The following is a 269,405-nucleotide window of genomic DNA, read 5'->3' as shown; positions in this document are numbered from 1 at the left end:
TCGATACATGTGTACGTATAAAACAGAGGACCATATTTATTAGCCATATGGAAAAGTATGATATCACAAAAAAATAAATAAAGAAGAGTCAGTTGTTAATAACAACTATAAAAATAAAAGTGCAGTCGAGCGGAATTATTATGTATTATTCTTTACCAGATTCACAACAATAGATCAGTTAAATTGTGAAAATCGCAAGTGACGTAAACAAGTACTGTGTAAATTTTAAGGCTTTTTTGAGTTCCGATATCTTTTCTGTTGTTGACGATCGTCTTTCCTAAAATTTTACTTTTGCAGCACTGATTATTCATCTATCCTGTTCAGACATAATTTCTGAGGTTAAGATTAAATCTAACTTCCAATATAATGTGATAGCAGCACCATCAGCATCAAATTCCTCAAGGGGCCTCCTCGCTCTCGTACATTTCTCCACATTTTTGCTAGGGGTTCTGTCATGCATTTCCCTACATATCCTCGTGTGTGTGCGTGTTTGCTTCTGTAATGTAAATGATTAAAATATCTCATGTATTTATATATAGTGTCCAACAGGCTATTACTAGGGACGTTCAATATATAAGTTTCCCTGTGCAATAAAATATTGTATAAAGCAATGCCATTAAAAAGAAGCACATGGTTGACAAGCGCCATCCTTCGTCTACAAGGAACACCAATCGATTCGTTATCAGACGTGAAGGCGCATGCGCTCAAGGGCGAAAAGTAAATGCTTGTTCCGAAAACGCGGGCTCGCGTCATAAGGAGTTCAGAAGCATGGATGCTAGGGGCGTTCTGCTTATGGACTTTTTGGAACGAGGAAGAACAATTAATGCTGACCGTTATTGTCAAACATTGGATAAACTGAAAAACGCAATTTGACATAAGCGACCAGGTCTCCTGTCAGCTGGTGTCATTCTTCTTGACGATAACGCTCGCCCCCACTCAGCAGTCCATCTGAGTCCACAAAATTGAAGAATTGGGGTGGGAACGGCTGCCTCACCCTCCATACAGCCCCGATTTAGCACCGAGTGATTTCCATCTTTTTCCGGCGTTAAAGTCTGGATTGTAAGGTTACCGTTTCGAAACACATGAAGAAGTGAAGCGGAATGTGAGAATAGTGCTCAATAGCCAGAGCCCTGATTTTCTTGCATAGGGTATGGACAAATTGGTGCAACGGTGGGACAAATGCCTGAATCTCTATGGGGATTATGTGGAGAAGTGAGGAAGGATCCTCCTACACATGTATGTATAGTTTTCTAATGTATCTTAAAAATAAAAGTTTTTACAGCATACGGAAACTTATATATTGAACGACCCACGTAGATAAGAGTTTGCAGGATGGCGAGCTGAGACAGAATGGGCTAGAGTCCCCCCTTGACAATCTGGTGGCTAACCCTTGTAATTGTAATGAAGGGTTCCCAGGTTCGGTCTGCAGTGGAGGCAGGGTTGTAAAAACCAGCTGTGCGCCTCCCTAAGGCCCCCATCCAGCGTAAAAAGAAGATAGAAACTCTAAGAGAACACGTTTCTAAATTTGCACTACAGTCCAAAAAGGATTAAATTGGCAAAAATAAATCACTTATCGCTTATCAAGTAAAATAAGCTCCAATATAGAATGGCAGCTTTGCAGGCTCTTTAAAGAATCATTTTAAAAAAAATACATGCGAAATATGATATTTCTGTCCAGTAGCGGCTTCTGCATATTTGTGCATTAGAACGTGCACACCCAAATAAATCTGTAATGAATTTCATCATTATTATACTTAATAATTGAGAGAATCACAATCTCCTTTAAAATATCAAATGTTGCCACTCCGATTCACCTGCCATTTGCTTCGCTTTATCAGCTCTTCCTGGCCTCTCGTATCTCGCGTAGACAGTGGCGTGCTCATGCAATTGTTTGGGGAAGAGGTGATCACCTTATCTAAAATCCTTACCTGAGAGTTAAAAGATGGGTGTAAAGCCCCTGGACCGGAACGGCCTTTGGGATCGTGAATGTTTCGAACCTTTCCTTCCGTCTCGTCACATATGGCAACGGGTCGTTTAGGTTCATTTAATTTGATAAGTTTCTTTTCTTTTCAGTGTGAATTAAATTGTTAACGAGATTCAGCGTCGCATGTGACAGTTGCACAATTACTCCAAAAGTTCCGGGAGACAGGATCTGTCAACGGCAGGTGACGATCAGGACATCCCAGATCTTCCACCGACGATAAAACAGTTTCAAAACGGCCCGTTGCCATATGTGACGAGACTGAAAGGAAAGATTCGAAACATCCAAGAACCCGAATGCCGTTCCAGTCTGCTCCGGTCCAGGTGCTTTTTACACCCAAAAGTCTCATTACTTTATTTTCTGCCACACCTTGTATTCAAGTTAAATATACAGGGTATTTCTGCAGTGGCGCATGCTGAGTCTAAAACCTGGACTATCTCATTATGACACCTGGTCCTAGGCTATGGAGGAAGGGAGAAGACTAGACTCATTCTTGACGTCTTCAAGGAAGCCACGTTGCCATCTGAATTCAGGTTGCCACCTTCTAATAATTCAGGTTGCCAACTCCTAAGAATTCAGGTTGCCAACTCCTAAGAATTCAGGTTGCTAAACTACTAAGAATTCAGGTTGCCAACTTCTAACAATTCAGGTTGCCAACTACTAAGAATTCAGGTTGCAACTCCTAGAATTCAGGTTGCAACTCCTACAATTTCAGGTTGCAACTCCTATGAATTCAGGTTGCCAAATCCTAAGAATTCAGGTTGCCAACTTCAGAATCCCAATTATCTTCTTTTTCAAATCAGCTTAATTCACACAGTTTCTAAGAGATTTCTCTTCAGTATTTTACTTTCTAGGCTTCAGGCTTCGCAGATAGCCTAGATAGCCTGAAATATACGTCCCTGTGTTTCTGTGACCGTGTTACAGACTTGCAGGGATGATGGAAGGGAACAAACACAGCAAAATGAGACAGGGAACCCTGGACCGGAAATGCCCCAGTCAAAAGTTACAAGCCAAAACCTTCGAAGGGCAGGCAACCACACACAACGCGGAGGGGAACAGTAAAAAGAAGGGGGTAAAGAATCCACCGCGCATGCTCTGGAGAGGACGTAACGTCAAACTCGACGTGTGCAGTCTAGAAGCACGGGTGTCGTGGCTGCAATCAGTGCAATGGAGTTTACGGTAGAGGAACTGGCTGGTATGGTGTTTGTGTATGGACGAGCAAATGGGAACTGTAGGGAAGTATAAAGGTTGCATCGGACCACATATCTACGGCGCAGACATCCAGCGCACACCATGTTTCCCAAACCTTTCCAACGATTACGGGAAACGGGGCAAGTGCGACCTCAATTCCACGAGCAAGGAGGACGAAGAACTGCAAGGACACCAGACTTTGAAGAAGCAGTGCTGGATCGGGTGGAAGGACAACCATCCATTAGTGCACGGGCTGTGACTGTTTGGAAAGTTCTGAGGGAGTAGCAGCTGCACCCTTACCATCCACAGCGTGTCCATGTCTTGAATCCAGCTGATTTCGCACCCCGCCCCGTGTTTAGTGATTGGTTACTGCAGCGCTGTATGATCGACCCCCAGTTCCATGCCTGTGTGTTTTTCACTGAAAGGAATGTTTCACGAGAGACGGGATGCTGAATAGTCACAATAGCCGTTTATGGGCCGATGAAAATCCTCGTGCCAAAATCGCTAAGGCCCAGCAAGACAGATTTGCTGTAAACATGTGGACGGGCATTTCGGTGAACATTTAATAGGTTCGTATCTTTTACCGCCACGACTAACTGGACCAGTGTACACTGTGTTTCTGAGAGACATCCTCCCCGAGTTATTGGAACATGCCCCACTTCTCGTTCGTCAACGCATGTGGTTTCAGCATGATGGGGTCCCAGTCAACTTAGTAGCTGGTGATCGTGATATTCTGACGCCAACCTTCCCTCAGCGGTGAATAGAAAGAGGCGGACCTCTTGCTTGGCCTGCCCGTTCACCTGATCTGACCCCACTTGATTTTTTTTGTGGGGTCGTGTCAAAAGTGTTGTCTACGAAACACTTGTGAGTAATGTAGAGAAACTCTTGGCAAGAATCCTTGCCGTCTGTGATCTGGTCCAAATGACTTCTGGGATATTAGAGCGGATGCGACAGAGCTTATTCCGACGCTGTCATGCCTGTATCGAGACAGGGGGGCGTCAGTTTGAACAACTGCTGTAATAATGGCTTCAGCTACTACTCACTAAAGCCACTACAGTGATTCTTCTGTGTTTGTTTTCCACTTTCAAAGACATTTTTTATGGTTCCCCTCCGCGTTGTGCGTGGTTGCCTGCCCTTCGAGGGTTTTGGCTTGTAACTTTTGACTGTGGCATTTCCGGATCAGGCCTCCCAATCTCATTTCGTTGCGTTTGTTTCTTTCCAACATCCATGCAAGTCTGTAACACGGTCACAGAAACACCCTGTATATTTTAAAAATATAATCGAGAAAAGTTCGTTTTCCGGCGATAACATGGAGAATGCACCGCTGCTTAAATGTTTCAGATCTTTTCCAGGGCAAAAAACTTCCATTCAGTTTTACCTGGATTATATCAAGATCAAGACTTTCATGGTGGTTTAATTTTTGTTGAAGTTTCAATATCTTTAATACCCTGCCTTCATGTTATGAATTTTGGCTTTTTATTCTTATACTTGCTGCGTAGAAATCCTTGACGTGCCCCTTCTTTCACTCAACTGTCGCGTTACTAGGAAATTTCCCCCTATGAGACATACCCAGGTTATTAAGCAACACGTATATACAGTCCCGTCGTCCTTATACCCGGCTTAGGGACCGCCTTTATGGCAGTGACCCTCTGTTGCTGCGTTTACCTACGAAGGCACTCGCGGTCAAACAAGCAATTAGGCCTAATGCTTGGGTAAGAAGCGGCAACGTTCAAAATCCACCTCCCCAAAGCAGCCAGCAGGGAAACAGGATTTTGTCAAAATAACAGTTCTGTGCTGTAAATGGTCACCGGTTCCTACGATGGCGGAATTATAAGAGATTCTCTAATATACGCATTGCATGACAGTCAGATATACACAGGTGTAGACCGAATTACTTATGCTAAATTTAGATGGAGATAATTAATTGATAGCATATATAATCTCTGTAATATGATACATTGCAGCCACTGACTGAAGTAGATGCTAAACCGCGTTTCACGTGCTGACGATTGCTCGACAGTTTCGTTGCCAATGAGAAACGAGGAGAAAGTCGTCTGGTGGCCAGCGAGGAGCGAATGGAAGCCAGCAGAGAGGCGCTTAGGCAGACGCTGTTGCCACGTTTCGGTCTGGCTTCCACGTGTTTTATTGGTGTCTGGAAGAAGCTTCTTCTGTACAAAAAGTATATTATTTTTGGTTTTGTAAGCGTGGTGTTGATTATACTATAGATCCACCAAGACATTTGAAACCCTGGAGCGGGAGCAGTGGCGCTAGTGTCGCTTGTTAAACCTGTAGTTCGCTTATTTTCCGAGGTTTCAGAAAGCTTGGTGGATCACTACTACGTACAAAAAGTACCCGGAATTTGTGAATAAAACATAAAATACGAGGTATAGTGGCAGTGGCGGCCGGCGGCAACTATGATGGGCAGTGCCAACGTCATCAAAAAATCGAAAAAAGTCAATGCACACCCCGTCCCCTCCTTGAGGTTACGCCACTGACCAAGATGTTTATCCTGGTTTGGTAACGTGGAAAACAGTGTGTTTAGGTAATAACGCACTAATGCGATTCATCTTCACTCACTAACCTATCTTTTATACACTACAGGACACTTCCATGGACGTCCGGAAGGGGGGGCAAGGGGGGCCACGGCTTGCCCCTGGAAAATTAATGTCCACCTAAAAATTATACATTTCATACATAATTTCATTTCAGTCACAATAATTTATGTTAATTATTATAAATTAGTTGAAGAAACATGATAATTTCAGACTGAAATAGTGTTTTTTGAGAGGCCATCACTATTAAGGGGGAAAATGTACCTCCTTTGCCTCCCCTGGAAAAAATTACGTTGCTTGCCCCTCCCTGGAAAAAATTCTGCGGAAGTCCACGGACACTTCCCTAAAAACACAACAATTACAAGAGGAAGAGAAATATCCTAGACATTTGTTGTAAAAAGAAATTGTCGAAATGCCAAAGGAAACTCGCATCACCATAGGATTTTTTTTACTTTTATATTTTTAAAAAAGTCTGGATGGCCCTCTAAGCGCATCCATCTATTATCAAAATGTTCATTTAACTTTGGAAAAATACTACGTTCGTTTCTCCAAAAGTAGGCAGAAAATTAGATAGTACCTTTCTCACAAATTACTTCCTCAACGGGTCTTACAATTCATTAGAAATAAGTCGTATTTAGAGACTTATCTCTGAAGGTGGCAACTGTGTCAACACTGCGAAAGTTCCCCAGCAGTGCCAAGCAAAAACGGGCACTGCTGGTGTCTTATGGTCTAACTCCTCCCCCCGCCACTTTTTTCCAGGATCATGGTGGAAATGTTCCCCGCTGAGACTTCTTCAACCCTCTGCACGTGTGTCAACTTGGTTAGGTCCATGGGCTAGGCTAGCTCTTCCGCGGCACGGACTGTTGCCTCGCGAGGGCACGAACGAAACAGCTGGCGATGCAGTGAGGAGGTTGGGGCGGTCGTCACGTCAGCTTGACCGATTGCAAGATTCTATCAATATAGTAATTTAACAATACTTAGGCGAGGTAGTGCCATGGCACGGCGGATCTCCCCCTTGAGCAACCGCTGAGTAGTGGTGTGTTAAATTTGTGCATTCTCCATTATCTTATGCACTACCTGTCTTCCGCTATACCCAACTCGGAGCTCACTCTGTCTACAGCGGCACGACGCGTGGTTTCTGCTAGAAATGCCAACGATCGGTAAACGCAGGAAACGTGACAGGGTGTATCAAAAGTGATATAGTTGACATTTAGTTGCTGATCAAGACGCGGCATTTTGTTGCTATATTTCTTAGTCCGTGACAACTAGTTGTTGTTGTTGAGTTGGTGTTTTAAGTCCACTTTATGCTCAGTAAGGCTAATCGGGACTGGACCTATAGTTTAAAGTGGGATCCGAACCACTATGTGCCTCCACCGGGTATGGAAACCGGGACACCTTGATTACAAGGCGACGACGCTATCACTGCGCCATCGGGGAGGCCCGCGACAACTAGTTCAAGATCTACATTGTATCTATCCTCTGTTGTGATCTAACAATGAGACAATGCGCATCTAGAAGCATGCATCCATAGCAACTGACAAGGCGCATTCTGTTGACCATAAACGAAAAATGAAAGTAAAGAAATATTAAAGGAAGGGTGCCATGGACCCTCTGGAAGCGATCCGCTTCAAGAACAAGAACTACCGTCTGGTGCAGCTGCTGACCAGGGAGACGCACTTCAGCCAGGAGGAGGTGGAGGCTCTGCTGGTCATCCACTGCCTCCTGACGAAGGGCGCCGGCGACATGAAGAGGAAGAGGTTCCAGGAGATCCTCCACAGCGCCTTCGACATGACGGACGACATGATCCTGGACCGGGTGTTCGCCGTGTGGGACGAGGACGGCGACGGCATCATCAGCATGAAGGAGTGGGCCAAGGGGCTGTCGGTCTCTCTGCGGGGGACCTACAGGGAGAAGGTCGACTTCTGCTTCAAGGTGAGAGGATACTTTAGACGAAAGCATTTTCCTTAACATTTATGCCATGACCAAAAAGCTACCGTGTAAAGTGAGAAATGTTATGGCATTTCTCAAAGATAGCATCCGTCCTATTTCCGTAGCATCTTTCGTAGCATAACCAATCAGAAGCGATCTCTAGATCACGTGTGCAGGCGTAATGGCGGCCGGACGAGATGTAAACAACGTATCACTTCACACTTTTAAAAGACGATAACTATTCAACCGAGAGCAATATCGCAAAATAAAATAAAGCAAATCAATCGATGAATCAATCGATCTTTATATATTTTGCAACTGTTAAAACAAGCTACTAAATTACATAAGGAACTTAAATACAGGTTTATGTACACCACTGATCGTTCTCCTTCGCACTCTTCTGACGACCGTGTTTCCTCCCCGATGGTACCCAGGAAGGTCGAGGGAGTCTAAGGGAGTGGCTATCTTAAAACAAATTGCCCAGCGGGGTTGGTTTCACCGCTGCAAACAGCGTTGACAGGAGAAATCAGATTACTTCTTCCTGCTTTCTGTGTCGCTCTTGGCAGAGGCAGTGTTGCTACATGATGGGGCAATTTCTCTTAGTTCAGGAAAATCTAGAGTCTATTTTAGGTAAAAAGGGGAGATTTTATGAACAATTCAGAATTGCCAGAAGATTTGAAGCTGTCGGTCTCCTATTTTTGTTTTACTTTCCATTCCTGCGTTGGTGCTTTATTTCTATCGCATCTAACTAATCTAGATGGGGTGTATAATATTTATATACAATAAATAGGAACTGTTGCAGAGAACCAGGTTAAATTTTTAGAATACGCCACTGAGGAACGTGGCCTTTTAGGCGTCCATCCATAGCAAGCACATGCAGTTACTCGATCTCTACAATAGCACACGTAGTGTGTGTGTGTTCTGCTATCGATGTAGAAGGCGAAAGAGATGGTGAAAGTCATGATGGGCGTCGCCAGACATTTTTCCAAGGGAGGTCGGTCTAATGATAAAAGTTGAATAGTCGATTAATATAAGTATTATTACCACGGTTATAAATATTATTATACAATAATATACTCGAAATAACAATAATAATTATTATTATTATTAGTATGTAAATGAGGACTCGATGCACCAAACGAGTAAATACCAACACAACTATTTTCCATTATTTGTTTTGCATTTTATGCAGTTAGTATCTGAATGCATTTTGATATTAACCTTTGCACGTCTCACTAAAGAAAAGGCTTTAAATGATAGTGGGATTTTTTTTATATAAAGTGTGTTGTCTGGCCTCCCACCTACAACTGTAATTATTAGAACTTTCAAAACTGTGAAACCATTTGCTCTTTGGATGGGATGGTAGAATATAACCTTTTCACTCAATGTTTTCGATCCAATGCCTTTTTACTTTGATTATTCTGTTTTAATACTAACTAAATGAACTTTATTTCTGTTCTTAATAATAAGAGGAACAAACTTTCGGCTTTCTTGTATTTTTAAATGAACAATGTCCATTTCCAAGGGGGGAGGGTTCACCGACCCGTTCGACCTCCCCCCACTCCCGAATCCCATGGTGATTGTAAGGAAAGCTGAGAGATTTTTAGCATACTAGAGGAAAAAAAACCTTGCCGCATGCAATGAAGTGGCAGTAAAAACCTCCAAAGTTTAACTACTTGCAACATAACTAGTGCAGAATTTAATTGATGAATTATTTATCCCAGGATAAACCATGGAAGAAGAGGGGGAAACATGGGCACTACGGTAAGGTGGCGTTTAGTGGTTTTTACATTTTAGTTTTGGGTGTAAAGAGTTTTGATTTTGTGGGTGCCAGCTAGTTTACCACCAATAGGTTTGGGGTATTGGCAAGGGTTGTGATTGAAAGCTCTTGGAGAATGTCTACAAGTTTCATCAAACTAAGTGGGTTGTTAGCAGAAGATTCTTTTCTACTATAGCCCTTGTCTGGTCTTACGGCAGGCGACCTACATGCTGTTGCCAGCATAGGCCTATTCCAAATGCAGACAGGCAGGGGGTGTCATGGTGATGTCACATATATCCATGAAACTGAAATATATAATTCTAGATACAAAATTATGAGACACATATTTTTTTGTATTGCAAAAAAAATATATTTTTGTACGACTTAGGCTGCTTCAAAGTTTGGGGCCAAATTTTCACAAGTTTTTGTGCCAAAAATTGTAAACAGCTGTTTCTCAGGAACTATTAAAGATATTTCGATTCTGTTTTTTATATGAAAGTTTATTGAAAGCCTTTTCAAATGCATATACAACAAACTTTATATGCAGCTTTTGGGGTGTGCTATGAATGAAATTTTAAGTGGTAGCCCCCTTTGAACAGCCAAAATCTCGAAAAAGCCACCCTAAAAAATTTTCAAAAGTCTCATAATTTTGTATCTAGAATAATATATTTCAGTTTCATGGATATCTGTGACATCACCCTGACAGATTTTCTCAAATCTGCCTGAATTGAAATGGATTTGCCCGCAAGGGAAGTGGGGATGGGGAATATGCCGCAGACCAACCAAACAACAGCGGTGGCGCCGAGAGTTACGACGTCGCGAGAGGAGATGCTACGCGCACCTCTTTCTACAAACTGCTGCGTTTCTCATCGCGCTGGATTGGTCGCTTCCCCATTTCCCTTGGCAGCATGTAGGCCTCCCGCCGTAAGCCCAGAAAAGAGCTATAGCGTCCGCCGTGGTCTTGCCTCTAAGAGAACTCCCGAGTGTGGTTATTTGGTGGTGTTGGTACTGTCTGACCTGTAAAGTGTATATCGTAGTGTACCTCTCATTCAGGAGATACACTCACCTTTGTAGAAGGCAGGAAATACGAAGGAATGCGTTATTTCAGCAAAATGCATTTCCAGCTACAGGAGGAGAGAGAGAGAGAGAGAGAGAGAGAGAGTAAGAGAGAAGGAGAAGAGAAAAGTAGGAGGAGTCTGGTTTTGGAGGATGTAAGTTCGGTCTTGGACTGGACAGTCGGTTTTTGCCTTGGAACGTGAACGTTTTTTTTTGTTGTTTTTTTGTAGCTAATCAGTGTCTTGGTTTTGGACTTTTAATCACTGTGTTATTTTTTTTTTAAAAAAATACCAACGTTTCGGAGGCTGAATCTGCCTCCGTCTTCAGGGTAACGTGTAGTCTGTTAAATCATATGGTATATATAATTGGTTACCTTGGAGAATTATTCTTGGTGGCCTAGGCTCCACCTCGTCTGTCGGTTACAAGGAACTATATATATATATGAATTTGCCAGGTAGGATTATCAGTGGCCCAGGATCCACTTCGTCAGGTGGCCACGTCAAGACCTATTTTTGTATGGAGGTTGCCAGGGAGGATTATTTTGCGGTGGCCCAGGCTCCACCTTGTCAAAGGATTGATGCAGTAGGATATCAACCCCCCAAAAAATGAAAAATGAAAAAAAAAAACTCCTTCAGTGCCGCTTATGTGTTACTCTCAGACCCTGAATGGTTGTGGACATTCAGTTCCCCCAGTGCGTGTGCTACACTGATCCTCGTTCGTATGCTGATTGGCCAAAGCAGGGTTGGATATGTATCTGCAAAATAATCCTCCCTGGCAACCTACATACAAAAATAGGTCTTGACGTGGCCACCTGACGAAGTGGAGCCTGGGCCACTGATAATCCTCCCTGGCAACTTAATGTATATAGAGGTCCTTGTGAACGACAGACGAGGTGGGGCCTAGGCCACAGAGAATAATCCTCCAGGGAAACCATTTATAGACACCATATGATTTAACAGACTACATGCTACCCCGAAGACGGAGGCAGATTCAGCCTCCGAAACGTTGGTATTTTTTTTTAAAAAAATGACACAGTGATTAAAAGTCCAAAACCAAGAGAGAACGTTTGTGTTTAAAGAGAGAGAGAGAGAGAGAGGGAAGGACAGTGAGAAGGAGAGGGAGATAGGAATACAGTGCTAGTAGTTCAGAAGTTAAGAGACAGTTTAAGAGACAGTGTGGGAGATGTGTGTGAGAGTTAACTTTGGGACAGTTATTGACCATCTCTTCGAACACGAGAAAGGTAATATCCTTTTCTTTCTAACGCTAACCTTGCCGATGCAGTTTTAAGGTCATTGCCTTCATGGCGTGGTGCTATGCACAGGGGAACACTTTACTTTTTACTTTTTTTTTTTTTTAGTTGTATAGATTAACGTTTATCTAGGTACCTCAGCAGATGAAGATTAAGCATAAGCGAGTAGCTATGAGCTACCCCTATGGTTCGATCCCGACACCGAGTGGTGTTGTACGATATTGTTGCACGGGCTATGTTTGCGAAGTTTTTCTCTTCTTAGAAACGCCTTTTACCTGCAGGTGTACGATATGATGGGCGACGGCAACCTGACGAAGGAGGTGATGACGTATCTGCTGAGGAACTCTCTGGTGAAGCAGTCGGGCGACGACGAGAGCGACGAAGGGGTGAAGGACCTCGTCGACCTTGTGCTGAAGAAGATGGACCAGGACCGCGACGGCATCGTCAGTCGAGAGGACTACGTGGCAACCGTCGACAAGGATAACCTCATGATGGAGTCCCTGGGCTCCTGCCTGCCCTCCAGGAAGGCTACCCACTGCTTCCTCACCAGCTTCACCACCAAAACTGGGAAAATGTAAAACTCACGAGCTTTCTAATGCTTAATAACAAGGAACCACGGAGCTGTTTTCTTGGACAGCTCGAGAATTTTCTAACGTCATCTGCAGCAAGCATTATCTAATAAAATACATTTCTGTAGTCAAATACTAATAGTAAAAGTTATGTGACCCTGTAATTATTTATCAAAGACAAACAAATTACACTGGTATTCATTTTTTTAACCTTTACTCGGTCAATGGGTCACATGTGACCATAGAAAATATAGGCGTAGTCGGCCGATGGGTCACTGGTGACACATCGTGCTGATTAAAAAGTTCATAGGACCTTCATACTTGTATGTGAGGTTGTAAACGCTGACAGATGTTGAGATAAAACTTTGAAATGTCATGTGGAAGAAAACTCACCCACCCAGGACCCCCTCCCCCCGACTCCAAAGTTACGTATGGAAGCTGGCGCGAATTTTAAATTTGTACACTTATTTGACAAAAAATGTTATAACTCGTAGAATATTTGACCAATCTACTTCGAGTAACTTTTGTTTTGCAGCTAAAACATCAGGACATGCAACGGTGCATTAATCAAAACGCCAAAGCTTATAAGAGGGGTTGGGTGGAACGCGGCCCCCAACTTTCAATGAAAAAATCATAAAACTGGGGAATTTGTCCCTCTTTCCCCGCTATTTTGGGAAGGGGCCGCAAACTTTAGCCTTATTTTAAAAGAATAGTCCTTCTCAACAGAATGAAAGTCATTTCATGTTCCTGGGTGCATTACAATATCGAATATGTGAAAAACTCCCCATTTTAATGATTTTTTTCGTTGAAAGTTGTGGGCCGCGACCCACCCAACCACTCTTATTGGCTTTGGCGTTTTGATTCCTGCACTTTTGGATGCCCCGATGTTCTAGCTGCAAAACAAAAGTTACCCGAAGTAGATTACTCAAATAGTCTCCGAGATATAACGTTTTTCTGAAATAAGTGTAAAATTTAAAAATCGCGCGCAAAGGAGGCGGCCAGAGAGAGGCTACTTTCGAAAACCCGCTCGGCGGTCTAAAGGTTAAACTCTTCTTACGCTTCTTGAAGAAGAATACTTGTTCTTTGTCAGTTGAAATGTTGTGAATTCATATGAGGCATCAGTTTTTCTCTATCACGTCATAACTATATAAAATAATTAGGTAATCGCAATTATGATTCCAGCACATAAAATAAGCATGGAGATATACAAACCATATTGAACTGATTAACAATATTTGGAAATGGTTAGGATATTTATACAAATGGTGCATAAGTAACCTATAGTGACCTTTGAAGTACATCAAAGTCCAAATTCATGGCCTCGTACGTCCGCTAGTAACTTTTCTTCAACCTTATTTTTAAAAAATTGGGTGCGTTATTTTGCACCCGTCACGTTGTACGTGCCCAGCGCGAAACCATTGCTAAAATAAACACATGTCTGACAACTAAAATTTTCTTACTGGGTTAAAAGCTGAGGCTGTAAATGGCTCATCACATTGATTGGTCTAGACCTGTTGGGTGCGTCGGCACGTATGACTATTTTGCACCCTTCAATGTATACGGGGAAATTATCCCCTTATCTAAAATCCTTACTTAAAAATTTAAAACAAAGGGCGTAAAAAGCATCTTTAGAAAAATTAAAAGTGCAAGGTTGTAAAGAGATCTGCAAAGATATACACAACACATAAAATAGTAGGAATAAACAAAAAGCGCCTTCTAGCTCTTATCAAAAAAGCTAAAAGTATTTGATAAACCACTGGAGGTCGACACCACTGAGCTACCGAGCCGGCCTGGCCTCACTTGATTTTTCACTATCGCTGTTTTACCTGCGTGGAATCGTCTCTGCCAGTGCAACGGGATCTGTTGCCTTTGAAACACAGTAGACTTCGACGTTGCCTGGTTCCTCCAAGCGTAGAGATGTAGGAAGAAGCTTGTTCCCCGTTACCGCACCCCACTCTTCCTGTCAAGTGTCACAAGCACATGTCAATGAAAAATGCAGGAAATTCCCAAGTTGGGATAGGCGCTACATTATCGACACCAAGTGATGACAGGATCTCGTCTACACTAACACCAAATTGTCTTGTAGCACACGAGGATGTAGTCGATACTCAGCCAGCCTTCTCTCGTCGGAGACGGTCTGATACAATGGATGCGAGGGCTTCGAGCGAAGATGAAGGTAGTAGTTCAGAATAAGCCACTGTCTACGTAAAAACAGCGACCACTCCGATGACTCAACATACAGACTCGCGACTGGACTAGTGCGAAATGCACCGTGACGCAACGAATACCTTCGTGATGAACAGTGTCGAGAATTCTAAGCCGAGATGGACGGGCGGACGAGTAGACAACACATCCATAACCGAGCTTCGACCTGATAAGTGAACGTTACAGGCGGGTCAGTACCGTTCTGTCAGCACCACCAAGAGGTATGGGCTAAAATGCGTAGACGGTTGAGAACTGGAAGAAATGAAAACTTTAACTGGCGAAGGTGAGGTTGTCATGTTAATTTCTTATCGAAAATGAGGTCGAAAAATCTGACCTCCGCAATTTGATTTGGTAGGCGGTAACAGGAATTTACTTCGGGGATTGAGTAGTCCATGTGCTTCATATTTCTCATCTGACTCCAGTTTCGATCAGGTCTATCATGATTGATTGATTGATTTAGTTTATTTTACTTCGCGTTTTGTGCCTCTTGGCTAATTTGCGAAGATGGGGATGAGTGATGAAATGATGAAATTGATGAATGGACATTCACAAACAACCAAACCCGACCGGGATTCGAACCCGGGACCCTTGGTGTCGCAGCGCGATGTGTTCAGGTCTATCAAAATCAGAAATTAATCATAAATAAAAACTATAATTTCAACTACCATAAATTTAATATTAAAACAATAGATAATAAAATAAATACATCTGCAATTCGATTTGACAAAGCAGTTAACATCCCCACAGAGTAAGAACAAACATTCTGATAATAAATTACTAAACAATATGAAACCAGTCCTAAACCATCTCAACCTAAAATAATACTAATAATAATAGGACAAACTCAACAAATAATGAATCTAAAATAATAAACCGATGTATTATAATCCTACTCCATATAAGAACCACTATAATTAATAACCATTGAATAAATGTATATAACTAACCCTATAAAGATTAAAGATATTCAATCAAATAATATTGTTATAATAATATTAAAACTATTCAAATTAATAATGCTCCATTCAATAAAAAATGTAATATCTTTAATTAAAAATAGGGTTCCTAATAATAACAAAATTAAACTACTGATTAACAAAATAATTGAACTTACAACTGTAATAGAAAAAATTAAAAATCATTGATTTAAGGTTACTACCATGTTCCGTTGCTTGTGTTTTATTCAACTGTCAAATGAAACAAGGGTATAGAATAAACGGAGGCAGAAGACTCACAATCCACATATGTTCATGCACTGAAACTTCTCTAAGAGTAGTTTTAGGGTATATAAGTTAAAGTAGGGTAGGCAAAATTATATTGAAAATATTGTTATCTGACTTGGTCGGGAAATTGCAAATTTTTCCCGTCCCGAATGTCGTGATTTAAAAAAAAATCCCGTCCCGATCCCGTCCCAACTCAAAAAATTCTGTCCCGCACACCCCTATTATTCATTAAGGCAAGAATTTACAATATCGGACCCTTCTGTAATTTCTATGCTACGTCTTATGCTCACGAAATAATTAGTCGTGATGATTTATTTCAAGTTAACATGTTAGGATGAGGTGAAAAAATTGTTCATTAACGTGTAGAAGTTGTAAAATAAGCTTTTCAATCCTCGCAATTATTCTCCGTATACAAGTATGGTAGTCATATTTGTTGATATGAACAATTGACGTTTGCAATTAGTTACGCTGTCAACAGCGTTGCCACACATTTGATTTCATACTTGGAAAGCATGGATCGTGTAAGGATGGCGGAAGAGAACAGTAAAAAAGTTGTTAATGTTGTACAGATTGTTAGGTGGAGTGTGCAGGGGGGTGGCCGTGGTCTAATTTCGGTATTTTGCCCAAAGAAGGTGATTACATGTGACAGTGACAATCACGATGAAAAAGAATATGTCAAATGTGGACTGATTTGATTACAGGTAAGTTTGGCAACAGTGCATCGATCGTAAAATTGCAGGATACGAAAATGGCGTCTTCGATGATGAACGTTTGCCGTTAAAGTGCTACGAAAATAAGATTTTTTATCGGTTCGTAATCACAATTAGCACAAAACCATTCACGGATAGCCCCACTGACCATTCTCGGTAAGGTTAGGTTATGTTAGGTTAGACAAGGCAAACATAGTTAAAATTTGGGGTCGAAAAACCATGCACGGGTAGCCCCACAAACCATTGACGGATAGCCCCACGAACCATTCACGGTAAGGTTAGGTTAGGTTAGGATAGGCAAACAGTTAATATTTGGGGTCGTAGTAATATCAGGAATATATATTTCGTTCTTTAAGTATTGGAAACACAAAATCTTCCGGTAAATAATTAGCAATCGCGCCGATCGCGGACCACTCAATTTTAACTTATTTTGCAATTTCTACACGTGACCCCCAAATTTTAACTTCAAATTCGTGATTAGGAGGCCTCAATTAGTGAGTATGCGAAATATTCCAAAAATCGGGGAGGGGTTCTGTATTGTAAATTCGCTCCTTCATTAATTGTGGAAGCACCGAGCAGAAAGATTTGGTAAGTTAATATGTATATCTTATCTTCTGTTTTGCATGCTCATGAGGTGTTGTTTTTTTTAGTCGCTTTATTTGGCGTAGGGACATTTGGTCAGTTGTAGGGAGATTTTGACTACGTCTGTCGGGACATTGCCGAAAAATGATTAGCAACACTGTCGGCTACCAGACGTAGTCAGTGTACGCTCATGTTCACTTCTGTTTGCGTTTATCAGTACGCGTGTTGTTTATACTGTGTTATTGGGTTAGTGTGCTATTCAGTGCTAGTGCTTTATTGTGTGTTAATTGTTATTCATTCATTAGTTATGCCGCTAAACAAATATAGTCTTGAACAAAGAGTTTTTATGAACGATAATTACGTGAAAACGAACTCTTGCAGAAAAGTGGTCAGGCCATTAAGAGTGACAGGATCTCTTGAACCTAAGAAACCTGTTTTATTGCTGTTGAAGGAGGTCACTTTCAACATCTCTTATAACACAGGAGGTTAGTGATAATCATTATTATTACTTTAAATATCATTTCGGTTTGCTTTATGCGCCGGGATGCTGTCTTCCCTTTCTGTCAACTGAGGATAAAGTAGCGATTTCTAATCTAGGATTAGATGTCAGAAATATGGTGCCAGAAATATTTGTATTTGGGAGGACACCTTTTCCAGCATCCTTGCGACAAGGTACGTGCTTATTTCAATTTTAATTGTAACTGTAACTGTAAAAAGCGTAAACATTACAAAACAAGCGGCCGACGCTCTCGCGGTAAACAACTGAAATAACCTTCCTGTGTATCCTACCAGAATTTGTTCGTGACGAAATTTTATGGCAGGAAATGGGTAGAAGATTGAGGGTAAACAAAAAATTCTCTAAAACCGTTTCAATTTTTTTTGCTGAACCTATTTCGTTTGTTGAGCCATCGTACACAATTTTTCAAACCTTCCTCAGTTTACCATAATATCTTCGTATACCCCAAGAAAACCACGAGTCGCCACTGGATTATAGTTTTCTTACGTTGTGATTAATTTTACTTTAAAACTGCAGATTAAAGCGATTAAATAGTGGCCAGCAAAGAAGCTTTATCCAGAATATTTTAAGTTTACTAGAGGAAGAATAAATTTACCACAATAAATTATTTAATCCACTATTACAAATTTCAGATAATAATAATATTGTGCTTTAGGATTGACCATATGTTTGATTAATGGTATACGTGCTAAAAATACCGTGTTAGGAAATTTAAAAATGAAAGATGCTGGCAACTGCATTTCGTATTATGCCGACAGCGTGACTCGAACTCGGGACCCCTGGCGTCATAACTCGATAGTCTAATCACTCCACAAAAGGGGTCCCGCTGAAGCGCTGGAAAAGAGCTTCTCACACGGACTGGCAATCTTCCGGGGATGAAAATTCTGCTGACACGAATTCTACCGGAAATCGTACGAAAAATAAAGTAAAGTCAGCCTTATGCTAAAAATGCCGTTAGCGGCAGACGCGGACTCGCCAACGGTTTTAACGATCGGAAATTCGAATCCACCGTAAATAATTCGAGAGATTATTTCTCAGTCCCAGTTGTACCCAGAAAGTTATCGCGTGAATAATTCTTGCCTCCAAGTTGATACGCACCCACTTATTGTATCATTTTAAGTGTTTAATATGTTTAATATGTTAAATGGCTATGATACCGATTTTTTTTTTGTTCAATTGGGTAGTCTGTTATGGTTATGGACTAACCTTAAAACTTTTGTTGTGAGGTGAGAGATATTATGAATGTTGCTGGATAATGGAAGTGATTTTGGAAATGTAAATGTGTTAATTTGTGTAGTCAAGAACAATTATGATCCTAATACAAGTTTGTTTGTAATAAGGAGTTGAATTGCGAGTGCAAGTGTAATATATTAACATTAACTAACATCTAAATATATTTTTTGTGTGCGAGAGATAGTAAGGTTTACGTAAACATATCCTTATCTGATTTCCCACAACCTGAGGGCTTCAAAGTAGGCTGATAAGTCTCATACTTGCCGTCGAGGAATAAAAGTAAGTAGATCCATTGAGAATAAACCGGGGAACGTAACAAAGTTATGGGCTGTTTATCGATTCATACGTTAAGTAGAATAACACAACTCCCAAGCTGCGTTTGGAATCGAACCAAGAACCTCTAGATTGAATTGGGTGATATAGTTATTTCTCATTCATCTCTCAGATGGTTATCACTCGCTTGGCCTAAATGTGATAAATGCAAGAGGTTACTTTTAAAGGAATGGCGATAGAAATTAACTTAGGTTAGATATAGGTTTTATACTCTCCATGACTGAACCGATATGGATTGGTTTAGAAAAGGATATTACTTGCCTTACAAATAGATGAAGATTGTTCCTACACTTGTCCTCTCAAATGTCACTGTCTGACCTCCCTGTCAGACATCGATTCAGTCACACACCATCGTTCAATAATCGTTCTCCACTTTGCTCCTCTCTCACAATCCGCAGACCTTACTCTCTCTCGTATTCTCGCCAACTGATCACACCTCCTGACAATTCCAACACTCATGCCACATACGCCTTCCAAGTCAATCACCCAACCTTTGTCTGATTACTTTTTCAGCATTCCTTTCTCTGCTACCTGCTATGCTAAGACTTTATACTTCTTACCCAATACCTTGGGTACGATACGGTCCTCTACCCCCTAAAGAAAATCTTTTGATTTTCACTTAAATATGAAAGATTTAAAGTTGTATTCCATATCGATCCTTTCTATGGAGAGATTTTTTATTATAAAATATAGTCCCAAAATTATTGAATTAACATACCATAACCGAAAATATGAAATTTGAGTAATATTGTTCTTGAAAAAGAAAAAGGAATGGAGAAAAATAACCAATAAATAAACAAAATAAATAAACAATACTTGTCAGCGTATGAAAGGTAAACACTGACATGTGAGTTTGTTATGCTGACTCATGCATGCATTGATTGTGAGTCTTACGTCACACACGTCACAGACGTTGACGTTATGATTGTCCATGCCTAAAATATGTAAACACACACCACGTGACATAATTATAAGGTTATTGTTCCATCAGTATTGACCGACTTAAAAGGTTATATATACAAAATCAGCAACGTTTGTGATACTCATCCGAGTTACACTTGCATACATATTTTCGATGTAAAGTTCATCGTCTCTTACTTTAGTGTATCGTGTAAATATCGCTGTCGTTTCTATTTATAATATATGTCAACTATCACAGTAAATATTTAATTAGAAAACTTGAAGTTAATCAAAATATATACACTGTACCAGTAACTGTCCTTGAGTAATAATATATGTACATGAATTTATGTATTTGAAAATAAGAATATAATAGTGTTCGATAGATAAAATCACAGCACTAACATTTGTCCATAAAATTAATGCTTGAGTGATTCTGATTCTCACAAAGTTCAAGTAAAATACCATAATTTTACTCTTGTTAACATCACTTAATAGTCTCTGCGTATAGCAATGAAGTTTCTTCTTGAACCAAACCACGTATATATGTATATAGTATTTCCTTGTGGCCGTGAAAAATGTTTTTCACTTTGATGCATTAACTTTGCAGCTACAAATATTGTCATTGATGAAAAACGTACAGTAGAGAACTGCATATCGTCGAATTGTGAATGTGAAGTATTTAGTTGTATGTAAAAAAAAAAAGGTAAAGTGCTCCCCTGTGCATAGCACCACGTCATGAAGGCGTATAGGGGGTGTGGGGGTAACGCCCCACACTTTCTTGATCCGGTCGTGAGTGGGGGTGATGTGATCAGCATCACGCCCCTGACCGCCTTTATCCCCCAGGGTTTCCCCCAGGTACCCATGTTATTCGACGCTGGGTGGGCGCCGGGGCCGCTTCCATCGTTAGAAAAGTTCCCGGATTTGAACCGGCCGGGGATCGAACCCGGAACCTTTAGCATGGTAGTCAGACGCGTTACCGACTGAGCCACCGCGGCCACCATTTAGTTGTATGTATTCCTTCAAATCGATGTATGTATTATCAGCGTTGAATAATACTACTTGACTTCAGTAGGAGTTAATTAGAATAGAATGAAGGAGATCCGTGTTAAACGATTTGGTGCTTATCAACTGATTTCGCTGAACTGCGTAATTTAAACTGATGAAAGGTCTAATTGTAATTCATGTTTCCACGTGTCAAAAAATTAAAAGAAAATCTTGAGAAATTCTCAAAAAAGTTCGTAGATCAAAATAATAATGTCTCTGCGTCTTTCAGGTGTAAATTGTGTTGATTTCTTATTTCTCCAAGGTTTCAGCTGGTGACCATCTCTAGACGTTGACATCTGTGAAAAAGCTGAACTGAGGACTGTTAACATGGTTTCATAATATTGTTAAAATGTTCATTTCACCGTTAAAATTTGAATTATTTTACCCTTATTTTAAGAAAGTAGTACTTGTAAATATTTCAAGTATGAAAAATCTTGTAGTTGAGGGTTGTTATATTTTAGGAAATGGAATTTGAAAAGGAGTACCGATTCAGTCATAACATTTACTCTTACTATAAATTACCCAAATTCTGATTAATGCCATCCTTTACACACCAAATATAATTACAATCTTGAGAAGGGAAAATAATAAATATAACTACTAATAATTACTGAAAGCAAATTGAACTTTACATATGAATGGAATGTAATATTGTAAATACTCTTGAGAATTTATGAGTGTATGCTACTGCAAAATTTAAATCATAATTGATTTGTGAAAATATATGAATGCTTAAATTGACTGAAAATATTTATAAATAACAATTGAATTGAATGAAATACTTTACTAAATTACTAAAAAATAATGTGTTGATCAATCGTCCTGTTAGTATAATATTGATAAAATATCGTCATTAATAGAGATTAATTGTAAAATACACAACTTGCTGATAGTGTGCATGACAATTGGAATACGTAAAATAATATTCTAGGAATTCGAAATTTCGTTGTCCATTATAGACTCTTTCCCCCATAATGATATTGTTATCAGTCTAAGAATATTATATATATATATATATATATATATATATATATATATATATATACACAATTGTGTATACAAAAAATATGGAGAGAGAATAAAAGAAAGTTGACAATTGGTAGTGTTTAACTATATGTATATTCACCTAACATTAAATGACATAAAAATGAAAACGTAATTGCAATTTATATTCCAAATGTTGCCAGATGAAGAAATATCGTTCTGAACGGACATAAGGTTGCATGTTCTTTTGTATCCTTGAAGTCAATAGCCTGAGTTGAAAGAATGCTCTGTCGGCAGTTTATTCAGTTCCCCGGCTAATGTGGAATGTGAGATATCTGCTGTTTAATTTGCAACGTGTTGGTTACTACATGTCAAAAGAGAATTTTGCTCCTGCCGATGTAGGTAGATATCGTTGCCGCAAGAAACGAATAGAATGCTGACTTGCATATTTCTTCAGTTGTTCTGTCAGTTGTTTCAAGAGGAAAGAAAATTTTCCGGTGGATCCGAGGTGAACTTTATCCTTTTGCTGACGAAAGACATTTTACCATGAAGGCAGTTGAAATTGACTTTGGATATCACTTCGAGAAGTGTGAAATACATGTGAGGGAAATTTTAAGTGGGAATTTTACAAGATGGGAAATTTCTACCATGCGGAAAAAAAAAATAGGAAGTACTCTAAGTAACTTAATTATAACATTCAATAAACTAATTGAGTCGTATTTGGAATGAAGTATCCCAAATTAGATGGATCAGTATAATGTACATGTTTAATGAAAGATATTTTACTTCTTCAAGACTGTCGTAATTCATCTCATGACTGTATCGTTAAATTGTTAATAAAATGTTACAAGTGGTTGCTGATAACTCATGATCGTAGCTGTATGTGTAAAATACTACTTATTTCTCCTATGCTCTTAATTGACTTATTATTAATCTTCATATTAGATTTCAAGTCTAGCTTTTATGTAAGGTTATGTAAGAAAGATATATAAAATAATTAAATCTCAATGTAAAATGCGTGTAATTATAAAAGTGATCTTAATATTTATATTATTTCCATGTGATACATTTTATTTAAGCTTTATAAATATCAAAGAACTCAATATGTTCACTATTCTCTTCGTTATTATTTTTATCTATATTATATTTCTTATTATCGCAATACTTATTTTAGTCATTATTGATCTGTAACTCGTTTTATTGAATAATTTACTGGCTGTACGCATTGTCAGCTCCTATTATAACTGCTCTCTATATTTTAACGTTATTTAAATCATCTTATAAAACTGATAATCTCATATTTCTGTCATTTATTTAGTTATTAAAATTATAATTGTAATTATTACTTAAATTTAACAATTGAAATATTAAAATGTGTACTTGTTTAAACCCTATTCTGACTAACCACGCTAAATCATAGAGAATTTTAATTCTCATTTTCCTTACCGAATGTGTTTAACACATTTTATTCATAAAAAAATACTAAAGTCTATTATTGACTTACACTATTTATCTTTTGTAGTTCACAAAAGATTATTTCCATCAGTTCTCTGCAGGCCTACAGAAACCTGAGGAAAATTCCTTGCGCGTAATTTACATTATATTCATCACCATTCCCTTTGTTCACTATCCGTGAATATAATAATATTAATTATTATTATTATTGCGCGTTATTGTACTTGTTGTTCATAAATATGAAACCTCGATGACTACGAGTTATAACTAATGATTTTAGTATGGTAATAACTAGTTTTACACTGCCGTGCAATTATTAAGGGCTAAACAATGATATTTCACATAATTTTAGTGTTCTGTTTCCATTTAAAAAAATATTTGCAAGATGTAAAATTTATTTAGTGCATCAGAGTACTGAAAAGGAAGTTATGTACAGGGTAAAAGGTATGTTCTCACTCATTCACCCCTGATTGTTCCTGTTCTTCATTCTCATCATCACCATTTACATTCTCATCGCCGCTACCGTGTTCCGAAGCATAGTATTTCTTCAATCTCTGAACCGAAATTGAGTCCACGACTGACTGTCCCCGTTTTGTCTTCTATTCCACTTTGTAAACATTGGGATTTTCTTTTGCTATAATTTTACAAGGTCCTTTATATACTCCCGAAAAGCATTTAGCGGTGTGTACACGATGACTGCCATCGTATACTAGAACCAATTCTCCTGGAGTAAATTCAATGGACTGGTGACGTTTATCGTAGTACTTTTTTGCTTGTCGGTGGCGTTTCTGTAGACTCTCATAAGCTGCTGCTCGTGCTTTTTCGAGAATCTTGAATCTCATCTCGTTATTTACATTCACACTGGGCGTTAAATGTAGTCCGCTCTCCCAGACTAATCTAGGCGTAAAGGCATGAAGAAGAAAAAATGGACTGTTCTTCAAATTCTCCTGGTAATTAACATTGTACGACCACACGGCCGATTGCAAGTATAAAAGCCAGTCTGTGTGTTTTGAGTTCACGAAGTTTTTCATAAGTCCCTGTAAAATAGCATGTGATCGTTCCAATAATCCAATTAAATTGTGATTAGCTGCTGGAGCGAATTTCAGATGGATTCCACATTTCTCCGATAGTTCTTTAAATAAACTAGCTGTGAATGAAGTACCTCTGTCTGTATCTATATGAGAAGGACATCCGTAGCGCAAAATTACATTTTCAAAGAGAAAGTTAGCAGCTGTCTCACTTGAAGTATCTGCTACTGATTGAGCAATTAAAAATCGAGTACCATGATCGATTGCACTTAGTATATATTTATGGCGGAGCAAACCGCTAAAATCTAAAGCGATTCTATCGAATGGTTTCTGTGAGTTGAACGTTAAAAGTTCTCCATATGGCGCTCCATTTATGCGCTTATTCTGCTGACAAATTACACACTCCTTGACCATTTTCTGAATATGGTTCTTCATGAATGGAAAGTAAATCCTACCCAGTGCATTCTTGTATGTTTTAGTGAAGCCATAATGCGCTCCTCCAGCTGGTAAACTATGCAATGTCTCAATAACAGTGTTGCGAAGTGACTTCGGTATGCATAATAATTTTTTAGTCGTAGCTCCCAGTTTATGTTGTCTATAAAGAAGTCCATTTTCCATAACATAATAGCAAGCTTGCCTCTGCAGGGAGGAGATGGGTGGGTTGTTGCCCCCTCCTCTTCTTTTCCTTCCAAAATATTAATGATATTTCCAAAAAAAAGAATCCTCTCGTTGGTGTATAGCAACATCAATTGTCTCATCTAACAATAACAATGTACGTGGCTCTGGAAGCTCCTCGTCTTCATACTGTGGATCATGTTCTGTCTCTCTGCTTATAGCATCCGCCATATTTTGTGTAGTTTTACAGTGAATTGGCGTAAAATCGAACTCGGCCATCAACGTGTACCATCTAAATAATTTGTTTGAAAGTTGCGTTGAGGACCGAATGAATGTGATTACTTGGTTGTCTGTAAATAATTCAAAATGTCTCCCCAGTAAAAATAATCTGAATGACTTAAATGCATATATAATTGCCAACAATTCTTGCTCGATGGTTGAAAGTCGAGTTTCATGATCTTTTAACACTCTACTGCAATAGGAAATAGGCTGAAAATCACCGTTCGCATTCGGTTGGAAAATCACCGCGCCAATAGCCTTACTGCTTGCATCCGTATATACCCTTACTTCTTTTGATGGATCATATGCCATTAATACAGGAGCTGTAAGTAAAGCTTCTTTCAACCTTTCAAACGCAGTTTGCTGTTCTTCCCCCCGTGGCTTTGACAGGACATTATTAGCAATTCAATTGTTTACTCTCCCGGAAATTTGATAAGTTAGGTTCAACAATCGCGTAACAGAGTGACGACAGTACCGAACACATCTTTAAAATATTTAACCAACCTTTATGCAACATCCTAATGTTAATTCTCCTTTTTCCACAATACAATCGATGAATAACCTAGTTGAAACTCTACACTTATTTATTTGCGGCTTACCGCGTAGCATATTGATAGGTCTACCTTTTGCTTTCTTTTCTTGATATTTGGTAGCCTAATAATTTAATTAACACAACGTGAAGCGCTAACAAGTGAAAATTCCGGCGCCATATCGCACGTACGTAATTTGAAAAGCTAGAAGGTTCTATTATTTTCATCATAATTTGGGATGAAATAGATGAAAATCGCAGTATTTCACGTACTGCAATGTTTTCTCATAGCATTTGCGAAAAATGGATGAGAAGCCCAAAGCACTTCCACCACGTAACGCAACTCCCATGCTGCGTTTGGGATCGAACCAAGAACCTCTAGATTGAATTGGGTGATGTAGTTATTTCTCATTCATCTCTCAGATGGTTATCACTCGCTTGGCCTAAATGTGATAAATGCAAGAGGTTACATTTAAAAGAATGGCGATAGAAATTAACTTAGGTTAGATATGGGTTTTATACTCTCCATGGGTGGAATGTACGGAAGGCACTATGATTGAAGTGAATATTGTATATTTTAACATGTATGATATATATATATCTGTATCATCAAAAATAGTATGGAGTGTGTATTAAGGGATGGTGTCAGTGGCAGTCATTAGCACTTCAAGAGATGTTTTAGAAGATATACGAGGTTTGGCTAGAAAAAAACCGGATTGATGTTGCTATTGGCAAACAACGAATGCGCGAAAGTTGAGCAATGCATGATTCTATACTACCATACCCTGCCTACAGAATGACTAATTGCCCTGGGTGCAGGCCTCTCAGTTTCGCTGTGACACTTGGACAAAGCGTAACGTGCGTCTGTGCTCCGTCGGAAAAATGCTGAGTATTAAAATGGAACAGCGTGTCAATATGAAGTTCCTTTACAAACTGGGGAAATCCGCAACAGAAGCGTACGACATGTTAAAATCTGTGTACGGGGATGAGTGTTTATCACGCACACAAGTGTTTGAGTGGGTTAAACGGTTTAAAGAAGGACAGGAAATGATCCAAGACAACCCATGTTCAGGATGACCATGCACGTCGAAAACGGAAACAAACATTCAAAAAGTGAGTGATGTGATTCGAAAAGATCGTCGATTGACCATTAGAGCAGTTGCTGAAATCACAGGAATAGACAAAGAAAGTGTTCGACAAATTTTACACGAGAATTTGAACATGAGTAAAGTGTGTTCAAAACTCGTGCCAAGGAACCTGACATTGGAACAGAAGGAAGCTCGAGTGAACATTTGTACGGACACTTTGAAGAACATTGAACAGACCCTACATTCTTAGAGAGAGTGATAACCTATGATGAATCGTGGTTTTTCACGTACGACCCTGCCACAAAGCGCCAATCAATGCATTGGAAGATCCCGAGTTCGCCACGTCACAAGAAAGCTCGCATGAGCAAGTCCAAATTCAAAGCCATGATGATTGTCTTTTTCGACATTCGAGGCATTGTGTACGTTCATTGGGTACCCGAGGGTCAAACTGTAAACCAACGTCATTACATTAATGTGCTGAGTAAGAAGACGACGACCTGATTTGTGGCAAAGGAAGTCATGGATTCTGCACCAAGACAATGCTCCTGTCCATACGGCCCTGTCAGTGAAGACATTTTTGGCTAAATATGGCATCCCAGTGTTAGAACATCCGCCGTATTCGCCGGACCTTGCTCCATGTGACTTCTTTTTATTCCCCAGAGTGAAGTCCGCCCTAAAAGGAACCAGATTTGAGACAGTAGAAGCTGTGCAAAGTAAAGCGTCGGATGTAATGAACATGATCTCCGAAAATGACTGGCAACACTGCTTCCAGCAATAGAAAATTCGTATGGAGCGGTGTACAGATCGTGCAGGGGAGTACTTTGAAGGAGATAAAGTTCCTGTTGTACAAAATGCCGAATAAAAGATTTCATACAGTCCGGTTTTTTTCTAGCCAAACCTCGTAGACAAAAAAAGTGTAGTATTTGTATGATATTTCTAAATTTAATATTTTAAATTAACTTAATGACCCCCGACACACATAATTTACCTTCATTTGATACTATTAAACTTTTGAAAAATGGACTTGGTACACAAAGCCCGCCTGATAACCCGTGAGCCCCCCTGGAGGTCAGTTCTAGCTACGGGCCTGCGCCACCAAATCTAGTAAATACCTCTGTGAGATATAAATAAAATCCTGTAAAAACCTAAAAAAAAACATAAAAAGTTCAATTTAGGCACATAAACCTAAAATTGGTTCTAACAAGCAAAATAGGTTATTTTAGACACTATAAAACTTTGTCAGTTCTTGCGTTTTTTAATGAAACGCTGATATGACTTGTTATTTCTTATTTGCCTGCAAAGGATAAAATAGGTTAAAAACCTAAAATCCGAGGTCTAGTGATGATACAATGAAACTGATGAAGGAACACTCATAACGAACACTCATGCCCGGCCATGGATTCGGATCAGATATCCCTGTAGCGCGCTGTGCTAACCTATCCGCCACGAAGGTCGACATACTGCATTGTACCCAAGGTATTGGATAGAAATGACGTCTTATGTTATTCAATGAGGCAAACGTGAGGTTATTGACTTGGGAGACGAGGAGTCTTGGAGTGTTGGAATTGACAGGGAGTGAGATCAGTTGGCGAGAATACGAGACAGAGTAAGAACTGCGGATTGAAAAAGAGAAGCGAAGGAAAACGATTATTGGACAATAGTGTGTGAGGAGGCCAGGTCTGACAGGGACGCCAGACAAGAGACATTTGAGAGGACAAATGTTGGAATAATCTTCATCTATATGTAAGGCAAGTAATATCCTTTTCTAAACCTATCCATATCGGTTCAGTCATGGAGAGTACAAAACCCAAATCTAACTTAAGTTAATTTCTATCGCCATTCCTTTGAATGTAACCTCTTGCATTTATCACGTTTAGGCCAAGCGAGTGATAACCATCTGAGAGATGAATACAATTTAAAGGTTCTTGGTTCGATCCCAAACGCAGAAGTAACATTGCGTTACGTGATGTAAGCTGCGATACGATACATCTGGAAAGCTAGGTAGAATTGAATTGAAGTTTTTCCAAATCAAATACAGATTAAACTTTCGACAAATTACTTTTGAGAGCTGTTTAAAGAGACAACAATTGAACTGGGAATGATGGGTCGGCATCTGTTTCAGATCACTTCTGCAATTGCTGTCCTTTTGCTTTCAGTGCGGCATGCGTTGGGTTGGTTATGTAGCGGTGGTTAGGTAAGGAAATTGGGTTTAACGTCCTCCAACGCAAATTTTGTTCTATTTGCGGGGCCTCACCGTTGGCGTAATGGTAGCGTCGTCGCCTTGTAATCATGTGGTCCCGGGTTCGATGTGCACACAGTAGTTCGGATCCCACTTTAAACTGTAGGTCGTCCCGATTAGCCTTATTGTACATAAAGTGGACTTAAAACACCAACTCAATCAATGTTCTATTTACGGGTTTCTCGTCCCTTGCTCCCCCTTTGATTTGATTGTAATTACATGCAGAACAATCTCAGCTAGTAGTTCCACACCACAGAACTAGGGAAGAACAGGCACATAGAATATATTTCGGAGGGGGGGTGGGTCCGAACCAAATGTCTCAATAATAATAATAACAACATGTTTAAATTAAAATAATTAGGTTATAATTATATTAAATGTTAATTAAAGTATGTACATTTATTAAGACTATATTTTTATTACATGAGTAGGTAAAAAGATGGTATAAGAATATAGATATAACATCATATATTTATCTAGCTTGCGTGTACTTAAGATCGTCAAATTTTGTATAAAAATCAAAGTAAATTAATGTCAAATAGATCAAGAATTGAATAGGGGGTATCTAATATAATATAAAAAAAGTACAACGTTAGATCCAGATGACGAAAAGTAAAGTATGGATTCAGGTAGCTTAAGTTTCAAAGCGCTCCTTTTAATGTAATATGAACAGTGAAACAGGACATGGCAAGTGTAAATTTTGAACTAATGGCTTAACACCAAATACAGACATAATTAGATAAAGCAAAGAATTTTCGTCTTTTGAGCGCAACAATATTCAAACGTCCAACAATACGCGACAGTATCGATGGAACTACAATATATTCACGACTGAACGCGATTAAGTTGAAAGAGTTCCATTCTGTTTTCAGGTAAAGTACGTATCTACAATTGGTTTAGTTTTTATTCCAGGCCAGCGAGTGACATTACTTGAAGAAATGTGATATGACCAAACATCGACAGGTGTATAGAATAAGTTTATGTTTATGATTGTATTGTTTATTGTAGTTGATATTTGTGTCTATTCAATTTGCAGCACAATAACCGGAGAGGCCTACGAAAATTAGAGTTTTAAGGTAAAGTTTCCTTGCTATCTGATTACTATGAAATTTTGTGATAGTTTACAACCCAAACTCCATCACAGCTATTCTATTTTCAGCTATATTTTACGTCGATTTCTGTTTTTAAGCTAACCGTTAAGGCGAGAGTGCCATGATAATTATATGAAATTGATGAAGTGGCACAAAGAAACACCAGGACTCGAACCTGGGACTAAATATATTGAGTAAAATACGTACTAGACGTACCCGGCCACCGTACAACTTCATTTTTCTTTAGAAGAATGAAGATATTAATAAGATAGCATGAAATGTTATTCTAATTCTCATTTCATAATCTGTCGGGGAGAATCATCCAAAATGAGAACACTAACATATTTTGGCCTACCAAAAGCAAATTTGTGAATGTAAAAAATGTTTCAAACCATTCCTTTTCTGAGTAGGTCCTAGACTATCCGGAAAGAAGGTTGTTTGTGTAAAAATAACATTAGGGAAGGCGGAAGAAACATTTTTTCTGGAAAATATTTGATGTTCTCGTTTTCTACAACCGGTTGGGTAAAATCGGGTACTCATAAATATGAAACAATGTAAGTTGGAGGTGTAATGCAAAATTTTGTTACGAAAACTTTTTTGAAAGAACAAAAGTCAAGCTAACCAGGAAAAATACAATAAAATTATATGGCAGGAAGTATTATTGTCATTTGTTTTTAACATCTGCACTAACAAATAATCTCATAATAAATTTAAACACTTCATAAACAACATAATATCACACATTTGTCTGAGAATTAAAGCACAGGCCTAGTGGTAAAACATATCTTAATATTGATCGGTGGCGTTAAAAAACGGGGACCACAAGAACGGACGCTAGAAAAAAGACACAGATCAAAGATAACTTTATCAAGCATTATGTCAAAATCTAACTTAAAACTGAAAGAATCAATGCTGCACTTACCAAATTGAATGTTCAAATATGGTCAACACAGTATAGAGGCAAAATCGAAAACTTTTTCCACGAAAGCTTGAAAGCTTTGGAGACAAAAGAAGGTCGGGTTGCTACGTCGACGACTTGTTGCAAACTGGCATATAGACGGCCAGGAATGGCAGTACCCATTTTGACCCACCGTCCCTGTTTTGGACGACTCCCCCCTTTTTTCGATTGAGTGATAACAGGTTTAGTCTAAGTTGAGGACTAGGCGCAAACTTGGCTCTTGCGGCTGTGACCTTGAAAACTGCAATTCGTGAGTTCGATACCACATTGCGAGGTGATTAAGCCAAGCGTCAGGTTAACCTTGCAGCAGGTTTTCGCATATGTAGATCCAAACGTGCGCGCAAGAATATAGTTCCACTGAGACGGGTTCTATTCCGACACAACTGCATACTTGCAAGAAAACAGTTATTTAATTTGTAAAATACAGACAAAATAATACATCCATTAGCAGGTGTGGACTTGATCGGTTGCAATCACCGTGCAGACGAACTTGGATCCGCAGATTCGCCAACTGGAGTTTGTATTGAGCTGAGGAATCCCTGAAGCCCAAGTGCGAGTCGAGCAAGACTGAATACGTTGCAGAGCGCGTGGAATCCGTGATACCAGTGTTGCACATCCCACTATTTTAACCCTATGTTTATTGTGATTAATAATCGTGCTATACAGCGGCGAGAATGGCTGAATCAAGCAAGGTCTCCTGTTCAGCGAGTGTTATTGTGGGCTTCATCCGAAGGGAAAAACTCTTCAAATCAAGCAAGTTGTTTAAAATGCATAATCCTCCTTACGGAAACAAGATCAAAGTAAAACAGGGCGTGAGGTGATTTGCCGTCAATGGACGCACGAACTGTATCCCGGGTGTTGAATGATTTGCGGTTTGAGTTTAGGAAGAGGAAACGATTGTTTGTTGTTTGACTACAAAAGAATGTCCCCGGTATTAAAAGATATCCCCGTGAGAAGAAACATGTTTATTATTTGGACCAGACGTGCTTTAACTCTGGGAGGGGCGTGGGCGTTATATTGATTTTTTTAAATATATATATATCACCATGCAAAACCACCGCCAGGGCTGAAGAAACCGACGAGAAAGGGAGAGGGGAAGGGGGAGGCTTATTGTTTCACCCACTGACGGCAATGACGTCTTTGTTGAAGGCGCATTTATTTACTGTTCCGTGCAAGGAAAGGGATGGATGATTAGCAAGAAATGGACAGACCAAGATTTGAATCCTGGTTTAGTGAAGTGACTCATAAATTGTAACCAGAATAATAGCAGCAGAAAATGAACCTGATTGTATATATCCACAATAACAAATCATACTTTTTTTTTTGCTGGTATAACTTGAAGTGCGTGTGTCTTACAGTAACAAAGGTTTTCATAAACGCATTTTTTTATAAACCAAAAACAATAATTTGTCATTAAATTCAAGAGGGCCTGTCGTTGTTTACTTATATCTTTGTTTATTTTTATTTTTGCGTGCTCGAAATATACACACATGCTCATGGGCGTCCGGAAGGGGGGCAAGGGGGCCGTTCCCTCCCTGGAAAATGAAAGTCAACCAAAAATTATGTATTTCACACATATAATTTCATTTTAGCCACAATAATATGTGTTAATTATTGCATTAACACAATAAATTCAAATTTAAGCAATGTTATTAGGGAACTACACTCTTTTGGGGGAAATGTGACTTGTTTGCCCCCCTGGGAAAAATACTCTCATGTTTCGAAGATATTTCGCATTTATATTAAGTAATGACACATTTTTTTAAATAATTTATGCGCCGAAAGTACTTCTAAAATGTTATGTTTCAGGAGACAAAAAGAAACACAAATATATTCCGCTTGACATGCATGCAGGTTTTGATGTGTTGTGCGGTTGGCAATACTGTGGATTTTCTCAGTGTCTGCGATGTAAGCAGCTCGGCGGTTGAGGCAAGACTGGCACGGAAGATTCTGTGCTCAGTTCCCGCGCGGATTGATACATAAAACCTGCTGCAAACTTAGCCTGACGCGCGGCTTAGAAGAGCAAAGGGAACATTGTAGGAATACTTTCGAAAAGCATGTGTGCCTAAAAGTGAACAAATTTGGCCAATCATTTGTGGCCATGTAACTTCTACTTCCTGAATCCACGAGCTCTCTAATTCCCAGTCCAAATGGGGAGAGGAAATGATGCTGTTCGAGCAACCAACCCTTTCCCGTTTGCGCGGGGCCCTCGTGGGAAGTTCCACCATCCTCCCCTCCGCGGTGTGGTAGTACCCGAGCGGCTGTCCTAAGGCTGGTAGAATTACTGGGCTCTCCAATGCCAGCCTCCGCGAACTTACTTTTACTTGTTTTGGTTTGAGTTGATGTTTTAAGTCCACTTTGTGCACAGTAAGGCTAATCGGGACTGAACCTACAGTTTAAAGTGGAATCCGAACCACTATGTGCCTCCACCGGGTATCCAACCCGGGACTCCTTGATTACAAGGCCACGACGCTACCACTGTGCCATCTGGGAGGCCCAACTTACTTTTACTGAGCGGTGCCATATTGCATAGCATTTTTCAAACTTTATAATTCGAAGTTTCGTATTTTTTCTTCTTCAATGCACGCTTATGCTAATCAGAATGGACCTGCAGTTCTAAGTGAGATCAGAATCAGTAGTTTTAATACAAGCCCGAAGGAGTTTTTTTTTAAACAAAAAAGATACACTTTCTTTGTTTAAAAATTTTTCTTTCTCGTTCCCCATGCCTTCCATGAAAGTGTTGCTAGTAGAAAGTGAACCCTGAGCATTTAATTTTAATATTTGCAAATTAGATATACTTGGTGGTAAGAATCAACTAAACGTTGGGAAGAAATTTATATCTTATGGTTCCTAATTTGTACTAACGTAAGGAAGTACCCCTAAGTTCGTAACGGTGTCATGACCAGAATATTTGAAGGTGGCTACATAGAACTTTTTAGTAGTGAGTCCTCATTTTACCACCTTCTTCTGCCCTTGACGTTCTTTCTGTAGAAATACTGGGCCAAAGGGGGAGGAGCCATGAACCCCAACAACCCCCATTTGGGCACGCCATTGGTTCGTAGTTTCAATCTCCACAGCCAGCCGTGGTTGTGACAAAGGGCTCCGTCTTCTTTTACACTTCTTGTGACTGCAGAGATGATACCTTTAACGAAGGTTTCCTTACATCCTTTATACTTTTATCTTCTCCGTGGAATTCAACAATAACTATCCTCAGTCAGTCGGTAGACAATAATGTAAGTTATTAACGTACATTATGCGCATACTGTTACTGTAATCTTGATGTCCGCACATGCTGGTATGGAAGCGTTTAAATCTAAGACTAAACTTACGCTAAGTTTTATGTTTACCTTTTCTTTATAGTTACGGTGATTCTTACCGTTTTGAGCCATTCTTCATTATTATCGTCCATTTCAAATTAACCTGTACCCTTTCGGCCTTTTGTATTAATTTCTCCTTAGGTTTGTTTTTGTCGTGTCGAAATTCTATTGTATCTTCCACACCAAACGCTTATGGATACACTTTCAAGGCAATTAGATAACGGTGCATACGTGAAGGTAACTGAAAGTTGCTTTTTGTTTGTTTCATACTCGCAAATATGCTATCAGGATCATAATTTCTCCCTGCATAAAATGTAGATAAATGGACACACCTAGCTGAGCCCCCATTAATAATAAAAGTTTGATTCGCACGCCGTTGCATTGTTGAAGAGCAACAGTATTGACATGTTTAACAATACGTCACAGTATCTATGGAACTGCAATGAATTTACGGTAATCGCGATAGGATGAAATAATTTCAATTTGCTTCCAGGTAAAATAATCATATTTCATTTTAATTTTTTTGGCATATAGACTCTAAGCTTTCTTTTTCCATGTCGATCCTCTGCAAAAACTGTGTGTGTAACAAATGTAGTGCTTTGAGAAAAACAGCCGAAACGTTTTCATGCAGTTTGGGATGTTTTGTGCTCATTTACAACTTATTTAAACTCCACAACTGTTGTTTGATATTTTTCTTATTTTGTACATTACCTTTTTGCCTCTTTATTTTAATCGGGACTATGAAAATGTGATGATGATGAAGTGAAATTTATGAAGTGGCACTCAAAGGAACACCTATGCTTAATCAGGACTGGAACCTGGAACAGTCCTTGGTGAAATTGTGAGTCTAACACAACTAACAGAAGGATATGATAACATGATTCTTTTTTCAATTCTTAGGTCATAACCCTACATTTGTTATTTGTCAGGTTAAATTTCAGTTTGGATTTTCGTTTACTGATATAATTTATCAGGTTGATCTTCTACGTTGCTAAGTTGAGGAGTAGGTGTAATCTTGGCTGGCACGGTTTTGTTCTTGAACAATCATGGACACTTCTGGGTCGTAGCATCACCATTGACTTTCTGGTGGTTCGAATACAAGCAAAAACTGTAGGATCACTCACGAGCAACATGTGTGCGTAAAAATATATACATTTCGCCAATCATTTGTGGGCCATATAAATTCCACTCCTTGTATCCACAAGCTCTCTAATTCCCAGTCCAAATGAGGAGAGGAAAAGGTGCTGTTCGAGTAGCCAACCCTTTCCCGTTTGCGCGGGGCCCTCGTGGGAAGTTCCACCACCCTCCCCTCCGCGGTGTGATAGTACCCGAGCGGCTGTCTTAAGGCTGGTAGAATTAGTGGGCTCTCTAATACTACCCTTCGCGAATGTTCTATTTTTAATGATCAAGATATCCTTGTTTCAATTTGTGCTTCGTACTTGAAAGTTGTATCATTGCTTCTTTCTATGCACATACATGCTAATCGGAATTAGACCTACAGTTTGTAATGAGATCCGAACCACTTGTGCCTCCACAAGAAATTGAACTTCCGAACCTTGATTGCAGCATTAATCGTACATCATTGTGGACGAAATGTACAGGGTGGTCCGAATGTCCTGCTATCACCAGGTCGTCATCACAGTGGAACAAATTGAAATTGTTCTCTGTCTTCAGATGGCTGGCACAAGTAATGAGTAGCATGTGTATGGACACATGAACGTCCACAGACCAGAAAATCAATAAGGGAAATGTAATATGACTTCACTGCAAGATTTAACAAAGAGGCCCAAGCGAGACAGACAGTAATCTCACACAGAACATGCAGACAAATAATTGTGTAGGGAAAATGATGGAAGTCATACTGACCTTGTGCATCTGTCTGCAAATTGTTCTGCATGGGATAAGAAGACATTCGGATCCCACATACTGTTGCAAATTACATGCTTGGGCTTAATTCGAGAGGTCATTGGTTCAAATTCCGCAGTCCATCATCCTAATTGAAACCAGTCCTTTGTTTCCATACAGCATTTGAGGCGTATGTCGGGATTGGGCCACCTTTTTTGTATTCGTTGTTCGTTTAATATTCACATTTAGTCGTGACGAGTGTAGATTTGTCACCGTAAACACATGCCTAAAGCCGTTCGGTTTGCCCTGCTGTAGTCCATAAGTATAGGTTACTATTGCATTGTATGTCATTTCACTGCATACCTGCATACCTGTATCATGGCGGATTCGTAGAAGTTCTTGAAGTTTCAGTCTGTAGACTCTGCCTTCGTATATGTCACAGTAATTCGTTATTCGTTAGTCATTGTCATGGCGGGTTAGTGAAGAGTCAGGCGGTTTGTCACTTACGACTGTCGAAAGTGAAGGGTATATATGGAAGGATAGGCATTTGCCTAAGGTCAAGGAAAGAGTTGACGATTGGGTACTTCTAAATGAGGGATGCCCCCTGGAAGGAAGGGAAGTGGTGGCTGCTTAGTTGCAAGGTGGTGAGAGGAACAGGGGGATACTGCTCCGTAGAATAGATAAGGAGAAATGCTTTTCGGGATGTAAGGTAAAAGGTAGTATTGAGCATTTGAACAGAAGATCTGGAAGTTCTCTGGATTCATCGTAATTGAGGATTACTGAAGTCGCGACATCTTATGGACTCTCCGGGCTGGCTGTATCTGGCCGATGGTGTGTACAGCAGGGTTTGGATGGTGTGGCTGCATAGCCCAGAATTTTTGTCGTTCCCTCATCATGATCTCGAAGCATTGTTCAACGTCCAAGTCCTCGTGGATTTGTGCGTTTGTGGTGTATCTGTCAGTTCCGTAGATGATCCGAAGAGCCATGTTTTGGACCCTCTGAGGCTGCTTGATGTTTGATGGAGCTGCGTGCCCCCATATCACGCAGATGAGGAGTGTGCGAACTGCGATGGTGTAGATCGACAGTCGTGTGGAGGTAGAGGGGACTTGGCTGCGAAGCAATGGGTAGAGGCGCCCCAGTCTGTGCGAGCCTTTGTTGGCAATGTCCCGAATGTGTCTCTGGAACGTCAACGACTTGTCCAAGAGAACCCCCAGGTACTTGACGGATTCTTCCAGTGGGATGAGACGATTGTAGAGACGAAGACTGGGCTGGAGAGGTGTCCTGCGTCTGGTGAAGATCACCGCTGAACTCTTCTCCGCAGAGGATGGCGTTGTAGATTCGAGTAAGGTATACGAGCAGCTTACGCGTGCCGTACCTGTTCTGCTGGTGAGATTCCATCTACTCCAGGAGCTTTGCGGACTTTTGTCCAGGATATGACTTTCCCCACTTGACGAGGAGTGAAGAGATGTGGTGGAGGAAATGGGGCCAGAGGTTGATGATCGAAGTAGTCCTCTGCCAATAACTCTACTTCCTCGATGGTGTCATCGTCTTATGGTTCCGCGTTGGGAGACATCTACTGCTCATAGCTGATGGCGAACTCCTCTGCCTGTCTGGGAAGATCGAAGGTCATTCCCACGGCTGTATGCAGGACGGGGTTCGTGGGACTTGCCCGTTTACCCTGTAGGTTACTGGAGATTTGCCAGAAGCGGCAAGGATGTTGTTCTGCCTCTGTTATTGCGTTGTCCCACTTTTGAATGGTGTCCCGGGTTAAGTGTTGGCGTATTATCCAAGAGGTCGAGTTCAGAAAGCGACGATACTCGGGGAATCTCGTTATGTGAAATCGACGGCGGGACCATCTCTTGGTGCGTATCAGCACGTTGAGCCGTGGGTCTGTAGCTGCTCGATGTTCGGCTGGAGTGTGAAATGTAGTAGCTGCGCTGCTTGCGGTGGTAATGGCTACAGTGAGGCGATGGACAGCTCTTTCGATCTCCGGTGGACTGCGAATGTGGTCTCGAAGGTCGATGTTGTCGTTCAGGAGAGTTCTGAACAGGTCCCAGTCTGTAGTCGGAACTTTGCTTGGTGATCGCTGCAATGTCAGGAGCTCATGATCAAGACGAAAGATGACTGGGTCATGATCTGAGTACAGAGTGTTGATGACGATGGGTTCCTCCTGACGCTGGAGTCCTCTGGTGGCTACGACATCCAGAACATGTGGGAGACCATTTGCCAAAGGAAAAAGGTTGGCTCTCTCGGTGCTGGAACTGTAAAGTTGAGTCTTCTGGATAGCTGAAGAAGAGCGTCGCCTTTATGGTTGTTGATGCGAGAATGCCAAAGTGGATGCTTGCCGTTGAGGTGGCCCCAATGACAACTTTGGGGCCCAGGCCGCAGATGGTCCGGAAGTCAGCTGCTTTGCCGTGGGCAGTTGGTCGGATATATCCCGCGACGACAATGACGCTTGATTGAGGCGTATAAATCTCCACTGCTATGGCTTCAAGTTGTTGTAGGTTGTTGACTGTGATTTGCTTGGACGGGATATCTGCCTTGACCAGGATGACTAGTCCTCCTTTAGTTCCCGTGGTTCTATCTTGCCTGTAGATGTTGTAATTTGGAAGTTGTAGCTGCATTTTGTTGGTGAAGTGAGTTGCATTGATCAAAATGATGTCGATGCGTTGTTCGTTCAAGAATTTTCTCAAAAAGAGGAGTTGAGTCCATAGTCCGTTTGCGTTTCAAGCGCAAGTGTTTATCGTTGATGAAGCGTCGTTCGTCTATTTATCGCCATGGGTCAGCAGTTGGAGAAGGAACTCGACCATGGCAGTTATCTTTCCAGGACCTTCAGGCGCGGCAGCTAGACGACTGAGCCCTTCTTTGAGTAATGGCAGGTACTTCATGAAGAAAACACTTTGGAGGAAAGTGATGAGTGATCGGAGATCCTGGCCCATGGTTGGCCGATCTTGGGCAGGTGGTGACTTCTTCCCTCCCGTCGAGGAGCTGGTTCTCGCTGTGGTTTGATGCTGGCACTGTCAGGAATGTTTAGCGGCTGCGGTGGAGTGTACTTCTTGTGGTATTGCCGGGATGGATCGTCGCGTTCCTTCAAGTTTCTGGCTGCCAATGGTTGACCTTTCTGCTGGATAGATCTTGCAGGTTCGGTTTTGCCGGAGTTGGAAGAGGAAATGCCTTGATGGTAGCTGACTGTAGGACATTCAGCTGAGGGTGGATCTTCCCTTTGTATGATTCCCTGAATTGTATTTCCGTCCCTCTTTGGCAGTGGGCGGAAGTCATCTGGAGATGGAACAGGAGCGTTTCTTTTCTTCGCTGCTGGAGTGGTCTGTGATGCAGATTTCTGTGAGGACTTCTGGGCGTTCCTGGCTGTCTTCATCGCCCGTAGAGTAGTCACAGAAAGCTTGCCACAAAAATCTGCGCGGACTTTCGCCAACATTCGGGTCAACTCGGTAGCTCCGCCCTTCGTCCGAAAGAAGGTTGACGGGTAGACGGATGTTTGCAAGGCGACAGCCGATCTAGGGGTCCCGATCGACTAAATGTTAACACACAAATTGAAAACTGTAAGAGGCGCAGCGAATTTATTACTTTATTACAATTATGAATAATATGTCATTCTTCTCCATTAATATTCTGCGCATGTCTTCTGTTTTTTAACATCGAAATCCCAAGCCTCGAACTATCTTGCTTAGTTTAGTTACACCACCTTGAAACTGTATATCTTCAAACAACTTCCTACGAATATTTTCCAGCGTTGGTCTCTCGGCATTGGTTGTATCAAAATTGTGAATTGTTCGCCTTACCACACACTTATCAAAATTATCCAATTCACACTTTTTGACACATTTTGGTCTTCTTTTTCCCCGGCGTTGTAAACTATTCAACTTCCCCACTTTTAGCCGTTCTCGCTTGTTGAAGCACACTCCGCAGCGACCTTTCGGACACACCCGTTGCTTTCGCCACTTTCACTTGAATTCCTTTGCATTGCGAGGAGGAGGAGCACCTGTTTCATTTCTCATGAATTTGTAGACGTTATAAATAACTTCCCTTGTTTGACTATGTAATGTTTTGGCACTTCCTAATTTAGACTTATGTGGGGCCATTTTTACGCTCTACAGCACATACACAGTCACGTAGAGCTGATATTTAAATATTTTAACCCAGAACGCCACGAGCCGCCACAATTCCACAATAACACTAACTCACTCTTGCTGTGCGTGCACCGTGGGACGATACATACCGCTCGAGCCGATGTTGAAAACTGTGCCCTGCAACGAGCGTATTATCAAGCAGAGCAGCCCCGTGATGATCATTGGGTCACACAGGCGAAATTGCGTTATCTGCGCATCGGTGATTGTGGCAAGCTTTTCTTGAGACTACTCTAAACACCGGACAACCTCGGTAGCTGGCCGGGTGGTCGCCTCCACAAAGGGCACAAACGGGTGGATACTTGTCTCCCTTCTTCTCGCAGTAGGCTGATAGATGCTCCCCTGCACACTTGACGCAGCTGGAGGTAGCTTGGCATGTGTCGGATGAATGCCCCAGACGTTGGCAACGGTAACATTGCAGAATGACAGTCGTACGATAGGTTCAACAGTAACCTTGCAGATGCCGATATCAGTTAGCTGAGAGAAGTCTTCCAGTAAAGAGCGACGAGGATCAACGGCATTGGTCTTCTGACGTGGCCTAGAGCCCTTCGAGATAGGATGTTGGTTCTCTTAACTTTGAACCCCGCAGATGTCAGCTCGCTCCGGATGTCGGCGATGGGGGTGTCCACAGAAAGGCCCCGGATGACACCTTTGACCGGACGTTCCCTCTTTGGAAGCCCGTAGGCCATCTGGATATGCTGATTGTCACAGTATGCTTTAACTGTGTTGAAGTCGTCGCTGGTCTTGCATTGTATGGTGACGCAAGTCGCTGTTTGCTTGATGGTGGGCCTCTCTTTGAGGTGGTGCACGATCTTGGCCAACGTGGTGTACTTATTTTCCACATCGTATAGAAAGCATGGAGGTGGTCTGGCGGACGGTGGAACGTCTTTGTTGTAGGTCGTCTCCATCTTGTCTGTAGCCTGTTCTGCAGGAACGGTGTCATCTAATTTGTTATAGATGTTGTCGGCCCAGTTGACCCTGGGGGGGGGGGGGGGTCCTCTTCACCCTGAAAGTCTTCTTTGGGAGTTGAAAACCGTCGGAGCTGGAGATGACTTCGTCGTCCGTGTCACATGAACTGGACTCTGGGTGATTTCTCTTGGCAGAGATTGACAGTTTATCAATCATTTCCACTTCGGAAGGATCGATGGTAACGGCTCCCGCAGGGGGAGTTGGCGTGTTTGGCTCGATGATGGAGGTAGAGCCGGTGTTTTCCGTCTCAGGAAACACAAATTTGACATTTAGCTTGGCTTTTTCCATGGCGTCTTGAAATCTTAAACTTCGTCTTCTCCGCGGTCCGCGCTCGGTGAGGTGTACCCTAGTAGCTCGAGGAGCCCCTAGGATTCGAGTTAAAAGATGCATTTCACTAACCAACACAATTAGCTTTAATGTTGGATTTTTCATATGTGGGGCATTCCTGTCCCATGTAAATAACAAATTGAATTAATCTGAAAATTGTTAGTGTTTTTAATTGCATTAAGTTTCAAATATGTGTGAATGCATATACAAAGTGTAATTTGCATATTTAAACAACAAAAATATTAACATCTATAGCCTATATGCTTCACAGACAAACGAATTAAAAATGTTGCTACATTTTTAAAGCGTCACATAAGTAACACATTGCGTTAATGCTTTTTATGCATTCAGGTTATGTCCTCATAATCAAGTTTGTATTAAGTAAGTTTACAGACATCACAAAATACTTAATAATTTTATGAAATCAGTTCATTATGAATATTTTAATCCAATCTCAGGTCTAGACAATCCTTACATTTTGTGTGTAAAATGTCAGACGCGCAATGCTGGAATTCCCCATATTCATATTCGAGAGGTAATTTAGTATGTTTAATTTTTAGTTTCAACAACTTGTGTGAAACGGTTTGATGCAAACGTTCTCGAGTTTCATACCCACGGATGTGATAAAATTCGTGCGATTCGATAGAAAGTAAAACTGTAGAATAGGACTACTTCCGAAAATCATATGTTCATAAAAGTGAACAAATTTGGCCAATCATTTGTGGCCATGTAACTTCTACTTCCTGAATCCACGAGCTCTCTAATTCCCAATCCAAATGAGGAGAGGAAAAGGTGCTGTTCGAACAGCCAACCCTTTCCCGTTTGCGCGGGGCCCTCGTGGGAAGTTCCACCACCCTCCCCTCCGCGGTGTGATAGTACCCGAGCGGCTGTCCTAAGGCTGGTAGAATTAGTGATCTCTCCAATAATGTCCTGCGCGAAAGTCTTACTTTTACTGAGAAATGTCATTCGATGGCAAGTTATTTTTTCGTGTTGTACTTCGTAATTGAAAGTTGTTTCCTTTATGAACACAATGTTAATCGGAACTAGACCTACAGTTTAAAGTGAGATCTGAAGGGGTAGTTTCCATACAATTGGAGGGACTTTTCTCACGGAAGAAAAATCTTTTTTCCATTTAACAACATACTTCTTCCACGTTCCCCACTTGTCCTTCTCTGCCCCCTCTCTTCTAGATATTTATATTTAACGTTTGCAAATTAGTTAAAATTGATGTTGCAAACGTTGCGAATAATTTATACTTTCTGAGTCTTAATTTGTAGTGGATCCATATTCGAAAGCTCGTAGGTTCAATCTTCGCAGCTTTGTATGTTGACCTTTTCAATCCCAGTTGTGATAATCTTCACAGTATCTTGCCCTTTTTGCATTTGTTCCCCCTCAGGTTCGCTTTTGCCGTATCGAAATTCTATTTGCCTTCCACACCAAATGCTTTTTAGAACAATTAAAGAAGAGTGCACATGAGAAAGTGAATGACAAATAATCCCAAGAATCCTTTAGCCTAACAAGCACCATGCATCGCACTCCCGACAGAACAAGAGCTGATAGGTCGAAAAATCAGGTTTTGTGTATTCCAACACCATCCGTCTATTTAAGATATTGCTAGCTGCATGCTCTGTCGTTCCTTAGTTGTAAGTGCACAGTTCTTCATTTTGGGTCTGTCAAATAACTTTGCTTATAGGTTAGTTTAAGTGGTATTACAGTTGAATTACTGGCTTAGAATTGCATGTTGAAGACTCAAAATGATGATGCAATCGACATTTATACCGAATGCGTCTGCAATCAATATATTAAGTCGATTGCAGTTGGTTCTCCGGCGCATGGCTGTAAGGTACAAATAGCCTTGCGTTCCTCTTCCAACTGAAAAAAAGAGGCCCTCACAGATGGTAGAGACGTTGACGGCGTTGTGAGGCTTTAAACTGGCATCTACCTGTACCGAGTAACTCTTTCATCTGCAGGCGAAATTCTCTTTTCTGTCTTAAAGTCTATTTCAATGCAATCTTCGTGTGCAAGGACAAACCTCATGACTTTTTTGATGCGAAGCAGAAGTGGAGATCAACCTAGTTATCTCTTAACTACGACTACCTTAAAGTGCTGGTTTTCGACTATTGGTAAGTGCAAAATTTCTGCATATGTACGATTTACACCAACAAGAAGAAATCAAACTGCAGGATCGAATTAAAGAGGAAATTTTTTTTGAGCATTACTGCATTTCCATTATAGACTTTCAAATTACCTCTGATTATTTTCACGTTGAAATAAAAAATATAATCTTGTCTGAAAATCCATCACAGGTTTTAAGAAAATTCGCATTCAAACTCAAAGTAGCTTTCCAGGAAATGGGGTTGGGGGGGGATAGGGAAGACATGTCCATATTTCGAATGGGACGAAGCAGTACCGTTAACTTAGAAAGGTAAGAATTTGGAAACAATATGGAATGCTCATTGAACGACTATTGAGAGCAGGATGTAATTCTTTGAATGTTAGTGACACTGGTTCTGCATTAGCATGCATTAGATCCACTGCCTAGTGATTTTATTACTTTTCCCTATTCTAACACTACATTTGGAGGGAATACTCCTTCTCTGGTCTTCACATAGGCGTAACTCTCAGGGGGGCAATTTAAAATTTAGGTTTTTAAAATTTGCAAGTTAAGGGTTAGTATTTTGTTGACTTCCAGGGACATGAGAAAATAAAAAGAGTTATGATTTCGCAAACGGATGGGATGAACAACTTCTCGATTCTGCCCCCCCCCCCAAAGTTAGACCCAATTCGATTATGCACTCCGTGGTAGCCTTGTAATCAAGGGGTCGCTGGTTCGATACCCGGTGGAGGCACGTAGTTGTTCGTATCCTATTTAAACTGTAGGTCCAGTCCGATTAACCTCTCTGTGCATAAAGTGGAATTCATGCAAAGAAAGTAACCATGAAGTGGACTTAAAACAATTGATTGATTGATTGATTGATTGATTTGGTATTTTAAGTCCACTTTATGCACAATAAGGCTGACACACCTAAACCTGTAATCTTGGATTATTGGAAATTGTCTTCGGATTTGATGAACTTTTTCTGCATCAAATCGAATATCGACTGTGGAGTGTGTCTTTTGATGCATCTTAGTGTGTCAATTGCCCATCCGATGGGAATTTATGCATCGAAATGCATATTTCTCAATTTATACACTTGCATGCATAATTCTTACAAAGCAATTGTTCGGTGATTTTACTTAACTGATACAGAAAATAAATTTTGATATTACGATAATATGAAAGGAATTCTTAATTTATAAGCTCATAAATTGATCGAAGTAAAAAATATAAAGTATCAAGAACAAAAGTAAATTTATTTTTAAGTAACTAAATTATATTTCCTATATTTGAAATATCAAAATTGGTGCCACACTTGCATGTTCAAGCCACTAATAACGTTCTTTTGATGCATTGTTTCTGCACAGTATGTAATTTGAACTCTTTGATCAACCACTGCATTGTAAGGATGTGTGCAGGATTTTTTTTCTCGGAGGAAAGAGGAGGGGTCACATCTTGCCCTCCAGTCATAGAAACTTAAAATTTCCGTTCTATTATTGTTAATCAGTGCTATCTTTCTGGGAGGAAAGTTCCGTTACTCTTCAAGTTGGTTTGTTATTGTGTTCATCATAAAAAATAATCAAAATATTTTGGCATGTTCATAAATAAAAAGGTGTCAGAAAAAAGTGCTTGTTATTATTATTTTTACAAAACATAAAATAGAAATTATATTGAAAATACTTTGGCGTTGTTAACAAGTTCAGACTTGTGTACGCTATTTAGGTAGAAACTAGATTCGCTTTGCTTGTTTCCATAACCATCTAAGCACATCACTTTGTTCATGAACAGTTCTTTGAACTCTTTCACGATATACAGATATGAAAGATCCCTTAATCTGCTCCGCGGCGGAGTGATTATCACAACGCGCTACGGGGTCTCGAATTCGAATCCTGGGCTGTTTTTTTTGTGCGTGTCTCTTCATCAATTTTATGATATCATTACTCATCTTCATCGTCGGATTAGCCTAAAGTGTAAGAAAAGTGACGTTAATAACAAAAATCAAATGAAGTCAAAAGATTTTTGGGGTATTCACTACACCCTAACTTGATGTTAGTAACATCCACCTAACATTTTTCGCACAGGCCCAACTTATTTCAACCCCCCCGCTCCCACATTCAACTTGTCCGCCACGGAAAATTCTTTGTAAACAACTCCTGGGATGACTGACTCATCACTGAAGGGTGCACGCTTTCACCACCAGAAGCGTGCATTCCATTCCGTTTCCGTAGTTGGCGTCTTGTGAACTTTGTGGTGATACGTGGTTTGTTGGTGTTCGTGTGTTTTTCAGTTGTTTGCAGATTGCACAAGGAGAGAAGATCTACATATTTTCGGAGTAAAGCCCGCATCACACGGAACTGGAATTCCAGTAGGTATGCCCTAGTTGGCGCTGGACTGGCTACCAATTTGCTAGTTTTCGCCTCACACGATACTTATCAGCGTACTTGTCGATAGACTTTTGTTGCCATACGAGGGAAGTTGTAATGTCGGCCGTTAGATGTAAACACTGCATCACTTCACATTTTTAAAAGCCGATAACTATTCAACCGAGAGGAATAGCGTTTCGTATAAAACGTTATTAGGTACAAAACAATGGCGTTGCTTAAATACATACTTTACAACGTTTACTGTACACGTATGGAAGAATATTTTAGTTGTTTCAAATGTAAACACCGTGCACTCAGCATAGATGGTGTAACTCAACGCGCCTTTCATGCTGTATATGTTATACATTGCTGGAGTAACACTCGGAAACCACAGACATAAGCGCTCCTTTGCACACTCACAGATTATCTTCACATGGCGAAACTTTGCTCTGATTGGCTGTTCCACAGAATCCAGTCGAGGAAAGCAAGTAGCAATTAGAACATGTCCTATTCCTCCAAACCAGTCAAGCAGTAAGCCAGGCGGCCATGATTTCTACCTAGAAAGTCAGTTCAGCACCAACTAGGGCATTCCTACTAGAAATCCAGTTCCGTGTGATTAGGGTGACCAGACGTCCTCTTTTATCCGGACATGTTCTCCTTTTTAGGTGTCTGCCCGGCGTCCGGGCGGATTTTTTAGAATTCTGTAAATGTCCTCCTTTTCTGGAAAGAGTATAGCATTGACCATAGCAAATGTGCTGCATACAGAATGCTTCATTTGGGGCGCGTTAAATATTCGAGCAATGCTCACCTAGCATCTGGGAGCGCAATACGATCGCTTTCCCGACTGAGTCATTAGTAGGGCGCATATTTAAGGCACTAAAAACTTCTGAAATAGGCAGTCAAATAGGCACCAAAATGATGAAAATAACCACTTAGAAGGCACCCTAAAATTAAAAAGACATTAAAATAGGCAATGAATGTGAACTTATTTAATTTTTTATCTTACAATGCACAGTTATACTGTATTAGCATTTCAGTTAAAACATAAAAGTGCGCTAGCGATTAACATACTATAATACTCTTTTGATCGAAATTCACATTTGCGGGGAATCGTCTGTTAAAGTAATTCTTACAAAAAGAGCTTGTGCTAACGACTGCGAATTTGAACAAATGATGAAAACACAATTTGCACCATTGTAACAAAAAATATTTAAAACAATGTTCCAATTCAGACCATCAAATCTGGCGAATTCCAGATTTCAGTCAGTACATCAACAAAGCCTTACATCTTTCAATATAGGGAAAGTCAAATGCACGTAAGATAAAGCTGAAGTATGCAAAAATTGCGATTAAGCAAAATAGGCACTACCCATGAAAATAGGAATTTATAGGCACTATAAAAATGTGTTTTCGGAATAGAAACTCCATGAAACGAACTTTGAAGTTTAAACATGAAAGCCTATGGTTTACTACAAAGGAACAAAAAAGGCAAATTTCCGCACCCCACTGCTGGAACGCACGTAGTCTGTGCAGTTCCTTTTCGGTTGATTTGATTTAGATTATTTTACTTCGCTTTTCTGCCACTTTTGGCTAATCGCGAAGTTGAGTATGAGCAATGATATGATGATTTTTATGAAGGACACCCATGCCCACGCCGGGATTCGAAACCGAGGCCTCTGGCGTTGTGGCGCGGTGTGCTAACCACTGCACCACAGATGTCGGCCAGTTCCTTTGCGAGTTATACATACGCGATACAGAAATTTTGCGGTGTCCTCTTTTTTATGACTTTGTCCTCCTTTTTCACCATGCTCTGTCCTCTTTTTTGAATGTACGTGTCTGGTCACCCTACGTGTGATAGGGGCTTAAGAAAAGTAAGTATCTATGCAGGTTATTTACAATTTTGTGTTTTGCTCTTTCCGTTGAAGTTCTGATTTGAGTACGTAATTCCAAATCCTCGAGTAAAAATTAAACACGTGTTCCGTCCCAACGATTGAATTAAAATGGGAGATCAGCTTCAGGACCCAATATTTAACATAGCACAATAGTTTCACGCTAAGCTTTCCTGTCATCTTAAGTTGCAAAAACTACAAGTGTTAGGTGTGAATTCGATGTTTCTTTGCTTTTATCTGCCTATTTCATAATTTATTATTTTTGAAATTGAGTACAAACCCCAGTGCCGTGAAGCGAATAAAGGTAAAAAAAAAAGTAAAGTGCTCCCCTGTGCTTAGCACCACGCCATGAAGGCGTATAGGGGGTGTGGGGGTAACACCCCACACACGTGAAGCGAATACATGCATATAAAATTTGGTTCCGAATTTATTTTCTCTTTTTCGAACCTCTTCCTTCCTATTTACTTTCTCTCGTCTCGAACATTTCTTTTTCTATATTTCTCCTCACCTTTTCGGTCTGTCTCTTCATTATTCTTTCTCTCCATTAATATTTTACTATTCCTCTTCCTTCTGTCTCTTTCTGGCTGCCTTGCTTCTATATATTTCCTTCTCCTCCGCTCCTCTTATTTCCTTCTCTCTCTTTTCTATCTCTATGTCTTTTATTCTCTCCCCATCTTGTTTCTCTATTTCGTTCGTTTATCTATTCTTCTCTCTACTTCACTTCCCTATTTATCTTATTTACCACTCGCTTCTCTATTTCTTTCTCGCTCTTTCATGTTCTTCTCTCTCCCCTCTCTCTGCCTGGCTTATGTGTCTCGCCTCTTTTCTCTCTTTCTTTCGGCCTCCCGGTGGCGTAGTGGTAACGTCGTCGCCTTGTAATCAAGGGATCTCGGGCTCAATACCCGGTGGAGACGCATTGCACGTTGGTTCGGGTCCCACCTTAAATTGTAGGCCCAGTTCCGATCAGACTATCTGCACATAAAGTGGATTAAAAAAAAAAAAAAAAACAATTCTCTTCGCCTCCTGTCTCTCTCAAACGTATGTTTGTGTGTGTGTGTGTGTGTGTGTGTGTGTGCGTGCGTGCGAGGACCTCACTTCTTTTTATCTTTATCTGTCTCTCACTTGTGATTCTCTTCTTTCCTTCACTCCGTCTGCCTTTAATTCTTTTCCAGAGAAACATGTAGAAAAGCAATCTGCGGGTTCCGATTGTCGCCTACACCAATCACCAACCACATGGAATTTACACAAACTGAATTTTTGTTTTTTCTTTTATAAAAATTGAGAAGGCGTACATACAGTAAAAATCTAGAATATCTTAATCTTATTTACGAAAGTTCAGAAATAGTATTATTTTAATATCCCTGAATGTTCGAGACAATAGTTCTACCTGTGATTTTTTAGTAGTCAGTCCTCATTTTGCCATCTTTTCATGCATCTCACGTTCTTTTTTTTAAGAGTACTGGAGCAAAGGGGGGTTATGACCCCCAACAACCAACTCCCCGCTGGGCACGCCACTGGCTTCTACTTTAGCATGCAATGTGAATTGGATATTATCAATTGTCTAGTGCTTTAATATGTGTAGTTTCAAGAACTACACAATGTATAATGTCGAACTAACATATTTCAAACAATAAAAAAAATGATATTTCACTCATCTTAGTAATTAGGAATGAAATGACCGTTCTAGCACTTGTATAAAAATTTTATTTTTGAATGATCTACTTGCCTGTTATTCATTAATGTTAACTGTACCATTAAAATTATACTCAACTAGTATTTTGTTTTGATATCACTAAGTTTCGTTTTTCTGCTTATGCCAAGTAGGTGTTTTATGCAAGTCTTTTTTGTTTATTTTTAAGGTACTTGTTGTTCCCTTCATGAAGACAATACAGAAATATTCAGAAGCTCTTTTGCAGAGGAAAGTGAAGCAAATGAACCGACTGAAGAGGGAGTATCCTCTGGTTGTTGTTGATACCCACCAACAATGCAAGCAAAAGGTTAGTGTGTGTTACATATTGTTATCCGTAACATGAAAATGTGCTAAGAAAATCTCACTTTCCACAGAAAATTTACCATGGTGGAAGTGTTGTTCATGTTTGAAATTACGACTTGCAAGTTAACACATGTAAATAGAATTTTTCCATGTTGAATTAATTTAAAATGTCTTCAGAATATTTTTCTTTCATTTGATAGATTTTAGGCTCATTAAATAAACTGCTCAGTGGCGTAGCGGCAACTCCCGCAATGCGGGTTGCCCCGAGGTGTAAGGGCCCCGCAATGTTTTCTCTGCGCTCCTGACATTTTATATAATTTCAGAAATTCAACACATAGTGTCAGTTATTTTTTTACAATACGAAATAGACAAAATGTAGGTCAACAATGACAAAATGTGGACCCGAAATTCACTGAGGTGAGCACTAAATAGAAACTCCCGATCGGTGAACTTAGAATACGTATCAACAGAGTTACTGCAATCTACGAGTCAGTGGACCCCTCAAATAACTTGACGAATGTTTCATTTATTTATTTATTTTCATGTGGAAGGTGGTCGAGTGGGTTCCCAGTAACATATCATAAGACAATGTCTTATGATATGTTATGATAGGAGCGTAAACTGGCTCAATCAAAGGGGCCCTGGCAACCCTGTGGGCTCTCAGAAATGCCGTATTAATTTACTTGCTCGCAGGTCGCCTAAAATATGAAAAAAATCCCTCATCTCACACATTTATGGATATACCGTTTGTCGGAATCTTTTAGAGTATAAATTGTCTGCAGTTAAGAATCCAGTAGGAAAATTCAGTTGCTTGAACAGTCTGTTTATTATTGCCACACAAACAAGAAAACTTGGTAATTCATGAACTTTTATCACTAATATTAGTTTTATCTGTGGTATTTAAAATGTAACTTCCCACCAAATATTTTCAAAGGGGGCTGGCCCAAGCGTTTTCATATACAAATAAGAACTGAGACAAATTTCCCACATAGTTCACATCTGTTAAGTGTTACAGATTATTTTCGATTTTTATCTATAGTGTGACAAGGTAGTTCAATTTTCTTTTAATTGTTTAATACTTCAAAAGGGGGTAGCTAACTGTTGTACGTTCTTTGCCCTCTGACGTCATCGATGATATATACAGGGTGACTGGTAATTAGATGTATTCCCTGAAAGGGGTTAAAGTAGAGACAATTTGCAATAAATTTGACCATATGATACCCCGTCCGAAAATTAGTAGTTTTCGAGATAATCGAATTTCTTTTGTTTCTTTAAAAAATGACAATTTTCCACATAAAAAGATGAATTGAGAAAAAACTGCTCATTGTATGGTACTTATTTCAGCATTTTCTGATAGCTAACAAATAAGTGGTTCGTTGAAAAAAAGTTTTTCCCAAATAACAATCACATGTAAGTACCGGGTGGGTCTAAACTTACAAGTGATGATAAAAAAATGCACTCTTAGTTTACTTGGCAACGTATTAATAACAAAAATGGTATGACACGAAGCGTACAAATTACTTAAATTACTTCCTTGTGACATCTGCTATCCAACAAGGTACAAATGTTGCTAACATTCACATTTGTGTACAAGAAATAATACTTCATTCATCTTCATGTGAATGGAATCAATGAACATTACCATTAAGGAACATAATACGTCTTGCTCAAAGTGGGCACCTCCGTTACGAATGCAGGCACGCAGGTGTTTACGGACATTTGGTCTCGTACCTCTTGATGTGATGATGTCCTTGATGTGTTGACCAGCTGTGAAGATCCTCTCCCTGAGTTCTTGTTGCGAGTTTACTGGTGTCTTGTAAACTAAGTCTTTCATGTGGCTCCAAATGTAGAAGTTGCAAAGCGACAAATCGGGGGATCCAGCCCGCCAGGGAATCGGGCTGCCTCGGCCAATCCATTTCTTTGGGTAATTTTCATCCAGCCACAGTCGCACGCCCAGGCAGAAATATGGATGGGCGTCATCAACAATCATTAGATCGATCCATTTTTCCTGCCCCAAATAATTAAATGGCATCACTTATGAACATTTTTTGAGCAACGGGATGGCAATGTTGTGAATCTAGCTACAAGACGTGACATGATTTACCAGCATAATAACTGCCCAGCTTGATCCCCCCATCGATTTGACGCCTTGCGGCTTTTACATTTGGAGCCACATGAAAGACTTAGTTTACAAGACACCAGTAAACTCGCAACAAGAACTCAGGGAGAGGATCTTCACAGCTGGTCAACACATCAAGGACACCATAACATCACGAGTTACGAGACCAAATATCCGTAAAAACCTGCGTGCCTGCATTCGTAACGGAGGTGCCCACTTTGAGCAAGACGTATAATGTTCCTTAATGGTAATGTTCATTGATTCCATTCACATGAAGATGAATGAAGTATTATTTCTTGTACACAAATGTGAATGTTAGCAACATTTGTACCTTGTTGGATAGCAGATGTCACAAGGAAGTAATTTAAGTAATTTGTACGCTTCGTGTCATACCATTTTTGTTATTAAAACGTTGCCAAGTAAACTAAGAGTGCATTTTTTTTATCATCACTTGTAAGTTTAGACCCACCCGGTACTTACATGTGATTGTTATTTTGGAAAACTTTTTTTTTCAACGAACCACTTATTTGTTAGCTATCAGAAAATGCTGAAATAAGTACCATACAATGAGCAGTTTTTTCTCAATTCATCTTTTTATGTGGAAAATTGTCATTTTTTAAAGAAACAAAAGAAATTCGATTATCTCGAAAACTACTAATTTTCGGACGGGGTATCATATGGTCAAATTTATTGCAAATTGTCTCTACTTTAACCCCTTTCAGGGAATACATCTAATTACCAGTATATATATATATATATACGTTGTAGTATTTTCGATAATTTTTTATAAAGGGCCCCCCAAAAGTTTAGTTGCAGGGGGGCCCCAGGGTACTGCGCTACGCCACTGAAACTGCTGCACATAACATCCAGTGGCGTGCCCAAGGGGGTTTGTTGGGGATCATAACCACCTCTTTGGTCAAGTATTTCTAAAAAAGAGAACATCAAAGACAGGAAAGATGGCAAATTCAGGGCTTATTGATAAAAATAAGTATATGTACCATTTGCTAACAGAAGATTTTGAGATGAAGCACCTTATCTGGAAATATTAGTGGAAGGGAAGTTGTCTTGGTAGCTGGATGCTAGAAAGTGCAATGTGCCACTTTACAAACATTTATCTGTGCACTTGTTGGCATTTACTATGTTTTTGAATTAGACTACAACGAAAACTGTGGTACATGTATGGCAGTAGTCGATACATACTATTAGGTCATAAATATAGACTGTCGCCTCAAGTCATCTATCTTATGTGCAAGGATTTAAAGCAGAATGTCCATTAAGCACCAGTGTATCTGTGTCAAACAATAAATGTTCTGTATCAGGATCATCTGTATCATTTGTTAGTATGAATCGCACCTAAGTTCTTTTATTGTTCACTAACAACATTGGTGTGATTGAAAATGGTATTCATAGATTTTCTATGTTTTATATTAATTTTAGGTTGCAGGGTGTTGATTTTTTTTCTGTTTAATGACAATGCTTTTTACTCCTAACATAACCCTACAGCTCTACAGCACCATGGCGGGCCTTGGCTTACCTACCGACTGCTGGTCTCCCTCCCACACTGTTCCGCCGTCACCTGTTATAGCGTGGAGGTCTCAGACCAGTGTTGGGGTGACGGGTGATCAGCCCGACGAACCCCCAGCCGTTATTGTAGGTCTTCTTGACCAGGTTACGCTCACTCACTCGGAGCTTCCCAATTTCCTCACGATGGTGGGTTGCCACCGGCCCTATACGTAGGCCGAATAAATTCCGACCAGAGCCGGATTCGAACCTACGCCGTCCCGCAGCGAACGATCTCAAGACGAGTGAACGCCTTAACCCGCTCGACTACGGAGGAGGACGCTTTTTACTCCTACATCACTTAATTCTTGTTCATAATTGAAAATTTTTGCATTTTGGATTTTTCTGTGGGAAGGAAAATCAATTTACTCATTTTTCTCAGCCTAAAAATGATTACAATCTCTCATTTTGTGCAAAAGTTATTTTCAGTATGTTCTGAAAGTGTTATTTTTATTTATTCAATATTCAATTCAATATTTGCACATATAACCATGAACTCACAAGACCATGCAGAAATGTGAACAAGAAAAGCCCACTATTTAGTTAAGTGTAGCTTAACACACTAATTCCCTTGCACTAGAGAAATTTACACTAAGCATCACTCCATCTAAAAATTTCCAGTAATAAGCAATTTGTTCATTGTGACCACGGTGGCTCAGTCGGTAACGCGTCTGACTACCATGCTAAAGGTCCCGGGTTCGATCCTCGGCCGGTTCAAATCCGGGAACTTTTCTAACGGTGGAAGCGGCCCCGGCGCACACCCAGCGTCGAATAACATGGGTACCTGGGGGAAACTCTGGGGGGTAAAGGCGGTCAGGGGCGTGATGCTGATCACATCACCCCCACTCACGACCGGATCAAGAAAGTGTGGGGCGTTACCCCCACACCCCCTATACGCCTTCATGGCGTGGTGCTATGCACAGGGGAACACTTTACCTTTATACCTTTTTGTTCATTGTGTGCTAAGAAGTGTTTTCAGCATGTTCTAAGTGTGTGAAATGTACTATAAATGATCAAAAATAATTAATAATTTCTAGAATGCACTTACACACTTGCAGAATATTTAATATTGACAATATCCTTTCTATAACATTTTCAGCAATTTCAACACTTCTGAAGCCCATTAAATTTGAAGTGTTTCAAGAAAGTGTTTGTAAATTGCAATATTTATTATAGTGGAGAAAAGTATTGGAACGTTTCCCTTGCAGGTATGCAACCCCCATGAGCAAGAAAAGGAAAAAAAAGATGCATTTGAATGTGTCACTCTACACACTAAAAGTGCATCAATTTTTTGACTCCAACGACACGTTTTGGTGCATCATTTGCAACATTTATTTTGATGCATTTAGGTGCATCTTTCAGTTTGATGCATTTTAGTGAATCTTTTGACACATTTATTTTGATGCTTTTAGGTGAATCTTTGATGCATTTTTAATGTGTCATTGGAGTCAAAAAAATGATGCACTTTTGTGTGTCAATTGACACACTTTGAGTTCTGTGTGTTGTTGCCAGATAGTTTAATATCACAATATAATAAGTTCTAGATACATATATGTTATATATTTCAATCAGGCCCGTAGCTAGAAGGGGGGGGGGCAACTGCCCCCCAAACCATGCTTTACCCCCCTGTGAAAAATATAGAACACATTCCTATCAGGAATTCTCAGTATTCTTTACAATTATATCCTACAGTGTTCTAGGAACTTAACAAATACACTTATGGATTTGGTGATTTATTAAGAAAGGTGTGTTGGATTCCATAATGTCGTACCAGAATTGGAAAAAAAATCCTTTCCAGATCACGATTTTCAGTATCTAGACATTCTGAGTGGTCTTGTATTATTAAAGGTGCGTAATGTGTTTTGGATATGTTTTCTTGAATATATTTCTATGGAATTTGAACTGCTCAATGTTTTGTTTCCCACGTCTACCTGTTGGTAATAGTGATGGATGTGGAAGAGAAAGAGAATGAATATTTGATTTTTGTTACTTAATATTGGTTTTCTGTCACTTCTAGTTAATTGCGACAATGAGAATGAGTGATATGAAATTGATGAAGGGACACTCACAAGCAACACCCATGCCCAAGCTGGGGTTCGCACATGAACTCCTGTCGTCGTAATGCGTTGTGTAACCACCCCATAGGCGCCGACTCCATGAGGCTTGGGGGAGGGCTCGATCCCCCCAATGTTAACGATGTGCGGGCAGAGCCCCCCAAATAATTTTCTTAAGAGGATCTAATGTTACTTTGCTTCTCTTGTAAAGTTTACTCTGAATTGTGTCACATGAATTTAACTTTAAATACACATTTGAAATATTCTAGACCATCAACGCTGGGGGACTGAGACCGCTAAACCATCAACTTTTGGGGGCGGGCTATGACCAGAGACAGCAAAACACACGAGGGAGGTTATCTAAGTGTCTCCCTCCGATTTCCCGAAACGTGGCAGGTGTATAGAAAGGGCCAAAGGAAAAAATACGTGTTTTTTTTGTTTCTGCTAAAAAACGGGTTTCGGGGGCAAAACCCCTTCAAACGTCAAGATCAGAACAAATTGGGGATGTGACCCCTGTGTCCCCCTCCGATTCCCATGAAACTTGGCAGGTGTATAGAGGGGGCCAAGGGAAGAAATACGAGTTTTTTTTTTGTTTCGGCTAACCACGCTCCGTTACCCTGCTGTCGTCAGTCTATTGTTATGCCCATGCCTCTCCGGGAACAACGGTGTCTATGAATTCAGCATATCTCTACAATTGCACTGCGTTTGGTACCGACAATCCTACAGTTCTGTGCTGTGTGTGTTCCAATTATATGTGCGTGTTCTTCCTATGCCAGATTTACGTGGTTTCGGGGTCAGATCCCCACTTCAATTTGTCCTCATCTTCACATTTGAAGGGGGATTTGCCTCCTCAAACCGTTTTTAACCGAAACAAAAAAAAACAGTATTTCTTCCTTTGGCCCCCTCTATACACCTGCCAAGTTTCATGGAAATCGCAGGGGGACACTTAGATAACCTCCCTTGTAAGTATATAATTATGAGTATTGTTAACAAACATTTTTACTAAAGAGTTTCAAAAGACGATGTGCATGAACTAGGGTAGTGGATGGGTCGTTCGAGCTACAAATGGCTCTCACATGACATTCAGAACGAGATCGTTGATATATTAGGGAGATCTGTTTTGCGCTCCGTGGTAGCAGATATTAAAAGTCGGGAATATTTTGTTATTATGGTTGACGAAACTTGTGACATATCCATCCGTGAACAATTGACATTCTGCATTCGAACTGTGATGAAAATTTTGATATTGTTGAGAAATTCATGGGCTTTTACGAGATTCCGAACACTGAGGCCAAAACTTAAAAACAGGGAGGGAGTAAGTCATTCATTAATTTATTTCAGTGATCAGAGCCCCCCCCCCCAATAATTTTGACAAGAAGGCGCCCCTGAACCACCCCACTACCAAGTCAGCTAGTCAAAGATTTAGGATAGCTTACTGGGTCAATTATCAAACATTACGAAAATGTGATAGTGTTTCACATTTTTTATTTCTGTTACAAAGCAATAAAAATTGTGGTGTGATACGAGTTACACTAGGCATCTTTTGGAGTGTAAATAGAAAAGGCACTAAGAACGTTTTGTAATACACCTTTAATTTTCGCAATCTTTCAAAATACTTTCTACCACACACTATACACTTCTTCATCCTTCGAAACCAGTCGTCGAACCAACTGGTTTCCTCAGGGAGCTGGGCACTCTCCGTCAACCCACGCCCGTAGAAGCTCCTCTCTGTTGGAGACCTAATCCTTTAATCTGTTATTGACGTGAGGGAACAGTGCAAAATCACATGGAGCAAGGTCTGCACCGTAGGGAGGATGCTCCAGCACCTTCAGCACAGTATGTGGCAAATACGCGGTTCAAACTTTGGAGCGGTGGGTAGGAGCGTTGTCATGGTGGAGAAACTAAGTGTCTGACTATGTGAGCTTGAATTACTCTGGGCAGGCACTCCTCGGTGTACCACTTCACGGTGACTGGCTACTGTGTTTCCAGCACAACACGCGCCACAACTCCCCTTACAGTAAAGAAGGCAGTCACCATTCTCTTCTTTACGGATCATGATTTTCGCACAGACATGGGCGTGTTTTTATCTTCGAAGAGCCAGTCTTATTTTCTGGACTTTAGTGGGCATCAACTGTTAAGATGCTGTTGATGTAGCGAGATGTTCCATTTTCCTCAACATGCTTCAACTTGTCACAACGTGGTGCTGATCACATCACCTTCAATTTGGCCCTAAATGTGTCTTCATGGCACGGTGCTATATGCACGGTGAACTATACCTTTACCACAAAACATTCTATCAACTCTTCTGCTGTGGAGTGGATCCTCCTAACTTAAGCCATTCTCTGGCTAGCAGGAATCAGTACCAGCATAAAAAAAAAACTGGTATTTGGGGTTTGAACGTTTCTGCTCAGTGGTGGAGATGAGCGCCCCAGAGACCTCACACTGCGAGGATGGAGTGAGGTGAGTGAGGCCCTTTTTTATAATTGGTTTCGTACCACAGTCATTAATGAACATATTTCTCAAAATGTAAAGAGAATATAAAACTTATTCCTATGCAACTTAGTTGCACAATGATGACACCGTAATCCAATATGTCATTGATCAATCAAGGGGTTCCTATTTGCTTATTGGGTGCCAAAGAAATGTGTTTGAAAAATAAAACAATACAATTTACACAATATTTTGCAAAATGGTTAGCGTAACCAGTAAGCCAACATTGTCTGTAATGAGGTAAGGGACTCCCTTTTGAAGCAAATAGGATCCGTGGTAGACTGAGGGACCCATGTTTAATGTACAAAAAATGTATTACAAATTTTTACAGCATTCATCAAAGTGTAGATAATATGTAATCATTATTAATTAATTTATTTGATTTATCTTGCATAAATAACACAACACATTAGTGTTATTGAATTCTCATCAGATTCCTGGCATACTGGAAACCGCAGGGAATAAATATGACGCACGATTTATAAAGAGCTCCCTTAATCAGTTTTGAGGGAGGCCCAAAACTGTTGGTATGTATTAATCGCCTATTAACATTATCGACCAGCAATGTAGGTGTCTCAGATTCAATTTTCAGTAGCGACACATTTAAATTTCAAGTGGATAGTGTCCCAATTAGCCTTTTTATGTTAAATTTTATTCTCGATTTTTTTTTTGTTGCTCGTTGGAATTTCACGATATCATCCCTTTCCGGTTACTTATTGCTTAGCGTGTGTGTGTGGGGGGGGGGCACGTGCTCCCTCTAGGATTGACTTTCCCCCCTACCAAGAATTCCTGGCTACGGCCTGATTACAATGTTGTAGAAAATATAGCTTGAGGCTACTGAAGTTTGGCAGCCAACTTCAGCGAATTGAAGACTGTATTTAAGGGAGGATCCACTCTGAAGACAAGGGAATCTACTAAGCACCAAACTTGAGATATTAGAGCATCTATGCTGTTTGCGAATTGCTTTGTTTTAACCGCAAGAGGTTTTCCCCTCACATGATGAAAGGAAAGAAAAAGCCCTGGTTTCCTTTGTTTGAAAAGAAATAACTGTTTGGAAAGAAGAAACACTGGTCTTCCCTATACATTAGACAATAGTATTGGTTACAGGCAGTAATGTGCCGTAGACTATAAGTTTACGTCTACATGCATTGTCTACACATAATCTACGTGTAGATTACATTGGGTTGTAGTTTACATAGACTACGTAGACAATCTAAAGTGCATTAAAATTAATTTTCAAGGGTTTCATGAAAAGAAAGTGACATTTTCAACTATATTGGTTTCTAACGAACTGAAAAGAATCCTATTTACAACAAAATTTATCTTCTCTTCTACTATCAACTATGGAAAAATATATAGTCTTTTCCCCATAAAACACTAGAATATTTCCTACCTTAGGTCTCTTCCTAGGTGAGAAATTGTTCGAATTTGAAAGAAAGAGTATGGAAAGTTCTCCTCACACATCAGTAACTGATACGCAGTATAATTTTATTTTAATTCCAAGGCGCCCTTTGCTAAGTTATCACCTTTCGCCATGTTGTTTACATAGATTACGTAATCTACGTGTATAAAACTACTTGTAGAATGTAGACTATCGTTGTTTACGCGTAGACGCACATCACAGTGCGGGGGAAGGAGAGGCTACAGTGGCGACGCTGAAGTAGAGACAGGTCACGGGTCTAACCTACCGTGGAATAGTTTTAACCCTCCCTCACGCAGAGAGGTATAAAAGTATAAGAGAAGATATGAAGAATTAGGGAAATAGATTGTTACATAGAAATACAGAATCGGACAAAGACCGGCAGAATGAAAGATAAACGGAAAGAAACAGGAAGTAAGAAAGACGCCCACCATGAAAATTGCACAAGACGTGATAGAGAAGCATAGGAAAAATAAATAGAGACAGACAGAAATATAGGAATAGAGAGATAGGCAGCAAAAGAAAGAGAAGAAGTAATAGATAGATAAACAGAAGAACAATAAGAGAGAGAGAGAGAGAGAGAGAGAGAGAGAGTAAGTGATAGGCAAACAGAAGAAAGAGAAGCAAGCAATGTATGTAAAAAGATAGAACAGGAGAAGAAAAAAAGAAAGGAGCAAGAAAGTTCAAGTAAAGCATGTGAAGACGTAAAGAAAGAGATATAGACAGGGAAAAGAAGGAAGGGTAAACAGGAAGAACGCGTGCGAGAGAGAGAGAGAGAGAGAGAGAGAGAGAAGGAATAAAGAAAGAAAAGAGATAGAAAAACAAAAAGTGAGAGTCAAGCAACCTAAGTTGCAGTAAGCCTTGAAGCTTTCCTGGCGACGGAAGGGAGCAATGAGAATGGTGACTCTCCTCTGGTGGTTATTCTACTAAGACTTCCTCTCTATCGCTCTTATTCTTGCTTTCTATCTTTTTATGGACAACTTACATTGTGAACAGATTCTCTTGAGCTATCGACAAGATGAGTTGTGGAAAGATTTCCGAACTTACGACAACTAACTTAACATCACTCTCATGTTCACTTCTACTTTGGTCGCAGTAGCGGATCCAGGATTGGCAGTTGGGAGGGGCGATTTTTTCGCCAGTTAGATTACAGTACCTTACCAAGTCAGAAAACTATCCTGACATACGTTTTCAATTGTTATGTAAACAATGCTGCTTCAAAGAGAAGCTGAGTTGTCGCCTGAGATTTCATTGGTAGCGTTCGAAACAAGGGTTTGAGGAGAGAGAGAGAGAGGGAGAGAGAGAGAGAGAGAGAGAGAGACACTCCTTCCTTTCTTTCCTTCTCTCCTTCTTTCCAAAAAGAAAGAATGAAGGCAACAGAGAGAGAAAGAGAGAGAGAGGAATGAAAGAAAGAAAGAAGGGACAGAGAGAGAAGGAAGGGTGAACCTTTCTCTCTTTCCTTCCTTCTTTCTTTATCTCTCTCTCTCTCCTCCTTCTCCCCTTTCTCTCTCTCTCTTTTGAAGGAAAGAAAGAAAGAAAGAGAGAGAGTGTTTCTTTCTTTCTTTCTTTCTTTGGAGAAGGATATATATATATATATATATATATATATATATATATATATATATATATATATCTTTTCTCTCTCTCTCCCTCTCTCTTTCCTTCTTTATTTCCTTCTTTCTTTCTTTCTCGGCAAGAAAGAAGGAAAGAAAGATGAGAGAGAGGAAGAAAGAAAGAGAGAGAAGATTGAAAGAAGGAAAGAAAGAAAGAAAATAATTCCAATTCTAGACCCGTTTTTTCCATAATTATCGTAATTAATTCCAACTTGGCGACACTTCCTCCATGCTACTAATAATTATAATATCTCAAAACATACGTTTAGAGTTAAAATTATTTTAATAACAATAAAATATTGGTACTGTACCTGATGATATCGGGGACGAAATCGCAAAAAATCACGGAAATTGCCTTAATTGCAAAGTACACCTTTAGTTTCATTATCGGAGAGTTTTCCGTTATCCCTGTGAATCTCTGAAGGGAACGTTTTGACGTCCAAGCAGTATGACAGTTTTCACAATAGGTACAAAGTAACCTTTCCCTGTTTTCAGCTATTTGTTCTAGGCGTTTGTTTTGCTGAATATTTATTACGCCGAGACTAGAATCACTTCCCATCTTCAAAAACCATTTCCCATCTTCCGCTGCCTTTTTGTGATAATGTTTAGATTCTTGAACGACCAAATCACCAGTTTTCCCTGTTAAATTTGAAAAATCCTTCAAAGGTTTCGTAATTAATTTCCCGAGTGTCACATTGTGTTTAACCCCACCGACTTGACCAGATACAAAAATGGGACAAAATTTACACAGGTAGCCCTGAAGGTGATCTGAAATGATAAGCCACTCGAATGATTCCAGAAGCTTTTTGGAAGCGTATCGATGGCTACAGTAGCCGTCATGACAGCAGCCCTATAGGACCACTGGACAGTGACGGTGGAGGACTCATCGAAGGTAGTTCAGAGAAGCAAGGTGTGTTGACAAGGAAGGCAGCGTAACCAGCAGAGGTTAAGGTCCACCCCAGTTGTCCAGAGTATCGCCAAAATGGGACTAAATATTGGATATGGATATCGACGCCCTCCATGCGTTTCACTGGCCCTTTGGCTGTGTGCCAGAGGCATCTGGAAGAAATGCACCGTGATGATGGAAGATAGCAACCCGTAACACACGAATCATTACATTTTTTAATATTTTTTCTGCTGGTTTTGGTCCACTGCTGATGAACAGTACCAGATGTCTTTCCTTATTCATTGAGACACACAACTTACTCGATACGACTAACCTAGGGCATTGAAGGCTAAGTCTACGTGAACCGTTACCCTCTTAATCGTCATTATTGTTGTCATTTCCGGTTTGCGCCAACGGAAGATGTTGTCTGAGCGCAAATATATTTTAGTGGTGATCTACCCTGATTAGAAAAAAAAAATAAGACCCCTTTCGTTTCGAAATTTTATCCCTTGTTCATATCACCATGCCCTAATGAACAACCTTTATTTCAGATAGCATTAGCCACAATTACAGGTTTTGTAGTTGTGTGCTTGTGCGTATGTGTGCGTGCGTGCGTGTGTTTCTGTACACACACATACACACTCACACATACTTCTTACCTTGCTTCTAATTTTGCGTGATCATTTTCAATGTACCGAGTACAGTACAGTGTTGCGAATAACGTAAATGCCTCCTATAAGGACAGAGCATGTGGCAACAAGGCAATATCAGTTCTCATTGAGGCTCGTACCAGAGTACAGCCTCAACGGTGCATGATGCTACGTTGAAAATTAAAAGCATATTATATTGAAAACCTCATATTTCCAACAACTTTCCCCTCTTTCCATTTTTCGCCATCTGCACTAATAACGTAGTTTTCCTATCGTGTCAACTTTTTAAACATCCTGTATATCAGAGGCGTGGCGTGCATGTAACCTGTGTTACTGCAGGTAACAGCAAAATGTAAAGAAACTATAAAGTTTTTTTCCTCAATAAAATAACATTGTTAAATAAGTTAACCGACAGCGTTGCAGTTGAGTGTATATTGCAGAGGACATTTTTTCTGCAGCCGACAAAAGCGAAGAGACAGGCCGTTCCGCTACCCTCAAGAGGCAACAGGAAGAAAGGGCCCCAATGCAAGGGAACAGCGGAGAAAGACTTGGAGGCAAGTGTGCTAGGGGGTTATTCATATGCCTGTTTAGGGGCCCTGTTGCCGCTGCGGAATACCGGATGAGCAAGTGTTGTCATATTGGATTTCCAGAAAAGAGCTAAATCCCGCCTAAAACGGGGATACTATTTCTCTGAAGCAACAAGAGCTAGACTGCAAAGCCAAAGCTGGATTTAACTACAACTGAGACCGTTTAGTAATAGACGAAAATATAAGTACTTGATGCGATTCGTGAATTGGACAAACCTTGCTCCAAATAACTAAGTTGGCAACAGTAGTACGTACATCTGGACTTCCTCCCACCACTGGAGGAGGGGAATTCTGTCGTCTGCTCAACGCAGAAACGTCAAACTGGCCCGAATGTGTGCAAGACTAGTAGAGGAGAAGGCTGGGGCCATACCTGATCACGTGGTCCTTGACGTCAGGCGTGACGTCACGCGCGGACAGATCGCTCTACGCTCCGGTTTCGCAGCCGAATCAAAGCAGTAATTATGAACAAAAAAGAGCCGTAATTATGCCCAGAAGCTAATTGGGAGTGAATACACAGACTTACTTAGGATCCGACATAACGTATGTCCTTACAGTTGGATTACACAGCCATTTACGCACACATTTTATCGGTAGTTTATAAGTCGTCACATTCCTCTGTGAAACATTAGTTTCATGTAAAATTGCGGTTAATACACCTAGTAATGCATTTTGTTAGGGCAGAAAGAAAAATATATATGTTGAATGCGTAAAATAATTTTGTTAAATAAAGAAAGGCAGAAAGCCAAAATTATGGATAAGTTGAATATGTAAAAGAAAACAATCTCGTCTATTGCTCTCTTTTAGGAGTGAGAGAGGAGCTGTTTTCACTTAACTTCTTCAAATTTGGTAACTTTGCTTCGACTATTGGTATTTATTTCTTAATTAATTTTCCTTATTCAGATTACAATTCTGAGTCTTATGAATCTTTGAACTACACAGGGAGGAATGTGAGGAAGTTCCGTGTGTTTTATGTAACACACACTTTAAAAAACTTTTCACTGAACGAAAACTTGAGACATAGAACTGAAGAAAGTCGAGGGTCACTTTATATACTTATACGTATATATAATCAGTGGAATGTCGAACAGGGGTGCCTACAGGCGGGTATGTGAAAGCTGGTTGAGTCCACTTAACTTGGGGGGGGGGGGATTGTGATGAAAATTTGACTGAATAAATAATAGAACAATGGAGGACGGAAGTTGAACTACGTTGTCATTTAAGCATCACTCGTATATAAATAGCAAGTTGTGTATTTTGAAGTGTATGGTAGCCTGATGTTGTGTAATGAGACTACTGGTATTGCAATCCACTAACAAGTCTCGTTAGATGCGATGTGTTCAGTTATATATTGTTGCCCGCTGTTTTTATTTTTTCATCGGAGATCACGACACGTCGCAACACCTCACTGAAGGCATTGTGAACTGCAACACCTCACAACCCACCAGGGTGCGAAATCATTGAAAACTGGTGAGGGGGAGAAAGTTCGTAACCTACAACCCCCCTCCCCACAAACATATGTGTGAATTATACGATGTACATATTTGTAATGTTATTAAAAGTAAAAATAAATTAGTCAATTAAAATAATTATTGTGATTATTAATTAGAAATTAATTTGTTACTTTCATACATATTAGATAGTGTAAAGCAGCTAACTAATTCCTTTACTAACCGGTTAAAGATGTTAATAAATTATGACAGTTGAAGTGGTTTTATTATGTGTAAGTTTTTGTTTAGTTTGTGCACTATGTTAATATAAATCAATTAGATTTCATAGTTATAATTGTTTTGCATTTTTGGTTTAATTTTACTGTGCGTATTGATGTAGATTTGTTAATGATCTCTTGAGACAGAAAACATTCAACACTCACAACTATACTAATTTGTGTGTGTTTTCAATATTATTCTTAGTAAAGTATATTTGAAATTAAAAGTAATTGCTTATCTTTTCATTGTTATAACAAAAACTCTTTCCCCGGGAAATTTTTGGTGTTTTTTTTTGTGGCCAAGATTGTTGGTGGTGGGGGGGGAATCCCCCTCGTCAGTAGATAAAAAATGTGACTCCCACCCCAACTTTGATTTCTTGACCAAACGACCACAAAAAGTTGAAAAACTCACTTTCTCTCCCCGTTCCGCGCCTCATTTATTGCGCTGACGATGTTTCACGGACGCAAAAAGGCAGTGATGAGTGAAAGATGAGCTCTCATCCTCTCATCCTTCTCATCCCTCTCATCCCTCTCATCCTCCTCTCATCCTCCTCTCATCCTCCTCTCATCCTCTCATCTTCCTCTTATCCTCTCATCTTTTTATTTTTCTCATTCTCTTATTTTTTGAAACATGAGTGCATCTTATCGTAATTTTCCAAGTCTGGGACCAAATGTTTATATATCGTGATCTTCGTAAACCTCTCTTCTCATCTTCTCATCCTCTCATCTTCTCATCTTCTTATTTTTTGAAGGATGAGTGCACCTTATCGTAATTTTCCAAGTCCGGGACCAAATGTTTATATATCGTGATCTTCGTAAACCTCTCTTCTCATCCTCTTATTCTCTCATTCTCTCATTCTCTTATTCTCTCATCTTCTCATCCTCTCATCCTCTTATTTTCTCATCCTCTCTATTTTTAGAATATTGTCGTCAATATTAGAGATGAAGTTGGAGTGCTGGAATCAACGGGACCAAATGTTTATATATCGTGATCTTCGTAAACCTCTCTCTTGGGGGAATGATGTGGCATATACACACGCGCGCGCTCTCATCCTCTTATTCTCTTATTCTCTCATCTTCTCATCTTTTGAAAGATGAGTGCACCTTATCGTAATTTTCCAAGTCCGGGACCAAATGTTTATATATCGTGACCTACGTAAACCTCTCCTCTCATCCTCTTATTCTCTCATCCTCTCATCTTTTGAAAGATGAGTGCACCTTATCGTAATTTTCCAAGTCCGGGACCCAAATGTTTATATATCGTGATCTTCGTAAACCTCTCTCTCGGGGAGGGAACGATGTACCACCCACACACACACACACACACACACACACACACACACACACACACACACACGTGCGCGCGTATGCCTCTTATTATTTTCCGTATTGTGACGCAAAACAAAACAAAATAATAATTGTTGTTGTTTTTTTTAGGATCCCTGGCCCCTATATAACCTCGCCAGGGGTGCGTGGTGGCGGCGAAATCATCACGAGTTTAGATTTGTACTGCGAATGTTGTCAAAAATTTAATCAATGTTGTTTATTCTCGATGCTAGAATCTTACATAGATTATTCTCTAAAAGCGAAAATCGATAATCCTATGCCAAGCCCCCAAGGCATTCAGGCAATTTCTAATGTTCGCGTGGATAGCGACGCTCGGTAGAATTTTTCCTGTCCCTGTGGAGAAATTGTGGAGAAATTGTGTTTCGTCGCTCAATGTAACATTTTCATCACGGACCAAACTATCCACAGCAACCCCTCCCCGAACCCATTCACCTTGCATCCTCTTCCGCCCGAAGAGATTCTATTTTTTTTTTTTTTTTTTTTTAGCTTTCCCACGGTCCTGAATAAAAAAAACCATCACATCCCCGATAACAATAGAATCAGAAGCGGATGCGGCGGAAGCAAACACAGCAGCATCTTCCGCTTTTTGAGTTTTGTGCTGGGGATCGTCCGTTTCACACACCACACCCTGACGGGGCGTGGAATAGAGGCCGAGGGGGAAATGATCGACAATACATGCATGGGTGGAACTGTCAACGTCCCGTTTATTGTTATTTGTCCCCCACAGGATATTGTGCGTATCACAAAATTTTTTTGTTGAAAAAAAAATATAGCATGAATGAATGAATCAGTCAACAAGGGTTTTATTTGCTAGAACATTAACTATAGCTCTCATTGTGTTTTCACCAAAGAGAGTCGCGTGGAGTAGGAAGGAGAGAAGGAGAAAAAAAAAGAGGAGTTCCTATATAACGTACCAGTTTCTTCTTTTGTACATCATTATCATAGTGAACGTCAATCGTGGCAGTTCAGTATTTTTTAATTTGTTTATCTGGCAGTATACATATATATTATCGTGGAAGTTTTAGTGAGCTACAAGTTTTATTTTGAAGTTTTTCTATCTCTCTTGAAAGGTGAACGTCAATCGTGGCAGTTCAGTATTCTTAATTGTTTATCTGGCAGTATACATATATATCATCGTGGAAGTTTTAGTGAGCTACAAGTTTTTATTTTGAAGTCTCTCTCTCTATCTCTCTTGAAAGGTAAGTTTTTATTTTTTCATGATATATTAATATTTTTTGTTTTGCGTCTGACACACACATATTCAGAGGAGTCATAAAAAATTGACACACACTTACATGTCGTATATTTTTAACCTCCTACAACAGTGCACACACACACATACATACATACATACTGTTCGCGTCTAATATATATATGTGGAAGGAAAAAATGTCTAGCATTTTTTTTTCAATTTTTTTTTCTTCTGTTTCAGTGCGCTTTCCACTATCACCACCACCATCACCACAACCCCCCAAAAAATTTCTCTGTATATATATATATAAATAACAGAGGGAAAAAAATGGAATCGCAACCAGGTCCCTCCGGTTTTTGCGGGAAAGTGGCATGTCGCAACTGTAGGAAGTTGATTTCTAAACCTAATATTGCTAGGCATTTGAAAAAATGTCGTCTACCGGATCATGATGTCGTAGTCCCGCCGGCAAAAAAATCTCGCATTGATGCGCATGAAGGCGGTGCTTTGAATAAAAGTGCACGCATCATGACCTATAAATCTGGAAGTGAAAAGTGTGACTCGAGCATCTTCCTCAACAATGTGAAATCTCTGGTAGTCGATAAATTACGTGATTGCCTCGTCAATGTTGCAATTAAAATTCATCTCGTCTTGACCCTGCTGTATGAGAAAGTTGTCTCGTCCGAGTCAAGCACTTTTAGCTTTTACGTAGGGTGTGAAGGCTTACACGATGACAATAACGAGGATCTTGACGAGATAGTGACACTGCTATTTGAGCACTTGACACAAAAACAAGAAGAGTTTGAAGGTAGAGGAAGTGGATGGAGTCTTTGCGGTCGCAGCCACATGTTAGAACTTCGAGTCTGCAATTTCAAACCGTTACGCAGCGCTCAAAAAAAAACAAAAACAAAAAAATGTTGCACGAGACATTAAAGAAAAGCAAAATGCAGTGTTGAACATAGAAAGTAATGATCAGAAGAGTTTCCTATGGTCTGTCATCGCCGCATTACACCCAGCTAATAATAATAACCCCCACCGTCTGTCCAATTACAGAGGATATGAGGGGAGATACGAGAATATGATGAGAGGAATTTCCTATCCTGTGCCCCTGAATAAGATCAATCAATTTTTAAAAAACTATAGAGAGGAAAAAAGAGAAGATATCGATATTTCTGTGTTTGGGGTTGATGATTCCGGCAATATTCGTGTGTTAAGACCTGCTAGAAGCCAGAATAATGTAATTCGACTCTTGCTTGTAGATGGCCGTTACAGTTTGATACGGAATTTCTCACGATTAGTAGGAAGACAGATCACCAAGAATCGCGATAAGATGGAAATTTGCGATCGGTGTTTGAGAATTTTTCGCGGGGGTAAGAAGATGAGAGAACAGCACAAGTGTTTTGGCTCCGTGAATGCAGAACCCGAAGATGTCATGCCGGAACCCGGAACCAAGATGAAATTTCAGAAACACCAGGCTCTTCTCCACCATCCCGCTGTCCTTTATGCCGACTTTGAAAGCTTCCAAGTTCCCATGACGTCTTGCAACCCTGATCCCTCTACCTCAAGCACGATACAAATTTTTCACCACGAGCCTTGCAGTTTCTCCATCTACGGAGAAAAATTGAATGATGTCATCTTGTATTGCGGACCTGATGCGGCAAAACATTTTGTTAAGAAGATAGCGGAATGCGCGAGAGAACTTGCACCCAGCCTGAAAGGCTCTTACGTTTCTCCACCTGCTCTCACGACGGAACAACAACGGGGACATGACGCGGCGACAAGATGCGCGGAGTGTAACCAGGCTTTCACCGCCGAAAATTACAAGGTCGTCCACCATGACCACCAGAATGGATTATTCCTGAGCACCATCTGTAATTCGTGCAATCTCAAGATTAAGGAGTCGCATTTTGTTGCCGTGTTTCTGCACTACACGGAGAAGTACGATACGCATCTCTTTGTTAAAGAGCTCTACAACATAACTTCTCGAATCAGCATCATTCCGAGAACGAGCGAGAAGTACATCGCGGTGAGAGTGTGGATCCCTCTCCAAGAAGGAGGAAGTGTGGAAGTGCGAATCCTGGACTCTTACAATTTCCTGTCCTCCAGCCTCGCAAGCCTTGCATCTCAACTTGGCGACGAAGATCTTGTGGCCACCAAGCAAAAATGTTTTTCGGGGAGAGATGAGAATTTGAATCTGTTGCGTCGCAAGGGCGTCTACCCCTACGAGTACGTCAACGATTTCGAGAAATTTGACGAGACGGAACTCCCACCCCGGGAGGCATTTTATTCTTGTCTCACGGAGGACGTCTGTTCCGAAGAGGACTACGAACACGCTCGTAGTGTATGGACGGCATTCAATTGCCAAACTTTTCGCGATTATCACGATCTCTATCTGAAATTGGACGTGACTCTCCTCATGGACATTTTCGAATCGTTTCGTAAGAGATGCATTGCAATATACAAGTTGGATCCTGCGTATTTCTTCACGACGCCGGGGTTGACTTGGGAATCGATGATGAAATATACCAACGTGGAACTGGGACTTATTGCAGAGAAGGAACAGTATGCTTTCATGGAGAGTGCGATACGCGGTGGCATCGTCCAATGCCCCCGACGCCATGCTCAGGCAAACAATCCTCATATGCCTGGTTACGATGCATCGAAGCCCAACACCTATATTGTCTACTGGGATGTCAACAACCTGTACGGCCACTCCATGTCCCAGTGTCTTCCCATCAGCGACTACGCGTGGATGACCGAAGAGGAACTCTCCTGCGAAGATTTTCTCAACTGGAGCGAAGATAATGAATGGGGCTGTTTCTTGGAAGTCGATCTCGATTATCCCGAAAGGCTTCACGAGAAACATCACGGATTGGCCCTGGCCCCCACCAAAGAGAAGCCACCTGGAGGATCATCGGAGCCAAAACTAATACTAAGTATGGGGAACAAGCGGAATTACATTCTGCACTACCGACTCCTCCAATTTTACATAAGTCACGGCTTGCAGTTGAAGAAAGTTCATAGAGGATTAAAGTTCCGACAGAGCAAATGGCTGGAACCCTACATAACCGAGAACACGCGCCGCAGAGCGCAATCGACATCGCCTGCAGACAAGGATCTGTACAAACTGTTCAATAACGCCATCTACGGCAAGACGATGGAGAACGTGCGTAATTACATCGACGCAACGTTGGTCACGGAGGAAAAGAAATTTGAGAAGATCGTCGCGTCCCCCTACTTCAAAAACTTCACTATTTTCGACGAGAATCTAGTATTCGTCGAGAGGAACAAGAAGCAAGTGATGCTCAACAAGCCGATTGCCATAGGTGCCACTGTCCTTGAACTATCAAAATTGCACATGTACCAATCGTACTACGATCAGTTTCAACCTTTTTATGGAGATAACATCCAAATATGTTACATTGACACGGATAGCTTCATTTTTCTAATCCAAAACACACCAAACCTCGAACGTGATCTGACTAAGATGAAGCATCTGTTTGATTTTAGCAACTTACCATCAGGCCATCACTTACATTCGGCAGAAAACAAAATGACCATAGGAAAGTTCAAAGATGAAGTTGGCGGGAAGTACATCAGCGAATTTGCGGGGCTTCGTGCCAAAATGTACTGTGTAAAGATTGCAGAAGAAAAAGAGATCAAGAAAGCGAAGGGTGTGGGAAAAATAAGTACCAGCAAATTTAGCATGCAAGACTACAAGGAATGCCTTTTTCATAGTAAAAGGCAACTCAGCGCCGATCATCGCATTACAAGTAAATTGCATGATTTGTACACGACGCGCGTAACCAAAGTAGCATTGGATGCAACAGACAACAAGTTACGTGTTCTCGATTGTAAAATCCACACGAGAGAGTGGGGCCACTGCAATGGAAGCGATAAATGTGACGTGTGTTAACTGTAACCCCATAGCCATGAAGTCCGCTGTGTTTTTTGCCATTCTTCAAAAAAACAGACGGAGGAAAAGAGGGGCCCTCGGGCGATGAAAAGTTGCAAGCTGTTATTATGTTGTTAAGCCCGCTCCAAACCGAGGCTCATTAAATTCAACTCTTATTTTTCATCGCCCGAGGGCTCCTCTTTTCCTCCGTCTGTTTTTTGAAGAATAGCAAAGGCACAACGTGTTAAATAACTAACAAGGACAATGAATCTCTTTGGTTTCCGCAAACAAAGCAACATGGACACTGCATCACCAAATTCCAATAACCTCTTACCTTCCATGTTATCTAAACTCAATGGTCTACTAATTGTACATCTTAATAGTATATGGACAAAAATAAATGACGATGTGGGCAAGATGTTTTACGTCTTCAATAACAATTTACATTTCTATGAAATTCCGATCGATGGGAAACTTCAAATCACCGTGAATCCGGAGAACACAGGCGAAATCAAAATTTCTACCGGCAAAAACATTTTTCGAATGAAGCACGACAAGGTACTTTCTAACATGTCGTACGATGTGTCTGCAGGAGATTATCTTTACGTGGAACTCCTAGGAGATTACGACAAACTCGTTCCTCTCTTCGTAGAATTACGAATCGTCTATTCTATTATAAATAACCATTAACCAAAAAATGCCTAACGACATTTTCGGCAACACCAAGCGTGTAGACCATGCAGAAGAGATTCTCATGCTGGACGTTCGAGTTAAGAAGTTGAGGACCGATTTGATCGCTTTGCAGGAGACCTTAAACAAAAGTTTAGAGTCTGAGATCGCTACGCTCCAAACGCAATGTCTCGATCCCATTCTGAAAATCGATTCCGAACTGAAAACACTGATAAAAAATTATGTTGACGTACCTTCTTACGACAACATTCAAAATATACAGTTGAGCATGGATTCGCTTCAAAATGATTTGGCCAAATTACAGCAATTTCAATCGAAAAATGAAGATTTGGAAAAATTGAAACTCGAAATCGAAGAGCGAACTTCCGCAATAGAAAAGAATTTCTCTGAACTTCAAACCGTCGTGAATGATATTGATGTAGAACGCTTGCAGGTTGTTGTTTCCAAATTACAAGAAGAATTCACCGGCACGTTGGAAGAAATCAAATCCAAGTTGCAGACTTTGGAAGATACAATGACGAACCTACCATCGTCGGACGAACTGCAAGTCATCGGTAAAAGCGTCGCGAACATAAAAATTCAACTGGAGGCTTATCAAGATTTTGAACACATTCAAACCACCATCGCTACGCTTCAGGCGTCTCTGGAGTTGATCAACGAAGAAATTAAAAATATTCACGCTGAAGCAAGTGTGTTGACGAGTATTCAGGACACGTTAAGCACGGTTCAGCAGAAGATCCAATATTTGGAAAATTTGAACGTCGAATCCAATCTTACTCATTTTCATCACGTACTGGACAACATACAGGGTGACTTGGAATCGTTACGAACGAGCGTGCCTTCGAGCGAAGATTTGGAAAAATTGAAAACTGCGGTGACGGCACTATCAGATTCGAGTGACATCAAAAGTTCGTTGAGCGATCTCGAGAGTAGGGTGGCCAATCTCCCCACCTCCAAAGAATTACACGCTTTGAAAAGGAACATATCACGTATGCTGAAACGACTGGAAACGGAAACGGTGAACGTGGAACAGATTCGAGACGAACTTGCTTCGCTGGTGTCGACGCTGCCCACTTCGCAGAGCGTCGTCGACCTTCACACGCAGTTTACAGAGATGCGAAGCATCGTGAACGATCTTACCGAGAAGAGCTCGAAATTGAATCAAATCGAGAACCTTCAGAACATTGTGGTCAACATCAGAGATCAAGTTGGAGTGCTGGAATCAACGCAGGAATCGACGCTGGCCTCTTTCGGTGCCAAGTTGCAAGAACTCAACGAAAGCTACAAGCAGTTGAACGTGGAAGTGAAAATCAAACCGTCATTTTCTACCGTAACGGATACCATAGTCGAGCATTTGGTGCCCGTACAAAACACACTGGGTCAGCTTCACAGCAACCTCGTTAGCATCGATACTAAATTCGCTAAACTCCATTCTCTGCAAGCCATCGAAATTAACAGCGTACCCAATCAACAGAGAATCTCCACGTTCGTCGAAGGTAACAAACTGTACATGCTGCATCCTTATCATCCGTACTACAAGTTTCTCCTCGATGGCACGATTCAGGTAAACGAATTTTCGTACTGGTCTCACGGCAGAAAAGCTAGTGTTCCCACCATGACTTTGATATCGAATCGTGGTGTCCAGAAAGCAGGAAACATTCCTCTGGCGCGTTGGAACGAAACGCGCAACATATATGAAATACAGGAAGACGAAGACCTTACCGTTTTCGACGTGAGTGCCGGCGATAAGCTGATCGTTCAAAACACGAGCGAGGTGCCACCCTCTTTGAATCCCATCACGCTGGTGCTTCTCTTCAAACGTAATCTCTAAAAAAGAATGTCAAGGCAAGCCATCGTCCAAGAATTGCATAAACCTGCACGCCGCAACTACAAACGTTTGGCTGTGGTAACCAAGGGAATCGACGACCTCTGGGAAAGCGACCTCGTCGAAATGAGTAGCGGCAAGTTAAAAAACCTACATAAATTGAACAAGGGCAACAAGTACCTCCTCACCGTCATAGACAAATTTTCGAAATTCGCATGGGCTCTACCTTTGAAGGCGAAAACGGGAACATGCGTCACGGAAGCATTCAAGACAATTTTTCGCGAAAGCGGCGGCAGACGACCTCGGTTTCTGCACACGGACAAAGGGAAGGAATTTTACAATGCCGTATTCCAAAAGTTTATTCGGAAACACAACGTTCAACATTACTCGACCTTCAGTGACGTCAAGGCCAGCATCGTGGAAAGATTCAATCGCACTCTGAAATCGCGCATGTGGTCACGCTTCACGCTTCAGGGAAGCTACAAGTGGGTCACTATTCTTCCGGAACTTGTTAACAACTATAATCACACACGGCACGGAACGATAGGCATGAAGCCAGCTGACGTTACCAAGTCTGACGAGCAACGTTTAATTTCTAGCGTTTACTGTCCAAAGTACACGCCCACGACAAAAAAAGCTAAATACAAAATTGGAGAACAGGTGAGGGTCAGTAAATTGAAGCGAACGTTCGACAGGGGTTTCACACGAAACTGGAGCACTGAACTTTTTACCGTGGTTCGAGTTCTACCCGGGAACCGTCACACGTATATAATAAAAGACAGTGGCGGTGAAATTTTATTGGGGCGCTTCTACGAGGAGGAACTCTCTAAAACTAAATACCCCGACACGTACCTTATCGAAAAAGTTTTGCGCAAGAGAGGCAACAAATTTTTGGTGAAATGGCTGGGACTTCCGGAAACAAGTTGGATCGATTCAAACGAAGTGATTCTATGAGTACGTGGAATGTTGTGAAACGTTTACCTAATTCGGAAAGTGGAACGAAGAAAAAAAACGGTGAATTGCTCCCCGACAGCATCCGCTGTCTGATCGTAGGACCTTCGGGGTGTGGAAAAACGACACTGCTCGTGGACAATTTTCTCCTCGCACCGAATTGGTTAGATTGGAAGAATAGGCACCTGTACGTGTTCTCGAAAAGTTTAGAGCAATCCAAATACCAGCAACTGATGAAACTGTACGATGGTCTGGACATTGCAACGTTCGCCTCGGAAATAAAACCACTCGACGATTGTCGTGAAAATTCAGTCGTTGTGTTCGACGACGCCATCCTGGAAAATCAAAATGAAATTCGCAACTTTTTCACGCAAGGTCGTCACAAAGGAATGGATTGTTTTTACCTAGCTCAAACGTTTTCCAAAATTCCAAAACAGTTAGTACGCGACAACGCTAATTTCATATGTTTGTTTCGTCAAGATCACACCAACCTCAAGCACGCGTACGATGACTACGTAGGCGGAGACATGAACTACAATCAATTTTCGGAACGCTGCTGCTCTACTTGCTGGAACGGTGACGATTTCGGATTCGCTACGATCGACATGACGAGGAAACCCAACGACGGAAAATACAGAAACAAAATCAACGACTTTCTAAACGTTGCAACGTTGTGAGAAACGACGTGTATAAATAACGTCATGACGAAACGAAAAATCGAAGACGAAAATCTCAAGCTTCGCGATTACCTCGCGAAACGCTTCAAAGGTTGGAAATCCGAGAATCGCGGATTCTACGAAGAGAAGAAACGTCAGGATCAACCTGTGATCGATGCCATCAGCGGTCTAGGTAAAGAAATTAAAAGTGTCACGGAACAAAATAAAAATTTGATCAACGAACTCGTGCCGCTCGCAGCTAAAAGTTACACCGTACCCACGCCCATTTCGAGTATTCCTTCGACGCCGTTCGAACTGAAGGATGCACCGGCACGACGTCGAGCTATAGGTAGCACCTCGTCGTCTTCGGATAAAATCGAGTTGGGACCTTTGGCACGAGACTACCTGAGTACGGGAAAATTCGACAAGGATGAAGTGTTCGGATTGTATCCCAGCATGGAAACCAGCGAAGGCGGCGGTGTGGTGTGGAAGATTGGGAAATCGAAGGTGACCTTCGAAGGCAACGACATTAAAATTAATTTAGGCGACAAGGATAGTTGGAACAGGTATCCGGGTACGGTGGGACTGTGGGAACTCGTTGCCAAAAAGCAGCCGAAAGATTACACCGACGAAGATTACCAAAGTTACAAGGAAATTCTGATCATGACGGATGCCTTGTACCAGAACAACGACGCCTCGCAGAATAGGGTGAAATCGAGCAGCGGCGAGAAGTACAGGAATCTCATCAAACCGATTTGGAACCAGGTCAAAACAGGCAGCGGCGTCAAACGCTACAACACGTTACCCAAAGAATTTGTTTGGGTGGACGACGTTAGGAAACTCGTGGACCGATTGTTGGTGATAGCCGGCGAAGAGAATGCAGGCAATCGTAATTTCTACAACGAGAAGGTTGGCATCGTGGACATGATCAGCACGAAACTTTCCAACTTCATCGTGAACGACGACAAGGGCATAGGTTACCTGATCAAAATCATCAACACGCTGCCTCCGAAATTTTGGAACGTGGCCGAAGGAAAGGGACTCGTGAACGACATCATCAACAAGTTACCTTTCGAGATGCATCTACCTGGCTACCAGTACTGCGGACCGGGTACCAAACTCGAGAAAAGATTGGAGAGAGGAGACAAGGGTGTGAATCCGTTGGACGCGGCATGCAAAGATCACGACATCGCCTACAAAAACCACGCAGACGGATCTGGACGCACGTCACGAAGCAGACAAGAAATTGGAACATGCAGCTTTCGAAAGGTTCGTGAGCAGAGACGCATCGTTGGGTGAACGGGTCGCCGCACTGGGTACCACCATCGCCATGAACACAAAACAAAAATTGGGGTGGGGTATATAAATAACATACAGTAAAAAAAACAACATGGCTTGCATAACTGATTTGCCGCACGAACTACTATCTAAAATATTCAAAAAGGTAGTTAACGGAGATGTTAATAAACTTGTGATCATAGCTAGAACGACGCCGGCATTTCGCATGGGATGCGAAATAGTTCTCAAGGACCGTCTTCGGGAGATCAGTGGAATGAGGTGCGGTGATCTCGACACTCTTCTGTCGGCCGCGGGGGAGAAATTGAACGAGAGGTTGGATGAACTGCACGAGGCGAGGCAGGGAAGAAGACGGTATACTGATGATTGGCGTAAGTCCAAACAGGAAACTGAAGAAATCATCACGCACATCATCGCATTCTCCGAAGCACGAACTTTCTTCCTTTGTTAAAAAAATCTTCGATACAAATCGTGAAAAAAAACTATATATATAAATAACACGCATCGTGAAAAAAAAATAATCTTCGGTATATATAAATAACACACATCGTGAAAATAAAAAATTAAATTTCTCTAACACACACACTGAAAATTTCTCTTCTTCGATATGACAACTGAAAAAATGAGTGACCTCCAAGCATTAAAACAAATGCTAAATTTGTCAGTCGAGTATGTAAAAATTCGGGAATTGGAAGTCGACAAACCTTACACGATAACTTCCGGTTCAATCGTTTCTACCCAGTATGGTCCCAAGGTACGCCTGTTGCTCAACGCACAATACAGTCTATTTTTACCAGATCGATACGCTAACATGTTATCGGACGAGAAGCTATCTATTTTAATCGAGAACAAAACTCGAATCGTGTACAAGGGGACAAAAGAACTTCTTGGCAAGAAAACGAAGCACGTAATAGAATTTGTGTAACAACTGCGAGGCCGTAAAATAAAATCTCTGAACATTTATATATAAATAACATACCGTAAAAAACTACACGAGAAAAATCTCAGAACATTTATATATAAATAACATACCGTGAAAATAACACATAGAGCATCAACATGAAGCCCAAGGGTGTCGTGTACCAGATACGATACTCCAATCTTAAAAATCTAGGTGCCCTCGATGGGTTACTCACCAAGAAACAACGCGAGAAGAAACGTTCTTGCTTGAGCAAAGGACACGGAATGAAATTGCTGCTCAGCACACCTCAATTGAGACGCTTGCAGCGTTCGCGGAAACAGCAAAAGGTCGGAGGTTTCATATTCAGCATCCCGGCCATCCTGGCAGCATTGGGGGCTGTTGGAAGTTTAGCCGGCGGTAGCGCCGCCATCGCGAAAACCGTCATCGACTCGAAGAAGAACAAGGCGGAATTGGAAGAACAGAAACGTCACAACCTGGCCATGGAGAAGAAAGGAGGCAAGGGCGTGATGAAAAAGTTTAAAAAAAAAGAAACAACAGCACTCACCAACCGAGATATTGAATCTCTGATCGGACCGTTACAAATCAAACACTTCAGAGGAGTTTTTATGTCCGACTCGTTACCTTCAAGCGTGAAAAAAAGAGAATGCGGAGTAGTCAACTTGGACGGTCAAAAAAATCCAGGCACGCATTGGATATGTTACCACAAAAATGATGATAAAGCATTTGTTTTCGATTCTTTCGGAGGTGTTCCACCTACAAATTTAATTCATTATCTGAAAACGAACAAAACCTCTATATACTACAACGACGAACGCATTCAAGATTTCGGAGACGTGAACTGCGGTCATCTCTGCCTCTCCGTGCTCGCGTTTCTCTCTGAAATAAATAACCCTACGATCGAGGATTTCCAGAAAGCATTGTGGAACCTGAAACAGCATCACTAGGATGGGCGTGTTCCATCTCACGAGCGAATCTTCAATCTTGAAACTCACGCTGCACGACGACATCGTCTATCCTAAATCCGTGGCTCTGCGTGCATTCTACAGCATGTACCTCATACCTAACGTCACGCAGCACAACAACAAAATTAGCGTCGGAAGCGAACACATCGTCGTCACGCCAGGACAATACAATCTTTCCACTTTGCAAGCTCAGTTACCCAAAGGCACATACCTTTCTCAAAATTCGGTCACGCACAGAGTGGAAATCCTATCCGCGACGGAGACCGTGGACCTGGGCACCATGGGAGAACTTTTAGGTTTCGAGAACGACACCAAACTCGAAGCTGGCATCAAGCACACGGCAACCAACATTCCTAAATTCTTGGCCATAGAGACTCTGAACGTACACTGCAACGTGGCGGAAGGCATGATCACGAAATCTTCGGACGGATTATTAGGAAGTCACAAGCAGACGGGAATCATAGCCACTTTCAAACCAAGTTCCGAGTTCATGGAACCGATCATCTACACGCCCTCTTCGCCGATCTATTTTCCAGTATGTCGCAACCGCATAGACGACATAGAGTTGGTGGTGACGAACGAGAAAGGAGACGTGGTGGATTTCGCAGGTGCCACTACGACGGCCATTGTGGAGATCAACGTATAATAAATAACACACATAGTGAAATGGAGCAAATCGAAAGTTACGAATTGCAATCTTTCCCTCCCAACCGTCGCACGTTCGCCAATCTGAACGAAGCGAACAGGGAGATTGAATACGACGTGGACGTAGGCGATGGGTTTATTCATCCTCACAGAGCGGACCTCTACCTTCAATTCGACGTGGTGAAGAAAGAAAGCGGAGACGCGTTTCCCGCAGCAGTAAATTTGATACTCGTGGACAACTTCGTGCCTCACCTGTTCTCGCAGGTGGAGGTGAGGAAACATAACACCGTCATCGACAGAATAGATTATCCAGGCATCACGTCGACGGCAGTGGGAACTTTGAAATTATCCAAAACGGACGCAGCATACTATCAGGCGGGAGGATTCGAAGCGGGGACCAAAATATCGACGAGGAGTCACACGGTGCTCTTTCCCATGCGTCTGCTTCCGGGATTCTTCTCCGATTACAAGGAGATCATGTGGAAGGGAGGACTGAGAGTCACGTTTCGAAGAGCGGCCAACGACAACGACGCACTGATGCGATACGCTACTTTGGGACCGGACGGCACCACGCCGATAGCCAACACTTTACCCGAAGCAGCGAAATGCGTCATCCGGAGCATGAAATTGAGAATGCCAGTGGTGGAATACGAAACAAACTACGCCCTCAAGTACAAAGCGGAGATCTTGAAAAATCCGCAGGTGCCGATTCACTTTCACGGTTACCAGTGCGTGCAGAAGATGGCGTCGGGAAGTCACATGGAATTCGACGTGACGACGCAGTTCAACAACATACAGTTCGACATGCCAGATTTCGTCGTAGTGTTTTTTTCAGACCGGGCGCGATAACAACCAGGAGAAAGATTCCAGCAAGTTCGACGACTGCAAGATCAAGAACGTTTATCTGAAGAACGGTAGGAACGAAGTGTTCCCGCGCGAGAATTACAACCTCGACATGACCAAAAACGATTATCTCAAACTTTACGAAGCGTTTTCGGCTTACAAGCGCGTGACCGAGGGAAGCGTGGACATGTACTACACGCCCAGCGAATTCAAAGCCCGGAGACCCATGACCGTCATCAATACCACAAAAAGAAAGCAGGTGGTGGTCAACGATCGAACCAACATCAAGATCGTCTGCGAGTTCCACGATGCCTTGCCCGAGGACACCCTGTGTAGCGTCATCCTGATTGCAGAGAAGTCCTTCGCCTACGACGTGAAGAATGAGAGGGTCACAGAGCAGTTTTAACAAGTTTTTAACATCTATTTTCTTGCACAATAAGAAATTTTTAGTACTAGCACAATCAGTTACGAATTTCACTAGTTCAGATCAGTTACAATGTCAATTTCATCAGTTATCAGTTACAATATCTTTTTTTGCACTATAGCACGAGAGACAATCAGAAAATTTGCACAAAAAATTTGTTGTTGTTTTTACACGTGAAAATTAACAATAAAATTCTTTCTTTTTATCGTTTCAGATGCTGTCGAAACATCAAAAAACACATACACACACTAGAAAAAAAAAAGCATGCAACTTTATTTGTAACACTCACATATTCTCCATCTTCATCAAGAAAATATTATAATAAACCTAATTATTTTTATCTATATCTCACAATAAAACTCTATATCCAAAAATATCACAACATCAAATAACACTAGAGTCGTTAGTACACCTTGCATGCATTACGGAGGTCCTCTGTAGAGTTTCATGGAAGTTTGAGAGAAAAAAAAAACAAACACGTGAAACTCTACAGAGGTGCGGTAATCTATAACCGCAGCCGTTAGAAAACCTTTACTTTTTTGGCTGGGCACCACGCACCCTGGCGAGGTTATAGGGGCCAGGTATCCTAAAAAACAACAATTATTATTTTGTTTGTTTGTTTGCGTCACAATACATACGCGCGTGTGTGTGTGTGTGTGTGTGTGTGTGGGTGGTACATCGTTCCCTCCCCGAGAGAGAGGTTTACGAAGGTCACGATATATAAACATTTGGTCCCGGACTTGGAAAATTACGATAAGATGCACTCATCTTTCAAAAGATGAGAGGATGAGAAGATGAGAGGAGAGGTTTACGTAGGTCACGATATATAAACATTTGGTCCCGGACTTGGAAAATTACGATAAGGTGCACTCATCTTTCAAAAGATGAGAAGATGAGAGAATAAGAGAATAAGAGGATGAGAGCGCGCGCGTGTGTATATGCCACATCATTCCCCCAAGAGAGAGGTTTACGAAGATCACGATATATAAACATTTGGTCCCGTTGATTCCAGCACTCCAACTTCATCTCTAATATTGACGACAATATTCTAAAAATAGAGAGGATGAGAAAATAAGAGGATGAGAGGATGAGAAGATGAGAGAATAAGAGAATAAGAGAATGAGAGAATGAGAGAATAAGAGGATGAGAAGAGAGGTTTACGAAGATCACGATATATAAACATTTGGTCCCGGACTTGGAAAATTACGATAAGGTGCACTCATCCTTCAAAAAATAAGAAGATGAGAAGATGAGAGGATGAGAAGATGAGAAGAGAGGTTTACGAAGATCACGATATATAAACATTTGGTCCCAGACTTGGAAAATTACGATAAGATGCACTCATGTTTCAAAAAATAAGAGAATGAGAAAATAAAAAGATGAGAGGATAAGAGGAAGATGAGAGGATGAGAGGAGGATGAGAGGAGGATGAGAGGAGGATGAGAGGAGGATGAGAGGGATGAGAGGATGAGAAGGATGAGAGGATGAGAGCTCATCTTTCACTCATCACTGCCTTTTTGCGTCCGTGAAACATCGTCAGCGCAATAAATGAGGCGCGGAACGGGGAGAGAAAGTGAGTTTTTCAACTTTTTGTAGTCGTTTGGTCAAGAAATCAAAGTTGGGGTGGGAGTCACATTTTTTATCTACTCTCGTCCCCTCCAGGATTTCGCACCCTGAACCCAACAATCCAGAAATACAAGAAAAAAAGAGCGAAAAGAACAAAACAGATCAGCCTTTCCACGTTTCTTTCCGTATGGGGTAAAGACTCAGCTGGGTTTTGTCCGCCCATGACGTCACACCCGCGGCAGTCGCGAAAAGAGGCGTGTCTGACCCCAGTACACCTTTAGTTTCATTATCGGAGAGTTTTCCGTTATCCCTGTGAATCTCTGAAGGGAACGTTTTGACGTCCAAGCAGTATGACAGTTTTCACAATAGGTACAAAGTAACCTTTCCCTGTTTTCAGCTATTTGTTCTAGGCGTTTGTTTTGCTGAATATTTATTACGCCGAGACTAGAATCACTTCCCATCTTCAAAAACCGTTTCCCATCTTCCACTGCCTTTTTGTGATAATGTTTAGATTCTTGAAAGACCAAATCACCAGTTTTCCCTGTTAAATTTGAAAAATCCTTCAAAGGTTTCGTAATTAATTTCCCGAGTGTCACATTGTGTTTAACCCCACCGACTTGACCAGATACAAAAATGGGACAAAATTTACACAGGTAGCCCTGAAGGTGATCTGAAATGATAAGCCACTCGAATGATTCCAGAAGCTTTTTGGAAGCGTATCGATGGCTACAGTAGCCGTCATGACAGCAGCCCTATAGGACCACTGGACAGTGACGGTGGAGGACTCATCGAAGGTAGTTCAGAGAAGCAAGGTGTGTTGACAAGGTAGGCAGCGTAACCAGCAGAGGTTAAGGTCCATCCCAGTTGTCCAGAGTATCGCCAAAATGGGACTAAATATTGGATATGGATATCGACGCCCTCCATGCGTGCCACTGGCCCTTTGGCTGTGTGCCAGAGGCATCTGGAAGAAATGCACCGTGATGATGGAAGATAGCAACCCGTAACACACGAATCATTACATTTTTTAATATTTTTTCTGCTGGTTTTGGTCCACTGCTGATGAACGGTACCAGATGTCTTTCCTTATTCATTGAGACACACAACTTACTCGATACGACTAACCTTGGGCATTGAAGGCTAAGTCTACGTGAACCGTTACCCTCTTAATCGTCATTATTGTTGTCATTTCCGGTTTGCGCCAACAGAAGATGTTGTCTGAGCGTAAATATATCGTCTTGTGACACATGAAACGAAGGAAGATTCGGGGATCAGACCTGGAGCCTTTTAGATTAAAGTAATTATTCTATTGGGGGTTAGCGGTAGCTCGTAAGCTCTCGCTTGGCTGCATCTGCATACTGCAGGAGGTACCTGAATGCACTTAAATTTACATAACACTTTATAGAATGGCAACTCTCTAGATTCGGGTTACGTAACGATATTTTAGTGGTGATCTACCCTGATTAGAAAAAAAAATAAGACCCCTTTAGTTTCGAAATTTTATCCCTTGTTCATATCACCATGCCCTAATGAACAACCTTTATTTCAGATAGCATTAGCCACAATTACAGGTTTTTTAGTTGTATGCTTGTGCGTATGTGTGCGTGCGTGCGTGTGTTTCTGTACACACACATACACACTCACACATACTTCTTACCTTGCTTCTAATTTTGCGTGATCATTTTCAATGTACCGAGTACAGTACAGTGTTGCGAATAACGTAAATGCCTCCTATAAGGACAGAGCATGTGGCAACAAGGCAATATCAGTTCTCATTGAGGCTCGCACCAGAGTACAGCCTCAACGGTGCATGATGTTACGTTGAAAATTAAAATCATATTATATTGAAAACCTCATATTTCCAACAACTTTCCCCTCTTTCCATTTTTCGCCATCTGCACTAATAACGTAGTTTTCCTATCGTGTCAACTTTTTAAACATCCTGTATATCAGAGGCGTGGCGTGCATGTAACCTGTGTTACTGCAGGTAACAGCAAAATGTAAAGAAACTATAAAGTTTTTTTCCTCAATAAAATAACATTGTTAAATAAGTTAACCGACAGCGTTGCAGTTGAGTGTATATTGCAGAGGACATTTTTTCTACAGCCGACAAAAGCGAAGAGACAGGCCGTTCCGCTACCCTCAAGAGGCAACAAGAGGAAAGGGCGCCAATGCAAGGGAACAGCGGGGAAAGACATGGAGGCAACTGTGCTAGGGGGTTATTCATAAGCCTGTTTAGGGGCCCTGTTGCCGCTGCGGAATACCGGATCAGCAAGTGTTGTCATATTGGATTTCCAGAAAAGAGCTAAATCCCGCCTAAAACGGGGATACTATTTCTCTGAAGCAACAAGAGCTAGACTGCAAAGCCAAAGCTGGATTTAACTACAACTGAGACCGTTTAGTAATAGACGAAAATATAAGTACTTGATGCGATTCGTGAATTGGACAAACCTTGCTCCAAAAAACTAAGTTGGCAACAGTAGTACGTACATCTGGACTTCCTCCCACCACTGGAGGAGGGGAATTCTGTCGTCTGCTCAACGCAGAAACGTCAAACTGGCCCGAATGTGTGCAAGACTAGTAGAGGAGAAGGCTGGGGCCATACCTGATCACGTGGTCCTTGACGTCAGGCGTGACGTCACGCGCGGACAGATCGCTCTACGCTCCGGTTTCGCAGCCGAATCAAAGCAGTAATTATGAACAAAAAAGAGCCGTAATTATGCCCAGAAGCTAATTGGGAGTGAATACACAGACTTACTTAGGATCCGACATAACGTATGTCCTTACAGTTGGATTACACAGCCATTTACGCACACATTTTATCGGTAGTTTATAAGTCGTCACATTCCTCTGTGAAACATTAGTTTCATGTAAAATTGCGGTTAATACACCTAGTAATGCATTTTGTTAGGGCAGAAAGAAAAATATATATGTTGAATGAGTAAAATAATTTTGTTAAATAAAGAAAGGCAGAAAGCCAAAATTATGGATAAGTTGAATATGTAAAAGAAAACAATCTCGTCTATTGCTCTCTTGTAGGAGTGAGAGAGAGGAGCGGTTTTCACGTAACTTCTTCAAATTTGGTAACTTTGCTTCGACTATTGGTATTTATTTCTTAATTAATTTTCCTTATTCAGATTACAATTCTGAGTCTTATGAACCTTTGAACTACACAGGGAGGAATGTGAGGAACTTCCGTGTGTATTATGTAACACACACTTTAAAAAACTTTTCACTGAACGAAAACTTGAGACATAGAACTGAAGAAAGTCGAGGGTCACTTTATATACTTATACGTATATATAATCAGTGGAATGTCGAACAGGGGTACCCACAGGCGGGTATGTGAAAGCTGGTTGAGTCCACTTAACTTTGGGGGGGGGGGGGGATTGTGATGAAAATTTGACTGAATAAATAATAGAACAATGGAGGACGGAAGTTGAACTACGTTGTCATTTAAGCATCACTCGTATATAAATAGCAAGTTGTGTATTTTGAAGTGTATGGTAGCCTGATGTTGTGTAATGAGACTACTGGTATTGCAATCCACTAACAAGTCTCGTTAGATGCGATGTGTTCAGTTATATATTGTTGCCCGCTGTTTTTATTTTTTCATCGGAGATCACGACACGTCGCAACACCTCACTGAAGGCATTGTGAACTGCAACACCTCACAACCCACCAGGGTGCGAAATCATTGAAAACTGGTGAGGGGGAGAAAGTTCGTAACCTACAACCCCCCTCCCCACAAACATATGTGTGAATTATACGATGTACATATTTGTAATGTTATTAAAAGTAAAAATAAATTAGTCAATTAAAATAATTATTGTGATTATTAATTAGAAATTAATTTGTTACTTTCATACGTATTAGATAGTGTAAAGCAGCTAACTAATTCCTTTACTAACCGGTTAAAGATGTTAATAAATTATGACAGTTAAAGTGGTTTTATTATGTGTAAGTTTTTGTTTAGTTTGTGCACTATGTTAATATAAATCAATTAGATTTCATAGTTATAATTGTTTTGCATTTTTGGTTTAATTTTACTGTGCGTATTGATGTAGATTTGTTAATGATCTCTTGAGACAGAAAACATTCAACACTCACAACTATACTAATTTGTGTGTGTTTTCAATATTATTCTTAGTAAAGTATATTTGAAATTAAAAGTAATTGCTTATCTTTTCATTGTTATAACAAAAACTCTTTCCCCGGGAAATTTTTGGTGTTTTTTTTTTGTGGCCAAGATTGTTGGTGGTGGGGGGGGAATCCCCCTCGTCCCCTCCAGGATTTCGCACCCTGAACCCAACAATCCAGAAATACAAGAAAAAAAGAGCGAAAAGAACAAAACAGATCAGCCTTTCCACGTTTCTTTCCGTATGGGGTAAAGACTCAGCTGGGTTTTGTCCGCCCATGACGTCACACCCGCGGCAGTCGCGAAAAGAGGCGTGTCTGACCCCAGTACACCTTTAGTTTCATTATCGGAGAGTTTTCCGTTATCCCTGTGAATCTCTGAAGGGAACGTTTTGACGTCCAAGCAGTATGACAGTTTTCACAATAGGTACAAAGTAACCTTTCCCTGTTTTCAGCTATTTGTTCTAGGCGTTTGTTTTGCTGAATATTTATTACGCCGAGACTAGAATCACTTCCCATCTTCAAAAACCGTTTCCCATCTTCCACTGCCTTTTTGTGATAATGTTTAGATTCTTGAAAGACCAAATCACCAGTTTTCCCTGTTAAATTTGAAAAATCCTTCAAAGGTTTCGTAATTAATTTCCCGAGTGTCACATTGTGTTTAACCCCACCGACTTGACCAGATACAAAAATGGGACAAAATTTACACAGGTAGCCCTGAAGGTGATCTGAAATGATAAGCCACTCGAATGATTCCAGAAGCTTTTTGGAAGCGTATCGATGGCTACAGTAGCCGTCATGACAGCAGCCCTATAGGACCACTGGACAGTGACGGTGGAGGACTCATCGAAGGTAGTTCAGAGAAGCAAGGTGTGTTGACAAGGTAGGCAGCGTAACCAGCAGAGGTTAAGGTCCACCCCAGTTGTCCAGAGTATCGCCAAAATGGGACTAAATATTGGATATGGATATCGACGCCCTCCATGCGTTTCACTGGCCCTTTGGCTGTGTGCCAGAGGCATCTGCAAGAAATGCACCGTGATGATGGAAGATAGCAACCCGTAACACACGAATCATTACATTTTTTTAATATTTTTTCTGCTGGTTTTGGTCCACTGCTGATGAACGGTACCAGATGTCTTTCCTTATTCATTGAGACACACAACTTACTCGATACGACTAACCTAGGGCATTGAAGGCTAAGTCTACGTGAACCGTTACCCTCTTAATCGTCATTATTGTTGTCATTTCCGGTTTGCGCCAACAGAAGATGTTGTCTGAGCGCAAATATATTTTAGTGGTGATCTACCCTGATTAGAAAAAAAAAAATAAGACCCCTTTCGTTTCGAAATTTTATCCCTTGTTCATATCACCATGCCCTAATGAACAACCTTTATTTCAGATAGCATTAGCCACAATTACAGGTTTTGTAGTTGTGTGCTTGTGCGTATGTGTGTGTGCGTGCGTGTGTTTCTGTACACACACATACACACTCACACATACTTCTTACCTTGCTTCTAATTTTGCGTGATCATTTTCAATGTACCGAGTACAGTACAGTGTTGCGAATAACGTAAATGCCTCCTATAAGGACAGAGCATGTGGCAACAAGGCAATATCAGTTCTCATTGAGGCTCGTACCAGAGTACAGCCTCAACGGTGCATGATGCTACGTTGAAAATTAAAAGCATATTATATTGAAAACCTCATATTTCCAACAACTTTCCCCTCTTTCCATTTTTCGCCATCTGCACTAATAACGTAGTTTTCCTATCGTGTCAACTTTTTAAACATCCTGTATATCAGAGGCGTGGCGTGCATGTAACCTGTGTTACTGCAGGTAACAGCAAAATGTAAAGAAACTATAAAGTTTTTTTCCTCAATAAAATAACATTGTTAAATAAGTTAACCGACAGCGTTGCAGTTGAGTGTATATTGCAGAGGACATTTTTTCTACAGCCGACAAAAGCGAAGAGACAGGTCGTTCCGCTACCCTCAAGAGGCAACAAGAGGAAAGGGCGCCAATGCAAGGAAACAGCGGGGAAAGACTTGGAGGCAACTGTGCTAGGGGGTTATTCATAAGCCTGTTTAGGGGCCCTGTTGCCGCTGCGGAATACCGGATCAGCAAGTGTTGTCATATTGGATTTCCAGAAAAGAGCTAAATCCCGCCTAAAACGGGGATACTATTTCTCTGAAGCAACAAGAGCTAGACTGCAAAGCCAAAGCTGGATTTAACTACAACTGAGACCGTTTAGTAATAGACGAAAATATAAGTACTTGATGCGATTCGTGAATTGGACAAACCTTGCTCCAAAAAACTAAGTTGGCAACAGTAGTACGTACATCTGGACTTCCTCCCACCACTGGAGGAGGGGAATTCTGTCGTCTGCTCAACGCAGAAACGTCAAACTGGCCCGAATGTGTGCAAGACTAGTAGAGGAGAAGGCTGGGGCCATACCTGATCACGTGGTCCTTGACGTCAGGCGTGACGTCACGCGCGGACAGATCGCTCTACGCTCCGGTTTCGCAGCCGAATCAAAGCAGTAATTATGAACAAAAAAGAGCCGTAATTATGCCCAGAAGCTAATGGGGAGTGAATACACAGACTTACTTAGGATCCGACATAACGTATGTCCTTACAGTTGGATTACACAGCCATTTACGCACACATTTTATCGGTAGTTTATAAGTCGTCACATTCCTCTGTGAAACATTAGTTTCATGTAAAATTGCGGTTAATACACCTAGTAATGCATTTTGTTAGGGCAGAAAGAAAAATATATATGTTGAATGAGTAAAATAATTTTGTTAAATAAAGAAAGGCAGAAAGCCAAAATTATGGATAAGTTAAATATGTAAAAGAAAACAATCTCGTCTATTGCTCTCTTGTAGGAGTGAGAGAGAGGAGCTGTTTTCACTTAACTTCTTCAAATTTGGTAACTTTGATTCGACTATTGGTATTTATTTCTTAATTAATTTTCCTTATTCAGATTACAATTCTGAGTCTTATGAATCTTTGAACTACACAGGGAGGAATGTGAGGAAGTTCCATGTGTATTATGTAACACACACTTTAAAAAACTTTTCACTGAACGAAAACTTGAGACATAGAACTGAAGAAAGTCGAGGGTCACTTTATATACTTATACTATATATAATCAGTGGAATGTCGAACAGGGGTGCCCACAGGCGGGTATGTGAAAGCTGGTTGAGTCCACTTAACTTTGGGGGGGGGGGGATTGTGATGAAAATTTGACTGAATAAATAATAGAACAATGGAGGACGGAAGTTGAACTACGTTGTCATTTAAGCATCACTCGTATATAAATAGCAAGTTGTGTATTTTGAAGTGTATGGTAGCCTGATGTTGTGTAATGAGACTACTGGTATTGCAATCCACTAACAAGTCTCGTTAGATGCGATGTGTTCAGTTATATATTGTTGCCCGCTGTTTTTATTTTTTCATCGGAGATCACGACACGTCGCAACACCTCACTGAAGGCATTGTGAACTGCAACACCTCACAACCCACCAGGGTGCGAAATCATTGAAAACTGGTGAGGGGGAGAAAGTTCGTAACCTACAACCCCCCTCCCCACAAACATATGTGTGAATTATACGATGTACATATTTGTAATGTTATTAAAAGTAAAAATAAATTAGTCAATTAAAATAATTATTGTGATTATTAATTAGAAATTAATTTGTTACTTTCATACATATTAGATAGTGTAAAGCAGCTAACTAATTCCTTTACTAACCGGTTAAAGATGTTAATAAATTATGACAGTTGAAGTGGTTTTATTATGTGTAAGTTTTTGTTTAGTTTGTGCACTATGTTAATATAAATCAATTAGATTTCATAGTTATTATTGTTTTGCATTCTTGTTTTACTTTTACTGTGCGTATTGATGTAGATTTGTTAATGATCTCTTGAGACAGAAAACATTCAACACTCACAACTATACTAATTTGTGTGTTTTCAATATTATTCTTAGTAAAGTATATTTGAAATTAAAAGTAATTGCTTATCTTTTCATTGTTATAACAAAAACTCTTTCCCCCGGGAAATTTTTGGTGTTTTTTTTTGTGGCCAAGATTGTTGGTGGTGGGGGGGAATCCCCCTCGTCCCCTCCAGGATTTCGCACCCTGAACCCAACAATCCAGAAATACAAGAAAAAAAGAGCGAAAAGAACAAAACAGATCAGCCTTTCCACGTTTCTTTCCGTATGGGGTAAAGACTCAGCTGGGTTTTGTCCGCCCATGACGTCACACTCGCGGCAGTCGCGAAAAGAGGCGTGTCTGACCCCAGCCTTTCCTTCTAGTAGTCTTGGAATGTGTGGTTCTTCTTTCCCTTTCCACCAGGGACGGCGACAGGGGTGGGCACGGGTGGGCAATTGCCCACCCAAAAATTGCTGTGCCCACCCAATCAAATTCAATAAATATATACACTAGGGAAAATGCGAATGGTTCAATGAATAAGTTTATTATGGTGTTCACTACATGTATATTTTACTTGTGAATATTATCTATATTACAGACAAGTTCACATATTATCATTCAGTAAAAAGCTTTGTTGTCCTTTGCCGAAACACTGATTTAGTGAATAGGTTTACGAAAGTCAGAGTAAATAATAGAAGTTGAATGGAATTAATTTAAACTTTTCTTTCAACTTCCTTAACTTTATCATTGGAAAGCGAAAGGAATTTCCAAAGATTTTGAAACAAAAACTGTGATCTAATGCCCACTTGTATGGTTAAGCAGTCAGTAGGTGATCAATATTAGAACAGGATTATGGATCTGAGGGCTGCAGCTCCTGTTTTCAAAATGTGCCGCATAATGAAAAGAAATAGATACTTGAAATGTGGCAAAAATTTAGAAATATAATTAACTGTCTACCATAACTTGGCCAAAAAGTTATAACTGAAACTGAGTGTAGAAGGGTTGGAGTGGAGTTGCTTGATGTTGTCAACTCCGGGCTTCCAGCCTGGGTATGATTAAGGTGATCTGTTAAACAAATAAAAACCTCTTCTTCGCGTTGCTTCCTCCAGCAACACACAAAGTTGTTTAGTTAGGTCTATATTGAAATACTAAGACAGAGGTAATTTGATATGTCCCTTTCATCAGCGGCGGCTCTAAGGGGAGAGCCGCCGTGCCATGGCTCTACCCTCAGAAAAGAAAGCACTTGCTTTGCCATAATATAGTTAAATTAATACATTTACGAACGAGGAGATTCTAATCTCGTAAGCGTTCGAGCTTACGGCCGCCTCAATTCCTGCGCCACATTCCCAGCTGTTCTCTCACTTGCTCTGGGCCAGCGTAGTCTGGCCTGTGCGCAGAGGCATGTGCGGAGGCATGAAAAAGTCTCCGCAGTTAACGAGCGAGGAGGTGGTAGCCCAGTGGTAGCCATAAGACAACCAGCCGTGCCCCTTTTCGGCTGGCACGACGCGAGAGCTTTCGCAATGTGTTGACATAGTTGCAAACTTCACAGAGAAGTGACTAATCCTGACAGATTTGTAATACTCGTTGGAGAAGTAATTCGCGAGAACGATACTTTCCTGCATACTTGGCAAGAGCGAAGGTAATATCGTCCCCAAATTTATATAACCATTTAGATAGATGCGTCTAAAGAACCATCCAGACTTTTTTGTTATCAATTTCTTCCTTAAGAAAAGATATATTCCTTGCTCTCACGCACACAGACACTCACGTGTTGCAATTGACGTTGATAATATTGAAGACATTTTCTGTACAAAAGAATTGCCTACATATCAAAGGGAATTCGCATCACCAGGGGATTTTTTACTTTAATATTTCTAAAAAATCACACGGAAAATCTATCAGTATAAGAATTTCACTTGAAGATATAATTCAATTTCTTGCATTGAGTTCTAAAAATTGTAGATCTACAGTTCATTTAGCAGATAATCATTCATATTTCAGTTGTTAGTAACACCGATTGTTGATGTACAGTCTGCCGTGCTGGCGAGAATACCGTGATCGACTCCGTGTGTCTAATTGTTCAGTGTTTTTCTTTTTAGTGAAGTGAAAGTGTCCGATGGTGTGTGAAAGGAAGGGTAGTTAGTAAAGATGAGGCAGATTAGAGCATTATTACATACACCGTTTTCCAAGGTACTATATGATATTCAATTAAAAGTTGAACAACTTGGTTGCCCCACGCCAGATTTAAACATCAATTCTATTTAAAAATATAAAAAAAATCGTAAAGGTGACAGGCGTCGAAATTTTAATAGTCACATTTATTTCCTAGAAACTCTGGCCGACCTCCGCACAGCATGCTACCATGCAAGGGATCACGGGTTCGAATCTCGGCCTAAGCGTGGGTGTTCCTTGTGACTGTTCACTCATCCTTATCTTCGCGATTAGCGAAAAATAGTACAAATGTGAAGTAAAATAAACCAATCTTAGGAACTCTGAATTTTTGTCTGCAATTTTAGTAAACAAAGTTCCATTAAAATTACCTCTTTCATTAGATTTCTATGACATATGCTAGCGAATTTTTTTCGATTTCTTGATCACGTTGGCACTACCCATCATACTAGCTGCCAGCCGCCACTGCCTTTCATCATCACAATTTTATATACCTGTCATCTTCTAATTTCAATATGGTATCCAAAATAAAAAAAAATATAACAATATTATATTCGTTCTACTAATAAGAAGCAATCACAAAAATAGATTTTGATAGAACAGCTCTGTATGTTTCAAAAATAGCTGCAAAATTATTGACTTGATAATGAATGAATTACAAGTTTTGGGTGCGTTGGCACTTCAGGTCATTCTGCATCCTTCAAAACTTGATAATGAGTTAGCAACCGTATTTAGAAATCTTCTTACATGGGTTGTTGTTTTAAGTCTATTTTATGCACAGATAGGCTAATCGGGACTGTAGGCTACCTACAGTTTAAAGTGGGGTCCGAACCACTATGTGCCTCCACCAGTTATTGAACGCGGGACCCATTGATCCCAAGGCGACGACGCTGCCACTATGCCACCAGGGAAGCAAAAAATCTTCTTACCTATCAGTTCTGTAGTCATGTGATTTTTTCTTGTGGTTAACTTACATAGAATAGGGACGAAATTTTAGAACTTTGTGCTTCATAACATAATAAATACAAAGTTCTAAAATTTTTGCTAATAAGACATTATCCATACTTATGTCAAACGCTGAACTGCATTGGATGCTCTGAATGCACACGTGATGTAGTGACACCTTTATTCAGGTCGGATTGATATTAGTTATTATGTATGAATTTTAATGTGCGAATTAATTAATGTTTAAAATATGTTTTTCATTTTATTGCCAGAGCTCTTACTATTCATTCTTTTCACTAAATGGTTTACTACCGTATTATGTGAGGGACTCGATTAGCCATTTAGAAATAAGTAAATAACAGTGTGCGTGTAAAAGAAGGTGGCGAACACATTGTGTTTGCATTTCTCAATTCCTCGATTTCATCAACATGTCGTACGTGAATCTTGCGATTCACGATTATTGGTACACTTCGCAACATCTTATTTGACCGCCCTGAAAAATTTCAAAGTCCGTAATTCGTAAATTTGGCAGCATAGCGCTTCAGAGCCAACTAAGAGTAGCCAACTTTGCAACATTTCTTCTTCCTGAATGAAAACGCTCGTGATTTTTTTTTCATTCTTTCACATTCCATTAAGTAAAGATACATTAAGCAGTAATAAAATATATGAGTAGACAAAAAATGTTAAGTAGAAATATGAATGTTGAAAATATTTCAAGATTCTTCGTTCTGAATTTGATAATAGGAAAATGTATGTGCATTGTGAAACACTGAACAGGTTCTCATCCACCTGGAAAGAATTGCGGTCACATTTGAATGCAAGAAAGCAAATTTATGATGATTTTATGCGAAATGTTTAGTAAAGATACCTTGCACAACACCAAACGATTCTGCAAAGTGTGTCTTTTCCTTGGTTCTTGGCGAAAAATGGTTCGAAACTCCGGCACAATGTTGCTTCAACTGAGATTAACGTGTTTTACTGAGCTTTCTGTTAGCAGTCTCCTGGACTAGTTGGTTAGATGACAGCACTTTCATTTTTTCACTGTTTTCGTCAAGATCGAAACATCGTAGGTTCAAATCCCACCCTTTCCTTACAATTTTTTCTTTTTATTTACCGAGTACGAAGTGTTCTAATAACGTAATATAATATTATATGATATTACTGGAAAATATTTATGCGATGCATGCTCAGTGGCGGCGATTGGGTTTCAAAACTGATGGGGCAAGGTGGTGGGAGGGGGAGGGGAAGGACAGTTTCTTTCGCTTTGTAGATAATGTTTAGCATAGTGCTGGGTAATCTGCCCCTCCACACTCCATAATCGTCGCCACTGTGCATGCCTGAAGTAATGCTTCTACTAATGTTTTTAATCTTTCAGTGACTGGCAGGATTTTAGGAAATACTTTTCCTTTCATTCAGCTGTTATAAGTTAACACATATTAAGAACTTACATGTCAACTTCTGCATCCGGAAATGCTGGACATAAATCGCATAAATATCAATGGAAATATCCAAGAAACGTAGATAAACATTCTCGGCCAAAGCCGTTTACTTCCCGAAAAATATTTTGCAAAGAAGTAGGTTTGAACCCATGAGCAAACTAGCCCCCTACTCCACATGGTTCACGTTATTTTATGCACTCGGTTCGGATCCCACTTTAAAATGTAGGTCCAGTCCCGATTAGCCTTACTATGCATAAAGTTGACTTAAAACACCAAATCAACCAATTCATCTCCTTTCAGAGTGGGCCTTCTATGGTACTGTAGTCGGCCAGCATCCGAAAATTCAGTTCTGCTTCGCGTATACCAGAGTGTAACTACATTTAATATTGTAACTGATTTTACCTTAAAACTACAGAGTAAAGCGATAATAGTGTCCAGAAAAAGAACCTCAAAGTAGATCTTCACACAAAGTATTTTAATCCATTGCCAAACATTTCAGATAAGAATAATATTAAGCTTTTCCATTGACCGTATTTTCGATTCATGGTGAATTTGCTAAAAGGACTATGTCAAGAAATCTAAATATGTAAGTTTTACTACTAAATGCATTTGAAATGCACGAAACAACAGGGGAGGAGAAAAATAAACCTCAAAAATAAGTAAAAATGCAACAAAAACTGTTAAAAATACTGACAAATAAACTAAAAGCCAAAAAAGGCCGAAAAATGAAAAAAAAATGGAAAATAGAAAGTGTTTTCCGGCTCTAACTGAAGGGAAACGGACATGATATCAGGTTTAGCATTGTTATTAAGGGTCAGAAAAAAAGTTGATTTTTCATCAACTTCCGGACCCTAATTAGTAATTATGGCCATTGAAAAAGTTGGAGGTAGCTTACTTAAAATTTTCTTGCTTAGGGATCGTATCGTCCCATATCTCCACTTCATAATAAAGAAAAACTTCAAGTTCATATTTCGAAAATGACTTGGAGTTTTTCACCACGAAAATATGTTTTTCATAGTTTGAAGTTCGTTAGTATTATCTTTCAAGGTTTCCATTGTTTTAATTTCACACATATTTTATATTTCATACGTTCCTCTCTCTTTTCATACAGTCTTTGGAAAGAAGCTGAAGTTTCTTGTCAAACGGAGTCTGGTTCAAATGACTCTGTTTCGCTCTCCTGTTCCCACTTTAAACAGACAACAAAATACTTCGTAACTAAACGATTGCTTGTTCAAAACAAGACATTTTTACACAATTTACAAAATATGACAAAACGCCAATAGACATGTTCATCATTTTTCCCTTTATTTCCTCATGAAAATTGCCATGAGGAAATTATAGATATGACATTATGTGTAAATTGGTTTCTTCAAACTGGTAGCATATTTTAACATGAGCTACCTGGAGAAGAGGTAGCGTGCTTGATTCTTACGAGGGAGGTCGTAGGTTTGATTCTCTACCTAGGCAGTATTTTTGTCAGGAGTATATCGTTCGGTGTAGAGTTTATCCACCGTGCTAAGAAGTTAACATTGGTCTCTTTATTTCACGAGAGGAAAGGAAATAGTAAGAGAAAGTTATTTCGATGATAGGAGGAAGTCACATGCCACGTGGAATGCGCAGAATCAAGTTACATAGAGCTAAGTCTGTAATGGTGGTTTCGAATATTGCAAAGTTAGTGCGGAAAGTTTGTTATATCTGATACTCGTACTTTCTGTTCAAAGAAGACAAACATTTTAGATACAAAGCAGTGAGGAATTAACTATCATTATGAGGTTTTGAATTTTTTGTTTGTCACTCACTATATAAATACTTATTAGTAGTTTCTTATCGAGTCTGCCTTCGTCGCAATAACAATTTATTTATGTTAATTAGCTAATTACTATTAGTTTTAGACGCATGGTAAGATGACGGTGAGGGGATTGACAACAGTCATTACGAAGGAACTGACATAAAATTACCACTCTTAGAAATTTGAACTCATTAAACGCTCTCCTTCGTTACAGTACTGCACTACATCACTACTTAACATAACTGTGTGTCTTTTTTTATTACATAGAAATCAAATAATCAATATTTTAGGTGTCAGTAAAGAACAAACAATACATAACTTAAATAACATTACATTTTGCATCCTGAATACATATATGTGATTTGTGAATTAATCATGTGTGTGTTAACACAACATATGAACAATAACTAAAAAGAAAAGTTTTAACTTTAAATCCTGGAAATCTCCAACTTCTAAGGGGAAATATGCACAGAAGGGACGTCCCTCAAGTGTGCATCGGATTCATTTTTTAAATATTCTAATATCAACGGTATCTGTTCAGCAAACAAAAAAAGAAAAAAGAAAGAGGAGAGGGTGGGATTTGAACCCACGACCTTTCACGCTTGATGAAAAATAAAGACAGCAGTGTCTAACCAACTGCTCTACGTTAATTTAATGACGTTATACCCTTAAAAACATGTTGACGTTTATGAAGACTCCCACCTTCCTGTGTTTCATGCACATTTTCTCGACAAGTCGTGTAAAATATATGTTTTTGAGAACTGTTCGATATTATGCAAGCTATTGTAAATAAAATGTCGCATAAACGCCTCACAAATTTGCTTCTTTCTGCACAAACGTGATGGCAATTTCCTCCAGGTGGAGAAAAACTCTGTTCAGGGTTTCAAACCCTCCAAATTTCAAGTCGAGCAAACAGAATCGTAAATATCTCTCAAGGTTATTTTTCCAATTTATTATTTCTGTTTGATTGTGTATTATAATAGCGGTTTATAGTTTCTAAGTTCATGGAAAGTGTTAAATTGAAAACCTATCACCGCAGCGTTTTTCGTCTAGTGGAAGGACCTACTCAAATTTGGCTACTCTCACCTGGAGCTGAAGTGCAATGTTGCTAAGTTTACGATTTCGGGACTTAGAATTCTTTCGGGGCGGTCAAATAAGATGTTGCGAAGTGTACTACACGACACTCGAAACACGATGGGGACATTTTAGAATGAAAAGTCTTGAATTTCAGTCAGCATTTATTGGAAATTCTTTGTCTTGGCCAGTTTGTAAATGCTGTAAATACTTCTTACAGCCATAGGTGTGCGCACGGGGGTGCCAAAGGTACCTGGCTACTCCAATTGTCTTCTCAAAAAATAAAATAAAATGTTGAACTACCATTAAAATAATGAAAATAATATGCGTGGTAAGAAAGTATGGAATTTCGTTTCATTTGAAATGACCAGCTCGCTCTCTCTGATTCTCTTGATTTTGCTTGCATCTAGGTTCTAAGTTTTCAAATTTTACGTTTCACATGGCATTAACTATCGAGTGACCAGGTGCAGCAATATATTTTATGAAGTAATATGCATTATAAAACATGGTAGAACTGAATCTACAGGTGTATTTCATGAGAGTAATTCAGCTGATAGTACCTGTAGAGATATAGTCTTGTATTTATCATTTTAGTTGTTTACTTTCATTACTTAAAATATCGACACAGTGATAGTAAAACCTGTGCTAAAGTGATAACAAATACTCATTCTATAATGTTAAAATTTCATGTTCATATACCTAATAGTTTCTGTGTAAAGGAACATGAAGTTACGATTATTAGGCTAGCCTTATCCAGATACGGTAACTGAAACTTTCCTTAAGGGACCCCAAAATAAATTAGTCTGCGCACTCCTATATGCTTACAACATCGCAAGTATTTTGTATTATGCCAGATAAGACTCCCAAGTTGTTCTTTTCAATTCAAGTGGCAACCTTGCTACGCGTCCCTGGAAGTTATATCAGAGCGATCGTTTGGTGAGTTGGGTTGCATACATACAGGTTAGATTTTCAGCGCTCATAGATCAGAAGCTAAAAGCACTTTCGAGGTTACGTGTATGAGGAAAGGTTCCTTGTTTTTTTATATCTACCAGCATCCAACCGTTGTTGTTGTTGTTGTTTTAGGACACCCTGTATATGTTGGAGGGGGGGGGGTGCATGAGTGCATGTAAAACTCACATAAGGTCTTACATTTATACTGCCCACCCGGTGGAAAATTTCTGGTGCCGCCCCTGCTTTCCACCCCTTTGCAAAGAAACAGAGATGGTTGACAAGGCTCGACTGCTATTCACTGGATTTTCGCGGTAACTCTCTCATGAGTGTGTAACTAGTTAGGTGGGTGCACAATTAAGCGAGAACCAATTAATGGGGACCAATACGGCACGTTAAATAAGGCGGTTCCTTCGTGCTGATGTCAAAGACTTGCCTTCCTTTCGTAACAGCGTTAAACCTTGAATTGAAACATAAATTTTGCCACGATTCCGTATTCGAACAACCACAACCTCGTTTTTGGAAAAATTTCTAATCTAAGGTACAATTTTGTGTGGCAGATAAATATGCACTACAAGATATAGTTTGTGACGCGTGGTCAATTTTATTATATTAACCGCACAACGCCGAATGGTTAATTTTTTTTTTTCATCAATAACAAATATATCAATAATTACAACATTTCTTTCTTTGATGATATCAACAAGTGTTCAAAGGTTTTAACATTCCCCAGTAGTAATATAACAAATTAGTTAAACGAACAACATATAGATATATATGTATATAACATATGCAAGATACTATTAAAGGTTATAAAAATCAATCATTGGCTTTTATAGGAACACGATGTTACTTAGGAAAAAGGATTCCCCTTTTTTGATGCTCTTATGAGTTTCGTCAAACGTACGTAAAGCGCTTGTTCGTGCACAAGAGTGCCAACTAGAATTTACGTAATTGTATTCCCCTCCTTTTTTTATGCCCAATTAATTCTGGTCAATGCCTGCCTTGCATATAGAAGAAAGGAAGCAAAAGTCACGTCACGTCCTATCAGTGCAATCGCGACGACTCAGTAAAATTTGGGGACAAAACCACTAAAAATATTTTTGATTTGAGTTCCCTTTTTGACATTCCTCTTAATATTCCAACTCGTGTTTTGTTGCTGAGTAACATGTACATTGGTTGGGAGACACTTCACAGTTCACTTCGTAATAATTGCAAAAGTACATACCTCAAAAGACGGAACAATCAGATAACGTGGCTTATGGATGGTGGCGACTGGGGAACCAAATGACGCCTTTCGAAGAGGTCCTATCCACATAGATCCAAAGTACTCAGTACAGCTACTTCTGTACTTCCTTCTTGATATTGTCCAATTGCGTCTTCATAGCTTCAGGTTCCGCTTCGAACACGACAGAACGACGATCAAAATGGCCAATGGTCAAAAGCGCTTCACATGGTCTTCTCCTCTGCTTGCTGCCGTTCCTCCAAAAAAAACCAAGTCCTTCACGTATTGCTCCCACTCAAATACGAAACAGGGCAGCTTCTCGTCGTGTTTGATGAATAATGTGGTCCCCTTCTACCGAAGATCATCGAAGCAAAAATGAGGTATGTCTAGAGGGCTGCATAGTCTGCCTTTTACCTACCCACTTCCCGCTTGCCCGCGAGGACAGGTATACCTGCTCGCCTGCCCACGGCAACGAGTCGACTTGCATCTTTACCCGGGTTCTTGGTCTTCAAGGTGCTCTGCGCTTACAAGGTAACTGGGCATTCAACAAGACCCGGGCGCCTGCAAAACCTGCTGGAAGGAAACAGCCCTCCGGCAGCGTGTCGCTCCAGGTGTTTCATCACCACGTGGACGGCTGCAGACAGTGTTGCCTACTTACGTAGCTCCTAAATCCTACGAAGTCCTAGGAGCAGCTCTCTCCTCCAAGGAGAATTTATATACTTAGCGATTTCAGTTCAGCGTAAGCAGTTTTTATCTTATTGCCAGGAAATGCACGCAGTATTACAGCTTCATTTATCTAAATGAATGATCGAGCAAACACTGAAAACTAATTGTTTTTCATTGCATGGTGCCTTAACCAGGCACGCAGTGGCGCAACCAGAGGGGGCAGGGTGCATTGCTCACAACCTTGGACGGAAATTAAGTCTAGCGGAGGGGTCAGGGTGGGGGTCAAACATTAAAGTACAAGAAAAAACAGGCTAGCAGAATTTAAGAGTAGCAGGGCTAAAGGGTACTCAATATGGAATTAATTTTCATATTTTTCTTGCATTTTCATTCCAGACGACCAACGGCACCTGCAGGGGGGGGGGGGGGATGGAGGGGTAATTGCAACCCCTTGATTTCAAATTTTACGAAAGTAGAAATATGTTATAAAATATTATACAGTCTCATCAAGTTCAATGCCGTAGCAAAGGGGTAGCGGGAGTCGGCCCTGAGCGCCGAACGATCTAAGTGAGAAAAGTTTTAAAACAGAGAATGCTATGGCGGCCCGTGATATTATTTGCTATTAATGTTGGTTTGTTACGAGTTGGATGAATTGATTATGTAATACGTCACTCCATGTGAAAAGAAAATATTGTAGACGGAAATTTTACATGCCATATGTATGTACATTCGGAATGCATTTATCATGCACTTTCTTTCTTTCAAAAACAGTTTGTGTGCTTGTTTTCCATTATTAGCTAATGTGAAATTGACGTGTTGAAAATAATATTTCTAATCCTCTGTTTCAACACAAATACGTGAGAACGGATTTCTACCCCCTCTTTGCGTGCCCTTTTTGAATGATTTATGAGGATAATAATGCCTTTCATGCTACTTTATTACTATTATTGTGATTGTTGTTGTTGGCACGTTTATCCAAGTACTTGAAACCTCCCTCCCCAAACGAGGGTAACGGCAATGCCCCTGGCTGGATACCGCCCTGGTGTTCGCAGTAGAACAGTGTGTTGTTCGACTCGCGACCTCGGCGTCGAACGTGACATGTTTCAGTCCTGCCCTATATCACTATATATACGTATATTGGTTGTTTACGACATATACTTATGGATCCTGTGCTACGGAAAACCTATTTCAATGTGTGTGTGTGTGTGGGGGGGGGGGGTAGCAACATTCGTAAATCTCATTTCATTGGTGATGTGGCTTACCAAGCTTTGAGTTCTCTTTTTTAAGTAGTGAAAATCTATTGCAGTTGGCAACACCGCAGAACGGTGTGGGCGCGGTGCAGTTTCTACTCGAAGCAACTACGTCATGCAGAGGGAGGGGTCTGCAGTTGATGGAAAGAACGAAGTGAGACCTACTAGGTATCGTAAGACTGCGGGTACCCGGTGGGTCTACAATGCCTGCCAGGAACGATCTGGGCAGGTGGTCAGACAAGCTGCTCAAGCGAGGGTGTTGCGCAGGTTGCATGGCATTTCAGGAGCGATGTCTCGCGAACGGCTCTGCTCCAGGTCTTGTGCAGGCCTCTGGGTATGTCTAGCCATACGAGTTCCTGCTCTCCCACAAGTCGAGGTCGTGTCTTCCTACTCCTCTGCAACTGTACGCTGGATCGGGACTGACCTTTCCTATCGATCGTGATCGCACAAAAAAAAAATTACCACTGAGGGCCTCTAGCGGTCAATCGATCAACTAGTCCTCAATAACCGGCTGACGCACAGCGTACCGAAGATATGAGGGGAAATGTGAAGCTTTTTCACGCGATAAATTAACGTAATGTTGTTTTTATTACAGTTCTGCGTGGAAAAACGTCACAAGTGGTAGTTCTTTCTAGAAGTGATTGTGGCTAAATATATATCATTGAACGGATTGGAAAAAAAAATCCAGATCAAAGGCATGTTTCTTTTGGGGGGGGGGGGGGGGTAGGGTGGAGATAATAACGTTTGATGGCCGGTAACACTTTTAAAAAAGTCACGCCACACCACTGCTGTCTTCTTCTTCTTCTTGAGGTGCTACAACTTCACGTATTGAAAGTTTTGGCCTTCTCAACAACATCTCTCCACTTTTTCCTATCCTTGATGCTCTTCGTCCAATTCTTTACTTTCATGTCTTTCAGATCTTGAATTACTTCATCTTCCCATCGTTTCTTTGGCTGCCTACGGCTCGTATCCCAAGTGGTTTCCATTTATATATTTCTCTTACTAATCTTTCATCAGACATTCTATTTACGTGCCACTAGCTATAAAGGCCACACCACCTTCTTTCCCGATCTATTAGTTTGCCACTATTAAATATTGTGTGTGATCTTGTGTCCCAAATTCCTCTTTGCCACTCCATCTTGTCTCTTGAATGGCATCTATCTGTAAGCTAGGAGTTGCTATGTGAGTTTCTCAATGCTCCAGCTTTCAGGAGAGTTCGAGTGTTCCACGTTCATCTTCGGTTGCTTCCATCATTCAAGGTTTCTGAAGGGATTTCGAAACAATGTGTGTTTTATGGGGTAGGGTTGTCAGCCACATGTCCAACTCCCAACCTGCAGGACCAAACCCTACGATGGTTGCTTTTCATAGCTCCCGAGTCCATCTTACCACTGATTTTACACCAGAGATTTCCTCCCCTAGATTTCAGTACCCAAACCTCTCTGTACAAGAAAAAACAGTATACCCCCAGCAATCCTGGAGGGCCGATCGGTTGCTTCTTAGTCTGGCTTCTCCTCACCCCCCCCCCCATCCCAGACTGCCCAGCATGGGAGACCCTTCTGGTAGACAGCTATGTTACCACCAGTATAGCCTGGGGGATCATTGAAGCATGCAAGCCCCACCTCCAACTACAAGATCCTGCAATCACTAGTTGGGGGGGAGGGGAGGGGCTTGTGTTACTGCATCCATAAACTTTCGGGTTTAAGAAGGCTTGAGAGTGAGTTAGTTGATTGAATATTCTGCGTGAGAACATTGTAAGTTTTCATTTCCTCAGATTTCTAATTAGAATTTGTTTTAAAGATTACAAAACTTCTGCGCATGGCATTCAGAGAGGTGGGAAAATATGCAGGATTCTACTCTGAAATGGGCTCATCAAAAGTGTAGAGCCTAGTCTAAATTTTTAAGTGTCCAGCATGCCTGTGCGTTTACTCAGAATTTCTTCTTTCGAACACATTGAATAAAGAAAAACGCATGGTATATTACGACTTGGGCACTTTCAACGTGACCTTTCCCCACGTCTTGTACGCTAGCATGTTGATATAGGGTGTCCAAATGCTCGTAATGTCTTTTGAAATGTCTGTATGTAGTAGAGAAGGTATTCCTCCATGGTCGTGCGGTCTAAGGTGCTGTGCTTTGGACTCTGGCTGCGGGACGGCATGGGTTCGAGTCCATCTGGGTTCAGGCTCTAGGTTCTCGGCTTGTGTATACAGGGTGGCTACAGACAAGCAGAAATGAAAATCCCTGACTTTTCCAGGTTTTCCAGGACAAATTTTCCATTTTTTCCTTGACAATTTTGAACTAAATCCACGTATTTGTACATGGAAAATAAACTCATACAGCTTTCAGGTATGGACTGTATTAAGTATCTACACTAGTGTCCAAAATTAAAGCAACAAACAGAAATCCTTTCCTTGTGTGATTTTTTTTTGTTGATATATTTGCCAAGTTTAACCTATTGCTATCGTGATTTTTTTGTTGATAAATCCTGGCACCTTAAGGTTAGTTTATTTTCTATCTTAAACCAGTTGTCTATGACATCATAAATATTACTATCACATGTGGTCAAATGGACACATGGGAAAGAATTTCCGTTTGTTGCTTTAATTTTGGACATTAGTATATATTAGCTTACAAGAAATTGACTTAATTTCTATATGATTTATATTCGTTCTGAAAAATAGTGAATTTCAAAAATTATTACAATTCACAAGCTAGGGAGGGACTTTTTCAGGGTTTTCTCACTTGCACGCAAGCTTAAATAAAATATTTGATTATTTTTAAAGTTATGACTAAATGAGATTAGAGTAAATTAGTTGATGAAGAAATGAAGAAATTTTGTAATTTTTCATTCTTCAAGCCTGCTGCTTGGAAGAACCATGACTGCAAACTTATTTTCGAAGCTTGTGTCCTATGCCTCTTTCCTATATAAAGCAATCAAACAACTTAATCAATGCACACATGATTGAGATATTGGTATGTGAATTAGCAGCTTGTTTGACGTGAACATGGCAATACATTGCGTCCGCTTGGCACCCAAAACCCTAAAATATCATAAACCTGCTTCTCAGGACTAAACGTTCTGAAAGTGAAGCAATGGAATTGTACAAAACAAAGTTTATATATAAGGCACGTCCAGAAAGTAAGTTCCGATATCGTTGGAACGCTTTGCTAGTGGTTGGAGCACGACATGCACATAAAGATAGGAACAGGTGGTATGTGTCTGTAATGTGGTGCAGTCGTATTGTTGTGAAAGAAGTCAATTTAAGAACAGTGTTATACCAGAGCCAAGTTATCTACTGGCTGTATTCACAGCGCAGAATGGTTATTTTCGCAAAATCCTGTTTCCCTACTGGCCACTGAAGGGAGGAGGGATTCTAAGGTTGTGGATTGTTGCTCAAAGAAGGGGGGGGGAGTGGTGGGCCTAATTGGCTGTTTGACCTCAAGTTTCTTCATAGGTAAAAGTGGCAACAGCAGGCCACTGCCATAAAGATGGATCCCGTACCAGTAGTTAGCTTGGTTGGTTTGATTGATTGATTTGCTCTTTTATACTTCGCTTCTTGTGCCACATTTGGCTAATTTGCAAAGATGGGGATGAATGATGATATGATTAAATTGATGAATGGACACTCAACTCTATGAGAAAGATGGCAGTTCTCATAAACAGACTGCGAGCTGTAATCAGATTTTTGCATGCTCAGAAGTGGATGCTGGCAGAGATCCACCGGAACTTGAGAGAAGTGTAAGGACTGGATGCCATAAGTGACACTATGGTCAGACAATGGTGCAGACAATTCGTGGAAGGCAGATCTATCATGCACGATCCCACACACCTGACAGCAAGTGGGCTCTTTTGCATCATTTTAAGTGGGAGCCCCGGCCTCACGCGCTATGACTTGCATCTCTTCTAATGTTGTATTACTGTACATCTGAGAGGAACAATAAAGCTCCTTGACCTTTCAGTTGTCACCCTATGTGTACTGTGTTTTATTTCTGGTACTCTCTTATGCACTAGTGCATCTTAGACACTGACAAATATGGTATTTGGAAAAAACATAACAGTAGAACTTGGGAGTTCAGAAAAATAATGAAAATCTCAATGATTTTGTATGAAAGTAACAAATCTTTACTCAAATATAATTACATTTAATAAAATAAATGTTAAACAACAAACATATTGTTTATCAACACCATACGATGGACAAGGGTTTGGTGAAGAAATACAGACTGAAATCTTAAATATCACATCTTGTGATCAGCAATTTCACTATAGGTAAACAATGTGTAATATACAAAGAGAATCCTTTGGATTATTCAAATAAATTAGTTAACCTTATTAAAAGAAACACAAATTCTGTTTTCAATTAAATATTCAGGACTAAAGATGAGAATTCTAATAGTAATAATAAACATGTGCAAGTAATACAAAACTACCTACTTTTTAATCAACTAAATGAGATGAGATTACTTCGAATTAAATGTAAAGAAATAAGTTACATTAAAAAAAAAAGAAAAATTGTGTTTCCAACTATATAATTAGGACATGATGATGCAAATTGTGATGGTTAAAACAAAAGTCTGCAGAAAATATGACAACGTCTTAGGTAACCACACTGAGATCATGTGACATGTCACATAAAAAAATGTGAAGTGTCATGTGTACGAGAGAGAGTCTGACTCAAGGACGGAAATTGAGAAGAGAACAGAGAACAGTTACCTTGATGACTCAAAGTTATCACCTGTGCAAGAGAAAGATTGGGACACAGGGCTTCTACATTCATGTACATACCGTAGGTAAACATGCAATCGGCAATTTAGCTGTAGGTAACAATGTATAACATACAAAGAAAATACTTCTAATTATGTGCAAATAAATGAGTTAACCTTATTAAAAGGAATTGAAATTATGTTTTCAATTCAATATTTAGAACTAACGAAGAAACTTCTAACAGTAACAATAAACATTTACAAGTAATAGAACTTAGTCAACTAATAAAAAGAGAACACTTTGAATTAAATGTAAATAAATGACTTACATTATTAAAAGAAAGGAAAATTGTGTTCTATCTAAATAATTAAGACAAGAGATGAAAATTCTGATGCATAAAACAAAAAGCTGCAAAAAATATGGCAACTTCTTACATATCTACAATAAGAGATTACATGGCATGTTTTACAAGAAAAACATAAGAAGTATCACATATTTAATATTTAATGAACACTGTATGTGAACTCTTCACTATTCAAGCTGAGCAGGATAAATATATATCTTAAAACATTTTAAAAATTGATCCTGTTGTAGAGGTGCTTCCAAAATTGAAGCTGAATCCTTCACTTTCCTGTCTGTTGCCGTCAGCTGAACTTTGTGAATCACCGTAACCGAAGAGAGAAGCTACTGATTGAGGTTCCTCTCCCCGAGCATTAAATTGGTCAGAGAATGCTGAACCAAAATTAAAACTACCGCTCTCAAAATCTGAAAATAAGAGGGTGCTTTATTTTTTACAAAGTAATTACCATAATTCTTCTTTGTAGCTAATCAGTGGTGATTTATTCATCATGGAGTTTTGGACTATTAACCACTGTTAATTTTTACAAAAAAATAAATTTTTTTACCTACGTTTCGGAGGCTGAATCTGCCTCCGTCTTCAGGGTACCGTGTAGTCTGTTATGTTACAACGTAGGTAAAAAAAATTATTTTTTTGTAAAAATTAACAGTGGTTAATAGTCCAAAACTCCATGATAATTACCATAAGTATGCTAACATAAAGTGCTATCTTTTTCCTCATTTGTTAATATGAAATTTACTATGAAATTTGCAGTCTGGGTATCCTTGAAGCCAATAAAATGTTGAGCAACACTTTCTTGAAAAATGGAAATTTTGCAAAATTTGCAATTTATATTTAGGTTTCAGCAGTACTCTGAGCCAAAAATTGATTTTTTAAATATTTTAATATTCTGAATACTTCATATGTGAAATTATGGAAATATGTTCCACCCACCTCTAAATATCATGGCTTCTATATTCAAGAAAATACATAAATGGCATAATTCTGCAACAGGCTATTTATAGATATTAATTTAATAAATAAACCTCCTAGAATAACAATTTTTTGAGGGGCAGAAACTCCAAATGTTTTCATTAATTCCTACGGCATTATTGGTGTTGTTATCTGACACTATAGGTTGGAGCTCACTGCTACTTCTTTAGAAGTCGGTCTCTACTTGCAAAGTTTGAATACGCAACTTCGAGAGAAATCTGGCGGGGTGCCGGCCTCCCACTTTACGACATAGAGCATTCTCAGGCATGGGCCACGAGGGGGTAAGAGGCGATGGGAATTTAGGGAATAACATGCACGGGATCTGTGCACATGAGGGTGGAGGGTTTGTCATCCGAAACGCACCCCCTAGGTGAAACTGGCCCTCTCTCCCGAGAACGGTAAACAATGAAGAGTTGCCAGAAGCAATGAAGTTAACATAAGAAAGAAAGTTACCAACCGTTGAAAAAATCATTCTGTATTCCATAATCTTACTCACTTATGACATAAGAGTAGAGCAATAAATAACACAATTTCCAATGAGGAAAGAAAATATCGGTAACTGAAAATGTACAGACTCTTGCTTGGTTTTTGTTATTTACAGTCGCTTTCTGCTACTTTTCGGTAATCACAATGATGAGGATGAGTGATGATATAATGAAATTGATGGAGGGGCACTCACAAAAAATACCCATGTCCAGGCTGGGATTCGAACAGGATCCGTAGCTTTGTAATGCAATATGCTAGTCAGGTACAGATTCTTGTTACTTGTAAAATTATTGCATATATGCGTTGTATTTTTTCTGAGTTTAGTGGAATGTACATTTGAATTACAATGATGTAGAGTACATTATTTAGATTTAATTACATATTTTGATTAGAACGTTTCAAAAAATTCCTGATAATGTAAAAGTTGTCAAAATTTCTTTTCAAGCCAGCTGTTAAATAAATTAGAAACTCGTCATCTAAACTCATCAGCCGCTACAGGAACCTCTGAACTACAAATTTCTGAGAAGTTGGGAAAATTGTGTGGCAACCTCGAGTCAATAAAACGACCGGATGGGAAGACGATAGCATTGACACTTGTTGTTTCTTCGTTTTCCATGGAGAAGTAAAGCTTTTTCAGTAGTTGTGTGCTGTAGTTGCATGTTTGTAGCGGTGAACAGTGTGGAGAATTTGTTGGTGCGAAGTTTTTCTAGCAAAAGTCTGGATGAAAAAATAAGCATAAAAAACCTAAGCTGGCCTAGGCCGAATTTGAATCTAGAACAAGTGTCCAAGAAGAGAGGTTGTGAGTTCACTCGCAAATTTCACGTTGAAACTTACGGAAAGTGCGATTGGTTGTGCGGTTGTGCCAAGAAGAATGTTTTATTTTGTTTTCCGTGTGTGCTGTTTGGTGGAGATATTGCATGCTCCAAAGTGGGGGTGAAGGATCTACATCACTTGAGTGAAAAAATCAAGAAGCATGAAGCTTCGCATGCGCACATGGACAATGTTCTCAACTTTGTTCTTCTGGGGAAAGTGAACATTCAAGCACGGTTGGGACAGTGCATACCGTCAGTCTCTTCATGAACATAACGAGGAAGTTTCGAAGAACAGATATGTATTAAATATAATAATTAATTGTGTCCATTTTTGTGGAGCATCCGAGCTAGCTCTCAGGGGTCATGACGAAACTGTTTCCTCCTCGAAACCAGAAATATTTCACGGTCTTGTGAACTTCAGTGGCGAGCTGGATGCAAGTTTGAAAGGCCACCTAGAAAAAGCTACTGTTTTTAAAGGAACTTCGAAAACAGTTCAGAATGAATTGCTTGACTGCATGCTACAGGTATGCCATGAGAAAATTTCAAAAGAAACAGAGAAGGCTGATTTTTTGGCGGTAATAGCTGACGAAACGACCGATGTTTTATCCGCATTTCAAATGGTAATAATTTTCCGTTATATTGTAAATGGAAAACCAGTGGAGATAATTTGGAAATACTTAAATCCAGCTCTCCACGATGCATGCTCTCTAGCTCAGTGTATCCTTGAAGAGATAGAACAGCATGCTACAAATGAACCTCACAAGCTAATTACTCTACATTCGACGGTGCATCGGTAATGAGCGGGTCCGCAAATGGTGTGCAGGCTATTATTCGGCAGCGTTACAGTAATGCAGCTTACGTTCACTGCTATGCCCACCAGCTAAATTTAGTTATGTCCAATGCTGCATCAGTTAATCACTATGTGTGAATATTTTTTGCTAGTTTATGAGGAATAGCGATATTTTTCTCAAATTCGTCCCAGAGAATCGTGGTTTTGGATGAAGTGGTAGGCAAGCGGTTACCGAGACCTGCAACGACAAGGTGGAATTTTCATGCAAGGTTGGTGAACACTGTTTACGAGCATAGGGAAGATCTGATCGAATGCATGGAAGCGATTCAAGCAGCAGACGATATTAAACTGGATTCTACTCTGGAACAAGCAGCAGGTCTGGAAAAAATGTTGAAGGATGGGAAGTTTAACTATTGGCCGTCTCTTTTCCACAAGATAATGCCAAATGTTGACATATTATACAATCAGCTACAGAAAAGAGAAATGGAATCAACTTATGTTGAGAAGCACATTACCCCTTTTGTGAAGCATGTGTCAAAAGTTCGAGAGGAATGTGGTGAGGAATCTGAGAATGAGGATGCTATGTTTTCAGCAAAGTGCAGGAGGACTACCAATCGCAATCGAAGCACCGAGGCAAAGGAGGTTTGTGACGTAATTATAAGCCAAGCGATTGATAGATTTTTCTTCAGAGGTAACCTTATTGCAGCCATTTTATTCTTGCCAGAAAAGTTCTCAAGTTACCGTGTGTTGATCTGCAATCAGCATGCGGTGCTTATCCTTCCTTGAATGAGAAAAGACTGAAGACAGAATTGAGCATAATATATCAAGGAATGAATTTAGTAACATCTCGGAAGCCTTGGCCCTTTTCTCATTTATGAATGAAAATAATCTCCAAGATACATTTGGTGACTGCATGAAACTTCTGAAAGTGCTCGTAACAATTCCCATGACCACATAAGAAGCCGAAAGGTGTTTCTCCACTATGAAGCGTGTAAAAACAATTTTGTGAAACACAATGGTTGAGGACAGATTAACAACTCTGTCCATTATTTCTTTTGACCGAAAGTTCACCCAGGATATTCCAGATTTTAACAACCGTATTATCAACAAGTTTGCCAGCTTGAAGGACAGAAGGATGGATTTCAGTTACAAGCATGTCTGAAGAAGATTTCTGGTAAGTTTGAAGTTTTCACTTAGTGTATTGGTTGAGATTCTGGTAACACAGATGTCACCTTTCCCATGAGATATTTACATATTTTGGTGCCCTATTTCACATATGAATTAGTCATGTTGGTCAGGAAACTTTTTCTGTCACTTTTTTACTAGTAATTTTCATGTTCAATGCAAGTAAATATTCATCATTGTGCTTATCAAGCTGTGCAAAAAGTAATATTCCTTCTTCTGAATTTTCCCCTCTATTGAGTCAAAAAATGCTACGACTAAATCTGTTAGAATTCTATTTCTTTTTCGATCTTTCGTAATCTTTGCATTACTGTTAAATAATTATTTAATTTATTATAATAGGTGCAAATGTGTAAAACATGATATTCGGTAAACACGAATATATCAATTTCTTAACACGTTGGCTGTTATATATGAAATTCATCATTTAAACTCACATTACTAGTAGAGAACTTTGGTTTACCACGAGCTACCACTGACTGAAACCAATTGGAAAACCAAGACAATTTCCAATTGGTGAATTGTATCCAACTGTAAGTTTGTATATATTGTAGAATCAATATGCCATAAATTCATTTCTTGACTCAAAGGAGGTAGTTTAATTCTTGACACCACATTTCCTGTGATTTGGAAGTTGATTGGAAAAACAGCACATTTGAACCGATTTTTTTCTGAATTCTAATGCATACTACAGAAGTCAATTTATCTTAATAAATACCTAAGAAGAAATCTTTCTTAAGAACTCAACCTTAAAGCAGGTAGTAGTTGGAAAAAATGTTCACATTGGTTCTTGATTTTTGCAATATGGAATTTTCATGGTTTGCATTAAGAACAATGATGGGGAAAATGCTGGACAAAAATAAAAGAATATACTTAGCATTTCTAGACTAGAAAGTGGCATTTGACTCGGTACCTAGAAAATATCTATGGGAGGCATTAGAAAGTAAGGAAGTACATAAGGAACTTATTAAAGCAATAAGAAGCTTATATAAGGATGTAAAAGGAATAGTAAGAATAGAAGGAAACGAGTCTAAGGAATTTCAAATAGAAAAAGGAATTAAACAGGGAGATAGTCTCAGTCCTTTACTTTTCATTAATGTAATGGATGAAATAACTAAAATTTGCAAAAGAAGAACCCCAAGAGTACAAATAGGATATTGGAATATGAGAGTAGTACAACTGCAAGTACTGCTATATGCTGATGATATAGTCTTAATTGCTAGCAGTGAAGAGAATCTACAGAGGAGCGTAATAGAATGGGGAGAAGAACTTGCAAGAAAAGGGATGAAGATTAATATTAAGAAAAGTAAAGTTATGCAGGTGGCAAAAGGAGAAAAAGATCATGAAATAGCAATTAGATATGGAAACGAGAACTTGGAAGAAGTAGATGAATATGAATATTTAGGAACCATCATAACAAGTGATGGTAGGTGTGATGAAGAAATCCTAATAGGAAAAGAAAAGCAAATACAGTATATTATCAGTTCAGTAAAACAATAATGGGAAAGAAAGAAGTGGCAGTAAAGACAAAACTGCAGCTATACAAATCAGTATTGGTACCTACATTAATATATGGAATGGAAAGTTTACCACTTCAAGATAAACATCTGAGTAAAATTCAGGCTAGTGAAATGAAATACCTGAGAAGAGCTGTTAATAAGACTAGGAGAGATAAAGTGAGGAATGAAAGAATAAGAAGAGAAGTGGAACAGGAGTCGCTAGAGAAAATAATTGAAAAGAGACAGCTAAAGTGGTGGGGACATGTATTCAGAATGAATGAAGACAAAAAGGTAAAGCAAATTCTAGAAGTAAAGGTGCAAGGTAGGAGAGATAAAGGAAGACCAAGGATAATGTTTGAAGACAGAATGGAAAAGATTGGAAGAGAAAGGAATAAGACAATAAATATGATGAAGAGAATGATGAGAAACAGACAGGAATGGAGGAGATGGATCGAGGCAACCAACCCTACGCTATGATGGCAGAAGGGACTAGAGGAAGAAGAAGACCTTTTCGAAGTGTTGTGGGTCAGATTCTTTATTTAACCTAATTTGTTGCTATTTTTGCAAGTAAAAAGGAAGAACAACATGTCAATTTATGACTGAAGCAGCATTTTTTCGATTTTCTATAAGTGTGTTAAACACAATGAAGCTACAGAGTTAAAAACATGTTCATATATTTGAAAAAAAATTGTATGTGAAAATTTTCTAAGTTACAAATTACACATGCTTTACCAGAGATTTATTTTAGTTCTTTTACATGATTTCTCCATTGCATTTACAGATGTAAGAATTTTTCATAAGAAATGTATTGAAAACAATTAAATACTTTCCAATAGAAACCAATTCATTACAATTGACCAATCAGTTCCGATAGAGCGTCTAAAAACTCATATTGGCTATTGGAACAAATTGGAAAAATATCCAGCTGGGTATATTTGAAAATACAGGGAAAATTTTCTGCTCTAACATTTTGGTTATATTCACCAAAACAATTCACAGTTCTCAAGATGATATGGTATTTAATTTTCAAGGTGAATTTTGGCACCATTTCTTTCAAGACGACAAGTTTCACACATCATGTGACCTTAAAGTGAAAATTTCTATGTTTTTGTATGACACTATCTTTCATGAAAAATATGTTCCATTAGCTTCAAAATAAGTCCAAGATGAAAGTTATACCATTATTAGGTGAAAAGTTATGATTTTTTTTGTTGCACTTGTAAGCATAAATTTGACATTTTTTGTGAAGTTGGCAATCATGCTGTACGAACACAGCGTATCACAGAGGGCTAAAACTTTACATTTGTAAGTTACTTCATGTCGTCTACCATCCTACCAAATTTTATGAAAATCTGGGATAGTCGGGTTGAAAACTTCATTTTTTCCATACTGTGGGAATGAGAGACGCGGTAATAGATAATTAAGGAACTCACGTTTTCCGCGAAGCTGTTTTAAATTATTTCCTATTAATTTAGGTAGCCACTGCCACCATACCCGTTGGAATTCCAAAAACAACAATACTGTAAAACAGCTTCGTGGAAAACGTGAGTACCTTAATTATTAATTTTTTTGTGATGATTTGGTATGACCCTAAGTATAATCCATGTGTGAAGCTTGTCATTTAGAAACCACATTGCTGTAATTAGCCACAAGTGTGTGTATTTATGAACCTAACCAAACTGATAAAATATGTGACATATGCATGATGGTAATGTAAAGTGAGATGGTGTTTCTCTTTGTTGTTAAAATCTCTGAGAAGTCTGATTGCAAACAAAGCGTATCAAAAACATTTGCAACTTTAAACAGGCTGGTTGGTGCATATCAGACTTGTAGGTAGAACTTCAGTGTCAAGATTGAAAGCCAACCACTTAATAAGCTTGGTCACCGAGCCACCTGTTATGCATTTGTGGCTTTTATGAAAGGTGCATGTGAGTGGCATTGAAATATTGATAAAGTAACACGTCATACCAGGCAAGGAAATAAAAAAAATATTTAATAGTTCGTAAAATGATTAGTGGGGCAATGAAAGACAATCACAAAGAATAGGCCAATAAATACCAGTGACAGTAATCTGCCTCTAGCAGAGAAAGGCTGAAAAAAAATACCTTCAAGGTTAATTGAGCAGCTCAGGAGTAAAACTTGATAACCCACACACTGTTCAAAATTGAATTAACATTGTATGCAGTTGTTGCACAGTCTAAGTTGATGTATGATAGTGAATGAAGTTCCTTCAGTAGCCGCTGACAGCCAGAAACACACGGGCAGTGGCGCAACTGCAGAGTAGGGCATTGCCCTCCCCCCAACCTTGGTCTGAAATGAGTTCTAAGGGGAGGGGGGCAAATATTGACTGCCAAGTGTACCTGCAGGGGGCAATTACTGCCCAGAACTTCAAATTTTATGCAAATAACAATACTTTTCGTAAACTTTTCTTGCTCGCGATCTTAGTCTTATCAAGTTCAGGACCATAGCTAGGGGATGGCAGGAGATGGCCCTGAGCGCCGAACAATCTACATGAAAAACAAAAGTTGTAAAATTGAATGATTGATTTGTGTTTTTTTTAAGTCTACTTTATGTACAGAAAGGCTCATTGAGACTGGACCTATAGCTTAAAGTTGGTTCTGAACCACTATGTGCCTCCACCGGGTATCGAATCCGGGACCCCTTGATCACAAGGCGATGATGTTACCACATCGGGGAGGCACAAAAGTTGTAAATGATATAATGCCATGGAGTTCCGTGAAATTACACTTGTCTTAATTGATTTTGTTATAAATGCATGAACAATTGTTTTGAGGAAAGGGAGCATGCACATTTCAGAGACAATTTATGTAATTTTTGCTGTTGGTTTATCGTGACATGGATGAATTGGTTGTGTAATGTATTTAAATAATATATGCTGTATATAAAATTGATTAAAGAAACTTTGAATAGGTACACAATTTAGTGTCCACAGATTGGGCATGGATGTTTGAGAGTATCCTTTCATCATTTTCATCATGCCATCACTCATCCCCATCTTCAAAAATTAGCCAAAAGTGGCACAAGAAGCGAAGTAAAATAAAGCAAATCAATAATAATAATAATAATAATAATAATACTAATAAAATTATTATTATTATTGGTACGTTTATCCTGGTACTTGCCCCCCCCCCCAGACAAAAATTTGTGGTTGCGCCTCTGCACATGGGAACATCCGAGTAACCCATAAGCCACAATGCAATGGACGAACGTTCTGCTGTGTTTTTCTCGGTTTCATACTTTTGTGGGTTATCAAGTTTTAGTTCAGAGCCACTCAATTAGAAGCTTGATGATGGATAACATTTGTTTCTGAAACCTTACCTGAAGACCTCGCTCCCGCCTCAGTGATCTGAAAGGGGCCAGAGCTTGGAGATGGATCAGGGAAGCCTACTTTCGACGCAGCAGCCTTGGTCGGTTCATTTTCAAAGGAGCTCCTGTCATCATAATCCATTCCGTGGTAAGTATAAGGTACATCTTGTTCCCTTTCTGGGGGTGAACCTGAAAAATCACATTGTAATAAGCACCTATTAGCATAAGAAGTCCAACTTGCTTGGCCAGTGGTCCTCCTTACAAAGCATTTTGTTTATTTTACAGATAAGTGAGAGTCCCCAAGGCGATCGTGGTTGGGTTGGATTGGATTGAGCTTAGGTACACATTCTGAAAAGTAAAAACTGGTGAATAACCACACTGCGAAACTACGTTAGTATCATTGTGCACACTGGGCATTGGTGTTCTTCGCAAGTGTCCCATCATCATATCATTACTCATTGTCATCGTCGCGATTAACCACAAGTGGCAGAAAAATGACACTAAATAACAAAAAACAAATACGAAACTTATGCTACGAGGGGAAGTAAAAAAATTGTTGCACTTTCACCATAACTTTCTGTAGGTTGGACACATTGCCTTCATTGCTCGCATGTTGAAAGGTCGTACTCTTGTCGTTATGTGGCCAAGGTTTCATATTAATCGCCCCTTTTTTCTTTCTTTTGTAACAGAGTATGCATGGCTGCTCCACTGACAGTGTGCACCAAGGGGGAAAAAATCAGTGATCCATTTCTCTGGTCTGAAGATCTGACAGGGGCTAAAATTCTTCGCAGGCTTACAGTACAATATGGGGACAGTGCTCTACCACGTAGAAGTGTGTATGAGTGGATCGGGAGGTTTAAAAATGACCGGACAAGGGAGAAGCACGAAGCAGGTGCAGGATGCCGATCAACCTCCACCACTGACGGGATGGTTCAACAAGCTTGAGAGATGATTCTGATGAATTAATGGGTCACAGTCGATGCGGTGTCATGTTCTCTGCAAATTAGTCATCAGTGGCGTGCCCAAAGAGGGAGGGGGGTTGGTGGGGGTTGTAACTCCCGTTTGGCCCAGTATTCCTAAAAGAAGAAAGTGAAAGGCAGGATAAGATTGCAAGATGAGAACAGACTACTAAAAAAAGTGTAAAACCTTCTCCACTCCTTTTCAAAAATTCTGGACACGCCATAGTTAGTTATGGGTTTGTGTGCGAAATTATCAACAAAAAGCTGATCTCTGTTTTCCCTTGTTGCACACTGCAAGTGTAGCGGGCATGTTTACTCTGTAACAAAAGAAAGAAAAATGGGGCGATTAATATGAAACCTCGGCCACGTAACCACAGTAGTACCACCTTTCAGCATACGAGCGCTGAAGGGAGGGTGGCCAACCTAAAGAAAGTTATGGTGAAAGTGTGGATCATTTTTGACTTGTCCTAGTTTAAGTATCTTTATTTAATGAAAACTGAAATTCCTTGTGTCATGATAGAAATGTGATACTCACTGTCTGTTTGCTCTTCCTGTTCCATCCCATCCTGCACTTGCTCATTTGATGCGGGATCATCCTCACTCCTGTACATCTCGAAACCAAAAGATTCATTTAGACCTCCCGCCTCGCCTTCCTCTTCCTCTGGTTGCTCACCTTCCATGGAATCTTCTTCGTTTACATGGAAAGAGACTCCTTGGCCCTCACTGGTTTCCACAGCTGCAGTTTCTGTGTTGCTGCTCTCTCCAGAGGGACCCAACACCTTCAGATAGGACTTCAGGAAGTAAGGGGAAGTAGGTCTATCCCCGTCGTCTTCCTACAGATTAACAGATACAGAAATTTCACTATACAGGGTAATTCTTAATTCCATCTGGGTGGTTTAGTTTGTAGGGTGTTGGGCTTCCACATGGGAGACCCAGGTTCGATTCCCAGGGTGCGTGATCTAAGGTCAGAATTTTTCCAGCCTTGTCCCCTCATAAAGGGGCTCTCGGGCTCACCCAGCCTCAAATTAATGTGTATCTGGGAGCAATCCTGAGGGGTAAAGGCAGCCGAGGCATGGTGCTGATCACATCACCTCCAAAATGATCAAGATCGAGAATGTGTGGAACCCTACCTCCCCCATATCTCCTAAATGTGCCTTCATGATATGGTGCTATATGCACAGGGAACTTTACCTTTTAATTTTATCTGGGTTTTCCAGACTGAATAAAAAAGTAACAAAGTAGCTGAAAGAAGGATGTTATTAGATGCGGGAACTCACTTAAGTTTTTGTAGAACAAGAGTGCAGCATGGTGTGGCACAGAATGCACAGTTGAACATAAAGAGTTTTGTCACAATGTCTGCGCAGGAATTTGCACAACAATCTATCATTAGTAGGGATGATCTGATACCGATGTATCAATATCAGGAAAGAATCAGTTGTATTTCATGTACTGATATTGGCCGATACTTTTCCAACATTTTGATCATTCGCAGGTCCACAAAAATGCCATGCAACACTTTCATGAAATCTGATTATCTTGAAAGTTAGTCAAAATTCAAAGTGTCCACTGATTTTGTGCCAATATTATGTGGAAAAACTGTATTTTGTGATAATATAACAGCTATTTTTATATTCTGATGTAATTTTTGAATATTTTAAAGCAATACTTTGGTAAATTTGTGCTTATACTTGGAGAACAATACTAACGGACTATTATTAATTAATACTTTGAACAAATGATGTGGTTTAAAAGACTAAGTAAGAATGCATTATTGGTGTGCATTAATATGTAATACATGGAAATGCCTCCTGTTCTCCTTACCTTTTAACATCATTATGTTTTAACTCCTTCTGATGAAGATGCTCAATGCAGAATTGAATCATCAATTTTATCTGACTGTTAATCACTTCATGCATGTCCTGTTTTAATCAGTATTATTAACATGAGTGTGATAATATGGATATTCTTCAAGTATTTCATATTTTACGCTTTGGTATTGCTGAGAACTGGTGAGTTTATTGACATCAGCACCAGCCCTAGTTGTTTTCACTCTATATATTCTGTGTGTCCTGCACCGTGATTATACAGTCTAAGGTGTCAGGCTTTGGTCTCGGGCTACGGGACACGTGCTGGTTAAGTCTCCTAGGAGGAAGCGTAACAACATTTTCTCCTGAGATTTTGGCCAGTGGATGGGACCGGTGGCTGCCCTCCACCGTGAGAAAATTGGGGATCTATGAATGAGATTCGTAACTGGTCATAGAAAAACTACAGCAACGACTGGGGGTTCATTGTGCTGACCACACGTCATCATATAACTGGTTGGATAATTGCGCAGCTCAGCTAAGACATTTTGGAGTGAGGCCAGCAGTCGGTTGATAGGCCCTTGCCGTCACAGGCTGTTGAGCTGTTATATGCATCGATTTACCAAGATCTTTCCTTTAAAATATTTGAAATTACATCAAAATATTAAATTACATGTTATTTTATTACAAACTTCAGTTTTATTTTTTTACACGAAACTGGTGCAAAATTGAAAGAATCTAGAATTTTGCATAATTTCCTGGATAATTACACTCGGCAAAAATATTGCACGGCATTCTTGAGGACTCCATGAAAGACCAACATGCCGGAAAAGTATCAGCAAATAAATTCCAACCGATACTTTCCGATACCGATTGGCTCAACCCTAAATTATTATTATTATTATTATTATTATTATTATTATATTCCATATTTTTGTTTCTGATTTAGAGTAAACTAGCATTATCTGAAAGGTAATCCAGTATGCTCTCAGGGTGGCCACTCTAGGACCACAATTAAGTTCACCAGTTTTCAAGGCGAACTTTGGAAAAATTAAAGTGCACTATACTCCATGAGGCCTTAGAAAGATAGCTTCGCGGGCTTACAGCAGACAACAATATGGGGGTGTGTCTGCGAGAACCAATCAGGTCCGTGAATGAGTGAGCCCGGTTGCCACAGCTAACTCGCTGCACCCTTCTGGAAAGGTGAGTGACCTCTGCCTCTTGCTACCTCGGCCTGTTTGTTTGGCTGAGGAGCAGACGACACGAGAGTATCGGCAATAGTGTGCGAGCGACGTCTGCTGTTGGTCTGCGAAACGTTCTTTCTAAGGCCTCCTGCACTATAGCAGATGTTTTCTATAATTTAAACTAAGGTTTTACTGTCTCTCACCACACACCCACACAAATACCTAAATTAACAATATAAATGATCTGTGCGATTACGATGAATTCAAAAATTCTAATTCAATTCAATCTAACAGTAGGATTTATTTAATTGAAGGTTACATTTGCCATTTCACATACCTACTCAGACTAGAAATACATCTACAAACAAAAGTCACAAATGTTACAGGAAATAGTAACCAAATGAAAAATTGTTAACACTATAAGAATTTCAAATTTATGTAACCATCTTCAAGATATTTTATCTTGCAATAATCTTCCATCTGTCAGACAGATTGTTCTGCAAAGGACACTAATAAAAGGCAAATGGATTGAGATAATTCTGTTTTATTTTCCATGCAGCTTTCTTTTCCTTCAATAAAAATAAAAGCTCAATTGTGAAAAAACTTGTCTCAGGTCATTAATATATATGTATAAATTAAATGAAAAAATTCAAGCAGAATTCATGCATAATTCCTGGAATTCCCAGTAAGTAGCTCTGATGTGAAGTCTAGTTTGATTTTTCTCATCGAACTAGAATAACCAACCCTAAAGATGGATCCAATTCCACCTCTACACGTAGGGCAGCCTGGAAAGCAAAGGATAAATTGGTTGATTTATTTCATTTTGCTTTCCTGCCACTCTTGGCTAATCACAAAGATGAGAGTGAATGTTGATAAAATGAGACGATGAAAAAGCAATCACAAGCACATATGGACAACACAGCACGAGCCCCACAGAAGATTATACTGACTGGGAGTCCAGGCACCAGAGACTCGCTAATCTGCAAGCTGCAGTCCAGATCACAACATAAAAACATTCAGTAAGTTTTGGCGCCACACTCACACAATGACCACAAGTACCACTGGAAAGGCGACAACTACGTCGTGTCACGGGAATCCGGTAGATGGCAGCAGTACCTCGACAAGCTATCTACACCTTCCAACTAGTGGCCAAAATGGGAATCAACACCTACTAAAGCTCAAACGAGACCGTCCGGGTAGGCACAAAAGTGCACTGCAGTTTTACAATTTTAACGAAATAACTTGGGTAAATAATATGTAAAGCAAAAACAAATTCAGAGTTAACTTGGGTTAATCAGGTAAGTGGTCAACTGTACTTGCATGGAGTAAGATGAAAGCACTGCAATTAAATGTGGAATGATTTTTAAACATAGGTTAATGCCAAATTTTATGAAACAACATTAGCATAATTAGACAAAAGTTTTCCAATTAGCAAATTGATGAATTTCTACACAGTAAAATTGGTTTCAGTGATTACTAGGGGGCGAATATTTGCATGTTATTTTCCTTAAGGAAAATTCATATGCTCTCGACCAATTTATCCATTTCACTTGATGTGGATTACTCTGGTAAAGTTTTATAGTGCACATAAATGCATATTTGGGACGTTAGTGCATATTTTAACTTAACGTGCATATAATTTGCATATATTCGGAGTAATTTTCATGTAATTGTTTGTTTCAAGTTTGTATGCTTCATTTTCCCCATTCTTTGTGTCAGCATTAAAAAATAGCCTAGTTCTGTCTGCTCATGGGCACTAGTTGGCTCAAGGACATTCCAAAATGCATTCCATAGCGTTGCAGGTGGTCTGGTTGCGAAGGTCATCAACCAACAACCTTTCAGAGATGAGTCACATTTTCAAATTCCAGCGACAATACAGGGGTCGAGTTATTTGAGACATCTTGATAAATCTGTGAGTGTGTGCATGTGCTGCAGAAGTGACAATAAATGCCGAAGGAGAGAAGTAACAGCATATTGCTTGCTTCTACAGTAGGTTGAAGGCAACATTTACAACTGCCAGCAGAGTTATTTATTGTCAAGTATGCTTTAAACATGTAATACATTTCAGGTATTTAGAGTAGTTTTTGGCAGATTAAGTGGTCTGCCGAAATGCAAATGTACCATGCTCAAACAGAACTTTCATTTTTGGTAACTGAAAACATTTGTTGCCTGTGTAGGCCTGGACACTGCGATTTTTATAAACTTATGTTAATTTTTGCAAACAATGCTGCTGTATAACCTAGTGAAGGTTTATTTGAGTACAAAAGAAGACAGTACAAACTAACGGAATGATGGTCAGGTAATGAAGATATGCACTATGAGCGTATTTTATTCTTAAATTAGACATAATAAAAATACATAAACTTAATGCGATTATGTCTGTTGATGGACTGCAGCTAAATATTCAAACAACATGTTAAACATGATTTTTGGGTAATTTTCCTCATTAAAGTAATAGTGATTTGAAGTGCTAATTTTACTATTAAAGTAATTGGAAGACAGTCATGTAGAAACTGAAATAGCATCTGCGGTATATGGGTATTTATTGATATATTTCATGCAGTTTTTATCGGCATATAACATGGTCCCTGGTTTTGATAAAGAAAATTGTCACAATTATATCTTGTAAATAACCTGCATCACAATTTATGATTAAAAAAAAATATGCTTTTCTTAATCTTTGGCCTATGTTGTGGATTATTTTGCATTAAATCTCACCCGACAAATATAGTTTGTTCGACTCCCATGTTATGGTAGGTGTGAACCAGAGATTCATAGTGCAGACTGTTTGCTGCCTGAGTTTGAATACCCACACTAGGCCATACAGACCAATGTGCTATGTCTGTAGTTGTACCATGTACAATTTATGATTGTGCTGTTAATTTGAATGAAATGCAGTTAATCTTAATCTTAAATGAAGTATTAAAAATATGATTAAATTTCGTTGATAGTTTTTCACGGACAAAGATTAGATTTTTTTCTGTCTTTGCCCATCCAATCTCTTTTCGATATTGTTAAAAAGAAAGTGGTACTAGGAGAAGTTGAGAAAGCTGAATTGGAGAAGCAGTTAGCAATAGCTTCCAGAAACCCAGGTTGAAGTTCCTGCAACGTGTGAATTCGGTGTTTCAGGGGGAACCTGTCTAGGATTAGCCTGGGTATTCCACAACTGAAATTTATTTATTTATTTGAAAATTCTGAATACAGAAAAGTCCATTTTACATCAGGATATCAACACAAGCAATGAAATGAACAAATACTGTCCAGCGGCATCTTGTGAAATGAAAAGAACATTTTCAAAATACAAAGACTTACTTTCTGACAATCGCAAGAGCCTCCTGCTACCTGAAAACATCGATAAATAACATCTAGTGTATTGAAATGCTAATGTAAAAGAACAAGATATTGATTAATGCAATGAAAAGAGCATAGTGTTTCCAACAAGATACGTATATTATTATAATTTCAATTTTGCAGTTTTTAGAGCGAGCCCCCAGACAAAGGAATGCATGTAATATAATCATTTTGTTACATGAAACTAAAAACATTTGTAAATTAGTACTTTTCGGTGATCCTAAGTAGCATAATTGATCACACCTTCATTTCTATAATTGCGTTGTGAGTTGCTGATACATTTACTTCCCATGTAAGGTATACAGAACCTTAAAATAGGTTGTTTTGAAATTTTTCAGTGCATATTTTAAGTGCATATATTGGCTTTTTTTGGTGCATATAAATCCGCCCCCTAATGATTACTTACATGTACCTGATTCTGGAGACGCAGATCCTCCCTCAAGCCATACTGGAAGTCTGGGGACACAAATGTGGGTCGAAGGATAACGGAACCTCTCTCGTCATCAGAGGAAGACTCTTCTGGAGTCATGACAAGGGGCCTACAAACTACTGGTTCATTATGCTCTGCGATGAAGCCTGGAAAAAAAAAATTATGGTGTGAATTTTTGCACACTGCTTGTTAAAATGATCCCATTCACTTTACCAAACCAAATTCCCTGATTCTTCCATGTATTTTGAACTACTTTTCCAGACCACTTTTATGCTTTACTTGTTACTTCAAGTTTGTAAGCTAATCAAATGAATTATTAAGATTATTTAACCTACAGTGTTGACAACAAATGAAGAAAAATAAAACAAGAAAATATATGTTGACACATAATACCTATAATCATAAAGTTTGTTGGATAAAAATGTGAAATGTAATTTTTTAGTCTCTACACTTGACATACCTAAAAAAACATACAATGCCTTCCAGGTTCTTGAATGTTTTTACAAAATTCCCTGGCCAGGTTTTCCAAGAGAGGAAGAACACTGACTAAGTAAATTGTCCATCATCACTTTCATTAATTTTGTTTTATGCAATGCAAGGTAGAAGAACTGAAGCAAAATGTCAAAGAAGCTAGTGCTACAATTTCATTGCTTAGAAACATGAAGTTAATGAAAATAGTGAAAATCTGCCTGGTAAATAAAATCATAGAATTAAAAAAAAACTGGCAACATAATGTTGGTAAAAGCAAAAACTTTTCGACTGCCTAATGATATACAGTAAAAACTGTCATGAATCCACATGCATCATGCCAAAGAAAGAGTCCACAATCTATAAATTGCATTTATATTTCTATATTTTTTTAATCACATTTGTATTTGAATATAAATAATGATCTAATATACTCCCTCTGTCCCATAATTATTGTCTGGTACACTTTTGTTTGTGGTCACAAAATACTTGTCCGATATTCAAACTGTGACACTTGTGTATACAGAAGAAGAAAATGAAACACGGGAATGAGTCATACAACGTTATTACTCAAGGATCAGTACAAATTGGCCGATCAAGTATCCAAAAGAACATAAATAAAAAGTTACAATTTTGGCATACCGGACTATAATTATGGGACAGAGGGAGTAATAGTTTTATTTTATTTCTACCAACAATGGACTAATTTGGGATAATGTTTGCTTTCAGGGAGATTTCACACCAAAACAACAAGCAGCACATGTTGCTTCAGGATTGCACCAATTGAACGCAGGCTTCTGCAGCCTTCCATGTCACTAAGGTGTGAAATGTTCCTGTTTGTTGGCTCATTCCCAAGCAACATGTGTTGCATGTTGCTTTGGTCTGGAATCTCTATAAGTCTACATAATGAATAGATAGAGCATGAAGTTTAAGTTGAATATATGAGGCCACAATAAATTAACTCTTATATGAATACTAAATATATTAGTTCACATTGTTGACAGCTTATGCAATATAAATTTCAAACATGGAGTTACTTTTGTAGAAATTTTATGAAAAATACAGGCTCAACAAGTAGAGGAGGGTGGGGACAAATGTAACATTTTTGACAAAAGTGATCATAGGAGATGAGCATTACCTCCCTGGATCTTACCACAGCACGACAATAATCTTTGAACCTTCCTCTAACGTTTGGCAAAGATACAAGGTCACTGCTTCTCTATAAATATTAAAAATATGTGTTTGAAAAGGACAATGCAAACGTTACATTTTGCCCCATGGGTGGGGTATGTTGTAACAGACAATGTGGTAAAATGTAACAAAGACATAGAATATGATCCATTCTTTACTTATAACAAGATACACGAAAGTTAAACATATACAAACGGTAATACGCTACAGAGTTTGATATGAAGGCAAGTATAAGATAAATGTGTCTTTATGTTTTCGTTATATGATATAAACCCCAGTTTAGTCAGTGAACAGGAACAATGGTAACATAAAAATGATTATAGCTATTCACAAACAAATTAGTTTCACCTTTAACTCACTGCTTAGTTCTAAATATCATTATTGTTTATTTCACATTGTATCAGTGATTTAATTTTATGTCTGAATATTTCGACAGGAAAATTAACACTGTTACATTTAGCCCCACCCATTATGTTACAACTAGCCCCACACCCTCCATATTGACTAATATCAAAGTTTCGGTACAGCGCCTTGAATAACGTAGTGTGGAAAACGGCACAGTTCTGAGTGCTCTGGCTGGTTCCAGTCAAAAATGATCCGCTAGAGGCGCTGGTGTTGACCCCGGTGCTTGGTGTTCGACTGCTTATAATGGAAGTAAATGGAGTTTTCGCTGCAACGTCTGATTCTTTTACATGAAGCATTTCTATGAATGTGATAATTGCTATGATATTTGGTACAGTGGTCGCGAAGATATTAACGAACATTCTAGACAGTTGACCACGTCCTGTTATCATCATACTTTCGTTAATAATACAGGAGAAAAAATACGCGTGGAATGTTCTTAGCAACTAAGTTTTTGTATATGAATTAGGTTCATTATTATTATCATCATCATCATTTCTTTTAAAGATATACACACTGAAGCATTTGTATTTTTGATATTTACTGTCTCTTTTCTTCTGCTTTAAACTAATCGCGGCGATGATGATAATGATGATTTCATGAAACGACAAGGGGAACCCCACAAAACTTTCTTAGTGCCATCGACATGAGTGTAAGGAAACTTTCAAACCAATGGGACAAGCAACACGGGATGTTCGCACTGTCACACTAGTGACATACACTTCAAGACTGTAAAATAGCATTCATTACACATGAGGGTCCAAACAGCAAATGACACGTTCATATGGCGTATTCGCGTGCTACTTGTTACATCGGTCAGAAAGCTCATTAAAGGAAGGGTGCTCAGACCGAAGCGACGCGCTGCAGGGGGAGTTCCCAACTAAGTGACAAGCGACATGGTGGCTTCAGTCTATTGGCGCGTTCGCTGCTAATTGTGCGAACAACAGATAGGCGACATGAAAAACCGCACATTACAACAGATCTAGGCGACACGATCAGTCACATGTGTCGCTTTGTCGCTTGTGCGTCGCTCAAACTGGGCCATTTCCTCAATAGCTTGCAACATGTTGCCGTGGTTTGTTGTTCGGGCATGCGCGAAGCAATGAGTGTCTTGCTTTAGGGAGATTGTGCACCAAAGCGATAAGGGGCACGCGACACTTATCGCTTGAGGATTTCACCAACCGAACGCTAGCCTGTGCTTCCCGTCATGCCGCTACGATGTGAAATGTTGCTCTTGATTGGCTCGTTTCCAAGCAACATATGTTGCTTCGGTGTGAAAGTTGCCTTGGACCGAAGGACCCGTGTCGCTTTAGTGTGAAATCCTCGTATTGTTTGTCGCGTGTCGCTTTGGTGTAAAATCTCCTTGAGGAAACGGTGCAGTCAGAGCTTGTGTCCCTAAGGTTCGAAAGGTTGCATTGATTACGGACTGCTCACTTCCAAGAGACACTTGTAGTTTGTCACCTCAGTATGGAATATCTCTCAGGATACTATTTATATTCTAATAACATAGAAAAATAAAACTCTAGTACACAATCCAATACCTGACATCCGGAATCACTTTGCGATGTTTCTTCTTGTGCTACGCATACTATTTATTTATTAATTTTATTTTACTTTTCTTTCCAAATTAATGTCATTTCGTGACTGCAAATCACTCCACAAATATAACTGTTTCCATCAATTCACTTACCGCTTTTCAAGAGAAACAAATCTACACAATATATTCCAAAAACTAACTAAGCCGCATTTCTTTCTTAAGAAAATTAGCACTGAGGTTGATCTCACTGCCATCTATGTTTCTCATCCGTCTGGGGAACCAGTTTCTTGGGTTGTTTTCCACACTACGTTATTCAAGGCGCTGTAGTTTCAGGAACAACGCTGCACTTCCCGAGTGCCACATTTATCTGTTTTATACCTGATACACCCACGCTTTGTTACATATCTTCTGTTTCTTGTTCCTCTTACGCATTTCGATCTCGGAATAAAAGAACGAAGATTTCAAAATATTACTCCCCATGCAGGAAAATCTTTTTTTATTTCCACACCTTTCCAGCTGCATCCACTGGCTGTTCTAACTGTTGCACAAACACACGCCTGCAACTGTGCATGCGATGTGAGAAACTTGTTCCTGCAGCTGACAGCATAAACGTGGGGGAGGCACTGTTACAACTAACTCGCTGTTACAATTGTCCCCACCCTCCCCTACTTGAACCAGGGTCTTTGTCACACAACTCTATCAATCGACTTATCTCTTGTATGTGCCATACCAATGTATTCAGCACCATGTTGGGAGGTACTTAGCACAGCCAATGTCAAACGTACATTTTTGCAAAGTTTCTACGTGTTGTTGTGTGTGTCTGTGTGTGTGTGCCAACAATAGTAACAAATATATGGGTTCAGCAAAACTGTAGTCAATTTTGACAGTAATTGGTCATGGAACTTCCTTCATAAAATACAGGGTGTCCAGATTGAGAATGACATATTTTCAATGGCCATAAGTAACAAGTAAAGGAATACAATGAAACTTAAGTATGCAATTTGAACACAAACTCACAAATCTTTATTTTTTTACAAAAATTCCAGAGTATCGCTGCGTTCCATTGGTTGAACAGAGAGTATCTATTCAATCATTAATTTCCTTCCATGTGTTCTCCAACGTCTGAGGTGTGATAGAAGCAACAGCTCAGCACAAGAAGTTCTTGGGAGTTACAGATTTGGTGACAGCATAACGCCTATCCTTGGCACACCCCCAGAACAGCTAGGAAAGCAATGTCTGGAAATCAGGGAGATGGAACTGGTCTGCTTGGTCTGATCTGAAGACTAGGAAACTCTGCACCCAGGTCGTGACTGTCTTCTATACTCACAAATAGCAAGTACTCATTTCCTTTTAATTGAACATATAACGTCATTCGGAAAGTAAGTTCCATCATGCAATAAAATGAAAAATATAAATAGTAATATGACGACCTTTATAGGGATGAGAATATATACATGGTACAACATTCACACATAATCGCCATAAGAATTCAAGCATGCATCATAGAGAGATACCAAGTTCGTTATACCCCTATCATAGAACGTTTCCGCCTGAATGGAGAACCATTGGGAAACTGCACGTTTCAGTTCTTCGTCAGTACCATAATGTTTTCCAGCAAGGAATGCCTTAAGGTGGAGGAACAAATGAAAATCAGATGGGGCAAGATCAGGACTGTAAGGGGTGTGTGGTAGTTTTTCCCAATGGAAGGTCGTCAGGAGTTCCTGAGTTGCATTTGCCACATGCGGACGAGCATTGTCGTGGAGGAGAATGACACCCTGCCTGAGCATGCCACGTCGTTTGTTTTGGATTGCACGACGCAGGTTTTGAAGTGTCACACAATAGGTTACGGCATTGATGTGCTGTCCACGCTCCATAAATTCCATAAGCAATACTCCATGCCTATCCCAAAACACAGTGCACATGATTTTTTTTGTTTGTAAGCTTTGGTTTTGGTTGCGTTTTCCGCGGAGACGCGGAGTGCTTCCACTCCATGGTGCTTCGTTTCTGTTCTGGGGTTTCATGCAAAACCCATGTCTCGTCTCCAGTCACAATCTGATCCAACAACTCTTCCCCCTCCTCACTATACCATTTCAAAAACTCTTATGCACTTCCCATTCTTTCCTTTTTGGCATTTTTGGAGAGCTGGTGAGGGACCCAACGGTTACACAATTTGCGAAATTTCAAATTCACTGTCACAATTTCATACAGCACAGTTCTGGAGATTTGTGGAAACTCTAATGACAGCTCAGACAAAGTGAATTGTCTGTTCTCCCTAATCTGCTCTTCCACTAAACGAACCAAATTGGGATTCACAACAGACGGTCGACCGCTTCGTTCTGCATCATGAACACTAACCCGTCCACCACGAAACTGTCTCACCCATCTTCTTACCATTGAAGCACTCATTATTCCTTCTCCATACACCTCACAAATCTGACGGTGGATCTCCACAGCTGGAACATTACGTGCATCCAGAAAACGGATCGCACCTCACACGTGGCGGGAGTTTGGATTGTCTGAAACAAAACAACAACGCCCTACGCACTACTATCCTGACCAACCTGCCTCAGACTGACGTCTGCACTTCATCAAGGTTGTGGCTACACAAGGTGCATGCGCATTCACACTGCCCCGCTTGCAGCGCCACGGTATTCATCAGTGGAACTTACTTTACGAACGACGTAATATGTTTATAAATTAACAGGGACTCGCTGAGTGCAAGAATGCTGTATCAATGTTTTACAAGTTGTTAATTTTGATTCATTTTTGTTTCAAAGATAATTGATTATCAGTGTTAAAAAATGAAAACTGAATTTGTAATGGATTATTTCACATGAAATAATATCTTAAGAAATATAAACCATGTCTTAATACTTGCAACGGAAAACCCAGTTGATCACTGAGGACTTGAAATTCAACTTTTAAATTGTATGAAAGTCTGCTCATCTTTCGCATATCACATGAACTACATACTCAGTGTAACGTAGAGTTGCAAGATAATCTCTCACTTGACAGCTGCAATACGGTACATACAAGGGTCGTTCAAGGTTGACCAAGACTTTCGTGTGTAAAATATTAATGAGTCAATGTAGCGCTGCATTACTTTGGTAGGACAGACCATGATTCCTTGCGAATAACCATGATCCTTTGCGATGAATTAGGCGCATGTGCAGTAGTGTAAACAAAGATGGTGGCAAGTAGTGTATCTGTTGCTGTGGAAGGTGGTGCATAATGAAATTTCTCGTGAAGGAGAAGATGAAACCTGCTGAAATTTGGCATACACTGCAAGCACAGTATGGTGAACAATTACTGTTCCGGGCAAGAGTGTATGACTGGTGTCATAAGGATTCCCCTCCACGCAAAAAAAGCAAAGTGTTGCTGTCTGCCGGCAAGATTTTGGAAACTGTCTTCTGGGTCATGAAAGAGGAGGGGGGGGGGTCCAGGGCTCCCCCGAAAGACTTATCAAGGACTAAAATTAAATACTGAAAAATATATTTGTTTAGCCTTTGTTGTATAATTTCCTCTGAACTTATTGGAAGACAAGGATTACATTGGAATCATACAACTTTGAAGAACAGGAAGGACGTATTTAGGGGGTTCGGACCCTGACCCCTCCCCACTCGAAAGACTTATTAAGTACGAAAATTACATAATGAAAAATATACTTGTTTAGCATTTGTTGAATAATTTCCTCTGAACTTATTGGAAGACAAGGATTAGCTATATTGGGATCATACGGCTTTGAAGGACAGGAAGGACGAAAGACTTTCCAAGTACTAAACTTAAGTAATGAAAATATTAGCATTTGTTGCATAATCGATGGTTATTAATTTTCTCTAAACTTTTTAGAAAGCAAGGATTATATTGAGATCCTACAGCTTTGAACGGCATTACAAAGGAGATTTAAGTACACTACTACTCAAAAAAAATATGCATAAAATATTAATCAGAAACTTACTTTTCTCCAACTACATGTAACATCACTTTTGTTATTCGATAAATATTCAATTATTCATCTATTTGACATTAATTTCATTGCCATTGTTTTTATGTAAATTATTCCGATCTTAACTACAGGTAAGCTTCGTAATGAATATGTGCTCTTATATCTCTATTCTTATAGTCTTTTTACCTATTTGTGTAATAATAATATAATATCATTTTAATTTAAACATTATTATTATCAAGTATTATTATTATTATTATTCCTGAGACACTTGGTTCGGACCCCCCCCCCCTTCCCCCGAAATATATTTCTAGATACGTGCTTGTTATCCATGTGGATTTTTTTGGAGAAGTGTGCCACAATTACAGGGTAGCTACGATTTTTTGATTATGAAATTCCCTGACTTTTCCAGGTTTTCCAGACCAGAAATGAATTTTTTCCAGACATGTTTGTTGTCATGATTTTTCCTTTTGAACCTCATATTTTTCAATAAAATATGTAGGCACGTTAATTATTATGAATATGAATATACACTGTTATTAGCTGAAAATTTACCAAGAGATTAATACAATGCTATTCAATGAAAAAATAAAAACTATTGTACTTCCGCATTTTCACTAAGTCATTACAATTAAAGTGGTGTAAAAAATCAATAAAAAAATGTGGCATATATCAAAGTTGTACAATGTAACCAGTATACAACCTCAATTATATCAATACAAATGAGAAACAACAGAAAATTAGGTCATGTACCTTTAGAAAATATGCAATAAGTTTAATGATTATATTTTTAAATTTATTGAAAATAGTACATATATTTCGGAAATTCAGAACGTGAATGGGGCTGGTGACCCACCATACACCTAAAAAAAATATATACGTGGGCCATACTTTGGAATCAAATATCTCCATTACTTGAGTTTTCCACATGCTGGAACCAATTTTCTATTACCGAAAACATAGAAATCTGTCTATTAAAAGGTAACAGTTCCGAATGTTTTATGATTTTTTCAAATTTTCCTAGCATGAAGACTAGTTATCATAGAATTTTGGTAATCATTGTGACACAAAATTTGAACCTTCCTTAAAATAATGAGCACTGTTTGGATCAGGCACGTATCCAGGAATTCCTTTCGGGGGGGGGGGCTCAACACCATTTTTTAAGGGATGTAAGAACCTCACAATTGTATGTTCAAGACCAGTGGTTGCAATTGGGTTCCAAAACGTGGGGGGGGGGGGGGGTGCGGAGGGTGTTGTAAGCAAAGTTTACTTTCTCTTGATAAACAAGGCTTAACATTAAGAGGCCATAATTGAGGCAAGAAAATAAAAAATGGGGAGCAACTATCCCTTAAATCGTCGCCACTGTAAGGATGTCATTTTAATCAGAACGTGAAATCGGAACATTTTTTACCACTCGACTCCTCTGTTTCCATGCATTAACATTGTGTGCCGGAACCATCTCAGTATGTGTGTTTGTCCATTTCTTCTCATCAGGAGTAAAAACGTCTATGGTGTCTTTGAGTGTTTTTACGAAGCTGTTACAAATGCACGGGATAGACAATCCACTCGACAACGCGAGATTCAAATTGTGGGCTGCGAACTGGACGCAGATAGCTCTCGAATATTTCTCTCTGATTCGAGCCTGAACACCACTAACGTGTCTTGTCCTCCCATGTTTGCAGCTCTTATAAAAGCCGAAACCCACCAAATTGTTCAGATTCAGGCCTTATCACTCACAAGTGTTCAAAAATGCCTGTCACAGCTTCTGCTGTATTGTCATATATCGGCACGAAACAAAGGAAGTCTTCTCGAATACAGGTGGATCACGAAACAATTAATGCACAATGAAAACCCTTCCGTTCCCAACACATCTAATGTTTCGTCTCCCAGTATGATCAAATGCTTATTCATTTATCTCCAGTGACGCGCCCAAGTTGGTGAGATCATAACCCCATTTGACTCAGTATTCCTTTTTTTTTAATAAAAAAGAGGAACGTCAAAGACAGGAAAATAATGGCAAAATCAGGACTGACCACCAAAAATAGTATGCATAACCCCTCTCCCTTCCGAAAATCCTGGGCACGCCTCTCTTTATCTCGGACACATTTTTTAAAATCAACTCACCAGAAGTTTTTATCATTCCGTATTGGAGATTGAAGTAAGATGCGTTCTTCCTACAGGTTTGGATATGATCCTTTAGGGTGCTGTCGTCTGCCTGCTTTCACACCTAACCTTAACAAGGCCCTAATTTTCCATCCTTGTAACTTGAATTTTCAAGACTTAGGAAGGTTTCAGACCGAAGGGACACGCGATACATGTCGATTGGAATTGGCCCATGAACAGCAACGTTTCACACCGTAGCGACACAAAAGGCCTCACAAACCTAATCTTCAGGCGACACGGCGTGAAATCTCCCTTATTAGGCCACTGTCATTGTCACCTCGAAGTAGTAGCTCTTGTTGACCACAGAAAAAAATTATCCTCAACCGGTGGGAATGCTCTTCAGTTTTCTTCTCTCTCTCCTATATTTTCTGAGCTTGTTCACTACACAGGCAACACCTTACGATTTGATATACACAGGACATGTACTATGTAGACATTTTAACGAAAAATCGGTTGAAGTCAAGGATGGCTAGGTGGCTCATTTGGTAGAGCCCTGATTCGGGTTCTGGTAGAGCCTGCAATTTCCACCTAAAATGTCTACATATGCAACATCTTCTTGCTTTCTCTTCTCGACATTCATAAAATTTTCGGCTGTCTCTTTATGGTAGTTAAGTGTTTGAATGTGTTTCGAACCCAGTAGGCTTAAACAAAAGTATTTTTTTATACCATGAAATTCTCGGACTGCATATACGAAATTTAGTTCTGGAGAAACTAAATCATCACTCAAAACTTTGATTTTCAGTTGATCTATGCAGCTTATTTCTGTTTTAATAAACCACTCCAATATCCGGTACTGCTGAAATATTCACTTTAGAGAGAGAGAGAGAAGAGAGAAAGAGAGAGAGAGAGAGAGAAAGAGAGAGAAAGAGAGAAAGAGAGAGAGAGAGAGAGAGAGAGACCTTGATCTCTTCGGCCCTCGAACCGAACTAGCACTACACTGAGGCCCCGGAAGTTCTGCTGTCGTCATTTTCGTATCACTATATCTTATAAAGCAACCAGAGGACGCTGACTGATCTGATCACCAATCGACTGTATGAATTGTCACACTTACCTCTGAAATCTCATTAACCAATTCTTTATACAGATCAACCGAAAAATTGAATCCGCATATTTATATCCTCATTATATTCTAGAACGTTCCGCAGATAAAACGATTCGTTAATATTGCCAGTAGTTGACTCATTTTCTCATTCAAGAACGTACCCTCTCCCGCCTTCCAGAGATTAAAAATTACAACGAATCGCCCTACGTGTGGCGGAACCTTTGTTGTACAGCTTCCAAATGCTGACAAGTTTCTACATAGTGCTCAAGTGCGCTGCGACAACACCGAAAGCGCAAGAAAAGTTTACTTGCAGTATTATCAACAACAGGGTTATAGAACATTCTCCGTCTTGTCTCGATAATTGTCTATCTCCTTAAATCATCGTCACATTATTCAAAAAGCCAGAAACCTAATTTTATCTAGTGTAATATAAAAAATTTCCTTGGGGGGGCTCTCGAGCCACGTCAACCACACTTTGGATACGTGCTATTAACAATAACAGGGTTATAGAACATTCTCCGTCTTGTCTTGATAATTATTTCTCCCAAATTATCATCACATTATTCAAGAAGCCAAAATCCTAATTTTATCTAGTGTAAACAGAAAAAATTCCTGAAGGGGGTTCGAGCCTCCTGATTCCCACCTTGGATGCGTGCTATTGACAATAATAAGGTTATAGAACACTCTCCGTCTTGTGTCGATAATAATTTCTCTCAGATTTATAAATTTATTATCTTCATATATTCAAGATGCCAAAAATCGAATTTTATCTAGTGTAAATTGAAAAATTTCCTGAGTGGAGGGGGGGCCCTCGAGCCACCTCATCCCCACCTTGGATACGTGCTATTAACAATAACAGGGGTATAAAACATGCTTCATCTTGCCTCGATAATTATTTCTCTCCTTACATTATTTTCACATTTTTCAAGAAGCCAAAAACCTAATTTTATCTAACTTAAACTGAAAAATTTTCTGGGGAGAGGGGTCGAGCCCCCTGTGCCCCATCTTGGATACGTGCTATTATCAATAACAGGGTTACGGAACATTCTCCGTCTTGCCTCGATAATTATTTCTCTCCTTAAATTATTGTCACATTATTTTATTTCACATCACAAGAAACCAAAAACCTCATTTTATCTAGTGTAAACCTAAAACTTTCGGGGGGGCTCGAGCCCCCTAAGCCCCCCCCCCTCTAAATACGTGCCTGGTTTGGATTCGAAAAAAGTTATTTATGTTGAAAAGAAAACTTCAAAATGCCCTACGCAATCAGAGTGTATTGAGGGTCTTTATTTTAATTCTAAGACAACCAAACCTGACCTTCCTAACATAACCACAAAAGTATATATTGACAAAATCTTAAGTAACCGCTAAAACTGTATGTGTTAACAGACATACTAAATTGAAATCTAACCATGTAAAAGTTGCATTTGTAGTATGATGAAATCGTAATAGAACAAAAGGAACTTGGGCCCATTTTCACCACTTTTCAGCATAATTTCATTCTACATGCAAAAAATATGTAATATTACTATCGGCATCAAACCAACATTCCTAACCTAACAACGATGTGTGACCAGCGTACGTTTAATTCCTCTTTTCGCACCAGATTTTAAAAAATAAATTCATTTGACATGCACAAAACACGTGCATATTCGAATAATGACGTCACTGATACTGCATATAATCACTAATTTCTCGGGTGTAACACATCTCTGCAATGTAAAAACTACAACAACGAGCAAATGAACTAGTTGATCAGGTTGCTTCTGAACGAGTCGCCAACGAAGAACTCAAATTCACAGAACGAGTTCACGGGGGGAACGAAGTAGTGAGTCCCTTTGTTTTTACTAGGCATCCGCATCCGTCCAGTGTGACGTCAACCACAACCAGTTTACGTGAAATTCTGCTCTTCAAGGCAGAAAGTATTACATTGTCTTTGGTTCAAGGAGTATACAGTTATTGCAGATCCAAAAGCAATGAACTGTCCGAACACCAACCTGCTCCACTTCACGTACCAAAAGAGAACGGGTTCCAAACGGGTGTGTTCTTGCAGAAAGGAAATTTAATCATTACACACAAAGCTAAAGCGTCGCCTTACAATCAAGGGATCCCGGGTTCGATACCCGGTGGAGGCACAAGTGGTTCGGATCCCACTTTAAACTGTAGGTCCAGTCCCGATTAGCCTTACTGTGCATAAAGTGGACTTAAAACACCAAATCAACAACAACAACAAAGCTAAAGCAACATTTTATCCGCAAGAAATTCTCAGGATAGCTGGTGCGTAGGTTTAGTCTTGAATAGCTTGTTCTCTAAGGAAAAATCTCAGGCCTCTCCAAATTCCGGTCTTGAACAGATTCACAAGAACGAGTCGCAAAATGAACGGATCCAAGAACCTAGATCCGAGAGTGAATAAATATAGAATTGAAATGCAAAGGAACCATAATTTTGTACGTAACAGACTAGAAGTCATAATGACGAAAGGAACAAGTTTCTGAACTGAATTTTTTTGTGGAACTGGAATCACAAGAACCGAATTCGGAAGTGGAAATGAACCGTTCATTCATTTTGTAACTGGTTCTCATGCAACTCCAAAATGCGCGTAAATTCCAGAAAATATGCAAAATTCCCTGACTATTCCCTGACTTTTCCCTGACCAACCAAATTCCCTGACTTTTCCCTGTTTTCCAGGTTTTCCAGTCGCGTAGCAACCCTGAATTAATGCCCAGTATTACTCAACACGACTTCATGGTGCTGTACCTGGGGCCGTTTGGAAGAAAAGACCTGGAATGTTGTCGAAACATGTCATTCTTCTCCATGACAATGCCAGGCCACACAAGGCCCATTTGACTCAAACAACACTGGCCAACTTGCACTGGGAGGTTTTACCACACACTCCTTACAGTCCAGATTTAGCCCCCCAGCGATTTTCACTTGTTTGGGGCTCTTAAAGAGCATTTTGGCGGGATGCACTTCCAGACAGATGAGGAACTCAAGAACGCTGTCCTGCAGTAGTTACGAAACGAACCTACTTCTTTCTACGCCATAGACATCATGGAACTTCCACAATGATGGCAACGGTGTCTGGATGTTCAGGGGGAATGCTTTGAAAAACTGACATAGTTTGGTGCTTCTATGTATGTATATTTCCTGTCTAGAAATAAAAGTCTTGGTGAACCTTGAACAACCCTTGTACAAGTAACCTTGTACAAGTACCATCCAACTGGAATATAACATTTAGTAACAAATGGATTAACTATTAATTTGCACTGCAAATTATTGAAGCATGTGCAGATATAAATTTCCTGAGACTTAAGAAGTTTCAACACACTTCCCATCAACAGAAACTGTTTCTTACATGCAATGATGGTATTATGCGATGGGGAGTCCCTTCCATGTCAGAATAACAGCACATGGTTTGTGCTCTCCCTGGCAGATGCCATTTTGACTTTCACAACTGCAATACTGCCACTGCACAACTAACACACAGGTCCTATAACTCATCCAAGGCCATAATGTGCATCTATCTTTTGGCAATGCCTTCATCTGAACACCCTGTAATTTTGCCGCATTTACCACAAGACACCAAGATTTAATAGAATATTTTCTAAATACCTGTGTCTTCCACACTATTCTGATTCCCTCCAGTGGCTTCAGTTGTTTTGTCCTCCACATATTCCCTACTTTCATTTATTGCTAGGTCTTCGGAGTATTGTGGTGAACACACAACATTTTCAACTGGTTTCTCATTGGTGGAAGCTGCACACGGAGTCTCAAGGAATGGTACAGTCTCTTCCTGGGAAGGGCTTCTTGAGTGCACAGGGGATGGGGGAGAGTATGCCACTGATGACAGCTGCAAATAAAAACCAACAGGGACTTAAGTCACTTCCAAAAGACACACCACCGATGGAGGCATCAAAACAAAACATCTTAGCAACTGGCCTACTGCTAATTAATTATTGTGCATCTTGTTTCTGGTTGGAGGATTGTGCTGTGTAAGCCCTCAGTTTAAGGCGTAGGTAAGACATGGATATTTCTGGGGCATTCCAGCTGTGTTCATTCACACATACAATGTTAAGGTTATAGACATGCAATAATTTTCAGATTGATTCATAATTAACCGATTCTGTAGAATTATGAGGTATTTTGTGGTGTCTGATTAGAAATGAAAAAAAAAACTTGAGTAGGATTGCATAACATGAATGCGTGAAAAGTATTGACAAAAATGTGTTAAGTGTATGATGCTTTAAAAAATGTAGTAAATTTTGACTTCATTTGTCTGTGAAGTATATAGGCTACTGATGATGATAATTTTTTTTGGTGAAATATGCAAATTATATACATTCATGAGTATTTAAATGCTAATGCAATTAAAAACAACAATAATTTCCAGATTGATTCATTGTGCTATTTCCATGGAGGACCACTTGTGGAATTCCCCTACTATGGGTATCTTTTACAGGATGTCTACCAAAAGATTAAATACAAAATTCTTGACTTTTTCTTGACCTTTTTTCGTTTTTCTTAACCTTTATTTATTTGACCCTTACTTAGGAAAAGTTGGAAATTAACAACTAGGAAAAGATAGAGAAAGCAAGTCTTACTCTCGTTAAATACAGCTTCAGTTTTCATCTTAACTGGCCTTTTGGTAGGGATTGTTCATTAACCCCTTAAGTGTGGATGGTGTATATATACGCCCTCTGCATTGTGCTGCTGTAGTGCGGAAAGCATATATAGTCACACAGATGTTTGGTGAGATAGTTCTAGCTTTGATTGATTGAGTTGGTGTTTTAAGTTCATTTTATGCACAGTAAGGCTAATTGGGACTGGACCTATAGTTTAGAGTGGTATCCGAACCACTATGTGCATCCACCGGGGATAGTTCTAGATGTAGTAGAAACAAAAAATAGTAGCAAGATAGGAAAAAGACGAAAAAGAAGAAGACAAAAAGAAAGAAGAAGGGATTAATTAGTTTTGTCTTCCTCTTTTTCATCTTTTTCCTCTCTTGCTACTATTTTTTTGTTTCTACTACAGCTAGAACTATCTCACCAAACGTCTGTGTGACTCTATATGCCACAGTAAATAGAAGATAGTTGAAACAAACAAAGCGTATATATACGCCTTCCACATTACAGCAGCAACATGCGGAGGGCGTATACTGAATTTGACGAAAAAAACTACATTTTCCAGTAGCAACTTGTTCAACAAATTCCACACTTAAGGGGTTAAATAAAAATATATTTTATTAGTTGCTAATTTCAAACTTTACCTAAGTAGGGGTCGAATAAGGCTAAGAAAAACGAAAAAAGACTCAAGAATAAGTCATGAAAAAGTCAAGAATTTTGGATTTCTTCTTTTGGTAGACACCATGCTTTTACATGTGGATAATGCATCACAGACTGCATTTGGAAGACCATCGAGGCTCTGGCGTATGAACCCACAGCCAGTATAAACTTGTGTGGCTCATGTTGTCTTCCCTATAAATTTGTGATTGACCCTTCATTCAACATATCTTACCACCTTTCATCCTCATCTTCGCAATTAGCCAAAAGGGGCAGAAAAATGAAGTAAAACAAACAAAATCAATCAATCAGTCATTGTGATAGCCAAAATTCTTGACCACAAGTATAATTCCTTGACCTACTTGTTTTCTTTACTTTCTCTTGACTGGTAAACACCCTGTTTTATCACCAACTTTGTCACTTCATACCTTACAAATGGAAAAAAAAGTGACATATTCATGGCTTGCTTGCCAAATACACTATTAACTTGCAATCTTGCCACCAATGGTTGCAGGTTCAAGTCCCATCCTGATCCCAGGTATCCATTTAATCATCATACACCCTCATTATTATTAGTTTTGTTTTTTCTTATTGGATATATATATATATATATATATATATATATATATATGTTTGTATGTATATATACTGTTTGTAACTGTAGACTCTATTCTGACAAAAGGCAGCCCCGATGGTGCAGTGGTAGCCCCCCAAGTGAAAGTATTGAAATAAAGAGGGATGCTTTTTTTCTAGACGAAAGGCTCACCATAAATAGTTGTTGGGAATAGTATGATTTGTTTATTGAAAATAGCATAATAGCGGAAGAGGTTATTAGGATGTATACAGATAAGTATATAAGTCAGGTGTTATCTTCTGATGTTATTCTTAGGATGATTCAAGATATGTGGTTAATTGATGAAAAGGCTATGATTTTTCGTAACTGCTCCAATAATTGCTGATAGCCCGATTCTGATAATTAAAATTATGTTTAAATTATTAGTTACGTAGCTGAATAGTGTTGATGGGGCAATTTTTTGAATGGTTGTTATTATTAAACAATTGATTCATTATTTTCCTGTAGTTTACGGTTATTACAAGCATAAGAAAACAGTTTTTCATTGTGACATTTCAGGAGAACACACTCTCCCTTCATCAGACATTTATTTTCATTTTGACTAAAGATACAGTTATAACAATGGTTAGCAAATTTTTATACAAAAATAATCTGTTATATAATGGATGTTGTCAATGTTACATTGTTGTAATATAGAAACTTAACTGTGAAAAGAAGCAGTCTGAAGGGAGCGTGTGTTCTCCTGAAACGTCACAACGAAAAACTGTTTTCTTATGCTTGTAATAACCGTAAACTACAGGAAAATAATTCTACAATGCAAGCAATGCGTACATACAAGAAAAACTATCAATTGATTCATGTTATTTCTTCTATAACTTCTGGTTCGATACCCGGTGGAGGAACATAGTGGTTCGGATCCCACTTTAAACTGTATGTCCTGTCCTGATTAGCCTTTCTGTGCATAAAGTGGACTTAAAACATCAATTCAATTCAATTCTATTCTGACAAGGGTTAGGTGGGAGAACAGCGTACGCTGAACCTCGCCCACTCAATAAAAATATATTTTTATTATTATCATCATCATTGCAATTAGCCTAAAATGGCAGAAAAGTGGCGTAGAATAAGAAAATTAGGAATGTATTTATTTCTGTTTTATAAAATACATAAACCAATTCTCTGCCTGTCTACAGATAATATTCATAGTCTCTCTCTTTCAATGATTGATTTGGTTTATTTTACTTCGCTTTTTGTGCCACTTTTGGCTAATTTACGAAGATGGGGGTGAGTGATGATATGATGAAATTGATGAATGGACACTCACAAACATCTATGCCCAGGCCAAGATTCGAACCCGGGACCCCTGGCATCATAGCACAATGTGCTAACCATTCTGCCACGGGGGCCGGCTCTCTCTTTCAAATGAAGTACTTATGTTACTCATTAAACTGATTCATAATGTTCTATTAATTTTGGTGGCCAAAGCAAGCACTTCCGTTTAGTGTATGTGTGTATGAATCACTGCATTTTTCATTTCTTGAGACATGAAAATAAACCACTGCAGATAGGGTATACCACTTTTCCATAACTCACCACAGAAGTAAGGAAAGTATTAAATAAATAAAGTGCTAATTGAGTTAAGCGAGGGGTGAAACATTGTTGATTCATTCCCAAGTGATATGTACCACTTGTCACTTCTGTGTGAAATCCTCTATAAAACCACTTGCAATTATTACTTTTAGGTGGCAATTACTCATTCCATACTCATTACTTCAACACAAATACCTGATGAACTTACGTGATTGTTATGTGCAATTTGAGTTTCCATTTCTTCAACTTACCGCCAGTTCGGGAACTTTTGTGGAACCCTTGGACAGCAAGGAGTGAAACTGGAGAGCACGGGATGGTATGTGAACAGTTAGCCTTTTGGGAGGAGGAGTTACCTGGAGAAAAATTAACACAAAATAAAGAACATAATACTTGTTAACACTTTCATAAAAAATGTAAAAATGATCACAGAAATAACACAGCATGTTATTACATTTAATATTCAATTATATCTAAACACAGAAAATGTGTATTGCGTTAATCTGAACTTGTAAAATATTATAAATAAGAATTTCATTTCTTTAATCTGCTCAAAGTTTACTGGCTGCCTTGTACTTTAACCTTAAGCAGATGGGTAGGATTATTAGGGGTCTAAGGGGAAATACCCAATTATCAAAATTTCTTGAAAATTACGACTTTCGAAAATGTTTCCTAATTTCCATTTTGTTTTTCAAAATTGGAGGACGGGCATTACATATCCTTAAAGAGTGGTCTTTTGTTGTGCTTCCCTGCAAGTTTGGTCCATCCAGCTTCTGTAGGGCCAACGCTAGAAGCGAAATTCCAGAATTCTTTTCCGTAAGCTGCCAACATTGTTATTTTCATACATTGATATTATTTCCCCCCCCCCCAAAAAAGTATCTGCCTAATTTCAACAAAACTTTGCATGGTTGTAGGAATTAAGGTGGTCCATCATAACACGGGGAAAAAAAAAACAAAAAAAAAACAGATTTCAACACATAGTTGCTTATTTTGTTCCATCAGATCTGTACATATTCTGTGCACAATTTTGTGACAATAGAAAAATATTTAGGGGTCGCTCAAACCCCTCAAAAATGTTCCATGCAGTCTATATGAAGTATCATATGTTAATATTATCTTGTTATAAAACTTAAAACAAATAGGTTATTTTGTATTATTTCTTAGCATTTAATGAACATTTAGCATTAGCACTTAGCATTTAAATATTTTAATGAACTTCTTCTATCATCCAGTTCTTTTTTCAAATGTGTGTGTTCTTTCCTTGTGGAATTTAATGCAGGGGGGGGGGTGAAGTGTTGCCTTCAATTTTTTACAACCTTACATTGTATCAAGCATTCGGACAGAATGTTCACGATGCTCACGGCAGCTGTTATTGCCACAGCTAATAGACAGAATCTTGACAGCAGAACACTATTGAGTTCCACAGTGAAGCACAAGCGAGCTGTCCATCAAGAATTCGTTGACAAAATGAGTTTGTGAGGAATTTTGTAACACCAAAAAACTTCCCTTGGTCTTGCATTGGGATAGTAAGTTGACGAAAGATCGAACAAATCTGAAAGCAACTGTGGATTGATTTCCAGTGCATACCTCTTTCATCTTACGAAGTTTACAAAATAATAAGTGTTCTAAAGCTACCACATCTGGAACAGGAGAGGTACAAACAAGGAGAAAGCATGCAGCAGCTTGCTGCTCTTTTGAGTGCTGCTGCATGACATTGTGGGCATGATTTCCGATATAACAGCTTCTAAGACATGAACAATGAGAAGTGTCTACATTCTGTTGGAAAAAGGCATTGCAATAATTTTCTTTTCAATTTTGTTTAGGAGTTTTGGCCAAAACGTAGTGAATATAATTGTAAGGTGCTGGAAGACGAATGACTTAACGTGCCACATGCATGAAAGCTGAGATTAGGTACATACAGATATTATCTTTGTTACGTGCAAGAATATCTACAAGGTTCCTCAATCAATGACTTACTTATAGTCAGGTTGATGATCTGGAAGGAACAAGTTTGAGGCCCACTTGCAATATCTTGGGAGCTCAACTGGTTAGAGAGAACGTACCTTCTAAGGAAAAGCAGGAAATGACAACCCATCTTAAGGCTTGTGATGAAAACTGGAGTTCAATATGCATCAAACTGACAGACTTCCAAAGCTTAGATATAAAATGTTAATTTGATTTTATAAATTCTGCCTCTCTTTTTTGTAACAAATTGCAATTGTGCAATAAATTGTATCATTGTGATAAAAATTCATCTCATGGTGCAAATAGTACAATTTTGTTAATAATTATTTAATGCTGTAAATGTCTCATATACGTTGCATATGCATCCTTATGGCTAAACTTCATGTCGCTTGAGCGACCTCTAAATTTTATTCAACTGGGCATATTTTTTGCAGTAATATATGTTTATGGAAAAGGAACAAAATTAGCAACTATGCAAAATAAAATTCCCCCAAAATTTTTTTTGGGCCACCCTAACCTACATACTACATTTTTCATTCACTTTGGTCTATTGTGGTGGTCACAATAAATTTTTTAAATCTGATTTTCTTCTTCTCCTTCTTCCTCCTTTAACTTTCATTATTAAAAAAAGGTAAAAGTGTTCCCCTGTGCTTAGCAACATGCCATGAAGGCATATAGGGGGTGTGGGGGTAACGCCCCACACTTTCTTGATCCGGTCATGAGTGGGGGTGATGTGATCAGCATCACGGCCCTGACCGCCTTTACCCCCCAGGGTTTCCCCCAGGTACCCATGTCATTCGATGCTGGGTGGGTGCCGGAGCCGCTTCCAACGTTAGAAAAGTTCCCGGATTTGAACCGGCCAGTGATCGAACCCAGGACCTTGAGCATGGTAGTCAGACGCGTTACCAACTGAGCCACCACGGCCACCTTAACTTTCATTATTGGGAGGTATAATGCATAAATATCACCTCCGCTGAAAGCTCAGTCATTCTGGAAAAGAAAAAAATATTTCATCTCTCTATGACAATTAGTTCTCTAGCTACGAAATTTTTTGGACACAACAGGCAAGTTTTAAAGAGTGCACACTTGAAAAATTCCATCCAGACAGGCCAGACATGCACTTGAGGTACTATCCACTAAAGTTAATTGTTACAGCATTATTGCTTATTACCTTTTATAACTGACAGTAGATTTCATTGTATACTTAGCTGTTGAAGGAGATGTACATGTAATTAATTGAGCAGATTAAAGAATTTCAACCACTAAAAAAAAACAAATAAGTTTTTATTCATAATATTATTTACAAGATGAATATGCTACATTGATCATTTGGAAAGAAACTCATTTGTTGAGTGATCAAAATGCTAGACCTAAGTCAATGAATTAGTTATTTTTTGAATTGATTTGATTTTGTTTTAAGCCCAATTTATGCAGACGCTAACTAGGGACTGGACCAGCAGTTTTGAACCACTATGTGCCGTCTGCAGGTATCAAATGTGGGACCCCTAAATTACAAGACAACGATCTTACCACTATGCCACTGGGGATATAGTAGTTATATTTACAATGTTCTTCAATGAATAGTATACAAAGCATGTTACATATGATCAGTTTTCATAGCTATGTATTAATAATAACACTATCATACAGAAAACCTCGATTAATGGAAGACAGTATGATAAAACGTTAATTCCAGCATTTGGTTTCAACTTAGTATAAAAAGGCAAAGTTCTCCCCTGTGCTTAGCACCACGCCATGAAGGTGTATAGGGGGTGGGGGGGGGTAACGCCCCACACTTTCTCGATCTGGTCATGAGTGGGGGTGATGTGATCAGCATCATGCCCCTGACTGCATTTACCCCCCCAGGGTTTCCCCCAGGTACCCACGTCATTGGATGCTGGGTGGGTGCCGGGGTCACTTCCGTTAGAAAAGTTCCCGGATTTGAACCTGCCGAGGATTGAACCCGGAACCTTGAGCATGGTAGTCAGACACGTTACCGACTGAGCCACCGTGGCCACGAGTATATCCACTTGAAAATTTATCTAATAAAAAACACAAAACGTAATACCTGCATCAAGCCATACCCTGCCCTGGTTTGGCGGGAGTCATAATCCCTGCTAAAAAAAAAGAAAAATCAAATGCTGGGCTGACCACTACTGAAAAAAAGAGGGCACTTTATGGACATATTCCCTTTTTGAAAATCCTGGGCACACCATCAGGTGAGAAATCACCATCCTCTTTCAGAAACAAAGACGAAGTTCCGTATGACCTACAGGCACATGACTGTAAAGTTCTGTTCAATAAAGATTTGTTCAATCAAATGTTAAGAAAATTGTTTGTCTTGATATTTTCTACATGTTGTAAATTGTGTAGTTACTGTATGGCAACAAAATCATTTTCAGTGAGATTATTTTGCGGTAATCATTGTTCTTTCTGATTTGCTCCAGATACTCTTGTGTACATGTATAAAATATGGCAACATTTGTATTTTTCCCTCTTCGTCTCTGATATTACCCAGTTGGAACGAAGTTCCTACTGTCAAAGTTACTTATTTGGGTAACCTGTACCAAAACCTTAATGATAAAGATTAAAAAAAATGATTTGTTACTTACATACGTGTCAGCCTGCCTCTTATTGGAAATCTCGTGGATGGTGGTGCAAACTTCAAAAGGCTCTTCAGTTGCTGATGGAGTTTGAAGGGCACTTTTGGAAGGAGCTGAAACACATGATGATGATCTGACATCATTAAGTGGAAAGCTTGAAACTGAAAATGGTAAAAATTGCAACAAATTTGATATTGCATACAAGGCAATAAAGAAGAAGAAAACAATGTCTCTCAACAGCTTATCCACAATTATAGTTGACCTGATACTGATACAATACCTGAGACTGTGTTACAGAATTTTATCAACTGACCAGTGAACCTAACACTACAACTTTCAGCTCTTATAAAAATGTGCTACTGAACTTTATACATGATTTTGCTTCCTCTTATAGTATTTTATGCAATGAATTTTATTTCTATTTGATAATAATTGTATAAATACTGAAAGTGGCACATGGTATTATTTTCACAAAGCATTGATACATGTGGGTTGTCCAGGCCCCTAGCTAGAATTGATCTCCAGGGAGGGCTCACGGGTTATCAGGGGGGTTTTGTAAACCAAGTCCATTTTTAAAAAAAATATTAAATGAAGGTTAACTATATGTGTGTGTGGGGGGGGGGGCTTATTCATTTATAAATATCATATACTACACAAACACTACATTTTTCTACATCTTTTAAAACATCTCTTGAAGTGTTAATTGACTGATACTGAAATTATCATTTACACACCCCATAATATTTTAGATGATACTGATATATACCGTATATCACACACAAAAAACTCACAATATTTAATCAGAGTGCCTACAGTATATTCCACCTCCGACCAAAGCAATTAAACTCCCAATCCTTCCCAAAACTTGGGAGCTGATGTTGATCTTTGATGCAGATGCGGAGGAAACTCGCATGATGACATGAAAGTCACATTTCTGTCTAAACGGGAGGTTGCAACAGGGACAGTGAAGGTACAGATAAAGAAGCTCCCCTATGAAAGAAATTTCTGAAGTCTAGAGAATATTCTAAATACTTGCAACATACTTCTGCTCATAAACAAAATGAGTGAATGTAATAGATACTGTTCATATTCTGTCCTTAAAGTTGTGAGTTGTCTACATTTTCACTCTTCACTGCAAACAAATTATGCAAAATAGTTTACCTAATGTAAAGGGGGCTGAAGGCAGTTCCAGGAGGGGCTGAGCCCCCCCTGGCCCCTGCCTGGCTACAGGCCTGGAGTTGTCTAATTGGCAGAACATCGGACTGCTATGCATGGTGGGAATGTTTCCAACATTCTGAATGCATGAAGTGATTCACCAAGCCTCTAATAGGTACAGTGGGGAGATGGATTAAAAAGAGAGGTGCTAAATGGATTATATTAAATTAAATTATAATTAGAAGGGGGTAAAGGCAGCTGGAGCATGGTTCTGATCATATAACCTACACAAGGGCCAAGATCATGAATGTGTGGAACCCAATCTCTATGCCCCTTATGTGCCTTCATGGCATGGTACGATGCCAACTTTACTAATCATAAAATGGACATCATATGCTGTCCTTTCATTAATCTAATTTTATCTACCCAAGTAACCACAACTGTTGGGCCAATGTCAGGTTTTACGTGGGAAAGGTTGGCTTGCGTTGGTCTTACGTTGGGCCAACAATGGTTGCCAACGTTTGCCCAACCATGGAAAAGTAAGTCAAAATCAGTTTTTAAAAACAACTTTTTCATGCTAAGACAACTTCCCAGAGTATGCTGTAAATTCTAAAGTGTAAAATAAATGACACGTAGCAGTGTTTCTTTTTGAATATTTCAGTCACAGCACATACAGAAAATATAATATATTTTTAATGAAAGTAGAAGCTATTTTAACTTGCAGTCACTCACCAGTCCTTTGTCAGCCACCATGGATGAAATACGTGTTAGGATTGCTTACTGTTTGTCTCTTTTGCTGTAGTAGAACAAGAACATTCTTGCAGGTATTATTGTGAAGGTGGTTAAGAAATGTTATGTGCAAACTAGATTCCATGAAAGGTGGAAAACTAAATATACTCTAGAAGGTTTTTCTGCTACCACTTGAAGGTAGGTTGCCTTGAAAACAATGATACCGTGTGACTGAGAAAGTGCTGTGTATTTTTTTATTTTCATAAATAATTTGTACTATTGTTTACATTTTGGCTTCACAATAAATTATGTATATATCAGAACACAAACCTATCATTCTTTAGTTTCCAGTACATTGGGCCAGCGTAAAACCATATGTTAGCCCAGTGTAAAATCCACACGTTGGGTCAACATTGGAACCATGGCCAAAATTGCCGTTGCCCAACGATATGTTTTTACATTGGGCCAACCAATTTTGGTTACTTTGGTAATTTTATCTTTGGGGACTTTCACATCTTAGTGAAAAATATAACTACCTCAATCACATTTAAGAAAAATAACAAGTTATGTGTGAAATTATAAAGTGAATCATCAATTCGACCTAGCTCACTATGTGTCTGTGTACTGTGCCACAAAATATAATAAATATGCTGCAATACAGTTGATCCTGAGTTATGTGTATGTCAAGGTGAAGAGAAAATAATACGTTTAACTGACAATTACTTACAAATCAGATTTAGATTCCATGTCATATCATTATTAAAATATTGTAATTGTATCTATTTTGAGGAACAAGATACGGTGTGATATATGTTATCTATTTTGAGGAACAAGATACAGTATGATATATGTTCTTTTTGCCACGAAGTGGTAAATTAATGATGTAAAAGTTTGATTCTTACATACATTACATTTGCCACTATTAGTGAACACACCGCAGTAGACACTAAAGTTTTAGTGAACTAGAATTTTTCATACTGAACTTTAACATCTTTTCATTCTTAATGTTAACAAGGATTCCCACATAATATTAACGTTACTGTAAGAAAATGCAAAAAATTGTTCAATTATTGAATTTATGTGGATTCGCGTCCACTTCCCGTATACATTTTACTTTCTGGTCAAGCATGTAACTTTTCCTCTTTCTTGTCTCCATGGTCGACCAATAGGAACTTAAAATGTTCACTGAATGAAGAAATCTTTGTACTGTTTTTATTATGCAACACAGCAAACGTCAGCTATCGGCATCTTTTTAACGTGTGTACTATCCTATCACGATTACGTAGAAAATAAATACGTCTCATATTCTAAATAACCGAGGCAAATCTTTCTCCTTTGATTTCATGCCACATGCCACCTCTTCTAGCCTTCTCTGTGACACCCCCACGCAGCATACATTTTTCTCTCAACTTGAGACTGACCACGTGTATGCCCTCCTATCGTGTCTCGTATTTAAAACTCGCCTTGTGTTTTTGTAACGACAAGAAATATATACTTCTGTGACATTGCTATAGTTTGGTTACGTACAAATCAACAGTATTTCATGAAAATGAGTACGTATAACACCAACTTACATATAAATGTATTACGTACAAATAAGGTTTAATATGGTTTTAAATTATATTTTGCTGGTACCTACAGTAATTTACGTATATAACAGAATTATGCAGAACTGAGTTACGTATAAAGCAGTTTCAACTGTATATGTTTACAATATTTAACATCAACATGTTTGTTGTTTATATTCTCTTCTTTTTAATAAAAAGACTATTAGAAAACAGAAAATAACAATGCTAATAGGTTAAAAAAAGACATTGCAATGTAACATGACTAAAGAATAAATGTTTTAAAACAAAACAAGTCAAAGATAATGACTTGATTTGATCTGAATATTTTTGGGTGTGTCAGCACTTAAAGGCTATTTTGCACCTGTCATATTATATGGGGTCCAGCCCCTTACCTTATCGAAAACATATATAAGAACAGAATTGTACCATAACTAAAATAACTTAATGTCGTTAGCTGAAACATTCTGACTGGTTAAAAGCTGAGGCTGTAACGGGGCACTCAGCACACACAAGGACAAAATACAGGACAACACACACAAAATTATACTGGCCATAGTGCAAGTTGCCATAGCCTCTTACGTCTGCAAAATGCAGTCCAGGGGTGTACTATGCGGAAGTCAGGTTGACTTTTGGGCACCTTAGCAGAAGGTCGCCCTTAAAACCCCTCAAACATAATGAATTACCAAATTTAAGTTTGGTGTAAAAATAAATTTGAGATGAACTGGAATGACTAAGGGCAAGCTGATACTATTTCAATTGATTCCTAGTGATACTAATGGGTCATTCCATGTCAAATCAGGCAGGAGTTGACCCTCATAGTCACCGATTTTGATGATATTTGGTACACACCTTTGCTTTGCTCCAAAACTGATACCTGAGAAAGGATTTTGCTGAAATATGATTATTACGAATTATATGAGGGTTGTTCAAAATGTCATTTTTGAGCAACACGCTCTTATCAATTAAGTATATCTTGGGAATGAATGAAGAAACAGAAGCGTTCTTGAGCTCATTGTAAAGAGAAAAGACGGTTACACATTATGAGATGATCAAATGTTCAAACTTAGTAAAATTTGTACATTCTGTTCAAATGTTCAAATTTCAAGTTTGAACAGCTCAAAACACCCCCAATCACTTTTTCTCATTTTTTGATATTCTTAACTACCATCCTTCCTCTTCACACTGAGAAAGTTTTATAAAGATGTTTTTTGATATAAGGGAGAAAAATGAGATTTAAATTTGTCCTGCATCAGCAATGAACTGAGATGCAGCGTCCCTATGATGAGACTTTTCATTTGTGTCGCGCTAAGGGATATATATATACTTACTGTTCAGGGACAGATGATATTCCACTTGATAATTGGCTTCATTTTGTGCTGTTATTGCTAATTTATACGTTACTGTTTCCATATTTTTAGCTGCGTTCGTGGGGATGAGATGTGAGTGTGTTGTGAAAACTGCTGTGTTAGACAAAAAATGAAGGGGGGAAAAACGACGAATGTCGGGAATAATTCCGTAAAAAATGGATTTTGTTTAGTTGTTAGAACACAACTGATTGATTGATTTGATATTTTAAGTCCACTTTATGCACAGTAAGGCTAATCGGTACTGGACCTACAGTTTAAAGTGTGTTCCAAACCACTATGTGCCTCCACCGGGAATCGAACCCAGGACCCCTTGATTACAAGGCGACAACACTTACACTGCGCCATCGAGGAGGCTCTTAGACCACTACTAAAAGTACAAAATCTCAAAAGTTCATGCCGTTCTCCCCTGAGCTTCCCCAAAAGCATCGGATTCACAGACTCTTAGTTACTGGCCTATATCTAAGCAGTTATTTTCTATTAAACTTTTGATCCTCATTAGATGGACTGAAGAAAAGGTAATGTTTCGTTGTTCAATAATGTAAGTGGGTTTCACGTTATGTAAGAAATCATCTTTTAAAAAAGACAAGTCTAGCTGTACTTTTAGAAGTTTCTCCATTGTAACTTTCAAATAAATTATGCGATAGAAAATTAGAATAAAAATTATAGCCTAATTTATAGGCGTTAAACTGATATAAGTTTTAATGTATTTAATCAAAGAATCACCATAAGATGTGTCTCCAAATAGAGGACTTCGTACCCAGCATCTTGATTAGTGTCCAGCGGCTAATTATTGACGAATTGTTACACTTTTTGAGAATAGCAAGAAACTTGGTAATATAATTGTTATGACATTTGAGGTATTTCCAGTCGAGGAGTCAATCGCTATGTGCGTGCTGATGCCTTCCATGTTCAAAAGAGTCCACTATATTAGATACTTTTGGTTTGATGTATCTCGGGAACGGTGACACCTATCAATGTCTGGTTTTCTCAGAAGTGCCTAAAATAGTATAAACTTTCACACTAAATCAATAAACCTATTTTTAAAAAGTAAACGATTCTTTTGTGAAAAAACTAATTTTTTAAAGCATTTTGTGAGAATAACTGCATGTTGAAAGTTATGTTCATGGTTATCTTCTTACATTTTCAGTCATATAAATTAGAGCTAATTCCAACATCTCGAAATGAGGTCTCAAGCAATAAAATTTGGTATAATTGTCATTTGTCAACTTTATAAATATAAAAATAGTATTTAATCTAAAATTTAAATTAAAACTTCTAACAAACATTATCCAATATTACAATATATAAAATACTATCATTGGATTTGAGAATATTTCTAAGACTGCTAACTATAAGTAGGACAATTGGGTGACGACCTTGGGAGAGGGGGAAAAGGGCAGTTAATTTTCTTATTAGAGAAGACTTAGCATTAATAGGCCATAATGCAAGCAAAAAAGTGGCAAAAAAAGTTGATAATTACCCCAAGTCCCCCTAATCACCGCCATTACTTCTAACTCACAGTTATTCTAATAAAATATTATAAGTAATGATTCTTTACTCAAACATGCCTGACATTCGTCACTTTTCCCCCTTCATTTTTTTGGCTAACACCGAAGCTTTCACAACATGCTCACATCTCGGCCCCACGAACGCAGCTAAAAATATGGAAACAGTAACGTATAAATTAGCAACAACAGCACAAAATGAAGCCAATTATCAAGTGGAATATCATCTGTCCCTGAACAGTAAGTATATATATCCTTTAGCGTGACACAAATGAAAAGTCTCATCATAGGGACGCTGCAGTTCAGTTCATTGCTGATGCAGGACAAATTTAAATCTCATTTTTCTCCTTTATATAAAAAAAACACCTTGATAAAACTTTCTCAGTGTGAAGAGGAAGGATGATAGTTAAAAATATAAAAAAATGAGAAAAAGTGATTGGGGGGTGTTTTGAGCTGTTCAAACTTGGAATTTGAACAGAATGTACAAATTGTACTAAGTTTGAACATTTGATCATCTCATAATGTGTAACCGTCTTTCCTCTTTACAATGAGCTCAAGAACGCTTCTGTATCTTCATTCGTTCCCGAGATATATTTAATTGAAAAGAGCATGTTGCTCAAAAATGACATTTTGAACAACCCTCATATAATTCGTAATAATCATATTTCAGCATATTCCTTTCGCAGGTATCGGTTTTGGAGCAAAGCAAAGTTGTGTACCAAATATCATCAAAATCGGTGACTATGAGGGTCAACTCCTGCCTGATTTGACATGGAATGACCCATTAGTATCACTAGGAATCAATTGAAATAGTATCAGCTTGCCCTTAGTCATTCCAGTTCATCTCAAATTTATTTGACATGGAATGACCCTAATGGAACAATTTAAAATTCGTCTTGCCTTTATATTTACAAGAAACATAACAAAATGGAGGATTCATTGATTGATTTGGTTTATTTTACTTCGCCCTTTGTGCCACTTTTGGCTAATTTGGGGAAATGGGAATGAGTGATCACATGATGAAATTGATCAATGGACACTCATAAACATCCATGCTCAAGCCAGGATTCGAATCCGGGACCCCTGGTGTTGTAGCACAATGTGCTAACCACTCTGCCACGGGGGTAGGCAACAAAATGAAGGAAATTTGGATTTAGTTACTAGAACAGTAAAATTACTGGCCATTTTACCAGTAACTGATACGCTTTGCTTAAGATAGACAAGTTAAATAAATTAAAATCACTCATAGTCACATGCACACATTCATAGTCACATACCATTTGACAGTTCATCAATGTTTGATGGCCACTTCACATTACTTGTGCGAATACCCTTCTTTCCACATTGATTTTGAAGTTGCAACTTCCTGTTCTGGAGACTAGTGACTTTCTTCTTCAGATTCCTAGGAGAGTAAGTAAAAAATGCCAAATTTAGTTTTTACTGGTGTTTTCATTTTTAAGAATTACTTCTTTTTGGAGTCAGTTATCACAAAAATAATACAATTTCGACTACTGCTAGCATTTGCTATTTTTCTGCACACATATGCAGAATGTCTAGGACCAACACTGCCAATAAAAAAGGCTCGAAAGTCATTCCCTAGCATTTATTGCCATGTTGCTTGTATACAGTACTAAGGAAAAGAAAAAAAAAACTGGAGGGCATGAATAAATCTCTTATCAGTCACTATGTGCGCTAGGTGACAGACATTCTGGGGACAGGACTTTGTGGACACTCTGTATAATGTTTCCATTACAGATCCATTAACAAATTCTCCAGGTTGTCTTTTGAACCATTACAGAGAAATGCACTTTACCGGACTTCGCTCTATAAGCACACTATTTAACATTGTGCTAACCTATTCTCGCAGTTTATTACACAAGAGTCTCTACAGAGTTCTCTCCTTAAGTGCTATACCTCTAATTTGAGCTACGAGCGCACTTTTTATCATAGCGCTAACCCACACCCAGTTTATCATGCAGGAGTCACTATATGTGCATGGTTCTCTGTGTCAATCCATCTGGCTCTATGCAACTGTATATCTTGTCTAAATCCATCTGTGTACGAGAGAGTGCAACGAGTCGGAACCTGGTATTTATACCTCCGACAAACTGACCTGCTCCCAACCACTGAGGCGAAAGCCCTTTCGTTACCTTTCAAAACAGAAAGCTGTTAAGGGAAACAACAGTTGGCTTCACCGGGTACCGAGCAAGAAGCAACCTAGGCAAGAGCATTTACGAACAAATAAACTTTTACACATATATTTTCCATCGTACAGCTGTCTGCGTTAAAAACCACACAGCAAGTGATGGAGCAGCCACAGGCTGAACTCCGACAATGAATAAAGAATTTCTAATTCTAAGAATATCTAACTACATGTTCACTCTGGAACTGGCAACTTTCAGGGCAAACACTCACTTCCATTTTTGCTATCTTTTTTTTTTTTTTTTATGACTGAAGATGAGGCCTACAGTTGCAAAATTTTAAACAGCTTCTGGCGGATATTTCCCATTTCCTACTTATTTGCTATTTAGCCCTTCTGGTCCTCCTTCCTCTCATTCAACTCTCCCACCCCTTTACACAGACACACAGAGATATATAGAATGCATATATACTTACATCAATAACTGTTTCTGCTGGGACTGTGATTCTTCCAATTTCCTCATCTGAACTGCAGCTGCAGCAAATTTTACAGTCAGTGCTATACATTTTTGTTCTGGGAAAATACAAAATCACTGTGTAAGTAAACCTACAGCTAGGTTCTTCTCTACAATAATATAAAATGATTAATTGTTTTCATGGGCCTCCCTGATGTCATAGTTGTAATGCCATCACCTTGTAATCAAGGGATTCTCGGTTCAGTACCCAGTGGAGGCATATAATGTTTGACATCCCACTTTAAACTGTAGATTCAGTTCTGATTAGCCTATATAATGTTTTACATCCCACTTTAAACTGTAGATTCAGTTCCGATTAGCCTATATAATGTTCTACATCCAACTTTAAACTGAAGATTCAGTTCCGATTAGCCTATATAATGTTTTACATCCCACTTTAAACTGTAGATTCAGTTCTGATTAGCCTATATAATGTTTGACATCCCACTTTAAACTGTAGATTCAGTTCTGATTAGCCTATATAATGTTTGACATCCCACTTTAAACTGTAGATTCAGTTCCGATTAGCCTATATAATGTTTTACATCACACTTTAAACTGTAGATTCAGTTCCGATTAGCCTATATAATGTTCTACATCCAACTTTAAACTGAAGATTCAGTTCCGATTAGCCTATATAATGTTTTACATCCCACTTTAAACTGTAGATTCAGTTCTGATTAGCCTATATAATGTTTGACATCCCACTTTAAACTGTAGATTCAGTTCTGATTAGCCTATATAATGTTTTACATCCCACTTTAAACTGTAGATTCAGTTCCGATTAGCCTATATAATGTTTTACATCCCACTTTAAACTGTAGATTCAGTTCCGATTAGCCTATATAATGTTCTACATCCAACTTTAAACTGTAGATTCAGTTCCGATTAGCCTATATAATGTTCTACATCCCACTTTAAACTGAAGATTCAGTTCCGATTAGCCTATCTGTGCATAAAGTTAACTTAAAACAAAACTCAAATAAACAAACAAATTATTCTTGTATGTGTGTGGTAATTGCACTACATGCTTTCTTTTAATTGAAGTGGAATTTCTTCAAGCTGACATCAACTGTTTTTTAGAAAAGTACCCAGTTTACATGAACTCTCTTTCGTAAATATTTGTTGAATGTATGACTTCACCCATTCCCATGCATTACTATGAGATGAAGGCAAGACGCTCAGGGTGATCCATGTAAAACCTCATGCAATTTCATTCACGATTCATTTTGCTGCGAACAAAGTTTCAAATTTCCCCACACATCTTCACATGTTAGGTGTTTAGTAATCGTATCTGGCGAGCATCACAGCTTATGCTATCTGATCTTTTCCTGCCAGATGAGTTTGGTTGTTGAAGAGCTGTGGTGTATTTTGTTTGACAATGAGTTGCAATGATGGAGGCCTATATTTGCACAGCTTTATTCAAAGAAACATGGGATTGTTTCACTTGTTTCTGGATAAGCTGCATCCAGGAAAAAAAGCACCATACATGATTTGGAGTGGAAGTGGGACACAACAGGATAAGTTTTCAATGTAGGAAAAATAGACAGCCACGTGTTCAGACACCCACTATTGTTGTTGACATCCATGAGAGGATTCTACGAAGCCGAAAGAAATCAACATGGAAGTTATCCTAGCAGGCACATGTCAGTCAAGCAACATGCCAACGTGTAATGAAATCGCTTCACGCAAACTCATACCAAGTAATAGTAGTGCAAGAGTTAAAGGAGAGAGATAAGGTTGAGCATGTGAGATATTGCAATTAGATACTGAATGCGATCGTAGATGGCCATTTGATTTGAACCCACTGCAATACTACATGTCAGATGAAACATGGTTTCACCTCTCCAGACATGTTAATGCACAGAACACCAGGTGTTGGAGCACAGAAAATTTACATTTGCTGCAATAACAGCCACTTTATGATCTGAAAGATGGTATGAAAAAAGATGGAGGTGGGTAGATTGTGATTACAATATTGTTTGAAGTCACTCACGTACATGGACATAGCATTTTGTAGGTTAGTTGCATGTTACTCACAAATGCAAAATATAGAAGAGGGAAATTTAAAAATTGTACTTACGTATGTGAGTATATGTTCCTACAGTAGGAACATATACTCACATACGTAAGTACAATTTTTAAATTACCCTCTTTTATATTGTACATGGACATCTTGGAGCAATTCTTCGAGCAGTTAACTGACAACAAGAAAACTGTTTCTTTCAGCAGGCTGGGGCAACTTGACATACATCATGAGTGTCCCTTAGCAGAGGTCATGAGGTATTCATGAAGCATGAATGGTGAACAAGCATGGGCATAGCCAGAAATTTTTGTACGGTGGTCAGCCCATTCATAAAACTTGAATAGTAGAAATAATATCAATAATTACACTGGTCAACAATGAAAATGCTTCGGAGATAAAAGTAACCAATTCTTACTAATTTGAGGGTGCTGATAACGAATATGATATTAGTTTTTGAAGATTGGTTCGAGTTTCGAAGAAATACATTATTGCCGGATGTGCTCCGGCCCGCAAAATAAGGGTTCGTGTGACAACAGCGGCTGCCTCCGTATTTCAATAAATATCCATTGTTTGACGGTTAGCTTTATCACTATCCTTATCTCTAGCACGTGATCGCTGACTGAGAATCATCAACCACATCACGCTCAGTTTGTATTGAAGATTTTGCCAGGGGAAACATGTTCCTGTGTAGTGTAGTTCTAATTTGATCTTCCGGACATGGTCGTGGCGAAATTTTGTGTATGTTTGTGGTGTATTTTTTTTTTTTTTATCGTTTTATGACTGTACTGACCAGAAACTTGTCGCGTAAATGTGTTAACAGTGCAGACAATTTTTGTTATGGTTGCGGCAAAATAACATTTGTTCATCAAAAAAGAAATTTCACGCCAATCATAAAGAAAGCCTACCACTTGTACTTTGGTTGTAAAGTGGAAGATATGGACAAGAAGTGGGCAAAACACATTTGTTGTAATACGTGTTCGACAAACTTGCGGAACTGGCTACATGGAAAAAGACCATGCATCCCGTTTGCAGTTCCAATGATATGGAGAGAACCGACAGATCATACTTCAAACTTTAATTTTTCCATGGTTCCTCCAATTAAAGGCCTATCCAAAAAGAAAAAGTGGACTATCACTTATCCTAATATTCCTTCAGCCATTCGTCCTGTGCCACATTCGGAAGAACTACCTGTTCCACAACCTCCCGCATCGTACTCCAGTGATTCATCCGACGAAGAGCAAGAGGCGGCCAAACTCGACGCAGGAATGCCAAATCCTGTTGCAGATTCCTCGACATCCATCGATCCTGAATTCACAGCCAACATATCATCATCTAATTGCCATCTAATCACTCAACATGAATTAAATGACCTTGTGAGGGACCTGGGGTTGTCAAAAAGTGGCGCAGAACTACTGGCATCCAGACTCAAGCAGTGGGGAGCTCTTGCTGAAGATGTTAAAGTATCCGTGTTTTGGACACGTCAGAAACCACTGGAAGAGTATTTTTCAGTGGAAAGTGACATACTGTGTTGCAAAATGTGACTGGTCTTATGAGTAAACTTAACATAGAACATAATCCCAATGAATGGTGGCTGTTCATAGGTGCATCAAAACTAAGTCTGAAAGCTGTGTTAGTGAACAATAGAAATGTGTTGCCATCAATCCCAATCGGTTATGCAGTGCACTTGAAGGAGACTATGCGAACATGGAAAACTGCTGAAAGCCATAAAGTATAACGAATACAATTGGAATATTTGTGCTGACTTCAAAGTTCTAGCCATACTTCTTGGCCTGCAGCTCGGCTGCTGCTTTTTATGGGAGTGGGATAGCCGTGATAAGGCTTCCCACTACTTAAGGAAAGACTGGCCACTCTGTAAATCTTTGGAGCCAGGAACAAAGAGAGTTCAATATGTTCTTTTGATAGCTCCCAGCAGGGTTTTACTTCGTCCCTTACATATTAAACTAGATTTCATCAAGATCTTCGTTAAAGGTATGAACCAAGCCAGTGATGAATTCAAGTATATTCTGCGTAAATTTCCACAAATTAGTGAAACTAAAATCAGGGAAAAAATATCTATTGGCCCTCAGACTCAAGAACTCCTCAATGATCCTAAATTTGATGCACTGTTAGAAGATATGGAGTAGATTGCATGGGACTCTTTCCGAAACGTGGTGACAATTTTTTTGGGAAACGTGCCGACTCAGAATTATAAGGAACTAGTGGAGCACCTAATATCTTCCTACCAAGCAATGGGGTGTCATATGTCACTAAAAATACATATGTTACACTCCCACATAACCTTCTTCCCAGGAATGAACATGGGGAACATTTCCATCAAGTTATATCTACAATAGAGAAACTATATCAGGGCCACTGTTGCAAGTCTATGCTTGCTGATCATTGTTGGACAATCGGCAGAGATGTTCCAGAACCACAATATAAACGACAGGCAAAGAGCCGCCATTTGTAATATCCATGTAAGCAATGTTTTTATAACTTCCATTTTGTACTCGTGTTAATTTCCTATTAACACCACATAACACATATTTCTTTCGATTACACTTAAACTTGAACCAATTTTTATTATTATTTTTTATTTATTATTATTATTATTATTATTATTTTCGTATTCAGCACCCTCAATTCCATAAGGAAATGTACTTTTCATTTCCGAAGCATGAAAAAAGTTAAAATTTGTTGTCCCGTGTTATTATCATGGTTATAATTATTATTATTATTATTTAATAACAACTCTTGTACTTAAATTAGAATATTCCAATTTTATTACAAAATAATAATAATAATAACCATGATGATGATGATGATGTTGTTTGTATTATTATCGTCATCATATCGTTGGAGAGATTTTTCTACTCGATTCGCCAGAAGAGTGAATATCCAACACAACTGTTTCAGTTTTCCAACCTCTCTCAAGAAAAAAGGCTTTAGCAAGTTAGGGGAAAATTTCGGTGATGAGTTTATGATGTGTGACCTCTCACATACAATTTATTTTTGTAATTTTGCACTAAATGGTAGAATATGAAAACACAACTCGTCTTCTGTTTGAATACTAATTAACTGGACTTTCACAATGTAACTATCACGGTTCTCCCCAAATATGTAACTATGGTGCATACTATTCCTGAGAAATTTCTCCGTCGAAGCAAAATTCATCTCGTGCTCTGGGGTTTCCTTACTTGAATTCAAGCCACTACCTGTGACCTACCCGCCTGCCTATGCTCTGCTACATTTCAGGCAACCATGGACCACACAAGGATTACACTCCACTGAATCTCGTCGTTTTTCTTTGATTTCGGACTTCACTCCAGACTGCTTAGTGTATACTGATGCTACCCCATCTTCCACTGCAGCTGTGTTTGAAACAGGGGAAGAAATTTTTGTGTATATCTGGGATACTAGTTATCCAATTTTCTACATGAAGTGTAGATTTAGTGTTACATGATTTTAAAGTGTTATTGTTTACTGACAATGAGGTGGCCCATGCACTGCATGAACTGTAGTGTGTGCCATGAACCTAACCTGTTGTATCTTTCGCATATTGTGTATAAACTTTGTGCTTTCCAATATGGCCTCTGCTGTCACCAGACTTAGATATGTGTGACATTTACCTGTGGGATTGCCTCAAGGGTAGTGTTCATGAAATTAACCCATGGACTGTGTATATCTGAAATTCAAGTCCGTTATATCAACCATATGGTATTGCAGAACATGATTCTACAGACTCAATGTTGAACAGAAGCTGGCAATAACAACTTCAATCACCTAATGTAAAGGGTAAGTACGTGCTTTTCCATACAGATGTTACAAAACACATGTAATTGAAAACTGGGAGCTGGCTCAGTTGAATTTGGTTTTTCATTGGCCCACACTGTATCATCAGCACAAAGAAAAATGTTTCAATAGTGAATGCAAATAAAAATAAACTGTCCATTTAACACCCTATGGCTGGCTCACTGTGGTTCCCAAACAATATTCAACTCAATTGTCAGGTTCATAGCTTACAGTCAATAATTCAAGTAAGTGTGTTCACTTCCAAACTTAGCTAAAACGATTTAAGATTTAAAATAAATCACCAAGGAATTTAAAAGTCTACTGGATTCATTTTGTGTTTTAAGTCCACTTCAAATACAATAAGGCTAATTGGGACTGGACCTACAGTTTAAAGTGGGATCCGAACTACTATATGCCTCCACGGGGTATTGAACCTGGGACCCCTTGATTACAAATACAGGCACATATTTTTGCTAAATAAAAAAGCAAAATTTCAGTACAAAAACAGTCAATTTTGTGTTCAAAAGTGGTAAATAAAATAACATTTCAGTGTTAGCAGTGAAAAATTGGATCAAAAGCAGTATGTAAAAATGAGATTTTGGTTTGAAAATTCTAAATATAATCCTAAATTTGATTTAAAAGCTGCACTTATTACACAAAATAAACACATGCCTTCTAATAGTACATTTACGTAGTTATGTAGTATTAAGTTTATTCCTGTATAAAGGGTCCATTTTTGCATCTCAGATATTTACAGCAAAATAACAAACTTCAGAAAGTTTTGCGTTGGTAAATAAACACTAAGTTTCGTTTTTAAGAGTCTATTTTGCATTTTGCAGTTCATTTCGCATCATTTCGTGACAAAACAGGGTAAGAAAATGTACCTTACACCTTTCTGAAACATGGAAAATTAACATTAAAATGTGTTATTTCATATTTCGTCAAAAATGAAATATGCAAGCCTTTAATAACAAGGCAACGATGCTACCACTGGGCCATCGGAGAGGAGCTAAAAGCCTACTGGAAAAGTTAGTAGACTAGAGCTAGCCAAGGAAGATGAAAGGAAAACCAGTAAAAAAAACAATACTGAGCTAGAAGTAAAGGTTCTACACTACGAAGAGATATATTACAATCTGTTAAATATAATTTCACTGATTCATCCTAACTTAACAAAAACTCCCTACTTCTGGTATTCTGGAACACAAGTCCCTGACTTTTCCTATCTTTCATTGTTATAATAATAATAATAATAATAATAATAATAATAATAATAATAATAATAATAATAATAATAATAATAAAAGAATAGAAGATACCAGATAAATCTGACGTTTTAATCCAAGAAACAAGAATATTCATTGAAGACAGTAAAAAAAGATGATCAAAAGTGGATCTTTTATTCTAGTTTATGAACATGAGTACAATAACATGAAAACAAGCCAGAAGTTTAACAAAATAAATTCCTGAAACACAGAAAAACCTAAGATCATAATTTCTCAGTGTCAAACACCAGTATCATTTGAAAATGTGCAAGGTTCCACGAGACTTGACATTTGACCAAAAATGCACACGAGTGAAGCTCTCAGCTGCACATTTGCAACGCATGCATGCAGACCATGAAGACATTCTGAACAGGATTGTGACTCAGGATGAAACATCGTGTCATCATTTCGACCCCCGCCATGAAGACACCAGTAGCGGCTCGTGCCTAAAATAACAGGTGAAGAAGTATATTTATAGGCAATGAAAACAAATAGTAAGTGCCAGTGCCCCCCAATTTAAAACGTCTTTTTTGTCTTCATCCGTCCATCTGGAAAATGGTGTCTGCAACAAATTACACACTAAGTCATTTACTGGGTTCATTGTAGAAACCACAGCTCAACACATGAACACAACACACGATAGGAAACACGAAACACACACGCGGAACAAGATCTCGCGAGAACGCGAAGATTTTGCCACAAGCACTGGATGCGATGTTTTCTCCGACGAGAGAACTGCTTCATCTAGAAGGCGACACCCGTTCAAGGCCAACGCTAGGTGACGTCACCGTTGCCATGACAACCGGCTAAGTTTTCCGCAACCTAGCGGTGTTTGCTCTTGGGTTGGGACGAACTCAATACGTGCGTAGCACCGAGCGGCGTGTTATTTGAGTATTATCGTGTGCGTTCTGCTGGGAAATAGTTTAATTTAACAAGCAAATGAAAAATGTCAATATTAATTTGAAAATTAGGTGAAAACATCTGCACTTGTTGCACTTGGCCAGCCGCCACTGGAAGACACACCTGAAAAGCAAACATTTCCTCATGGGCGATGCTATTATTGATGCTGTTAATGACTGGTTACACACCCAGGATGATTTTTTTTTTTACAGTGGGTTAGAGAAATTGGAGCAACGCTAGGAAAAGTGCATTCAAGCAGAAGGGGACTATGAAGAACATACATAAAATTTCTGCTCGCTATCACATCTCCTTCCCCCTTTGTCCAGAAACTCGTAGTGATGCGAGACGGCTCCACTAATGAACACGTGAGAGGGAATGAGATTGCATGGAGGAGGAAAGTGGCTGGCATTCCAGCCTTCGCAGCAGCGAAAGAAACGCCCATTCGATTCATCTCCCCTTTCTCTGCTGCTATGCGCAGCATTACTCCGGAGATAGAAGAGACAGAGTATAGTTTGAATTGGATAAATTCTCCCTTTATATTCACACTAGGCATGAAGAAATCCTTAGGTAGTTGAACTATGAACTTGTGAACATTAGCATGGACATTCTGGATGAAGCTTGAATCTCACCTCTCTCCTGTATCTTCTGCTTCAGCCTCGTCTGTAGCTCCGCACACAGCTGCTTCTGTTGCACGATGTGGTTCTGCATCTTTTCCAACTCAGACCCCTCTTTGCGAAGCTGTTCTGCCAAGGGGAAGCGCTCATAAATCTTCTGCAATACATCAGAACGAAACCAAAAATGCACTAAAGCTATCTGAAATAATACCCTCAAAATGTATAAGCTCCGTAACAAATACAAATATTAACAAATAAAGTTTGAAATAATCCAATGGAATTTGTTGAACGTGTGTGAACTGCTCCATACAGGGTGTCTACAATTTTATAAAAACAAAATTACTTGACATCTGAAGGTTTTCCAGATCCAGAACAAAAACATGTCAGCCATTAGGGCAATTCATATATTTAAACATGGATGCAAGAAGGTCACTGAAATTTACCTACCAACACACTAAGAATCTCATTTAACCAAGTTTTTAGAAAATTCACTTCACATGTAAACATGTGACGGGATACTAAATCCAAATTGATTGTTGGAAAGGGGTGAGCTTTTACGCAATACTTGGTACCTGGTGACTTATGATTAACAAAGATTCTTTATACCAAATCATACCAATAGCATTATTAATACATAATTATAATAAGATTTAGTAATTGAATCTGTACTAATCCTAATATCTACCGAATAAAACCAAAAATTGCCAAAGAAAGTAAAAAAATGCAATAGCCATTTACTGTAGCAGATTTCTACATAAATAATGAGGGTCATTCGGAAAGTAATTTCCATTTGGGTATAAAAGAAACACCAGGACATTGTGAGAGTTTTTATTCTATACAACTGAAAGAGACAACTATAAGCTATTTTCTACACTTCTTTAATTTGTACACAGGCATAGGTTAATGTTCACTAGAAGTATTTGGAACTGTTGACATGAGGCACCGTAAAATCAACCTGGGCTGTAAGGAGTAATGATTGTTCTCCAGCAATGCTTGAACCGAGGACCTTCTCCAACATTTTCAGTGGAAATTGTTTGACCACCCTCCTTACAGCCCAGATTTGGCCCCTAGCGATTATCACCTCTTTCCACAAATGAAGAAGCGGCTAGGGGCAAAGTCCTTCAACAATGAGCCAGGAGCTCAAGGACAGTGTTACTGCATGGCTGAATGCATAGCAGCAGATTTCTTTGACATGGGTATTGTAAACCTTGTTTGCAGATATGATAAGCGTCTCAACAGAATAGATAGCTTAGAGTTGTTTTTCAGTAGTATATAATAAAAACTCTCACAATATCCTGGTGTTTCTTTTATACCCAAACGGTAGTTACTTTCTGAAAGAGACTCGTACATACAAGATCAAAACATGATAATTTCCTTGCGTATTTAATATACAATTTTACTGTAACTACAGGTATATCAAATTGAAGTGTAGTTTGTCCACAACAAATTGTAAATTTCTTGCTTCTCCTTTTAATCTTTGTTTGTTGAAAAACCTACTTTTAGTGCACATCTACAAAAACATTGATTTCTCCAGAAACACAGTAAATTTGCTGACATTTCCAGAAAAAGTCAGTTCCCTCAATTTTCCATGATTTACAGACTGGTAGACATGACACCCTGTTGTACACACCACAAAATACGAGGCGTATTCAGAAAGTAAGTACCGAAAGGGTGTAAGAAATAAAGTAAAATAGTTTTGTACCCTTTTTTATTGGCATTGCATTCTACAGACCTTAAACTACTTTTCTACGTAGTTTCCACCATTTTTCAAGCATTTGTCATAGTGTGGCACTGGTTTCTGTATCCCATCGTCATAGAATGTTCCCGCCTGTGATGAAACCCATCCATGCACTCCTGCTTCGACGTCATCATCCTCGTCGAAACGCTGACCACAATTTTTTCGATATTCCAGGCGATCTGTCACAATTTCGTAGAGGACTGTTTTCTTGGAATTTGTGGAAATTCCATGGAAAGCGACGATATTGTGAATCGTCTGTTTACATGAATTTCCACGTCGACTGCACACACCAAATTCTCGTTCACAACAGATGGCCAACTGCTCCTTGGCTCATCGTGAACTGTCTCACGACCTTCTTGAAACATAAAAAATAAAGACCTCTCACAGTTGATGGTGGATGTCTACTGGTTTCACGTTTCTTGCATTGAGAAAACGAATCATAGACCGGACTTCACAGTCGGCAGGTCGATTGATTTTCTTCAACATTTAAAACCTTCATAAACCTACGAAGGAAAAACATGACCTGCTCCCACGACTGCCTGTGTCTTACTAACGGATGAAGGGCATCAACGAGAACTCACACAGTGGCGACTACAGCACTACAGCGGCAATATTTGCAAATGGCACTTACTTTACGAATACGCCTCGTATAAAATTGAAGTCAGAATTTGAATGCTCCTTGAAGAGTAGTTGTAAATGTTTCTAAAAACGTACATTATCTTTCTCAGGGCATGTGGTAACATGTTACAAAGTAATAAAAGCTTAATTTTAAAACCTTGTTACTGGATTGAAAGTGTGTACATGACATGTGCTTTGAGGCAGAAAATATGTTATTTTCAAAATACTGACGATTACCAATCAAGGAAGCTTCAAGCTGTACTATTTTATATATATATATACAGGGACTGGCAGAAAAAGCTGACGGTTTTGAAATGTGTATATAAATAAAACAATTAATGTAATGCAATGTTTTATAATCAAAATTGGTACAAAAATAATTGCCATTTTCAGTGCTTACATTAATTTTTCTTTGTTTTGAAAATTGTGTCTTATAAATAACGAACATTAGGATGATTGTGTCATCATTCAGAATGTTCAAAATGGACTGTGCACACTCCCTTCGGGTTTGAAAGTCACGTTCACTCAACTCTTGCACTGTTTACCAGTTGTATGGGTGGAAGTAAAGATCCAAGTGCAGCATCCTTCTAACACTACAGTCTGACATGCCCAAAGCAGCGGCATGTTGTGAGACAGGGCGACGTGGACTCCTGATAACTGACCAACGCAAAGCATCCACATTTTCTGGTGTACGAACAGTACGCGGATGGCCTGTGGGTTTCTTTTTCAGACTTGACCCTGTCTCTCGAAAAGTTCTGACACAAAGCAGTATTGTATTCCGACTGAGTACACGGCCATGACGATCAACATTGAACTCCAATCGAAATGATCATTGGGTTTGGACAACGGACTCACCATTTTTAAAACATGCTTCTAACACAAAAGCATGATATCACCCAGTCTACTGCTCCATCTTAACTGAAATGGCGTTGAGCGACGAAGCTAATGAGCACTCCCTTACTCCGCCATTGAAAGAACTACACAACAATCCAATTGTGTCAAAGGTAAACACCATTTCTGAACATTTGAACCATTTGAACAAGAATTGGTGATCTCAAGTTAGCTATTCGCAACGAACTACTAGCAATTCCGAATGAAATGCTCGTGAGGGCGACATCCAACTTAAAGGAAAGGCTACATGAATGTGTAAAGAATGGAGGTCATAATTTATCAAACACAATTTTCAAAACAAAGAAATATTAATGTAAGCACTGAAAATGGCAATTATTTTTTAGCAGTTTTGATTTTTAAACCTTGTATTACATTAATTGCTTTATATACGTGGGTTAAGTCATAAGTCATGGCAACTATTTCTATTCTCGTGAATAGGGGACAGCACGAAAAATCTAAGATATATGTTTGAAAGAGTATGGAATGTATTTTCAAGAGAAGCCACCAGATGAAGTCTGGATGCAGGAGACTCTCGTAGGGAAGAGGCAGAACACATGACATTGGACAACAGTTTTATTTTGGCAGTTGACACACTGCCCCGTATGAAGGTCTCCACCCACCTCGCCAATGTTTGATAGGGCATGACATGCACACCCAGTGCTTCCCGTAGCTCTGTATGGCATTCCCGTGCATTTCTGTCGTGCAGAACTGCTATTTTAACATACGAATGTTGCTTCTGCTTCATGACCTCCATTTTCGAACGCTGTCACTCACTGACTGAACTTGGGTGCATGTTTACTACCCCACCTTTGTTTACATACACAATTTGGTGGCTTCTTTTGAAAGTACATTCCATACACTATCAAATGCATATCTTAGATTTTTCATGTGCCCTGTTTTCGAGAAAAAAATAGTTGCCATGACTTATGACTTAACCCTTGTATATACACATTTCAAAACCGTCAGTTTTTTCTGCCGGTCCATGTATATATATATATATATATATATATATATATATATATATATATATATATATGGCTTCCAACCAGTCCCAATTAGCCTGTCTCAGCATAAAATGAACTCAAAATGAACTTTGACAATTACGGTGAAGGGAGAATGTTGTTTTCTCCCAAAATGTTACATCCAGAACAGTACTAATTTGTTTTTAACAACCATAAATTAGAAGATAGAAACTATAGTTATATCATCAACATTTCTAATGCTGCACCACATCGCGCTGCAATGCCAAGGGCCCCGGGTTCGAATCCCGCTCGGGCTTGGTTGTTTGTGAATGTCCATTCATCAATTTCATCATTTCATCACTCATCCCCATCTTCGCAAATTAGCCAAGAGGCACGAAACACGAAGTAAAATAAACTAAATCAATCATAATTATGCACAAATATATATATATATATGCACAGGCTAATTGGGACTGGTTGGAAGCCAGGACATCTTTATTACAAGGTGAAAGTATTATCACTACACGATCAGGGAGAAGGGGAACTCCTGAAAGTAAAGCCACCTCCACCCACATACTTAAGAGCAGGGAACGGATTTATATGTAAATACATATTTATATATGAAACTGAAATCAGTTATATTTTGTATTATCTTTGCACGTCATGGCATGTAGACTCAAAAAAATCAGGTTTTTTTTCCATAGTTGTACATACATTAGGTTTTGGCTCATATTTTACATATTGTATTTATTTTTACATATTATTTTCATACATTTCTCAACATATAATTTATCTTTGCACAATAGCTACATGTCCCTGTTTGATCAAATGAGTTGGGTGAATATCTTGTGTATAACTGACAAAGTCCAAAGCGACGTTAAACAAACAAAAGGTTACAACCTTTTTTTACACCTTCCAATTGCATTAATTACAAGTTTTCTGTCATCCGAACAATAAGGAATTCCTTTTTCACCTCCCAACTGATTGCTTTTGCTATTGTACACTGCTCCACAAAACTTAAGGAACATCAAGGGAACAGAAGGAAACAAACACGAAAACAGGGTTCACCCTGTGTACCATTTTGTAATGTTGCTGGTCATTTTAGTTTCAAGTTCCATCTGTACCTTATTGGTGTTTATAAGCCCTGATCAGGAGCATCCTAAACATACTCGATAGGAATTAAGTCCAGGCCACTCAATACGTGATGTCTTCTGTTTCCAAGAATTCCATAACAATACGTGTGCTGTGCGGGCGAGCATTGATATCCATAAATAGGAACTCTAGACCAAATGCTCCATGGAATTTGCAAAGATATGAATGCAAAATGTTGTTTTTCTCAATTTCGGATGGGGCTGAAGCCTCATCAATTCCTCTCTGCAAACGCCAGTGTAGAATGACAAAGCTTAAATAAACTTGGGACGATGATGTGCAGAAGAGATATTTCATTGTAATGTTATTCTCAAGATTTACATTGTTCTCTAATGCTCTATTTGCTCTCATAATCCCTTGATGTTCCTTAAGTTTTGTGGAGCTGTATAAAACATTTGAAGTTCCTGTGTATTTACAATTGTTGTCAACATTAGAGAATGAGGGATCAAGCATCGCCTCCTGGTTGTTACAGATGTTAGTTTGGCAACGTTGGAAGAGTATTGCTAACCCCACCCTCGCTACTGTAATTGCACAACCGACAGCATCACCAGAAGGAACAATTTTGTGGCACACATCCGCTTCTGATTTCTCTTCAAGACAGTCATGGTAATACATTGCTGAGGCTGTATTTTATGTAGCCCATGTAGTGGCTTGTATTATTGAAAAGGTAAATTTTTACAAGAAAAAGTCCATATGTAACTCCATATTTTGGTGAAAATAACTAAATATGTATTTATATATTTAGCACATTTTTACTACATATAAATCCATTCCCTGCTTATGAGCTTATACTCCGGTGCCTTAAAATATAAACCAGTGCATTAGTTAGGTAAATTTATCAGTTTCCCCATTTTGTATTAACTCTGTATATTTATTTATCAATTTATTATTACATAGAATACCCACATACATAAAATAGTAAGTTATTTTGGTAACCAAATCTGTTCTTATACAGAACAGGTCAGGCTTACAGTTTGTGTAAAGGTGTCAGTATGGTGTTATTAACGGTTTAAGTGGTGTCTTGAAATTGGGATAATATTAATATAGGACCAGGGAGAGATGTTAGAAGATTATAAGAGTTATTTTTTATCTATGAGTACAGTGACTTATTTTAGTAATAATAAATTATAAAGAGGGGTACATATTGTTACATAAGATGAATTTATATTAAATTAAATTAAAATTAGAAACGTTTATAGACTGATACTAAGTAATGAGGTCAACAGTTACTTGATTCTTGTAGTAACACATACAGATTAAACTCAGGTGCGAGTGGCAGTTGAAAAAGAAGTATGATGTAGAACTAAACTAAATCTAAAAAATTAGATAAATTAATTACTTTACATTAGAAGCTCTTATTAGTTATATTATGAGCTCATATTAGCTTACATTATATAAAAGATTTATTAATAAAGTGAATTTAGGCTATTACATTATTACGAGGTGCATGTAAAAAAAAAAGGGCCGATAATTTTTTACACGGTGTTGGCAACACTGATGAAGTTGAGCATGCACAGGAGCATGCCCTAGTATTTGTGCTTGCAACAGAGATAGAATCGTCAGAGTGGGGTTGCGTACATGCGAGTAGCATGTCATACGATTTCTGAACGCCAGAGAACAGAATGCAGCTGACATCCATCGGGAATTGTGTGCCATTTATGGACCGACAGTGATGAGTGAAGGGAAGGTCAGGCAATGGTGAAGAGAGTTTCGGGAAGGGCGTTCAAATGTCCATGACGATGAGTGTTCAGACGGATGATCTGATGGAATGCGTTAACGAGAAAGTGCATTCCAATCGCTGGTTCACAATATCTGAACTCGCCAAAAAGTTTCCAGAAGTGTCTGTGAAAACAGTGCATCAAAATGTGACTGACAACCTGGGGTATCACAAACTGTGTGCGAGGTGGGTACCAAAAATGCTGACAGATGCTCACAAAGAGCAAAGAAGGCCAGCTGCACGTAATTTTTTGGCCCGCTGGAGGGAGGGTGAGGATGACTTCTTTTCGCACATAGTGATGGGGATGAAACGTGGATATCGTATGCCACTGGGGAGTGGAAGGAGCAGTCAATGCAATGGTGGCACTCTGGTTCTCCTAAAGCGAAGAAATTCAAACAAACACCTTCAGTTCACAAAATCATGGCAACCGTGTTTTGGGACCAAAAGGGTGTGATTTTTGTGAAATTCTTGGAACCAGGACGAACAATTACAGCAGAGATGTATTGCGAAATCCAAAATCGGTAGAGAGGAATGCTACGCTTTGGAATTTTTCTGATCATGACAACGCCCGCCCACACACAGCTGCTCGTACTGTTGAGACAATTGAAATATTTCGATGGGAACTATTCAATCATCCCCATTACAGCCCCGACCTTGCCCCCAGCGATTTCTTTCCTTTTCTTCACCTGAAAAAGTGGCTTGCATCGACAGTGACATGCTCAAGACATCAGTTCTGGACTGGCTGCACTCTGAGGTGGCATATTTTTACGCAGAGGGTATACGGAAGCTTGTACCACGCTATCAGAAATGTCTGGAGGTTAATCGTGACTACGTCGAAAAATAGCCAAGGTATGTACTTATTTATCAATCACAATAAATTTCTTCTCCTATCATTTTCTTATTTTTTAAAAAAAATATCGGCCCTTTTTTTTACATGCACCTCGTATAAAGTAAATTGGGGAAAGCATTCATAATGACTGTAAATTACAGGAAAGGGACTACAATACAAGCAGCATATGCATACGAGAAGAATATTTATAGGCTGGGCCACAGGAAACAGTACAATAACAAGTGGTAACCTTGAAAGAGAATAGTGTGGTGGCCCTATATCTGTTCGTCAACCACATCATAAAATATAATCAGTAAAAGTTGACATAACCGTTGTTGTATATTACAAAATAATACACTAAATTGTAATTTTATGATTGCCTTTATTACTTATGGCTCCTGTTTAACTTTACCTAAGGCTTAATGTATTTGTACTTTTGTTATTAGCATTGCTTTTCTGCCACTTTTGGCTAATTGCAACGAGATTAAGTGATGATTAGCTGAAATCGATGAAGGGGTACTCGCAAACACCCGGGCTCAGACTAGGTTTGATTTGATTTATTTTACTTTGCTTCTTGTGCCACTTTTGGCTAATTTGCGAATATGGTAATGAGGGATGATATGATGAAATTGATGAATGGACACTCAGAAACATCCATACCCAGGCCAGGATTCAAACCCGGCACTCTTAGCATCGTAGCACAATGTGCCAACCACTCTGCCACAGGGACTGTCTCAGGTTAGGATTTGAACCTGTGAAGTTAACTGGTGAGATCTAAAGTCAACCACTTAACGTGCTTGGCCCCAGGCTCTAATCCTCAACAATGGGTATTTCCACAGGAGGGAGAGAAATAAACAAGTGAAACTGAGAACAAACCAACACGTATATTACTGCTGACTTGATAGCTGGTAAGATAGAATGAAAACTTGCCACAAGGAATAAAAGACACCACCAAGATAAAATCTGTAACAGTGATTATGTGAACTTGGACTAAGGATATTTTATGATCTGGTTGGGTAACCATACTTTCTACCTGCACTTGATCATTGTACTGTTTCCTGAGGACCACTCTATTTAGCTAACCAACTGGAACTACAAGGGTCACCCAGAAAGTAAAGACCGTTTGGTTATACAAAATGAAAAACAAAATATTTATTGGAAAAAACAATTCTCTTACATACCTGAAGCTTCCTTCACTTCTCTACATAATCACCTCCTACATTTAAACATTTGTCATATCTGGGCACGAGCTTCAAAATTCCCATGTTATACTCTTCTGCCGCCAGTTCATTAAGCCAGATGGTCACTGCATTCAAAAGACCGCTCGCGCATTTCCGCTGCGCAGCTCACTCCTCTTTCTCTTTTCAGGGTCACTGGCTTTCGTAACAGCTGTGCTAATAATGCTGTGAGTGTAGGTTGCAAGAAGTAGTTCTTGTGCAGTTGGGGTGGTCAAAATGAACTGTGAGAAAATTCAAACAGACTCTCTCAACACGAAAGGTTATGGCAACCTTCTTTTGGGATTGTAAAGGTGTTCTTTTGGTGGATTTCATGCCAAAAGGCACTACGATCAATGCAAATCGTTATTGTGAGACTGTAAGAAAACTACGGCGAGCCATCCAAAACAGGAGGCGAGGAATGCTTTTTGAGAGGAATTGTGCTTCTGCACGGCAATGCCTGCCCTCACACTGCTGGTGCAACTCAAGAATTGTTGGATCAATTCGGATTGGAATTTTTTTTAAGCATCCACCCTATAGTCCGGACTTTGCTCCGAGCGATTTCCACCTTTTCCCTAAGCTGAAAGAGTTTCTGGGCATTAAACGTTTTGGAAGTGATGAAGAGTTGAAGAATGCAGTGACCACATGGCTTAATGAACTGGCGGCAGAAGAGTATAACATGGGAATTCTGAAGCTCGTGCCCAGATACGACAAATGTTTAAATGTAGGAGGTGCTTATGTAGAGAAGTGAAGGAAGCTTCAGGTATGTAACAGAATTGTTTTTTTTTTCCAATAAATATTGTGTTTTTAATTTTGTATAACCAAACGGTCTTTATTTTCTGGATGACCCTCGTTCAATAGCTGGCATGGTGAAGTAGAAGGTTAAGTTCCCCATGCATATTGCACCATGCCATGAAGGCACATTTAGAATATGTGGAAGTAGGGCCCCATTCTCGATCTTGGCCATTTTGGAGCACAGCCACTTTATGCAAAGACAAGGCAGGAAAAAATTCGACCTTCGATCACCAACCCTGGAAACCAAACCTGGGTCTCCCACATGGCAATCAGATATCTTACCGACTAGACCACCATGGCTCCAGTTAGCATCAGAGGTGTTCACCCTCCGGAGGATGACCCTTGTGAGGACAGACCTCACCCTCACCCTCCAGAAGACTTGTGAGGGTGAGGGCGGTGGAGGGTGAGGGCAACTGTGATCTCGGAGGGTGAGGGTGGTGGAGGGTGAGGGCGATCTCGGAGGGTGAGGGTGAGAGCGATCTCGGAGGGTGAGGGTGGTGGAGGGTGAGGGTGAGAGCAATCTCGGAGGGTAAGGGCAGTGGAGGGCAAGGGCGAGAGTGATCTCGGAGGTGAGGGTGGTGGAGGGTGAGGGCAAGAGCGATCTCAGAGGATGAGGGCAGTGGAGGGTGAGGGTGAGAGTGATCTCAGAGGGTGAGGGTGGTGGAGGGCGTGAGCGATCTCAGAGGGTGAGGGCGAGGGCGACTGCGATCTCAGAGGATGAGGGCGGTGGAGGGTGAGGGCGAGAGTGATCTCGGAGGGTGAGGGTGCATGGAGGGTGAGGGCAAGTGGAGGGTTTTGGAGGATGGAGGATGTTGGAGGGTGAGGGCAAGTGGAGGGTGCTGGAGGGCGATGGAAGGTGCTGGAGGGAGATGGAGGGTGAGGGTTACGGCAGGGCCAGATCGAGACACGAGGAGATTAAATTTCATTTATTTTTGTTTACAAGAATAATTATAAATTTCCTTCACCTAATATAATATATCAATTTTTCGATAATATTTTGTTCCCGTTGTAACTTACATTGAATACTATTTTAAGAGAATCTTAAAATTTATTTAATCTTTTCTTAAACTTTACAACAATGTTAACCAAACAATAAGGATTCCAGAAAAATATATTTCAACAGTTCACATTTATATTTTAGTACACTAATTAATTAATAAAATAGTATTTTCTATTTTTCTTTGGACCGAAAACATGGTTTACTAAAATTTCAATTATCATTGAGAGGGAAAGGTGAAACACCAACACAAGTATTTTTATAATGAACTTATATGATCTAACTTACCCAGAAATAAAAATTGATAACTTTTTCATTCCTTCTGAAAATTTGACAACTTATTTCTGAAAATTTTTAAAAGTGGCTACCAGAGTATATATTATTCAAATTAACTTAAAATCTAAGATTTTAGCTTCAAAATATCATTGAAGCAATTTTTTAGTGTATCAAATTTTAAATAATTCCCAGAAAGCGGGACACAGGAAGGCGTGCCCCCTTCCTTGGAAAATGAAGGTCAACCTAAAAATATATATTTCACATATATAATTTTATTTGACACAGTCGTTTGTGTTTATTATTAAATGGATATCGCAGAGACATATGCAGTGTTCGGAAAGTGACTTTTTTAAAACAGTTAGTTAAAATATAACTGAGTTACTTGTTTTAAAAATCATTAATTGGAATAAACTAATATGTGAAGACTTACATGCATTTTATTTATGCTTCTGGCTGGTTCGCAAGTTTTAATAAGTCTTAATTGTATAAGTCTTCATATATTTATATTATTCATTAGAGGCAGAAAATATTCCTGTAGGGAGGGGACAAATTATCAATTATTTCTCGTGGAGAGGGGAATTGAGTTTCAAATAAGAAAACCACTTTTCGAATTCCCCATAACAACAATAAAAAACATGTCATAATAATTTTCTTCAATATACTACAAACTCATTGTAAATTTTTAATTGGAATTAGGAATCTTATAAACTGGTATCGAGATGAGACAAGACTTAGCATAGTCTCGGTCTCTACTCTAGTTGTAAGCACCAATCTTGATCTCGAGGGGCAAATTTCGGTCTCGTCTCAAGTCTGTAGGATAAGAAACATACACAGCATGTCAATGCACAAACTTTCACAGCATATAGAGGACGAGACAAACAAATTTTCTTAACAACATTTTTGTACATTTCGACACAACTAATCCTCGGAAAAAGAATAATTTTATCCTGAATTTATAAAACTGAGCAGCACAAAGCCATGGCTGCCACTGACGGATTAACTTTGCAATTGCGATAAATAAAATATATATATGATCCATAGTGTTGCTCACGAAATGAGACACGATATGGGACAGGCCTTTTGAAATTCGAGATGAAATTGAATGCCTGTCTCGTCTCATTGTTGCGATGAGACACGAGACAATACAAGATGGCTCGTGAAAAGCCTCGTCCCGTCTAAAAACTCTAGAAGAATTACAAACAAAGAACATTAAACATTTGCAAATATTTATTTACTTGGAAAAATGTAGTTTCCTTGGAAACCCAGACCAGCGTTTATTACGTCTAAAAAAGGATAAAGTACAAAGAGTACAAAGAGTAATGAACGAATATCTAAACTTTTTTTAATACTCTTTAATAATGGGAAGTAACCCATCGTTATTTCCCATTTTTCAATTTATTCAAGGTTTTTCTTTGTATGTTTTGTTAAAACTCCAAATACAAATGCAATTCGTACAATACAGATCCAGTTTTTGTGAAAATAATTGTGATAGGGAATGGGCAGTTCAAGAAAATATTGTAAATTGTAAAAAGAAAATTGAGGGCTTTGCTTCTTTAAAAAAATATATTATTTGCTTATTCTTTTAAAAGTTCCCGTTTCTAATGCCCGAGAAACATTTTATAAAGCTTTTAGGAAATCCTTTTTTTTTTGTGTATTGTACTAAGTATTGCAGTTCTGGATAGGTTTTGTGTTCGCACTACACACATTTAAAAATATATTTTTTGTTGCTTCACAGCGGCAAGATTAGAATTTAAGGAAAACAATCCATTTACAGTGCATAGAAGTTCTTATAACAATTCAATAGCAGTAATGAAAAAAAACCACTCATTTATTGAACTTTCAGACCGAAGGGACATGTAACATGTATCTTTTCCAAAGCAATCTTCAGAAATAAACAGTCTTTCGAACTGAGGCGACACGAAAAGCTACAGGTGTCGCTTATCGCTTACGTGTCGCTTGGTCTATTGGAATAGGCGATGAATGCTTTCTTATCGTTTGTCCCTTCACAGACGACAAGCAATGCGTGTCACTGGAAATGAACCCTTATTAATACATGAAACCTTTCGAACTGACGTGTGATGCTCGGTCTGAATACCTCTTGCCCCAGTTTGTCTCGTGGCGAGTGCATGCAGATTGACTGAAGTGCCACTTGTTATTTCGGCTTGAAACTTCCGTGTCGCTTGTTGCCTGTCTCTTCGCTATCAAAGCGACACGCGACAAAGGCCCCTTCAGTCTATAAGCAAGCATACACTGCGTGTAGACGAACAATAGAACTTCAAAAAGGAAATCGAAATAATAAAGAACTATTTAAGATCCATGTTGACAACATGCCTGTAGGTGTTGCTATGTTCATTCGCGGATTTTGGTTTGCGAGCAGTAGCCATTTATCACTGCAGAAAATCAGCAACAAAGTATTTGCATTCTCTATCACTATCACAGATCAAATAAAGGGACTCGTTGTTCTGCAGCTATGAACCGAGTGGACCTGTTTGTTACCCCTTAGGCAACTTTCTGAAGCAGATTCCATTCTCAGTATGAGGAACGTTTATATCTGGAAATCTTTGTCAAAACAAGATACCTGGCCACAGATTCTGGCCCTGGGAAGGATTGAATGCACTCTCCCCCTCCCCTGCTCTTTTAACAAGGAAACGAGGAGATAGTTGGCGTATGTGCTTTCAGTCAGCCCTGAAAATTTGGCTTAGGTGATTCCACGAAAATCTTTAAAAGTTGCCAAATGTAGATCTTCTCCCACGCCACAAATATACAAGTTTGCAATTTAAGTGTTATAAAGTAACTGTTACTTGTAACTAGTTGCTTCCAATCAATGCTTCATATCGATGGAGTGTTTCTTTCAGGGTGCGGCACTATTATGGGGGAATATTCCTCGTTTACACCCCCTCCACCAAAAAATAAAATCTGCGTATATCCATGATTATTGATTATTTGACTGAAAGCATACACTTAGAATTACTTATATTAGAGTGGGTGGTTTAGAAGTGGTTATGTCCAGGACCCTTGACCGACAATACCCCTCGAGAATGAATTATGTCCATTTTTTAATAAATAGATTTAGATTGATTGATTTGATTTATTTATTTGGTGTTTTAAGTCCACTTTATGCACAGTAGCTAATCGGAACTGGACATACAGTTTAAAGTGGGATCCGAACCACTATATGTGCTTCCACCGGGTTTCGAACTCGATACCCCTCGATTACAAGGTGAGGACGCTACCACTGCACCATCGGGAAGGCACTCAGTAGATTTAGACTATGATGTACCACGTATAAAATGTGTTTCCGAGTGCAGAAATCACAAATAACAGGAGATATTGGATCCCAAAGTATGGACCGTTTAAATTAAAATAAATCCTACCTCATAGTATCTTCACTGTACAGAACCAGACAGTGTCTGCGATTATGGGGCAAGGGGGGCAGTTAACCCCCTTATTTTTGACACTTTTGCCCCCGCACTATGCTACTAAACTTTGTCTATCAAGAGATAGTAAACTGTCCTTGCCCCCTCAGCATTGGCACCTTCCCATCCCTAGTTTTGGAACCCAATCGCCGCCATTGGAACCAGCAAAGCCATTCAATAGAGGAGAAATTGGGTTGAAGAATGCCACAAAATGAAAATATTTGTAATGTGCTCCAAACATATTGACTATCTGAAACATCATTTTTAAAATGCTGCTACTGATATTTTATGTAAGGGTGCCCTTACAATGTTGTTAACCCCTCTCTCTATATCTCCGTGTGTATGGGGGTGGGGGTTGTGGGTGGGGAGCTAGTTCTTCCTCCTCATCTATCAACTAGCATGGGTTAAAAATCGGTGCAATTGAACGAATCACATTAACAATATGCATAAATCACGTAATAAGCAACATTAATATATGATGCAATTTAACCAAATATATGACTACAAACATAAGAGAATAAAAAGCATCACACAAGCCTCCCCAATGTCGTAGTAGTAACATTATTCCTATTATCCCATCTGAGCATACAGCAACAAACAATATTCATCCCATAATATTCACAAACTGTCACGGAATAGATTTTTGGAATATTCATATGCAAAGAAATTAATGTGGATGGCCAAGGGAACTAAGTATTTTTGTCATCAAAGTCACCAAAGCTATTTAATATACAACTTATAATGCAAAGTATATTTCTCATTAATTTCATTCCGTGTATTAAAAGTTAGAATATCAACTTCTTTTTAAAATGTGTCTTTTTCCTAATAAATGTAAAAAAACAATATAAGATATTATAAGGACATGCTTTCAATCTAATAATTAATAAGAACAATTCATGGACATCAGCAGGACTTTTATTTTGGTGGGGGAGAGGAGTGTAAATGAGGCATATTCCTCCACAACAGTGTCGCCCCCCTGAAAGAAACACTCTGTAGATATGAAGTTATCATGTCCCTGCAATACCCTTTTAATAATATACACAAACGACTGTGACTGAAAGAAAAGGATGTGTGTGAACTGATTTGATTGATTTGGTGTCTTAAGTCCACTTTATTCACAGTAAGGCTAATCGGGACTGGACCTACAGTTTAAAGAAGGATCCGAACCACTATATGTACCTCTACCAGGTATGGAACCATGGACCCCTTGATTAGAAGGCAACGACGCTACCACTGCGCCATCGGAGAGGTCTTAATGTGTGTAAAATACATACTTTTTGATTGACCTTCATTTTCCAGAGATGGAGGCACGCCCCCTCTCCCGTGCCCAGCCCTCTGTGCATCCAGGAAAACATTATTTACAATTATATGGTCTAAACATTTGCTTCAATGATATTTTGAATTAGAATCTTAGATTTTAAATTAATTTGAAAAATATAAAATCAGGTAGCCGTTTATAAAAAGGTTCAAAAATAAGTTGTCATATTTTCAGAAGGAATGAAAAAGCTATCAATTTTATCTCTGGGTAAGTTAGATCTTATAAGTTCATTATAAAAATACTTGTGTTGGTGTTGCACCTTTCCCTCTCGATGATAATTGAAATTTTAGTAAACCAAGTTTTCGGTTCCAAAAAATTAGATAATAATACTATTTGATTAATTTAATTGTCTACTAAAATATAAGTGTGATATGTTGAAATATTTTTTTTCTGGAATCGTTATTACTTGGTTACCATTGTTGTGAAATTTCAAAAAGATTGAATAGTTTGTAAGGGAGATAGAATTATTTTTCCAAGAGAGTGCAGCTCACTTGGAGTCTTTGGGAATAGAAGAAAGTTTGAGAAACTATAGAAATGAAACCAGACAAGTTAGAGAAAAAATGTAGTTTCTCACCAGCATGAAAGGATTAAATGTGCCAAGTTTCATCAAAATCTGAGAACATAGGTTCCAAAACCTCTTTTTTTTTTGTTGAACTGACATGGAATGAAATGACTTATATTATCATAGGGCAAATATGTACACTTTTTAGTGCCTCGTTCTACCCAATGAGTACAGGGAAAGGATGGATTGTAACTATCTTTAATCTCCAATAAGCTCATGTTTATATCCATATAGGAACTGTAAATCTTGGAGAGATATATAATTAAAGGAAGGAACTAAATACCAAAACTTCCAAGTGTGTACATAAAGAATGTATTTTCTTGGTCAATGGGGGTAAAACCTACAACTAGAATATGGTTTCTCAAAATATGGTATGCAGTACTGGTACACGTACTATGTGTTCAGAAAGTAAATACTCGGTTGATGATAGCATTGAGAGCGAAAATTAAAATATGAAATCAATTAAGACCAAATCGTATAATTTCACATGCCATTGGCACTTGAAGTTCTTGGAGAGACATATATCTCCTTTCCTGGAGTGTCTACTTGTGTGCTAGAAAGATTTCCGTAGGTAACAGAAAATAAAAGCAATAACAGTCTTAAAATACGCACGTCTGAAAGACAAAGAACGAGAATAAAAGTATTCGAGTGATAAGACATTCAAAGTAATTTATATGATTTGTTACCGCTGCCGCATAAAGTAGGAGCTGTATGTGAGTGATTAATGTTATCTCTTGGATGAGTGTTTCAGCTCCCCACACGTAATGGAATTTTTATTTAACTGCCATTTATAAAATGATGCCGGTACAGCATATCGTTGTGAACACCTTTTAGTACAGCAGTCTCTGACGCCCGAGTCCAGGATTCGAAAGCCGGTCTGGGCATGTGTATTCCTTGTTAGTGTTCCTTTCATCATCACTCATCTTCATCTTTGCGATTAGCCAAAGTTGCAGAAAAGAGAAGTAAAATAAACAAAATCAATCAAAAGGCATATCATTGCGTACTGCCAGAAAAAAATATTGCTTTTATTATTACTATTATTGCATCAACAACAAATACATAAACACACGATCTATTATCCTGTCATTTCTAGAAAATCTGTTTTCATTTCCATCTTAAATCGAATTTATTTTTCCTAAATTTCCGGGGACAAATTTAGTAAAAGGACTTTCAATTTTCCTCTTCATCTATTGTTTATAAGAATTAATGTGACAAAGGATGAACTTTTGTATAGTGTATTATGTACATAAAATCTTTGTCCAGTGTCACAGCATATGGCAGTATTTAGAGAGGGACTTTGGGTGTTCAAAGGTTCAACCCCCCCCCCCCTGAAACTTCTGACATGTTGTATTAATGGACGTCCAGGAACCAAAATCAGTATCTCATTTTCAAAAATTTATTCGAAGCTTTTCAAAATACAAGGGAAGACAATGCTGAGACGATCGATGTACCTTTATGAATTTCATATCATCTTCTTTCATCCTCATATTTGCGATCAGCTAAAAGTAACACTGTGGGAGGAGTTTTCCTTGATCTTAGCATAAACATTAGTTTCCAATAACTGAATGTTCTTGACCCATCCAACTAGAGACCACAGGTCCTATAGCACAGATTAGACACACACACACACACACACACACAAAGAGGCAAAGTTAACGATTGCATAGAAATTACTGCCAATACGTATATGCAACAATAAGCACATTAAGCACAAATATACGCTAACACCTGTGATAGAACTCTAAAACGTTGTCAGAGTATCCCAAATCAAGATAGATAGATAGATAGATAGATAGATATAGGATAAAAGGAAGAAGGGCCACAAGGGATAAATAAAAAGTGAAAGAGGAGAGAGGAAAAACTCACCGGACAAAGAAAAAATTCAAATTTTCGTGATGGCATGTCACATCTTCAGGAGTAGAGACATTGTAGAACTAAGTGACAAGATGGAAGAGTAAGCATGACCTGCAGTGTTGTCAGGTCCTGAAAAGAAAAAAATAAGTGTTGACAGTACCACAAAATATATATATATATTGTGGTCTTGTCAACACTTTTATATATATAGATGGTTCTTTCGCCTGGCTTGTCAAAAACTGTGAGTGGGGGGGGGGGGGGGTTGGTTGGAGAAAGGTGGTGGTGAGGGTGAGGATAGGGGATGAGGGGCATTACTGGGTGGCCTTGTTCAGGCCTGGAGGTGTGGTTGCATTCATGGTCGATATTTAGGCCCTCTCCCATCTTCTACGTATTGAGGTGTTGGTGGATTGGGGCAAGGGGTGGACGGTCGCTACCTGGAAGCAGTCATTAAAAGGAATATTGTGATGATTGGTGTGAATGGCAACAGCAAAGTCCAGGTTTTGGGTAGAGGAGCGGTGGTTGTTGATGCGGAGATTCAGGGCTGTGGATGTTTCCCCAATGTAGAAGCTCCCACAGATGTTGCATGTGAGGATATAAATTAGGTTAGAGCTGTTGCAGGTTCCTTTGGGGTAGAGGGTGAATTTGCCGGTGGCAGTGTGGAACTGGAGGGTGCCCCATATTTGTCACTTCCCGCACCCTCTATATATATATATATATATATATATATATATATATAATTTTTGTGGTACTGTCAACACTTTTTTTTGTTTTTCGGGACCTGGCAACACTGCAGGTCATGCTTACTCTTCCATCTTGTCACTTAGTTCTACAACGTCTCTCTTTTCCTGAAGATGTGACATACCATCACGAAAATTTGAATTTTTTCTTTGTCCGGTGAGTGTTTCCTCTCTCCTCTTTCACTTTTTATATATATATATATATATGAAGAATGAAACTGTTGAAAGCATATGAATTTTCCTCAAGGTACAAATACAAATATGAAAAGCCACCCACTAGTAATGACGTGAGGGTTGGTGGAGGGTGAGGGCGTGTGGAGGGTGTAGGACATGACAGGGCAGTGGAGGGTGACTGCGATGTCGGAGGGTGAGGGCAGTGGAGGGCGAGGGCGATTGCGATCTCGGAGGGTGAGGGTGAGGGCGATTGCGATCTCTGAGGGTGGTGGAGGGCGAGGACAACTGCGATCTCGGAGGGTGAGGGCAGTGGAGGGCGACTGCGATCTCGGAGGATGAGGGCGGTGGAGGGTGAGGGCGACTGCAATCTTGGAGGGCAAGGGCTACTGCGATCTCGGAGGGTGAGGGCATTGGAGGGTGAGGGCGACTGTGATCTCGGAGGGTGAGGGTGGTGGAGGGCGAGGGCGACTGTGATGTCGGAGGGTGAGGGCAGTGGAGGGCGAGGGCGATTGCAATCTCAGAGGGTGAGGGCGATTGTGATCTCTGAGGGTGAGGGTGGTGGAGGGTGAGGGCGACGGCGATCTCGGAAGGTGAGGGTGGTGGAGGGTGAGGGCAACTGCAATCTCGGAGGGTGAGGGCAGTGGAGAGCGAGGGCGATTGCGATCTCGGAGGGTGAGGGTGGTGGAGGGTGAGGGTGACTGTGATGTCAGAGGGTGAGGGCGGTGGTGGGCGAGGGTGACTTTGCTCTTGGAGGGTGAGGGCGGTGGAGGGTGAGGACAACTGCGATCTCGGAGGGCGACTGCGATCTTGGAGGGTGAGGGCGGCGATGGAGGAGGGCGACTGCGATCTTGGAGGGTGAGGGCGTTGGAGGGCAAGGGCGACTGCGATCTCGGAGGGTGAGGGCAGTGGAGGATGAGAGCGACTGCGATCTTGAAGGGTGAGGGTAGTGTGGGGCAAGGGCGACTGCAATCTCGGAGGGTGAGGGTGAGGGGAGGTTGACTCAAAATGAACACCTCTGGTTAGCATGGAGTGCCTGAGAGAAACTGTGAGTCAACTTCGCTCCAGGTGGCTGACCATGTGTTATATAACAATAAAATAAGTGTAAATACCAATTCATTTATGAGTGGTTATTTAGTTAAGAAGGAAGCTCTTTCAACTAAAAACTCCAGATGCAGTGTTTGAATGTGACCAGAATTTTATACTTTCTCTAATATGACATTACCTTGTAACTTTCCCACATTTTTGCATATTTCTCCACTGTTGAATCATAATGTTTCTGCTTTTCAACTGTTTCTCTTTTCACTTCTTCCAACTGCTTCTGCTTTTCTTCTTTAAGCTGTTGTGCAGTCTCTATAGATTTATTTGAGCTGAAAAAAATAAGACTGAATTTACATCACATGACAAAATTTCAACAAGTTCTTTAAATAAAAGAAGAAATAAAAGAAGATCTTCTTTGATGCTGATCAGTGGTTCTTGATTCATGATGATTGTTGGAATTTTAACCACTGTAATTGGTTTATTACAAAAAAAAACAAAAACATTTCAATTAATTTTAAGTATAGTGTGTTGTTTTACATGTAGCCCAGTCAATAAAGGTTTCATGTCTGGAATAATTCCATAAAAGATGAATTTTGGTCAGTTGTTAGAACACTACTAGTAGTGCAAAACAACAAACGTCCCTGCCCCTCCCCGTGGTGCTTCCCCCCCAGTGCCCCTTCCCCAAACATCAATTTCGCAGACTCTCAGCTATTGGCTTATATCTCCGTAACCAATGGTCATAGACAGATAATCTTTCTTTAGCCTTAATCTTCATTAGATGGGCTTCAAAAAGAATATGTTCAATTTTTCAATAATGTTGGAGGTTTTGCCGCAATTTAAAAAGTAAACTTCAAAAAGTGATTTTTTCTAGTACTTTCTAAAGTTTTTGGCTTGTAACTTTTGAACAAATTAAATGACAAGAAATTGTTTCCAATAAATTTTGTAGCCTAATTTATAAGCTTTAAAACCATATAAGCTTTAATATATTTTAATGAAAGATACACCATAAAATGTGTCTCCGAATGCAGGACAGTGCCAAACAAGTGTGTCATTATCACAGTCTGGTGGTTAAGTCTGGAATCAAATCGCCATCTGCGTGCTGATGGCCGCCATCTTGAAAAGAGTGTGCCATATATCTCGGGAATGGTGGCACCTGTCAACTTCCGGTTTTCTCAGAAATACTCCAAGTAATGTAAACTTTCAAAATATATATCAACAAATTTATTTATGAAGAACAAAAATAGTAGTTTTGTAGAAAACTCACTATTTATAATATTTTATGTGAATAACTGCTAGTAGAAAGTTTTAATAATTCTCAAACCAGACAATAGTATTTTATATGTAAGGTTATGAAATGTTGGTTAGAAGACTTTAGATGAACTAAATCCTTAAAATACTACTTTTTATATTTATGCCTTTACCTTAAATAACATTTTTAAGAGAAATATAGTTTATATACATCCCAATTTGATTTCTGAAAATAGAAATTATTTAAATTTATAGTGTTAAATTGATTTATTATTTGAAAGAAAAAAAACACATTCATTGTAATTGATGAAACGAAAATACTGAAAATTGTTTCAGAAATTATGTTGTTTTGAACTGATCATATCGGTTCTCTTTTTAATCAGGTCTTCAATTCAAATCCTACTTTTGGATAATGTAGTATAGGTACTATCCCAGTAATCTCTGGAGTAATGCCGCACATAATGGTAGAGAAGGGGAGAAAGTGAGTGTGTGTAGCAAAGCAGTAAATGCTGATACAAACAGCTGTTAACTTCAGTATCTCCAAACCCTCCCCCCACAATCCTGTTTATTCGCAAGTTTTCATTGTTCGAGCCCCTCTTGCGCAGAGACGTACCTTCGTTCGCTTGCACCATAGATTCCCAGGACAGAGTATAGTACTCTGTGCTTGGTTGTAATGGTCTTGAGCGTGAAAAACCCACTGCAGATAGCACAGAGATTTGATGTGAAATGAGAGGTTTATTTCATGAAGGCTCTTTCCCAGGTGAACAATGTGAAGTTGTGTCTTATTTAGTTGTCACACTGAGGGTTATGGGCTTTCTTAATTTCTTGCTTGCACCAGTCTTCCAAATTGAGATATCTTTAGTCAGGTTCTGTGTTACAATTGACAAGGTATACATCCTTATGCAGTTTGTACAGTACACACATTGTAGTCTGATGTGCACGTGATGCCAGGCAGTTTCTTTACTTGCAGTTCATAACTCATCCAATCTTGAAGGATGAAAGGTTCTGAGCTTAAGTAACTCACTCTCTCTCTCTAACATTCTTAAATCCGAAGGTTTATGGCTGGAGCAACACAAGTCTTCAATCTGTCCCTATCCTGGGCAAGATCAATACAATATTTTCCATCCATACCGATTTCATTTAGGTTCATCTCAATGTTATCTCTCCATCTTTGTCTTGGCCTTTCTACAGGTCTCGTACCATCAATTTTCATAACAAGAATCCTGTAAACTCTTCTTTCTTCTCCCATTCGTGCCACATGGCCTGCCTACCTAAGTCTTCTGGATTTAATTATTCGAATAATATCTGGACATGAATACATATGTAGTTCTAAATTATGTAACTTTCTCCACTCACCTGTCTCTTCATACCTTTTAGGTCCAAATACTTTTCTACATTTTGTTTATTTTAACTTTTAGTTTCTTAGATATTACACGAAAGGATAAAAGTTTATGAAGAGAGAAGTGTTTTGAGGTCAAGGCCATCCGGAAATCTGTAGTTATTGGGAAACATTCCAATCGTTTATACTTGTATTGCCATGGTTAGAATGGGCTATTTTGATCCACTTTTGTCAACATGGGGATGTTAGAATAATAAAATTTCTGTCTCATGAAAGAACCTCAAGCACTTTGTTATTTTTGTTGTAAGTGCACTTGTTGTCAACCCAGCTCTGCTGATTTCTGTGGAGAAGTACCGAAGGACAGTGGTCCTTGGATACCTCAATGGCTGACAATACTATGTACTTGCTGGTAACAACAGAGAAATCGTAAAATAAGCAAGTAAACGCAAGTAAACAGTACACTGGACGTTCCAAGTGCTGATTGGAAAATCTTGTCTCCACTATATATTGTGAATTTGAAGAATGGGATTTTAAGACCTGATCAATGAAGGGAGATGATCTCATCAGAAATTCATAACAAAATCTTTCCTAAATAATTTTTACTATTTTCGTATCATAAATTACAATGAATATGTGTTTGCCTTTCAATACTATTTTCAAAAATCAAATTGGGATGTATATAAACTGTATTTCTCTTAAAAATGTTATTTAAGATAAATGTATAAATATAAAAAATAGTATTTTAAGGATTTAGTTCATCTAAAGTCTTCTAACCAACATTTCATAACCTTACACAATATAAAATACTATTGTTTGGTTCGAGAATTATTAAAACTTTCTACTAGCAGTTATTCACATAAAATATTATAAATAGTGAGTTTTTACAAAACTACTACTTTTGTTCTTCATAAATAAATTTGTTGATATATTTTGAAAGTTTACACTACTTGGAGCATTTCTGAGAAAACCAGAAGTTGATAGGTGCCACTACTCCGGAGATATATCAAATCAAAAATATCCAATATGGCACTCTCTTTTCACGATCACATAGATGGCGACTGGCTACTCCACTGAACGTGTCTTAAGTTGTATAACAATTAACTCTATTAAGTCTTTTGCTTTTATCAAGCAGTCAATGATTCCAGACTTAACCGCCGGATTGTGATAATGACACACTTGTTCGGTACTGTCCTCCATTTGGAGACACATTTTATGGTGTATATTTCATTAAAATACATTAAAACTTATATCGTTTTAAAGCTTATAAATTAGGCTGCAACTTTTATTGGAAACAATTTCTTCGTCATTTAATTTATTCAAAAGTTACAAGCCAAAAACTTTAGGAAGTACTACAAAAAAATCACTTTTCGAAGATTACTTTTTAAATTACAGCAAAACCACCAACATAATTGAAAAATTGGACTGATTCTTTTTGAAGCCCATCTAATGAGGTTTAAAGCTAAATAAAAATTATCTGTCTACAACCATTGGTTACGGAGATATAAGCCAATAGTGCAGAGCCTGCAAAATTGATGTTGGGGGGGGGGGGGCACTGGGGGGAAGCACCATGAGGAGAGGCAGTGACTTTTGGGATTTTGGACTACTAATAGTATTTTAACAACTGACCAAAATTCAGCTTTCTGGAATTATTCCCGACATTGGCCTTTTTATGTCCTTTATTGACTGGGCTAATGGTGTGGTGATACGTAGGATTTATAAGTAGGATTAAAAATAAACAAAGAAAAACTAAATATAAGGGTCAGTAAGTGGAAATCAGGCCACACTGTACAACTATGAAATTATGTGCTCACCTTAAAAGTAATCTTGATAGGCATTGAGGTAGGTCAATGGAACGTAGGCCGTATGCAGACATGCATTATCATGCAACACCACCACCTCGGACGACAGCAAACCTGGTCTCTTGGATTAGATGGTCTGACACAGGCTCGTCAGTAACGGTTGCCCCTTTCTCACAAAATTCGTTGATCAGGTGCACCTTGCGGTCAAAGGACAATGTGAGGAGCAAGTGGCCGCAGAAATTCTGCATGGCCTTCGAACCTATGATTTCTTCGGCGGTGGCGAGTGCGGGTGCTTCCACTGCGGACTTTGGTGCTTGGTTTCTGCTTCATACAGATGGCACACGGATTCATCCCGCCATGACAATTCAACAGAGGAAATCACTGACTTCCTGGTTGTATCAGAGGAGCATCTCTAGTGCCATTCCCATGCCAAACAGCTGTTGTTCTGCAGTCAAATTGTGGGGAACCCACTGTGCGCACATCTTCCGATACTAAAGGCAGTGTCTCATGATGTTAAACACCATGTCGTGCCCCTGTGGTCTGTGCAACATGCTCCACTGTACACCACCGACCATGTTGAATGACATCATTCAGACACTGGATGAGGTCATAATTTGCGACAGTGACAGATGGTCCAGGTCGTGAATCGTCCTGCAGGGACGTTCATCCTTTGCGAAACCTCCGACTCCGCTCCTTCACCCGCAACAGAGATAAACAATATTCCCCATACACTGCCATCATTCGACGGTGAATGTTTCGCATACTTCCGCCACCAGGAAACACATGCCTGCTCGCTGGTCTTCCTTACTGGCCTCCATGATATGCCAGACTGCAAGTCCCTGCATGTCTGCACTTCATAGAGCTCACACTCGAACTGCTTCACACAAGCCTGTGACGTGACTGTCATCTACGAGGTGGCAACGGAACCCCCTTCCAGTAGCAGGAGTTTCATGGAGCTGCGGCATATATACGTCGAGATATACAAGGTGGCCTGTTTTCCACTGACTGACCCTTGTATATGAATGTATGTGAACAGAATACAAAGTATTGAGAAACACTAAAAATCAGAACTTACTTCTTTTGGAATAGTTGAAAATTTAAATTTTAATGACACCCTACATAATGAAAATAATCAGGAAAAAATCAGGAATACACAAGTAACTGAGTACTGGGGTAATTTGAATTTTGCACTTAAGTTAATATTGAGGGTTTTAATTTCACGAGCATATTACTTTCAAATTATATTACGTTTTACAGGTTTTTTTTATTATTTGAAATACTACATGTAGATTAACTGTAATCACAAGAATAAATTGATAGTGGTAGCAGCAATAAGATAAAATTTTCCAAACAATATTCATAAATCCGATATGGATGCAGAAGTAAATTAGCAGGGAGACTTTAGGAGAAGATACTTATGAAAAATGTTTCATCTGGGGGTGTGACTTTGTATTTAGGGGGTGCAAGTGTAATGTTAGAGGCTAAACGGTCAAAAAGTTTAGGAGGGTTTTTGAGAAAACTGGAGGGGGGGAGTGTGTGGGTACTTTAGGCTCGGAGATTACTCAATTGTTAAAACCAGCATATACGCAACTGAGGAACTAAGTTTAACAGCTGCAATTCTATACGAGTAGACAGTGACACCTATGAAACATGATATGAGAAACATAAATATAGAAAGAACCATAGCATACGTAAGCTTTCAGTTTCCACGTTGCAGATTGGATAATTCTTTCCAATTAATTTCGAAGGCTCACTGCCTTCATTCACTAAGGCCATGGTGACTGGATTGATTGATTGATTTGCTTTATTTTACTTTGCTTTTTGTGCCACTTTTCGCTAATTTGCGAAGATGGGAATGAGTGATGATATGATGAAATTGATGAATGGATACTCACAAATGTCCATGGCCAGGCTGGGATTTGAACCCGGGACCCCTGGTGTCGTAGCGCAATGTGCTAACCACTCTGCCATGGGGCCAGCCTGCCGACCGATGGTGACTGAACAGAAATTAATCGGAAAAAACTATCCAATCTGCAACATGGAAACACGAAAGCTTATGTATGTAATACTTAAAGCATGTTTACCTCATCCATCATGAATAGAAAGAGCTATTTGAGTAGTCCACCTAGCAAACAAGAAGTACATGCTACCTTACCTATTTAGAATGTTTTTCCAGGTTACTTCCTCTATCTTTAAAGTTTCCAACTTATAAACGAATTCAGCTTTCTCCTTTTGGGTTGTTTGATAGTCAGCATCCAGAGATGATATCACATTCTTCAAATCTGCAAAGCATCAAAGATATTAACTCTCCATGCTTTAAATGTTGATGTCAAAAAATTTATGTTTTTTTTCTTAGTGCAATTTATGATTAACAAGGTTAGTCAGGACTGCATGGACCTACAGTTTAAAGTGGGATCTGAACCACTGTGCAATTGACCTCCAATACAGATCAAAACCTAGAACCTTTTCATTACAAAACAACAGTATTAACAAATTTCTTTCACTTCGCATACAGATTGATTGCCTGAATTAAGTTTTTTTATGTTGCTTTTCTGCCAATTTTGGCTCATCGTGATGAAGAAGATGAGTGATGACATGATGAAAATGATCAAGAGATGCTCACAAAGAACACCCATGCAGAGATCAGGATTCAAACCTGTGACCCCTGGTGCCGTACTATTATTTTCATTTATTTAGTGTTTTAAGTCCACTTTATGCACAGTAGGGCTAATCAGGACTGGACCTACAGTTTAAAGTGGAATCTGAACCACTATGTGCCTCCACCGGGTATCGAAGCCAGGACCCCTTGATTACAAGGCGACGACGCTACCACTACGCCATCGGGGAGGCCCTGGTGCCGTAGTGTGAAGTGCTAACCGCTTACCTACAGGAAGAAAAGGAAATCATTTTGAATACTGGAAATGAGTGTCAAAGTACATTTGAAGTTCAATAAACTTGTTGGCAGAAAGTATTAATATGTGAAGAATTATCTTGTGAAATGTATACTGCACAACCACTGGTGGAATTTAAGGGGGGGCAAGCTATGTAACTCCTCCCCTCCTCTAGACTCTATATTTCAAAATTTATTCCCAGCCAGGGAAAGAAAATTTCCTCTTCCCTGAGAATCTATTACTAAAATAGTTATTCGATTAATCAAAATTTTCCCCATCACAAATCAATTTTAAGACTAGACAGTGATAATATGCTCATGGTATGTTACATCTTGTGAAAGGAATGGAAATGTGGCATTTCATAAAGTTACCTTAAACAGTACACTTTTCCTATGTGAAAAAAAATTGAATGGAACAACTTGACATGACATCTATTACATAAAACACTTTAAAAAATCAAAAGGTAAAAAAAGTGTTCCCCTGTGCATAGCACCACGCCATGAAGGTGTATAGGGGGTGTGGGGGTAACGCCTCACACTTTCTTGATCCGGTCGTGAGTAGGGGTGATGTGATCAGTATCACGCCCCTGACCACCTTTACCCTCCCCCCCCCCCCAGGGTTTCCCCCAGGTACCCATGTTATTCGACGCTGGGTGGGCGCCGGGGCCGCTTCCACCGTTAGAAACTTCTCGATGTTAAAAAAAGGAATGTTTCAAACCTGTATCAAGACAGGATATTCCATCCAAAATACAGTGCAGTGGTGGTTGTTATTTGTATCATATGAAATGTGTGCAGTTAAAGGAAAGTGATGTGGGATATTTAAAATCTGAAAACAGGGAATGGGGATGTACAAAATGCATGAAAGAACGGCACAGTAGTCTACTTCTTGAAAGTGCGGAGGAACCAGCTAAGGTAGTGAATCCATCCCTAACGAACGTCTATGAACTGTTACAAGCTCTTACAAATGAAGTTAAAAACTTGAAGCAGCAGCAAGAAGAAACAGAAAGTGAACTAGAAAAGACACTAAAACTTGCTCCCGAGAAATTGGATGAAAATGCTGAACTAATAATAGTATAGGTGCATGCTTAGGGCAGATAGAAGTGTTGGAAAGTGAGAATCTGTTATTAAAGAGGCAATTGAAGGAGACACAGCTACAACTAGATGATCTGGAACAGTATGGTAGAAGAAATACGCTTGAAATATATGGTGTATCAGAAAACTTGAATGAACATTCCTACGAAATTGTAAAGAAAGTAAGACAAGTACTAGATGTAAAGGTAGAAAATTGAAATGACTGACATATGTCACAGAATGAAAAACTTCCGCAACAGAAATTGGCGGGCATTATTGTTAAGTTTGTTAGACGTGTAGTCAGAGATAAGATAATAGAAAGACGTAAAGTTAAGAGAAATCTAAACTGCACACATCTGGGCTACACAAATAACGATGTTGTATATATTAATCAAAGTCTCACTCACCTCAGGAAGAAAATTTATGGCTATGCCAGGAAAGTTAAAAGAGAGAAAAACTACGCATACTTATGGGTTGATGGTTCAGAGTCTATAAAATTAAGAAAAAGAGAAAGGGATAGGGATATTTTTGTTCTGAAAACAATTGAAGATGTTGATAAGTTAGTATAATTTGGAATGGCTTCACAAAAGTATTTCACAATTTATTATCAAAATGTGAGGGGCCTGAACACAAACACTCACGAATTTTATTTCCATGTGTAGCTATGACATAATTGCCATTACAGAAACGTGGCTGCATAGCAGTGTATACAGTACTGAATTGTTTACTGAAAACTATAAAGTGTTTAGACATGATAAACAAAGTAATAATAGAGGTGGCAGAGTATTAATTGCCATTACACAAAACATAAAAGCTGACAATGTTGTATTAAGCAATAATCTAGACATGATCTGTGTTAAAGTGACACAGATCATGTCTAGATTATAAAAAAAATACTACAAGGGTCACTATTTATATTTTGAGGAATTTGGCATTGAAAACTGCTTTATTGTTTTTCGAAGTATTCTCCTTTATGGTCAATACACTTTTGCATTCGTTCGAACCATTTGTCAAAGCAGTCTTTCCAATCTTCTTGAAACACCTCCATAATATGGTTTTTGAACGCATCAACGGTGTCTTCCGCCGACGAAAATCGTTGCCCACGCAATTTATTCTTGACATTCGGGAACAAGAAGAAGTCATTGGGTGCCAAATCAGGACTGTATGGTGGATGACCCATCAATTCGATTTTTTGACTGTTCATAAAGTCGGTTGTTAGACGAGATGTGTGACAGCTGGCATTGTCTTGATGAAGAATGATCCGATGGCGTTTGTTTGTTTTCCGTATTTGACCGAAGACCTCTGGCAAACAAATTGTTGTGTACCATTCAGAATTGACCGTTTTACGTTCCTCTAAAGGCACAGTTGCCACATGACCAGTTTTCCCGAAAAAACAGGCGACCATTTGTTTCGATGTGCTTCGAGCGCGAACAACTTTTGTTGGATTGGGTTCATCTTGAAACACCCATACAGTCGACTGCTGTTTACGTTCCAGCTCATATGCATATATCCATGATTCGTCACCTGTTACAATCTTTTATACCTCTTTTGAAGCACCACGATTGTATTTATTGAGCATTTGTTTGCACCAATTGACGCGAGCGTCTTTTTGAGTTTTTGAGAACATATCTTTCTCACAGCTAAATGATCATGTAATATTTTATATATGCTGGTGGAACTAATGCCTATGGTTGCCTCAATCTCACAGTATGTCACATGACGATCTTGCAGTATTAGGTTTTGCACAGCATCAATGTTTTCTTGAACAACAACTGATTTTGGACGACCTTCGCGAATCTCGTCGGTGAGCGAATGGCGGCCACGATTAAATTCGTTATACCAGCGTTTCACAGTGGCAAAGGATGGGGCTTCATCGCCAAATGTGGAAGTAAGTTAATCGATGCACTCTTGTCTTGATAATCCACGTCGAAAATCGTAAAAAAACATCACACGAAAATGTTCACGAGTTAATTCCATTTTATTGTTGTCGTGCAATCTCCAAGGCAACATAAACAACACAAATCAAGCTATTGACAAAACATTTGAAGTACGTTATGGTCAATAATGCCAGACGATTCCGTGCAAACGTCAAATCGCGCCTAACTTCAATCAGTGTTGCCAAGGCTCAAAATATAAATAGTGACCGTCGTATATAATTACTGTGTATTTCACACCTTCCTCAGCAGTAGATGATTATATGTATTTCTATAACTTATTCGATAACAATGAAGAATTACAAGGTAAAAATATTATTATTATTGTTTATTTCAATTTACCATATATTGTAGATTCAAGTTATAATCTACAGACGGGAGGACCTTCATACAGAGCTTTAGGTAATTTTTTGTCTATCTATGACTTGCATTCTATTAATAACATAAAAATAAAAACAATAGAACACTTGATCTGATTTTAACTAATCTATGGGAATGTGTTACAGTAAATACAGACGAATTACCTCTTGTAAACGAAGATATGCATCATCCGGCATTAATTGCAAGTGTGAATTATACAAAAACAAAACAAACCTCAAGAACTAATCCAGTTGTAATGTTAAATTTTGAAAAAGCAAATTTCCGCCGAATGTATGAATTGTTTCGAGATACAAATTGGGAACCTATTAGTAGTATGAATTATGTAAATGACGCTGTGTAATATTTCAATGTTAGAGTTAACTCAGTTTTAAATTCTACAGTACCAACAAAGAGAATCCACTCAAACAGTAAATACCCTCCCTGGTTTAGTCGAGAAATGAAGGATATGTTAAGACTTAAAGAGTGTTACAGGAAACAAATGGAATTTGATAATTATAGCAGAATAAAATATAAAGATACTCGTAAAAGAGTAAATCACTTATAAATAGAGAATACAACGTGTATCTAAGGGAAACCGAGGAGAGTATCAAGAATAACAGTAGACTGTTTTGGAATTATGTAAAAAATAAAAAGGGTAGAAATATGATTTCAAACCAAGGTATGATGTACGGTAATACAATATTACAAACAAATAAAGAAATAGTAAATAGCTTTGCTTCTTACTTTAAATCTGTTTATACTGATTATCAAAGTGCATATGACATAACTGAGGAAGTTGAACTACAGGTATCTAATCCACTTTCAAATAATAGAATTACCGACAAGGAATATTGGGATGTGATTAAAAAATTGAAACCAAAAAAGACCATTGGGCCAGACGGAATTCCTCCTTATATGATGTAATCAAAACTTGTGCAGAGGTATTCAAATCACCTTCATGTCTGATATATAATTTAATAATAAAGACGCAGAATTTTCCTAAGATATGGAAATTAACAAGAGTCTGTCCTATTTTAAAAACAAATGAAAATACAAAAATAGAGAATTATAGGCTAATAGCCATAATATGTGCACCAGCAAAAGTTTTTGAACAAATCTTGTATTCAAGATGTTAAACGTTACATACACAATACTCAACATGGTTTCTATCCCTGTAGGTATAACACAACAAATTTAGTAAATTTTAGGCAAAATATTTTCGATGCACTTTACTGTAGATCAATGGTGCAAAAGCCTTTGACAAAATTAACCACGACATTCTTTTGCGAAAAATTTTCAAGTTTTGGTTTAACAACTAATTTCTTAAATCTAATTAAATCATATCTGCAAGGAAGGAAACAATATGTACCATGCAAACAATCTACATCTGCTGAATATGTAGTGAATTCAGGTGTTCCCCAAGGATCAAATCTTGGACCCCTGTTATTCAGCTTGTTTGTGAATAATTTAGCGTCTCATGTTAAGAACTCCAAATGTCTTATGTACGAACACGATATAAAACTATACAAACAAATTGACAACAGAGAGGATTTGTTAAAACTTCAAACAGACTTAGATGTGTTATATGAATGGAGTTGTGTAAACGATCTTAGTTTCAATATAAACAAATGTTGTTTCATGCAATTGACGAATAAAAGGTTTACTTCTCAATCTACTTACTCTATTAATGGTGAAGTATTTGCATAGGCAGATATAGTTTAAGACCTTGGTGTGCACTTAGATTGTAACCTGACTTTTAAACAACATGTCTCACTTGTGATTAAAAACACGTACAAAACGCTAAGTTTTGTTATAAGAAGTACGAAGAACTTTAGAGATATTGACTGTATTAAAACCGCATATAAAAGTATAGTGAGAAATAAACTTGAGTATGCATCTATTATATGGTCCCCTCTTTATTGATCTTATGAAAATAATCTCAAAAGAATTCCAAAAAGGTTTCTAAGATATTTATATTCTAAAAAATATAATAGACCACCACAAATGACAACACCCTACAGAGACCTCCTTCTGGAATTCAATTTCGAAACTCTTAGTAATAGGCGAAAATTGTTAGATCAATTGTTTGTGTACAAAACAGTAAACGGCATATTAGATAATAGTTTATTTCTTGAACAACTTCAGTTTAATATAAGGAAGAATAATTTCCGTGGTAGAAATATTTTCATCCCTAAATTTCCAAAAAATCCAAAATTCAAGAGTTGCCCGATTAATAGAATTTGTGACATGTATAATGAAATTATGATTGGTAATCATTCCATAGATTTTTCAATGCCATTCTTAACTTACAAGAAAACATTAGAGTCAATTCTGAAAGTACGAGCCCGACCCTGTGGCCGAGTGGTTAGCACATTGCGCTGCGACGCCAAGGGTCCCGGGTTCGAATCCTGGTCGGGCTTGGTTGTTTGTGAATGTCCATTCATCAATTTCATCATTTCATCACTCATCCTCATCTTCGCAAATTAGCCAAGAGGCACAAAACGCGAAGTAAAATAAACTAAATCAATCAATCAATCAATGAAAGTACGAATATGCAATAGTTAATACATAAAAACTGTTTTTATACTCAAGATTATATGATTATTATTATTTTCCTTATTTTACTTATAAACTGTTTTGTATGTCTATACTTCTGTAATGAATACAATTTGTGAATAGATTGCATATGTATCTATCGCGTGAGAGCGCAACCTCGGGAGAGAGCACCGGCGCTTCTGGTCTCACATGTGTGCTGTAAGGTGGCGCTCTCAGCTGGGCGAGGAGGGAGTCGGTGTTCGCTTCCGACAATAAATCCTGGATTTTGCGCTTCCGAATAAGAAATTGCAATTTCTCGAAAGCCTTTAGATCCTGTACAAAATCCGGGATGGAAGCATATTCCTTTTTATATGTCTCCCGGATAAACTCGGGCTGAAGGCCTAAGGTGAGGTGTTTAATTTGGGTGGCAGGAGACATCTCGGGATCGAGGCGGTACAACATTAGGTGTTTGTCATGGATGTAGTCCGTGACGGCTTCTCCGTTCCTTGTGGAGGCGAGCTTTAATTTGATCCTCCAACTGCAACTTATCTACGGAGCCAGTAAATTCCGTAATCAGCTGGGTTTTCAGCTGATCGTAGGTAAACACCCTACCGGCCTGCGCTGTTTTCCAGGCTTCGAATAAACGAAGCGCCGGACCTGCCAACAGCACCGGAACCATTTTGAGTTTCGTCAGCATATCCCAATCGTTAAGGGTGGCGAGACTCTCGACACAGTCAAAAAAAGCAGCAAACGTCCTCACTGGTCGTGCTGTTAAACTGCACGTCGTCAAGCATAAACGGGTTCAGAAACCCGGAAAAAGCCATCCTTGGGCGGTGCTGTGGGACTCGAGCCAAGGTACTCGCGGGACGCTCCCATGTGTGACGATTAAGCAAGATGGGGCTTCGAATTGGAGTTGATGCGGCCGTAGGGCCTGTGTCGTTATGACGAAAGCCGACCGCGTTTTCGGCTAGAATCGCGAGATGATCGAGCGTCTCATCTAATTCGTCCGGGAAGGGAAGAGAACGAAAGGTGTGATTAAGAGGGTCGTCTAACTCGTTGGACGACATGAAACATACTAAAAGGAATAAAAGTCGAACAACAACAACAACAAAAAGTAAAGTTACGCAATTTTAGAAAATAAGCTCAAAAAATAACAACAATAATCTCGTTCATGCATTTCGCGGGGCGAAATGTATGAAAAAAAAAAAGCCGCACAAAACCTCCACCACGTATAAAGTCTAAGAGGGGGATTGTTGATGGGCTATGACAGCCTTTAGCCACTCCCTTGCTAGGCAAGAGGAACGTTGTAACTGCAAGGGGACTAGCCCCATAAAGAAGAACACACTGACATATATTTAAAAACACTACCTTTGACTGAACAGGCAGGGGAAGGAAAGGCAAGGTATGTTCTTTACCTGGAGTTCTACGGCGATCTCTTCTCCGCTGGTCCTTGGATCGACGTGGTCCTACTCTGTAAGAAAACGGATGAGGGAGCAACTCCGGGCTCCAAACTCTGTACTTTCGTAGACCGATATTCTAAACGATAACATTAACTTCCGATCGTTCGTTCGCTCCTTTTTCTAAACTTATGATGCCTGTGGAGCTCTCTCGCGATAACCGGATTCAACGTAAACTGAAAACAACTAGAAACGAAGTTATTTTGTAACTACTTCATCTGACGGAAAACGGAAGACAACTAAGCCTGATATTTTCTCACGCGACCTATTTAAATGAAATTCGAACTATCGGCTGTTATGACGGTTGACTCGATCGCGTCCTTTGGCAACAGCAATTCTGAGGAAGAACGCTGATTTCTGATTTCATTTCTCTAATGCCATGTCAACGGAGTTTTTCCAACTCCGCTGAAGGACGCTGTCGCGGTGAGCTTTTAAGAAGCTCTTTTTCAATGCTTCAGTGGGACCCTTTTTATAACGTGATTAGCTTATTTATTTATGATGCCCGAGTCCTAGGTTCGATTCACGTCTGCAGCATGATACGAATGAATACAATTTGTGAATAGATTGCATATGTATCTATCATAATTTAAGTTGTATTGTAATTCTGTAATTACTATTCATTATTATTTTTATTATTATGTACAACTTCTGTAATTTGAGGATATACCTCTGTTGAAGGTAATAATAAATAAATAAATTTTCTGAGGTTTACCACCATCTACATTTTCTTCATTTCAAACTCTATGCACAAGTGGCAAAATTTGTAAGTTAAATTTGGAAAACACATAAACTGCATACACATATAGCGGAGTACAGAAAGTGAAGGACATACTAAAATAATCAAATCTAAGCTACTCACAACAAATAAATTGTAACGCAGGGCTGGGAAGTTGATGACAAGTCTTTATCTTTTTTGGGGCTAAACATAATAGTAATCACTTTCTTTCAGTCATAACCACTAAAACATTGTTTTCATTTTGCACTTAAACTTTTTTGGGTTACTGATAATTTTTGTTAGTATTTTTGCAAGTTTTATCATCTTTTTATAACTTTTTTTTTTTTAGGTTTCCTAGGTTTAACTCATATTTACTTTGCCCAAAAGTTTCTATCAGGCAATCAACCATTTACTTTGGTGCAAGTGCAAAGATAGAAAGCAAAGTACCTTCTTGGTGTCTTGTTACAGAAAATGACAAGAGATGGAAAACAACAACAAAAAGGCTGCACTTAACTGTTATACATTTATTCAATTACCGTATTTAACAAATTTCGAATGGCAATATGTTTTTCGTGTTTACAAAATGTGTTTTCAGGAAACTCATGAAATTCCAGTAGATGCCAACAATGAAAGATGCCACTCTCCAGTATAGTGTCAAGTAAAATGGCTAGAGGTGAGCAAAAGGCTTTCTGGTCGCTTAGGTCATCTGACATTAGGCCATGCTTCCTACTCTTAAAGGAGTTATATTCGAGATGCTGTGTAGTTTGCAACCACTGTCCACAACTATGGAGGAAATCAAACATGGAGTGTGTGAGAAGTAACATGCTGGACTGTATGTGTGTGTGTGACAGTAACTTTAATTCGGTCATAACACCTTAATGTTCTTTGTATTACTAAGGGAAGTCACATAGAGCACTTGCAAGGCATGATATGAATTTTCCCTTACATTATTGAATTAGTACCACTGTGACTTGAACAATAGTCCCATATGAAATTGGATGAATAATTTTGAATTGCCCTGTATTTTCCTTGCTGGTAGTTTGAAGCACAAAAATCTAGTTGTGTCAAAAATAATTCAAGTACTTTCACAAATACTGTATCTTACTCTCTTCTCATTTATGATATATTCAAGCTCATATATTAATATCTAAAATAATTTGATTGGTTATTTCTTGAATATGAAATTCTATGCTCTAGTAATGTTAAGTGCCTTACTTTGACAAACAGATTAAACTTAATACTATAATAAAAGTAAAACAATACTTACTAAGGCAATACTCCTTTTCTTTTTGAACTAATCTTTGAGCATGCACTGCTTCATGTGCTATGAAATCTAATGCAGCAAATTCTTCACCGAGAGATGAAGCCATGGTACATCTGAATTAGTAAGTGCAGCAATGGTTTCCTAACTGGGCCTGAAATCAAAGAATTCACATTACTACTTTATATATACAGGGTGTCCTCTTTTTCATGGACATGTCCTACATTTTAGCCTTATGTACATCTGGGAGGAATGTGGAAGAAATCATAAATGTCCTACATTTTGGGCATCGCATAATTTGAATTGAGAAAATGCATGTTTCGGTTAAACACAGAGAAATCATTAAGTTACAATTCTATGAACTGCACTTCAAAGTTTAATAGTGAAATTTATTTTGATTCAGACGTTGCAAAAACAAGTGTTTTGTACCTAGAACAGGGGTTGGCAAACTACGGCCTGATGCCTCTTTCTTTATGGCCTGCGAGCTAAGAATGGATTTCTTTACATTTCCGAATTCCTAAAAATTTCAAAGTGGGATAATATTTAATGAAATGCAAAAATTATATGAAAGTAATATTTCAGCATTTATTGCAGTGTATGGGAATATTCATACGTTTGTCGATACGTATTGTGTCTATGGCTGGTTACGTGCTCTAACGGCCGACTTCAAGTTGAGGAGTTGGAAGAAAAACCGTGTGTGGCGCTCCTAGCTAGCTTTGCACCGAGTCAACACTCCCTGCTTGCCCACCTGTTACTAGTTAGGCAGCATTACCAGTGCCACAGGTATCGCTGTTCTGCAACATTTTGTTTTCGTTTTAATACCAGTGCACATCCATCATGTCGTGGTTGAAACCAGAAAAGAAGAGAAAAGTGGACTTCGAATGTCGTGCTTTTAAGGCAGAGTGGATTGAGAATTATTTTGTTACTTAATTAGATGGCAAAGCATCGTGTTTATTGTGCACTGACACTATAGCTGTACTAAAAAGAGTATAATACACGTTGGCATTACCAGACTAAGCATTCGACACAATATTCCCAACTAAAGGGGAAGGAACAATCAGTCAAATTAGAGACTTTAGAATGGCGTATTTCATTACAACACAGTTTCTTCATGAAAATGAGGCTGCAACTAAAGTAAGTTTACGAATACCTCATTTGTTAGCCAAGGAAGGAAAACCGTTTACTGATGGTGAGTTAATTAAATCATGTTTGATTGTAGCTGCCGAAGAAATGTGTCCAGAGAAAATAGATTTATTTAATACTATCAGCCCACGAGAACAGTTTCTCGAAGAGTTGAGGATATTGGGAACAACATCAGTGACCAATTAATGAACAAGGCAAATGATTTCGAGTGGTTTTCCTTGGCTCTTGATGAGTCAACAGATGCTACAGATACTGAACAGTTGCTGCTGTTTATTCAAGGAGTCAATGCTGACTTTGAAGTGACTGAAGAATTAGCTTCTATGAATAGTTTGCGTGGAACTACAGGCGAAAACATGTTCACGGAAGTTGAGAAAACGTTAACGAAGTACAATCTGCAGTGGTATCAGCTAAAATGTGTTACAACTGATGGTGGTAAAAATATGTGTGGAACAGACAAAGGCTTAGTTGGGAACATTTACAAGGCCTGTGAAAATTCAAGGTGTTCAACGCCTATGGTTATTCATTGTATTATTCACCAGCAGGTACTTTGTGGGAAATATCTGAATTTATCGTGTTTTTGAACCAGTTGTGTCAATGGTGAACTTCATTATTTTGCGTGGACTGAACCACCGTCAGTTCCGTGATTTTCTGTCAGAAGTTCAAGCTGAATTTCCTGACTTTCCCTACCATACACCAGTTCGATGGCTCAACAGTGGTAGTTTTATTCAGATTTTTTGAACTCAGAGCAGAGATTGAAGACTGTTTTTCTCATTGAGAAAAATTTCAATCACTATTATCGAACAGTGAATGGCTTCGGAAATCAGCTTTTGCTGCTGATATCATAGGATTTCTTAATGCATTTAACTTGAAACTACAAGGTAAAATAGTGCTAATATGTGAAACTTATACTGCGGTAAAGTCATTTTGATGACAACTGGCTTTCATTGAGTTACAAATCTTGTCAAGCAGCTTCGTGCATTTCCCATGTTGTCAAAAATTACAAGAGGTGAAATCTCCATTCCCACACAAATTTGCAGGCGAATTATTTTCTGAGCTCAAACAATGGTTCCAGCAACATTTTTCGGATCTTGAAGCATGTTCAGAAGACATTTCCATATTTCAAAATCCATTTCACTGTACAATTGAGGAACTTCCACCTAACCTTCAATTGGAAGTGATTAATCTGCAGTGTGATAACATGCAAAAAGGCAAATTTCAAGAGAAGAATCAAACAGAATTCAATAAGTGTCATATGCTCGGGGTTTGATCTTTGTATCTCTGCGAAAAGACATTATCAAAGATGAAATATGTAAAATCTCATTAGTAAAGCTGTGTTTCAAACAACAATTGTAGTCTACTGAGTATTTCTATTACATTACATTTTATATATATATATATATATACACACACACACACACCTTTGTGTAAACTTGTTTATTTATTTTTTTTTTTAAAGTAGGCCTACCTAAAAAAACCTCCAGTTTGCCTCTTGGCACGCAGAGTGTAAAATATTTAATGTTTGGCCCTTTACAAAAAAATGTTTTCGACCTCTGGCCTAGAACAAAGACTGACACTAAAACAGAGAGTCTACCAAAATAAGAAATCTAAAATTCTTGACTTTCTTGTGACCTTTCTTTCCTTTTTTTCAGCTTTTTTAACATATATGTAATTGTCCCCTATTTAGGTACAGTTGAAATTAAGAAAATTTACATTGTTATGTATCTGTATTTGAATCTTATAAAATATTTGTACAAATATTCAAATTTATCAAATCCCAGTACAGGTATATAATGTAAATTCACTATACAATAAAAAAAATAGCAAAAGTCCTTGACACCCTGTATGGTCAACGAAGAATTGAGGTCACATTCTGTTGATATCACTGTTCAATGCCTGCGTGGAATTTCCTGCTTTAGCGTTTATACTGATAGAAGTAATCCTACAAGATGTTTCATATTCTTATTCATTTTGATTGTAACGCAATAGGTATACAGAAGAAACTTGGTGAACTAAAAACTCACAGAAATAAAACTTCTGGAACCATTTCAAATTATGTTAGCTGCTGAATAATTGTTTCCTATTCCAGGCCATAATGCAAATGTTGAGCAAGTACTTTTATTAATATCAGTACAATGGACTGATGAGAGTAAATATATTTGTTATAGAGTCTACTGGTTTAGTATTATTGCAAAGTGTTTGATTGTTCAGAGTTTCATATACATTGAGTATAGCTCTTTTCTACTCTTACAGCAGGTGCTCTTCAAGCTGGCAAGGGAACTGGGGAATGGGGAATATGCCGTACAACCAACCAGACAACAGTGGTGGTGCCGAGAGATATGAAGTGGTAGGATGAACTACTACACACACCTTGTTAAAAAGGCTGCTGAGTTTCTTATAGCGCTGGATTGTTCACTTTGCCGCTCCCTACTTCCCTTGCCAGCATGTAGAGTGCTCGCCATAAGAGTAGAAAACACCTATTAATCTTCAACTTTTTCAATAATTGATTGATTGAAATAAAGTAAAGAAGTGTTCCCCTGTGCTTAGCACCACGCCATGAAGGCGTATAGGGGGTTTGGGGGTAACGCCCCACACTTTCTTGATCCGGTCATGAGTGGGGGTGATGTGATCAGCATCACGCCCCTGACCGCCTTTACCCCTCAGGGTTTCCCCCAGGTACCCATGTTATTCGACGCTGGGTAGGCGCCGGGGCCGCTTCCACCGTTAGAAAAGTTCCCGGATTGATTGAAATAGTTTATTTTACTTCGCGTTTTGTGCCTCTTGGCTAATTTGCAAAGATGGGGATGAGTGATGAAATTGATGAATGGACATTCACAAACAACCAATGCCGAGCGGGATTCGAACCCAGGACCCTTTTCATCGCAGCGCGATTGAGCATTTTCAATAAAATTGGCTCCTTTGGGTAGTATGACCGAAGACACTTGTAGTAAGAACTATATATTTTTGTATTGATTGCAAGTTAGGGAATTTTGAATTTAAGAAGTAATGAAAAAGACATTATTTTTTAAAAATTGAAAATGTGTCAATTTTACATTATTTGCGAAAATGTTATAGTAATGCGTATTTTTTACTGCAAACGATTTGTCTCCTACATTTTGACTTAAGTCCTACATTTTAGAACAGCATGTCTTACATTTTCCTTACAGCAATCTGGTAAACCTGAGGGTGGTGCACGAAAAAGTAGTCTGGATCACTAGCATAGAGTAAATGCAAATAATTCAAAGATAAAAGCAAGAGTGAGGCTGCAAAGACTGCCCCATCAAAGATGATGTTGAAAGTGCTCCCTGCAGCATCAATACACAGCTGTGCACATGGAATCATGCCTTGGTACCCACAGCATAAATTAGTGACATGTTGAGGGCAAATGCGTGATTGATGTGCTTCAGTTACTGCATTATGTGTGGATTTGTCTCATGTGCCATGCTCATCAAGTGTCCACGAAGATCATAATGGCATGTTGAAAGGTCAGAAGAATGTGGCAGTCACACATTTTCAATAACTGTTCATTCTTCAATGAAAACCTCATGGACTTGCAGCATGAAAACATGAGAATTGATTGATTTGCTTTAATTTACTTTGCCACTTTTGGCTAATTTGCGAAGATAGGGATGAGTGATGTGATGAAATTGATGAATGGACATGGACGTCTGGAAGGGGGGAAAGTGGGGACCATGGCCCCCCTTGGAAAATGAATGTCCACCAAAAAAAGTATATATATTTTACACAATTTTATTTCAGTCAGGGTAATTTTTGTTATTTATTATAAGGGCATTGAAGGAAGATGATAATTTTAGACTGAAGCAGTATTTTCTGAGGGGAAATCACTATTATGGGGGAAAATATGCCTCCTTTGCCCACCTCCCCACCACTGGAAAAAATTATTTTGCTTGCCCCTCCCTGGAAAAAAATCCTGCAGACATTCATGTGAATGGACATACTCACAAACATCCATGTCTAGGACGGGATTCGAACCCGGGAGAAAACATGAGAAGTTTTACTTACATGTCAGCTTGTCCTGTTGGAAGGATATCTGTTTTCCTCTTTAGTGAGTTGAGCAGTAAATTCATCAAAAATGTTCACGTAGAGTTCCATGTTGACAGAACTACCAAAAAATAGCAGTCCAATTATGGCCGTCCCTGACTTTGGAGTCAAAAAGTGGCTGCTCACCACCATGCGAGAGACCCGGGTTTGAGTCCTGGCGGGGAAGAACCGGGACTCTTTCAAACTGTTCAAGGGCTCCGGCGGCCACCCAGCATCGTATAAAGTGGGTACCTGGAGGAAACTCTGGGGGGTAAAGGCAGCCAGCTCGGCCGAGATCAAGAATGTGTGAGACCCTAATGCCACACCCCCTATATGCCTTCAGGGTGTGGTGCAAAGCACAGGGGAGCATTTTACTTTTACTTTACATTAAAAGTTAAGTGTTTGCCACCAGACCAGTAACATGTCCTGTAAATTTACGTGGCAGGAGAGATGAAACCAGGCTTCACCACTCATTGTTAAGTTGGCATATCCTTCTACCTTTTCATGTGTACCAAAACATGTATTAATAATTACAGTATTATTATTAGTAGTAGTAGTAGTACAATAATATTTTTATCTGCATTATTTATATTTACTCCAGGCTGCTGATTTGGGCCACCTTTTTGTGCACCACTTTGCATAATTGTGAAGTGTTCATCACATGAAATGCTTTGGTTATCATCACAGTCTATATTTTCTTGGGGCTTCACGTCCATAAGGTGTGCTACTTTTAATAATTAGTTCATGGACAATATGATCTAGGGCCTCCCCAATGATGTAGTGGTAGCGTCGTCGCCTTGTAATCAAGGGGTCCCAGGTTCGATACCCGGTGGAGGCACATAGTGGTTCGAATCCCACTTTAAGCTGTAGGTCCAGTCCCAATTTAGCCTTACTGTGCATAAAGTGGACTAAAACACCAAATCAATCAATCAATACGATCTAATATTCAAATATGTTAAGATGGCTCTATCAATAGTGCTACTTCTTTTGATTATTTTGTTATATTGAAAAAGTGTTCTAGAATAAAGATGCAGAAAGTATTCAGTATACTTTGCACAGAATGTATTCAGAATACGAGCCACTCCCTATCGGGGTTATTCTGCAAGGTTTCTGAACATTTTCTCACTACTGTTTGCCGAAACATTGGGGGAAAAAATCTCAAAGAAGTTTTATTATAATACTAGCTGATTGCCGGGCATTGTCCAGGTATTTATTTATCCCAATCTTCTATTAGACAGGAATATAATGAATTCTAACTATAGCGTAAAATGAACTTGGAGTTGAACGGCATTGGGAGTGTCACTATTCATTTCAGCGGCCCCGAAAACTATGGATTCCACACTAATATCAGTCGTTTTACATGTCACCCCCTTCCCACACCCAGCCCTAGGGGTGCCAGGAGTGTCTTGTAGTTGAACGGCATTGGGTGTGTCACTATTCATCTTACCGACCACAAAAACTATGGATTCCACATTAATATCGGTTGTTTTCTATTATATTTACATGCCACCCCCTTCCCATGCCCACCCCTATGGGTGCCAGGGGTCTCTTAACCCCACAGTATTTCTTTCGAGATTGCACGTGATACGTGTACTAAGTTTGGTTGAAATCACTCCAGGCGTTCGAGAGTTATGCCAGAACAAACACACACACATTCATTTTTATATATATAGAAGATAATCAAATCTATCACTCATGAAAAACTATCAAGAGGTTGACAACTACAGTAATGTATTTGAAATTGTGTCAATTACAATTGGAATCTCCACTATTTTATTCAGCATAATTCATTCTGGACATGACACTATCATTTGCGTGGTTCAAAAATAGCAATAACATTTTCTTGTAACTGGTAACTCCCAGCAGGCTTTTTTTGTAAGGCATGTGAAGCCATATGTGGTGATGTAGAAGAATAGAGCTTTCATTGTGCTGAACAAGTTTCGGAAAGTTAATTTTTAAAAGTAAGTGGCTTACTTATACTTGATTGAAAAAGTAACTAAGTTAGACTTACTCCTTTTAAAAACTAACTCAGTTGCAGTTAATGGTAGTTGAATAGCAACTGTACATTCCTTCTACTTTCTGCTGGAAATTTTCTTGGCAATCAATTATCATTAATTGTAATAATATAAATACAGTGCACTCTCTCTAATTCGAACTTGGAAAATTCGAACAAAAGCACGTTCCCCTTGAAACCCCTATCCAAAATAATGTTAAAAATGACAACTTAATTTGAATTTTGAAGGTTAAATTTGGATAATTCGAAGTCAGGTTTCCAATAATTTAACATAAATCTTTCCAAGAAAGACCAAAGTGATTGCTACATAAGAAATTCCAACAGATGACTCGTCCCCCTTTTCTTCTTGAAAAGGTTGTTCTTATGGTTAACAGATGTGCCGACGGCAGATAAGAGAGGGCAGCGGGAATCCTGTGACGGTTGATATATACGAGTATTATTTAAATATCATTCCGCCACAGCTTCACTCTTCTTTTGATATACGAGAGTGAAGTATTCCACTCGTCCAAATATGTCACTGATTATTACGTAACTTTATCAAGTTGCGCAGTCTTCTCGATAGACAGCGTTTTGCTTCCCCGAGAGGTAACTCTGCGCATGCGTAAATTTTCTTGTCGATCGGGCAGTGCTGGGAACCCAGTGAACAAGAGAGTCACAGTACAGTACCCACAGAGTAGAGACCCAGTACAGACCAGGATTAGACGCCAGCCGGAACGGAGAGACTGCAGGTATATCAACTAGTTCGTGCAACAAGTGCCCGACCTTTTACCTCCCCTTTGTTGTGTAAGTGGCATGGCATTTAGCTGACGTTATACGTTTGAGCTAGCATATCTTCCGAGTTGATCAGGATTCTGCCATGTTGCGTAACGGGGAAGGAAATGGGTCAATGCGGGGCTTTTGTAACTCGCTAATACGAGATGTTTGCCGTCAACAGATTTAATATTTGTTCTAGATTCATGAGTAATTTTAAATGACTTTTTTTTTTTGCTACAAAAAAAAATCAATCAGTGATAATTTTTTTTCTTCTGTGTGTCTACTCCGAACCGGCTGGATTATTACGTAACATTTTTATAAAAAATCTATCAGTGACTTCTTTTGGCACTACCACAATAGTGTATGTATAATTGTTAGGATGTATTTCAAATGAGTGGATCCATATATATATTGGGTTTCAATACTTATGTCTTCCTTGAATGAAGAATTGGGAGGGGGAGTGAGTGCGTGAATGCATAGAAATTAAATTTCGGAAGAATACATTTCTATTTATTATAGGCAGTATAGAAAAAGAACAGAAATAAGAAATCTTCAAAAATAAGGGAACATGAGAATGTAAATTGTAATTGAGGTCCACTTACGGGTAAATTGTGAACATTATTGACTCCGTAAAAATGCATTCGTTGAATTGTTATATACCGGGGTATTTAAGAAATTGAACGTTATTGTACAGGTCAAGTCACTGTTCTTATTTTACCTAACAAAACTATTTACGAATAAAAGCTTGTTCATTTTGAGTATAACTTTTAATGAATCAAAGAAATACTCAAGTTATTACTGTTCTATAAATAAGCCGTCGACGTAGAATAATCTAGTGTGAAAGAGATCGTCTATCTGGGTTATTTTGGGCGTACATAATTTTCTTGGGAGGGGGAACTAGACAATTCCCCCATTTCTCAATAAGATTATGTTAACCCAGATTTGTGCACTCAGGAAACTCGAGTTCTTTGTCTCCTCCGAGCAAGCAAAATCGATCCACGTAGTTCAGGGTATAATATTGGGCTGGGCGAATGATAACTAAGATAGCACCTTCCTAAAAAATTGTACGCTTCAAATATTTATTGAATTTTGAACATTGGGTAGCAGTTTGTTTAGATAATTTGAATCAAAATGACAAATATGATAGTATTCGCCACAGTACGTATGCCATTCACTGCAATTACAGCCTCTTCCTTTCCACCAGGTTGTGGCAAATGTCGACCAGTAGTTGCTTCCATTCCTCCTGCAAAAATGGCAAACAACATGATGGTGTTGTTTGGGTGGTTGGGGCAGGATCGCAAACTGCCCTATAACTCGTCCCGCAGATGTTCAATGGGTTGAGATCAGGGGTCTGAGGTGGCCAGTCGAGTTCATTCACTCCCATATCGTCAAACCACTTGGTTTCCTTGCTTTATGAACAGGCATATTGTTATGCTGGAAATGAAAAGGGTCACTTCCAAACAATTCCTATAAGGTACGGAACACAGAGTTCTCTAATGCTACACGATAGGCATCAGCATTCAAAGTTTCAGGCTCCAAAATCAGGGGACCAACGCCATACCATGAAAAGCAACCCCATTCCATGATATCACTCCTGCTGAATTTCACTGTTGGGACAAAACACTCTGGAAAGAACTGCTCTCCATGCATTTGCCATATTCACACACGTCCATCAGATCACCACATGTTGCATGATTCATCACTTCACAGGATGTTTTTCCATTGTTCTAGGGTCTACTAGCGACGTTTTTTGCACCACAGTAACCTACGTGCCACGTTCCGGGTAGTAATACACTGCCTGACAAAAAAAGTTAAGCACCCAGAAGGAGTGGTTGGACGTGAATGAAACTACATATGCTGAAAGTCCATGTACCTTTATTGAACTGATTACAATATAGGATGCAAGAGTCAAGCCCGTTGGCAGTTACAGGTGGAATGGTGGTGCCAGGTCAGTAGGGTGTTGCACCCCCTCTGGCTGCAACGCATGCCCTTATGTGGTTCGGAATAGTGTCAAACAGCCTTTGGATTCTCTCCTGAGGCACGTTCGTCCACAGGTGTTGCAGCTGTCCCTCCAGATCCCGCAGGTTGGCACTAGGACGGAGTCCCCGTCCAATGTCATCCCACACATGTTCAATGATGGAGAGGTCCGGGGATCGTGCTGGCCACGGGAGGACCTCAACATGCTCTAGGCAGTCCATAGACACATGGGCTGTGTGTGGGCGTGCATTATCTTGTTGGAACACTGTCCCAGGCTGCTGTGCCATAAGGGGTAGGACGTGTGGACGCAGAATGTCTGTGACGTATTGCTGTGCCGTCAAAGTCTGCCGAAGCACTATTAGAGGTGACCTGAACGCATATCCAATGGCTCCCCACACCATGATGCCAGGGGTCACACCTTGCTACGACCCTTGTGGGTACATACTTAAATGTTATTTACCACGGCTACAGATATCTTAATCTCAGGGGGATAGGTTCTTTGTTTGAGAATTCCAAATAAGAAAGCGTTTTATAGCCAAGAGGATATAGTAAAATGCGGATCTATATTCTGAGAACTTGACAAAATACAGAGAAAATATATGTATATGTATACTCGAAAAGGCTTCTTCTTCTTTTAATATGGCTTCTTCTTCTTTTAATATGGAAAAAGCTTCTTCTTTTCTTATGGAAACGGCTTCTTCTTCTTTTAAAAGGCTTCTTCTTCTTTTAATATGGAAAAAGCTTCTTCTTCTTTTTCTTTGAATTTCTTCTTCTTTTATTAAAGCGTAATCTTATTTATGTGCTTGCTTTCCCCCCGCTTCTTTGTCAAACAATACAAGCTATACTTGTAGAAAGAGTAGGGTCGACTAAACTGACAATAGCACCACCTCCTATTTGACGACCAAAGGGGAATAACCAGGATCGCTAATAACGAGCGCTGCCAATGGCCCAGTGCGACTAATAAAAAGCGCAACCGAAAAGTGCTTCAGGGCGTCTAATTTGACACAGCGCCACCGGGGAACGGACAAATGCATAAGCTGACGATGTTCTCCTCGTCAGAGAATCAAAAAGAAATTGAGATACATTTCTGAATTCATTTGCTCGCTTAATAAATTTCCTAAACGTTTGATATGCGGCTATATTCTTAATTCTTTTAAATTACTATATACATCATTCTATTTACTTCTATTATAGTATTTGAACTCTTCTTTTATATATTTCTCAATTTACTATAATATATATAATCCCTCTTCTCCGCTCCTAGTTTGTACAATGAGCTCTGCTCTTCTTTATATGGTGTGCTGCCATCTATCGTCGATTCCGAGAAACCATTCCTCCTTGCAACCTTCATTGTGTCATCGAAACTGGCACGTGACACAATATCCCCCTCCTTGAGGATGAAAAATTTATATATTGGAAAGTTCATTTGTAAATTTATAAACTTTTCCCTCGTTCTATGCGACTTCTCTTACTGTTTCTTTTATTCATTAACTAAGCTCTTTTTTACTTCCTCCGTGCAGTTATACCTCCTGATATTTTCCAGGTTCTCCCTTCTCTCTATATTTGTTTCTGTATGCCTTACTACTGCTGTGTTCCGAAACAAATTCAGGACTTCGTATGGACCTTCATATATGAAGAACAATTTCTTGATTGCTTTCTCTGATGCTTTGCTCATTGGGTGTGTTTTGCAAAATACTAAGTCTCCCTTTTTTAATTTTATTTTTGTACCATTCTCTGCTTTCTTGTTCATTTTCTTCATTCTCTTAATGTATATGTCTAGTAATACTTCCTTAATCTCTTCTTTGGATATTACTTCCCTCGGCCAATCAAATTCCTTGAAGATTCCGGGTTCTTCCATATATCCCAGAAACAATTCAGCTGCACTCTTCTTTGTTTCCTCCGATATAGAGTTATTTATCCATCTTATGGCTCTGTTAACTGCTGTAGACCACTTCGTATGATTGTCATGACATAACATTCTTAGAATTCTTACTATTTCCCCGTTATATCTCTCTATCGGGTTCGAACTTGGATGATACCTAGTAACGTTTATCATCTTAATTCCTTTAAACTTCATGTAATCCTTAAAATATTCCGATACAAATTGTGTACCATTATCCGTTAGAATTTTTAATGGAACTCCATAGTGTTTGACAAATCCTTCTTCTAAATATTTTACTATTTCCTTTGCTGTAGCCTTCTTGAGGTTATAACATATTACAAACTTACTGCACACGTCGACGCATGTGAGAATATATGTAAATCCTCGCGATCTTGGGAGAGGTCCAATCAGATCAATAGATATCATATCTAGAGGATTTTTTTGCAGTTACGTGTAACTCTTCTCTTTCCATTTTCAATTTTGAAGGTTTAGTTTTTATACATAACATACAATTTCTTACATGATCCACCACGTCTCTCTTCATACATTTCCAGAAGAAAAACCTCCGGGCAAGCCTCAATGTTTTATCAATCCCGAAATGTCCAGACTTCTCATGCACTTCTGCAAGTACTTTTTTAATTAGTGCTCCAGGTACGCAGAGTTGCACTTGATTGGATTTCTCTATGCTTACTCTAAAAATCATTCCTTCCTTAATTACATATTTTCCTTCTATCTTCGCTCTTCTCATTTTCTTTTCATTTTCATTTCTATCTCCATTCAAGACATTTAAGATGCCGCTTAATTCTTCGTCTTTCTTCATGCTTTCTATCCATTCTTGTCTGGATATGTTCCCGAGTTCTTCATCCATGATGGCGTTTATGGATAACTTCAGCACTTCCTCTGGTTCCTGCATCATATGTAAAGGGGATCTACTTAAGGCATTTGCAATTTTATTTTCCTTTCCTTTAATGTCCACTATTTCAAAACTGTATTCCTGGAGAAGTAATGCCCATCTTGTCAAGCGAGGATTCCATTGCCTTGCAGAGTTTAACCATATAAGTCTCTTATGGTCGCAAAGAATTTTAAATTTTCTTCCTTTCAAGTAAACCGCAAACTTTTCAATGCCGAATATGATGGCCAAACATTCCAGTTCGCTAATGGTATACGCCCTTTCAAACGCTTTCAGTGCACGACTCGCATATTGAATTACAACATCTTCTCCATCCTCGGTTTTCTGGAAGAGATAGGCCCCTAGACCTATATTCGATGCGTCTGTTCCTATGATGAAAAGTCTTTTAAAATCTGGCTGGCCTATAGCTGGACTAGATGTCAGGTCTTCTTTTAATACATTAAAAGCCTTTTCCTCCTCTTGTGCCCATTTCCATTTCACATCCTTTCTCAAAAGATCGTATAAAGGCTTGGCTTTTGAAGCGAAATTCCTAATAAATTTGCTCCTCCAATTGCATATCCCTAGGAATCTTTGCAATTGCTTCCTGGTTGTAGGCTTTGGAAAACATTTTATAGCCTCATTTTTATCGCTACAAAGTCTTACGTTTCCTCCAGACACTATATGCCCTAGGAACTTGATTTCTTTCTTTGCAAACGAACATTTTTCTAACTTAACAGTAAGTCCTGCTTCTTTCAATTTACATAAAACCCAGTCTATTTTGCTTATATGATCCATCCAGTCCTTTGAATGTATACACATATCATCTACATATATTGCTAACCATGACTTTGTTTCTAGACCAAATATTCTGTTTAACGCTGTTGTAAACGCAGACACCGATGAATTTACTCCGTAAGGTAGTCTTTTAAATTGCAATAACCTGGACCCATACCTAAATGCTGTGTATTTTCTAGACTTTTCTTCAATCTCCACCTGGAAGTATCCTAGCGTTAAATCAAAAGATGTGAAGTACTTACTTCCCGCAAATGAATGCAACAACTCATTAATTTTTTCAACTTGATTTCGGGGTAGTAATACATGCTTATTTAGCTCTCTCAGGTCCAAAACAGGTCTCACGCCTCCGTTTGGTTTATCCACTACGTGCATGGGGCTTATGTGAATACTATTCGAATCTTCTATGATATCCCAGTCCAGCCATTTCTGTAGTTCTTCTTCAACAGCTTTCCTCTTGGTAAAAGGTACAGAATATTGCCTAGATAGTATGGGCTGATTTGTGTCTACCTCTATTTCATATGAATACACATTCGTAAGTCCAGGTCGTTGGCTAAATAAGTTCCTATGTTTGACAAGTACATTTCTCAATTCTCTTCTCTCGTTTTCCGAGATTTCTATGCATTCGCTCACTTTATCTTGTATTTCTTTAACGGACGCCACATATTCATTTTCTTTTCTCTTTATTTCTCTATGTTTATCTTCGTCGTATTCACTTTCTTTATACATAACGTCCCTTTTGTTAACCACAAGACCTTGTTTTCGAACACACACTTCTTTTGCCGACTCGTCACATATTGTCTCCATAGGAATATCAAGTCTACACGACTCTTCCAATTCCACATTTAGCCTTCTCTCTTTGACATGAATGTGCCCATCATACTTTTCTAGGAAAGACACTCCTAAAATAATCTCACACCGTAATCCTTTCACCACTAAGAAATTTACTGAGAAATTTTCACCTTGAATATTCATCATGATTTTTATTGATCCCTGTATCTTGTATTCATCCTTGCCGGCTGCCATGACCAATCTAATCCTGTCTTTCTCGCATGTATCTAATCTAGCTTGCGGGTACTTCTCTCTTATTTTCTTCCAGCATTCGTAACTCATGACTTCCACTACGCTTCCACAATCTACCAAACATTTAACTTCCAGTTCTATTATTTTAGCGTTAACATAAAACGTCCTTCCAGGTTTTAGTCTTCCAAAGTCTGGTTCTCCTACTAAACATAATTCTAGACTATCGCTGGGTTTCTCTATTGTTTCTCCCCTCATTTCATGTTCCTTTTCATTAGCTCTCACACCTGGGGATTGCTGCAAGAGCATTACATGTTTGACGCTCGATTACTTTGGGCGTTCTCCAAATGTTCCCCTCCGTGCGATCTTTCTTGGAACCTTCTTCCATCATTACAATAGCTTCTTGTTAGCTCCATTGCCTCGTTTCTCTCTTCGTCCTGAGATATATTTCTTCTCTCAGTTTCATCATTGGATGGTCGTCCATTCTGCTGTCTTTCTTCTCTTTCCTCTCTCCATCTAGGACTTCCCCTTCTGCCATATCTTTGGAACCTATTTCGACCTCTATATGTCCTATCATATCCCTGGTACCGTCCATCTCCAACAAACTCTTGATTCCTGACGTGATCGTTCCTATTTCTTAAGTTGGTTCCTCTTCCTCTATCCTGGTCCTGACCTCTCAAATCCAGATTTCTAACCTCGAGCTCTTGTCTTCGGAACTTTTGCCTGTTGCTATTATCTTCGTCATCATAACACCTCTTTGAATAAGGTCGACCATCCCTGTCATTCCTCTCTCTATCCCAAGAGTTTTGAGTTTTCTTCAACATATCTTCTGTCCTTAGGTATTCTATTAAATCATCCACTTTCTTTATTTTCACCGCTGCTATGGCTCTTTGGATTCTTACTGGTAGCGTTTGGATTACTTGTTTCACTAATTCCTCTTCACTGCATCCTTCTTTCAAATTCTTAAAGCTTCTCAAGGTTTCCCATGTACGTTCCTCCAGACTTTCAATTTTCGACCAGTCGATATGTTTTCTTTTTAGGGCTTCCAATTGCCTTTCCTTGATGTCTTTGCTGCAATAGTAATCTAAAAACTTTCTACTGAATTCTCGAAAGTCTTTGAATTTGTGTTGGTTTAATTGGTACCACCCAGCTGCTGACTGTTCGAAACACGTGTCAATGAGACTAAGAGTCATGTGATCTGGGATTCTCATTAAACGTATGTCCGTGGTAAGCTCCTTCAGGAATTTCCTTGGGCATTTCTCTGATATATTTCCATTAAATTTAGGCATATGCTGTAATTCCTGTGGTCTAGGTATCCTTGATTTATATCTTTCACAGCCTTTGTATTCTTCTTCTAGCGTGTCTAAAAATTTCTCATTGTTGCTACTTTCTTCACTACTCTTCCATTTTCTCTTTCTCCTTTGGTGAGATCTTTTTCCATAATCTTTTTTCCTTTCTTCTTCTGTTGTAGACTCATCGCTAGAGCTTTCTTCTTTTATCTCTTTTTTGATATAAGTATCTTCCTCGCTGCATCGAAAACTTGATCTAGCATTCCTTTCTCTTACTGATATATTCCCTAATCTTTTTCCACTTCTTCGATTCTCTTCTCTGTCTTATCCATCCTGTATACTGTTCCGTTTATTTTTCTATCCATTTCCTTTCCTCTCTTATCTGCTGCACTCATTTTGGCTCGATTTTCCACAATCTCCTTTTCCATACTCAGAATTTTTTCTTGAGCTTCTAGAAATCCATGTGTTTTTTCTTCTCTGAGTTTTAGAACTTCCCTTTCCATTCTATTATTCATTTCCAAACTTCTATCTTCTATCAGGAGCTTAGCTTCCTCTATCTTGCTTTCGTTTTCTTCTATTCTTGAAACGGCTAATTCTATTTGAGATTTACTTTCAACCAGCTTTCTCTCCAAATTTTCGTTCCTTTGTTTATTTTCCTCTCTGAGATTAGAAACCTCCTCTTCTATTCTTCTATTTGTATCTAAACTTGTACTCTCGATTAACAACGTTGTTTCTTCCATCTTATTTTCCAGCGACTTTCTATTTCCTTCACAGGTTTCATTCAATCTCAAGAACATCTCGTGGGTTTCGGACCTCGATGCTTCCAATTTCTTGCTGTTTTCCTCGAGCCTTTCTTCCATCTTTTTATTACTTTCTTCTAACTTTCTACTATTCTCTTTTAATTCTCTCCTACTTTCATCTATCTTTTCTTCGAGTCTTCTATTATTATCTTTTGCTTCTCTGTTATTCTCTTCCATCTGTGTTTTTAATTCTCTTTCTAATCTTCTGCTATTTTCTTCCATCTGTGTTTTTAATTCTCTATTATTCTCTTTTACTTCTCTGCTATTCTTTTTATTACTTTCTTCTATCTGCATCGATAACTTCTGGAACATTTCTATCATGTTCACCTCTTCTGTCTTCTTTGGTTTTTCCTTCATTTTCTCTTCTTCCTTTTCCCTTTTCTTCTCTTCTTTTTCATTTATCCTTTCTTCCTTGCAATTTTTGCATACGTAATCTCCTCTTTCACTTATTTCTATGTATTTTTCTCTTCTTATCTTCTCACATAGCCAATGTTTCATTTCTTTGCATGAGCTGCATAGGATAGTTTCTTCCTTATTTCCCTCTTTTCCACAGCAGTTTAATATTTCCTTTCTGTCTTCCATTTCCTCCATTATAGTTTCTCTGTTCTCGCCTTCAATTTTATTTTCTTCCTCCATTTTGGCTTTCTTCCTTTTTCGCTTTCTTAGTCACAATTCTGCTAGCCGCAACGTTGGTCGCCACTAATGCTACCAACTTATGTATGCCCCACATTAGGAGCGCCACTAATGCTACGACCCTTGTGGGTACGTACTTAAATGTTATTTACCACGGCTACAGATATCTTAATCTCAGGGGGATAGGTTCTTTGTTTGAGAATTCCAAATAAGAAAGCGTTTTATAGCCAAGAGGATATAGTAAAATGCAGATCTATATTCTGAGAACTTGACAAAATACAGAGAAAATATATGTATATGTATACTCGAAAAGGCTTCTTCTTCTTTTAATATGGCTTCTTCTTCTTTTAATATGGAAAAAGCTTCTTCTTTTCTTATGGAAACGGCTTCTTCTTCTTTTAAAAGGCTTCTTCTTCTTCTAAAAGGCTTCTTCTTCTTTTAATATGGAAAAAGCTTCTTCTTCTTTTTCTTTGAATTTCTTCTTCTTTTATTAAAGCGTAATCTTATTTATGTGCTTGCTTTCCCCCCGCTTCTTTGTCAAACAATACAAGCTATACTTGTAGAAAGAGTAGGGTCGACTAAACTGACAATAGCACCACCTCCTATTTGACGACCAAAGGGGAATAACCAGGATCGCTAATAACGAGCGCTGCCAATGGCCCAGTGCGACTAATAAAAAGCGCAACCGAAAAGTGCTTCGGGGCGTCTAATTTGACACAGCGCCACCGGGGAACGGACAAATGCAAAAGCTGACGATGTTCTCCTCATCAGAGAATCAAAAAGAAATTGAGATACATTTCTGAATTCATTTGCTCGCTTAATAAATTTCCTAAACGTTTGATATGCGACTATATTCTTAATTCTTTTAAATTACTATATACATCATTCTATTTACTTCTATTATAGTATTTGAACTCTTCTTTTATATATTTCTCAATTTACTATAATATATATAATCCCTCTTCTCCGCTCCTAGTTTGTACAATGAGCTCTGCTCTTCTTTATATGGCGTGCTGCCATCTATCGTCGATTCCGAGAAACCATTCCTCCTTGCAACCTTCATTGTGTCATCGAAACTGGCACGTGACAACCTGTGTGTCTCTCCACAATGTAGGCAGGATGTGCCCTCTGCCCTCGATGCCGCCACACCTGCACACGATGGTCATCGGAGGTCATGGAGAAGCGGGACTCATCACTGAACATGATGCGACGCCATTCGTCCTCTGTCCATGCCTCCCGAGCACGGCACCACACCAACCGCAGGTGTCGGTGTTGTGGTGTCAACGGCAAACGGCGCATGGGGCGGTAGGACCCGAATCCGGCGGATGCGAGTCGTCGGGAAACTGTGCGGGAACTCACAGGATGTTGTAGTGTGTCCAGTACATGTTCTCGGATGACGGGTGCCGAAGTTGTGGGATCCCGCACTGCTTGGAGTGCCATATGACGGTCCTCCCTCAGGGTGGTGTTTCTTGGTCGACCTGAACCTGCACGACGTGTATGGGTGCCCTCATGTACCCATTGATTCCAACATCGGGCCACTGTGACATCTGAATGGCCCACATGCCTGGCAATTTCCCGATACGACCAACCCGCCTCATGCAGTCCCACAATGTGGCCTCTGTCAAATGCTGTCAATTGCCGGATCGGCTGTCTAACGCGTCTGCGAGGCATCGCCGGTGCTTCGTTTTCCTCTCTGAACTTCGTGCTGCACTGTCTGACTCACAGCAGGTGACTGGTCCCACCTTATCAGCAACAAGAGGTGACGTCACAAATGCCCTCTGGCGGGCGTTCTACACATTACAGATCCTTGTACATCTAATCATTTACTCATACATCAATGGTATGCAGGTATACCGAAATGGGGTAATCTTCGACCACTCCTTCTGGGTGCTTCACTTTTTTTGTCAGCCAGTGTAATATGTGCTGCGGCTCTCCAATGGAACCACAATGCCACCACCTCTTGCCGGATGTTCCGAGTACTGGCATCACTTCCCGACTCCATTCAACAGTATGTGGCCACAGTGTATTGAAGCCTTCCAGCTTGACTCCACCATATGTCAGAGCTGTGCAGTCTAAGGTGTCATGCTTTGGGCTTCGGCTACGGGATGCATGCAGGTTCGAGTCTCCTGGGGGAAGCGTACAACGTTTCTATTGAGATTAGGGGCCTGTGGATAAAACTGGTGGAAATTGTGGAGCTGTGAATAAGTAGCAAAGCCCACTCATGGAAACCTACAATGATTGGGAGTTCGACGTGCTGACAACATGTTACCCAGTAACTGGTTGGATGAACTCCCATCTCTGGAGAGCCGGCAGTCGGCTGGTAGGTCCTGGCCCTCACAGGCTGTTGGTCAACAAGATATTTTTATATGTCGGAGTTATCACCAATTCTAATCAGTCAATATTTTTGGCTTCCTGGAATGCAATTGTGGTTTTATCACACCCTCACATTTCCACTGCACCACTACATCACTGACTGTTGCACGTGGTATCTGGAACCTGCCCGTAATCCCATGGATAGAATGCCTGAATCAGTGGGCACAGATAATAATACCCTGTTCACCCTCACTCAGCTCGCATCGTCAGTTCATTTTGACTGTTGACAACATTATACATATCTACAGTGCACTCACTGTCCTTCACGATTGATTGATTGATTTGCTTTATTTTACTTCGCTTTTTGTGCCGTTTGGCTAATTTGCGAAGATCGGGATGAGTGATGATTTGATGAAATTGATGAATGGACACTCACAAATATCCATGCCCAGGCCAGGATTCGAACCCGGGACCCCTGGCATCATAGCGTGATGTGCTAACCACTCTGCCACGGAGGCCGGCACTGTCCTTCACGAGTCATTCTAGTTGCTCATGATGTGTATTGATGACGTACGGGTGATAATCCTAACAGTTCAGGGGGTGTCTGGTCATTATTGGCTATATGTGTATAAGTCTTCACATATTTATATTATTACAACAACTGATATGATACAAGGAGTGAGCTTACTGTGAATGATTTTAATTTAAAAATTGATTCTATGCTGGCCACAGTAGTTTGAATGTGGTGGCATCAATCCCACTAGCACTTTATCTTTCTCTTACACTCCAAACTCAAACAAGATACACTCCCTCTAAAAATACTTCTTTATAGCACGATTATCATGTTCCAAATGAATGCAGAAATTTTGCCCAAACAGTGAGGAATTCAAGGGTTGACCCCGAGGTACTTTCTGCCATTTTCCAAATAATAAGCACTAATTCAGTCATCTTTATAATTAAAAGTCAAAATAATTTAATAAATTATTAATAAAGTCAGAATAATTTAATTTGATTGCATCCCACAGGTAAGGCAGAATCTTAAAATATTAGTACTGTTTTATCTTTTATTAGTATTATAATCTGATGAAATTTCCTGCAAGAGGTTTGATATCCCCCCCGAAGGGAAGTGGCTGGATTGAACATTGATCTCAAACACTGAAGTTTGAGGAAAATTAGAAATGACATGAAAAGAAATTATCTAAATTTAACATTCAGAGAAGCCTACTTTCCTTGCTCTAGGCCATTCCATGAAAATTCTTTCAACCTAGCATCCAGAAGAAGACACTTAGTTGGAAGCAAAGCTGCTCAAGTTACTCCCGCCCCCACACACAAATACACATTACACATTTTCAAGTTAATATTTTAATTGTTGTAAAGTAACTGTTCATAACATACATTACTTCTGTTACACAAGTAACTGTAACTTGTAACTGTGTAACAACTAGTTACATCCAAACATTGATACTAAGTAATGTTGTATTCATAGATAGAAGAAACAAAGTGAAGAAATGGTAAACAAATCTAACTGGTGGAAACTATTCTATATAATCATACAACCATACAACACATAGTAGTTGTATTTCAACCATACTTCCAAAATGTACAAAAATACATCAATCTTCTCTTCTTGTTAAGACATTGCACAGGAGTATGGATGCCCCCAGGAAAATTGATTGATTTGCTTTATTTTGCTTCGCTTTTTGTGCCACTTTTGGCTAATTTGCGAAGATGAGGATGAGTGATGATATGATGAATAGACACTCACAAACATCCATGCCCAGGCTGGGATTCGAACCCGGGATCCCTGGCATTGTAGCGCAATGTGCTAACCACTCTGCCATGGGGGCCGGCGTCCACCTCGAAAATGAGATGTCAACCAAAAATTATATATTTCACACATATAATTTCGTTTCAGTCACAGTAATATGTTAATTATTAAAAAGACATTGGGGGAAAATATTCTTCCTTTGACCCCCCCCCCCCCACCTGAAAGAAATATCTTGCTTACCCCCGCAGGAAAAAAATCTTGTTTAAGTCCATTTTACAACTGACCCTTGTCACAGATTTGAGAAAATCATCATAATAAATGCAGCTATAGCGCTTTTGGATTCTCTAAACACTGACTGAAGTGAATGAATCATTACAATATATTCTACGACATTAGAGAATGTAGATAATACACTTAAAAGCCGTAGGTTGTTTATGCACTTTGGGATACTGACCCAGGTGGTTCCAACGTTGGGCCAATGTGTGTACTTTACGTTGGGCCAATGCATGGTTTCACGTTGTCCAACATGTGGTTTTACATTGGCCCAATGTACTGAAAACTAATGAATGGATAGGTTTGTTTTCTGATATATACATAATTTATTGTGACGCCAAATGTAAACAATAGTTAAAGTTATCGTAAAGTAAAAAAGTAAAGTGCTCCCCTGTGCATAGCACCATGCCATGAAGGCATATAGGGGTGTGGGGGTAACGCCCCACACTTTCTTGATCCGGTCATGAGTGGGGGTGATGTGATCAGCATCACGTCGCTGACCGCCTTTGCCCTGGGGGGTTAAAGTTATCGTATTTATGAAAAAAAAAAAAATACACAGCACTTTCTCAGTCAAATGGTATCATTGTTTTCAAGGCAGCCTACCTTCAAGTGGTAGCACAAAAACCTTCTAGAGTTTACTTACGTAGTTTTTCAATTTTCATGGAATTTAGTCTGCAAATAACATTGCTTAACCACCTTCACAATAATACCTGTAAGAATGTTCTTGTTCTACTACAGCAAAAGAGACGAACAGTATGCAATTACCAACACATTTTTCATCCATGGCGGCTGACAAAGGACTGGTGATTGACTGCTAGTTAAAAAAACTTCTACTTTCATTAAAAATATATTATATTTTAAGTATGTACTGTGACTGAAATATTCGAAAAGAAACACTGTTACATGTCACTTATTTTACACTATAATTTTCAGCATTCTCCTGAAAATTGTCTTAGCACTAAAAAATTGTTTCTAAAACTGATTTTGACTCACTTTTCCATGGTTGGACAAACTTTGCCAACCACCGTTGGCCCATCATCAATTTGCCAACCAACGTGAAGCCAACCTTTCCCACGTAAAAACTGACGTTGCCCCAACGGTGGTGGTTACTTGAGGACTGGAGTAACTGTTGTGGTCTTCCAGGGTTGTGGGAAGACACCAGATTCAGGTGAAGTGTGGCCTACCTAATGGCCCAGTGGCAGGCCTGTAGCCAGGCAGGGGCCAGGGGGGGCTCAGCCCCCACTGGTAGGGCCGCCAGCCCGCTTGACATTAGGTAAAACTATTTTGTATTCTAATTTCTTTGAGGTGAAGAGTGAAATGTAGACAGCATATATTATTTTCTTCACAAGTTCGCGAGGGATAAATTCACAGAACATGAACAGCAGGTATTACATTTGTTCATCTTGTTTGTGAGCAGAAATCTAAGTACCGGCACGTGTTTCTAGACTTTAGAAAGTCCTTTCATAGAAGACTTTTTTATCTGTATCTTCCCTGCCCCTATTGCAGCCTCTCGTTTGACAAATATCTGTGACTTTTAACGTCATCATCCACATTCCTTCCACAGCTGCGTCAAATACCAACAGATCCATAGTTTTGGGAAAGAAGAGAAGTTTCATTGCTTCGGCCGGGGTACGGTAGGCACTATGATTGAAGTGAATATTGTACATTTCTACTTGTATGATTTAAATACCTGTATCATCAAAAATAGTGGGCCTCCCCGATGGCGCAGCAGTAGCCTCGTCGCCTTGTAATCAAGGGGTCCCAGGTTCGATACCCGGTGGAGGCAGATGGCACAGTGGTTCGGATCCCACTTTAAACTGTATGTCCACTCCCGATTAGCCTTACTGTGCATAAAGTGGACTTAAAACACCAAATCAATCAATCATCTCATCAAAAATAGTGTGTGTATTAAGCGATGGTGTGAGTAGCAGTCAATTAACACTTCAATAGGTGTTTTAGAAGATATAGAAAAAACTGTACTATTTGCATGATATTTCTAAATTTACCTTCATTTAATACTGTTAAACTTTTGAAAACTGGACTTGATTTTCAAAGTTCCCCCGATAAGCTGTGAGCCCACCTGATAACCCGTGAGCTCCCCCTGGAGATCAATTCTGGCTATGGGCCTGCCCAGTCGTAGGGTCGTCGCCTTGTAATCAAGGGGTCCCGGGTTCGATACCCGGTGGAGGCACAAGTGGTTTGGATCCCACTTTAAACTGTAGGTCCAGTCCCAATTAGCCTTACTGTGCATAAAGTGGACTTAAAACACCAAATCAACCAACCAATCAGGTGAATTGTTTATTACAATGGTATTCAAACTGTGTGGCGTGTCTAACTGGGGAGGTGTGAGAACTTCTGAATCTTTTTTTTTTATGTATTCATAAAAAATATATCAATATCTTCTGAATTACTTCAACTCATCTTGGTTGTCCCTCAGCAATGTCATTTCCTGTGTATTTTAAACCAAGAAAGGAACAGCACTCGCACCTTGCGCAAGAATACACAGAAAATGGTCCCAAAATATATCTACAAGGGAATGATACTTACATTTTGCATCTATCAAACAAAGTATCAGCCTTCAAAAGGAAGTTGTTGTTTGAAAAAGCAAGATTGAAGAATGGTGACTGCTTTCTTACATTGAGCATGCTGTTAGATGAAATAGGATTACAGTTATAAATGATGAAATCAAATCTGTGTTTGTGGAACACTTGACACAACTTCATCCTCACTTCCACAGGACACACAGCTCAACTGGATCATGGATCCATTCAATGCAGATCCTCCACCAAATTTTACCACAGCAGAAGAAAAGCAGCATATTGATGGGATCGCTCAGTGAGTTGACACCAGCTTATAAATGTTAAAAAAAATGTAAATCGCCTGTATTAATCACACATTATATTTTCATTACTTGTATGTGTACCAACATGAAATAAACACATGAAGAGATTTTGTGTTGATCTTTCATGGTCACATGCATTTATCCATTATTATTGAGGGAAGGCGTGTGCTGATTTTGGTACCTGAGGGGAACCTGACAGCAGGGAAATTCCATGTCAAATCAACCGGTGCATAAACCTTTGATGTCATGGATATTGCCCAAAAATCACTCACCGCTGAAACTTTAAATACAATTTGCAAGAGACCTGTTTCAACTACAGGTCTGGGCATGGTCTCATTTTAAAGCTTATGAAGATGGCTTTCATTTGATATACAACATGCTTGGTTTTTTGTGAAAAAAGAAATTGAAAGGTTTTTCAAAATTTTATTTTACAATTTTCAAAAAAAGAAATTTTCCAAAATTTTACACATATTGGTACACAACTACTGTAGATTCAGTCAAAATTTCAAGTTGGTATCTCTTTGGTATCATATGAAAAGTGAATTCCTTTCAAGACCATGCAATGATTTAAGTTAACATATTTTACATACCTAACCACATTATAAATACATAAGCAATATTCAAGTCACAACAGTCATGTTCAAATTTAAGCTCATTAAAAGCTGAAGAGAATGACACCAATTTGAGCTATCTATGTCAAATAGTTTTTGATCTACTTAAGATTGTGTTTTCAAAATTTGTAGAATTAAGACCAATGAGTTGCATAATAGTAGGAGGCAGAGGTACTCACAGTGTATGTGTTTGTATCACTCATCAAAATGTTAAAACTAATGATAGTTGGAGCTCACTTAAATAAAATAACTCTCCCAGGACATGAAAATCCACTAAAAACATAACAAGATTGTCTTTTAATAATAATGTGTAGGGTACATACAACAACAGAAGTGTTTTCTAGATGAGTGTCATTCCTGTCCCAGCATAATTGATTTCAAGGAAGCCTTGCTAAAAAGCCTTGAGGAAGAGATGATTGAAAATATAACCTACACACAATGGATATCAGTGGATCGCTGTTCTTTTGAGACAATTACTAAAGAGGAATTTGTTCAAGATTTTTCAAATCAGTTTATGAACCTCAAGAGACAAGATTTTATCATAAGGCATTATCGGGAGATCTATATATCAACAAAGAATTGGCCCATGCTAACAGAACAAAGAATAACGTATTTCAAAACTTCTTCCTGCGGGCTCACAGATTATGTAACAACCAAGCTTATTTGTGTAAAGAAATTGAATGGATAATGAGAATTGGAAAGAGGAACGAATACAGAGAGGAGAAGCTAAAGGGGAATTTAAGTAAAGCTAAGGTCAAATATGGGAAAGAATTGGAAAGGAATGAACAGAAGAAAGACGGTAAAGGAAAAGAAGAAGAAGTTAGAGATGAAGAGGGGGAATTTAAATATATAGGCATTCCGTACTTTCCCGGAATATTGGAGAAAATCGAAAGACTTGTAAGAGGATATGGCGTAAGGTGTGGGTTGCGAGCTCCAAAAACTTTTGAAAAGCATTTCACGGGGTATAAGAAAGATAGAAAAGAGGAAGAAATAAACGAGAGAGGGATGAAGGGTGTGTATGGAATAGTTTGCCAATGCGGAAAGGAATATGTGGGCCAAATAGAAGAAGCATGAATGTTCAGTTGGGAGAGCACGACAGGGATATAAGAGAAGGAGTTCCCAAGATGGGGCTCTCCGAACATATCCTTGATGAAAGCCATGTAATCACCACATGGAAAGTGCTTAGGGAAGAGGAAAAACCTATAAGAAGGAATGTATATGAAGGGTCGTATAGGCTATATGTAAGGGAAGAGAGAATAAATTAAACAGGGATGATGGGAATATAGATGAGATGTGGGGGAAGATGTTCAAGAAATGGGATGGGAAGGAATACGTAAAAATAGGATTTAACGTAACCCCGAAAGTAGCACGCCAAGCTCAAATGGAAGAGGAATTCACACTGGACTTGACGTGAACTGGAATGGAGGAGGAGTGGGGGGGGAATGGAGAGGAAATAGAGGAGAAAGAGAGGGGAAGTGCCCGACCTCGCACTCTACGAGGAAACATTGGAGTATTGGCTATTCAGTTTTAAAGTTTTAACATTCCAAGGAGCAGTTTCTAATCGGGGAAACAGCATGGTAGTCTGACGTGCACCTGTAATGGGTTTTAGATTTTTATTGTTTTTTTAACCACACACCTTTTACCAATACTATATCCTGTACCTATGGAGAGTTCGATGTGGTTATGATTTATACATAATCTAAACGTGAGCAGCCTGAGGAAGGGAGCAGTTGCATCCCGAAACGTCGCAGGAGTTACCTAGATACTCGCAAAATGTAAGTTATTAATATATTTATATTAAATTTGTGAGTAATTCGCACAACTTTCATCATGAAAACATAAGAGTTATGTCTTAATTTCAAAATTGATTGTCTGCCAAACTTACAGAAAGTATATTACTTCTCTAATGGTTCAACAGTGCAACATAAGAACCGCAAAAACTTTGCAAATATGTGCAACCACCATAGAGATTTCGATGGCATTGCAGCTGAGTGGCATTTCTATGCAACAGCACATGGTAAGGGAGTGTGTGATGGTGTTGGAGGGACAGTAAATTGGCTGGCAGCCAAAGGTACTCTCCAGAACCCTCTTTCAAACCAAATCATCACACCACTCCAGCTATTTGAGTGGGGAAAGGAAAACATTTCATCAATAACTTTCTTTTATGTGACTAATGACGAATATTTGGAAGAAGAGAAACTCTTACAGACACGGTTTGGTGAAGCTGTATCTGTAACAGGGACTCAAGAGGTTTCATGCATTCATACCAGTAAGCACAGAAAAAGTGGATACTAAAGTGTTTTCTGCATCTGAAGAAACTTTGGTACATTGTGTTAAAGTTAATGCAGATGTTGAAAATGTACCCTTTTGAACACATCACAGGTTTTGTAGTGTGTGCGTATGCTGCCAATTGGTGGGTGAGATGTATACTTTCGGAAGATGATGTAGAATATGAAGTGCAGTTGTCTTCCTTGCATCCCTGTGGTCCAGCACAGTCATTTAGTTATCCAAGGCAACCAGATGTTCTTAAAATCCTAAGACACACAGTCCTTTGCAAAGTGGACTCTGTAACAGCCACCGGTAGAACATATCAGCTGAAGCAAGAGGAGATGACACAAGCATCATACACTTTATCAAAGAAAGACTTTCTGTATCAAGCAGTTTCTTGGTATGTATCCTTCTGTATTTATAATGTCCTTAGGTATGTAAAATATGTTAACTTATGGTAAATCATCACATGGTGTTGAAAGGAATTCACTTTTCATATGATACGAAAGAGATACTACCTTGAAATTTTGACTGAACCTTCAGTAGATGTGTACCAATATGTATAACATTTTTGAATATTTCTTATTTTGAAAATTATAAAGTAAAATTTTGGAAAACCTTTGAAAATTGGTTTTTCGCAACAAACCAAGCATGTTGTATATCAAATGAAAGCCCTCTTCATAAGTTTTAAAATGTAGTTGAAACAGGTGTCTTGCAAATTGTATTTAAAGTTTCAGCGGTGAGTGGTTTTTGGGCAATTTTGTCAATTTTCAAAATTCAATAACTCAACAACTGGTAACAAGGAAAAAAATATTTTCTATATTTGAAATGATAAGAAACATGTATACCAAAAATCAGTCAAATCCACGACATCAAATTCCAAAATTTATTTTTTCTTCGTTGATTTGACATGGAATTACCATACAAAAAGTTTGAAAACCTCGGGTTTATTAGGTTTGTAATAACATTTGTGCAGCATGGGGTTTTGAGTAAAGTTACACTTAAGCCATCATTTCATGTGATTTTCCTTTTGTGCTATTAATAGCTTTTACTATTTGTTACTGCAGTAAACTTAAATACTTTATCAGTAACTCGAATTTTCTTTGGGACATTTTCTTATGGGCTGGTTTCTACTAATTTCCTCGTAATTGTAAAGTATGTTTTATTTATCTGGGTCTTGGAGCCTTGATGGTAGCCTCTCATGTGCTTTGCACTATGACTATGGCTTTAAGAGACGTCCACATATTCTTTGCATTATTTGATTTCTTGTTTATTGTATCATTATAGTGTTTGAATTTCTTTTCTCTTACTGGTAATATAAACTTTTACCATTATCTATATGTTTTCTAAAGTCTCTAACAATTATTGTTTAATGTACCTTACTTTCAGTATTGTCATGGACAGGCGGACATAACGCAAATGGTTTGTTTCTTTAAATTGTTGTTGAAAGTCCACTTTATACACAGATAAGCTAATCGGGACTGGACCTACAGTTTAAAGTGGGATTCTATCCACTGTGCTTCTACCAGGTATTGAACAGGGGACCCCTTGATTACAAGGCCAGAATGTTACCTCTAAGCCCTTGGAGAGGTACCGTAACGTAACATTTATGAGCCATTAAATGTCATTTGTACGACCTTTAATTCAAAACCATCTGTAGGGTCGTATCTAAATTAATTTTAGTAGATTTTATCCCCTGCTTTTATGTATATGCGCACACCACCTCTAGTTTTTCATGTTCTCTCTAACCTAATAAGAGAATCATTTTCTAATGCCATTTATGCATTATTAACTGATGATTGCAGCCAACTCTCAGATATAAAATTACCGTATGGCTTAAATTTACTTGAATTCACAAGAGGATTCATTAGACCCTGTGCATTCAAGTGGGATATTTTTAACCTTGTGTTAGATTGTCAAGACATTCGTTACCACTGTTACTATTAATATAATTAATGAATAATTAATTTTTCTTTCGTTCAGTCTTATCTTCTACAACTTATTATTCAATTTTTGAGGAATAAGTTTCTCGATGACAAATATGTCTTCACAGTGCAATTTTTAAATGCTTCTCGTTTTACTCATTTAACAGATATACATGACTATGTGTACAATATTTAAAGTCAATAAGGGAAACAAACATTTATGTAGTGCACACAGACGTACTTTCCTCTCAACTTATGCAGATATTTCGACCATTGAAAACAACTTAAACCGGTTAACTTTGCTTAGCAGCAGAAGCATGGAACAGCAGAAGAGTTTTCGTGAAGTGCGAGGAGCGCAGTGTTGCCAACCCGGATGCACATAAAAGAACTAAGTTACATCTTAAATTGAGCTGAAAATAAGTTTCAATAGCAAGTTGATAAAGCTGACGCTAGCCGCTCGTCAATGGGACATGTAGATTCGGACGACTTTGAAAGCAACGGGAGATAACGGGACGTTTGACACGGTTCCAAACTCTTGTAGCTTTGCACTCTCTGGCACTAGTCTGTGAATTCGATTTATAGGTCTTCTTATCGCACAACACTTCTGCAACCTTGTGTTCTGACGTCAGGTTAACAATACGTACGTTGTTACGTTTTGTCTGTTAGGTATGGTTCAATTAGCATAAACACCCTTAAAATATATTATTTATGCTAAGAGAATGAAACCTAACTTGCGTAACTCAATATCTTGGGCATTTAGCTTAAAAATAAAGTAGTATCAGATGACGTCAGAACTCAAGGTTGCAGAAATGTTGTGCAATAAGGGGGACCCTTAATTCTTGTCTTATGAATGATTAATCTGTGGGATTATGATATACCTTGAGGTGTCTCCATTATCGCACAACACTTGAGCAATATTTTGTTCTGACGTCACGGGAAATATATTTTAATTTGAGGCTAAATGCTTACGTTGTTATGTTAGGCTAGCAAGATTTAGTTCTATTAGCATAAATAACTTTTTTCAGTGTATTTATGCTAATAGAACCAAACCTCACAAACGTAACCTAACAACGTAGGTATATCTTATCTAACGTCAGAACGAAAGATTGCTCAAGTGTTGTGCGATAAGGGAGATCCCATTGAGTAAATTCACCAGTATGGCAAGTAAAGTTGCTTTGAGGTTCGGATCAAAGTTAAGAGAAATTAGAATTCATTTATGTCAGAAGTCATCTGGTAGTGAAGGAGTAAGGTGTGTCACGTTTGTAAACGTTTACTGGTAAAATTAGTGAGAAAATCGTCTGTCCTTAATATTTGCTTATTTGAGTAATTTTACAAAGATACCTGCAAAATTAGTTTTTACGATAAACTGGTTCCTTTTTGTTGTATTGTAACATGACGACACGAAGGGCCGCTTTGGCGGCGGTTTTCATTGAGTACTCAGCTCACTATCTTGCTCACTATCTTGCCGTTTAAGTTTCCTAGTCCGTGTCCCGATCTTTGTGTCCCTTCATTAATTTAATTCCGATGTTGTCCGTATATGCTAAATTGAACGAAAGGAGTGCTAATGGAACCTAACCTAGTAGGCATACCTCGTCTCCGTGATGTTTCGTGGGGCTATCGTGAATTTTTGGGCTAACGTCAATGGTTTTTGGGGCTACCCGTGGATGGTTTGTGGGAAATAAGGAGCAACAGTAAGTACTCGTTAATGTAAGAAATATACATTATTATCGTTAGAAATTCATTATTTCATTTAAAGAAATGTTCCACAATGCAGAATAGTACGTTAGCAATGTAAAAAATTGCGAAATAAATCATTGATAGGTGTCTCCGGTATAGTAAAGTAGTACCATTAATTTTACATAGTCGTCAGTAATCCTTGGCGTTATCGTTTCTGAAATCTGGCAACTTACTATGTCACTCTGTTTTTTTTAATATACTGACAGATGGAATGAGTTGTGTGTCCGATTAATGTAGCTATGTACAGTATTGGACTCATTAGTTGAAAATATCAAACTCACTTTATGTAGAGAAATTTGACAGATTTAATGTTTTGTGATAAACATTGCATTGTTATACACACTGCAAGTACTGTCAGTACTTTGTATGACCACTTTTGGCTCTTTTTGAGCCCATTTTAATCACTGTTTGTGTACAATTCCTTTTCACTCTTTTTTTTTTCTCAACTTCAAACATGTGGTTTATGAAATTACGCGTTGCTACAAAGATACAAATAAAGAACACCCTTACAACAACCAGAATTAATATTATTTCCTTTGTTATTACCAAAAAATAGCATAAATAACACAGTAAACAATGCACGTATTGTTCCAGGCATTTTTGTGAATTGCATAGAATCATGCTGCCATGGGGGACAGTAAAAGAAAGGGTAATGGTTCCGATTGTTTTATGATTTCTCCTAGCACAAAGACTAAGTAGCGAATGCAGAATATAGAGAATGTCTCCAATTTTGTTAATATTTGGTATACTAACTAAATTTGGCCTTTTAATCCTGAATCTCGTGTTAAAATTTGGGGGTCACATCTGGAAATAGCGAAAAAAGCTGATTTAAGTTAAGATTTTTTTTAAAGCTGAATCGTTTTGTTTTACGAACAAAATTTTAACTAAGCTTGCCTAACCTAACCTTACCGGAAATGGTTCGTGGGGCTATCCGTGAAGGATTTGTGGGGCTACCCATGCATGGTTCATGCAGCTACCCATTCATGATGTACCGATAAGAAGGCCAAAATTAGTTAATCTACCAAATATTAACGAAATTCAAGATACTTTCTTACCCTAACCTTACCGGAATAGTTTCATGGGGATGTCAGTTAAATCTTTTCCCTTTTAAAGCTGACTCTCATTGTTTTACGAACAAAATTTGAACTAAGCTTGCCTAACCTTACCAGAAATGGTTCATGGGGAAATCCGTGAATGGTTTGTGGGGCTACCTGTGCATGGTTCATGCAGCTATCCGTTCATGATGTACCGATCAGAAGGCCAAAATTAGTTAATCTACCAAATATTAACGAAAATCAAGATACTTTCTTACCCTAACCTTACCGGAAATAGTTTCATGGGAGATATCAGTTAAATCTTTTCCCAATGAGCACATATTTTCATGAAATATAAGTTTTGTAGCACGAGTTTCGTCGCTCCGCAAAATGCCATTTTTCTAGAAGAACGCTCTAACACCGTTGCCAAACCTACCTCTAATCAAAGTCTGCAATGCCATGCTTCAACGAAGCAACAACTAATGCTCTGCAAGTAACGAAGGAATAGTGTGGCAATGCTGTAGGCAGTGCAACAAATGCCAAACGTCACTTGTTCATTCCATCAAACATGGTCGTTATATGTATGTATGGAGAATGATAGCGGTAATGAAAAATTTAAGTTTGCAACATATTTAGACGTAAGTGTGCAATTTTTACACGTGACCTCCACATCTGAACTAGATATGTTACCAGGACTGCATATTTAGTGAGTGTAAAAGGAATTGTACACATTCTTTATATTGTGTTACACATTCTCTATATTGTGTTACACATTCTCTATATTGTGTTATCATACCAAGACTAATTATCATACAATTTTGGAAATCATTGTCACACGAAATTTGAACCTTCCTTAAAGTAATGAGTACTGTTTGGACTTGAAAAAAGTTGTTTATATTGAAAAAAAGACTTGTAAATTACCTTGCGCACTTCTCATGGACAAGATATTCTCCGTCGACAAGCGACAGTAAATATCGTAGAAGCGTGAGAATGAATGTAGAAGTGAATCGGAACTTTAGTATAATGCATTTAGGGACTTTATTTTAATGCTAAGGGAACCAAACCTAACCTGCCTAACCTAACCACGAAAGCATATATTGAACAAAACCTTAAGTAATCGCTAAAACTCCACAGTATGTGTTAACAGACATACATCGAAATCAATCCATGTGAAAATTGCATTTGTAGCATGATGAAATCGCAATAAAACAAAAGGAACTTGGGCCAAAGAAAGGATTGTGGGAAACAATATTATGTCGAAGCAGACAAACTGTATAATCTCACAATAAGTTATAATAATCATCATTATATTTAGTTAGAACACTTTCAAAACAAGTAAATGTGCTTGTTTTTTACAATGAGTCCAATAATTTGGCCAATACTGTATATCCATGTTTTAAGGAACATTTCACATTTCGTAGACAGACAATCTATGTAAGAAAAAGACAAATAGTGTAATAGTAATTATTATTGTTCAATCAAGTCTGAAACTGAAACAACAAATTACATGTATAAACCAATCAGATTAAAATGTACTTCATACATTAACATAAAATTATAGAGAGATTGTCAAATTATTTCAAGAAGCATCTACAAATAATGTTTTAACTTGACAACAACTTTGTCCAGTCACTGCAGAAACATCAACACAGGCTTGTGAAGCCTGTCGTGCTGTTACGGTATGGAACTTTGCTTCCAATTGGCACGTTCCCAAGACACGTGTCGCCTGTTGATTGTAGCTTTGGTGTAAATTCTCCCTAACTCTCCTAACCTAACAACAATTTCATTAACCTTTTGCTGCCCAAGGCCTTTTTCACAAGTAAGCCTCTAGGTACCGAGCCGATTTTGAGCAAAATGCAGAGTTTCAATTAAATGAGTGTAGATCGGAAGCTAATTGCCCTAGAGAGATGAGTGATATACCGTTGTACGCGGAATGAACCAGAGATTCAGACTATATGAAATTTTTGCAAATTCGGCATATATGTGGCGGGCGGGAGGGGGCTAAATCTCAAAATTCCAAAATTTCGGAAAAAAAAATTTGGTTCCCCACCCTCCTCCCAAGAAAAAAGTACATGGCAGTGTCGACATGCACATGGAAATGATCGCTGACATGTAAGGAACACAAAAATATTTGCATTATTATCATATGACCAATGTAACTTGAGTTGTACCCCCAAAAGGATTGGTCGGCACGCCACTGATTCAAGCTTCAAAGTGCAGCGGTACCTTGAAATGACTATAGCTCAGAAACTAAATGCCCTAGAGATATGAAAGATATACCGTTGTACGCAGAATGAATAACAGATTTAGACGATATATAATTTATGCACATTCGGCGTATATATGGGGGGGAAAGGGGGGAAATCCCCTGAAAATACTTTTTTTTTTTAAAAAATGGGGTTTCTCCCCACCCCGAAAAAAATGTCAAAATGCACAAAATGCAAAATTAATGCAAATTTGGGGTATATATGGAGGGGGAAGGGAGAAAACCCCCAAAAATTATTTTAAAAAATTGTCACCACCCAAAAAATGTCCTCGCACTTGGGCACAAAACGACACCTACGCACAACATTCACGGACGAAAAGCTAGAACGTAGTGACAAATGAGCACCAATTCTTGCAGCTGCTTGAAATTTTATTTTTAGACAATGCTGGGTAACCCCTGTTGCCAATTGTGGACACTTGTGCTAAAAAAAACAAAGGTTTCCTTCAGCGGGCTTCGAAATTCCATTCTCACAACGCAGATTCAACAACCAGTCTTCCCCCTGCTTGCACCCTCACGGAAAACTTTCATTTTGACATCGGATACTGATAAACAAGCTTCCTTCGACTGCACTTAGCAGGAGGGAGTGAAAAGCATTGCTTTAGAACAACAAAGTCGGTCTTTCTTTGTCGGCAAAAAATTGACCTTGAAAAGAGACGCAAAAGAGAAGTCCCTTTCCCCGCCTTTCCCCGCCTTTCCCCCTCCATTTTCATGAAGACAAAAAAAAATTGCAAAAAACCATTTCTGTTAAGTACATGTGTTAGGAACAATATAAAAAAATAAAATCGAAATTCTAGCCAAAAATAGAAAAGTTATAATGTAAAAACTACCACCTTGACACAGCATCTCGATCGAGACGCTTGGTACCTCGAGGGTTACTTTTGGGTATCTCGTTCGAGACGCTTGGGCACCAAAAGGTTAAATTAATTTATATACAAACCTTGGAAATATGCAGTTCCCGCAATGTTGTTGGAGGAGTGAATTGTGTCAAGCAGCAGACAAATCACATACTTCTGACATTAACCTCGTGCAGGGTATTTTTCATTGATCTGCTGAAGGATATTCCTGAATGTATCAGAGTCTGTAGATCCTTAAACTAGTCTATCCACATATTCCAACAAATGCTTCATAACCCCTCTCCACCTGAAGTATCGTTTAGCATTTGACCAAATATCTTCTTGCTGACCTCCATGGAGAAGTGGTTACCACATCCTGCTATGATGCCAAGGGTACCAGGTTTGAATCACAAACTGGCATGGGTGTTCTTTGTGAGGTCCCTTCATAACTTTCATCATATCATCATTCTTCCTCATGTTCGCGAATAGCATAAAGTGACAGAAAAGCAAAGAAAAATTAATAAATAAATCAAAAACCTTCCACCTGGTTCGTGCAAAGTCGAGTTACTGGATTGCCGAAGTGTATCTTCTGCGTAACCATCTTGTGCATGTAAGGGGAAGCATTTCCAATAAGATGCCCATTCATCTGTACAGATTTCTGTTCCTGGAAGTATATACTTTTCAATCAGTGGGATGAGGGTTTTGGCTGATCGATGGGCAGCAAACGAAAGTAAGCCCATATTTGTGTTGCTATCAAATAATCCAAAAAAAACAAAAACACCTGTTCGTATCTAAGCTCCCTTTATGATACTTCCTCCTCACAAACACATGCCCTACTCGTCGATCTGTACATCAGGGCCAACCACTCCAAATTTGAAACTGTCAGGTGACTGAAGTAACTTCGAAGACAAATATCTCAAATTTAGCGAAATAACTGGCAAACCCCTTTTTGACTAACCTTAATGACACTGCAGGTGGGATGAAGGAAAACTCCACAATACCACAGGAATATTATTGAAAAAAATATGTGTCGGAGATAGTTTTATTTTTTTTCAATAGATTTTTCAGAGAGGAGAAGAATCACCATTACACTTTGAACACCTAAAAAGGAATTCAACAAAACCACTCTGTACGTTGCAATATTCTCAAAGCCATTGTCACATTCCTGCCATATTGTCTGCAACACTTCACACATTTCTTGTTCTGGACCAATAAATCTTCCTCCTGCAATTATATACACCTGGCTCCCTTGTGAAGAATTCGTAAATTTTAAGGATGCTAGAGCAATCTGACATCTTTGTCAGCATGCTTCCTGCTTACGATCTTCACCTCTGTTGCACATGCCACAGGTGGATAGCTGAGGTCAATCAATAACGTCATTGATTTATTGATTTTGTTTCTTTTACTTCGCAATTCTGCCACTTTTGGCTAATCATGAGGATGAGTGATGATATGATGACATTGATGGAGGAGGACACAAAGAATGCCCAGGCTGGTATTTGAACCCGGGACCTGTAGCATTGTAGCACAGTGTGCTAACCACTCTTCCATCGAGGCTGGCCAATTATGCTATGAAGTCATACATCATACCATAAAAAACCGCTAATTACTCCCTTATAACGTGCAACAAGTGAATTGTCATTTGCCATGCTCTAACTGCTGTAGAGGGCTTATCCATTTCTTCTGCCTAACAGTATGTTAATAAGAGAAATGTTTATAGAGGTAAGAAATGCAATTTTACAGAACATTTCAAAAGTTGTAAAATCCTAATTGTGATCCCTTTAACATGAAAACTAGGAACGATTTTTCTGAGTTATGTTGCGCCTGGCAACACTACGTTCGATTATGCCACTGAACAAGTTATCTCCTGCATCATCAGTATGGAGTATAGGAAAGTGAAACCAGAGTACCCACATGCAACCAAGAGTTCTTTCAGGAAGTACCATTTGTTGGCACTATCATGATTTATGATTGATTTTCCATGCTATTGTGTACTTCGCTAGTTACATTTATCCTGCCTGCATGTACTGTCAAAATTCAGGACTGCTAATGTTTCTTTGCTTCTAAGGTTATAATCCCACTAAAATGTGACCTTTTCCTCTTTGCCTTTAATAGCACGACCCCAAAACCCATTAAAACCTGCACATGGCACCCATTGATCGCAAACCACTGCACCAATCACAAAACTGTAAATTAAGACTCGGTGATGATAATCCCTTATTATCTCTTCTCTCCTGAATCAGACATTCTGGGAAGAAAAGTTCTCTTTAACCTCAGCCATTAATTAATTTCTAGAATTTCCTGTGTGGGAATGTATTGGCATCCGGTAGTGTTAAAAGAGATATATAAGGAAAATGGATTAAACTTCATAATTCAGGCAACGCTAATTTTTATGTTATAAGCATTTAAAGTTAGGGTTGTGCATATTTTGATATACTCTGCATTTTATATTATTAACCTGTTTACAAAATAGCATAGAGGCATTCCAGCGTTATGTGTGTGACATTTTACACACAAAACTTAAGGGTCTAGGCATGAGATTGGATGAAAATATTCATAATGAACTGACATCATAGAATTATGAAGTACTTTGTAGTGTCTGCTAACAAATGACAAAAAAAAAGAAAAGAATGAGTATGATGCATGATTGATTTAGTTCATTTTACTTCGCGTTTTGTGCCTCTTGGTTAATGGGGATGAGTGATGAAATTGATGAATGGACATTCACAAACAACCAAGCCCGAGCGGGATTCAAACCCGGGACCTTTGGCGTCGCAGTGTATGATGCATGAAAAGCATTGAAGCATATAGGCTGCAAATGCTAGTAACATTTATTGGTGAAATGTGCAAATTATATGCATTCACAAGCATTTAAACCTGAATGCAATTAAAAACAACTCTAACTAACTAACTCTCTAGCCTTCTTAAACCCGAAGGTTCATGGCTGCAGCAACACAGGCCTTCCATCTGTCCCTATCTTGAGCAAGATCTATATACTCTTTTCCATCCCTACCGATTTCCTTTAGGTCCATCTCAACGTTGTCCCTCCATCTTCGTCTTGGCCTTCCTACAGGTCTCTTACCATCTGGTTTCCCAACAAGAATCCTGTAAACTCCTCTTTCCTCTCCCATTCGTGCCACATGGCCTGCCCACCTAAGTCTTCTTGATTTAATTATTCTAATAATATCTGGACATGAATACAAATTATGTAGTTCTAAATTATGTAACCTTCTCCACTCACCTGTCTCCTCATCCCTTTTAGGTCCAAAGATTTTCCTAAGAATCTTATTTTCAAATACTCTCAATTTATGTTCCTCTTTTAATGTAAGGGACCAAGTTTCACACCCGTATAATACTACAGGCAAAATTACTGTTTTGTATATTTTAACTTTTAGTTTCTTAGATATTAAACGAGAAGACAAAAGTTTATGAAGAGAGAAGTAACATGCATTTCCTGAATTAAGCCTACTTTTTATTTCCTCTTTAATATAATTTTCATTTGTTAATATTACTCCTAAGTATTTGAATTTGGAAACTGGTTCAAACGAGTTGTTATCAATAATTAGATTTTGATTATTACCTAACACTTGGTTTCGGCCTGTAAGCATATATTTAGTTTTCTCTTTGTTAACTTCCAAACCTATCTCTTTAGCAGTTTTGAAAAATATTTTAGCATTATTCTTAATCGTATTTATATCATCCCCCAGTAAGTCTACATCATCTGCATATGCTAACAACTGAGTCACACCATTTAATTTTAGTCCTTCTTTAGTTTCTTTTACCTTCCGAACAGCATATTCTAAGGCAAAATTAAAGAGCAATGGAGATAATGCATCTCCTTGTTTTAACCCATCATGAATTATAAATTTGTCAGACATATTATTACCCACACGAATTTTACTTTCTGTTTCACTGGTGCATATTTTTATCATACTAACAAGCTTCTTAGGTATTCCAAACTCTACTAATATATTATATAATTTATCTCTTTTGACCGAATCATATGCTTTTTTGAAATCAATGAATAGCTGATGGACATTTTGATTATATTCCCACTTCTTTTCAAGTGTCTGTCTGATGTGAAAAATTTGATCTGTAGTTGATCTGTTACGTTTAAATCCACATTGATAATCACCTATAATTTCATTAGCATATGGGGTTAGTCTTGTTAAAAGAATGTTAGACAATATTTTGTATGTTGTTGAGAGTAGAGAAATTCCACGGTAATTATTGCAGTTCATTTTATCACCTTTTTTAAACACAGGAACAATTATGGATTCTTTCCACTGTTGAGGGATTTCTTCTTTATTCCATATTAAACAAATTAATTTATGAATTTGACATATTAATGAATTTCCACCATATTTAATTAACTCAGCTGGTATTAAATCAATGCCAGGTGCTTTGAATTAAAAACAATAATTTCCATATTAATTCATTTTGTTATTTGCACGGAGTTGGACGACTTTTCGTGGAATATCCCTATAACAGATACCCAGTATATATTAATATGTAAATTGGAAGTAATTGATGAAATTTGTGATTGAATTGCTGTTTAAAATGTGATTATACTTATTATTCTGTAGGAACTTCATTGAGAAATACTACGTTGACCTCAAGCAAGCCAATCCTAATTTCCCAATACTGGTGAGAGAGTGCAGTGGTATTCAGCCAAAATTGTATGCACGATATGGTAAGTTGAAAATGTAAAGAATTTCTATAAATATTCTTCAGTATAAGCACCTTAAGAATAAATGTGTTTTTAGCATAATGTCCCTTTCAGATTTGCCAGGACAAGATGTATACGAAACAATGAAATAAAAAATTTAACATTTATTTTTGAATCTTCATATGGTCATTCCACGTCAGTTCAACCAGGCCAGGGAACCCACCATCTCAGATTTTTTTGAAACTTGGTACATTCCTTCCATGGTGGTAAGAAACCACATAAAATTTTTCGCCTCTAACTCATCTCGTTTCAGAGTTATGGCCTCTCAAACTTTCAGCCAAGTCTTGTTTTCCTTCATTTCCGAAGCCTTCATTGAAACCTGCAGTGCTTTACAAAAAAAATTCTATCTCGCTCACACATGATTCAATCCTTTTGAAATTTCATAACAATATTAACCAAACAATAGGCATTTCAGAAAAAAATATGACATCACATGATATCAATATTTTAGTAAAACAAAAAATTAATAAAAAAAAATTAGCAGGATTTTGTTGCCGAAAACATGCCTTGCTAAAATTTCAATTATCATTAAAAGGGAATGAATTAATACCAGCATAAGTATTTTTAAAATTAACCTGGATATGTATTCTAACTTACCCAGCAATAAAAGTTATGGTTATTTTATTCCTTCTATAAATATAATATACTTATGTCTGATATTTGGATGAAATGGCTTCCGGAGTATTAAAATATTTTGGTTAACTCAAAATCGATCAAATAATGTGTTATAAATTAATCAGTGAAGCAAACTCGAAATTCTATACTTTTGTTTATTCTTTGAGCATTGTTGTCTTATTATTTCCTTGCTTATTTATAAAATAATTTATCCATATATAAGCAAAATATGTATGGTTCAAAAAAATCTTTGTTTAATGTTGTGTTCTTTGTAAGCACCAGTTTGATGATATGTCAACATTACCTGAGAAAGAATAACAATGAAGATGACAATAATGATAATAATAATAATAATTTATATTATTTTATTAATATGAAATCATCATTGAACAATATCAGTTATTATGGTATTCCCTCCTGCTTCAACATTTGGTGTTTGATGATTTATCCATATAGATATTTAAATATGACTGACCAAAACACAGGTTTAAAAATTACTGAATATTCCATATATTGCCTATATACAGGGTGAGTCATAAGTCTCCATACAAATGGTGAAAACGATGACTAATGTTTGTTTTTCCTTTTCAGGCAGGTGAACCAATGAAAAAGAGATGCCAGTAATGAAGGAAGAACGGATTGACATCATTCTGTTGGCTGGGAGTGGTACCACCCGTCATATAGCACGTACATGCAATGCAACCCATAGAACGCAGATAACCCATGACACTTTGGCCAAAGTTCGTCGCCAACGAAAGCAGGCCTGGAAGACCAAAGACAGCAACAAATGAACCTGTCCTTCTGAATTTCATGATAATTTTGGCCACGGTGTCATGGGTTATCTGCGTTCTGTGTGTTGCATTGCATGTACGTGCTACTTGACGGGTGGTACCACTCCCAGCCAACAGAATGATGTCAATCCGTTCTTCCTTCGTTAGTGGCATCTCTTTTTCATTGGTTCACCTGCCTGAAAAGGAAAAACAAACATTAGTCATCGTTTTCACCATTTGTATGGAGACTTATGACTCACCCTGTATATTTTTTACCTTTCCATATATGTGCATGCAACATATACAAAAATTTACTTTGTGACACAAGTTGTATACTTTGACACGTTGGATTATCTTGTCCATTGAACTTAGAACCTTTTGCCATCCAAATGTATGATTCTTTCCTGCACTGACATCATGCAGATGTCTGAGAAGTGGTATTTGTTCCTGGTGGATCAACAACAGCCAGCATATGGGGAATTGGTACTGCACATGTATCTTCATGTCTTGGCCTATAGAATGATGGGGAAGGAGCATGGGGGTGAAGAAACTTTACAACATCATCTCCTTGAGATACCATTCCAAAATACCACAATTGATCATACTTACAAGCTATGTAACATCCAGGAAAGAGTTCATGTACGATTACAATAAAAGATTGAATCCAATCTTTTACAATCCAAGATGAGGCCCAAGGTTACCACTGGACTTCTGAGTCATGTACTGTACATTCTTTGGTAGTCTACTGTAAGAACTCTGTTGGGGAAAAGATTGTTTCATCACACTGTATCATATATAATGATCTGAAGCATGATGTGAACATGGTTTACAAAATTCATGGAATAGTCGTGAGATTTCTGAAAGAAAATTTTTCACATGTCAAGAAAATACACTATTTCCGTGACAGGAGTGCTGCTCAATACAAAAACAAATATAACTTTCTCAACTTGTGTCTGCATGAAGAGGACTTCCAGCTAGAGGCACAATGGTCATTGTTTGCAACATGCCATGGGAAATCAGAATGTAATGGGATTGGCGGAACAGCAAAATGCTTGGCACGAAAACAGAGTTTACAGAGACCATTTGAGAGACAGATCACAACAACAGGGGATTTTTACAATTTCTGTGTGGAAAAAATTACAAATATTGCATTTCACTTTATTGAGAAAGGTGAAGTAGATTCAACCCATTTGACACTTCAAAACCGGTTTACAGATGTACAAACAGTTCCAGGCACTAGAAGTTTCCACAATTTCAGTCCTCTGGATTCTGCAGGCACCATTGTGGCTAGAAGAATCAGTCAAGATGAGACCCCATCTCTCACGTACAGTCTGAAAAACCGCCAATCTTTTATTGTAACCGTACATGAACTCTTTCCTGGATGTTACATTGCTTGTAAGTATGATCAGTTGTGGTATTTTGAAATGGTATCTCAAGTGGATGAAGATCAAGGAGATGTTGTTGTAAAGTTTCTTCACCCCCATGCTCCTTCCCCATCATTCTATTGGCCAAGACATGAAGATATATGTGCAGTAACAATTCCCCATGTGCTGACTGTTGTTGATCCACCAGAAACAACATCTCGATGGCAAAAGGTTCTAAGTTCAATGGACAAGATAATCCAACGTGTCAAAGTATACAACTTGTGTCACAAAGTAAATTTTTGTATATGTTGCATGCACATATATGGAAAGGTAAAAAATATATATGGGCAATATATGGAATATCCAGTAATTTTTAAACCTGTGTTTTGGTCAATCACATTTAAATATCTATATGGATAAATCATCAAACACCAAATGTTGAAGCAGGAGGGGATACCATAATAACTGATATTGTTCAATGATGATTTCATATTAATAAAATAATATAAATTATTATTATTATTATCATCATTATTGTCATCTTCATTGTTATTCTTTCTCAGGTAATGTTGACATATCATCAAACTGCTGCTTACAAAGAACACAACATTAAACAAAGATTTTTTGAACCATACATATTTTGCTTATATATGGATAAATTATTTTATAAATAAGCAAGGAAGTAATAAGACAACAATGCTCAAAGAATAAACAAAAGTATAGAATTTCGAGTTTGCTTCACTGATTAATTTATAACACATTATTTGATTGATTTTGAGTTAACCAAAATATTTTAATACTCCGGAAGCCATTTCATCCAAATATCAGACATAAGTATATTATATTTATAGAAGGAATAAAATAACCATAACTTTTATTGCTGGGTAAGTTAGAATACATATCCAGGTTAATTTTAAAAATACTTATGCTGGTATTAATTCATTCCCTTTTAATGATAATTGAAATTTTAGCAAGGCATGTTTTCGGCAACAAAATCCCGCTAATTTTTTTTTTATTAATTTTTTGTTTTACTAAAATATTGATATCATGTGATGTCATATTTTTTTCTGAAATGCCTATTGTTTGGTTAATATTGTTGTGAAATTTCAAAAGGATTGAATCATGTGTGAGCGAGATAGAATTTTTTTTGTAAAGCACTGCAGGTTTCAATGAGGGCTTCGGAAATGAAGGAAAACGAGACTTGGCTGAAAGTTTGAGAGGCCATAACTCTGAAACGAGATGAGTTAGAGGCGAAAAATTTTATGTGGTTTCTTACCACCATGGAAGGATTGAATGTACCAAGTTTCATAAAAATCTGAGATGGTGGGTTCCCAAACCTCTTTTTTTTGGTTGAATTGATATGGAATGTACACTGTCAGTGTACACAAAGACAGTGTACACTGTCTTTATGATCAAAGAAATTTGTGTAATCGGCTGAACAAAAGCCACAACTTGCAATGTGGAAGCAGTTCTGGAAACTATCTGTTACTACTAGAAATGATAGCAGCTGTAGTAAAGTTGAACTGAATTTTTAAGTAAGACACAAAACATTCATTTAAAAAATAATGAAAGCTCAATTTCCAACCACATGCTCTTCATCATTTCCAGAGATGAGAAAATACTGTGTACTTTTAATTAATGGTACTCGTTCAAGTCTCCCACCTTCAAGTGTGCTGCTTCTTCTTCTTCTTCTTCGTGACCCTTACCACCGGGTATATGGCAGTTTTGGTCAAAGGTCTGCGATGTAGTACACTTGTGAGCAGAAGTACCATTGAATCGAAGTAATAGTAAGTTGTGGTTCAAAAGATATTGTAATATTACACTTCACTGTATTTTAGCACTGACGATAATAGGGATGGTATGGATATGGGAAATGGTATTTTGGCTCTGTGTAAACTGTTGAATAGAGCATGTCTGTATTTGCTCCTTAACGGGCAATGGAAGAAGAGATGAACTGGCGTTTGTTTGTTTTCTCCGCAATCACAAGCATGGAAGGGATTTTGATGCAGTCTTGCTAGGTGTTCGTTTGTGCAAACGTGTCCCGTTCGTAGGCGAAATGTGAAAGTTATCACTTCACGAGGAAGTTTCAGTTTATGAAACCAGGGTCGACTGACTACTTTTTCTGCGTACCATTTATAAGTGGTCGTATTTGCAATTTGATTAAGTGCCCGAGCTTCCCATTGGGAATTAAGTTTCATTTTAACTCGGGGTAGAAGATCAGTATAGGATAAACGAAGGGCAGTAGGAAAAGGAGTGTTCTTCGCCTTTTTTGCATATTGGTCCACTAAATCCTGATATATATTAAGATCGCTATGAGCTTTTAAGTATGTAAATTCCATTCGTTGATCATTTTGGCAGAGATTTAATGTAGTTTGTAAGATCAGGGACGGGAGAATGGGCATGCGGTATGCATCTTTCCCACAACGATCAAGTGTAAATAAAACACTCATTGCGTCAGTTAGAATTAAAGTTTTTTAAAATCCCGCTCCACGGGCATAGAGCAATGCCTGGTGTATGGCATAACATTCTGCCGAAAATATGGAGATGTCTTGCGGTAAGGAGAATTGTCTGACTATGTTTTGGCAGGGTGCGTAGAATGCGCAGCCGACAGGTTCATCTTTTGATCCGTCAGTGTATATGAAGTCATAGTCTGGCCAAATTTCTTTATAATATTCATGTCGACCGAAATCAACATAATTGACATTGACAGGTGACTCGGTAGGAATCCTCAAAGTGTAAATCAAGGGATTTTCTATAGTGTAACTTAAGTGATATGCTTCTCTATCTATGTTGTAACAATACAAAAATAATATCTAGAACATGATCTATCCAAGGGTAAAGTTTCACCCAGTTGTCGTGGTATTGCAAATGCTTTATTGAAAGGATGGGTGTGTCTTTCCCATATTTTAAATATAAATTTCGTAGTAGAATATTGGCGTCTAAATGAAAGGGCCTGTTCAGCACTCTTGCTGTAGACACTAATATTTGGACTAGATTTCATTAATCCTAGACAAACACGGAGTGCCTGTCTCTGTAAAATGTCTATTTTATCGGGCCAAGTATCAATCGTCCCACCATAAACGGGTGCCGAATACTCGAATAAAGAGCGCAAGCAATTTTTGTAGAACAAAGTCATAATGGGGGGTTGTCCACCCCATTTTGTGTTCGCCAAGCCTTTTAGAAGATTGATTATTTGTTTTCCTTTTGCTAGCAGTTTGTTAATATGGACTTTCCAATCTAATTTTCTATCAAAGGAAACCTGGGGTAAGTACAGGAAGATACCACCAGAATCTGTAGTATATGTGTCAGATTGTTAGGGTGTCGGTTTGGTGTATAAGGGTTAAAGATTATAATTTTTGATTTCTCGGCAGAAAAAGATAAACCGCGAGATAATAATTGAATACGTAGAGTATGAATCAGGTTGTGCAATTCTAAAATTCCTTGTGTGGTGTCTGATGTACTTTGATCAAAACAAAAATCGTCAGCATATTGAATGATGATGTGAGTGACCCTTGGTATTTGATGTATATATTTGGTATAAATGTTAAAGAGAAGGGGACTCAGGGGAGCCCTGTGGTATTCCGCTCCGATCCAGTCTCGGGGCCCTTCACATCATTATGAAACCAGAAGATCAGAATACGTTCCTGATATAGATTCCAAGCTATTTTAGCCACAATCGGGTGAATGTTTATTGAATCAAGAAGATATTGAAATGTCAATGGAGTCATATGCTTTGGCGATGTCAACAAATAAGCTGAAGCAAAATTGTCTCAGGAGTTGGCTATTTTGGATAGCAACAGTGAGTGTAGCAATAGCATCCTGACTACCAAGACCGATGCGAAATCCTAGTTGTGTGGATGGCAAAAATTGGCATTTTTCTAGTGTTCAAACGATTCTATGTTGGAGGGTACGTTCGAATAGTTTAGCCATAACTGGTATCAAAACTATAGGTCGATATGAAGAGGCTTGCATGGTTGGTTTGTTTGGTTTTAAAATAGGTATCACAATATGTTGGGTCCAGTCACGTGGTATTTTTCCTCTGCAATATACATAATTATAAATCGCAGCAAGAATTTCGAACCCTTGAACTGGTAAGTGCTTTAGAATTTCATAGGTAATACCATCGTAGCCAGGTGCTGTGGATTTGATTTTATCAAGGATATTTTTTAGTTCTTTAACTGAAATAGCTGGGAAGTCATCAGTAAATTCGGTATGTTCACGGTCATGAAAGGGGGAAGGCATAGGAACGGATGGGGGGTGAGAAGATCCATAAAATCGGATTCCCAGGAAGTATCAATTGGACGTGGATGGGAAACATGGGGATGTTGGAGAGAATTGAATTTCCGCCAAATTATACTAATTGGCACTTTAAGGTCAAGGGACTGACAATATGATTTCCATGCCTGACGTTTAGCTTTGATATATGTTTTTTTCGCTATCGCCTGGGCATTCTTTAGTTCTCGCCAGGTATCCGGCATAGGATATCTGGCATATAATTTTGCTAATATTTTCTTCCTTTTTTTAATTGCGGCACAGGTTGGGTTCCACCAATAGAGTTTTGGAAAACGGTCAAAAGAGTAAAACTTTTGTCTCGTTCCGCTGTCATCGAGTGCGATTGTTAGCATTTGCAAGAATTGGGTATATGTAATGGTCCGTACTGAAGCCGAATCATCCAATATATATATAGACCCAATCCCACCAATCACTCACTGACATAAATGTTCTCCGTGAAGGAAGCCCCGGAGGCGAAAAACTCCCGATTACGACCCCCCATGAAATCGTCCCAAAAGGCCGAGAAAATTAAAAAATCGCTCAATCGGCCCTTCCTTAAGGGTGAAAATGCCCTTTTTTAACGTCCTTAGCAACCGTTGCCACGGACATTTTTTTGCAGCACACATTGTTTCCTTCAATTCTTAATTGTCTAGCTACAATATATTTCTCACAGATCAATAGCACACAGATGAATGAACTCGTGACTTTGAAAAGGTGCCTGAAACAAGGGTGACATCTACATAATAAGGAGTTTCAGCCCAGATACAATTGCGTCTATATTGTTATACTCAATGCGTAAATATCTACATCATGCTTGTTTTAACTAAATGTTTAGGGGGTGTAATGACATGCAATTCCTTAGAGCTTGCCGTGCCTGTTGTTGTCCAAGGAAACGGACGTTGCTAGGGAACTTAAAGAATGTTTATTTTCACCCCGAAAACTACTGTAAGGGAATTATGCTAGACTCTTCGAATTTCAAAATGCGAGCATCAGAATTTATTACAGAGGCAAGTAGGCAAAAGAGGGGAATGACGGGAAACAGTTATTATCCAATTACGTTCAAGAATGTGAAAATGACAAAAGAAGTAAATATAACATTTTCAATTTAGTGTCGCAATTTAATTCGTAAATGCAAAACATCCAACCAATTATCTTGAAACGGTTATTACTTACTCAGTTCATTATGAAGAAAATAGACAATAATAGTTTGAATATTTGTACCTTATTAGAGCCCATACACACATAAAGTTACTTTCTAAACTTTTCAAAGTCATTAAGATCATTGAGGAACCCCATCTATAACGTGATTGCATTCACAACGTGGCCGAAGGTCAAGCATGCGAGCGTACAAGACGTGGCCAAAGGCCACGTCGAAAGTACGCGAGTCACTATAATATAAACGGAGGAAAGAAGTGCGGAAATTTTCCCAGTTTATGGAATTGCGTTTCCAGCGACGAACCAGAGGTACAGTTGTGCTTGTAGTCGATAAATTAGCCAGCAAAGAAAGGAAAATTGGGGTATGATCACTCCCTCTTAAATCTATGTCATTAAACCAATTGATGTTATTGAATATATGTGGTGATACTAAAGTGAGGTCTATACTCGTCGGGCTGGATCCGTTATGAGGATAATGTGTGGGGGAACCATCATTCAGAATAATAAGGTTATTTTCAGTGACCCAATTTTCTATTGTGGTTCCCAGCCTATCCATCCGAGAGTTACCCACTATGTGATTATGTGCATTAAAATCTGTTATCAAATATGGGCCCGGAATGATTGTAAAAAGTTCGTTCAAAGCTGAGAGTGGGATATTCTGAGAAAGAGGGTTAGGTGGAAGGTACATAGATATAAGCGTAAATAAATAATGAGCATATTTAATTAGGGCGGCAGCTATTTCACCTTGGTAATTTTTTATTATTGGGAGGGAATGTGGAATGTTAAATACGGAATGGGGTATATTTTCATGGACATATACAGCAACTCCCCGTTGATTTTGGTCAAATGGAGGGCCGTACATTATGTAGTGGGGTAACCAATAGTTCTCATGATGAGTACCTTTCACCTCCTGTAGGCAGATAAGTTGTGGATGGTAATCCGCCAGCAAATCTTGAATTTCGCATTTACGTGCCGATAGGCTGCGCACGTTCCATTATAGACTAACAGGCAAGGATTGTTTTTAAGATAGGGGAGGGGAGGTGATAGGGATAAATGTAAAAGATATCGGGGCATATTAACGACCCGATATAATAGACAAGAGGTGGGACGTAAGTTCTTGTATTCTTCTAATTATTTTCCCCTGTTCGTGTATTTCTGATATATTAACTACAGAGGCCCATAGATCCGGGATAAGATCAAGTAGAGAACGATATATTGATCGCTGTTCGGGAGATAATGTGTCTCTGGCACCATATGTCCGCATGGGGGGTAAAGTGTTATCGGAACGAGTCTCTGTTAGGCCTTGTTGACCTTGAACCTTCTCGTCCATACGAATCGTGATACTTTCTGGTGTACTCTTGGGTGGGATTCTCCCAAGTGCACCACCTCCTTTGTTACGAGGTGGAGGAAAGGCTCGGGATCCTATTGGGGGCGAGGGATGGAAAATATCATCATCTGAGGCACTGGTAGAAGAGTCCGAGGTGTCAGACGTTTTCTTATTGTTTTTCTTCTTATGTCTTCTTCCATGTGAAGGGCGCACCAGAGGTGTACAGTCCTGGGTAGAGTTTGCTTTATTGTTTGTAGGAGGTTCTTGTCTCATGACGTTGGAATAAGTGTTTTTTCTTGTAGAGGCCGGTGGTCCCCCAAAAGAGGTACCAGCTTCCAGGGTAGGTAAGGTTGGGTATGTATGTGGATCGGGTAGTGATCGTAATACCTCCGCCTTTGTGAGAGGGGCTACATATGTATCCCGTATTTTGTGACTAGCCTCAAAGTAAGAAATATTTTCTATTGCCATACGAGTATGTATGGCATTATCTTCCCTCCTAGCTGGACAATTCTTATCTAGAGCATTGTGTTGTTCTTTGCAATTTATGCATTGGGGTGGTTTGTTGCAAGATTCCCTTGCTTTGGGGATCCACATTGTGGGCAATTTGCTTTCGATTTGCACTGATTTGCACCATGAAACAGTCTGAAACAGCATTTGCACTGCAAGACAGGTCTAATACGAGGCTGTACGTCCTTGATTTCGTGATTTAATATAATCTTTTCTGGAAGTCTGTTTCCGCGAAAAGTGACATGCACTACAGTGGAATCTCTGAGTGTGAAATTCACATCAGAATTCCAAATTTTCTTTTGTTGTTCTTTGGCACTTATTGCCTGTATGGGGCCAGCATCAATTCCTTCCAAAATATCTGTTTCTGTTAAGTCTAGGGCCACGCCAAAAATTAAACCCACTCTTTGAACTAGGGATTGGGGTACTCGGGCCAGTACGGCCAGTTGTGTGTGTAATGTTCGGTCTTTAACGAAAGTGTTGGCTGCTTGTGCACTAGCAAATGTGACTCTCACATGGTTTCGTCCACATTGCTCTACTAGATCGACTGGAATTTGGTTTTTATGAAAAAAATTGCCCAAGCTTCCCCCATTAAGTTTGCCAATATTCTTATCCACCCCTTGCAATAAAACAATATATGGACCTAAATGATCCCTAGAATAAGTAAAGTTAGGTATAGCAGATGTGGGTGATTTAACTACTTTTTCCTGGCCTACTTCATTATTTTCCTCTCTTTGCCTTTTTAGAACACGCTTGCTTTTGTGATCCATCATGTCATCTTCTTCTCGATCATTTTTATCTGCCCAGTCATTCTGGTTTTCCGCTACGTCAGCCAAAGTCAACATAGCATTTGCTGCGTTAAGTTCATTACTATTTTCTTCCATGTTGGGACGATTTAATTGTTTCCAGTTATCGTTTTGAAACAACTAGAATTATGTCTGTCACAACACAATCAGAGCACTCGATAGTCACACTTTTTTATGCTTTTTCGCATTCAGAACCTGTCACATATGTATTTATCGAATTCTGAACCTTTCACTTCTAATAACAACTAACTTTCAAGTCCACAATTAATAAAAATCTTCACATTACTTTCACACTTTCAACCACCGATAATCTCTCTCTCTAGAAATTTCAACTTCCAATCCTTTTTGTATTTCTTCAAGTGTGCTACGCTCGAGCGTATACAATGGGATATCATTTTAATGTGACAGTAGTCATAGAAACATACATGTAAAATATCCACAGTGTATTTTCAGCCCACAATCATCTGTTTCATTTCCATATATTACTGTGTATTGGTAAGATAGACGAAACAATATTTTAACATGGAGATGCTGACTATGTTCACTTAAGCCGGACCCTGTGGCCGAGTGGTTAGCACATCGAGCGGCGACACCAAGGGTCCAGGTTCGAATCCCGCTCGGGCTTGGTTGTTTGTGAATGTCCATTCATCAATTTCATCATTTTCATCACTCATCCCCATCTTCGCAAATTAACCAAGAGGCACAAAACGCGAAGTAAAATAAACTAAATCAATCAATATGTTCACTTAAGTTTCAATTCCACTGCATTTCACTTTACGATCCATATTTGAGGACCACTTCCACAGACAGATAGACAAATTATGGTTATACATTTACTACTGGACTTTGAGTGTATACTGCTCATTTTGCCTGGTCAAGCATTATTCGCGTAAGGGGGCGAGTTCTCAATTCCATACACTATCTAGCATCATCCGTGCAGACTACTTGACTCTCGACCAAAATTCTCTCCCTGCAACACTCTAGGGTTCACACACCAAGATTTCTTTTTTTTTTAAAAAAAAAAATGAAATGTGTAATTTCATATACTCCATTGATTTAAGTTATTTTCATACATTTTGTAGCAGACTTCCATGGTGGAGTGGTTAGCACACCTTGCTACGACAGCAGTGTCCCAGGTTCAAATCCTGGCCTGGGCATGCATCTTCTTTGTGAGTGTCACTTCATTAATTTCATCATATAATCACAAGAGGCACGCATATTTTGTTTTTGACGAAAACATGAAATGTGAAATAACACATTGTAATTAGGGCTGAGCCGATACAGATTCAAATCCGGTAACTTTTCTAACATTGGAAGCGGGCCCGGTGCCCACCCAGCGTTGAATGACATGGGTACCTGGGGGAAACCCTGGGGGGTAAAGGCAGTCAGGGGCATGATGCTGATCACATCACCCCCACTCACGACTGGATCAAGAAAGTGTGGGGTGTTACCCCAACACCCCCTATACACCTCCATGGGCTGGTGCTAAGCACAGGGGAGCACTTTGCCTTTTTTTTTTTTTTACTGATACCGATGTATCGGTATCTGCAAGTATTGGTTCAATTTTTTTCGCCGATACCAGAGATTTTGAGTGGCTAGAGCAATCAATGCAACAACTCATTTGTCAAGATTTCTCCTTTTCAAAAGTTCGGTCACCCTTCCTTGTGACAGGTTGGAGTCCTGCACAAGAATTCCATGTACATTTCCGAAAATGATGCACCCTCCTGGTAAGCAGATGACAAGATCAAAGTCAGGACTAAAGTGAAAGTGCTGCACCCAAACATGATATTGAAGGCATGTAACTGCATGGTGGTCAACTGTATGTGGAAATAAAATAAACCATCCATTGCCAATTCTTGCTCACAAACGTGTGGGTTAAGAACGTGACGTTTTCAAAACTAGCATTATTATGATAGTAGGCTCATTCGTGGGAAAGGGATGAATGTCGCTGTGGGAGAGAGGGTTGTGGATTTTCTTCTTGTGCTCTACCCTTCCGTGTGACTGCTGCCTGATGCCGACACTGCAGTGACTTGTTTTTATTGTAAATGACAGAATAAAGGACAGCAGGGCATATACAGAGCTGCCGCATGAGTATTAAATATATATATCTGTATTTGTGAATTTTTTTTAATTCATTTTCCTCTCTCACCAGGTTAATCCAAAGGATAAGAATGTTGTTTACATTTCTATTTATTTTGCATTCCTTGTGCAAGTTGTATGCTATATGCACTACAAATTTTTATTTTACACACTATACCTTTCTCCCCCTTTAGAGACATGTGTATTGAAATTGGGGATCATGACATGAAGCAGGGACACTTATAATTATCCTCCGATTTTTCAGTGTATCTGCAACATTTTAACAATGCTTGCAACATTTCCAAAACTTCTTCTTATTGTTTTGCATCCTCTGGGGTAGAAAGAAGTTCACATAAAATGTCACAGGAAATTTTAAGTGATATGAGAATAATTTGGGAGTATTTGATATCATTAATAGAATGTGATGTGATGAGTTTTGTTGACTCAGTAACTAGCCTTTGCTATTTTAAACTGAAATTACAAGTATCAGTATCGGTTGGAATCGGTTAAGGTATCGGAATTGGTATCAGTATCGGCAAATGTTGGTATCAGCTCAGCTCTAATTGTAATGTAATTTTTCATGTTTGTGAAAGGTGCGAGGTGCATTTTCCTACCCTGCGAAGTAGACTCTTAAACATGAAATTTAGAGTTTATTTACCGACGTGACACTTTCTGAAGTCAGAATTATTCTGTAAGCTATGCAATTCATGGAAAATTGATTAATTCTGCTGTAGATATGTTAGAAGCAAAAATGGACCCCTTTATGCACGGTAACAACATACATGTGCATTAGAAGGGATATGTGTATTTTGTGTAGTAAGTGCAGTTTTTAAATCAAATTTGGGATTATATTCACATTTTTTAAAACCAAAATATTTTGTGTACTGCTTTTTGACTGCTATAATAGCGAAATGTTATTTTATTTACCGCTTTTGAACCAGAAATTGACTCACCTTTTGTAACAAAATTTTGCTTTTTTATTGACCAAAAATATGTGTGTCTAATCATCACTAGTCCCAAATATTGCAATGCACAGCAAGGTTGGAGGTTGCGGAAGAGGACAATTAGCTCTGTTTTCTTCTGCTGTTCAAATGTTATGATTTGTAAAACCTCCTGTGCGTCTCCTCTTCATGTGTCTTCCAACAGTTCTCACCCACTCTATATGACTTGTCTGCAAAATAGATTCACTCAATAGTTTTTATAATTAGTTCCCTCCTTTAAAACAGGGAGTCAATAGTGAATTTAGCATACCACATAAAGTGAAGCATGTGAGTAAATTATGGCGGAACAGCAATTGAAGCATTAAGCAATGATAAAGTTATTGATGCTGGAAGGACTTGTTCCCAAGATATCCACACCTGCTTGATCAGTGTGTAAAAGAACACTTTGTCCTTTTTTGTCACTGTGTATAATTGGGTTAACAAAGTTTAAGAGAGGAAAATCCACTCAAGATGAATGATTGCCATCCCCACCCAGGACTGTCCAAAATCCGGAAAACCTTAAAAAATTAGAAAACGACTGGTGTCAGGTAATGTGTGCAGTCTGACATTTTGTAACTGCCCTAAACCCCTTGAATGTGGTCAATATATTTAGGAGGTATGCCTATTTGTAGACAAAGACAAATACCAGCAATGTGTATGCAACCAAATATGTAGAGATCAATTCCAACAAAATAGATTAGTAATTATGTATTCAAGTATGATCTACATGTCATTTGTCACATGTTATGAGAAAATTAAAAATGCTATGCACCTTACGTCATTCTATGTCATGGCAATCTGCCGTGAGAAGAGCTGATTCTTGCACCAGGAACACAATGACAGCACTTGCATTATAGTCAGTAGCATTGCAAACGTCACAATGTCAAATTTATTTCCAATACGAGGGTCACTATTTATATTTTGAGCCTAACAATGAAAAAAACAGGAATTTGGCATTGAAAACTGCTTTATTGTTTTTCAAAGTATTCTCCTTTATGGTCAATACACTTTTGCATTCATTCGAACCATTTGTCAAAGCAGTATTTCCGATCTTCTTCAGTCACCTCCATAATATGGTTTTTGAACTCATCAACGGCGTCTTCTGCCGACGAAAATCGTTGTCCACGCAATTTATTCTTGACATTCGGGAACAAGAAGAAGTCATTGGGTGCCAAATCAGGACTGTACGGTGGATGACCCATCAATTCGAATTTTTGACTGTTCATAAAGTCGGTTGTTAGACGAGATGTGTGACAGCTGGCATTGTCTTGATGAAGAATGATCCGACGGCGTTTGTTTGTTTTCCGTATTTGACCGAAGACCTCTGGCAAACAAATTGTTGTGTACCATTCAGAGTTGACTGTTCTACGTTCCTCTAAAGGCACAGTTGCCACATGACCAGTTTCCCCGAAAAAAACAGGCGACCATTTGTTTCGATGTGCTTCGAGCGCGAACAACTTTTGTTGGATTGGGTTCATCTTGAAACACCCATACAGTCGACTGCTGTTTACGTTCCGGTTCATTTGCATATATCCATGATTCGTCACCTGTTACAATCTTATATACGTCTTTTGAAGCACCACGATTGTATTTATTGGGCATTTGTTTGCACCAATTGACGCGAGCGTCGTTTTGAGTTTTTGTCAAATTGTGTGGGATCCAACGAGAATATATCTTTCTCACAGCTAAATGATCATGTAATATTTTATATATGCTGGTGGAACTAATGCCTATGGTTGCCTCAATCTCACAGTATGTCACATGACGATCTTGCAGTATTAGGTTTTGCACAGCATCAATGTTTTCTTGAACAACAACTGATTTTGGACGACCTTCGCGAATCTCGTCGGTGAGCGAATGGCGGCCACAATAAATTTGTTATACCAGCGTTTCACAGTGGCAAAGGATGGGGCTTCATCGCCAAATGTGGAAGTAAGTTGATCGATGCACTCTTGTCTTGATAATCCACGTCGAAAATCGTAAATAATCATCGCACGAAAATGTTCACGAGTTAATTCCATTTTATTGTTGTCGTGCAATCTCCAAGGCATCATAAACAACACAAATGAAGCTATTGACAAAACATTTGAAGTACGTTATGGTCAATAATGCCAGACGATTCCGTGCAAACTTCAAATCACGCCTAACTTCAATCAGTGTTGCCAAGGCTCAAAATATAAATAGTGACCCTCGTACATTATAGAATGACACACATTCCGATGCTTTCCGTGCTAACGCAGCATAGATGATAATGTGATGCACTCAACTGAATGCAAATAAAATAATGCAACTTGACAATGAAGAGTCTGTCATGCAATTTGATAATATTCTTCTCATCATATTGTATGTACTCTTCCATGATTTGTACAACCAATTTGTTCATGTTAAGGGGAATAAACAACGCGGTTGATAATATAAGACGTAAGCGAGTTACTAAAAGATATATCCGCGAAACTTACTTGTAAATATTCTATAAATTCCAGTGGCCTCTGCCACCATCCACTTGGAAACTCGATGCTTCACTGTTAGGTTGACTTCCTGTTCCTGTTGTTTCTTCGACTACTGCTAGGTGTGCTGGTGTAGCCATTTCGTCTGCTGTGCATGATGGGTTTGAGCTGTTGTAATAGCGGGAGCCAAACATGATGAGCCTGACTGCTGTCGATATTCAGCTTGTGTGGAAAGTGCATGATTGCATGCATCTCTTTGATTTTGGTGTCGATTAGGGTGTGCGATGTATGCCTAACAGAATTGTTCCCGCTATTATAACAACTCAAACCCATGCGCAGCAGACGAAATGGCTACATCAGCACTCCTAGCGGTAGTCGAGGAAACAACAGGAACCAGAAATCAACCTAACAGCAAAGCATCAAGTTCCCAAGTGGATGGTGGCAGAGGCCACCAAAATTAATAGAACGTTTACAAGTAAGTTTTGCGGATATATCTTTAGTAACTCACTTACATCTTATTAAAAAATTGTGTTTGCGAAAAAAGAAGACATAAGAGACTGGTAGTGCTTGGTAGCTTTATGTGGTATTATTCAGGGTGTCATTTTAATGGCGCCCATGGACCACAGAAATGTATAGATGACATCAAAACAGACACCAACAAGAAAAATGTTGCTGAGAAAAGTTCTTTGTTTTGATGTCCTCCATATGTTTCTGTGGGCTGTGGCCATTAAAATTACACTCTGTATATGTGTGCAAATTAACATTCTTGCTTCCAAAGGCTGTGGCAGGCAAATTACTGTCAGTTTGACCAGACCATGAATCAAGTAAGACAACGATTAGTCCCGTTATTTCTGATCCCACTACTGTATGCCTCCAGTACAAGCACTGCTCACCCTACCACTGCCACTGCAGCCATATTCCATATTTGGAAGTTTTCTGTGTTCCATTGTTTCAGAAAGAACACTTTTGAGTTCAGTTCCTGGTTGAAGCCCATTACAGTAAGAAAATAATAGTAAAATAATTGAAGTCAAACTTACCACATTACAGTAGTTAAGATACCTTGAAAACTTTAGATCCAGTTTGTTCGTATATACGTATATACACTATATGGAAGAAAGTCGTTGGACACCAAATGTCAGCGGATACCATCAGTTTTCTTGCAATCAATAAGAGGTCGGTCCGCCTTTGGCAGCGATAACAGCAGCCACTCGTCGTGGTAAACTGGCCAAAAGGTCATGTAGTACACCGAGTGGTATATTCCGCCATTCCTCCTGCAGTACAGTCACCAACCCTGGAAGTGTAGAAGGGCGCTCCAGTTCGTCCCATAGATGTTCGATAGGGTTGAGGTCAGGCCTCTGAGCAGGCCAATCCAGTCGGGTGACATTATTTTCTGCATACCACTCCATGGTAGCCCTGGAAACATGACAATTCGCATTATCGTCCTGGAACACACATTCTTTGTTTCCATAGAAACGCCACAACATGGGGAGCATGGGGTTGTCGAGAATATCTCTGTAGGACGCAGACGTCATGTGGACATACACCGGTACCAGTGGACCCTGCCATGCCAGCTGAAACAACCCCAGAACATGATGCCGCCAACACCATATTTCACTGTACGCACTACACACTCGAGTAACAGACGTTCTCCGGGTAATCGCCGTACCCACACTCTCCTATCTGATCGAAACAGTGTGAAGCATGATTCATGGCTCCATAGCACCTTCCGCCATTGCTCCACCGTCCAGTTTCTCCGCTTTTTACACCTGCATAGTCTCTGCCATTTATTGTTTTTTGTTATCAGGGGTTTGTGGGCAGTGGCTCGACCATGATAACCGAGCGCATGGGCCTCCTTGCGAAGTGTCTTGGTCGAAACAGTCAAATTCGTCGCACTTTGAAACTCTTCTGCAATCGAATGCATCGGACAGGTCCTGTTTTTCCAAATCTCCCTCTTCAGCACTCTCCTGTCCCGGTCGTCCAATTTCGTGGGTCTTCCACTTCGTGGTGCATTGCTGCAGTGTCCCTTTTCCTTCCACTTCTTGATGACAAAGACAGTTGATTTAGGCACCTGTCAGGCATCAGCTATGCTACGTATACTCATGCCTCCTATGGAGCAGCCCACTATGATCCCTCTTTGAAACATGCTGAGCTCTTTCCTGTCCGTCATTTTATCAGCGAATGATCTGAGAAGCCTCCTGCTGCCGTATATATACCCGTCTGTACTCTCTTTTCCATGAGGAGTTCGTTTCAGAGTTGAAACCGGGGTGTCCAATGACTTTCTTCCACATAGTGTATATGAAAATGGATGTATGTGTGTATGTATGTATGTATGTTTGTTCCGGCATAACTCTCGAACGTCTGGAGTGATTTCAACCAAACTTGGTACACATATCACTTGCAATCTGAAAAGAAATATTTTTTTGGTAAAACACCCTTGGCATGGCACCCCTGGGGGTTGGGCGTGGGAGGGGGTGACATGTAAAAATAATCTAAAACTACCGATATTATTCTGGAATCCATAGTTTTCAGGGTCGCTAAGATGAACAGTGACACTGCGAATGCCATTCAAACCTCTGGCACCCCTAGGGGTAGGGGTGGGAAGGGGGTGACATGTAAAAATAACCGAAAAGACCGATTTTAGTGTGGAATCCATAGTTTTGGGGTTCGGTAAGATGATTAGTGAAACTCTTAATGTCGTTCAACTCCAAGACACCCCTGGCACCCCTAAGGGTAGGGGTGGGAAGGGGGTGACGTTAAAATAATCGAGAAAGACCGATAGTAGATTGGAATCCATAGTTTTCGGGGTCGCTAAGATTAATAGTGACACTGCGAAAGCCGTTCAAACCCCTTGCACCCCTAGGGGTAGGGGTGGGAACAGAGTGACATGTAAAAATCATTAAAAATGACTGATTTTAGTGTGAAATCCATAGTTTTCGGGGTCGCTAAGACAAATAGTGACACCACGAATGCCGTTCAAACCCCCTGGTACCCCTAGGTTTGGGGAAAGGGGTGGGAAGGAGCAACATTTAAAAATAATGGCGAACGACCGATATAGTGTGGAATCCATAGTTTTCGGGTTCGCTAAGATGAATAGTGACACTACGAATGCCGTTCAAATCCCTATCACCCCTAGGTGTGTGGGTGTGAAGGGGGTGATATGTAAGAATAATCGAAGACGACCGATATTAGTATGGAATCCATAGTTTGTGGGATCACTAAGTTGAATTGTGACACTCCCAATGTCGTTCAACTCCAAGATATCACAGGCACCCCTAAGGGTGTGGGTGGGAAGGGGTGACATATAAAAATAAACAAAAACGACCAATATTAGTGTTGAATCCATAGTTTTCGTGTTCGCTAAGATGAATAGTGACACTACAAATGCCGTTCAAACCCCTGGCACCCCTAGTGTGGGAAGTGGGTGACATGTGAAAATAATATAAAACGACCAATATTAATGTGGAATCCATAGTTTTCGGGATCGCTAAGATTAATAGGGACACTCCCAATGTCGTTCAACTCGTGGTGACATGTAAAAATAATCAAAAACGACAGTTATTTGTGTGGAATCCATAGTTTTCAGGGTCGCTAAGATTATTAGTGACACTGCGAATGCCGTTCCAACTCTAAGTTCATCAACTATCAGCATGGGGGCTGAGAGGGGGTTAAAAATGAGAGAGAGAGAGAGAGAGAGTGTGTGTGTGTGAGAGAGAGAGAGTGTGTGAGTGAGTGAGAGTGACTGACTTGCTTTCTCGATCACGATCAACAAGTCACAGGTGCAGTCTATTAAGTAATGCGGAGTGGATTTATGATCGCTATGTTTCTTCCATGGACATCTTTAATAGAAGATTGGGATAAATAAATACCCGGGCAACGTCTGGCAATCAGCTAGTGTGAACATAAAGTGGTCTTTTAACATTTTCTGACACATGAGATAAGGAACCAATTAGTGGGTTCTTGCAACGTCTCTATGTAATTTGGTTTTATTCTACATTCCTTGTTACCATTCACTGCTTTTAGACTTTCTATAGAATTAATACTTTTTCCTTCTAGGTGAAACTGAAAGGGGCTGACTGGAAACTTTTGATTGATTGTATTGAGTTATTACGTCACTTTTCTGCCACATTTGGCTAATCATCATATGAAACTGAGGGCCTTTATGGAAAATAGGCCCAAGTCCATTTTTTTTTTTTTTTCTGAAATTGACTTTTTAGACTTAAAGCACTCTTTATGTGCTGATGAAATAAAGTTAAGTTCAAAAATCTCATTTTGAATTTTAAAAATTCGTCGTAAAAGGTCCTGTGTCCATGGACATGGGCCCATGTTCCACAGAGGTCCTAGGTGTTGATGTAATAGGTTGTTGCTACTGATATGAACATGTTTACAACTTCAAACAATGCAACCAGTGGAAACTTTGATCCTTGCTCTTTAAACCTAGATAAAAGGTTTCATGGATGAAGCTATGGTTACAGCACCAGTGCTGCACCAAAAAGGGCTCTTCCGGAGGCGTATCTCTGGAACAGTTAGGGGGGAAAAAATCGAAAATGTCTGCGATCAAAAGAGTATTCATCTGGAAGGTGACCTGGATGGTACAACCCGAATCGATCCAGGGGGGACCAAAATATTTAAAAAAAAATGCTCTTTTCAATGTTTGACCGGTGCCGAAAACGTGTGCCACTTTTTTTTTATGCCGAAGCTATTTGATATGGAACAAACCATCAAGTCTTGTTGGAAAGAGGGGGTTTTGGGCTACCACATGCTATTTTTTGTTTTGCTGATCTGACCAATAGCAAGTGAGCATATTATTAAATCATAATAGATTAGTGTCTCCGTGGAAAAAGGGCCTGTGGTTTTACAATTAAAATAGTATTTTATTAAACTGCTTTAACATAGGTCACACTTTATTTGCTTCCAAAATGTTGGAAATACATTGCATTACTTCAAATAGAAAAAAATGTTACTCATATTTCCAATAACAGGTTCATTATAAGTTCTTTGCCTTTCCCGTAAAATTTCAAATTTTGGACTTGGCGTCTATTTTCCGTAGAGGTCTTCAATTGAAGAAGGAACACTCACAAAGAACACCCATGCCCAAGCTGGATTCAAACCCAGGATTTCTGGCATCGCAGCATGCTGTGTGAACCACTCTGCCATGGAGGTCGGCTGAAAACTTACAAATCTGGCCGTGAATTAAGTTGGAAAGGGTGAGAAACTTGGATACGTATAATCATTCTTGAATACGTATAATCTTCAACTGTTCATACTGTCAACCACATGCTCATGAGTTGACTTTTCTGTGCTCCGAGTAGAATGTTTCCTCTTGTGTGTGATACACAGCATCCTAACATCACCACTACATGTGGCAAATTGGGTTGCAGCATAGGAAAGAGATTACAGACTGAGAGAGCCATGTTAGGTGAATAAGGTGGGTGTGGAACAAGTTGAAAGCTTCACCCATGCACTTTGTCCATGGCAATAGCTGAGACATGAAGTGGTGCATTATTGGTGTGGAGCAACATCTCAATTTACTAGGCATTCCTTGCCTTTTTTTTATTTGACTGCCTGTCTCAATTGTCCAAACCTGAGGCATACTTCCTTCATACATTTTCGCCTTTATACAGAAAGTATTAACCAAACACCTTTCAAATCCCAGAAGGTAGATGCCACCACCTTCCCAGCTTATGTCACCATCTTCGTCTTCTGTGGTTTGGGAGAACTGGGATGGTTCCTTCGCTTGCTTCGTTCTATGTAGTCTGGCTGAAAGTGATGGACCAAGATCTCATCCATAGTTACCATTGTAATACAAAGCCATCTGGATCAGCTCCAAAGATCTATAAAATGGACAGTATCACCCTTTGTTGCTTTTGATCAATTGATAACAGTTCTGGAATCCACCGTGCTGAGACGTTATGAATGCTGAGAACTGTATTGATGATGTGCTGAATACATTCCCTGAATAGCTTCAATGCCACAATAATTGATTTGGTGTCAATATGAATTTGAAATGCAGGTTTGCCTGGTGGGAGAAGAATGTCACATTTAATTAATTTACCCAGTGCATAACTGTGACATATGAATGGGCTTATGTTCCTAGTGTACTACATATATATCTCATTATTAGTGTTAGAAAAGAAAATGGAAATGTTTGGCTTTTTTGGCTCTTTACCAATTGTGGCTAACCCATTGGAGGGTATTGGATTGCAGCTCAGTTGGCAGTTCTCTCCATTTTGATAAACAAAGGAAATCCCACTGGTGGCATGTAGTATATAGTGTAATTCACATGAAGGAATGATATGTACCAAGTTTGCTCTCCCCCTTTCCTATTACCCATCCATGGTTAAGATCAAAACTTGTCAGTCATCCCTTATGTTGATATGGTTTCATAATTTTTTGCATATGTGTAAGTAATGTCTAATGAGTTGCTATGTTTTGGGGTTAAAAAGTAATGTTCATTTAACTTTTTTGTTTATTTCAGAATTCGGTAAAGAGTGCAGTGTAGTTCTTGACAGTCTCAAAGCAGAAGATATTTTGCAACAATTAAAGGCAATAACACAGAAGTAATTGGTACTTTGATGCAGTGTGATGTAGAAAATTATTTATATTGTTAATGTATAGGTATCATTAAGCAAAAAAATGTAGAAAATATTTCAGTCAGAAATATTTTTTGTGTTCATATACTTTAATGTTTTTTGTTCTTAAAAGAAAATAAAAACAGATTTGCTAAAGAACAGTGTATGGTTTTGATTTCGTAATTAGTACATTGTGATGACTTTCTGTGTATTGCTACCAGCATTCCTACGATGACACAGTGGCTACTTAAACTGTTGTATCATGAAATATCACACTTAAATTTCTGTGTTGAGACGGTTATGGAACGTAACGATGTTCCTTTCTTTTTACGAGGGGCGTTTCATAATGATTTACACTTCTGAAATTCCCACTATCCATGGTCCACCATTTGGCTTGCCATAATGGTCTCTCATAGGTAGTACATAGGTCTGCTGCCAGATTTCAGCACAGGACAAAGGGTTGTAATACCTGGGAACCACAGTGCCAACAGCTGTCAGTACGCGCGGACAACCTGGAGAGCAGTGCTGGACAACATGGTTTCTGTGGAAGGAGGGGGTTAACCACAGCAGAGATAAACAGGCAGTGTGTGGAGAGCATGCACCATCCTGAAAAACCATGTACAACTGGGTGGATGGTTGGAAACAGGGTTGCACAACAAAGGAGAAGGGAACCAGTTCCGGAAGGACAGTGACAATGCCAGTCTCCATCTCACAAGTGGAGTGGGTTATTAAGGAGAGCAGGTGCATAACGTTCTCGGAAATTGAGGCAGCCACAGGACTCACCAGAGTCCCCCTGCATCGCAATCGTGCACAAACACCTTAAACTGGGTAAGGTGTCTGCCAGGTGGGTTCCAAAATCCTTGAATGCAGCACAGAGACAACTGCGTCAGGACGTAAGTCAAAATTTCCTGCAACGCCACAATCAGGATCCAGAAGGCTTCATGTCCAAACTTGTGACCGGTGATGAGACTTGGCTCCATTACCATGAACTGGAGATCAAAGCCCAATCCATGCAGTGGAAGCAAAAAGGGAGCACCCTGCCGAAGCTGTCCAGACATGGGTGTGACACACTTTGTGTACGTCTGTCTGGGTATTGTTACTAAAGCAAAGTTAGTAGGGATCATGTAGATTAATGGGTACTTGATCAGCATCTGCTTACATGAGTATATTGGTAAAAATTACTGATAAATTTACTGATCTGATGTATCTATAAATAGCCTGTAACATCAGACAATTATCTGTCACGGAAAGTAGCTACACATAAAAGTACATACTCTGCTGCTTCATACAATTACACATTATGTGCTGTTAAGGAAATTATTACTGGTATTAACAGATCTTAATCTTTAGCAAACCAATGCTATGCATGGTTAGGCAAGTGTTAAGCATGTTTATCAATTATCACCTCCACATGGCAACAATTAACGTGCCATTTCTTTAAAACTACACACGATATTTTCAGTTGTCTATTTTGTTTGTTTGTATAAATATGAGAATATGACATACTTGAATCACATAATATATTGTTACTATTATTAGTGGCCAACACACCCCTCTCTGCCGTGGTGCAGATCCCAATTTTCGTTTCGTCTTCCTGCCTCTGCATCACGTGCTCTACCCTGCTCGCCAACCTTCGCCATTGTTGCCAATTGTCATTCCATTCCTGGAGACACTCGCGCAAACATAATTGAAAACAATTGAATAGCGCTCCAGCTCATGGCTCACACCATTCGACAGGGACGATAATGTGGCAATATAGCATGACGTAATGGTTGCTTCTTTTAAGCAGTGCATTTCTATTCGCTAGTTAGTAACTAGTGTGGCCAACTGTAATAATGAAGCACTATTTCTATCACAGAAGGAGAAAGACAAAATGACTGAGTTTTGTTGGATTCGAAGCACCATATTATTATTTTAAGTACTTGACCGGTTTGACGTTGTGTGCATGTATTGCGTGTGTGGATGTGAAAGTGCATGTGTTTGGTTAGCTTACGTTAAATTCCATAATGCCTCCAGTACTATTGTTCATATTTCATCACTTTAGAATTGCTCAAGAGAAATAAATTATGTGGATGCATGAGCATTTCAACTCTTGGCTCAGTGACGTGTTCTTGTAGGAATTGTACGAAGGAAGGAAGCTGTTATTTTTGCTGCTTAATGCGATGCATATTGTTTTCTTAGTTAAAATTGGCATGCTTTGGTGGCAAGTTCATAACAAAAGAAAAATCCACGCAGCTTACCGTCTGGTGACAATATATGTACTTGTTATTGTTGTTATTGTTGCAGAAGCGGGCATAGTTTGTAAATATACAACAAATGCGCTTATTGGGAGTGAACAGTTAAAATCCCACCAGGTCAATTAATGCAATGGAAAAATAATACATTGTTTACTTTAAACGAAATCACACAAATAATGAATCACTACGAAGTCTTTGTATCATTTTGTGGAATTTTACGCAAGTGTTAGTCCATATTTAGCGAAGTTCTACTCCATATGTATGTAGATATAAAGCCCCTTGTTAGCACATATTAATCCCAACCCTCGTTATAATGCATGGCATTTAAAACTCAACGTTTAGATAGAGCAGAGTTCTCTAATTTACTTGTTCTACGAACAGCTGTGCCTCGGTGCACTATAGCAATTTTTCTATTGAACAGATTAGCAAAACTCGTTCTCGCGTTGTGCTGCGTTGATTGCGGCAGAAATGTGTGTGTCTGTCTATAACAGAGTTTGAAAATGTCCATCATCATTATGAAAGTGTTCATCCAGAGAGACTATACACAGAATCATTACACTCATCCGCTAAATATTAAAAAATAGCAACTTTTAAAATACCAAGCTGCCTTTTTTTTTAACACATACGAATGATCCAAATTAGATGCACATGAAAGTCAGTTGTATCAAGTGTACACTCAACATGTGCACAAGGAGATGATGCAACAACTTAATAATTAACATCAACTTTTTTCTGTGCATACAATGATTTTATTGATAACAGTTGCCACAAATGTCCACCTTGAAGTTGAAAACATGTCAGAGTACTTGGGCAATATGTTGTCCAGAATCTGTACATTGGTATGTCTCAAGTGACGTACACTCATTAAACAAGAAAGTGTTTTTTTTTTTTTTTTTTAGGTTGAATATATGAAAGCAGAAAGCAAATAATCTCTATAATTACATGAAAATCCCCCTCTTGCCTCTATCAATGGATACCTGGGAACAAACCTCGGGGAGAAGGCAACCAGAGCATGATACAGACCGTATCATGTCTACTCTGGTAGAAGGCCCTACCTCCACACCGCCCATGCTTCTTTATGACAAAGTGCAATGCACAGGGGATAGCTTTGAGTTTACATGTGTGCTGGTACTCAAGTAGAGTTTATCTTCTGCTTTCAATTCTTCAGCCTTTTATTGTTTAAAACAAAACAAATAATTGTTGAATATAAAGGGTGTTCAGTATAGGATGCCGAATTAGAAAATTAAATAAAAATAGGGAAAATATCATGAAAATAGTTATATTTCACATTATATGTAAGCAGTAACATCTCCCATTTACGTAAGAAAGACAATGTAAGGCATATGCCCACCCCTACTGAGTCTGCATGCATTTATACGCTCCACAAAATTATTGATAACCCTCTCGCAGATGTCTGTCCCGATGCCTCCAATCACCCGTATGATTTCAACCTTCAGTTCCAAAAGGGTTTGTGGTTTGTTGGCGTACACCTGTGATTTCACAAACCCCCATAAGAAGAAATCACAGGGTGTATGATACGGTCCAGGTATTAAGCGTATGGCTACAAGGCTTGGTCTTCACGGCCAGAAGAAGAAGAAATCATAAGCAGATGTATTCCGTGTGTAATCTTGCTGTATCGTGATTCAATGTACTTGAATGTTTCTGACATAATGTCCAGTTTCTATTAAATATGTTAATTGTACCGTCTGGTTTTTTATCTTGTGCGACATATATTAATCTAAATTACCATGTCCTTCACTCGAACCAATCAATTCGGCACTGGGGACAGAGGATTGTCAGAGGATTTGAAGGATTCTAATCGTATCGTCAGATGACTTTATCGGCACATGATACTGACAAGTAAGATTTCCTGTAACAAATCAACAAGACAGTGTCTTACAGGTATCATTTAAGTTTGCTAATTTTGTTCACACTTATGCAAAAGCAAGTTTCAGTTACACATCATAACTTTCATACATACCAGTGATTTCTACCAGTTAATGTAATTTGAAGTTTCTCTCAACATTACATTCAGCGAATTTGTTGAACAAAATGATGAAGATATAGAAAATTATTTCATGCATTTTGATCAACTCTGTCTCGCCCAGAATGTGGCAAATGAAAGAAAAGCAGCCGTTTTATTAGCAGTCATTGGTCCTAAGGCTTTCCAAGTACTTCGCAATTTTACGGCTCCTGAAATGCCATGTAATCTAACATATGCTGTCATTCACAACAAAATGGTTCAGCACTTCAGGCCCAAAACCAACAAGTTCACAGAGAGGTTCAAGTTTCGAAAATGTATTCAGTCTCAAGGAGAATCAGTTACTCAATTCGTATTGAGAATCAAACAACAAGCTGTCAAATGTGTGTATGAGCAGTATTAAGATGAGGCACTTGTTGAACAATTCCTCGGTGTACAGTCAGACAGTACTCGAAAAAGATCTTTCCTTTGCTAAATGTCAAGAGATTGCATTGCATTGTGAGTTATTTAAATTAAATTTATGAAATTAAAAATTAAAAAAAGTTAAATTATTCTCGAAGTGGTACAATGCAGATTCTGTGACTTTTGCCACCAATTCAAGAAATTTGACGCGAATGAATCCAGATCGCCAAACATACTCTTCGACGAGTTCACGCTCGAGCAAAATGAGACAACAGCAACTCTCAACCTCAGAAACCAACAGATACCAGGCAAAATTATCACTTCCAGTGCAGCAACTGCACCAAGAATCACCCACAAGGTCTTTGTCTGGCAAGAAACACAACCTGCAGCTACTGCAAATGACAAGGCCATTGGAATATCCGATGCAAAAAGAAGCAGGAAGATAGAGCTGTGAATAGAACGTCCAGTGCGACCTCACACGACGCAACATGCAATGATGGTTTAGATCATGACTTGTCTACGCTCAGCTTCAACCATCTCAACACTGATATTCTCACTTATCATTTCACACTGGTTACTTCTACTCAACACGTTTTGGAGCAGCAATTCAGTTCGAATAGCTTCATAATAAATCTCCAAATCAATAAATGTACTGAAGTAGATACTGGGTCTGCTGTTACTCTTTTCAACGAAAAGTATTTTGACCAACTGTTTCCACACTATGTTAAATCTAATTCCAGCCTATGATTACGAGGTATAAACAAAGAATACGTATGTGTTACAGCACAAACATCTGTTAAACTATACTTAGACAATAGAGATTATACTTTACCTGTTTTTCTCTGTCAGGAGAAACTTTTATATCCATTGATCGGT

The 269,405-nt window shown here is 38.9% G+C and overlaps 3 protein-coding genes across 5 annotated transcripts; 2 read left to right on the top strand and 1 right to left on the bottom strand.

Moving 5' to 3' along the window:
* Positions 1–7,266: 7,266 nt before the first annotated feature.
* LOC145979509 (calaxin-like) lies at positions 7,267–12,470 on the top strand. The gene is made up of 2 exons (XM_083112449.1): positions 7,267–7,656; positions 11,999–12,470. Exons 1-2 carry the CDS (start codon positions 7,327–7,329, stop codon positions 12,293–12,295), a joined length of 627 nt encoding a protein of 208 aa, XP_082968575.1. The 5' UTR covers positions 7,267–7,326; the 3' UTR covers positions 12,296–12,470.
* Positions 12,471–106,313: 93,843 nt separating this feature from the next.
* LOC145979374 (uncharacterized) lies at positions 106,314–230,768 on the bottom strand. Of its 3 annotated transcripts, none has more exons than XM_083112240.1 (14): positions 230,664–230,768; positions 201,199–201,346; positions 191,125–191,251; positions 184,768–184,912; positions 164,314–164,455; positions 155,667–155,763; positions 154,328–154,452; positions 146,736–146,839; positions 142,413–142,514; positions 138,334–138,571; positions 123,949–124,118; positions 117,741–118,038; positions 116,259–116,435; positions 106,314–107,585 (listed from the first exon to the last, which is right to left on the bottom strand). In XM_083112240.1, the coding sequence occupies exons 2-14, from the start codon at positions 201,299–201,301 to the stop codon at positions 107,383–107,385; spliced, it is 2,031 nt and encodes a 676-aa protein (XP_082968366.1). In that variant the 5' UTR covers positions 201,302–201,346; positions 230,664–230,768; the 3' UTR covers positions 106,314–107,382. The 3 variants fall into 3 exon arrangements, with proteins under 3 accessions (XP_082968366.1, XP_082968368.1, XP_082968367.1); XM_083112242.1 differs by having other exon boundaries at positions 123,955–124,118; XM_083112241.1 differs by having other exon boundaries at positions 230,639–230,755.
* A 765-nt stretch (positions 230,769–231,533) lies between these two features.
* On the top strand, positions 231,534–264,068 carry ND-B8 (NADH dehydrogenase (ubiquinone) B8 subunit). Its single transcript, XM_083112353.1, has 3 exons — positions 231,534–231,671; positions 240,879–240,985; positions 263,816–264,068. Exons 1-3 carry the CDS (start codon positions 231,580–231,582, stop codon positions 263,899–263,901), a joined length of 285 nt encoding a protein of 94 aa, XP_082968479.1. The 5' UTR covers positions 231,534–231,579; the 3' UTR covers positions 263,902–264,068.
* Positions 264,069–269,405: the final 5,337 nt, after the last annotated feature.

This window comes from Lepisma saccharinum, chromosome 26 (genome assembly GCF_977018435.1).
Source record: "Lepisma saccharinum chromosome 26, izLepSacc3.1, whole genome shotgun sequence".
In the NCBI taxonomy this organism is placed as follows: domain Eukaryota; kingdom Metazoa; phylum Arthropoda; class Insecta; order Zygentoma; family Lepismatidae; genus Lepisma; species Lepisma saccharinum.
This window is presented reverse-complemented; position numbering and strand designations above follow the sequence as displayed.

What these genes read in the sequence shown, in the direction of transcription:
- ND-B8 (XM_083112353.1), top strand. Translation starts at nt 231,580, where the DNA reads ATGGCAAGTAAAGTTGCTTTGAGGTTCGGATCAAAGTTAAGAGAAATT. An exon ending in TCTGGTAGTGAAGGAGTAAG is followed by an intron (nt 231,672 to 240,878) that starts GTGTGTCACGTT and finishes ATTATTCTGTAG; the next exon opens with GAACTTCATTGAGAAATACT. An exon ending in AAAATTGTATGCACGATATG is followed by an intron (nt 240,986 to 263,815) that starts GTAAGTTGAAAA and finishes TGTTTATTTCAG; the next exon opens with AATTCGGTAAAGAGTGCAGT.
- LOC145979374 (XM_083112240.1), bottom strand. Translation starts at nt 201,301, where the DNA reads ATGGCTTCATCTCTCGGTGAAGAATTTGCTGCATTAGATTTCATAGCA. An exon ending in AAATGTGGGAAAGTTACAAG is followed by an intron (nt 164,456 to 184,767) that starts GTAATGTCATAT and finishes GATGTATTGCAG; the next exon opens with AAGATTTATGAGCGCTTCCC. An exon ending in GTCTCCAGAATCAGGTACAT is followed by an intron (nt 118,039 to 123,948) that starts GTAAGTAATCAT and finishes GTTAATCTGTAG; the next exon opens with GAAGACGACGGGGATAGACC.
- LOC145979509 (XM_083112449.1), top strand. Translation starts at nt 7,327, where the DNA reads ATGGACCCTCTGGAAGCGATCCGCTTCAAGAACAAGAACTACCGTCTG. An exon ending in AGGTCGACTTCTGCTTCAAG is followed by an intron (nt 7,657 to 11,998) that starts GTGAGAGGATAC and finishes TTTTACCTGCAG; the next exon opens with GTGTACGATATGATGGGCGA.